The sequence below is a fragment of the Stegodyphus dumicola genome, chromosome 4 (genome assembly GCF_044657685.1).
Source record: "Stegodyphus dumicola isolate Sdum_Otavi_A_Nest chromosome 4, ASM4465768v1".
NCBI classification, from domain to species: Eukaryota; Metazoa; Arthropoda; class Arachnida; order Araneae; family Eresidae; genus Stegodyphus; species Stegodyphus dumicola.
In genome coordinates, this window is record NC_140771.1 from 176,172,513 (window position 1) to 176,460,870 (window position 288,358).

Sequence of the window (288,358 nt, forward strand, 5' to 3'; positions counted from 1 at the left end):
GAATAAATGAACAACATGCATTCGACTCGTGCTTCTTTCCATTTCTTTGAAAGTACCGTTAAATTACTTGCGTATTTCCTCCCGTTTCTCAAATTTCCCCTCAACATTTTAACAAAGTCTCTGAATTTTATTTAAGTAGAAATGTAATCTTTAACGCCTTCAAAGCTGTCCTAAATTATGTCATAAATGTCATAAGAATGCTGTCATAAAAAATAAGAGCTACATATTTTGGAAAATTAAGTTATTTAATTATTTATTTTTTGCATTAGGTAAAATTCTGACCTTCGCAAATTCTTCTGCCCACAAGCTCTTGATAAATCAATATAATTGAGGATACAGTAATCAGGAAACTGTTGCCAACAGGGACACTGACTGGAAACTTTATTTGAAATTTCCTTCCTGATTATGATGAAAGCAGTCTGCCGCCGAATGCAATAACAACGTAAATTCTTGCTCATTTCTACAGCTGCCATACTGAAATTGCCTTGCTAATATTTTAGAACTCATGGAGCTTTACATAATTATCATATACTGTGCATTCATTTTAAATGGTATGTATGATTCCTTAGAAAATAAGTATTTACATCCTTTGTTATTGAATAATAAATAAGCTAAAATATTATTTAATTAATTATTAAAAAATTATTAGAATTAAAAATTCTATATGAAAATGATTTACCATAAATGCGTGCAGATAATTGGGAGTATATGGTCTACATTTTAATAACCGTTTACTTTATTAACCGTGCGTACAGATGCAGTTACAGTTAGAATTTCACTAGTATTTTTATATTTATGATGCCTTTGGAAAGAACATATATTATGAAGAAACAATTCTACGCAAGATATCTAAACGTACTATATATTTTTATATTTGTTACATATATTTTATAATTTTTTGTGAAATTATTTCAGAAACTTTTTGTGAATAAGAAGTATTTATGTGCAGCAATTTTTGAGATTTGTTGGAAAAAAAAATATTTGATCTAAATCTGGAAACCCACATTCAGCTTAGAAATACACTTCCCCAAATGAATGCATTTATATTGCATAATCATAAATTCATTAAAAATAATATATAACGTTAAATATATTAAATATTACGATTTAAGTGATTACGAAGTATTTTTATGTTTGCCATCCCCTAAGTATACCTTTTCTGGTTACCACGTCAGAATATTTAAAAGAAATCAGAAATGCTCATAAAAGAGCATTTGCAATCGCCATGAAATTAAAAATAATTTTGTTTTATGGACGCAAGCAAATAATTTCAAAATTATTCTCTCAAAAATTATTTTTGAAATAACTGTCTTACTATGTGAAATCAAAAAAATAATTGATTTAAATAAGATAACCCAGTGCTTTCATGAAGATCCAATATGTGAATTTTGTCAAATAAACAATGTATAGAAGTTTAAATTCTAAAATGTTTTTTTACTTTTTAAAGATTTTGTGGCAAGCAAGCTAAAAGAAATTATACAATATGAGAAAATACATCCATAAAAGATTAAATAAAAGATTAAAAAAAAGCTCTTATTTTTTTAATCTTTTATGGGATCTAAAATTTAGCAGGAAACTTATCACGTTTTTTCCATGTTACATATTTTTAAGCAGCAATGGTGGTAAATGAAAGCTTAATTCTCAATTTTCAAAAAGTTTTGAATTGAGAGCTAGGAATATATTAAAAAACTGTGAATGTAGTTAGTTAATACGCTTTATTTATTTAATTAAGGTGGAAATAATCAAATTTAATCAAAAATTAAAAGTTAGCATCTCTCTAAATACAGTGAGTGTTTACACATTTTTAGAAGAATTTCGGGGCCGTTTAATTAATGTTTAAAATGCAAAGAGTGTTTTTTTAAATGTTCAGTCTGATAGTCTTTTTCTGGACTATAAGTCAGCATCGTGATTTCTATAATAAATGGGCTTTTCGTAAAATTTCCAGCGGTATTGATGTTCATTCCTCTTCCGCTAATTTTTAGTGTATTAATTGTGGTGGGTTTGGGACTAGAAAGATCTTTTTCCAAGAGACGCAATAGTCCGTAGGGGAAACATCAGGGGACTTCTTAAGAATTCGTTGATATATATGCAATACCAATATTAGTCTTCATTTTTTCAAGGAATGTAGTGGTACTTTTTGAAGTATGACTTGTTGCTTTGCCCTTATAATGTTTTACTCTTCAATTTCTTCCGATAAAAAAATGGAATTTCTTCTATAGATATCGGATGTAAAACTTTCTCTTGATAGTGTGCTGAGTTGATTTTAATATTTTTAATTTTAATTTTTTTAAGAAACCTGCGACAATCGTAAATCCCTCATAAGTTATTTTTTCTCTCCCTTTCGCGTACGTTCGTAGTGAACTGCGAGCCCACTCGACGCGTGTTGCAGAGTTCGAGTCCCGGTGAGTGTAGTGCACATTTTCACGTCTCTTGCATCAAAATAACCTAATGACTTTACACTCTTACTTGAATATTCTTTACACTGACGGACCCAGACTTGTATATTTTTTTCTCTTCATTTTGGATCATAAATAGATCTTTTCCTGTTGAGATGAGACATTGAGGTAAACCCATGCTTTATCGAGGGTCACTGTGTATTTTCATTCATCTTCCGTTAAATAATTTCATAAAGGATACTACAAAATTTTCTGCGCTGAGACACATGCTTCTACATAAGTTGATGAAAATTACGCATTTTAAATGTAAGTGGTAAATCTTAGTTTGTTATATTATTTATTGAGGCTACAGATGTATTTAAAGATTTTGTGACTGATTTCACCCCCGGCGGATATTTTCTTGCTACCAACAATTTAGCTTTAGAAACATTTGAAAAAGTACTGCGTTTTTCGGGTATTTGTTTAGAGTCTTCTTTGCATGCGGTTTTTTCCTTTCTGATTAATAACTTTTGCTTATTTTGTATTTAGAAATTTTAATACCATGCACTTCACAATGTTTTCGACCAATAGAATAGGCAGAATTCTCTTCGGAAAGCACAAAAATATATACTTCAATCCACAGCGTTTTACATGCGACATTTTGAAAGAAGAATAAATTTAAAACTATTCTAAAAAAAACTATTCTAAAAAGGAGAATTTCTCATTTAAAATAACAATTTGTTACTAGAAATTTTCATTCCAAAATTTGGTTTTATAAATTCTTTATCTAAATTTTCTAAAAATGTGTAAACACCTTCTGTATTTTAAGGTTATAACATAGAAGATCCTAAACATTGTCAACTCTGAGAACAATAAAATATCTTTTTCCCTCGTGGAATCTTTGCCGTACACAAAAAAGGTATGGCTGTTGATAGACGTATGGTTAAAAGGATTGGAGATGTACGAATAACGTGTGTACTTGATGTAAAAGATGCAAAAATTAAAGCTGAAAATATAACGCTGATTTTTGTTGTTTGACTTCTAAATTAAGATATATCTCATGTTATTTACGTAACAATAGCAACAGAAACAAATATAATATACAGTTTATTAATTATTTTATATATTTAGTTCTGAGACTCATATGCAGTCGAAAATATCTTCAAATTTTGATTTGCGGAACTTCAGTGTTCCACAGAATACATTTTGAAGACTACAGCTGTAATAAGAAGTAAACAGACATGTGAATAGATCGCATGTAGTATTAAGAAGCTGAATGAATCATTTTGTCTCACAGAGCCAAAGGAATTGCTGCTTGAATTTTCAGTAAAATCATTGATATTGTCTGAACTTCAGAGTAATTTATTTGCCTGTAGAAGTAAAATAAAAGTTTTAAATGTATTAAAAGGCGATATATGTTAAGCACATTTTAAATCCCATTTACGTTCTGTGTGTGTATTTCTCAGTTTTCAGGCAAACAGTTGCTACTATATCTTGTGAAGAAGACATCCATTCTTCTTGTCCCAATAAACCGTTCATAGAAGCAGGTTTAACGCTCTTTGATGAAGAAATGCTACAGACTCACTGCAGGTAAATTTTATAGAAATATTTAGATTATTTAGAGATATTTGATTAGAGATTTATGCGTTCCTATCTCTGTCGAGGAGATTGAAGCGAAATATTTTTATATTGTGAAGAAGGGGAATCCTGCGTATTCTATCTCGAAATGCATTGAATTTTCTATTTCAAATCAAATGCTAAAATGAGATCGGATTTTTGCATAAATAACAATTTTACGATTTTTTAACTAATAAAAAATTACTTATGTATTCAAGGAAAAAAGTAAACTCTAATTTTTAAAATAGAAATTAATTTAAATACTTCAGTTATACATCGATAAAAGTTCTAAATTTTAATAATGTTGATTTGTATTACCTGTTTGTAAAAATATCTGTAACATATAATAATATATAATAACTTCTATAATAACTTTTATAAAATACACAATTATACTTTCCTTCTCGGGATAAGTTATCATTTCTTTCTTGAATCTTTAGAAACTTTTGAATGCCAATTATGATAATTTGTCTATCTACAGCCATCTATCTACAGTATCAACAACAACAAATAGTTCTACTAAGTCGAGAAATACTAATTTTTAAATGTGTTTTGCAATTTTAAAATTTACTGGACATATTTCCAAGCATTTTGTAAACATTACTTTTTGTTCACTATTTTCGATTGTTCAAGAATACTATATATTAGAAATTGAAACACAAAACATATTTTAATGCAAATAATCTGAAAGCTACAGGATTCACGTCCTATCATGTTTGCATTTAGAGACGGAGTGAATGAGAGAAGCATAGGAAAATTTCTTTCATAAGAAGAATGTGAAGAATATATTCAAGGACTCTTTTAGCTAAAATTGATCAGAAGCTGGTGATAATTTTGAACAAAATAATAATGAGGATATGACAGTAATGAAGATGCACTTGAGATTTTGTCACTTGATTGAAGTTCATCCAAAAGTGAGCAAAGTTTCCATACGTTATCTGAAAACGCTTTGCATGAGCAACTAATTTGTAGAAATTTTTGCATGCCAATTATGATAGTTTGTGAATTCAGAAAGACTGAATCATCACGATATTTATTCGTACAATACATTTTAAAAATAGAATATACCCTAAACTTTTCAATATTTATTGCCCTCTTAACGGTAGAAAATCACAATCGTAATGCTTTTGTGTTTCTCACGATGTTTTATGTTATATTACAGTGACATTATAGAAGATATTGAATGCAAAGAAAATTATTTATCCATTTGCGATCGGAAGGGCTATCAAACATTTACAATGCTTATTGGTGGCTTTAAAGACACTTTTGCGGAACTGTGTGATGAAAATTCGGATCTCCGATCTGGTAAGTAAGATAAGTATTCACATTTTGGATTCATAAAATTTAATCAGTCTGTTTAATTTAGAACAGTTTCTTTTCCCTGCTTATTTTTATCTGGGTAAACAGCAATTCTGCTCTGAGGTGAACAAGTTTAGAGTGAAATTTTGAATAAAATGAGACAACGAGAAAAGGCCAAATAAAGTAATAATAAATTAAAAAAGTCCAACATATACATCAAGGACCTTTAGTATTCAAATGCATTTCGCAGTTATGTAGCTAAGCAAGTTAATTTGCTATATCTTCATTCGCATAAATACACAGCAGACAGCCCATAACATTAATATCTCAACTTTCATATCTAAAGGTGAAACATGGAATATTTACTTTATACCAGATATCATAAAAGAGTTTGTTCTTTATTAAATAACCATTACCTAATTTTTATTTCCGGTTTTTACAAGTAAGCCATCATGGATGATCAACTCGACAACATACACTGAAGAGCTAAAATATTATGACCACCTACTCAATAACGTATTGCGCGACCTCTGGCCTGCAAAACAGCTGCATGGATGCTAGAAGGCATGGATGCTAGAAGGCATGAATGCCTCAAGTTTTTGGTAGATGACTGCAGACCGGTTGTACCAAATGTCTAAGGAGCAGTCACGCACCGTTGAGATATCCCGACATGGTGGTGTTTGAGCTCGGAGTTGCCGCTCCATGACATCACGAATGTGTTCTATCGGTTTAAGATCTGACGAGTTAGGTGACCAGAACATTAATTGTAATCACAGAACTGAAACATTAATGTTCAAGACAAAAGGTAGCTTTTGTTCTGATCTGCTGAAGCTTCAAGTTACAAACAAACGGACCTAAAATTCTATCCTAGTCTACAGAACAGCAAGGAACGCCAAAATTACCCTCATAGCACCATCTCTCTACAGCATCGACAACAACAAATCAACTACTAAGTCGAGAAATACTAATTTTTAAATGTGTCTTGCAATTTTAAAATTTACTGGGCATTTTTTTCTGCAAACATTATTTTTTTGATTCACTATTTTCGATTGTTCAAGAATACTATATATTAGAAATTGAACACAAAACATATTTTAACCCCAATAATCTGGAAGATACAGGATTTACGTCCTTCCATGTTTGTATTTAGACAGGGTCTGAATTAGAGAAGCATAGGAAAATTTATTGTGTAAGATGATCATGAGCGAATTATCAATGATTCTTTTGGCTAAAACCGATCAGAAGATGGTGATAATTGTGAACAAAATAATAATGAGGATACGACAATTATGAAGATGCGCTTGAGATTTTGTCATTCGATTAGAGTTCAACCAAAAATGAGCAACGTTTCCATACCTTATCTGAAAACATTTTACATGAACAACTAATTATCTTTCAGTAAAAACTAGATAATTGCAAATCTAGATACAAATGTCAAGGAAAATCGATAAATCACGAAGAGCCATTGTAAGGGAGAATGTTTCTAAAAGTGTTGTAGAGACATTAGGATATTTTTGGAAGCAGGAAAACATGAAAAATTAGCAACGCCTTCGCCAGAAATCGAACCACTGACCTCTGGATACTGGCCCAGCGTGCAGAACCACTACACTACGAAGGCTCGCTAGGAATGCGGGAGAATTGCCTTTATAGTGTCTTGTAACTTCCTGGCGAATTGTCATTTAAATACTAATCTTTTAAACTAAAGAGAAAAAACAGTTTAAAGCTAACAGAGAAACTCAGACAGGAACATATCAATTATCGTGAAGAAAGTGTTTCTTCACGATAACTGCTTCAAAATTTTGCAAAGACATAAAAAATGTGATAAGTATCCAGAATTAGTGAGTGGTTTGGTTTGGTTTATTTGTTTACGGTAAAGTACTGGAGGGATATCTATCTAAGAATTGGTGAGTGTGCTCTGCTTATCCAGCAAACAACAATTGTAGCATTTTACGGGAAGTGTTGTAAAGGCAAATAACGTACTGCAAAAAGGATCAACGGATTACGTACTAATTTAACACATGACTATAACTGAGTAATCTGTTTCTAAATTACATATTATCTTAAATAAACATAAAATGATAATTTTTATATGCTTAATAGTTTAGGAAACTTACACATAAAACGTATTCCATTTAAAATTTAATCATTCATTGGTAATGCATTATTTCACTTCATAACGCATATTACGCAAGAAAATAAATATTTTAATGATAGTAATATTCGCAATTTGTTTATATCCTAAAATGAGTGAAACGAGGTCATTGAAACCAATGAGTAGACTGAGGTAATTTTAGTTCCTCGAATATCCAGTAATTTATCTGCTGTTTTTCACATTGTATTTTGTGGATTTCTGTAAAACTTTTGTGATTTTGCAACAAAAGCTGCTTTCCGCATTTGATTACTTTCTGCTTTTCTTATTATCCTTTCAGATACAGAACTTGATTAAATATTTTTATGAAACATAGCTGAATAACTGCAAAATAAACTTTTCATTCGCAGTATTATACTAATAAACAATCAAATGTTAAACTTGAAGACTTCTTTAACCAGTTACGGTTAAGGCATAAAATACGCTATAAATGAAGATGTTTATTGAAAACCAATTACATAGTCTTTGTTATTCTAATTATATTAGAGATCTGCAGGTTTAGTCCGTAATTTTCTTCCAATACGGTATTACTTCTAATTCCATTCATCAGTTATTTAATTTCTACGTATTTTTCTAATTTTTTTCTTCATTTTAAGCAAACAGCGCTCTCGTAATTCGTAGTCAAATTAATCAATTAAATAATTTTTCTTACATGGTTAACCGAAATTTTTCGTTGGATATTAATGATATTTTGTTGGACAAAACACATATGTGAAAGCTTTGTTTTATTTCAGTTATGTATATATTAAATTTCTCTTATCCATTTCTGCTTTATTTGTTTAAATCAGTTACTACCGTGTTATCGGGATTGTATCTTGTAGAATGTAACATAAAAATGGAAGCTCTGGTTTATTTCATTCATCATATATCTAAACAATTATTACCTTACACATTTCTATTTTATTTGTTTAAATTAATGACATATGATTTGTTTAAATTAATGACCTAACATATGATGATTATGATTGCATATGATGGCTACGATTGTAGAAAACTCTAGAAACATGGAATATTTACTTTATACCAGATATCATAAAAGAGTTTGTTCTTTATTAAATAACCATTACCTAATTTTTATTTCCGGTTTTTACAAGTAAGCCATCATGGACGATCAACTCGACAACATACACTGAAGATCCAAAATATTATGACCACCTACTCAATAACGTATTGCGCGACCTCTGGCCTGCAAAACAGCTGCATGGATGCTAGAAGGCATGAATGCCTCAAGTTCTTGGTAAATGACTGCAGACCGGTTGTACCAAATGTCTAAGGAGCAATCACGCACTGTTGAGATATTCCGACATGGTGGTGTTTGAGCTCGGAGTTGCCGCTCTATGACATCACGAATGTGTTCTATCGGTTTAAGATCTGACGAGTTAGGTGACCAGAACATTAATTGGAATGCTTCTTGAACTACTCAAAACTCCTTAATCCTTATGCTACTCCTTATGCTCATCGAACTACTCCAACACAATTTGAGCCTTGTCACACGAAGCTTGTCCTGGTGGAAGATTCCATTTCCAGTTGGGAAGACAGACGCCATGTAAGGTTGCAACTGATCCGCAATGTTATGTCCAGATAGTCCACAGCTTTCATGGCCTGTTCTACCACAACTAAGAGTTTCACAACCGCCCATGAGAACGTCCCTTAAAAAGCATATACCTCTACCGCTAGATTGTATATGACCTTCTGTACAGGCGGAAAGCAGCTGTTAGCCTGGAAGACGAATACCCTTACATCACCATCGACGTGATGAATGAGAAATCGTGATTCATCCGATCTGGCAAATGTGTTCCACTCATCCATGGCCCAGTCTCGATGATCCCGGGCCCATTGTACGCGTAGTTGACAATGACGCTTGGTCAACAGAGGTATACGAGAAGAACGTCTGCTGCAGTGTCCATATCCAACCGTGTCCGCTGAACTGCGTGTTCCGAAACACTTGCGTTTGAACCTGCATTGTATTAGGCTGTTAGATGAGCTACTGTTTGAAGCCGATTTTGCTGTACCAAGCAAAACAGTCTCCCTCTTGATTGAATTCTTTTTTTCTTTGACGACGCGTGTACGTGCAACAACCTGGCGTAAACTGCTGGTTCACCGTCATTTATCTACTTTGTATCAATACTAACAGCGGCAGCTACCAATCGTACAGTTTCCAATTGGCAGATACCAATCGTGCAGTTTCAGAGATCGTCGTACCGAGTCTTCGGGCCATTACAATCTGCCCTTTATCAAATTCGCTTACATCAGCAGCCTTTCCCTCACTCGCAAAAGTAAGAACAAGAATGATTCCATACAATAGGTCATAGTCATCCCTAGTAAGAGGCGATCGGCCGGTGAGAGCCTTTGGTAATATATTTGTTGATTCATAAATGGTATTAAAAACCGGTGAGTGGAATCCAGTTGATGGAACTTACTTATACGCAGTAGTGTTAGAACTCACTTAGAGAATTTGAAAAGTGCGATCTCTTGTGTCATCTGTTGAGCTGTAGGATAAGCTAATAAGCTTGAAGCTATCTCATGTGACACCGTCTGTTGCGTGAATAATCGTGAGGCAATCTTTTCTATGTACATGGCATTTTTCTGGACAAACGATTATTCAGTAAATGCATACGAAAAAATAAAAAATATATACAGTATGAGAAAATGAATTTCCTCAAAATTTTAGCAGATCTTGAAGGTCGTTTCCTTGATATTTCTAACCGGAGGTCGAGTACAGCTTACACGAGAGATGAAAATATATATATACACAAAGTCTATACCTGCTTTGGAAAGAACAAAGTCTATACCTGCTTTTGGAAGGAACAAAGTCTGTTTCGCTTTGTCAGGAATGATAAAGTAAATATAAAATCTTGGTTAAACACGTAATAATAAAAATGAGAATAATATATATACAGAACTAACACCGATTATTATGATGAATTGTGTAGATACTATGATATTATCCTTCATGACAGTTTCAGCTGGAATTTTATCCAGCCATTACTGGCACTTCATATAACCCGGCTAGGGTAGACACACATACAATACATCATGGGAGAACCTTAACTAAGAACTGCAGGATAAACTGATTCCTTACCTTCTCCAGCAGCAGTTAAATACCATTCCCACTTAATCACGTGTCATCCAGTCGAGTTCACTGGAAAATGTGGGGATGGTCATAATGTTTTGGCTCGTCGGTGTATATCATTCTGTATATAGCAAACTATTCTCTTGCTTAATTTCTACTTTATTTTTTTAAACTGATGCCCAATTTTGTAGAACACAGCACCAATATAAAATCTATATTTCATTGTATATAGGAAATTAGTCTCTCACCCATTTTTACTATATTTAATATATTTAGTTTAATTAGTCTCCATCATATGATCATGAAAGCAGTCACGATCTTGAAGCTTTGAATGTGATTGAAGAATATGAGACGAAACTCTTTATATTTACAAAGTATCTGTCGCACGTTTAGTGAGCATTGAAGATTTACTATCAAAAGAGAAATCTGAAACTGAAATCGATAAAATGTATTTATTTGCAGAATATCGTCGACACGTTTCCTGTTTACGAAACTCTCGCAATTTATATCACAGCTGTGCTCTCAACGCCATCGAGAATGTTCTAAATGCTGAAACTGATGAGAAATCGAATAACAGCATAGGAGAATGGGATAATGAGAATTTAGCAAAGAGATTATGTCGGTAAGTATGATTAAATAACATTGTAAGTTGTATTTCATTATGCATTTATGTTATAATATAATTAATTGCGTAACTGTTAAATATACCTAAATTAACGGCACACGATTAATAAAATTATCATTTATATTTTCTATCTATCTTAAATTTATTCAAAGAAAAAGTAAATAAGAGAAATTTGCCCTATATTAAATTTATTCAAAGAAAAAGTAAATAAGAGAAATTTGCCTTATGAAAATCATATTTAAAATTATAAGACTGCGGAAAGTACAGTGACTAATACCAACCATTTCACGAATAGAGAAGAGCCTGAATTCCAGCAAGCGACATAAAAACCTTAACTAATAGTATGCAGCAATGATGTAACAACTATAAAGGAGAAATGGATAACTGAGAGATAAAAGCTGCATAACAGAACATTAATTAAAAACGAAGAATTAAAACAAAACAAAACTAATAAATCAATTCACAACTAAAATATTAGTCTCAAATGAGAACTTTAATCGTTAAACAAGGTAGGCATTCAAAATTACATTTTAGGAAGTGCATTTTAGGGTAATAAAACTCCATTTTAGGGAATAAAAATTCGTTTTAAGGAACCAACTAAATTGAAGGAAAATAATTTGAGAAATTTTAGTTCTTTAGAAAGCCAAATTTTTAATGGTGTGTTAATTAGAAAGAAAAAGAGTAAGTATCAGATATTAATTTCACGTTAAATCAGTAATTAATTTTTATTCATTTATTCAAAAATGAAAGAGTAATTCATAAATTTGTTTTTTCATTAAGGAAACGAAGAGCATCACAGCAAAGCAATGCCTCTTCTAAAACAATTAAAAAATATTTAGTTGTTCTATTTTAATGAAAATAAGATATCATAAGCATCTAATTCCCGATAATTTCTACACTTGTCACCTAAGATATATCTGTTTACAGTTAGTACAGTGAGTTAGCACACCTTTTGTATTGATGGCATTCATTCATCATCATTTGTCTCAAGAGACGTTCAAGCTACAATATTCGGAAGAACTATTAGTAAATCTTCGAAACAGTTTTTATGTAGATAATTGTGTTACGAGTGTACGGAATGTGCCAGAATTGGAAACATTTATAATGAAAGCCACAGGGGTTATGAAAGAATGCCAATTTGACCTGACAGGTGGGGAGAGCCACATACCCTCTATTTGCCCTCATTCAAGTTCTGAAGCGCATGTTTTAGGACTGATGTGGGAGAAAGACTCTGACACATTAAAAATCTATTCTCAATCTTTGAAACTGGCAGAATCAGAAATGTTAATAAAGATGAGAATTTTGTCCCTTATAAGCCGATTCTTTAATCCGATTAGGTCTCTTGCTCTAGCTTTAATACAGCCTAAGCTTTTGCTTCAAGAAACTTGGAAGACTAAAGAATCCTGGGATTCAGAAGTTATTTTTGATATAAAGAAGAGGTTTCCTTCACAGTTTAATTATTGACATGGTTTAAGTGATATTAAGATCCCAAGATGGTTAGGAATCACGGCAGAATCGAACTTGAGCCTTCATACATTTGTTGATGCAAGCCAGACAGCTTATTCTGCTTATATATTTTTAATATGCCAATATTCTGATAGTACTGTAAAGGTGCAGCTATTCCAAGCTAAATCAAGAATAACTATCTCTAGCCTTGAACTGATGGCAGCTATTATTGGTGCGAGATTATTTGATTCTATGATTCAGGCTCTAAAGTTTGAAAATCAAAATATTGATAATTACTTTTGGACAGACTCATCGGCAGTGTTAACTTGGATTACGAGACAGGAACAGTGGTCAGTATTCGTAAACAACCGAATTGCTGAAATTAGAAGGCTAACCGCTCCTGAAAATTGGTTTCATGTTCCGGGAAATCGGAATCTTGCCGATCTTCTCTCTAGAGGATGTGGAGTTAAACAACTACTGAGATCAGAGTGGTGGTTAGGACCGTAATGGCTGAAGTATTACAAAGAAGATTAGCCTAAGTCAACAGAAAATATTAATGAAGAGGAAGTTGAATGAAAACGAGAAACGGAGAACTGTTGTCTCAGCTAGCAATGTAGGATTTGAATCCACTGTAATTTATTTAGCATCCAGAATTTCCAAGTTTTCAAAACTAATAAGAGTCTTAGCATGGGTGTTACGCTTTCAACCGAAAGCTATACATTTAAGGAAACACACTGATCTAACTCAAAAAGAAATCTTAAAAGCACAGAAAACACTTCTACGTTTAGAACAAAGGGAGTGTATGTATGACAAAGAAGGTAAAAAATCGTTACAAAATTTTCAAGTTTTCACAGACCATGATTCGATTAAAGTCCAGACTTACCAACGAAGATGAAACATTTGAATTCATTGCTCCTTTGGTCCTCCCATCAAAACTTTCAATAGTTAAAAGACTTATTGAACACTTAGTCAACAAACATGTAGGAACATCCATTCTCCTAACAATTTTACGGAAGAGATTTTAGATCATAAAAGGTTGGAGAACTATTCGCTCCATCATTAAAGACTGTGTCACCTGTAAAAGACAAAAAACGAAGAATCTTAAAGTGCTATTTCTCTCTTTGCTTCCATATCGCACTAGATTATCAGCTATGTTTGAAGTGTGAGGTGTGGACTTGACAGGACCCTTAATAACTAAGTCAGATGAAAAAGCTTGGATTGTACTCTTCTCCTGTGCTGTATATAGGGCTGCTCACTTAGAATTAATACCGTCTCTTTGTACAAATGCTTTCATTCAAGCGTTGCGAAGATTTATCGCGAGAAGAGGTAAAATATCCCCTCTATACTCAGACAATGGAACTAATTTCACAGGCTTAAATTTCTCCTTAAAACAGCTTGACAAAAATTCAAAGAGAATTTGAAGTTAGTCAAATCAAATGGAAGTTCAACCCACCATCTGCTGCTCCATGGTGAGGAGGATTCTGGGAAAGACATATTTAAAATTTAGGCATACTTAAAACTTAGGACGTTCATCTCTGACTTAAGAAGAACTCTTGACTCTCGTGAGTGTGAATCAATTATGAATAATAGATCTTTGACATACGTATCAGAAGAACCAGATTTAAGAATTTTGACACCCTCTTCGTTCCTTCAAGATTTCCCTACCAATGATGTGCCCGACCTAGACAAAATCGATAAATCCGACATCAATAAACGATACAGATATGTTCAGAAACTGAGAGAAAGATTGAAAGAAAGATTTCGAACTGAGTATTTGGGATTTTTACGTTCATAAATCCCTAAAAACCTGGAGCAAATTAAACTTAGAGACATCGTCTTGATTGGTAGAGAGGATAAAAACGAATTCACTAGCCATTAGCAAGATTGATCGAACTCTTTCCTGGGAGAGACGGGCGTCCAAGACTAGTGAAATTGAAAACTTGTAAAGGACCTTTACTCAGACCTATTCAAAGGCTGTACACTTTAGAAGTTACAGAACATTCGAATAATGTGAACATTAACTTGAAATAGACATTTTATATTTCGAATATTTCATGTATTTTAGAGTTTAGATTTAACGCTTATATTGAGTTTTCTCCCAAAGGTTCTAAAACTCACTAAAACTCAAATGGGGAGAATGTTGCGCCACTTAAATTACCTCAGTTAATACTTTATTTGAAAAAGAGTAACAACGCCTCGGTTTATCGCGAGACTGTGATTAGAACAGTAGTTTTAAAATATTTTTAAAATGAAAATGAGTTTGTAATGAAGCGGTTTGTTGCAAATAATTGAAATAAAATTATGCCTAAAAAGAAACTTCTTGTCTGCCAATTTCAAGCGAGTCGTCTCATTTATCTGATTTAATGAGTATCTTTAGTCTAAAGTAACCGACATTTGTTTTCGGTAGCGATTTATAAAACTCTAATTTTAGAACACTGAGAAACAACTGAGATAGTTGTTAGTTTGTAGCCCAATTAATTCAAGATTGCCGCACAGTTTCAGTGCTACGTGGAAAGACATGGTGAAAATATCTATTTCTGACTGAATGGCATTGAAATCTTGGAATATACGTTCAAACGCAAAGTGCAGTTTTCTTAGGCCATCTTAAGAGAAAAAGAAAAAAAGCCAAGAAGCGTAATTTTATTCATTTAGGAAGATTATCAATAAACATCGCTTTCTGAGAAATTAAAGACACTGGGCTCAGCTAAAAATGCGAGTATACATGTTAGTGAAATGAGATAACAGACCTCTTTTACATGAGCTCGTTTTCCGCTACGATCACGTGGGCTTTATACAATATATATGTATAGTAATATTTTATATATAATGTTTCATATTGTACAGCTATACCAAAAATATATTATATAAATATAATATACTTTTTTAAATTGCGACGGGTCGGATAGAACTTTAAGGTGAGCTGGAGCTGGCCCGCGGAACGTAGTTTACCCATCCCTAACTTTACGTATACATAATTTTTGATTTTCTGTTATTTTTGATTTCTGATTTTTTGATTAATCTGTTTCTGCAAGTAAACCACCATGGATGATCAACGTAGCAATGCATTGGGCCAAAGCATAGCGATCGAATTCTTCTACAAATCCGAGGCTAACTCAGCAGCTTCAATTCACAGTAAAGTATTATTAGTCTACGGAGTCAATGCAATGAATTGAAGTAGTGTATGTCAAGGGCTTCAGATGCTTTGACATGATGACCATTTGACATCCTGGCCCAGGCACGGTCAGATAGACCGACAACCATCACAACTGATGAAAACGGATCAGTCACTGAGAAACTCATTCAAAATGACAGATGCATCACCACGAGAGGTATCATGCAGCACCAAATATGACAAAAAGATATGCGTTAACTCTAATACAATGATTGGGATGCAGAAAAATTTGTACTCGTTGGATTACAAGGCTTTTGACAAGGGCAAATGAAGAAGAACGTGTGTGGATCATCTGTAAAGATTCTTTTAGGATTGCATAGAATGCTTTCATGGAGTCAGCACGTGAAATGAAATGTGGCTGTTTCACTCTGACAGTAAAAGGCAGTTGGTGGAATGGATGTGTATTCGTGTCATGGATACAAAGATCGCTGTAGAGCAGAAAAAAAAAAGTATCATAGATTGATTTCCAAGGACCAAAGTGTGTAGCTATGAAATTTCATTAAATCTGGTGCTTATCATTATCGGCCTGCAGAGGATTGGGCGTTGCTTTTGAAAAGATATATGTACTTTTCGTATCAAGCTTTGAAATTTCATCTTCTGAACTGATGAACACCTTGAGGCTGATATCAATCATGAACGACCTTGATTTTCAAAGGATCTATTTATATACATTCTGTAGAAATGATAACCAATTTGGATAGCTTCTTACTAAAATAATTCACATTTAGCAGGAATCAGCTTTAAATTTTGTCCTAAGGTGTAGGACTTTCCTTATATTTTAAGACTATTATTACGCCAGCGATTACCACGAGACAGGTTTCATATAATAGTCTTCTCAAAATAATCTCCGTTAGATATTCGAATATCACAGAAGCCTAATAAACTACTAAAACCCGTGCTACACAGAAATGACAGTATCTCATATTTTAACTCTCCTTTTTCTTGTCAATATTCACTCTTCGCCCATATTCAGAAATCATTTATACCATATATATCTATATTATATCATATATGTACCTACGAAACAACCAAGTCTAGGCAAAGGGTAACTATTCTTCTATATAATGGTATTTAAACATCTGTAGTCAAAGCAAAATTGTCTGATGAACACAACTTTGCTAAAAAAGCAATAGGCAAATTTCGGGGATAACAAGAACATTCAATGATGTCCTTGTATTTATTAAATCTTTCAGAAGCTTTCTGACTTAAATAAAAGAAATATATTAGCCACAAGTTTTGAAATTTTACCTTTGTCGTTTAGCATTTCCATTATTTTATTATGATTTGTGTCATTTAAGTAATTTGGCAAGCGTTGTCATTTCACAGAACGCAAGGGCTTGCTTTAAAATTATGACCATACAGTGCTTAAATTAGGGACGTGAAAGCAACGTTAAGTCTCCTTGAAAATTTAATCTTTGTTTCCTTTTTAATATGACCAACTAATGAAATCTATTTCATGTGATTTTTAATTCATCTAACTAAGAATTTTTATGAGCATATAAAAGTATCTGAGCCCACAAAATTTACTTAATCGTCACCTAGTATTTTTCCTTACATATTTTTATTCAGTTATTTAGGTAGGACTCTGAAATAAATTACACCATGTTCAAGCATTAAATTACTAAATTACAGTTTAATTTTGAAATTAAATCTTAGCGATCCTATGATGGATTCTTTTCTCTTTGAATATAAGAAATTTTAATCTTTAACTTTTTTTCCCTCAGGATCTATCAGCCTATCAAAAACTGCGTTTTACAAGAAACACTTGAAAAGTGTGGAGCAGATGCAAAAGGGTTTTTGGAGATCTTATCGGATCGCTTTGCATCGAGGTTTGTAGAAGAAATGTGCAATTAACAATAAAATGAAGAAAGCCTTCTTCAAATAAAGAGTTTTAATTGTAAATTTTATTGCACACATTTAGTTCTTTAATGGCTTGTGTCTTAGGGAAATGTTTCAAGATTATTTAGAATCAGTTCTCTTAAATACAAGACGCAGAGACAGTTTCGTTATTAACATTTTACAGCCTAATATGTAGTATCCTTATTATTTTTTATTACACTTATTCAATAAAATCAGTATGAAAAAATAAGTGCTGTTTTTATTAAAATCTTCATCTCTACACAAATCTCTACACAGATCTTACACAGTACGAACTTTTGACAACGATTCATCGATCAATGCGATGTTTCAAATATTGATAATGGAGTTATTCTGTCTTATACAGGGTGATTCTAGATTGTTTTTGAAAATTAAGAGAGGTGATAGTACACATTCAGATGAGCATTAATTACTATAGAACATAGGGTCGCATTCCACTCTGAGAGGCAGAAAAAAGGAATATTAGAATTCCAACCTGAACTTACAACAATGTTGGGAGAGCGAATAAACTAGACCAAAAATATGCACAATCAATTTAGTGAAAAACTCACAGAGAGTGCATAAAACGGATGAAACCGAAAACTTGGCGTTCGAGTGCTAATTCGAACTCAGACTTTGATGACAAACACTCAAATGCACATCTTTGGCAAGGTCTCAACCTCGCAAACGATTGCAACAAGTTAATTATCTAATCAAGAACTGAATATTATCAACTAACTCCAACTCCCGCTCTATGCCGAGATTAGCGTGAAAAGTTCATGCTGTGTTCCGGTTGTCAGAACTTCGTATTTCATACAAGGGCGCTTCAAGTAGAATGAGAGCTGTACAGTAAATCCAGAAGGACAGGCTAAAAGAAGGCGAAGGGGAGAAAAACTGCTAACTTAGGGGGGGGGAGTACTTGATATCAAGGTAACAGATTTTTCCCCCTAATAGATAATTCCCCTTGATAATTTAGATAATTACAACAATAAATTAGATAAGAAAGCAGAAGACCACCAAAACGTTGATGTATACAATCCAAGTTTTAAGTCGTTATACCCAGTCTCATCACTAAATAAATAAATATATAGAGAGAGACTGAGAAATTTAAAACTGCGTTATTTAAATTTTTTTCTAATATCAAAATATTAAATTTTGTGTGTTTATTTTAAATGTTTGAGTGAAAGGCACCTGTACTCATTTATTTGGTATCTAATTATATTTGATATGGGTATTCTTCAATTTTTGTTGTGAAAAATTTTGATACATTTAATGTGAAACCTTTGCCTTGAACAGTCCGCCGAACTGAAAGAAAAACTTTTCTTCGAAACGTTTCTCCTTCCGTTAGGGTAGGAGTTTAAGACTGTAACGTCATTGCTCTGATACCATATCAAATAAATATCCAGGAAGAAATGAATTCTTGAAAGATCCTCGCTTGAGGATGCGTCGGAAATGTCTTCTTAGGTTTTGTAAGTTTGAAAAATAAATATTTGATGTTCGACTAAAATGGTGATATTTCTTTAAACACTTCACTACAGCTGTTTGTATAAATGAAAAAGGAGCCGAAAAATTGAAAATAAAATCATTTATTTCCCAGCCGTAACAATATAAAAATATACGAAACCGAAGAAATTAATTACCATCAATAAAGCTGAAATTGCCCATGTATAAAACATTGAACTAAATGTTGTATCATAACTTTAATGTGTATTTCATTCTAGAATTTTTTTTCAAAACAAAAAACAATCTTCGCAGATAACTTTTTCAGTTATTTAACACGTAATAATTTAAAGATCAGTTTTTTCGACAGTAGATTCTTCACTTTTGAACAAGGTTCTATTCTTTTGAGCAAGTTTTCAATCCGAGTGAAGGAGAGTACAGCAGGGCTTTTCGAATGAAGCTTGCAGTTTCCATGCCACATTTCTCGGCGCCTGTACTCATCAAGCAAGCTCGAAGCATCATTTCGAACCTGCAAGTAATAAAAAAGAGATGGGGAACATTATTTAACACGAAGGAAATCTGTTTTTGCTTTTCAAAATTATCGATTTAGAATATCAGAAGCTAATAGATAAATAAAGCCTTTGAAAACCTCAGAGACCGTAAAGGGTTTTAACTCAAACGCTGCAGCCTGTATTTTATTACTAATTTAAAAGAAATTCTTTTTCGAAGAAAGCAAAAAAATATATATGATGGTTTAACAGAAACAAAATAAGATCAAGGATTGGAAAGGAGGAGAAAAAGACCTATTACAGCTGGAAAAGAAACAGCAAAAAGGTAAACTGAAAGGAAAATTAATCTCAAAGAAGTTGTGACATAAATTCAGAGGATGGAAGAAAACTACTTCGCAGATCTCTTACAGTAGATGCAAAGCCCAGAAAACTTCTCAGTTAATAGACATTTTTACGGTCTTCTTTAATCTTTAGCTGCCGTCTTTTTTTTTTATCCGTACTCACACCTTTGGCAGAGATGACATGTCCGAGGTAACTCATTTAATATTTGAACAATTTACATTTGGCAGGACTTAAGTTTGACTTTTTTCAATCTCTGAAGCACCTTTCTAATAATTTCTAAAATGCTCGTCGAAACTTTCTCGGCAATGATGATGTCATTCAGTTATATTATACATGCTTTGTATAGATGACTTCTCAAAACGGTCTACATGAGGCGTTCGAATATTGGCAGTACATTATATAATCCAAATGGAATCACCTTCAATTGCCCCAGTCCTTTCCCAGTAGCAAATACCGACTTTTCTCGATCATCAATGTGTATTTCTGCTTGTCAGTATCCACTCTTTAAAACAAGCGTCGAAAACCAATGGCTTCCAGAAAAAGTGTCCATTATATCGTTAATTTTAGGTGTGGTGTATTTAATTATGGCAAAGCACACTAGAGCTATCTGCCTAAGCGGAGGTATGCCTTCGTGGAGGACTTCCTAAGGGAAACTGGCTCGTATACACGTTACACATGGGGAAAACCACGAAAACACCCATGCAGCCAGCCAGTTCGCGGGACTCGAACCTCTGACCGAACTACCAGTGTTCAGCGACTTTACCGCTCAGCCGCTGGTGGGCCTCGTTAATTTTAGAAAGAGGGTATACATCTTTTTTAGCTATGTCGTTGAACTGGCGATATTCAACTCAAAATCTAGTTCAAGCATCTTCACTTCGGACCAGGACGATGAAATAGGCCTAAGGAGTTGTTGAAGACTCGATAAGATCACTTTCTTGCATGCCCTTAATAAGTTTTCCTACCTGTTCCTGTTTAGCAATCGGTTAAGGTCTAGCACGTTGCTTGGTTGGCGGAATGATCTCAAGCATCAATTTTATGCTGTGCCAAAGCAGCGGTTCGACCTATGCCACAAGATATACAGGAAAAACAACTTGAAATTCTTGAATGATACGTTCTGCAGAACTCATATCTTCATTGTTTAGTTGTGAATTTTGCAATAAGTCCGATGTTAGGCTGCCCAAAGACACGGCGATAAGACTCTTGGTTCGTTTAACGCAGGTCACTGCAATACATGCTGCAACCACTTCCTCTTTCTTAAAGACTTTCGCCTTATCACTTACGTTGACAACGCTCATCAGGATGACACTCTTAAGTTTCGTACAAATTTTAAGATACTCCATTATGCCGCACCGGGAATTTTTGTTTTCAGCTATGGATAGAGGTAGTAAAAATTCTGTTCTTGTTGGTGCTGTGATGTCATCTTGTGCTATTACTTGGTGGACAGATTTAACTCCTTTATCTTTGGCTCCAAGTATGGTTATGTCCTCAAAGCAGAATGAAGTTCATTAAAGCCCCAAAAAGTATTTCCTTAGAAAGTTTAATTCGATTATACAGGGGTCTGTAATATGTGCCACATACGCCGTGTGATGGCAGGTGGCACTTCCAAACGTGATTTTAAGATGTCCATTTTATCACAGGACACAGTCTGTAGGACAATGCAGGGCTGGATCCAGATGAGTTAACCTTCCAAATGTTGAGCTAAATCTTTCCAGATGATGGTTACATTGGCTCCAATATCGATGGTCATACTGCAAATAACTTCATTGACATGCACTGTGATGAAAAGTCCATTACTGTAACTACTCATTTCAGAAATCCGAAGGGCTTTAAAATGAGGCTTCTCAGTATCTGGAAACGTGCGCTCCGAAAGATGGTCACTAACATTTTTCCTGAGTCCTTGCTAGGGAGCAGTTTATTTTTTGTGTCTTCGTGTGTTCTGCAGTTTCATCGCATGCAGTCTTCACCTCTGCAGTTACAGCACTCTAGGTTCTCTTTGCCTACAACTCCTATTCCGTCTCAAGGCATTGATTTGTTTGTTTAAATCGCCTAGAGGAGCAGTCACTTGATCTCCTAGCTCCTGAACTTGAGGAACTTTGATTGTGTGGCGGTCTTTACGAGTTGCTTGCTGGACTGCCTCGAATTTAATGTTGCAGGGACATGGTTTCCCTTGTTTCTATTTGGCAGTCCGGAGAAGCGGGATGAGATAGCCTTTCAACAAGCTTGGGGAGCTCCTGAAGTGTTTCTGTGGACTTCAGTTGGCGAGATTGTAACTGAAGCGGTCTCCAGTCTTTTAAACATTTCTCGCCAAAGCGCAGCTCCTACACGCCAGATACAGCTTCGAAGTTTAGTTTCTGATTTTCGGGTACAGTTTGAAGGATATCCGCTGCATTTGCTCTCAGAGGTTCGGCGAGATGCCAGCCTTTGGCTTCGGAATCCCATCGATTCGCTTTTGCTAGTATAAAATCTTTTACACTTGTTAGGAGGTTTTTTTTTTCATCATATGCGGATAGCTTTAGAGATGATCAGGACGACTTATGTACGAATTTAAAAGCGTCAGAATTATGCCTTGCTGTCTTTATGGATTTCTTAAATTGTTAACTTCCTTGGCAACAGCAGCAGAAACTTTATATGTTGTTCGATAGTATTGTTTTCGAATTTGTTTTCTATTATGGCAGAAATGTTTCTTTTCATTTCCTTTGGTCCGCTTTTATCGCTGTCTTAACTGAGTTAACGCGTTCTTCCATCTTTTTTTGGCCTACATCACTCTTGTCACCGGAGTTAAATTCCACTTCTGACACCCAAAATTGTTACATGAATACGGGTTCATAATGGACTGAATTCACATGGAACCTACGAAAGCTTGATGAAATTTATTTTTCCTAAAACTTTTAATAGTTTTGGAATTTTGCACACAAAAGTAATCGTACAACTGTTCTCAGTATGACAGAGCACAATCAGTAGCTACCTCTCTAAGCTACTAAAAACGTTGAATATACGACAATACAAAATACATAAAAAAGCGGAAGCTCGCACGGTCTCTTTCAATACCCTGAGCTAAACTGAAAACTGATACTTTCCCAGATCTCATGTAGTTTCCGCTCGCCGAGAAATTTCCTGTACCTTCGCTTTCTTAAAATTGCTGGCAGGCACACAAGTTACAATTACGTAAGGCCAGATATTTACACAGGGCCGGTTAGTTACACAGGGTAAGAACATTAGTTGCTAAAACCATCCCCAGTTTGGCGCTCTCTCGCCCAACTGGGAAATGGACTCACCCCTGAACTGCTATTTTTCCTGGCGATGCTTTGCAATCTGAAGTCTTTCATGTTACATTATACCAAAGATACTACAATTTATATATAATTTCACTAAAATTATTTACATATATACAAAGTTCATAAAAACAAATTTTTACACTTAACATCTACAGTTCACAAAATATTCTCTTACTTCTATCACTCTCATCGGTGAAAGTGTAAAATACCTTAATGTTTTAAATATATTATACTAGCGGAATACCCGATGCCAGTTAAGTTTCTAAGTAAGAGATCTAATTTCGTATCAAAATAAACCCGAAATATAGTAAAAAAAAAAAAAACAGTCAGTTATTCCCTCCATTTCTCGTTTAAATTTTCTATTTAGTGTACCCTTTTGGGGTGTTTTACTTGCAACAGTTCAATAAAAAAAATTCTACGAATTTTAGTAGCATATTCGTTTAAAATATCTGTCACCTTTGCTGTTTTTTTTTTTTTTTTTTTTTTTTTTTTTTTTTTGTGAAAACGCCAGATTTTATTAATCGGCCTTTACCTCCAAAGTGCAGAATAAAGATTTTACTTGGGGTTGGGCTGCATTCGATTTATTCGTTTATGACAAAACTAACTAGTGCTCTCCGCCTGCGAGAAAAAATAATTTCTTTGAGAACTACCAAAAGAATCTAGTTCTTATTTACTTACCACATAGAGATAAAACAACGAAAATGTCATGCAGCCGGCCCGTTCGTGGGGGGAGGGGTTAAACGATTTTACCCATTCGGCTGCTGTGTGCTATCAGTTGGAACTGACAAAAATTTCACCTCTGCTTTTCGGGAGTCACGTAGGAATACAATAACAAATTTTGTATTATTTAATTAATTTTGTACTTTAACTTAACAAATACTTCAGCTGTGTTCTTATCTAAAAATACGAACATTTATTTAATTTTATTGAAGTATTGTGCAGGTGTAGAAGAGACACTTAAAGTGCAAACTATCTACACTTAATATACAGACAAATGTATTAAAGTACATAAGGACACAGACAGAACGTATACAATATTTGTACATATTTTAAATACGGACGGATAGTAATCCTAATATTAGAGTTATCATATTTCCGTGTTCGATACACGCTCATATTAGTAGTTAATGGTCACCCAAAGGATATATGGTAATACTTATATAACTTAGAATAATGCCTCTTAGAATAATTCTTTCTCTAAGTTCCGTTAGTAATTCTATTTCTTTCTTGTTCAAGGGCAAATTAAATGCATAATCAATAATGAAAAAACTTACATGCAGGTCATAGTAATTTCTTTCTCTTCTGTATCAGCATCGTGATAAGCTAAGAATTCTTGAACTTTAGTAGAGCATATTTCAAAATCATCACTGTTCTCTAACATGCAAGGCGATGCTTTCAGGTATTCTATAAGAGAATTTACATGGTAATTCAGTACAGCGGACGAAGTTTAGAATTATATAATAGTTAAATGCAAGAAAAGCATTCAGTAACAATGGTATATGAGTACTCTGGCAGTGATGCTAACATTTAGTAACAATGAGCTAACATTTTGAGAGCTAATTTTTTTAAAAACTACTCGTGCTATTTTTACTAAACTGGCAGTTTGGCATAATTTGAGTCGTAGAATCGAAATATGGACAAAAATTGGTATGGCATTTCAGAAAAAGTCGGATTTTGTGTCATAATACCTATATTAGAACAATGCTATATAAAACTAATACATATCCTAAGTCGCGCTTTCGAGACATGAAAAACGAAAGTTGAATGTCGTCAATAGGCCCAGTGGAACGGGAGATATAGAACTTTTTTATTTTTATTTATTTTTTGCGCAGTGTACATCCTGTGTTGAGATGCGGAAAATTTAGTTTCGTATAAGATATTTATTTGGAATACGACTCGAGTTCGTGCCTTGTTTACCATTGTTTAACCTTGTTTTTTCTTGAACTGCGAGCACTACCCTTGTTTACCATTATCGAGATATAGCTAAGACTGATCATAAGCATCAGTATACTGTTACTAATGTTAAGTAAATAACCTGCCCTTTAACTGAATTTTCACTCGTTGTTGGGATTTTTCGGATAAATTTCATGTAAATTTGTCAACAATGAATTTCAAGAAAGTTAATGAAAAGAATGAAGCAACGAAGAAAATTGCACCATAAAAGTGAAAAAAAAGAGGTTGCTGAAAAGTATGAAGATGACATGAATAGCCGGAACTAGGCTATTGCATACGGTACGTCGAGACCGATTGTAACTACTATTGGAAGAAACAAAAATACTCTTAAGTCGGGCTGATGTGTGGAAGGTCTTGAAATCGATTACCAAACAGAGATAAGAGACATTATAGCTTGTTGAAAAATTGCTTTTGATCTGGATCATATTTAAAAAAACGTGCAGTATTATGTACAGTATTTTTATTTATATACATTGTATATTTCACTAAATGCATTTGTACCTTAGTATTGAATATTTTTATAATATATTAATAATTTTAGGATTTTTTTATAAGAAAGGATTAATTATTTCCCCTTTATTACTTATTAAACATGTTTATTTGGTATAAGTCTAGGAGTCTGGAATGGATTAATTACATATACTGAGGTATCACTATATTCTTGGGATACAATAACAGTGATAGTATAAAATGTCAGTTTTGGGATGTTGGGCTTTAACTGGCGTAGTTAGAACTTTGCCGCCCTGGCCAATCCCCGATTTTTTCGCTGTCATTAAATTTGCTGCTCAGACAAATAACAACAAAAATTGCGAAAACGACTTGTAGGGAAATAGTTTAAAACTCTATTTTTCAAGAAAGCATTTTTTGATTGCTCCAGCTGCTGTTAAAGGAAAATTTACACTAGTATTGCAAATTTTGAGCTTTGTTCTGGAGACTGAATTTTAGAATAAACTGAGAAAATTCGAAAGGACTTACAATACCATGATACTGTTTTGATTTCCCTATCAATAACTGAAAGAAAACTCTAAAATACTACTTTCTTAACTAGGAATTCTTCCTTATGAATGTCACCGTGATCTTAATTTAGTTAATATACGTAATTTTCATTGGAAAGTTTTGACGGAGTTAAAAAGGTAAAACAAATATGTGTAGCTGTTGAAATCACCTGGGCATGTCTTTGAATACTTTATCTACAGTAAAACCCTTTTTTCCTTCTCAATTTAATTCTCTATGGCAATTTAGAAACTAATTATTCTTCACCTGCCTCGACGATGTCTAACGGTTTAGCTCCATTTCCAGCGCATATTAAAAGTTAAATAACCCGTAAATTTGGAAGAGTTTACAATTTTATCCGTATTTGCCAATTTGTGTTTGCGAACAGTAAAAAATTCTAAAGAATTTTGTGGATTAGCAAAGAATTTTACAGAGTTTGTAATTAGTAAAGAATTCTACAAGTGTGCCACGGAACAAATTAAAAATACAGATGAATGGGTAAGACTAATATTTTTCAAATGCGTAGACATTTCAGAATCTTTTAGTTTACTTATGAGGTAAACTAAAAGATTCTGAAAAGTCAAAGTTTATGTAATTCAGTTTTTTTTCTATAGATTTGCCAGACTAATCTGTTTTGATTGCTCTAGGTAAAATAATAAAAATTTTTTAAGAGTTGATAATTATCAAATTAGTAAACACATTTTTAAAGTCCTATAATTACGTTCCCACATTGTATAAAAAAGAAAAATAATTTGATAGAAGATAGAGATTGAATTTAGATAGATTAGATAGATGAATAGAAGATAGATAGATTGAATTTGATAGAGAATTATACCTTTCTCGAAATTAGAGAGCTCCGAACTGCGAAACATCATGCATGCGACTAAAGCCGATGCAGTTTCCTACACGACTACATGATTTGAGTAGAAATAAACAAATTAACTTCGTACCTGTTCTGATTGGAGAAGAAGAATCGCAGATTTTGTTGAGGAATTCAAATGGTCTTTCAAACTGATCAGTGTAACTTTCAGCGATCATCTCAGTTCCGCAAGTCTCAGCGAATGTCTTGATGCAGGCAATTCCCTCTTTAAGAACCCTGTAATATAAAAGATAAATTTTAAGCGCTTTATGTTTAAAATCCAGAACTTCAAAATTCGTTTTGTTATTTAACGCTATTGAATTTGATAAGACCAAGAAGCGAAGAATCCTATATTTAAGGATTTTTTTTCCTACATTCAGCTTTTTCTTATCTGTATTATTCCTGTTGATAGTTGATTTAATATTTTATTTCTTCCCCGAATTGCTTTAACAAATATACAAGGCGATCGAAAATCGGTAATCTTAAAATTACATTGAACTTTACCCTAACATTATCATTACCATGTAGAGTTGCGCGCCTCCAACCTGCACGCAATCAAGAGGTGACTGTTGAAACTGGAATGTAGACAGAGTCTTGCTAAGGGTTTAAGTTCCTTTTTATTCAACTTAAGAAATTACAATTGCGTGCTCTTGACGCTCACAAACTACGCCGACCCGGCTTTAAAATAAAAATAAGAACCTGAAAAGAAATAATAACAAGACTCTAACTACGAGGCTCTCTAAACATAACTAACCTCACCGCGTTTTACAATACCGCTGCTAATTCAGCAAACTTTGAATATCACGTTGAACGATTAACAATTCTCCGAGGCAAGCACCCAGGCCGAAACGCGGGGTTCTTCAATTTCTGGCTAACTACCTCCGCGCTCGTGAAGTAAGAACAGCACACCTCGAACTCGTTTCCATTCTATTTAACTCAGAATACTTCCGCTGATAATTTGAATCCTTGCGCGTTCTATTAAAATTTACATACTCTGGCATTGGCAGTTCCAGGGGAAAGTAAGGCTTGACAGGAAAGATAGTTTAAACTTAAAATAAATGTTAGTTAAAATAAATATAAACCCTACAACCATATTACTAAACTCATCTAAAGGCTACTATCTATTTTTCAAGTAGAGAGTTTCTCTATTTTTCACGTTCCTCTTTCCACTGAAACGCAACAATAAATATTTCTATGATTGAGAATCCTGCTATACAAGATGATTGTGTATAATAACGCTGCCTTTGTTAATACACTGACTACCAATAAGTATTTGGACACCTATGCAAATGACGATATATGCGGTCATAAGGTACGTCACGGACTCCGCCGATATATATCGTGTAGGAAACTGCATCGGCTTTAGTCGCATGCATGATGTTTCGCAGTTCGGAGCTCTCTAATTTCGAGAAAGGTATAATTATCGGGTATCACAAATGTGGCCGATTCTTAAGGGACATATCTAGCGATCTGAAGTACCCAAAATCGACAGTCGCCTATGTGATTAAGAAGTGGAAGGTGAGTGGTGATTGTCGGAATGTGCCCCGAGTCGTCAGACCAACGAAACTGGGAGATAGAGACCGACGAGTGCTGTCCAGAGAAATTCGGAAAAACCGCACCCAACCGATGGCCCTCATCCGCGAGGAGTTTCAACAGGTATCCGGTAGTATTGCTTCAATGAATACCATCCGTAATGAAGCACATCTGCTTGGTTTTCATGGTCGTGCTGCTTCCCATAAGCCTTTGATCACAAAGTCCAACCGCGCTGCTCGATTAATGTGGTGCAAAGCACATCGAAATTGGACCGTAGATCAGTGGAAACGGATTCTTTGGAGTGACGAAGCAAGGTTCACCCTTTACCGTTTGGATGGCAGGGTCTGGGTCTGGCGTCTACCTGGAGAACGTCTCCTGCCAGAATGCATTGTGCCAACAGTCAAGTTCGGCGGAGGTGGAATTATGGTCTGGGGGTGTTTCTCCTGGTATGGGCTGGGACCCTTGGTGCTCATTCATGGTAAGCTCAATTCCGATGCCTACTGCACTATTTTGGATGACAATGTGCTTCCTACGTTGTGGCAGTTTTACGGGTTGGACCCCTGTTACTTTCAGGACTACAATGGCAGTTGTCATGTTGTCTCGATAGAGTCCAGACCTGAACCCTATCGAGAACCTCTGGGACGAGTTGCATCGCCGAATTCAGGGGTGCACTACCCGTGCAAAATCGGTGAAGGAACTTCTATGTCTTCTCCAAGCCGAGTGGAAGAAATTACCACTAGCTGTCATACAAAGACTTGTGGAAAGTATGCCCCGGAGGGTCCACGCTGTAATTACCTCTCGTGGAGGCTCTACCAACTATTGATTTTGAATAAAGTTATTTTTTCTTTTCTATTACAGGTGTCAAAATACTTATTGGTAGTCAGTATATAAACACCCAATAAAGAATACATAAACTCTGCGCTTTTCATTTCCAAATAAATAAAATCTGAAAATCATTTCCGCGCTTCAAACAACTGTTTAAGTTTCCTTATTCCTCTTCCTTAGCCTTTACAAATCACTTAACTGAAAATTTAATCTGATATAATCACTTTGCAAATAATTTGGGTACTTACGTATTAACGCAACCACCTAGTCAAAATTGGGCGATTTTTTACAGTTGAAAAGGTAAAATTTACTAATCGGATGGAAGTTCGCTTTTGCAACATTTTACATAAAAAATAAAACCCATTCGTTACCAAATCTTTCTGTAATTGTTCTGCACTACTTTTCTCCCCAAGTATACAGCACTCTATTTTCGCTTAAAAAATCATCACAGAACTGCAGAGACTCGGCATGGCACAAACGTCGGTTTGTTTATTCAGATTACGGCAAAGCATACTAGGGCTATCTGCCTAAGGGGAGGGATGCCTTCGCGGAGGACTTTCTAAGGGAAACTGGCTCGTATACACGTTACACATGGGGAAAACGACGAAAACGCCCATGCAGTCAGCCCGTTCGCGGGATTCGATCCTCGGACCGAGCTACCAGTGTTCCACGACTTTACCGCTCGGCCCGCTGGTAGGCCCGCAAACGTCGGTAACACCACTATCTACCAAACGCATCGCGCCATTTAGAATATTATGTTATGTTATGCTAGGTTTTATCGCAATCTATGTATTCCTGCAGAAATTTTACCAAAGTTTCTTCCATTGCTGGTAAGTTATCACAGTTTGGCGCATTCTAAAAATTTGGCGACTTCTATTAAGGTGGTTGCGATAATACGTAAGTTGCGTAATTTGTTTAATACTCACTAGTCTCGAACTAGAATATAATAATTAAAACATTAATTTTTATAAAATATTTCGATATGATCAACTATTAGACAAGACAGGACTCATTTCTGGATATAGGAAGTGTTGATTTTAGTGTATTTCTTGAGCATATGTAAAACTATTAGTCAATTCGCTACGAAGGAGCACTTATTAAGAAATAACCTTTACAAAAGTGAGTAGACCGGTGGTTCTCAACCTATTTTGCCCCACGCACCAATTTCACTTTATAACGATCATCGCTCACCCCCCTCCTTTTGAAAAGATCTTTAACGTGCTTTAGAAACTAAAAAACAAACTTATAGAAAATGCTGATAAATATCAAAATTTGATTAAAGGTAGTTTTTTTATATTCATAATAACTAAATAGTTAGCTAAATAAAAGTCTGACCGCACTCTTCCCATGAAGGAATTACACAAATGGCTTTGTTAGCATTTAATTAAACATGATCCATAAATATTTATAGTTAAGCAAAATATTATCTCTGGAGATTATGATGAAATTCTGTCCTTATTTGTTTAAATGATCAAAACAAAGTTTATTGTAAATCATTAAAGTTGTGAATTAATAATTTAAGAGATCGAGATGAAGGTAAAAAAGCAAAATCTCAAGAAATATTAATATCACATGTATGAATACGAAGTACAGTCTTTAAAAACATTTGGTATAACCCTTTCTCATTTTCAGTTACTTTTTTTATGAAAAATTTATCTTCTGCGGAAAACTTAAACTAGATTTGATTCCGTTTTGCTAACTGAATAGAAAATTTCACTTTTTATTTAAACTTTTCGGTTTATTTCGTATAGTTCAGAGAAAAAAATAACGAAAATAATATAAAAAGCCATAACGATATCTTACGAAAGCATTATTTAAGGGTATTAAAAGATAAATATTAAAAAATTCAGTGGCGTAACAGCCCTAGTGGGCACGGCCTGCAGTGCCCTTTTTCTGCTTTCTTGACCTTTGGGCCCCGGAATGCATCAGCATATGCTCTGGGCAAGTGGTCAGATTGTCGCAGGACCCCCCCCCCCTGGTGTTTAGCAAAGCTGTATGTATAGTAAGCAGTTTTTGAGGCAGCTTTAGCAGTGTTTAGTCCCCAAGCGAATTTGGTACTCATTTTATCGACCCATTTAAGGAATGAAAGGCTGAGTCAACCTTGCCCAGGCCGGGGGACCGAGCTCCGGACCTGTTGTGCAGCTGCGCGACGCGCTAGCCACTTTGCCATTCCATTTTCCACTGTATACTGGTCGTAACCTGCGTGGTATTGCAAGCTTTTTGAAAGTAGTCGTCAGTTAAGGTGATTCTGAAAGTAAAATACATTTTTTAAATAAGTTCGGAGGTCAGGATATGAGCCACTTCGTTACCGGGAGGCCGTATTAAAAGATAGGATACTTTATAATCTCAAGAAGAGATCCTTCTGTGGAAATTTTAAATCAGTTTCAGAAAATGTTAAAACAATATATTTTCTACCCTGAGAGGTAAATACACACAAAATGAAATAAAAACGAGCTTCTTCCAGCTATATCATTGCAGATGACTTTATTCTCATTTATATTTATTTCGTTGATAACTTTGTATATGCTGAAAGTTGTAAGAATAAGAATGATATTTTATTAAAAACTATCACCAAAACATTCTTATTAAAAATTAATTTAATTTAACAAAGAAACTTTAATTTCTCTAGATGCACTAGAAGTTAAAACTATTTACTCAACTTATTTCTCAATACTAATACTGTCAGAAAAAAAACCACCAATGACCCTAAGACTTAATCAGTGTTTAAATTAATTTTTTTAGTAGAATCATCTGCTATCTTCGAAACTCTATTAAGGGTTAGGTTTAGACGGCATAAATTATAACTGCGGATTTATAGTGCTCTTTGCTCGCCTACTGCGGAAGTTTGCTTCCCTAACGGACGATCTTGCAATCGATAGTGGCGGACGAGAGAGGCAGAACCAGTTAACCTATGGTGATAGACAGTTCCCCGAACTTCGAAGGCGGCCTGTCAACAGTCAGACGGTCAGATATCTAATTCATCTTCAATTTCATAGATCAGTCATCTAAATTAAATCAACACTGAAGAAGGGAAGTTTATAAGAAGTAAACAAATAAGTAATGATTAGTTATACTCACGGACAAGTCACAGACAGATCTTCGGAGGTCTGATACAGCCCATGTGGATGACCATATGTAGCATTATACATAGGCTCCATGCATTCAACATACTTCGAAACATCGCACTTATCGTCAGCACTCACTGATGCTAGGTTAGGATAGGAAAATAAATATTAAATTACCAAGAAAATAATTAAAAACATAGTTGAAGAAGAATATAAATTTGCAAATGCCATTTTATGACATTAAAATTAAGGGTGAGCTTTAAAAATTACCATACCTAAAATTATGATAATAATCTTTCAAATAATTAATAATAATTTTTCAAAGACAATAATAATCTTTCTGTTTGGCTTATAAATCTACTGCTAATGCGATAAAAAACATAGCTACACAAAATAAAAGCATTTTTTAGGTATCTATTGTTGTTGCTTTAAATTCAGAGTTCAATAATTTATGGTGGCCAGCAATAACTGGCAAGATAACTGTTACCGCCACAGTAATTTAATCAAAAATTACTTAGCTGTTTGTGAAATCGAATGCAATAGATCACAGTGTTAGTAAGTAAATTATATTAAAAAGGGTTCCACTTTAAGACCTGCATTATGAAATTTAAGAGCTGATACTGCACTTGGAAATAGATTTCGTTTGTGTCATACATTTGCAAGCTTATACAGCAGGGTTACTATAGCGGGTAGCAACACAGCTATCTTAAAAATCGTGAAATGGTTTGTTTTTATCAAATAAAGAATGGGGCTTAAAATATAAATTGAATTTCTGCGCAGAGGAGACCCACGTGATGACTTTCTTGAAAAAAAAAAGAGGGAATTAAGAAGTCGCTGGACATCAAATAGGACAAAAGAACTCAGAAATACTATGCATTTTATTTATTTCTTTAAACGTAAATGCGAGTCGGAAAGGACCAAACAACCTCAGCCGAGGGAAGCTACATTACAATGTAGGAGCGCCTTTTAAACGTATCGTCTTTGACATTCTCTGCCACGATCTGCTGATGGCAGCAAATACATCTTGGCTGTCATCGATAACTTCATCAAGTGGCCTGAAGTGTATCCTATTCCTGATCAAGAGGCTGGCAAGGTAGCAAATGTAATAGTACAGCATTGAATTTTCAGGTTCGGGAGTGCCTCTTCAGTTACATTCCGATCAAAGAAGAAATTTTTGCATCGGCTCTAATTAAAGAACTCTGCAAGCTACTCGGCATTCACAATAGTCAAACGACATTTTAACATCCCCAGTCAGACATATAAACATGTACAATGATGAATACAATAAGATTAGAGAGGACGTAATATGGGTAATTAGATTTTCTATAATAAGAATTTCAGAAAAAGCATGATGACGTCATATTACACGAAATTTTGAAGAAGGATGAATCCTTAGTATACCAAAGTTCCCAAGTGGGAGGGAGTATGCTATGTAAGTATTTACGGTGCTTTGAGACTGTCACAATTTAAAGATAGATAACTGACTGTAATTTTTTACGAAGTATATTGCTTTTCTTGATTTGCTTGAACCAAAGTGGAGCAGATGTTGAATTATAAGGTTTAAGATGAAATTTCACAATGAAACAAATAATGGTCTATTGTTCCATCGTGTCCACAAATGCATTGGCTTGAAGAATGTAATCCAAATCTATGCAGATAGAAAGGAAATGGACCATGATCTGCGAGTAGAATTGTGATTGCACGTTCAGTAGATATTAGATTTCTGGAAGGAATTGGAATAAATAAAAAGGTGTGTCTGCCTGTCGTATCAGAGATGCATTTTTCTTTCCAAAGAGTTTTGAGATTGCCTTCTAGTTGGTTATTCAAATATGATAGAGGATATGGTAGAAAATGTTGAGGAAGTGATGAAATTATTTGCTGCATATTTTGCCAATTGGTCTGCCATTTCAATGCCAGTTGTACCTGAGTGAGCTTTTGTCCATTTAAATTTTGGTCCGAGATTAAGTGTAAACAGAGATAGTAGGTGATGTATGCGACGTACTATTGGTAATCTGCTATGGCCAATTATTGCAAAGATGCTGGATGCAATTATTGCAAAGATGCTATCAGTAATTATGATACTTGTTAATGAAGTACCTTTTGCATACTTTATTGCCTGTTCTATTGCAAAAAGTTCTGCTTGGAAGACGGTATTATTTTGATAAAGACAAAAATAACTTTGTTTTAATAAATTATTATTTTGGAATACACAGTATGCACTGCCAACGCCTGAATCTGATTTGGATCCATCAGTATAAATTTGAAGCTTGAAATTATAAATTGATGAAGTTACAATTAAAGATTTTGTAAAGAATTGAGAAGGTTTTATATACAAATTGTGTTCTAGAAGTTCATAATTATTTGGAGAGAAGAGTTTATTGTTAAATTAGCTTGTAATACGTAATCTTGAGACTTGGACTTTTGTGGCTTCTTTTTTCATCGAAAGATTGATGGGTGGTATGCCAATGATGATTTGAAGTGCATTTGTAGGAGTAGTTCTGTATACTTCCGATATTAATAATAGAAATGGTCTTTGAGCGGATTGTAAGTGTCGTTGAGCGTGGGTGTTTAAGTTATTACCCCAGGCAGAGGCTCCATGAAGAAGTATTTTTTCAATTACTGTAGAGTACCATATTTTTTGGAATAGTGGATTGATGCCTTAAGTACTTGAACAAAGACTGCGTAGTGAATTGGAGAGTACAAGCGTTTTATTTTTTAAGTATTTGATATGTTGATGCCACGACAGATGATTGTCTATTACTATGCCAAGATACGTTAAGCTTTTCTCAAATTTTATTTTATTTTGAGATAATTTTATAATAGGATTTCTTATATTTCTTGCTAAAGATCCTGTTTTTTTGGTATATACAGAGCTTTGCACTTTTCTACTGAAATTTTGAGTTGATATTGTTTAGCCCAATTGCTGAAGATAACTAATGAATTATTATAATTTTCTTCTATTATTTTTCGATTATTGCCACAGACTATAAGAAGAAAGTCATCGGCATAGGCCTGTGCATGAATATAAGGAATATGATCAAATGAGAATAATACGGAATTGGCGATTAAGTTCCAAAGGGTTGGTCCCAGGCATGAGCCTTGTGGACAGCCCTTAGTAATTTTATAGTTTATTATACCACTATTTGAAGTATATTGCAGATTTCTATTATGCAGGTAGGCTTCTATTAATCGTAGAATATCTTGAGGACAGTCAATTGACTTAAGGATGTTGATTATATCTTTCCATCTTATTGAGTCGAAAGCACATTGAATATCCAATGAAATTATTACTGAGTGCCGTTTTTGATTTTTATTGAATTGGATAACCTCTAAGAGTTTCTGAAAAGCGTGATCAATTGATTTATTTGGGATGAATCCAAATTGGTTTTCGTGGATAATTCTATTTTTATGTAAATGGTAAGAAAGTCTTGATAATATGATTTTTTCTAGTAATTTTCCAAGGGAGGGAAGGAGGCAGATTGGTGTGTAAGATAAAAGATTGTTCATGGGTTTATTCTTTTTGAGAAATAAAACTATTTCTGCATTTTTTAGAATTGTAGGAAAGGTATTGAATTTCCAACATGCTGTAATAAATGATTTGATGATAATTTTATTAGAGTAAAAAATTTGTTTTAAAATTATATTGTCTATTCCGTCTGGACCTGGAGCCTTTTTATCATTTAATTTTTTTATGATAAAGTCTATTTCATCCAAGTTTGGAATATTTTCTCTATTATAAATTATCTTCATTATTTGAATGATATGGATCTTCTTCTTGTGGAAATAGTTCTGAAATGATTTTGAGAGAGACGTTACTTAAAATAATAACAATTCTCAATCTATAAAGCGACACTACTAGTCGCATTTAACATAAATAAATAACATAAATAATAAGACTTAAAATAATAATAATTCTCAATCTATAAAGCGACACTACTAGTTTTAGTCCACCAGCGGCCGAGCGATTAAAGTCGCTGAACACTGGTAGTTCGGTCCGACGTTCGGAATCCCGTGACGGGCTGGCTGCATGGGCGTTTTCGTGATTTTCCCCATTCGTAACGTGTATACGAGCCAGTTTCTCTTAGGAATTCCTCTACGAAGGCTTCCTTTCCTTTAGGCAGATAGCCCTCGAGGTTTTGCCGTAATCACTTAAAAAACTACTAGTTTCAGTTAACATTTTGAAATCTTAATTTGATTCTAGTTCAATTATATGCATATATATATATACTCATATTAATGAAATTTATTTCGGAATTATGTAGTATGAAAACTGAATTTGCTTGTTATTTTCATATATTTAAAAACGTTTTTTATTATAGTTTTATTTCTATGATAATAAAATATATTGCACATAAAATATTCAAGGGAAATACCGCAGGGCGTTAGCCAAAACGTCGACTTATGAACCACACTTTTTATTATAGCCACGTATTTTATTTTTTCATACATTTTTAAAACACAGAAAGTTGAATCACAGATCTGCAGAGTTGAAAACAGTGTGTGTTGGATATATTTGTCATGAAGTTATTTAAAAACTTCATAATATGGTGCTAATGTCACGTGCTGTTCTACGTGTAAACATAAAGAGAGGATAACATACAAAAACTATAAGATGCAGTCTGAAAATTCACCAAATTTTCTGCTATTGAACTATTAACCTTTAAGACTCAGGCTACACAAAGTCCTTAATAAACATTACACATCAAAAGATTCACAAATAACGAAGTTCTTATTTACAGCATATATTCTACCAGGCAAGTGGAAAGGTGTTTGATGTATTTAATTATGGCAAAGCACACGAGGGCTATCTGCCTAAGGGGAGGGATGCTTTCGTGGAGGACTCTCTAAGGTAAACTGGCTCGTATACACGTTACACATGGAGAAAACCACGAAAACGCCCATGCAGCCAGCCTGTTCGCGGGATTCGAACCTCGGACCGAACTACCAGTGTTCAGCGACTTTACCGCTCGGCCGCTGGTGAGCCAAAGTGGAAAGGATTTAGCATTGTAATACACAAATTTAAAGACTATAATTAGACCAATTTTAGAACTACAAAAAATTGAAATTAAATATTGTTACTACTTACAAATTATCCTAATATCGTTCGTATAAAGTTGACGTACATATATTAAAATAAATAAATATTTTATAGGCAGACGATAATAACAACTGTTTTAAAATGCTCAGAGTTTTTTAAATTAAGTTAGAATACTAGCAAATCTAATCAATTTTACTTTAATATGCATGTTACTTGATTTATTCCTAACGTAAACCTTTTTTGTATGATTTGCTAGCTCAAAGTGCTATTAATTTCGTTTTCGCATTTTGTGTCAGTTCACTATAAACGTCAGTTCACGTTTCAAATTGTAGCCACCAAATATTAGAGACCTGCAATATATTTAAAGAAATTATATAATTAAGAATTTGCATGAATGTATGTATGTTTCTTGCACTGTGAAAAAATAACGGTACTTAGAGACATCAAATTTTGAATAACGTCATCTTCCATTCGAATATGGGCATCTGGAAGCCAGAATTTGAAATTTGTTTTGTTATCTATTTCATATATTGTCAAGCATTAAAGAATTTTTGATTAAAAAACTCAACGATTTCAAAGCAACACTGTACGGAGGGAAAAAAAAAAAAAAAAAAACACTTTTATCTCCAGCACGCGAGAACGTGTATCTCCAGCACGTGTGTATCGAAAATTTTAAAGATATGCTATTTTAAATATTTTGTGATATTGCTGCTGAATTTAATTTTATGGTTTAAGTGTGAAGAACATGATTATTTAATAAGGTAACACACAAAACGTAAAAAAACGCCCCTTTGGGCGTTATATAAAATTTGAAAGCTTTCAGTTCTTTTTTTAATTATTTGCTTCGTTATTTATAAAATGTCAGTATCCTACAAAATATAATTTATAAAACATCAAAATCAGAACTATTTACAAAATATTAAATTCATACAGATGAATATCAGCTAAAAAGTAAACTTTCGAGGATTTTATTTATTTTTTTGGGCGGGTCAACTTTCCATAGTAAAGCAAATAAATAACTTGTTTCATAAAACTTAGATACATATATATAAATAGCGACTTACCGAATAAAACAGCACCCACAATTAAATACCACATGCTTATAACGAATCACAGAACTTGAACGTATGAGACCTTGACTCGTATAGCACGTTTAACTACAGAAAATGTAAATGGCAAAGCAGGAAACATCGATAAAGGAGTTACACAACTTCCTGAACTGGCTATAGTAGGAGTGACCAAGCAAACACGCACTTCTCTCTGCAGCAGAGCGATGTGTAATACATTGAATACGTATTTAGATTGGCGAATGACTTCCGAATGAAGGTTTCGACGCGGATACATAAACCCAGATCTCTCTTTTTTTTTTTTTTTTTTTCTTTTTTTTTTTTTCTGAGTGTTAACTTAATTTTAAGCAAGCAGCTTTTATGAGCATTTTCCGTGAAATACATAAAGCTTTACATAGCTAAATTCTGCTTTTAGTTGGCTTTATACGAGTCTCAACTTGGCTATCTGCCCTTTTGTCGCCCACTTCTTAGAGAGGCAGATTTATACTTTTCTCTCAATTAGAAGAGAACATTATTTATTCCTTTTACTATACTAGAAGTATAACCCAAAATTCAACTTTTCGCTTATTTATTGTTTTTTAAATACTTTCTGGTTGCGCATTAGTTTAACATCACTTAACTTAAACGGGTCTAGCAAATTTCCTACATGAACTAAGTTCTTTTGCAAGAGAGTAAAATAATTAATTGATAAAGCAGACATTCAGACATAAATACTTCAATTATGTATAAACGCACGGGAGTTTTCGAGCTTTTTCTCAAGCGTAACATAGATACGAGCCAATTCCCTTTAGGAAGTCTTCCAGGAAGGCATTCCTCTCCTTAAGCAGATTGTCCTAGAATACTTTGCTTTCATCTAATCGATCCAATTCAATCGCTATTTGGATAAGGTATGTAAAAATGACTTTAAGCTAAAAAAATGGAATCCTTCCCTTTGGTGGATACTTCAAATAACAAGTATCAAAATATCATTTATTGTTGTTATAAATTACAAATAGGTAAAGAAATGACACTTTTATCTTTATAACAAATTTCCTTTTATGAAGCTAATATTTTTCCCTTCCTTTTTTCAGTCTTATGTATCTTGATGCTAAAAATAATATGAGAGGAATGAGAAAAAAGTTTTTAACTCTAGCTTTTTTTAAAAAATTAAATTCGATCTCTTAAACCCCTTAAACTAATAAATTAAGAGGAGAGTCCTTTCTTTGTAAATGAAGCTAATACAGGAAATTACACTAAGACATATTTAAAAAAATCTGATGTGTACACCACATGACTTCCTTGTACGGAATATAAAATTACACACAGTTTTTCTTGCATTTCATTTACATTTATAAGATTGAATTAAATCTACTTCGCCGACAGCGTATAAACCACAATAGAATAAATGCATTCTTTAAAATTCACTCTATTTGTTTACCATAGCGACACTCTGGCACTAGATTCATTTAACAGTATTATATTTCGTTCATATTATAATTTAGAATGCAGAAAATTTATATCATTTAAAGAATTATCTAATCGTTGCCACATGTTCTATTCAAATACTATAATAAATCTAGAATGATGTATAAAAGAAATTAAGCAAACAAAACAAAAAAGAAACAGATTTTCACAGACGATTGAGTATTTCTCATTCAATTAATTCAATTCTCACTTCGCGACAAGCCAAAAATGCATAAAAACTCAAAATATATATATTAAAAATTACGAAGTAAATCTTAAACACTTATTTCCTCGAAAAAATTCCAGAAAGGATTACGCATGATTTAATTCACAATAATAAATGAAGGCGTTATCTTTGTTGTTGCGAAGCTAAGTTTCTCTAGATTGGCAACAAATCGACTAGTCTGCTGTTTCACATGTAAACAAGCAATGGCCGCCATCAAAAAAATTATTAGCCTCAGCGGCACTTAAACGGCTTTGAAATTGTTGATAATTGTCAAACTATTGCATACAGATTTACTAAAGGCATAAAACTTTACCCAGAAGATAAAAACAACATAATTCAATCATTTTTAAAGCAAAAAATGTACAATTTACAAACATATAAGAGTAAAAAGAAACTGAGGTCACTGAGCCGGGTAACAGAGTGGATATACGTATATATAAATATATTTATATACGTTTGGTGCGGCCGATTGCAACCAAAATACGAGGTGCACATCTACATGTTATAGCAGTCCTATGCACAAAATTTCAACGTTCTGAGGCTACTCGTTTTTTAGTTATGCGAGATACGTACGTACATACGTTCGTACAGACGCCACGAAAAATTCTCTTCAGAATTCATTTTAAAGCAGTTTTATAATTTTTTGGAGGAAAAGAGTCTTTTATTCTGTCCTTAGTACAGATGTCACGCAAAAACATCGTTAAATTGCATTCGATAGCGGTCAAAATGGATATTTTCGTTGAAATATGCTGCCTGAAACTTTTCGCGATTCCAATACTTCCATTTTACTTCGTACATGGAAGTAAAAATTAAACTTAAATTCCGTTTTATTGTCAGTAGTGTAATTTAGAACCTTCAGTCAAGATTATAAGAAAAGAAATAAGACAAAAAATCTGAGTTAGGAATAAAACAGCATACCTGCCAAACCTGAAATGTGAAAAATTAGAATTTTTTCACGCGATAAAGAGTTTCCAAGAGATTTCCGTGCTGCGTGGGGACGTAATTTTAAGAGCTTCAGATTAACTTAAATTCATTTTATAATGTATATTTGAGGTTACTGAACTATTTATAATATAATTCTAATGTAAATATTAATTCTAAATTTAATATTTTTCAGCTAATTTCATAATGAAATTTTCTTATACCAAAAAAATCTCGAGTACGTAAGGAAAGCTTTTATTTATCAAAATACTTTTAAACACTATGAAAATAAAATTTTAAGGGTGTTTAATTAATAAAATTTCAGTGGGGAATTTCATAGTTTCAGGGCAGGGGAAATGCGGCCACTCTTTTATTTATCTGTTAAGTATTTTATTGTTAGCAGTTAATTTACCTTTTATTAAGCCATAAGTTTTCTTTATGAATATAAAAAATTACTTTTACTCAAGTTTTGGTGTTTTAAGCTGAAAGTTTACTTTTGGTCCAACTTCGGCAAAAAGACACAGGTCGGTGCACAAATAAACGTAATTCACTACTCTATTAAGAGTTTCAAATGTAAAAAATGGCGTCCACATTAGGCTTAGTCCACTCAACTTTTAAACTGTTGATAATTTTACACCTATTGCATGCAGATTAATTTAAGGCACTAAAACCTTAACCGGAACATAAGAACCACATAATTCAATCACTTTTAAAGCAAAAAAGCACATTTTTACCAACACATAAGAATAAAAAACTGAACTCGCCAAACCGGATAACTAAACGGGTATATATATATATATATATACGCACATTTAGTGAGCCCTATTGCAACCAAAAAGGGAGATGCACGAGTACATACTTGTATTATAGCAGTCTTATATATAAAATTTCAACGTTTTAATACTACTCGTTTTTGATTTATGCGAGATACATACATAAGTGCGTACGGATAGACGTCACGAAAAAACTCTGTTCTGACACATTTTAAATCCGTTTTACAATCCGTTTTCGGAAAAAAGTTTTTTATTCTGACCGAGTGATTCAAAAGCAATCTAAATGAATATTTTCGTTAAAATATGATACCCGAAATCTTTCGCGATTACAATAGTTCCTTTACTTCGTAAAAGGGAGTAAAAAAATCTGATGTGTACGCAACATGACTTCCTTGTACGGAATATTAAATTATACGCATTTTTATGCATTTCATTTAAACTTATATCCTCGAATTCCATTATAGATATATTTCTCGTTCAATCAATTCAGTTCTCACTTCACGGCAAGGCAAAAATATAAAAAAATTCTTAAATATGTTCATTAAAAATTGAAAAATATAAAAAACATAAAACACCAAATACAGTTAAAACTATTAAAAAAAATTGTTTACAATTAAAATTACAGTTTCTACGCAGAAAAAGCAATTCAGTCAGCAGGAAAGAAGGCACATTTTTCGCTGCACAAAACTAAAAGTTTTGTTTTGGTCCCACTCGGCAAAAAGACTCTGAAGGTGCAGAAAGAATTAATTATAGTGTACTTTTCAGATTTCAAAAGTAAACAAATATGGTTGCTATGGTAAAAAAAAAGACTTAGCCCCACTTTAACAACTTTTAAATTGATGATAATTCTACATCTATTGCATGCAGATTAACTAAAAGCATAGGAACCTTTACAGAACATTAGATTAACATAATTCAATCATTTTTATAGCAAAAAAATACCTAATTTACCAACATATAAGACGACAAAAAAAAAAAAAAAACTGAGCTCTCTGTGTCAAGTAACAGAATGGGTACACACACACACACACACACATATATATATACAGGGTGTCCCGTAAACGTTGCGATAAACTTCTGGGGAAAGTATGGCACTTCATAAGGATTAAGAATTGCATAGGAACCCATTCCCAGAAACGTCCCGGTATGCCGCCAGGGGGTGCTGTATATAAGAGATGAAAGTGAGGATTGTCTCATTCGAGCGGTAGGTACCATACGAAGAGCATGGAACGCTATACGAACCGGGAGCTTGCAGAATAGAAGCTTGTATAGAACAGCTGAGGATAATGGTCGAATGCTGCACGTATTTATCGAGAACGGTTCTCCGACAGACATCAACCACACCACAGTTTGTTTGCATTTCTACATCAAAATTTGTGCAATTACGGGTCACTAAGAAGTGGACTCATTTTGGACTGGATGTTCGTAGCCATTTGAACAGATCATTCCTGCATCGATGGATTGGGCGTGGTGGACTAGTTCCCTGGCCCCCCACGCTCACCGGATTTATCGAGCCTTGATTTCTTTTTGTGGGAAGCCATCAAAAGTGTCGTGTATCAAGATCCTGTTGTGTCTGAAATGGATCTCGAGGCAAGACTCGCCTGCGCAGCTGCTATAATCAAAGAAACTCTCGGTGTGTTTGAACACTGGAATACAGGCTGGAATTAGAACCCGGGTCGAACAACAGGCAACTTTACCATGCGGCCGCTGGTGAGTCAGAAATATCAGTGTTCAGTGATCTTATCCGCTCCTGTGATATGTACCTAATGCCGTTGACGAAATCTTATACATATCAACAGAATATCCAGAATATTGCCCTTATCTGTTTTACATAGTTTCCAGAAAGATTATAATATTTTGGCAACTGCCTTGTTATAAAAGGCCTGAAACAGCATAAATGATTTGTATTACTTTACAAGGAATGTTTTTTTCCATTTTGCATAATTATTTATTTACAGTTCCTTTTGAAATTTCGACGGTTTTATATTATAGTTTATTTGTGGATGTTTTAGAATTTCGGAGCCGTTATCCCAGTTTTTTTCGAATCTTCATATTTAAATGAAATAAAATGTCTCAGCAAAATTTATTATTACAATCTTCTTACTTACAAAAAATATAAGTTAAAATCTTCAGCTATTTCGACAGAATTAAAATATAATTTTTCGAAAAAGCATATTCAACAGATCACGAAAGTCATACAGAACTATTTTTTAAAATTAGTTAAGCTTTTATTTGAATTTTAAACATATGTTACAGATTATTATCATTCTTTCAGTATCCACACAATAAAAATCTGAAGTACAGTTTACTTAGAGTGGAAAACAAAAAATAAAATTAATCTCATAACGTTTTTTGGAAGAGAAATTCTATTACTAACCGACTTTTTCCAATAAATTTTCACGGTCAATAAATAAAAAGTACTTTAAAATCTGGTAATCTTTTTCACTCTCGTAATACATATGAATTAGCTCCAAAAGTAAGCACAATGCCAAATGCGCCATTAGCCACTTTAATACATTACTATTTCTGCTGCACTCAATTTTTATAAACTCCGTTTCCATACATTTCACTATTCTTGTTATTAGGTAGTAAAGGTAAAGGCATTCCTGGGACAGGAAGAACTCCACTGTAAAATCCTGGACTAGGGTACATGTTAAGATTATGCGGAGGTGCGTAACCAGGCATAAACATAAAATACATATTTCTGTTCCCATTGGGTGTGTTAGCATAGTCTTCTTGTATACTAGCATTATCATAATAAGTATGATCTCTTTTTATATCCTTCTTTAATGGACTTCCATTATTTCGATTCTGAGATTTGTAAAAGTTGGCATCAGCGGGTATCCAACCTTGAGTAGCTATATCATTATGATAGTAAGGATGAGTTAGATAAGAAGGCAAGGGAATAGGGGAAATATTACTCCACCAAACATCTTTACCTGAGTGCATGATGTTTGGTTCCGGTAAAGGATTTAAAGTAAACCTTTGTTTTTCTTTTCCAGTATTCAAATTTGCTTCATCACATTGGTTTTCTGAATCTTTAAATGCCTGAAAAGACACAGTGAAAGACTAATTTTACTATAGTAGCAGATTTAAAGAAAGAAAAAAAAATATCTGTAAACTTTCAGATTTTACATTACCCCCAAAGGAACGTTTTATTAACGTTTTGTGTAGTACTTTTATTTATTAAATATCATGTTCTTCACACCTAAACCATAAAATTCAATTCAAAAGCAATATCGCAAAGTAATTTTAAAATGGGCATATGTTTAGAATTTCCGATACACAGTCTCGCGAGCTGGAGATATTTTTTTTTTTTTTTTTTCGTACAGTGTTGTCATTGCTCGCTTTGAAATCGTTGAGTTTCTGAATCAAAAATTCTTTAATGTCTGACAAAATATGAAATCGATAATAAAACAAATTCAAAATTAGGGCTTCCGGATGCTCGTATGCGGAGGATATCATTCGGATGTTATTCAAAACTGGATGGCTCTAGGTACTGTTGTTTTATCACAATGCGAGAAACATACATATATTTATGCAAATTCTTCATTATTTAATTTCTTTAAATATAACACATGGGCTCTAATATTTGGTGGCAACAATCTGAAAAGTGAAACGTACATTTAAAGTTTTCGACGCAAAATGCCAAAATGAAATTGATAGCCCTTCTTTGCTAACGCCCTTTAGACTCAAAGAAAAAAAAAAAAAAAAAAAAACTAAAATTTTAATGAAAGATATTTTAATGCTTATAAAATCTTATTAATTTAAAACTGCTTTTAATTTGAATTTTATAGCTAATAATACGTTAGTTTTATGACTCATAAAAAGAAAATTTCCAACTTCGGAGTAAATTTAATACTATACAGAGACCTAAAATATAACATTCTGTATTGAAAATGACGAAACTGGTCTTCTTGAATGATAATAAAAGTTTTAAGATTTGTTTACAAAATAAGCACAACTTTTTAAATTTATTTATTTTGTCCAACTAGCTAGACATTTCTTAATTAAGTATTCATCGGAAATGTCGAACCAATCGGTCTTCTAGTCATCACTCCCTAAAACCAAACTCCAGGGTCCTTAAAATCTCATTTTTAATTATGAAACTCTCTGTTTAAACTACATGTAATCATTTTTTACTAAAATAAAATCACTGACAAGCTTGTCTTTAAAAAAAAAAAAGTTTAGGCTTATGAAAACATTCTAACTGCTTTACAAGGTGTCCGATCAAGACTGTCCGAACTCTGCACAGACTGATGCCTCACGGGGAATACATAAAAATGCCTAAAGAACTGTTAATGTATGACCTGTAGTTTTTGAAATAAATGAAAAAAAAAAGGTATGATATTATATCCGCTGCAAGAAAAAAAAAAGGAAACTTTAATGGAAATATGAGCAACGATGTTTACATATGTTAACATAAGATATTCAAAATATCCACCGCGCATATCGAGGCATGCGTGAGCGCTGTGGAATGACGTTAAGCCGTCGTTTAAATTGTAAAACTCTCAATTTACCAGTATGTTTTGCAAGGTGATAATGTGTTCAGTTCGTGAATATTGTGACACCTACTTTATCGACAGTCAATGAAACGTTAATGTCTTAAGAAGTGCCAGAAGGTATGTGCGTCGTTATCCAAGCAAACGAATGTTGGAAAATTCACGGGCTGGCTAAGCCTAAACCAAAGTTTATTTCATTCGAATTAGTGGTAAGATCATTAGAGTCTAAGACCGTAAAATAGACTTTAGTTCAAGAAAGTAGCTTCTCATCAAATTGAAAATTATAGCTATATGGGATCCCTGCTACGGGTACAGACGGTACAAAAGTTTTTGCTTTTGATGCCGATTTGCAAAAATAATATACGTGGTCACTTTGCAGTTATAGCTGAGAATTTGAAGAAATCTGAACTTTCATAATCTAAGTAGTAGATTCCAGTTCATGAATATAACAAGATTAACTGTTTTTGAAGTTTCATGAAGAAAAAAGTTTTGGAATTAGAATAAGATAAATTTTTGGAGTTATGCGACTAGGCTAAAAGGAGTTAATAGAATTTCCCAACATTATAACCTTCGTAATATGGGTATTACCATCAAGGTTGGGTCATCTGCTAGCCTTTTTAAACTGCTACACTGAGAAGGCGACATGCAGCAAACGTCAAATTTGCATGAAAGGAATCCATTTTTGCATGGTGGGATATGCAAAAAATTAGCTTTCCAAGAGCAAGCGCACAAAGCAAGTATGAATAACGCCATCTACATTGGGTAAAAATGGAAAGATTGCACAATTTTTCAATTGGAAATCGCATTTAAACGTTTATTGTTTGTGTAATGATCAATGGTATGGTTCGTGCAATGAGAAGAAACACGTGTACTGACACATGTCGGAATTCTGCCGCGGCCTTCAAGACTGCGGTTTATCATTTTGTGACACTGCTGCTCGGAATCCTATAACTGTCAGACGAATATGGAATGTATGGGTACAGGAAGGCCATACGGAACGCCATGCAGGATCACAGCGGCCCTAGACCACTAACGCCCAAGAGAACAGTCACGCTGTCCTCTCAGCCTTGCGAGATCGTACAACAACGTCACGTACTCTGGGTCTGGTAACTGGCTCGCGTGGAAGACAAGTGTCCGCATGGACAGGTACAGTTCAACCAAGATAGGAAGCTGTGCATTTCCGTAGGTATATTAAGTATGGCCGGGTCTTGCTAACTATAAAGCTTCTCCTCCAACTTTGAGGGAGAACAACTGGGGGAATCCCAGATCTTTCATCCCTCCTCACCTACCTTCAAACTCTGGACAAGACTTTCGGCTCGCCGTGTATTTTGAGTGACACCTTGCGGCACGCTTACAAATATCTCTGCATTTTCCGCAATTTGAATCAGCGTCATTAAAGCTGTACTGGCAGGGCGCTGTCCGCACGGAGAGCACGGCAACGTCTAGAGCACAATGGATTCTCAGCATGGCGACCATTAATGCGACTTTCCTTGACACTGCAGCAAAAATAGACGCGCCTACTGTGGTGAGACGAACGACGACATTGGATATAGGAGTGGCACTACTCAAGAGTCGGCCTGTAGGATAGTTTATTTCTAAGCTTCGGGCAGGCAAACGAAGAACACTGTGTGCCTTCAAGCTTTGCGATAAATATGTTTGTTTTTAATCTAGATAATTTTTTCCTCTAGACACGTTTTATTCCAGCTTGATAAAATTTTGCGCAATTCATCTTGAATCAAAATAAGAGGAAACACGTTGTCTACTTGAGAATTTTAAAGAAACTACCCCATTTCCTAAATGAAACCTCTGCATAAACACTAGGCAACGCCAGGTACTTCAGTTTACAAATAAAGCTGAAAAATAGAAGTGTATGAAAACAAATGTGAGCCGCAGTAAAAATTTGCTGTACTTTTGAAACTTTAAATTCAAAATAAATAGAAAAAAATATTGTATTATAAATTTAGAAGTCAAACAACAAAAATCAGCATTATATTTGCAAATTTTCAAAGGACTAGTTTCGATGATTTTACCGAACCATCATCTTCAGCTGCCAAAGAGCAAATGAACGAGATAAGGTATAGTGATAAGATAAGAATGGCTGGAATACGAAGAATCATATAATCCGATCCCTAAAACCCTTCACGTTCGGACCTCTCCAGAAAAGAAAAATTTCAATCAGATCGTCACAAATCCTTTCGACGAACTTAAAACAATCGCATATCGCATCTGTTGCGAATTGTGCGAGATTATAAGCTCTTCCCAAAATTCATAAAAAAGGTAATCCTTTCAAACCTATTGTATCAAATTTAGGCACTGCCTCGTACCCGTTAGCTAAATATTTAGTTTCTAGATTTTCAATTCTATTAGATAATAATATTTACACCATAGAAAATTCAATAGAGTTTGTAAAAAAAGTTAAAAGCATTTCTCCTGGAAATTTACTAGTTTCTTCTGATGTAAAATCATTATTCACTAGTGTCCCAATGGAGGATGCATTAAGATGGCTAGAAACCAGACCTCGTGAATTTCATTTCTAATGCATCGAAATTGACGAGCTCATTTTCCTTACACAACTCTGTTTGAAACAAACGCATTTTGTTTTCCAAAATAAGTATTACAAGCAAACTGAGGGATTAGCCATGGGAAGCCCTCTTAAACCTAATATCTATATGCATCTTGATATCTACATGCATTATTATGAATCAAAATTATTTGAAACTTTAAATTTCCCGGTTTGGTTCCGCTACGTGGACGATACTTTTACCCTGTTTGAAGGTAATAAGGATGATTTAAATAAAGTTCTTTTAACAATGAATTCTATTGATCCTGCTTTTCAGTTCATTTTTTGAACTTGAGACGTAATTCTCTTCTGTTCCTCGGCATTTTGGTCACACGTAACACATCCAACTTCAGTACTACTGTTTACCGTAAACCTTCATCGGTTTGCCTTCCACCACACTTCAGATCATGTCATCCGACTAAACAAAAGTTAGCTTCATTTTATTTCTTTGTTTGCCGTGCACTTCAAGATTGCTCCTTCAAATTGGCTCTTGATCAAGAACTAAATTATTTAAAAGCAGTAGCTATTGACAGGAGCTTTTAACGCAACACTGTTGACCAAGTAGTTAATAAAATATCACCTCAACACTTCAAAAGGCACACTCTTGTTTTAGGAGATTATATGAATTCTGTTGTCATTCCTTTCTTTCCATCAATTAGCTATAAAATTATACGTAGTTTACAGAAATTTAATTTTCGGGTCGTTTATTCTCCTATCAATAGAATTCTGAGTTTCATACTTAAGAACCCCATTCCGGATAAGAATTCCTGGGATATTTACAGGATTCCTTGCCAGTGTGGTTTATTTTACATTGGTCAAACTATCAAAGCCTTAAAATTTGGCGTTAAATAACATGAGGCATATATTACGAAAAAGGAAACACAGAAATCCTCTGTTGCCCAGCATTGTTGGCCCGAAAATCACGGTTTCCATTTTCTGCAGCCAAAATTACTCAAACATCTTCCATTGGTGAAGATTTTCTAGAAGCCTTTCATATTAAAAAATATCTCTGTTTTAGTTAACGACTCTAATTCCATTCAATCTTTACCTCCAGCCTTTAAGGAAATTATGTTTCAGTTTTCTTGTTTCATCAATAGACGGCGCCAGTAGCTTAACTCCCGTCCAGCCATTCTTATCACTATATTTTATCTCGTTTATTTGCTTTTTGGCAGCTGAGAATGGTGGTTCGGTAAAAGCATCGAAAACAATCTTGTGAAAATTTGAAAATATAACGCTGATTTCTGTTGTTTGATTTCTAAATTAATATTTGTTCGGCGTGTTATTTTTACCTAAAGTATTATGTTACTTTAGAAAATAATATAAGCATCATGGAAATAATAAAATTATCGCTCAATGCACGTTTTGTAAAATATCCTGTTCTAAAAGCGCACTTATTTCAAATTCCCTTGCAGAAAGGAAAAACGAAATAACGAATAAAAATTTCTGTATGTGGAATGGAAACAATATCACGTATGAATTAAATTTCCTATTCAAACTACTACAGTGTGTCACAAAAGTGATGGGACACTTGTGCTTTACAAAAGGAAACTGTAGTAAAATAATTTAAGAAAACATTTAAAAAATTCTGTGGGTGTGTTTCATACTTAAATTTAGTAACAATTTTTACATAATATACATTTTATTAAAATATTAATTTAATAAAAATATAATTGTTTAGAAAGGAGCAAAAAATGGCTCACATAAGTGATGGGACACTTACTTTTCCATCAAATATTTATCCAAAAATTTTACTTTTTAAAAGGTTTTAATATTTTGTTGGATTTCCTTTTACTTTTAAAACATGATTTAATCTTCTTGGAATGGATTCGACTAATTTTTTTTTTTTTTTTTTTTTTTTTTTTTTGTGATTTCTGGAGTGATTTTACCCCATTCTTCTTGAGGCACCGATTTTAATTGTTGTTTTGAAGAAATGGTATGTTTTCGAATTCTTGATTGCGGACGACATACACCCCCATACCATAACTCCTCCTTCACCATGTTTTACGGTTGGCACCAAGTTCTGTTTACGAAATTCTGCCCTGGGTTTTCTCCACACCAAGATTCTACCGTGAGAACCAAATATATTAAATTTACTCTCATCAACAAATATAACTTCATTCCAGTAATCAGAATTCTTATTTATGTTGGATTTTGCGAAAGCCAGTCTGAGTTTTCTATTCTTACGAAGAATTTTTTCCCGGCTGCTCTACCGTGATATCCAGCAAATCGAATTACTCTTCCAATAGTCTCAGGATTAACAATTACTCCATATAATGCTTGTAAATCAGCAGCAACTTTAGGAGCACCCATTCTTGGATTTTTTTTTTAATATTTCGAACGATAATTCGCTTTATTCCATCGGATAGCCTTGATGCTCGGCCAGGTCTTCTTTTATCCTGAATCATATGATTTTTTTATATCGTTTAATGATATTAAAAACTGTTGAATGACTCAAGTTAACTGTTTCAGCAGTTTTTCTTATAGATTTTCTACGTTCAATATGCAAATTAATAACTAATTTTCGAACTTCAGGCAAAGTTTCTTTTCGTTTAGCATTCATGGCTGCACAGAGCTAAAAAACACAAAATTCCAAAACAAACTGGAGAGAAATACTGCAGACGATTTTATAAATTACTGCCAATTGCTTTTGAGTAAAAATAAAAACCCCCAAAAATATTTTTATTGTAGTACGTAGTAGTATCTAATGGTGTCCCATCACTTATGTGAGCCATTTTTTGCTCCGTTCTAAACAATTGTATTTTTATCAAATTAGTATTTTAATATTTTGAGAAAATGTATGTTATGTAATAATTGTTACTAAATTTAAGTATGAAACACACCCACAAAAAATGTTTACATGTTTTTTTAATTTATTTTATTACGGTTTCCTTTTGTAAAGCACAAGTGTCCCATCACTTTTGTGAGACACTGTATATGATGTCGTATTTAAATTACACTAAATTTACTGTTTAAGAAGCCCATCTCCTATTAACTGATAAAGGTTTATTATGAATTTTAAATGGTATATTTTTGCAAATTAAATTAAATATTAAATTCCACATAGCGCATATTTGAACAGTATTTAAGTATAAAAACTATTTTTGAACAGAAAATATTTAATATGATATCGTTTTATTTTCAAGGCTATTTTAATAAAAATATTCTTTGCAGTTCGATTTTAATTTAAAATGCGAAGTTTTATCAAAAAAGTATAATTAATTAATTTTATGATCAATTTAATCGTTAATTAATTTAAAGTATAGAAATACTTAAAATAGTATAATGTTCGAAATTGCATATGAAAATATTTCTATATCAATGATTAGTTTCAAAATATCCATGTTTAGATTTTATCGAAAAGCCCATATTTAAAAAATATCATACACATATCTTTATTAATTTTAAAATGAGTACTTACTTGATATTTTTTTACAGGCGTGAAATTCCTGGTTTTTGAAACTTTAGTAACATGTTTTCTAAAAACGTTTCCTGACTTTCTTTTTATTAAATCCAATAAATCCCTTCGGTCCAGCATGAATAAAGGATGCTTGAATTCATGAAGATCTTCATTATAACGATTCACTTTGCGAAATCCATAGAGATTTAACTGTCTCACAAAGCTTGCAATATTCCTAGTTTTAAAAACATCATCTCGATTAAGGAATTCTTCTTGGAATTTCGGATATTTCAAAATCAGAGTATCTCCAGTAGAACCCCATCTTATTGCATCAGAATTACTTTCATTTATGATAGACCATAACTTTTCTGGGAATTTCATGTTCAAAAGTAATATCTTATTTCCTTTCCAAATCTTCCTTCTGTCATATGTATTACTCATACTAAAGCATCACCTACTTTAGTATAAAAATCGTCTGCGTCAAATTAAGAAAAATAGAACTTATATAAATGAATAAATTCTTAAGATTATTCATTATTTTGCATGCGCTAGAGCGAGATTCGAGATCTAAGATTGTTGCCATTTCGAAAAATTAATGTTTGATCGAAAGAACATGCTGTAAATTTTAAAAGAAGAAAATGTTTATTATTCAAAGAAACTTTATTTTAAACAACTTTAATTTGTAAAAGAATATTTGAAATGATCATTTTAATACCCAATATTTATTTTTTTTTTATACTTAAATCTCTAATTTTCTGTGTTTAATCTCTAACTTCAAAATTAATTTATTCTAAGTGGATTTTTTTTTTTTTATTCTCTTAACCTGAAATGCATTCTGAGATCCTACAAAATGTTAATTTTTTTATTTTATGATTTAATTTAGAAAAATAAGAATAGCAATATATTCTGATTGTATTATATACAATTACTGAAAATAAAGAGATAAAGATAATTCTCTAAGTAAGTTTATATAGCGATATAATTTGGAGACAAATACTTGCTATCTGGTGACACTAATTACCAAGCAATCTAAAGCACAATTTTTATATTTAAAAGCAATATTTAAAAAAATATGATCACAATTAGTATTTATAGCCTATTGTCAACGTTAATATAAATCATCTGCATTCAAAGCAAAATTAAGAATAAAATCGATATAAAACGAATACATTCTTGCGATTATTCAATAGTCAGCCCTTGATCAGGAGGAAGCTAACTTATTAATTATTATTTATAAGAAAATATGTTCTGTCACCAAGCTAAAACTTTCAAGGAATTAAAAGGATAAATTATTTTAAAATCATTATTTAAAAAATTTATTAGAACTCTGACAAACAAAAAATTGAGAAAATTAATTCAAAACTGAATTTCCTACTTTTGAAACAATGAACTGTGAAGAAAGAAATGGCAAGCAATCCTATTATTATTGTGAATGTTACAGGTAATGGAAGAAAGAGCTATTGTTTAGCAGTAGTAAATTTTGCAGGAATGGAAAGGAGTTTATTAGACATGCATTTTAATTCAACGGTGAAATTCGATAATCCAGTGAAAGAACATTGATTTAACACCGAAGAAAAAAAAAAAAAAAAAAAAAAAGACAGAACATGATAGTGAAATTTGGCAGCAAGATCATAGCGACTGTGCGTAATCATGATGATGAAGAAAAAAGTCTTTGACGAGATACATAAAGTAAAACCTTGGATTGTGTGTAACTTGTTTTACAAGACGGGAAATTTTTTTTTAATGGATTTAACTAGATAAACGAACAACGTCTAGCAACATGAGTTATACATATATATGCTTTGTCATCGAGAGTCAATTGATCACAACGGGGCGGATGAATGTCTTTCTTTTTGCGGGATTGTAGCTAATCGTCTCATAAACTCAGTCAATGTGCCTTACTGTTAGTGTCAATATTACAGAATTGTGATTACATAATTACTATAGCCCTATGACCCCCTTTTGTGAGCATAAATCCTTTTTTTTTTTTAGTGTGTCTCAATGTAGTGATTGTTTTTCACTAATTGTACCTGCAACAATGGCCATAAGAAGTAGAGCTGAAAACGAAAGCAGCAGGAAGAAAGAAATGATTACAGCAGTAGCGAAGATGGAAATCACGAACAAGTTATGCAAATCGTTAAGATTTTTTATAAAACGTTCACGATTTGCACAATAGTAAGAAAGAAAGAAGCAATCAGAGGTTAGATGCAGTATATGGATTATGAAATGCATTATACGCCAATATCGTTAATTGTCAGGTACGAGAGCAGAGAATAAAGAAGACTTCAAAGCAAGCAAGAAATGGTTTGATATTTTAAGAGAAGAAATCCCGTCCATAGTGTTGTGAAGCACGGAGAGGTTGTGAGTTCGGACGCTAAAGCGACTGAAGCTTTCGTGCCGAGTTCTAGAATTTCATGGCTTCCGAGTGACTAGCATCTAACAGCGATGTGACGGTGCTTTTTCGGAAAAAATATCAAAGAGGACCTATATCACAGCAGAATAGCGTACAATACCCGATCACAAGCCCATGAAAGATCGTCTCTTATTGTATGCTAATGCAAGTGAGTATTTTTAAGTCAAGCCCTAGCTGGTATATAGGTTCGAGAATCTATGACTCTTAAAGAAATACAAACTTCAGAATAGACGGTTAAACTTTACGTGGAGGTCCTATAGCAAAGCTCAGGTCCCTCATATCGTGCTCGCCGAATTGATCAAAGAGATTTTTGGTTCTGCAGAGAAAAAAAACCTTTTAGAAAAGAATTTGCAACTCAAAGTTTTGTTGCTTATGGATAATACTCTAGCTCATCCTCCAAGACTTGAAGACGAACTTCCTACAAGAATTAGAGTTCAATAAGGTCAAGTTTCTTCCTCTCAACTATTCCATCATTTAGATGAGATCATTTCAAACATTAAAAATTTTACAAAAAGGTTCTGTTTCAGCTGTGCCTCGAGATGATCAAAGGGACAAATCTTACCCCTCCAAGAGTTTTGGAAACATCATTTTCATATCCTAGTCTCAAGATTATAGATTGGAATGGACACACCAACAAATAATGGCGTAGCTAGAGAACGGCACATATGCTAAGCGCCGTTTTTCACGTGAAACATATTATACAAGCATATACACATTATTTGCCTCGTCGCAGCAGAACTCATAAAGTATTATTAAGCCAGTGATGCAGAGCTACATAAAATTTAATTTATTTAACATTAAACAACCAGGAAAACATTTGTTACAATGTGCGAAATGCTGACAAACGGTTATATTACATTTCAATTTCTTTAGAACAGTGTTTCTAAACTGCAGTTAAATGTTGCCAAATGAATTATAGAAAAAATAATTAAACATTGCGCATGCAAACAAAATCATAAAATAAATGAATTAAATAAATTTGAGTTCATAATATTAACAAGAAGGATTAAGATTTATTGACTGTACCAAATTTCAAGACAATTGTCTGTAAGAGAAGTTTATCTTCGTGGAGGCTAAAGTTCTCCACCAAGGGCCTGGGAAATGGCTCATACTCACGTTGCGAAAAGGGCAGTGGCTCATTCATTTGAATGCCTGTATACAACATTACATAACCTACATTCCACAAATGGTAAATCCCAAGAAATTCTCAAGCAACCAGTCTGTTCTTTGTAATTTTATTTCATATCGAACTACCATCATTCAGCCATTTTCAACCGCTCGATTATTGGTAAAGTATCACGAGATGCTGAACTGAAAATTGTTTTTATTCTCGGAAGAGAGTTTAGAGAAATTGCAGCGGGATTCCGAAGCTTCATTTTCTCGCTAAACCTTCTTTACGTCATTGAAATTTTTGAATGAAAAAATGCGAATATCCGTTAAAATTATGAACACAATGAGATAAATAAAAAAAATCTGATGTGGACACTCCATCAATTCATTGTACGCCCTATTAAAATACACACATTTGTTTTCTTCTGCACTTCATTTACCTTATATTGTCATTACAGATATTTTTATCATTCAGTTAATTCAGTTCTCACTTCGTGGCATGGCAAAAATACTTAAAAGCAGAAAACAAAAAATATAGTTAAAAACAGTTAAAAAAAAATTTACAATTAAAATTACACTTTCTACGTAGAAACAAGCAATTCGGCCAGATGGCAAGAAGGCAGATTTTTCGGTGCACAAAACTGAAAGTTTACTTTTGGTCCCACTCGGCAAAAATACACTGACGTTGGTGTAGAAACAAACTCATGGTGTAGAAAACTATTCTGCTAAAGAGTTTCAAATATAAACGAATGACGGCTTCGTTAGGCTTAGCAGCACTTAAACAACTTTTAAAGTCTTGATAATTCTACAACTATTTGCTGCATACAGGCCAGCTAAAGACCTAAAAACCTTAACCTAAATATAAAAACAACATAATTCAATCACCTTTCAAGCAAAAAATGCACAATTTACCAATAAATGTAGTGCCGATCGCTTGCAGCCGTGAAGAAATCCAGCAGCCGCGAAGTCATTCATTCTATTACGAGCTCCGAAAGCGCAAAACAATAAATTAGGGGAATTACCGCTTTAGATGATGGACGATTGACGTTGGAGCATAAAACACTGCTGCTGTTAAAAAAAACTTTCACGGATAACTACTTTTTACTTCTCGTAAATGTTAAAATCGTTTGTCTACATTAAAATGCCATTCGTTAATCAATTTATTCATCGTTTTTCGCCACATACATATATTTATTTATATATGGTTGGTGCGAACGACTGCAACCATGAAGGGAAGTGCACAAGTGCATGCTATAGCAGTCCCATACATAAAATTTCCACGTTCTGGGGCTACTCGTTTTTGAGTTATGCGAGATACATACGTACGTCGTCGGTTAACTATCGTTCCTTTTCTCGGGCGTACTGGCATAGCCCTATCCCAGTAGAACATTTTTTGAACTTTTCGAATGTTAATTTAGGATGAAAAATGAGTAAGAATGAACGAAAAGTCCTAAGCTAAGCAAAATGATAAATCGAACAATAAGATGGCGAAAGTTCGCAATGTTGAAGGTGTTTAATATTGATGACGGCGAAGGCCAGCGCAAAAATATACTTTCGTGAGAGTAGCAGGAGCTGAGTACCGTCCTGACGGTAAGAACGAAGTCTCGACGCTGAATGAGAGATGAGGAGTCGTAAGGCAGACAAGCGTCTAGACCAGTGGCTCCCAAATTTTTTTAACTCGTGGACCCCTTTTTATAGTCAAAACTTGCCCACAGACCCCCAAGAGAGAAAGCTACATAAATGTATAGTATAAAAATTACAAATTTAAGAAACATTTTGTTGAAGAAGTACTTATCGAAGTTATAACTTTCGTTTAAAATAAAATTAAAAAAAATTAATATTTAGATGAAAGTTATGATTGTGTTTATGTCCAGGTCAATATTTGTGAGTAGCAACTGCAAATCCCCACAAGCACTAGTTGTTAGTCGGTTTCTTTATTTTGTGATGAGGTTCATAACGGCATTGAATCCACGTTCTACCAAATAAGAAGACGTGAAAGTAGTCAACAACTTCTGTAGAATAATCCATAATCCAGGATATAAAATTGGGATCTATTTTTGTAACCAGAATTTATGATCTCCTTGTTCAAACATTGGCTTAAGTTCCTCATTTGTGGATATATCAATAAGCTGCTACTGTATTAGTATGGAATCATCTGTGTTTGGGATCTGAGTTTGTTGACGTGCAAAAGGGTTCCACATCCAGTCGGGAATATCCAAGTGAAGAATGTCTTCAGATCTTCGGTTCAGGTCTGCATGAAAAGCCGTTAGGTGTTGATAGTAACGAAGCAAATTTTCATCTCTTCACAGTTTTGAAAGATTTGGAAAACTTAGAAAACATTCTCCTCTTCCCAAGTTTTGTTTGCACAGAAAACATTTTGCAACAAATGCGAGGATTACGCTTTTAGTTTTGATTAAATGTAATTGGACACCTTGTAGTTTCTAATTAGTTTCGCTATATTTGTCAAATAAATCAGTCATATAGGCTAATGTCATTTTTTGAGTTAAATTGTGTCACAAATCCTTGTCTGCTTTCCAGGAATCAAAGTGCGCATAAAATCGATTTAAACAAGCACTTTTAGATAACCAACGTACTTCTGTTTGAAGTAGTAAACAATTATAGTCAACATCATTTTCCAAACAAAGTTGAGCAAATAAATCTCTTATTGAAGGCATTCCTTTTGATTTTATTAACTGCTTCAATGACATAATGTAGTGATCCAGGCAAACGTCCACTAAGATTTTTTTTGCAACTAAATGATGTCGATGAATGACATAATGTACTGAAAATAATACACTCGGTACAGCTTGTTTCAAGTATGGCAGAAAGCCTCATTATCTTCCTACCATTGCCGGAGCTCCTTCAGTAGCAACAGAAATGATATTAGTCAAGGGTATATAGCTCTTACATCGAAAAATCTTTCAGCTTTTGTATCGGTTTCCAAACATTTAGCAAATAACAATTCTTGGCAAAATGTTTCTTCTTTTACGAATCTTACATAAGCTTCTGGCGAGTCCCATTTTTTTATCATACGGCCGGCTTGTGCCGTCTAGGAGGATCTGAGCTGTTCCCTTATAATAATAAGCTAAAAGTAAAGCTTCGTTTTCCGATAAAGCGGACTTGTCAAGCTGTATGGAAATTCACTGCAACAACTCATGGGAACACCATCTAAGCGAGATGACGATGGACTGCGTGCTTCTTGTAACATTTCTTTATTGATTGCAAAGTCCGGAAAGCCGTACACTATTGGTTTTTAAGTACTCACATAAAGAATTTTCTACGCCCTGAGCCATTTCGTCAATCTTTCTTTGTACTGTATTATTACTAAGTGATTTTTTTATAATGCCGGAAGCTGGTTTGTGCAACACGGTGCGTATTACCTCATTTACAGTTGGTAAAATTAAGTTCTTCACCAATAGTGTAAGTGTTCCGGTCTTTGCAATCAATAAAGAAATGTTACAAGAAGCCCGCAGTCCATCGTCATCTCGTTTAGATGTTGTCCCCATGAGTTGTTGCAGTGACGGTGTTTTCAAATATTTTTCTTGGATTGTTTGAAAAAACGTTAAATCCTTATATTTTTTGTCATTATGCATTTTTATTAAATATTCCTCAAGCTTAGAAGGTTTTATTGAATCATTTGACATAGTTTTATTACATTATTATTACATATAATATAGTTTTATTACATTTTTTCGTCGGCTCACTCATATTGTTATCTGTTAAAAAGGGAAAATAAGGATATAAGAAAATTTGCATATCAAATATTTTATTTACAACAAATCACTGTTAATTGTTATTATTGCCTATCTCATTAACCCCTTAGACCAATATACATATGTATCCAATGTACCTATACCACCAATGTACCTATGTATGAAACTTTTTATTAATTGTATACTGAAGCATATATATGCACACGCCCTTGTTTGGCCACGTCAATACCACATATTCTCCATTAATATATTTCCGATGCAGCCCTTTCAGGAAGTCGCCAGGGTTGTGTTGTTCTAAATAGGTGCGGGTACCGGACAACAGGACTGCCGTTGACGGCGTGTGTGAAGGTCGTTCCTTTGTTGCTCCGTTTTCTACCCCAGCATTCGCGGAAATACGCAGCGCATCTAGCTAAAATCACCTGCAGTGGATAGCCAACATCTTAAGGAGCACATCGATGCAAAATTTTCAAGATTGGTCCACCGTTTAATTAATTACAGATTAATTGCTTCATCTACACTTCGAATACCCAAGTAAGCCTTACAACGCGTATTTGAACGCCCGCCCAGCAGTCACCTTTCATCGATGAGCCTGGATTTTCATACTGCTAGACGCTCCACATCTTCACGAGTATTTTGATGGTAATTTCATAGCAGTCAGATAATTAGAAGTCGCGAAATTAATTTTTATATGATTTACCACGTTTTAATTTGGTGAACTCTGACCTTTTCCCACTCCGACGGTCAACCGGATGTCATCTACCCCCCGTCGTCCTCGAATTGAAACCAGTCTACAAAGGTAAACAAGAGGTACTGGAGTAATACTAATCAGCCTGCTAATTAAGCCCCTAATTGGCGTAGCATTCTGGAATAAACGGCATTCTTCAACTCAAGCCCCAGGAAGTGGAAGTTTCAAAATTTGGAGAAAATCCGTCAATAACTTCTGAATTTACTAATTTCTTCAGCAATTTTCGGGACTTAAGAAATTCTTCAATTTTTGCGATATTATACAGTGCAGTGTGAGTGTGTTTTTCTCAATCGGATTACATTGGATTACCTGCAGTGCAAGCAACAGATGAAAACAGAAGAAACATAACGGCCAAGGTAGGCCTTTCGTTCTTTAATTTTTTAATTAGCAGCAATAATTAATTATCTCGTCTCCCAATTACCGCAAATATCTGCTATTTAACTACATTAAATTTACTGGTCATCCTTAAGTGACGAATAGTATACAGACTTCTAGAGAAACCGGACTATTAGGTTTTCGCTTAAATAAATTAATTAATTATCTGTACTTATCGGTTCTACCAAATTTACTCCAATTTGCTATGTATCTCAGTTCTCCTATTATCTGTATTCAAGTATAATTGCTGTATTTTTCTTGCATTCTGATAACGTTATCAATCACAATGTATTAACTGGCATTTGTGAAAGTAATGATCTAACTTTAGTTATTCAAATTAATTAATTATTTGTGATTATCGGTACCGCTTAATTAACATTTATCTTCACTGCACCTTGGTTCGCATATCTACTGTGCTCAACAGTGTTTTCACTTTTGTGCAATATACAAAGTAGCGAATGACAATAATATATTAAGTATAGAGTGCCACATTAATTCAGTGTTCAAGTAATCAAAACTTTATCTGCACCACAGTAACCTTAGTGATTAGTGTAGTACAAATTGTATACAATTGCTTAAATAGGGTATTTAATTGCTTAAATAGTGTAAATTGCTTAATAGTGTAACTATGTAATAATTGCTTAAATAGTATAACTATGTGCACGATCACCAAGAATAATGTGTAGTGCATAATGCAACACTAATTTAGTGCCGAAGTGTTAAAGTGTACAAATGTCATATTGTGATAATATACTGTGCAAGTGTTAGCAAAAGTGTTCCGGGCAATCAGTGTTTAGCACACATCCCAAGTGTTTATAAAAGTGCTCTGTGTTCAAGTGTATAAGTATCTGCAACAGTATTCTACCCAATCTGTGTTTAGCACACAGCTCAAGTGTTCACAACAGTGTTCTCAGCGACAAAGTGATTATAATTTACTTTCTCCTGCAACTAAGCAATTGATGAAATATGCAAGAAAGTGACAACTCCATTTTAGCAAGGGACCTCGACCTTACAAATCCAGCCCAGAGAGACACTCTAAGCTACTCGGAGAAGATTCATTCATTTGCAGACGAGGCTCTGCGCATCAGCAAAACAAAGTGCGGCAAACGAGCAGTACTTCCAGCTGACTTACGAGACCAAATAAGATTTATAATAGAAGTACTCAGAGAGCTGGCCCTACAGGGTCCAGACAGCGATAACCGTCGGCCTACTACTGAAATAGGTGTGAACACTGAGGAAGAAGTTCTCACAGCACCGATCACCATACAGACGGCAGCTTCCAACAGCACACGCGTTAAATCTTACGCACAAGTTGCCGCCCCGAAGCTGAAGCATACTATTCTCATTTATCCAACAGAGAATACAGCAACCTCTAGCAAAGACCTGAAAACAGTCCTCAACGAGAAATTTCCACTACAAAAGCTGGGAGTCAAAATTAGCACCATCCGGAACCTGCAGAAGGGAGGATTAGCGGTAGACTGCGTAACCAAAGAGGACGCAACGAAATTAGTCAACACCCTACAGAGTAAACAGGGGCAAGATCTGGTCAAGACCAGACAACCACAGACCAGATTACCGACAGTGGCCATACACAGTGTGTCACCTGATGTCCAGCCAGAAGAATTGGAAAAAGCGCTCAGCTCCGAGTTCCATCTATCCAAAGCATCAGCAAAGATCCTCTACCGTCTCAAAGACAGAGAAAATACTGTTAAATGGATCGTGGAGTGCCAGCCAGCAGCTTACCGAAGTCTCCTCCAATGGCCCAAATTGTTCATTGGTTGGCAAAGACACCGCATCGCGGAACACTTCAATACCAAGAGATGTTTCCGATGCCAAGAGTTCGGTCATACTCAACAAGGCTGCACGAATAAAATCTACTGCGCCTTCTGTTCGGGCAACCACAGCATCAAGGACTGCCACGCATGCCAGCCCACCTGTATCAACTGCGCAGATACAAATTTCCGAACACATAGTACAATGCCCTGCAACCATCCAGCATACGACATCCGATGCCCAACCTATGAACGGTATGTTGAGCGAATCCGACGAAGCACAATCTACGAATAACGCACAACGACCAAGTACCTCCGCACCAGCATGGACGCCACACAAAACGAAAAATACACCCACTGAAGATCGACCAGAAACAAAAGTGGAAACCACCCAGCACCAGACACCCATACGATGCGCTCAAATTAATTTGCAGAGAGCAGAAGCTGCCTCAACCCAAGCCATACAACATGCAATACATCATAATTAAGACTTTCTTCTAATCCAGGAACCATACTGCCGTGAAGGCCAGGTGGCAAGTTTTCCCCTGGCATGGAAGATCTTCCAAAGGAAATCCACAGCAGAGCAGGCACCCAGAGCAGCCATTGCCTGCTGTAACCCTACCTGGACACTTTTCCTGGTTTCAATGGAACGAGATTTCGTCTCCGTACTAGTTATCTTTAACAATCAACAGTTCATACTAAGCTCCGTTTATTCCTCCCCCAGCGATGACCTCACTGATGCAACTACAGCATACAATCACGTTAGACTGAAATGTCCTACGGTACCACACATCATTGGAGGCGACTTCAACGCCCACAACGTCATTTGGGGCTACCGTGACACGACTCCTAAGGGCCACGAAATGGAAAACTTCATGGCGAGCAATAACCTGCATTTGCATAACAGCCCCGGTGCACAGCCGACATTTGACAACTCGTATCATAAAGGCTGGCCCGACTTGACCCTTTCAACATCGGACATTGTCAACAATATTTACTCTTGGACTGTCATGGATGATGAAAGCAATTCCGATCATAAGTACATCCATTTCCTCATTCAAGTAGACACCAGCATTAGCATTTTAAAAAGGTTTAAGCTTCCGGGTGGCAAGATTAGGCATCTGCATCGCATTCTCAGCAAAACTCTCAGAAGAGAAGAGATGGAGCTTAATACGCATAATGACCAGTATGATATGAATATCTACACAGATAATCTTCTCACCACTCTCAAGGACACATGCGAGCGAATTCTACCAATCAGGACTGCCAAGAAACTGCAAGGCATTACGTGGTGGACTAGGAAGCTGAGACAAATGCGCCAAAGGTGCAGAGCATTACGTCGCCGTCTCCGAACGGCTGTAGACGGCACAGAAACGGAAAGGTTGCTAACTGCATTCCGACAAGCACGGGCTACTTATAAAAAAGCAATTCTAGAAGCCAAAATCAACAGCTGGAGCAATTTTTGTACCAGCAATAGCAATCCTTACGGAATCCTGCATAAACTGGCCACGCAGAAAATCTTCCAACCGGCACAAGTGCCAGTGCAGCCAGGGAATCTACCACAAACAATTGACTTAGCAGGGTCCACGGCCACAGCACTGCTTGATGCAATCTTCCCAGCGGATCCAGAACAGGATGACACGACGGCCCAGCGACTTTTGAGAAACTCCACAGAGATCCCAAGAACGCCAGAAGATGTCCCCATTACAATGCAGGAAATCACTCACATCTTCCGCCATCTACCACTGAAGAAGGCACCGGGTCCAGACGGACTTGATTATGCAATCTTAAAGGTCACCTTCCGAGCACGGCCCACCTTCTTTCGCCTCTACTTCAATAAACTCCTGCACCACAGAGTATTTCCACAAGTTTTCAAGAAGGGACACGTGGTACTTTTTCTCAAAAAAGATAAGAACCCAATAGACCCCCTGCTCCTTTCGTCCGATCTGTCTCCTTTCAGCGTTGGGTAAGATCTATGAAAAGATCATAGTTAACAGGCTGAAGTATCATATTCACAAAAACAACTTCCTCAGTCCCAAGCAATATGGCTTCCGTTCAGGTTGCTCAACCACACATGCCCTTCAACGAATATATGATGAAGTCCAGCTTAATCGCTCACAGAATCTTCAGACTGCATTCATCTCAATAGACCTCCAGAGCGCTTTCGACACCCTTTGGTGGCCCGCCATCAAGCAGGCCCTCAGAGAGGCGCAATGCCCGGAGAACATCTACCAAGTCTTTGAGAGTTATCTCACAGATAGGCAATTACTTATGGCAAACAATAATGGCATTGTTACTAAGACCCAAGTCAGAGGCTGCCCACAAGGGTCCTGTGCAGGGCCCTTGCTCTGGAACCTGACATTTAATAAAATCCTCGAAGCGACGTGGCCTGATCACACAACTATCATTGCATATGCTGATGACGCGGCTCTCCTTGTTAAAGGTCGCACACGAGACGAAATTGAAGCCAATGGCAGCGAAGCGTGCGCCAAGTTCGCAAGCCTATGCGAAGACCTTAAGCTGAGGATTTCTATCACCAAGTCTTCTGCACTCCTCATCCCAAGACCGGGCACGAGGCCTGTACGTCGTCCCTGTATCCGATTACTTGGCCGCAACATTAAATTCATGGATACACAGAAGTATCTAGGAGTGGTCTGGGACTCTGGCTTAACATGGGTGCCACATTTGCAGCAACAGAGAGCAAAAACCTCCGCTATAGCCAGAATGACACGGAAATTTCAAGGAAGGAATTGGGGTCTAAATCCCCACATTCAAAAAGTGCTTTATAGCACGGTGGTGGAAAAGATTGCGCTGTACGCAGCTGCAATCTGGGCTCAACCGATGACAACGAGGAAAATCAAGCAGTTAACATCACTCCAACGCCCTTTTGTCATAAGCATCTGCAGGGCATACTGCACAACAGCCACGAGCTCCGCCCTTACTCTAGCAGGTATAGTCCCTCTACACATCCAGGCCGAGCTAGAGGCGACATATACGAGAGTCCTTCACTTGAGGAAAGACGCCTCCTTCGCAGGTACTCTCTACAGTCCAGCACTTTATGAGCACCCCAAGACACCGCTGCACACACATCCAGCGCATAAAGGACTAGGGGTCCACACCCACATCATGCAACAGCCCAACAAGGAAATACAGCACATCAGCAACCATACACTTTACACTGATGGTTCTAAACATGCTGAAGGCGTTGGCAGTGCTTTCCTGCACTGTTGGCAAAGCCAAGAATTACATCATTTGGAAAGGCCACCTAGGTGTCAGCAATAGCGTCTTTCAGGCAGAAGTGATAGCAATTACAGCTGCTGTTGAATATCTAATAAGCCGAAAAATCTCAAAGCTTATCTCTATATAGTACGTCTGCCTTGCTGGCCCTAAGCAAACACAACCATGTTTCCCCGTTGATCATTCGCCTTCAAAAACTCTTAAAAGATAACCCACAGGTACACGTGGACATGACATGGGTGAAAGCTCACGAAGGCAATGCAGGTAATGAGGCAGCGGACGTGCTCGCCAAAGAGGCAGCCTCAAACATCAACGCACGTCCCATCACTGTTCCGGCGCCACCTTCCCATCTTAAAAGACTGCTGAAAGGCGCAGCAGTCCAGTGGTGGCAAAGAGTATGGGAACATGGAAACACAGGAAGAAGAGTGTATGGTTTTCTACCGATGGTGACAACGGAGGGACTCATAGCAAACGCTCCACTTACTAACTTTGTAACTGGGCACGGTCCCTTCCCGGACTACTTCAACAGACGCACTATTTCTAATACGGATCGCTGTGTATGCGGGGAAGAGGGGACACCCGATCACTATATCTTCCGGTGCCCACTCACAGAACAGCACCATTTCCCGGAACCCACGAACATACCTGCCTTCCACAAGTTTATCCTTAAAAATAAAGCGGCAATCAACATAGTGTGCAAAATCGTTAACACCATTAAGGCCTACGGCCAAGACCTTTGCCTCCCATTATAAAACAGTGCTATTCATAATGGTCTCAGTGACTGCATTCTGCCTTAACAAACTGTGCAACAATACATACTGCATGCTGTATACCGCTAGTGTTTCACTTGTGGGTATTGCGTACATTCTGCGCAATGTGCCTAGTACTGCCACTGTAAAGTAATTTCCCTGAAACTATACTGAACTGCCACTATAACTGTGCACCTTATATGTTTTATGTGTTTAATGCAATGTGTGTGTTTAACGTAATGTTTATATATGTTTTATGCTGTTTAATGTCGTATTGTGTGTACTTTGTATCATTGTACTGTTATGTTTTGTATATTTTGTGTTGAACTGTGTTTTCTCTATGTATATTTATTTGTCATGTATTTCAAATGTGTGTGCTTAATTATGTATCATATTAATGTGTAGTTGTTGCGTCTGGATAGGGGAGGGTGTGGGACATATGCCTGTTTACCTCTGTCAGACGCCAGGCGTCCCCGTCCTCCGTCACCTGTGTGGGTATTCTGTGTATATATCCATTGTATATAAATCTTTAATGCACTATCTTCTGTTTTGTATTCTGTTAATACCTTTGTATACGTATTCCGCTCTGTATATCACATTTTTAGTGTTGTGTACTATTTCTAAAGTTGCATCATGTTTCATGTCTCTTGTATTTTATCAATGTATTCCGTGTCTCATGTATTGTATCATGTATTTTATCAAGTATCATGTTTTTACTAAGCTTTTGTTCACTGTCTGTACACCCTGTAGTAAGTATAGAATCTCTAGATACCTCAGTATTCCCAATATACAACACTATCATGCATTGGCAATATGCTTAAGTTTATGTATTGAGTGAAGAGTATTGGCATCTAATTACGCCTTATGTTTATGTGATTAATGTGTTGTTTTCTTTTTCTTTTTTTTTTTTTTTAAGACCCTTTCTCTTTATGTCTTGCACTTGACTATTTATGACATGCTAATGTAACTGAACTGCAATGTAACACAATCACTCATCTGCTCTTGTTGCACTGTAAATACTTTTATTAATTTAAAGTTGCTGCTTCTACACAGGGAAAGGCGTGGGACCCCGATTTGTCATATTAAGCCGTCCGGGTGTCCGGGCCCTGCATTCACCTGTCACCTGTTAATTGTTATTAACGTTTTCAATGGGATGCTGCAGTAAAGCCCTTTTGAATTAATGATTAGACGTAAGGATAAAATTTCATGTAATTTTTGAATAAAATATAATTACTAATAATTAATTAATTAAAAAAATCTGTATTAAAAACTTAACGATCTCTTCTTAAGTTGTTAATTTTATAAAAGTTAAAGGATTACTATATTGAAAAAAGTGATATAATTTTTTTTTAAACGAGATCAGTTTTACTCAAATATACTTACGTAACAAAGGTACATTATCTGCGTAACATTATAAAAAATCTGATGTGTAAACCACATGACTTCCTTTGTACGGAATATTAAATTATACGTATTTTTTCTTGCATTTCATTTAAACTTATTAGACTGAAATAAATCTACTTCGTCGACAGCGCATAAACCACAATATATAAATGCACTCTTTAAAATTCACTATATTTGTTTAATATAGCTACACTCTGGCGCTATGTTCACTTAAGAGCGTTACATTTCTTTCATTTTATAACTTATGACTTACTTTTTTCTGGTCATTAACTACTAAAGAGTTTTCGCCAGTAGATCGCATTAAAGTGCACTAGGCAAAGATATTTTCAAATAAATGGTACTAGGGTAGTACCAACACCCGTGGGCGAAGAAAATTCAGCTGCGTGAGCAGGCATATCTTAATACTTACGAAAGTAGGCGTTCATCATAAAAATTGTGCAGTGGTAAGCAATGGCATTAAATTGAAGCATGCAGGCAGGTTCATTGAGTTGTATGACAAATGCAGGTGGTGAGTGCAATATAGCTAGTAAGAGCTAGTAGAGCAATATAGCTAGTAAGAGTGCAGGATAAGCAATAGTGAGACATCATGAAAATGGCGCGAAGACAGTTTGAAGCTGTGAATGGCATACGAGTTCAAAGTCCTTCAGAAGTATGCAGTAGCTACCGTAAAAAGTTCAAAAGTTCGTAGAATCATACGATAAAGTAAAAATTTTTACAAAATAATTTTAAAAAAGAAATAGTAACATAAAATCTTGAATAAAAAATTTTCTTGATTAACATAAGTTGCAACACAAATAATAGGATAGAGTAAAATTTCAGAGTGCAAGTAAATTTTAAAATTAAAATTTACAAGTTACCACCATGACGAATTGTGATGAATTGTCCTTGGGCGTTTGACAGTGTATTCAATGGTTGGATCATAATCCAACATTTGTTTAATTGCGTTATACTGACTATGCTTCATCTTCTCGAAGAAGTTGTGAACTGTCATAAGTATAAAGTTATGCACAGATGGAATATCCAGGTCGTTATGAATTATAGAGTTTCTCACGTACCAAGGTGCATTCACAATGCTACGTAGAATTTTATTTCATTTATAACTCAAAATGCACAAAATTTATGTCTTCGTAAGAATTATCTAATCCTTGCCACATGTTCTATTCAAATACTATAATAAATCTAAAACGATGTATAAAAGAAATTAAACAAACAAATAATAAAAAAAAGAAACAGTTTTTCACAAACGATTCAGAATTTCTCGTTATATTAATTCAGTTCTCGCTTCGCGACAAGGCAAAAATACATAAAAACCCAAAATATCTATATTAAAAATTACAAAGTAAATTTTAAACACTCATTTCCTCGAATAAATCCCAGAATGGATAAAGCATGATTTAATTCGCAATAATAAATGAAGGCGTTATCTTTGTTGTTGCGAAGCTTAGTTTCTCTAGATTGCCAACAAATCCACTATTCTGCTCTTCCAAATGTAAACAAACATGGCCACCATAGTAATCAAAATTCAGGCTTAGCCTCACTTAAACAACTTTTAAATTGTTGATAATTCTACAAATATTGCATGCAGATTTCCTAAAGGCATAAAAAGCGTAAGCGGAAGATAAAAAGAACTTAATTCAATCATTTTTAAAGCAAAAAATGCCCAATTTACAAAACTATAAGAATAAAGAAACTGAGCCGAGTAACAGAGTGGATATATATATATACATATATTTATATACGTTTTTTGTGGCCGATTGCAACCAAAATATGAGATGCACGTCTACATGTTATAGCAGTCTTACATATAAAATTTCAACGTTCTGAGGCTACTCGATTTTGGGTTATGCGAGATATATAGTACGCACAGACGCCACGAAAAATTCTCTTTAGAATTGATTTTAAATCAATTTTATAATTTTGGGAGGAAAAGAGTCTTTTATTCTGTCCTTATGTACAGATGTACGCAAACCCATCGTTAAATTGCATTCGATAGCGGTCAAAATGGATATTTTCGTTGAAATATGAGGCCTGATATTTTTCGCGATTACAATACTTCCTTTTTATTTTATTGTACAAGGAAGTAAAAATGCAATTGTACCAAAACTTCCAACTAACTATAACAAAACTTCTTTTTGTCTAAGACTGGGAAAATTTGTTTATACACTTTGTATCAGCATAATATAGAACTAAATTGTTGACTGGATGTACGATTCATAGTTTTTTAGTCCAAAGGGGCATTGTCCCTGAAGAACAAGAACTATTGTTTTCGTTTTGCGATTTTGCTTCGATTCACTACAAACGGCGAATCACTTTTCAAACTGTTGCCACAAAGCATTACCGCCCTGTGTTATATTTAAAGAAATTGTGAAAAATCTGCATAAATGTATGTATATTTCTTGCATTGTGATAAAACAACAGTACATAGAGCCATCGAATTTTCAATGACGTAATCCTCCTACGAATATGGGCATGTGGAAGACCAAATTTGAAATTTCTTTTATTATCGATTTCCTATTTTGTAAAACTAACGAATTTTTGATTAACAAACTCAAGGATTTCAAAGCGAGCAATGGCAACGTGTACAGGAAAAAAAAAAAAAAAAAAAAAGTCAGTCTCTGCATCGGAAATTCTAAAGATATGCTCATTTTAAATCTATTTTGTGATATTGCTGTTGAAGTGAATTTTATGGTTTAAGTCCGAAGAACGTGATATTTAATAAATAAATGTAACACACAAAATGTTAAAAAAACGCCCTTTTGGACGTAATTAAAAATCTGAAACATTTCAGAATTTCGTTTTTATTATGTTTATATTGTAGACAAGTTAGTGCATGTAGCGGTGCTACTGCGTTCTTGTATAAACCTGTTTTCAGCTGTCTCGCACCGTGCCATGCTTGTTATTAACTTAAGAAGCTGGCGGATCTAGAACTATTAAACCACAGTTAGTGGACATTTTTTTATCTTTGTTTTTGAAGGATTATCTCAGGTTTTTTTAAATTGTTTTTCATTATTATATGTTATGTTGTTAGTGTGTTGATGAAAAATTAAAAACTGAACAATAACTAAGTTTTAGTAATAACATTAAAACAAGTTATACACACCAATGTTACTACAAGTAACAAATCAGTGGAAATAAGTTTTGTCAATGTTCATTCATAAAAAGGTGTTACATAATGCTCTGTACTTAAGTAACAGACTGTATTTTAAGCAACCACCTATATTTATATTTTACTCAGGATGTAAAAATTGCTATTTTATTTATTGTTATTTGTTTAAATTTAAACAATACTCATTATTTTATATTAAACATTGTGCGGACCACTCTGAACAAGCTCGGTTTCGGAATGAGGGAAGGGAAAAGAGATTTCGTCCAAGCAAACTCATGATCGAAGATCGCGTGCATGCAGCCAAAACAATCATTTGAAATACGAACGAATTTGTGATAGTGGTACTATATTTACTTAGCTTAGTTTTCTTAAAAATAAAGTTGCTAATATCATTTAATATATTTTGTAAGATTAATCGTGTGGAAAATTTCTTTTGTAAATTGTGCAATAGCTTCTCTGAAGGCAAATATTTTGTATATTTATACCATTCAATATGAGCAGGTGATCCTATGCCAGCTGGTAACTGCATTTTGGCTAATTCATTGTTAATTACATTAAATCTCATCTCTGTAATGACTAAATAAAGGCATTATCGGAGTTCAGCAAGAGGAAAATAAAAAGTTTTGCTTTTCGTTAACAGCTTTGATTTACGTTTAATTGTCTTCTGACTTATTCAACTGATTGACAACTTTGTAAATTGGCAACAATTGGGCGACTCAATTTACGGCTCATATATAATTGTTCTTAAATAAAAATATTAAAAAGAAAAAAAAAAAAAAATTCTGGAAGCTGGAAATTGAATATGTATTTACATTTTGAGAGCAGGTGTGTACTGTTCTGCGAAATGACTGCTCATAGGTAATGTTCTGCTCTTAAATGATAATAATAAAAAAATTCTATAAAACAAGAAACTGAATGTGAAAAAAGCATAATCTATATGGCTGTTATTTACATTTTGAGAGCAGGTAAATACTGTTTTGGGAAATGACGGTTAAATATCAAGCATATTATTCCGTTCTTGAAAACACTTGTGTATTATATGCAAGCATGGGTTAGCTGCTGTCACTATTATGAAGAAAAAAAAAAAAAAAAAAAAAAAAGAAAAGAAAAGAAACTAATTGTAAATAAGCAAAACTTTTTTTTAAAGGAAGGCATAAAGGCATTCATAATAGGCTTTATTTAAAATTAATTTTCCTCTTATCTTTGGTTTTGGTTTACATTTAACACTGACTTTCAGGCATTCTGCAGAAATAAAATTCTAATAAAATTTGCACGTTCTTTTTCTAGAATCCTTCATAATTTTTTTACTATTAAGTGCATTCACATATTCTATAAAAAGAAAGACATTCAAACATTTTTCTGTTTAAAGAAATTTATGTAATATTCTTCCCTACCCTCAACATCTTTTAAATTTAAATATGTAATTAATTGTATCCCCACAAAACATATAGTAACATTTCATGTACATAAACCACATGATTGTTCATTACTGGGGAGGGGGGATATTCAAATAAGAGTAGTGAATTCAAATAAGGCTAGTGAAATAAGAATAGCTGAAACATGCATTGTATACATTGGTATGTTATTTTAATACATGTACATTTTTTTAAAAATGACAGAGTATGTTTATATACTGCTACATCAATACCTAGAGGAAGAATTAAAAAAGTGATTATAATGTTAAACAGTTGCATTAAAAGTAACCAAAGAAATAAATGGCATATGTGTTATAGTATCCACAAGGAATAGAAAAGGCAACACAAAGGAATGAAATGTTATCATCAGAAATATTTACATGGGAATCTTTCGACTCTTTCTAGCTGTTGCATTCCATTATGCTGCCAGGGCATTTATAATTCAAAGCTCATGGCATGGCAACACTTGCCATGAAATCCTCAGCTTATCATCTATACTACTTGGGAAATAACATTCTTACATAGTGCTCTATTTATTACTTTCACTCATCTGTCGAAAAAAAAACAGCACATGAAAAATTGGACAGTTGAGATGTATATTTGCATTTTTTTAATAATATCTAACTGATGTAATTTATAATCCATATTTAGAAAAATACTTAGCTAATATATGGTGTATAAAAGACCTTGGTGATATATTTTATAAAAATTTTAAGTATAGTTCTCTGTGTGCCGAAATTTTCCTTGTTTCAAGAATTTTTCATGTTATCATTATCAGTGTGAAATACTGTTCAGAATTTCATACTTTCTTGAAGTTTAATATTATGGAAAGAAAACTTGGTTCTAGCTTCTTCCATTCATAGGTCTGCTGCAGTGTGTTTTAGTTCAGTTAATGACTGTGTTAATCATGGCATCATTTGTTGTGAAGCTTCTAATATATAAATGTGCATTTGCAACCATTTATATGAACAGACTAAGTGGTGCTTTCTATGGAGAAAATCACATTTTTTTTTTTTTTTTTTTTTCATTTGCAGAAATGGTTATAGTATAAAAGCATTATCACAGATAATAAGATTTGAGTCAAACTATTTAGTGCAATTTCTTTTTTCTTTGGTTTGGCATGATGTAAAACAACTGCACTATTATTGTTTTGGTTACTGATAGCTGACTGGTTGGAAAACATACTCTCTGTAACTTATTGTGGAGAAGAGAAAAATCATGTGACAGTGCTAAAACCTGTAAAAATTTTAATTATTCCAAATAATTTGTGTGTAACAGGTGTCTTAGATTAATTGTCTTAAATATTTTAGGTGTCTGAAATATCATTCACTCAAACAACAGTTGGTAATTAATATAAACAATAATTGGTAGTCCAAACATCTAAAAAAAAGGTTCTTATAAATACTAGTTATTTACATAGGTTGCCTGTGTGGTCTCCATGAGAGCTTTTTCTGCATAATACAATATTTTCCAAACAAAAGCCCTGTAAAGTACTTAAGGGGAATGTCTGCTTGTTAGGATGAAATGGCATTACAAATCTTCTGAGATAAGATTGAATTATGTTTTTGATATACAATACAAAGTTTTTCTTGTAGGTTTTATGTATGTGCATTTGATCCCCCCTCCACACCTAATAAAACATTTGGAGAGTCCTGATTCTTAATTCACTTTGACACTAAGTAAATCACCTTGTTATTGAAGAAACAATCATTTTAGCATTAATTTGTACGATCAGTAATTTGGCTCCTTTACTGCGTATCTGCTCGGCACACATCTCAAACCGAAACATTCCACATAGATACATAGTTGATCTGACACCAACATGGCGAATCATTATTTATTATACTTTCCTTTCATCACCACATATTTATCAACACATGACAACTTGAGTAACGACTCATGTAGCGATGCCTAAACATTTTTGTATGTTAGTAATTCAATAATAAAGGAATATGGTAACCTTTTATGTTGACATTGCACTTGGCAATGATTACAGATTTAAGTTAAATGTGCTAAAAAATGCTGATGAGGAAAAATTTCTTTCCATATGCTAAAAATAGATTTTGTTGATGACACTCATAGACCCAAAAATTACATTTAGGGCTATTTGAATTAAGAATAATTGATGTGTTATTCGCGTAAACCCCAAAAAAGCAACAAAGCTCTTGTACTTCCGCACCAAGTTGCAGAATATAGGACCCACAGAGACTGCATCAGGCACTAAAATATCTAGTGTCGGCCCTCAATAAGGTTTAAGTATATGTGGGAATTTATTCATTCTCTGACAAGCCTTAAGCATGTGCAAGAAGTATAATTAATAAGTAACTAATACAATTCAGGCTTAATTGTCTCAATGCATGATAGAAGCAAAATAAAATTTAATGGAACAACTTGTCATTAGTTGCCAAGCTCATGATGCATAGTCAAACATGTCTAGTGAACAATAGCTAAATTTGATGATGATAGCCACAAAATTTAAAGGTTTTTGGATATCGCAAAGCAAAGGTAAAATTTTCCAATTAACGGATTTTGAAAAGAAATGTGGAGAAGTGGTAATAAATGAAAATGATTATAAAACAAGTTTTTCATTATGATGATAATGCTTCTCAACGATCAATCAATTAATGAATGGTGAAATCTGCAGTATGGTTCTAAATCCAGAAAATACCACTACCGATAGTGAAGAAAGTGACAAAGAAGTTACTGAAAACGCAAAAATTTCAATTGACAAGTTAGTCAGAATTTTCGACACAGCAGTTACAGGACATCAACAATGTAACTGAAGAAGAGATTATGTCTGCCTACAGAATTAAAGAAAAAGTATTGGAGAAAAAAAAAAAAAAAAAAAAAAAAAAAAAAAAAACTTATACAACTTACATTAAAAGAAATGTTTAATATGGTCAACAAATAAATATGCTTTTTTTTGGGGGGAAAACTTTGATACCCTTTAGATTATAATTACTTCATTATTTCATAAATCACGATTTCATATTTTTAATTTTATAATTTCTACATGCCAACTTACTAGATTTAAACTGATGATCTAATATCTGGAAAAATCCCGAATCCGGAATTGTTGAAGTCTTGACGAGTCTGGATTTCGGACTTTGTACTGTATTTTGTAAAGCCTAGGCATCTAACCAAATGCATGAGACCTTGACTGTATCAAAGGAAAGTGCATATATAACTAATAAGTAGGAGAATTGAGAATTTGGATCTGAACCTATATTGATGTAAGGTTATAATATTTTAGTTATTTGAGAATAGCTTTATCAATCATTCTCAACAATGACAATAGACTAAGACTGCACATTTTTTGCATCAAATCTTGTAAATTAGCTCATAAAATAAACATATTTTCATTCAATAAGCATGTATTTTATATGAGAATAAATTGAATTTAATTAAAAGAATTAAATTTAAATACAAATTTAATTAACTACTCTTTGTGCCATTGCTGCAAGGAATGAAATTTAAATTTAAACAAATTTTAATTTTAATTTTAATTAACACGTATAAAAGTAAAAAAGCAAATTTAAAGCCTAAAAAAAGAAAAAAGCCAAAATAATTTTTAAAAAAATTTTAAAAAAATGTGCAAACATATAAAAGATTTAATTCTCGAACTAATCTACAATATCATTTAAATTCAGAATCATAAGCAAATCAAGTGCAAAACCAATCCATGAAAATAAATTCACTAATTTAGCAAATTAAAATTAAACTAAACAATTTTTTAAAAATGCATAAGTGAATGACTGTTGAGTAGGCAGGATTCACAATACCACTTTATTTTTTATTCACAATACCACTTTATTTTTTATTCACAATACCACTTTATTTTCTTTCTAGCAAACTTACATCTCTGGATTGGCTCAGCTACTTAACTCCCTAAATAATTGATAATTACTACCTTTAGGATTTAATTTTTAATTTAATTTTTTAATATTAATGTTTACAAAAAATTTTTAATATAACAAAGATAACAGCTTGACACTCAACTTTACCTACGTAAGCGCCATCTATTTAATTTGAAGAACACACTTACTTCTCTTTAACAACACTTTTGCAGACCCCAACACTCATATAGTAGGTAAGTTAGAATTTAAATTACTATTTACTTACTTTAAGTCTTTTAAAAAATTTTTTAATGTAGTATTTAAGTATTTTCTAAATATGAAGTTATATTTTTAAATATATATTTGTTTTTTAAAAATTGTGAATTAGTTCTTTTTGTTTCTTATTGGTTTATATGGGTTATGTCTAGTTTTTTTTTAGTTTCTTTTTACTGATATGCATATTCGTGTCGGGGAGGTTTCTGTAGACAAGGGTTTCTAAAATACATTGGTTTCTAGATTATTTTTTATTTTTTATAAAGAATTGATTTTTAAAAAAAAGTTTAATTTAATACTTGACTTTACTTGCTTGTTTCTCAAAAGACTTCATTGGTATTTTCCTTTTAGAACTTTATTCTTAAATGTTAATTTCTAAGGGTACCACTTTATTGGTATTTCTTTTTACTTTTGGTTTTGACTTTTACCCTTGCCTGCATGAATGACGAAACACGAATTGAATGATTGGAGAGTTAAGTTTGGAGGCAACTTCCCCTTGATAAGTCTGTCTCCTGCCTACTCAACAGTCATTCACTTATACATTTTTAAAAATTTGTTTAGTTTAATTTTAATTTGCTAAATTAGTGAATTTATTTTCATGGATTGTTTTTGCACTTGATTTGCTTATGCTTCTGAATTTAAATGATATTGTAGATTAGTTCGAGAATTAAATCTTTTATATGTTTGCACATTTTTTTTAAAAATTATTTTGGCTTTTTTTTTTTCTTTTTTAGGCTTTAAATTTGCTTTTTTACTTTTATACGTGTTTGTTAAAATTTAAATTTAAATTTGTTTAAATATTTTATATGAGATTAACACTTTTATGAAAGTGCAAATATCATAGCAGTGTTTGAAATATCTCTATCAATGAAAATATGGTTTAGCCCACTGCTTGGTATGATAACATCTATATTTCATGACTGAGAGCTTCAGATGCTCAGAGTTGGCACTTTTATTTCCTAGATAAAATTTCATTGCTAAAAAATGAGCTAAACTGCATTCCATCCATTTGCATCTATTAGTAAACTTGTATGTACAGTTAAACTTCCGACATGAAAACTGAAACTTTCAAGAGAATTTATGCAGGTAGTGCAAGACCAGAGTAAAGTAAGAAAAAAAAATAGTTTTTCTAGAAGCAGATCTGTAAGCAACTATGAAAACATTCCAAGAAAATATGCAAATAAATGAAACATCATGGGGCAAAGTATCCTCCAAAAATGCACCCAAAAAAATAAGCACATGGTTGAGCTGGTAGTCCAAACATCTAAAAAAAAAGGTTCTTATAAATACTAGTTATTTACATAGGTTGCCTGTGTGGTCTCCATGAGAGCTTTTTCTGCATAACACAATATTCTCCACATATAATTCTTTATATACAAAAAATTAAAACTACACCAGTTTATACAAACAACATTTTATTTAAGATCATAAATCAATCTATTTATATCAGCAACATAAAATGTTTTATTTCAAATATAGCAATAAAAGTTATAGTAAATTATACAAAAATAAAATAAATAACAAAGTATGTAAAGATCACAATAAGTTACATTAAAATTAACAGAACAAAATACAGAAGAGTAGTAAAGGATTTGTAAATTTCTTGGACAGTTTACAATATATTTAACCATATAATCAGTTTTATTATTTTTTGAATATCTTAGATATTTTACAATATGATTAACTATGAATTATCTTACATATAGTTGCCAACTCTCCCGATTTAGGCGGGAGACTCCCGATTTTCGACCTATCTCCCGCCAACCCGATTTACAATATATTTCTCCCGACTTTTTCTTATTTTTAAAATTTCTCACGATTTTTATGGAACTTGGCTTAATACATTGTTATATGAACAAAAGTGATTTTGGACGTCTGAAAGTAATTGAATTTTCTCTAGATTATATTTAAAACAAGACCTTAAGAATCAGATAACTTCTGCTTTGTGAGAAACGTCGTTCTCCAGTTCTCCAATGGGCATCGAACTCCACTGCCTGGCATATATTAGCCAATGAGGAAAAGGCAAGCTGTTATTTGGATGTTCTTTAGTTATTTCGTTCAATTTGTGCTGAGTTGTGTGAGTGCACGTGCCTTCGGGAAATAGTTTTAGAAATTATCATCTTTTGTTATGTCTGCGAGAATGAAATACTCGTGTACATTTCAAAAATCGTACAGTTGATTTTCCTTCCATTATTTCCTCAAGGAAATGTAATAAATTTGTGATGTGCACCGCCTGTCGTTGCGATTTTTCGAATTCGCAATGTGGAAGGGCGGATGTTCTCAAACATGTGCGAACACAAAAACACAAGGATAACATGAGTTGTTTTTTAAAAAAACGAAAACAAAGGACGAAAAAGTTATTAATGCAGAATGTCTGTTCTCTGCCTTTTTACTGGAGCACAACCTGCCACTGAATGCATCGGATCACGCTGCAGCTTTATTTAGAAAAATGTTTCCCGATAGTGAAATTGCTAAGAAATACTCAAGTGCAAGAACAGGTGAAATTGTTAAAGAAATGGGTTTGAAAAATAAATCTTCAGTTATTGATTGCACAAAACAGCTCCGTTCTGCCTCTCTATGGATGGAAGCAATAATACCGATTCAAAACTGTATCCAATTGTTGTTTCTTTTTTTAATCCAGATTCTTCAGAAATTCAGTTTACTTTCTGTCTCCATTTTAGAAGGAAATTTGACAGGCTTTAATATACCACAGTTAATTATTAAACTTTAAAAGAAAATGCAGGCCCTCTGGATAATTGCTTAGCACTTGGTGCCGATAATGCACCAGTATTGGTAGGCTTGAAGACTGGTGTTGCAATCATCTTAAGAAAGGAAAATTCAGATTTGCAGATTATGAGGTGCACCTGTCACCTCTTAAATTTAGCAGCTGAAAAAGGGGCAGCTTCTTTACCAATAAATGTGGATGAACACATTGTTGATATTTATTATTATCTTGAAAGGAGTTCTAAAAGGAAGGAAAAATTGAAACAGTTCCAACAGCTGCATAACAGCAGTTTACAATTAGAAAACTTGAATGAAGTTATAAAATCAGCTAGGATTGACACCCAGTGGAGTTTAATTGGAAAACTGAAAGGTGCTGATGGAATTTTAAAATATAGTCAACTGTCTAGAATTGTGTTGGCCATCTTGACAGTTCCCCATAGTAGTGCAGAGTGTGAGAGGATTTTCAGTATTGTTGCGTAAACGAGGACTAAATTTAGATCTAATATTAGTGATGACACATTAGAAAAACTTTTCTTAGCGAAAGTAGGCCTACGTGGCAATTGCAGTGAACAAAATTAGGAAGTTTCTTTCTGAAAGAATTTTCTAAACTAAAATTCCCTTCTTCCCCCCCTTAAACGATGCAAGTAATAAAAATGTTTTTTTTATGCGTAAGGTATTTTTGTGTTGCTTGCATTTAAGAATTAGTTACTATTTAAAGTTAATTCATTATTAAAAACCATATTTTTATCATTTAAAAAGTCTTTTTAACATTGTGAAAAATCTCCTGATTTCTTAAAAAAATCTCCTGATTTTTGAGTGTCATAGGTTGGCAAGTATGCATATAGAAAGGAAAGGTATCGCTATATCCAGTACATGAACATAGTGTAGATAATATATTGATATAGAATAAACATATGAATAAACCACATGCAGCATCTTGGTACGTTATGATGGGATGGTAGGCTTTACTAAAAGAAAATACAAATATTGAAACACTTACATAACATATGCAAATCTGTGGGAGCATTGCATAACGCACTAGAAGGAAAACAGAAGCCTGGGGGAATGAAGAACAAATTGTATTAATTTGTTCAATACAGTATTTAACTCAGAGTTTAACAATACAGTATTTAAACTCTGAGTGCAATTTAAACAAATTTCTCATGAATTTTTCTAGAAAACTTGATATTTAGGTATAATTTGAGACAAAGGATTGAATATACATATTAGTGAAATGTTTTACATAAATGTAATATATATTCCAATTCATGTTTTTGAGACATAAGAAATGAAAGTTAAATTTTGTCAACTGACCAACTACAACATAAAATATAGAATTCTTCCTTACAGAATGTATGTTATTTACACTGTACCCTACTTGGAGAATTACGAGAAATAGTAGGAAAAGTTTATAAAAGGATCTTCCAATTGGTGACCAGAAAAATGCCCACAGGAAAACTGCTCACAGAAATAAAAGCTCACAAGGAAATATGCCCACATAGAAAAAAGCTCACATGGAAAAATGCTCACTTAGAAAAAATGCTCACATGGAAAAAAGCTCACATGAAATATGTTCACATGGACAAATGCTCACAAACATTTGCCTTTTCAGGGGCGATAAATAAAAGCATGAAAACTGTAGTAAAATGTTGCATGTACTGTAATATTTTATACCACTGCCCCTGTATGACATTTCTTTTTTCCTTGTAACTGCTAATAATTTATTTTTGTTTCTTTAATCTATTTTTGCCTACTTTTGATGTGTATCTATAGATATTGATGTTTGAAGGTAATTATTCAAGTTTTAAGCCAAAAAAATTGTAAAATTTCTGAAGAAATTTAAAATTTTAGAAATAAAATTCACATTTTTAGGCACTTTGATGATGCCTCTCAGTTGAATATTATGAAGCAGCCTTTGAAAAATCTCCTAAAACCACAAATTGTTGCCAAGGCTTTCATAATGCACTAAATTCATTATTTAATTGTAGCCATCCCAGTACGTGGTTTTTATTTGATGGACTGAAAAAAGATTTAGCCTCTCAATGTTTGTTATTAGCTAATGTAAATACAGGATGTACTGAAGTAAAAAAAAGAAAACATGAAAAACTTACATTTGATAATCATGAATCATGTAAGAAACTATGATGAAATCGATGATAAAATTAAATATTTTAAGTAATTTAAATAAAATAATAATTCTAAATTCTCATTCATTATTCTTCTAAATTTTTATATTAAAAAATGTGTAACTTACATTTATTATTTTTTTAACAACTAAAATTATAATAATTTTTTACTGTATAATCCTGTTTCATGTTTTCTCCTCTCCTTTTAATTCAAGACGGCCCATCTGTTAATCTTATGTAGCAACTGAATCTACACATAAGTTATAAAGTTTTTGAAATATATACCATAGATGTTTTGGTAATTTAAATAATTTTTCTTTAGAAAATTCAAGTAGGTGTATGATGTTCAAATCAATTAATTATTGATTCATTAATGTAGGGATATTTCTATGTGAATTATTTATCAGTGGGCTTATTTCCATGTGAGCATACTTACATGTGAGCATATTTCTAAGTGAGCATTTTTCCATGTGAGCTTTTTTCTATGTGGGCATATTTCTGTGTGGCGTTTTTTCCTGTGAGCATTATTCCTGTGGGCTTTTTTTCCTAGAACCCTTCCAATTATTAAATTATTTCTAACTGATATAAAATCTGAAACTTTATAAAGGTCATGTCTAGTATTTAAAACAATTGAAATTATTCAAACTGAGATTTTTATAAACAACATACAAGTAAGAAGACTAGTATTTTAAATTTGAATATGAAAGCAAAAATTTCAAAATGCCCAATAATTTTCTGTAAAAAGACTGATTAAGATAATACAAATTATTGTTTCGAAATACATTTCATTCGCAAGAGTGCTACTTACTGAAAAACTTATGAAATTCCCACATTCAGTATGGATAAGAAACATTAATTGCAAAAGCAGTTACTTCATTATGTGTATGTCTGCATGTGTTGCTGAGGAATTCTTTGAGATCTAAGTGTACTAACTATCCATGTCAAGATACTCCCTATTATGCTTCTGTGCATAGGTGAAAAAATCAATTTGCAAAAAGAGGTAGTGAGTTTTTACGAGATCTGGCAATTTATTTCATGTTTTGGGAAGATCTTATTGACGTCTCTCATCTTTTAGATGCTACATGGCATCTAATTAATCAAAAAATGCAACCATACATCACATATACCCCCCCCCACACACACACACACAAAAAAAAAGTCAGGACCTTTCCAGTAAGTACTACAGAATTAATGGAAAGAAATCTTATAAATATTCCTTTCTCACCTAAAACTGAAATCGAACTTTCCTGGAATGCATTCAACAAAAGGTATACCATTGGTGTGTAGACTACATATTAACATGCTATAAAGCTCTATCAAAAAGATGTTGTAAATCCTTTCACTTATAATTTTAAATTCCTGGAAACTTTCATAATGACCCATTTCACTTGAGTTTAACAACCCTGCATATCATCATACAAATATAATTCAAAATACAATCCTGCATACTTACAGCATGCACTGTATCATGACACAAATGCACAACCTCATGAGAGAAATTTATTATTATCCTAAAATTTTATAACTGCTCAAACCTCTTTTTTTTTTTTTTTTTAAGAAAAACTACTTTGCAACTATAACTGATTCACTCTTAACTAGTTTCTATCAACTGAAGAATATACATAATTTAGGTCAGTTCAGAATATTTTCATACCATAGTATGAATAAATTATATACAGTATTTTTCTAAATCATATTTCTAAATCCAAAAAAGTAAAAAAAAAAAAAAAAAAAAAAAACTGGAATACCAATTAAAAAAAATTAGAAAAACCTAACAATACATAGAATTTTGAATACAGTCAAAAGTCGTTAATTCGGACACCCATAATCCGGACCTCAAAGCTACAAACTTTCTGCGCATGCGTCGCTTTGACGCACGCGCAGAGGCGTTTACGCGTGCACGTAAGACCTTTATGGCTGCAAATATATGTGTGCGCATGCACGTTTAACGTATAACGGACAGTAAAAGGTAAGCTAAAATTATCTAATTCAGTTAATGTTGCAGATTGCGTTGTTCCTTAATCTTCGAATTGGATCCGGCTTATTATTTTTTGCAGATTGTTAGAGCAATTTTATAAAAGTAAGCTTGAACTTTCGATTATGTCAAATAGAATTTCCGATATATATTTACTAATATATATTGGGGAGGGGACGCCGTGACGCGTAATGAATTGGAAGTTGATCTGTCAACACTCTTATCTTCACGGCAGATGTTTTTATTTTATTTGGCTTATAATTCCTTACTAAATGTAGTATTTCATGTCGATGTACTCCTTTGATATGATTTAAAGCAATTATAGGACTTGAACAGCGGAACTTTGTAACTAAACAAGAAATTATGTCTGTTTAATAGTATTAAAGAGAAAATATTATCACATGAAAGGAAGCAACTTAAACAACTTACATTGAAAGAAATGTTTAATAAAGTAAACAAATAAATATTAAGCTTTTCTTTGTAAATTTTGATACCCTTTAGATCATAATTGTTCTTTATTTCATAAATTACGGTTTCATATTTTTAATTTTGTAATTTCTGCATGTCATCTTACCAAATTTAAACTGATGATCTATAATCCGGAATCGCCGAAGTCCCGACGAGTCCGGATTAACGACTTTTGACTGTAGTGCAAAAATGGTAAACTGGTATTTTACTGCTTGTTTGATGCAAAAAATGGTTCAAGCTGGCAACTTGCAAAGTGAACGGAATATCATATTCTTCCCCCCGTTTTTTAACTAAATTTATTGCTTGAAAATTGAGAGGAGAAAGTTATATGAGTAATTTATATTTTAAGAATGCAGTTACAGCAAGAATATAGCCAATAAAAAGTAACCAAAATGCAAAGAGGAAGTAGAATTAACAATAAATGATTTTTACCAGCTTTAAATTAAATTAAAATTACTGATGCAACTTAAAAACTGATTTAATTCTGCAAATTTCCCAAAGAAACTATCTGGTTACACTCCTGTAACTAATAAATTTCTTTTAATACTTGAAAAATATTTTCTTTCACAATACAATGATATATAAATTATTAAAGACCTAGTTCTTGATTACTATAAATACAGACTTACTAACCATCACACTAAATGTAAAATTTACATTAAAATCAATTTTCTACATCCACAATTTGAGAAATTCTGTTTCTCTCGAATTTTCAACAACTGTAAAAAAGTTTTCTTCTCAACTTTAAACACCATACCAGTAATTGTATTTAAATATCTAAAAACGTTAAGCAGTCTGCTCATTAACCACCATAAAATAGAAGAGTCAGCTGATTGACATTACAAATTGTCTAAATTCAGTCCACACAAAGATGATCATCACCAGCACATAATTACTGGAAACTTTGATATCACTTAAAATGTACAACTTAAAAAACTCATGAGTTATGGAACAAAATGTAAACCACTCAGATAAAAGACAAGATGAAATCTTCAAGCAAATTAAAACTTAAGCAATACCAGTAAAATTTCAGAGTCAATTAAATTGGTCTCAACTACTAAGAATTTAAAACAACTATTCAGTATCACCAAAATTTATAAAGCAAATAATAACTTTAGTATTCTATGAAAGTTTTCTATACAACAATTATTAGTAAAGAACATTTTAATGTCAATACTTATTAGCTGGCAAACACTACAGAAACCTCTATTATAAACAGAGTTAAAGCATTTCATAAAAAACTTAAAATCTCTGTAAATCCAAGATACAACAGATTTGCTAACCTATATGCTCTTCCCAAATTCCATAAAACACTACCAAAATTCAGATTCATTGCCAATGGCACCAGTAATTACAAGAAAAATCTGGACTATTATTTTGCACTTAAAAAAATTTATAAATTTATCTTCTATAAGAGAAATCTAATCTATCTTATAACACAGAAAATAATCATTGCTGGATTATCAACAACAATACTCCTGTAATTAATACCATTCAGTCTACTGACATACAAGATATTAACTGCTATGACTTTGAAATTTTACATACCTCGCTTCCATTGGAAGAAATCTATACTAGCCTCCATTACCTGCCTAAATTTTTTCCTGCTATGCTCACAGTTATTGACTTTAATAGATGGAAAACCTTCCTTAAATGAACTATATTTAATAACTACATTAAATTTCAAAATCAATTTTTTAAGCAAGTTAGAGGTATCCCAGTGGGAGCTCACACAAGTACAAGCATTTGCATTATCTCTTTATTCATTAAAGAATTTTATTTACCTTCCAAAAAAATTTACAGCAACACAATTTAATTTACTAAGCCCATGCTTTAATTTAAACTTTAATTTTAATACTAACAAATTAATAAATGAATAAATAAACATTTCCAAGAAAGTTATTAGTAATACAGTCAAAAGTCATTAATTCGGACACCCATAATCCGGACCTCAAAGCTAAAAACTTTCTGCGCATGCGCCGCGTTGACACATGAGCATAGGCGTTTACACGTGCGCGTAAGACCTTTTACAACCGCGCATATACGTGTGCGCAAGCGCAGAATATGTTTTCGCGTTCGCGTTTTATGTATAACGGACGGTATAATCTAAAATTATCTAATTATCTATTTCAGTTAATATTGATGATTGCGTTGTTTCTTAATCTTCGAATTGGATCCAGCTTATTATTTTTTGAAGACTGTAAGAACAATTTTATAAAAGTAAACTTGAACTTTCGATTATGTCAAATAGAATTTCCGATTCTGGAGCTCCCAAAGGATCATACAAAACAAAAGTATGTTTCGATGTCCATCAAACAAAAAGTGGAATTGCTGCAAAAAATGGATAAAGACATGAAGAATGTGACAGAGAGGTTAGCGAAAACGAAAAAATTTTGATTGACAAGTTAGTCGGTATTCTCGGTACAACAATTAACGGGACTTGAACAGCGGAACTTTGTAACTGAACTAGAAATTGTGTCTGTTTATAGAATTAAAGAGAAAGTATTATCACATAAAACGAAGCAACTTAAAACAACTTACATTGAAAGAAATGTTTAATAAAGTAAACTAATAAATATAAAGCTTTTTTTTTTTTTTTTAAATTTTGGTACCCTTTAGATTATAATTGTTCTTTATTTCATAAACTAAGGTTTCATATTTTTAATTTTAGAATTTCTGCATGCCATCTTACGAGATTTAAACTAATGATCTATAATCCGGAAAAATTGATAATCCGGAATTGCCGAAGTCTCGACGAGTCCGGATTAACGACTTTTGACTGTACTACATTAAATCAAATACAACACATTAAAAATATTTGCACAGATACAATAGATCTACTACTAATTTAAATTTTTAAAAATAATCAAATGCCAAATAACTTTATAAATCTTTGTCTTAAAAGAGAAGGCATTAAATACTCAGTCTAAATTATTTGGCGATACTGTTCCATTTTAAGGACCGTAAAAAATCGCCAAACTATTGTTGATGACAGTGCTGCCAAAAATAATGGCGGCATCCCTAACGCAAGAAAGGAAGTATAATAGTAAATAACTATCTAAGATTATTGTTTTAATTTAGATGAAAGGTTAATTTGATATAATACTTTTTTATTATCATAATTTATATAAAAAAGGCTAAACATAACTGAATGGAAGCATAAGATTAAATAACTATTTCAGATCATTATTATAATTTATATAAAAAAAGGCTAAACATAACTGAATAGATTCCTGCATCGCTATTTCACTACCGAGTTATCGCTAAAGCATAATTTCATCTCATTGGTTGTTCAAATATAATTTTCTATAATGAATGATGCCTTTTCTTTGAAAAAATTCTATTGGAGACTTTTCGTCATGGGCAATTCCCAAATTGCTAAATCCATAGGATATCAAAAAAGGATCTAAAATCAGAAAAGGATTTAAAAATTAAATTAGTATTTCAATGGTAGCTTAAAAAATATAGAACTGTCTAAACTTACGCAATTTGAAATCAGCATGTATGCTAGATGTGGCACGCTTTTGCGCATACATTTTCACTGCAATTTTTTTATGGTCCTCAAAACGGAATAGTACCCATATGGGTTTACCATCTGATAAGTCATTCCTAAAACGTAAAAGCCAGTATTTGGAAGACTATGAGTTAAAAGATTTGTAAATAGTATAATTACTGAAGTTATTATAAAATGTAAAAATCATTTTTCTGGCATTTTCTTTATTGCTATTACTAAAAAAATGGGCCTATATCAAATTTTCTCAGTCTGCTTAACAGCTCTTGAGCATTGAAGATATGTAGTACTCTTTTCCTCTTTCTACTAAAATTAGCAAGAAATTGAGTTATTTTGTTTGGTCAGTTTAAAGTCAAAATTTCAATAGACGCATCTTACACTCAAAAGCTTTCCAAATTTCCATGACCACTTCTCTCCCGCATCCTAAAAATAGATTTCAACAAGTTTCAATAAGTCCCTGCCTATGCACTCCTTCTCTCTACCCCTCCATTTTCCATCCCGGTTCGAATTCCTAATTCCATTATGAGTATGAAGAAAGAAACAGACCTGCCTCTCTTTAACAGCTAACAAACACGCAAGTTAATTAATTCCTCTTCTGGCCATTGATGTGTATTATATAAATTGCCTTTCATGCATTTTTGATATTACATTTTAGTCAGTACTTATGTACTATGACGACTACCTTGGCAACATTTGCTGATAGCTTCATATCATGGCCATTTTTACAAACGCATTCTTTAAGTAAAATTCCAGCCTCTCTGAAAAAGTCTATCGCTTCTTCTTCATTTGAAAGAAGTTGGAAAATGTTAATAGCCATTGGGAAAAAAATAATCACAAAAAATGTGTTTAACCTAAATGTAACAAACCACGTAAATATAGCAAAAAAATGTGTGGTATTAGCAAGTGTGGAATAATACTCTTTATTTTAGTTCCCTCCATAACCTATGTTAAGGTTAACCTGTATAACCTACAAGGGTCATCAGTTTTGGGGAGATATCTAGGTAGTCATCATAGTACATAAGTACCTTGTAGTCTTGTGTGCATATATTTTTATTCATCTTTTCTTCCTGGTTTAATTGTTTTTACAAAAATTGCATTATGTTCATTATTATTATTATTACTTTTTTACAGTTTACACTGAGCTAATATGATTAAAGGCAAACGTTTCGGGGGGCGATTTTCTCAAGTAAGAAAATATAACTATTAAAAAAATATATCCCGATTTTAAAATTGATTTTTAAACTTAACAGTTTTTTCCTCCCTAAATTCTTATTGGGACAGTCAGCATAGGGCAATACAAAATGTATCTAATATAGCGATGGCAATATGTAGTTTGCCATTTCAGGACACAATGCAGATGTGGAGAGAATATTTTCCCTAATAAAAACTTTATGGTCAGATGAAAGAAGGAATTGAAGCAATGGAGAGAACTGAAACAATTCTGATTTGCCATTATAATTTTAAAATGACTTGCACTCAGTTTTAAAATTATGTTAAAGAAAAAAATATATAATTAAAAAAGTAAAAAAAAAAAAAAATCAAAATATGACTGAGCTAAAAAGCATTAACGTTGCATCTTTTTTTATTTTTCTATGTATTGATTTTATTAAACTGCTTTACTGATACTTCAGTACAAAATAAATCATTACTGGGCCACTTTTTTCAAGTTTTATTTATTCAGCATTTAAACCCCCTAAGTATCTGGTATCTTGTGAACACAAGATATAAACGAAAAAAATTAAACATAATTCTGACCTTCCTCAGTATGTGAACATTTTTTAACAATATTCCAACAACATGTTTTTATTGTACTAAGTTGTTTGCAGCTATTTTTTTTTTTATTCCACTCTTTTTTGTTAATTTGATGATCATTTACTGCTTTTTTTTTTTTTTTTTTTTTTTCAGTGGTTTGACAACAATTCTTACATGTGATGCTTTTAGAACCTCATTTAATGCCAAAATTCCTGAATAAGCAAGATAATTTGTTTGCAAATGTTTGGAAAAGTCAATACAATTATGTTAACAATCAGAGTATGATTCTTCTACTATGTTTTAAACCACTCGTTTTAAATATTGAAGTAATCACGAAAAGTATCCATTTTAATTAATGTAAATAAGCATCTTACCTGCCTATTTAATACTATACTTCTTTCAAACAGGCTGATAATATCCTGAACATGGGTGATTTGATTTCTTGATAGTGAAGCCTGCTAAATTTATAAAAAAAATCATTTTTATCAATTTGTGATGTAGCCGTTCCTCAATAGACACTAATGCCGGCTAGCTTTAAAAGGATTTATTAACAGAGCACACAGGAACGGTTACAAACAAAAGAAATATACATAAAAATGAAACATATACCAAATGGAACATCAAACATTGAGAATAACATTACATAGTAAGCTATCATCATGGCGGCTGGAGGTCGACTGACGTTTTTTCATATCGCCACGAGATGGCGTTTAAATAAAATAGTTCGGTTACAGTTCATGAGTTCATGGCGTGAATAAAATAGTTCAATTACCCTTAAATAGGTCTGTTACATCCTCCCCCTCTGACTTCGTAGACGTCTCGGCAAGAAGTCAGGAACTGACCTTTGTCTACTTTGTGCAGCGGGCGGAGAATCAGATGAATGGGCTCCAGTTTGACAAGCAGTAGATTTTGCGTCACCAGCACCTTCTGCAACAGGTGCAGATTCGGGCGGTATTACACGTTTCGGGCGTCCTCTTTTCTTTAAGGGAACCACTGAAATTACACGAGCTGAGTTTTGCTTATTTCGATCTTGATATGGTTTCAAGGCTGAAACATGATACTTGCCGAGAATTTTGTCTGGTTCATGAGGATCGGCAATATCATAAGTGGTTGGAGATCTTGTAGTCACTATTACATAAGGACCATCTCTCTTGGGCATGAATTTAGCAGTTTTCTTCAGTGGACCTTTGCTGATTGGGTGGAGGGTGACCCAAACTTTATCTCCAGGAACAAATTTCGGTGTTTCTCTTCGTTTTTTGTCAGCATATCGTTTCTGTTTATCTTGATGCAATTCGACTCTTTCTCGTACCTGTTGTACATTTCTTGCAAAACGTTTCAAATATGGAGTAATTTCGGGAACAAAATTATCGTTCTCAATTACGGCTTTCATATCATGCTTTACATCATCTAAGGTTCGTAACTCTCGTGCAAATTGAAGAAAAGAAGCAGAATGTCCAGTTGAATCACATTTGGCTGTATTCAAAGCAAACCTTATTAATGGCAGTTTATCCTTCCATGACTGATGGTCGTTACCAACAAGTATTGCTAAACGTGGTTTCAGATCTCTATTCTTCCTTTCAACTGGGTTAGATTGTGGGTGATAGACAGGAGTAAGACTTTGATCAATGTTCAAGATATAGCATAGTTGTTGCATAACAGCACTAGTAAACTGGGTACCATTATCACTTATTATTTTCCTGGGTAACCCCAATCGAAGGGCGACTTCCTCCAAAAGAATAGTGGCACATTCTCTGGCCGTGGCTTCCTTTAAAGCAAATAGTTCTGTCCACTTCGTAGCACAGTCCTGCACAATAAGTATCCATTTTTCACCAGACGGTGTTTCAGGAAATGGACCGAAAAGATCAATTGACAAGGTTTCAAAACGTTGAGCATAGACTGGAATTTGAAGTAAGCCAGATGGCTTTTGATTAGTGGTTTCTCCCCCTACTTTGAAGACAGTGTGATATTTGTTAAGCAATGCATCAGTTGCAAGCCGTTGGGCTGCAGTTAATTGTTGTCCTTCATTTTCTCGTAGTTCGCAGTTGTTTACAACAACTGGGGTTTCTTCCAGTACTTGGGATTGATGAGGTTTCACGAAGGTATATTTTCTTCGAGGTTCATCAGAAAAGTTCCACCTATTTTCAGCAAGATTTAAAACAATTTTAGCTTTTTGAAGAAAGTCAGTTCCTAACAGAGTCGAGTTATTTTTGGCATCAGGCAACACAAGGAGCGGAGTTTTGAACTCTCTGCCTTCGAGAAGAATGATTTGTCCGGTGCGAAGTACCTCTTTTTCAGATACCAAACCATCAGCGAAAGACACCTCTAGTGTTGTCTTTTCAAATACTGCATCTTGTTTCTGCAGAATATGATAGAGGGATTCACTTGCAATTGAGTGACTAGCACCAGTGTCGGCGAAAGCTGTACCGGAAACACCACCAATACTAATTGGAAATACAGCAGTCCGAGTGGAAGATAAACAGGATCGGATTTGGATAGTGCCAAAATTTGATGAATTTGAAGTCTTTGGGGGGTTACAGTCTGGACATTTAGACTTGATAAAACCAGTTTTTCCGCACCCATAGCATATTAAAGGAGGTCGCGTTTCCTCTGTTTGTTGCTGACTACGATTTAAAAAGGTTTTATGAGTTCCCTGTATGTCACTTGTTCGATTTTCCACTTTGTGTTTGGATGGATTAGTCGATTTGTAAGAATAGTTCCGCCTGCCAGGAAGCTCAGTTTTATAGTTCGTATTTTTAACACGTACAGCTTCATAATCATCCAATTTCTGTACTAATTCAGATGAACTCTTTATTTTTCCCCAAGTATCAATAAAATGCTCCTTAACGTCACTACTGACTCTTCTTTTAAGCTGATCCGTCAGGACCAAGTCTTTGAGTGATTCAAAGTCTGTTACACTGAGACTATGGAGCCACTCTTCGAGATAATTGTTTAATTCGTAAGTAAAATCTTTCCATAAAGACCCAGGGTGTTTTTGGTGTGTAGTAAGTTTAATTCGAAATGATTCAGCATTTAATTTGAATCTTTGTAGCAGAATCTTCTTGATGTAAGAATAATCTTCTAATTTGTCTTTTGGTTCTCTTAAAATAATTTGCGAAATGTCTATAGGCAGAAGAGGTAGGAGATGAGTGATGTAATCTATTTGTTTTATATTAACTTTCTCACATTGTCTTTCAAAAATTTGCAGGTAGGTTGCAATGTCAGAAGTTCCTGTAAATTTAGGGATTAGGTGTTGAATATTTGTTCCAATAGCTGCATTTGAAGCAAAGGCGGCATAGTCAGGGTTTGAGCTAGCAGCTGCCAGGTTTAATTTTAAACGTTCCAATTCTAATAAAAGTTCTTGTTCTTTTCTTTGACGTGTCTCCAGATCGTTGCTTTCACGTTGTTTTTGTTGTCTAGTTTCGATTAAAGTTTCCAGAAGATTCCTGGTAAAAGCCTCATCATAAGTGTCAGAATTGACAATAAGATCTTTAAGATCTATTACTCGCATAGTGTCGTTTACAGTGAAACCCAGTTCTGCAGCGAGAGTTTTTAAATCCTCTTTTCGTGCTTTGGCAAGGTAAGCCATAATTATCTGAGAGGTCAGGGGGAGGGAAAAGATGAAGTTGAATTTGTTGTTATTTCGATTTTATTCACAATACAGTATTTTAGAATTAATAATTATACCTTTAAGTAAAATGTATATACCCCTATTAAACAGCATGTATGAATGTAAACAATGTTACTCGTACATTTATATACCACTATTAAACAGTATTTATAAATGTAAACAATAATACTCACAAAGTTTATTATTTCGGAGTCGTAAAAATATCATAAAATGCCCTCATAAATTCAACTTGTATCAAGAAAATAACATATAATAAATTGCTCAAAAATTGTTTACTACTTAGCAAAACATACAAAACATACATAAATGTCTTACCATAAGCTTTTATATTTAAGCTGAATTCTTCGAAATCTTAATCTTAACAAAATATTAAGCTGATTAAGCAACACACACTTAGTAACTCTTTTACTTTATTTAAATAGTCATTCGATTTTATTCATAATTATTTTCTTTCGCTTCAAGAAATATTTTCAAGACATGCATTCATTAAAGGAAAACAATCGTATTTTCTTAAAGTATTATACTATAATAATTTTCTCAAAATGTTCGTTGAAAGGTAAATCAACAAGTACAATATTTTATTTTATGTAGAATAAAACATTTAATAATGAACAACAGCACTCAAAGGAAATAAAAATAATAAAAGATTTGACGTAAACGCATCATAAATCATCGCTAGTCTAAACATTTCCGCGGGGGGGAAAACATCTGCTGCTGTATGTCAGAATCGAAACTAATAAATTCTAATGAACAACGTCCATGAATATATTCAAACTTTAACATCAAAACATGTATTCAGTAAAACAATATTATTCACAAATTAATTTACTATGCGAATTAACATTTTAAAATAACAAATTACAATTCAAGAAATAACGTTTGGTTAACAGAAAGCTGTTTGCTTTCGTTTAATACTCTTATGTAGTATCAATAAATGAGATTTCAGTAAAGAATTTACATTTGCTTTAAGAAGCAGCTTATAATAAATAATCAGTTTAAAAGAACTTTAAACTCAGATTAAACGATAATGTAAACGAAACTTATCTTTTCCGTTGAAATTGTCCAGTTGATGATTCGATGTGCTAGCAGCACGGTATGACAATTTTAATTCCAGAATTGGTTTCTAGAATTTTTGACCAGCAGTCCAAACCTGAAAAGAAACTGAGCCGATCTCCAGCAACTAAAAGTTAAATTCGGGAGTAAGAACTTGTTAAAGCCAAACAGAAATTCTAAACATTTTGTTGCGCCATTTTGGATTCAAATTTAGTTGGGCGCCAATGTGATGTAGCCGTTCCTCAATAGACACTAATGCCGGCTAGCTTTAAAAGGATTTATTAACAGAGCACACAGGAACGGTTACAAACAAAAGAAATATACATAAAAATGAAACATATACCAAATGGAACATCAAACATTGAGAATAACATAACATAGTAAGCAAGCTATCATCATGGCGGCTGGAGGTCGACTGACGTTTTTTCATATCGCCACGAGATGGCGTTTAAATAAAATAGTTCGGTTACAGTTCGTGAGTTCATGGCGTGAATAAAATAGTTCAATTACCCTTAAATAGGTCTGTTACAAATTGTATTGCAATAAATACCATATGAAACAATATACCCTTTTAAATATACATCAAGTATACTGCAACAAATGACATAGTTATATATAAAAATTTTTATTTAACAGGTATTCATACAAAAGAAGCCCTATTAAATTTCAGCTTTTATTATGAACTTTTTTAATTAAATAAATTTATGCAAATAACAGAAACTTTAGTTGCAACTACACTGTTACTTAGTTATACAACAAGGGAATGTTTATCACAGTTTATAACAATTTTAATGCAATTAAAGCTATTTTTTTCATTACAATGTCTTATTAAATTGGTAATTTTTATTTATCCTCCATTAAAATGTCTAAAGTACATGAACCATATACAACAATTATTACTTGTCCAGTGATTATATAAGCACCAAATGTATTTATTTTACAATGCAATCATAAAAATTTCAAAACAAAACTAACCTATACTCATATCTTTTCAGAAATTCCTTTTCTTGCATATCTAGTTTATTGACTGCATATAATTCAATTCAACAACTTCACACTCTACCAAATATTTGGCTTGAATGTTTTCAGTCAACAAAAATTTGACAAAGAGACAGCGGTTCAACAGATATTCAAAGAAAAATCCTTTGCTTGTTTTAACAGTCACAGCACTGTCAATAACACTAAGATATTCTTTTTTTTTTTTTTTTAATTTAAGCACATTCTAGCAACAGCTGCTTTTTTTTATTTCTAGTTTTAGTTAAATCTTTGGCATTGTACCTTCCTGAAGTCTACAGCTAATTGTTTCTCATCTGGTAAATTGGTCTCATAAAAGGTCATTTGGCCTTCATTTTCTGGAAAATGATGCCAACACATAACACCATTCTCTGATAGCATTTTATCCGCTTGAGGAACTGCACGACTCCACTTTTCCAGTAGAAGATTCTGAAAAATATGTTACAATAAGTATATATAAATACTAGAAATCAAACAGACAAGGAAAACATGGTATATTTTGTTTTAACATAGCATCATCATAATTACAGCCAAACTGCCAAATGAGATCACTTATTTAAATTCACCCACAAATCATTACAAATAACACAATATAATGAATAAATGGAAAGAATTAACATCAATCAATAATTCTTTCTTAACATTTGCCATTGCTTTTTATTATTATCTTTTACTAATTTAAACTTGGATTTGCACTATTTGATAGCTCTTAAATGCCAAAGAATTACAGCTAAATTCTTATGAAACAAAGGTTAACTACACAGAAAGATTTTGCTCGAAAACCACAAAATGAAATTGTATACAGTCAAAAGTCGTTAATCCGGACTCGTCGGAACTTCGGCGTTTCCGGATTATCGATTTTTCCGGATTATAGATCATCAGTTTAAATCTCGTAAGATGGCATGCAGAAATTCTAAAATTAAAAATATGAAACCGAAATTTATGAAATAAAGAACAATTATGATCTAAAGGGTATCAAAATTTGCAAAAAGAAAAAGCTTAATATTTATTTGTTTACTTTATTAAACATTTCTTTCAATGTAAGTTGTTTAAGTTTTGCTTCGTTTCATGTGATAATACTTTCTCTTTAATTCTATTAAACAGACATAATTTCTTGTTTTTTGTTTTCAATAACCTCTGTCACTTTTCTTCGCTATCGGAAGCGAATTATAATGACGAGGAACTTGTTTTAAATCATATCAAAGACGGAGCATATCGAGATGAAATACTACATTTGGTAACGAATTATAAGCCAAATAAAATAAAAACATCTGCGCTGAAGATAGTGCTGACAAATCAACTTCCAATTCATTAGGCGCCCGCCGCCGAGCAGCGTGAAATTGATAAACAGATTTCGGATTTCAAAACATACTTTCGCTTTAGATCCTTTACATATTAACAAATATATATCGGAAATTCTATTTGATATAATCGAAAGTTTAAGCTTACTTTTATAAAATTGCTCTTACAGTCTGCAAAAAATAATAAGCCGGATGCAATTCGAAAATTAAGGAACAACGCAATCATCAACATTAACTGAAATAGATAATTAGATAATTTTAGCTTATACGTCCATTATACATAAAATGCGCACGCGAAAACGTATTCTGCACTTGCGCACACTCATATGCGCGGTCGTAAAAGGTCTTACGCGCACGCGTGAACGCCTCTGCGCATGTGTCAACGTGGCACATGCGCAGAAAGTTTTTAGTTTTGATGTCCGGATTATAGATCATTCCGAATTATGGGTGTCCGAATAAACGACTTTTGACTGTATATTTTCCAGGAGCATTGAAATTGCACTACAATGACAGTCATATCACAGTAAGAAACATTTACAGAGCAGATGCCAGTCCGAAGGATGTCATTCTTTTTCTCCTGACTAATCAATTTATCCAGAACTATGTCAGTTGCAACTTGACTGGTATAATTATATTCACCTTTATTTGAGATTTAAAAAAATACCCACTCTTTATCAAGCTGTATATAAATCATTTAAAGGTTATTTCTATCCTTAATAAGATTTTGTATTAAAATTTATGACTGGCAATAAATGGCATCTTAACTGAAAAGTAACAACAAAAATATGGTAAATATATTCATTAACTTGCTCTAATTTTCTACGTTCATTTAATGCTACTCTAAAATTTAATGACTAAGATTTAATTTGTTTTAAGTTGTTATTGCCAAATTAAAACTATAATATGTAACAATGAAAAAAGTATTAAAGTGTAAATTTTAAAACCCTATTAGTTAAAAGAATACTCAATAGTACTCACATTGTATCATGCCAATCAGATTAAAATTTCTTTTATAACATCTATTCGCTGAATTCATGAACATTATGATATTTATAATTGTTGAATATTCTGAAATTTATATTCACATGCATTTAATCTACTCGATATTTTTCATCTACAACCCATTTTTCATTACACTCATCTGCTCTTTTTATATTTTGTGCAGTTACATTTAATCATGCATGTTTTTGTACCTTAGAAATCATATTTTCTGTGTTAATTTCCTTTTATCACACAGGTTTACATCAGAGATCCTGTTGAAATAAAATCTAAAGAAAAGACACACCAATTGGTTATGCAACAGTTCCAGTGAATGGTGAGAAAGAATAAAGAAGGTTGGTACATTATGAAGCTGACTTGGTCAGAAGAACAGGAGATTTTGAAGAAAATTAAATTGGTTGCAGAGCACAGGTGTGCATAAACTGAGGAGAAACTTATTAAAGAAGGCAGATATGCAGATTATGATGCTGTTTTTCAGAAACGGTTAGCTGAGAATATTATTAAAGAAGCATCGATTGAGGAAAAAAATAAATTCCGTGCCATTATTTACCACATCGAGGCATTTTCAAGAAAAACTCCAGCACAAGCATTCGACCTGTTTTCGATGCCTCTTGTAGATCTAGTCATTCTTCATCACTCAATGATGTTCTAGAGAGAGGACCAAACCTCTTAGAGAAAATCCTTCCACTACTACTGAGGTTTTGGGAATGATCGATTGGCATCACTTCGGACATAAGAAAGGCCTTCTTACAGATTTCTGTTGCTGAAGAAGATCAACACTATTTGAAATTTTTATGGTGAGAGAATTTTGAGAAAAGAAAACTAAAAATTTATCGTCATAAAAGGGTAGTCTTTGGACTCACATGCAGTCTATTCCTCTTAGCTGCAGTCATTAATTTTCATTTGGAGGAATGCCGTGATGATTTTCCAGAAACTGTGCGCAAGTTAAAAAATGCCTTTTATGTGAATAACTGTGTAAGTAGAGGTAGTTCCTTCTGGTTGTTCATCAATCTTTGGTTTCTTAGCTGACGGTTCTGTGCTGGTTGACACTTGGCTTGACGGCTTTTTTATAAAAAAACTCCTTGATGGATTTAGAACTCATATTTAAATTAATTTTTCTCCTGAAATAATTGCTTCAGTCTCAAGGGGATCACCCTATTGAATTAAATAGTTTTAAAAAATTAGTTAGAAACTGAAAATATTTTTGATGTGCTTCTCCTAAACACTGATCACTTGTAGAAACTCTCGTTTTGTTTTGCAGACTGTATGGAATTTCTTAAATTTAAAATTTTCTCCATATGCGATCTTAATTTCGCTTAAAATATTTATTTTTATATGAAAGGAATTTATCTTATAAGCGCAAATACAAATTACAATTGTTTTAAAAGCGATATTTAGTTAAAATCAGTAATGAGTTATGTGATCTCGCGCCATCAAATTAAAACAATAATAATAATAAAAATTATACTTCTCTCCAACAGAATATTTCAAGAAAATGAGTATTTACAGCAGGGTTTGTACAATCCAAAAAAGTACTTATTTTTGCCCAAAAATCGGTAAAAATCTCTAAATTTACGCAAAATATGAATTTTGAATGCATATTAATAGTCACATTTAATCAGCTAAATATCAATTTTCGCATGGAGTGACTCTTATGATGAATTAATTTCATATAACCAGAACGTTAAGTCCCGATTTGCCCACTAGAAGATCGCAAGGAGATGTCTATTTATCACAGCTGACAATTATCAATGCGATTCCAATTTTTGTACCGAAAAATGTGACAAAATTGCTATTTTTTTAACTGAAAGATATCAATAAAACACCCAGATTTTCGCTGTAAGTCTAGTGAAGATAAAGATTTTTTAAAAAGAAGATTGAAATTAAAATTTTATTTTTGTACTGCTCGGTAAAATTTTGACTTTTTTCCTCTGGCCGTGATTGCTGAGTCAGCACGGCGCCACGCCTATATTCTTTCTCATGGAGAAATCAGGCGAAAATGCCTCGGTGGTGTTTTGAGTAGATGGTGTGTGTGTTGAGAATATGGCAAAGCACACTAGAGCTATCTGCCTAAGGGAAGGGATGCCTTTGTGGAGGACTTTCTAAGGAAAAACGGCTTGTATACTTGTTACACATGGGGAAAACCACGAAAACGCCCATGCAGCCAGCCCGTTCGCGGGATTCGAACCTCGGACCGAACTACCAGTGTTCAGCGTTTTTACCGCTCGTTCGCTGGTGGGCTGTTTTGAGTAGTAAAAAATATTATTTGTTGATTTCGGTGAGGTGTTACATATTTTTTAAGCTAAACCTTTGTTAAAAATTCAATATGTGAAAATACACCCGGCTAGTTTTTTAAAGCGTATTTCCGATTCTCAATGTGTGAAATACGCTCTCAGAGGCGTTAAAAATATCTCTGGGTACCGAGTTTGTGCAATTCTTTGCCTTGTTATTTTATATTTGTGTAGCAGCGATTTTTGGCACAAAAATCGGTACTACACACAGCCAAAGAATTGCAAACTCTGTGTCCATGCACCGCCAAAAATTGCCCATGGGCACCCGTGAATATATTTTTACCTTTATCTCCTTATGTCATGGCTTCCAACCCTGAAATATAAAAAACTGAAGCTTCTCAAGGAAAAAATTGAGAATTTTCTGATTTCCATACTGGATTGCAACACCATTTGAAAAAAACTACAAAATGATTTAAATCCACTTTATAATGCACAATTCAAGTTACTGAACTAATTTTAATATGATTCTGATGCAAAATATAGTCACATTTAATTATGCATTACATGTTCTTTTGCTAGTTTCATTTTCAAATTTTCTTACTTTTTTTTTTTTTTTATATATATACTCAGGAAATTCTGATTGCAGAAGGAAATATTTAATTACTAAACAAGTCAAGAGGTTTTCATCCGCAGAGAACCCGTTGGCGCTTCGGGAAAGAACCCTTTGGCGCAGTTGCAGTTTTACTCGCCAATGAGCCGAGCCGTAAGCGTGATATTTTGTAAACGTGGTTTTTAGTGATGTAAATTCAAGTTAGCAGACAATGGTAGTAAAAATTCACAGATAATAAGTATGTAGATATGAAACTAACAGGTTAAACGTGATATACGAAAATAAATTTCTGTTAAATTCAAGTTAGCACAGAAAACAATGTATTAAACATAACGGGAAGTAAAAATTCATTTAAAAAATAACAATTAGTATTCTTATACTTACGTTTACAATATACTTATATGTATTTTCTCTAATTCATATAGAATACTAATATTTCTATTACAAATATGTTTTTTCACTATTAAGTACTTTGCCTGTTGATTGATGTATTTTGGTAAGAGCCATGCCCATGTAATAAATTAATGAATGCATGACCTTTAATATATCCATTTTACATACTTTTAAGTTTTTTTTTTTTTTTTTTTTTTTTCAAGTTACTTGCATACAGCTTAAAGCATTTTACGTTGAAACAAATACCTATCCTTTTTCATAATATATTTCACAATACAAATAACCTTCAACAGTAATCAAATTTTCTTCAGTAGCATTTTTAATAAAACTAGAACTTTATACATTTTAAAATTATTATAGGGGTTGGAAACCTCATGGTTCTGCATGCTTGCAGCTGTTAATAATTAAGAACATAACGTGAACAGCCATGTTACAAATTAGCATTCACCCCTCCCGCCATAATTTCTTCCTTTGATCCCGAACTGACGACCTGAGAACTGGCATCTTTCGACGAAAATTTCTTTAATTATGCGAAAATATTTCTATCTATTCGTTGTTAAAAAATTCAGAAAAAATAATAAAAAATAAGAGAAAAATAATATAAATCTCCAAATGCGAACAACGACAACCTTCGCATAAGCGAATAGGATGAATTAGCTAGGTTACCAGGTTTGAACTATTATCGCCAAAGTTGGCGATGTTTACATTTACCGGGTTCTCTGCGGAAGTGCTTCCAAGTCAAGTACTTTAAATACCATGAAAGAAAAATAACAATTAATGTACATACTATTGTGTTTATTAATTGAGTATTGTACAATTTATGAACATAAAGTTAAATACAAATGAATTGGAAGGTGTAAAACAGGATTATGTGGCAAAATAAAGTTTTACATGAGCAAGAAAAAACTATCCCATTCTTCAAAAGAATGTCAGAAGATGTCTGAAAATTTTTTTTGCTGATGACTTCTGAGATGCTTCTGCGGAACAGGATGTTGTTGCTCCCGTAAAATTTGACTTTTGTTACATGGCCCCTTTTTACATTTTCCGATTCAAATAGTAACTGACTTAATGCAGACTGAACCTTCATAAAAGTTCTACATATGTTTACAATACATTAAGACAGTTTATATTAAAAAATTTGATGAAAAATCATTAGGTGTAGGAAAATTGAATTTGCACAATTTTAAGTTTCATAATTCAATGAATTTCATTTACAGCTGGAAAAATTTCCCTTAGAAAAAGCTAAAACTACCGGAAGATGGCATGAAAAACTGAAAGAAAATGGTAACTATGTTATACTCTTAATTATTTAATATTTACTTTTACTGAAGGTCTTTCATAGGATTGCGGCACTAATTTCAGAAAGTAAGACATGTTTAAAATGGATTAAAGTTTCATAAACAATTGTATTTAGCATAGTTTATAAAACTGCTGCTTTTGTAGATTTAACTTAAAAGCAAGAGAAAATAAAAAATACACAGTTAGATTAAAAATACAAATTTATACAATATCTTTTTCCCGCGTTTCCAGCTCTTCATTAGTAAACAAAATAAATTGTTGCCAAACTGGAAAATACAAAAAATAACTTAAGAATATTTGAGTAATGAAATTGGACAGTACAGGAAAATGCTAATAAAGTGTTAAATTCGAAGCGTTAACTATATTAAACAGGTTCAGCCATTAATATTAAGATTAATTTTATTTCAAATATATGCATTCTGATCTGTTTAGAGATGAAAATTTCAAATGTCATCAAAACTAGTTAGTGCTTAAAAAAAAAAGGAAAAACAATTTTTTGCCAATAAAATGGTTGGATAAAAAATATTTCTCTGTGTATATTAAAGGAAAAAAACAATTTGCTCAAGCACAATATTTATGTATTATACCGGGGGGGGGAGTAAGAGCCTTACATGGAATCGGAAGTGTAAGAGAAATGATTCAAAATTATAAAAAAGGAGTAAAATTTGCACAAGACATTATGAAAGTCATCAATTCTCATAAACATGTCATCGGTATCTCTGATTGATCGAGCTAACATACTGAAAGCGTTCAATTTATGGACACTACCCTTAAAGGGAGAGAAAGACTTTATATGCAAAGGTCCAGGGACAGCTTAAATGTTTTTGTGTTTTCATGTGCCGTGTTATTCTTTTTAGTATACTAACCTAATTTTCTTTTCTTTCTGTTAAGCTGCTAAATTGATTTTTTTTTTTTTTTTTTTTTGACGCGGCTGGCTCGCCGGCTCGTGTCGTTTGTTGTTGTAAGGGTTGCGCCCGCTTTTCTTCATAAGGTTCAACAAACCAGGAGGAACGGCTGCGCCCGTATAAAACAAAACAAAACAAAACCTGGATTTTTCAAGGTGCATAACAAGCATTATTATGTCCTACAGAACTGGTATACACTTTATCATTTGCAATTCTAATACATGTTCCACAGGCCATGCTATTCGCACCAGCATTGCGATAGCCGCTTCAGCTATTCGCACCAACATTAACCACGCATGCGCTTTGAGTAGTCAGATCCGTCATTTAAACCCAAGATCGAAAAGAAGGAACGGCCAAAGTCAATTTTAGTGAGTCTCTCTCTCTCTCTCTTTTTTTTTTTTTTTAAAGCGGGTTATTACGTTGACGTAGTTTACCATTTTTTAAGCGTTAGCGACTTTCAAAAGATTAGAAAGGGAAATGTGTTCTTTTCTTATATAGAGAGAAAGAAGGAACACATTTCTTTTATTTATGTACGAAGGTTGATCGAAGACAAGTTTACAAGCAGAAGCATTTGAAATGTAATAATTGTGGAGCGAATATTTCCACCCAGGATGGTTGACAGATGGCGCTAGTTGTTCTACGAGTAAGTAGCGTCAGTACGCAGACACTTAAGAGCGACAGTAATGGCACGACGTCTAGAAAAGTGGTCTCGCTAGAGGTGCGAGCCGTAATTCGATTCTTATGAGCCAAGAATGTGGCCACATCCGAAATTCACAGACAAATCGTTGAGGTATACGGAGACAAAGCAATGAGTAGACAACAGGTAGCGAAATGGTGTCGTTCTTATTAAGCGGGTTCTTATCAATCCATATTGTGGTAAAACCGCAATATGGATGCGAGTGGCCGTCCAAGTTCTTCAAGAACGGATATCAACACGACACGTGTTGGAGAAATCATCCAAAGAGATCGACGAGTAACCGTGCGTGAGATTGCTTCAGAGTTGGACCTGAGTTATGGTAACGTTCAGCGTATCGTAACAGATGAATTGCGATATTCCAATGTTTGTGCCCGCTGGGTTCTATGTGCGTTGTCCGCGGAGCATAAGGCCACTCGAATGATGTGCAGCCTCCCATTTCTTCAGCGATACTATTCAGACAGCCAACACTTCATTGATCGCATCGTTACCCGTGATGAAACATGGCTTCATCACTTCACCCCCACATCCAAAAGAGCCACGATGGAGTGGAAACACGCTGGATCACCGACGAGGAAGAAGTTTAAGGTTACACCCTCTGCCAGTAAAGTGATGGCAACCGTTTTCTGGGACACGACTGGTGTTATCCTAATCCAGTATTTGGAGCGTGGCCATACCATTAAGGCCGATCGTTATTGTGCCACCTTAACGACATTGCGTAAAGCCATCCGACGCAAACGGCCTGGATTACTGAGCAAAGGCGTCATTCTTCTGCATGACAATGCCAGGCCCCATACAGCTCGCCAGACTCAGGAATTGCTGCAAAGGTTCAAGTGGGAAGTCTGGAATCACCGCCCCCCCATACAGCCCCGATTTGGCTCGAAGTGACTATTTCATTTTTCCGACGTTGAAGCGAAACTTATCCGGAACACGGTTCACCTCAGACGATGCAGTGAAAACAACTGCCGAGAAATGGCTCAATGAGAAGGGCCCTGATTACTACCAAGACGGGATAAACAAGTTGGTCGAACACTCTGACAAATGCCTAAACAGGTTTGGCGACTATGTGGAAACGTGAAGGCCAGATGTGTGTCTTGATTCCCATTTGTATCTTGTTTCTATTGTTAATAAATACTTTTCATTTGCCTTGTAAATTTTTTTTGGATTACCCCTCGTATATATAAGAAAGGACAGTTTTTTGTGTTCGCATAAACTATTCCAACCGTTAGTTTTCCTGAACGGTTGGAATAGTTTAAATGACTGATTTGGGGAAGGGGGGCTAAAACCTCGTTCACATTTTTTGTACTTCTTATAGAATACATTTAGATTCAAGTATGTGTTTCGCACAATCAAGATTTTTGTTCATTCCTCTTTGAAATTTTTCCTATGAGAAAAGGCAATAAAAATTGTACAGAGTATGTCTGCGTAGAAAATTTAGATATGAAATAAGTTAAAAGTGATAAAATAAACTATTAAATTAACAATTAATCATATAATACTGGTTATTAACAATTTTGTATGCCTGTTCAGTTTTTTTTTTTTTAATGTAAATACTCTTCATTTTCAGAACACAAGAAATATTCAAAGAAAGAACTTAGAAAAATTAGTACAGACACATTAATTAATTTAATTTAAATAAATAATGGGATGTAATTTAAAAGCCACAAATAATTTAATGTAAGAGATTTAGATTGAAAAATTTGTACACGCAAATGAATTATCAGATTTTATGAGATTGTATTTCAAAAATAACTTTGATATATGACATTTGAACCTATAAACATCTGTGGACACTGAAAAAATGATGCATATATAAGAATTTTCGATAAGTTTTCTTATTGAAAAATAAATTCTGACAGTTCTATGATATAAGACTATAATCTAAGTTAGCAGAAAAATGTCTGGGTTAAAGAAAAGAACTTAACTCTTTATGAATATGAATATAACTGTTTATGAATATGCCCTTTTTTACATTCAAAGGTAACATATTTGTACAGCAACGTTTCACGATGCTTGTGACACCCGTGAATTTTTTTACGCTCTCGTTTTAATCAAAAGAGCAAAATTTTGATTTTCATACAGTTCTTTTGCACTTTCAAATTCAAAATATATGGAAAACTTGTTTCCACACTCAAAAGGCAAGAAATTTGTTTTTGTCACATCCATCGGCCTCATGTTATCTCTAACAAATAACAAGTAAACTTCAGCAACAATAACTAAAAATTAATTAGCAAAGAAATTGTATACAAGGAAGATAAACAGAAACAGTTAACAACCCTCGCTATCGCTGAGTAAGGGTAAACACCACTCACTCCCGACTGCCTTATGGGAAATCGGGGTGAAATAGCTGTACCTGGGCTGATTGTGCGCATGCGCTAACGTAGGTGGTGCGATTAGCCTCTTAGAGGCTATTCGGACCGTCGGTGCGGTTAGACACTGCGTATTTCACATGCTATGCTATTCGAGCCCTTATTTTGAAAGGTGTTTTGGTGTATTTAATTATGGCAAAGCACACTAGGGCGGCTATCTGCCTAAGAGGAGGGATGCCTTCGTGGAGGACTTTCTAAGGGAAACTAGCTCGTATACACGTTACACATGGGGAAAACCACGAAAACGCCCATGCAGCCAGCCCGTTCGCGGGATTCGAACCTCGGACTGAACTACCAGTGTTCAGCGACTTTACCGCTCGGCCGCTGGTGGGCCCTTATTTTGAAAGGGGCTTTCCTTGGGTCCACGTTATTTAACATTTATGTCAACGATATTCTACAGCCACTAAACACCATACTAGTAATGTACGCCAATGATACAGTAATCTTTGCCCCAAATGCATTTCTGAGACCAGTCGTACAACGTTTAAAAAATCACAGACATTCACTTGAGCCAGGCTAATAAATTGGAAAATATAAATAAATAACGAAAAATCAGTGGTAATACTATTCATAAGAAGGAGATAGGTAAACTGGAATCTACTGCATTATGGGAATTTTCTCCTTTGAGCTAAGCAAGTCTCTTATCTCGGGGTGATCCTCGCTAATACTCTCACGTGTACCCCACACATTACATCTATTATTCAGAAATTTAACGATTCTAAAACTAGATTCTTCTAACTAATTGTTCAAAAACAACGTTTTTTCTGTACACAAGTAACTACCCCTTTACAAAGCCATCATGCGATCCACGTTAAGTTATGCCTGCCCTATGCGGGCATACTCTCATGGTTCTAACCTAAGGCAATTATAGATTACCCAAAATGTTGTTCTCCGTCGAATTCACAACGCTCCATGGTACGTGCATAACACAAAACCCATGAGGTACATGGTACAAATCCGAAGTATTTACCATAAACTGGCCAAACAATTTGATAGAAATTCTCGTTTCATTGATGACAACATGCTGTAAATTATACAAAACGCCTAAGTGCAATGCTTATTGAACATATTAATTAAGATTATTAGTTTAGTTTTCCTTGCTTGTCTTCAATGAATCCTTACTATTCAGCTATATGTTTGGGCCTATTCTCCCCAGAAAATCATTCTGAATATTCCTTTGGACATTTTATAGATTTCTGGTAATGAACATTCTATCAGTAGACATAATTCGCAATGACAAGTTCTATTTGACCCAAATAGTGCTTGGACGCAGGGACCCTGGTGTCCCTGCGCCCAAGCACTATCCGGTTCCAATTCCATTCTACTTCGATGAATTTATATGTTAAAGCATTGTATTTATAGTATATGTAGAATTGATTACAATTAACAATCAAGTTATCTAAGAATATTTATTGCTAAAATATTTACATAAAATTCAGAAAATAAATAAAAAAATTTAAAAAATTAAGTTCTGACGCTTAAATTGTATAACGTAATATATAAAAATTTAAAATTGTTAATATACGTACAGTTATAAAATTTCAAATAAATATTCAAAAAAATCTTTTTGAAACTATAATAATTTATTTTTATTGAGTAATACGTCTATACCCTCATGCATAACAGTATTCAGAATTCTATTAAATATTGATATGTCTTTTTAAGTAAAAAAATATGAATGTGTATTATAAATTATAATCCTAAGAATTCAATTTCACACCTAATATCTCTTGAAATGAAGGCATTCTTGTCCTTCAAATGATAAGCTAGATTGTAATTATATAGATGTATTTCTGTGTTTTCTTTTAAATAAAAATAACATAAACCTTCAGTCCGTAATAGAGTAAAATTTCTGTCATTTAAATATAACGCTGTCATAGAGCAAAAAATCAATACATTATTTAGCCATAAAATGGTTAAATCGGCATTTCGTATGCTTTTTCTGTGCATTTTCCAACAGTGAAAAATATGTGAAAAATTATCAGATATGTTTGACAAGATGTAAACCTTTGCTTGGCCCAGATGTTTTGAAGAATTAATGACATCAGGACAGTTTATAATGACGCTCTTATTGTATGATAGTGGAGCACAAATACAATTAATTCTAACGTTTTAGACTTACAGAAATCTGAACTGATTTTCCAAATGTGTTTCCTGAGGGAACTTTCAAGGCAACACGTGCCTGTTCCGTCAGATTTCCACAGTTCATGCTTTTAAATATGACAACATGATATCTTAGGGTACGCATGGATTCCAAATAAACATGAAAAAAACTTATAAAGTGCTCAGGGTGAAAGTCTTAATTTCCAGCCGAATGCTGCAACGACTGAATTCGAAATAGTTGCCTTAATCCTATCATTCTTCAAAAACAGTGTTTTTAAATTTAATCTTATAAATTTATTAAAAGATTCATTCCGGAGGGCTTTAAAAAGAAACAAACATGAAAATTATCAGAATTTTATTTTGGAAATCACTTTGCTTGCAACTTTGATTTCCGTCCCTATTACAGATATCATTTTAGGATTTGAACAATTAATTTAATTTGCCTATTTTTCGCATCATATAAATTTAATGCAACAAATTATAAATTAATTTACAATTATACTTGGATTTGTAGATTTACGTACCATGGATAACATCGCAAACCAGTGGTTGTCTTCCAATTTTATCGATTCATGGAAACATTAGAACTATTTTTTTTCCCGGGAAACTCAATCCTGCCCTTAGAAAAATCTATTTTAAAATACTGATTTAAAGTAGATTAATATGTTATAGGTACTTTATGTAAAGACAACTGAAAAGATAATTATATCTTTTGAAAAATGTTAATACGAAATTATTGTAATTTACTCATTAACAGCATTAACTCGTGCTCCAGGTGCCAATTAGTTGCTACCTTATATTTAGTGACTGAGGGGAGTTTACATTTTCTTACACAAGCCGTCGAAACCTAAATTTATTGATGTTATCTGCAGTAAGATTTCATTTCCTGCATCTAATTTGTTCTATATTTTGTTTTCGTTGCCACACGCTTTGAGAAAGATTTTTCACTTAAATTCATTTTTCTGAATGGCACTAAAATGTTTATAGTTATGCTCTGGATATTTTGCAACCAATAATTTAGGACCTTGCTCTTGCTCTGTTTTAGGTTTCGACGTCGAATTTGTTGATATATTGATAAAGTTTCCTCTTTCCTTCATTGGCGAACCTTCTGATTTATCGTAGTACTCAAGAACGTATTTTTTAACCAGTCATACTTAGTGTTTTCTTTTCCATGGAAATATTCTGTTATAATTTTCTTCAAATGAATAAGATGATCCATTGCATAACTTTTAATACTTTCATCTAAATTCAATTCATTATCCAACAGAAAACTGTGTAGTTTTGCAAATCATTACCCATTTTCTTTGCAAATCATTACCAAATATGAAAGTAACTGCACATAATTTCATTTTCATGTGAAAATGTGTTTTTGTAACGTCTGGAATCAGTGAAGACTATTTTGAAAATCATTCTTTATGTATTTATTTCTGTTTTCTTTACATTTTAACAATAAATAACTAGCAGCTACGCTGCCAGCCTTCGTATGGCTTTTAAATGTACCCGAAAAATGCCTGAAGGGAGTACCAAACGTTAAATTTAAAAACTGCGCAGAATTTTCCTCTGCAGAACACCTTCATAAAAAATGTATCACATATAACAAAATTACGATGAAATAAACAATATCCTTTAATACAAATATTAATTATCCTAATAAATAAATTAAACCAAATTCTCTTTGCGCTCTCTCCCAAACGTTTAGTATCCAAGATAAATATTAAATTTAAAAACTGCACTGATTTATCGCCCTCATTTTCCCAAGTGGCAACAGTGCTGATTTTCAACTGTCAGCAGTCCAGCATAAAATTGAATGTAAAACTGCTGACAAAACCACATTTCTATAAGAATGAAACTATTCAAAATGATGCGATAAAATTGAAAATATAAAATAAAAAAAAATCTGATTCGAATTTTGAAAAAAATCGCTCTTGTCTAGATGCACCTATATACCAAATTTCGTACGCCTGAGTCTATTATCTTACGCGCAGTACAAACGAAAGGCACACATACTTTCTCTTTTATTATATGTAGAAATTTAACATTTAAGAAGCATTTTAATAATTAAGAAAATTCTCAAGATTTCTTTAAAAGCGTTCTCCCGATTTTATCGTTTGGTATGCTGGCATTTTTAATTACAATAAAATTTCAAGCTTCAAATTCCTAATTATAACTTTGATAGTAAAATAAGTTTCAAATAAATTAAAGTATTTTATCTTAATCATAATAAATATATAATAACTATATGCCTTAATACAAATATTAATTATCCTAAAAAATTAACCAACTTCCTGTTGAAGAAAAAAATAATCATGCAAAACTTTTCAATATGTTACAAACAGTGAAATAAGCAAAAAATAACATGAAAGAAACTCAAAAAACAAAAAATTCCGCGCAGAATTTTACTCTGCAGAACAACTTTATCAAAAAAAAAAAAAAAAAAAAAAAAAAAAAAATCAATAAAAATGTATTATACATATAAAAAATGACAATGAAATATGCCAATCTCTTAAAAACAGTGACATAAGAAATACGATGAAAAATTGTTGCCAAACCCATATTTCTAAAAGAATGAAATTATTCAAAATGATGCGATTTCATCAAAAATCTATCAACGACAATAAGAAAGGGAAATTGTTTCCAAAATCACGTTTTTAAAGATGTGAGAAGTGTACTCGGAAGCTTCATTTAAATTTTTTTTAAAAAAATACAAAATATTATCATTTTTCCAAAATTCGTTTTGTAAAAGCAGTCGCAAGGATGAAAGTTTAACGTGTCCAAAAATCAAAGAAAAATAAACTGTACATTTTTAAAAATAAACTTTTTTAGAAAAAATCCCGTTGAAAAGGTCTTAAGCTCACTTTGTTAAATAAATTCGTATTTAATCGATTTATTGAAACACGAAATTTATTTTAAGTTCGTTAAATAGCTAAGTGCCTACGTTTCATGGCGATGTGAAAATGGAGTGTGTAGAGTTAAAATCTCGCTTTCCTATTGCCCATTCCGTCTCAAAATGACTCGATTTCGTCACAAAACATAAAATAAAAAAAATTCTAATTCGAATTTCGAAAAACTCCCTTCGAGGTGCACTGACTCTTGTCTAGAGGCACTTATGTACCAAATATCGTAGCCGTAGGTCTATTAGCTTACGCGCAAGCGCAAACGAAAGACACACACACACACACACAGACAGATTCTTTCTTTTATTATATGTAGAGACAAGAGTGAGTGTAATTTTTTAAAAGAAAAAAGAAATATATGCATAATTTTCCTTTCAGTTGGTATTTAAATGAAGTTAACTATTAGGAATTTAGAATCTTAACAAAACCTATTTACACTCATGCTAAAAAAATAAGTAAAACATTCTGAAGAAAAAAGGCACGAATGTAAAAACTGGAATTAAAACATGGCAATTTCATATGAGGTAGAGATTAGATCGCCGAATGCAAACAGACAGCCAAAATTAAATACCAAAATTAGCATAAAACGGAAACCTGTAGTCACACCATAACGTCGTAAAAAGGGGCATGCCTGACTCAGGCGTCAGTTCGCAAGCAGCGATAGTTCCGAGTAATCCGAGATATGTGTACCGGAGTGCCAGCATTAGGCTGCGGAATCGTTACCAAAGAAATCAAAGCCTCTGTAGAAGATGTGGGTCTGGACGCCGGAGGATTACTGCAACGGCAGACTCGCCTCCTGTTGCTATGTGCAAGACGCTGTAGATCAATGCAGCACGACAGTTGACTTCGCATCTGTCTGTTGCTGAAGGACGGCCCACATTCCTCCAAACTGAGTCACATCGATTGCACGAATGTGAACTGTTCCTGACGACCTGTGGTTCATTTGTCTCCGTCGCATGTTTGAGCGCAGGTGAATTGGGCCCGTGAACATCGTTGTTGGACAACAGAGCAGTGGGGCCAAGTACTCCTTACGAATGAGTCTCGATTTAACATCCAGAATGATTCCCGAAGGACAATGATGTTGCGAGAACCAAGGACAAGTTATTCGGGCGCCAAACATCGTCAAGAGAGACCATTACAGAGGAGGAGGGGTACCATTATGAGCTGGAATAGCAACGAACGCAGAGCTGACCTTTACGTGATTTTTGGTTTTTCCGTCACAGCTTCAGATATCGCAACGAAATTCAACGCCCTGTTGGGCATCCTTTTATCCCTTAAATGGGTACCGACAGATATTTACGGACGATAAGACCTGCCTGCATAGAATTCAAGTTATGCGGAGTTATCTGGAGAGTGAAACCATTCCCTATCTCTCGTGGCCTGCTAGGTGACTGGACCTGAATCCCATAGAGCATACGTGAGATGTGTTGTGACGAAGAAAAACAAGTCATTCTGGGCCTTCAAGCACCCTCCACGAGCGTGGTCGTGCATTACTACAGGAATGGGCGCTACTGCCACAACAAGCGATCAACGACGCTATTACCAGCTTGCCTCGTCATTGCCAAACACGTATTTCAGTTAGTATCATACCCTTTATTAACGTGATGTTTCCACTGTACATTCTTTCCACCTATTTGGTCTTTCACGATGTGACTGTGTTAATACATGTGTATTTATATGTCTTTGCTTTATTATTTGTTATGTCGTCTAGTAGTGTAACACCAACATTTTGGGTCAATTTCATGCATATATCCATTAAACAATTTTGTTTTTATTCCGTGTTTTGCTCTGTTGTATATTTTTTATGCAGGAGTGTAGTTAACATATTACGCTCATGTACAAGTTTAATATGAATTTCTCATATCAAATTTTATTTTTACTTTTATTGATTTAATATGCATAAGTACTAGTTTACATTACTAATTATAAAAACATTAATTTTGACATACTGCATACTTCACTATGCAAGAAATTCAACTTAAGACAAATATAAGGTGTTGGCTTGTAAAGTAGAATATGAAATATTAATTTTGAACTTTCCTCTGAAAATGAAAAAATACATTATTTTTTGCAGATGTACTCATTGTAAAAGCTATATTTAAGTCATAAAGTTGAAATGTATTGAAATAAAGATGCATGCCACAAATACGAATAATCTTCATTTTCTCCGATTAGTAAATTTAATAGTCATACACTTTAGTTCCTCTTAGAGCGGTACTGACACTTCTGTGTAGGTTATCAGGAGTAAACCAAAATAAAAGCTCTCCGATCGGTGTTCCTGCATAAATGTTAGGTTATTTAAATGCGGCAAAGCACACGAGAGTTACAGTTCTAAGGATAGAATTCCCTTTCAGAGGACATTCTAGGGAAAACTAGCTCGTATTCCTTTTGCACATAGACAGAACCACGTAAATCAGCAATGCAGTCAGCATGTTCGGCTGGGTCTGAACACAAGCCAAACAAACTACCTGTCTTAACAATTAGGCTTCTGGTGGGACGCTTCGGCACTAAGTGTCTGTCATCTTTAAGAAGATCAAACTAGTCGGGCAACCTTCATGAAAGTATCCGTACCATTGTGAAGCACGAATCTATTTCGCGAGACTTTAACTTTCATTTCCGATTAATTTATTAAATACAGGATGAATTAAAATCGTTGCTGTTCGATGCAAAATAACTTCTCTTCTATGATGAGATAACATTGCTATTCTATTACACCAATACTATTACATATACTGTTATTATGTACATTTTAAATTTAAGAGTTAATGCTTCAGTCATTAAAATAATTTACTTCAATAATTAAAATTCTATTGTGATATTTTGAAATAACAAAGCAACAAAATCTGCAGCCATTTTTTTAATAATATATCAACGGTTAATGTTGAACATATACATCTAACGTTTCCTGATCTTAACCTCGTAAAGGTTAGCATGGAGTAAGTTCCCAAGTAACACAATTCTTTCCGTACCATATATCGAAATGCAAAGAAAAGACTGCTATTTTTAGCAAGATTTTCTTAAAACGCTTTTAATTGTGAATCCCTGACTTTTTATAAGACTTAGTTGAATATATATATATATTTATAAATGTTACATTATAGAAACGTGTATTTAAAAGCCAAATTGATTCCAGTGAAACGCCACAGTCCTCAAATATAATCTCTGAACTCTTAATATGATTATCAATAGCTATTTTGTCGCAAAATCATTAGATACTTCTCATTCCAACAGATTTAGGGAATTTATGTTATCAGTACCTGTAACGGAATAACTTCATAAGGGTGCCGCAGTTTAAGAGTGCAGCACTCTTACGCAAGTCGGCCGCTGTTCCTAGAGACAGAAACCTTCCTAAGGGTGTCCCTTGGATAAGATAGAACACAAACTGAAAATCAGTTTCTTGCTTAAAAATTTTCATTCAGCACACCTTAATCTGGTATTTTTCACAAAGATTTGGGCACCTTTATGTCCGATTTTCGTCTAAATTACTGATTAAGTAATTAATTAGTAATTACTGCAAAATGTAGTAAGTTTGTATTTTAATGTGATAAAGATGGCTAAACTAGTTTCCTTGATTTTAGCACCTGCAATGTATATGCCAAAAAATAACTTTCTCTACGTGCTTGAAGGTAAAGTTGTATGAGAAAATAAGCAACAACTAAACGATCTTATCCAAAATTATTTACATAATTTCAAAATACTGCTAACAACAATCGCACTGATTTAGAAATTGAATTTCTGATAACTAAATAAGGAAACAGACTCAAGAATATATGCAGAAGTTATGAAAAATTATACTGAATTGTGTAAAGAAATATCAAGATTTCATTGTAAAAGAATTGGCAGATTACAATATGATGAAGCACGGTTTTAAAACAAAATAACAATCATAGTCGATGGTCACGATGCTCAAAAGTTTGGGAAACAGCAGGAAATGAAAAAAGAATAAATGGTGAGGGTGGTGGTGACACATTCAATTGCTACTAGTAAAAATGCGTTTTTATATTTGAAATCACTGAACCGATACTACTGGAACGATTGACGAATTTCAAATTGCGTTTTTCATGTCTCGAAAGCTAGATTTATATATAGCATTGTTCTAACGTAGGTATTTTGACAGAAAATCGGACTTTTTCTGAAAAAAACATACCATTTTTTTTTTTTCCCATATTTCGATTCTACGACTCAGATTATCCTTTTCCCGTGGGGTCGAAAAACAGTTGTGTACCTTCACTGGGGGATCTTGGCTCAGCGGTTATGGAAAGGAGGGAAAATTATCGAATCGAGTTCTTAACGAGTGGGTGATTAGTGCTCTTTTGTCGGCAGGCAGGCAGACGCTCAGGATTTCCTTTCAATCTAGTTCCAACAGTCAAGGCGTTAGAATGCGAGATGTACTTTAATCGGTTTCTCACCGCAGGTAGATAGATGAATACAGTTTTCCCAAGAAAAAAAAAAAAAAAGTATTATTTTACCTTCAAATGAAATGTATGCTATAACTAGAAATTTTGTTCTAAAAAGTGTTCCATTTTACGATTAAAATAGTTTTTTAAACTTGCACCTATATTATGTACTAAAAAGCTAGCGAAGTAATCAGTGTTAAATATGTTCACTGGTCATCGTATCGAAAATTTAGTGATTTAATATAGTCAAATATTTCCTTCAAACAATATATGCTGCCTTTTCATTCTTAATAGTATTATTATTCTGATGTTGAAAAGCAAATTAAATAGAGTTTATTTATTACAAGTGCCATTTAAGAAGCATTTTTGGATTCCAAAATGAGTGTTAATACTTTTACACCTTTGATAATATTCATTCCTGGAGAAATAGAATTTGCTCACTGCGTTTGTACTGCACTAAATTATTATTGAACAACGCCAGCACTAAGAAAAATTTACAGTGCATGAACCAAGATTTTTTTTTTCTTTTTCCATGTGGCATTGAAAATAGCGGTCCCAGAGTTAATCTGCCTTTACATCAGGGATATAAGATGTTTAATTTATTTAATCGCTTCATAGTTTTTGGTTCAAGAAAGAAATGCAGATGCAAACCCTGGAGCTTTAAAAAATAAAATCTTTGTTGAGTTTTAATGTATTCAAAAATTTAAGTTTTATCACTTAGAGATGTAAGATACTACTTTTACCTTAGAATAGAAAGGGAACAATTGTTCAATGATTTATATTGCTACTCCATTTTTTCTTTGAATGCAAAATTGCATATACAGGAACGTATTGAAATTTCAAAATGTAAACATCTTTGTCGAAGGGCGAAATATTTCTTCAGTTTTTTATGATCTACATTTTCAGAATGCTAAAATCGCTTTTGAGATATCAAACTGTTATGCGAAATTTTCAGATCTCAAGCTATTTACTGTTGCTTTCTATGGAAGTAATGAAGCTGGGAATAAAGATTCGTACTGAGTTAATGAATATTAATGAAGATTCGCACTAAGGATTAAATTCAGGGAACTAAAAAGTAGTACAATCTGAATTCCTCTATACATGCTTAGTATTCCAATATCTTGTTTGATTCCCTCCAAAACACGATTCTCACGTAAAATTAATTACTTTCTGAACACTACAAGTTACCGAGAGGTTAAAGCCGTTGAATGCTGGTAGTTAGACATAGGTTCGACGTCAAGCGACCTAGCTGGCCGCATAGTTGGTTTTCGTTGTGTTCCCCATGTGAAACGAGAATACGAGCCAATTTCTCCTAAAAGTTCTCCTCGAAGGCATGCTTTCCTTTAGGCAGGCAGTCTTCGTGTGCTTTCCCATATTCAATTAACCTAAAATAACGTATCTACTAATTTCTGAACAAATTGATACAGATATGACATTATAGACGCAAATCATATAACAAAGGATAAGTTTTGAAACTTTTTTAATTTTGAATTAGAAAATATTCCATAATAACTGCTTTAATAAAAATTTGTATTTCATTTGTCGCACAATTAAAATTCATTTTGTCATTAAAATGATTCATAAAAGGAAGTGTTTCTAAACATAGTTTTGAAACGCTCATAAGTTTAGCTTTCTTATTTCGAATATAATTTTATTTTTATTTGTCGAATTAGATAAAGTGTTATCTACCTAAGCAAAAGGGGCTTTCGTGGAAGGCGTTCAAAGAAAATTGGCTGATATACCCTTTACATATGTGAGAGAACAAGAAACGTTCATGCAGTCAATCAGTTCTTCGGAATTTGAATCGAGGTCAAATTATCAGAGTTAAAGAAATATTTTTCGCTCGGCCGCTAGTTATCATTTAGAACACATAACAAACCAAAATTTCACTCAAGTAAGCGGTAGTCGTGGAATGCATGTCATTTAGAAATAACATTAAAATTGATTTTTATTACCTGAAACATTTATATTACTACACTGCCTTATACTAAAAATTGAAATAAAGTGATAAAAACACTTGTGGATTTGATGAATAAGTGATATCGAAACTGATCAGCCAGAGCATTTCATAAGTGAAATAAATACTTATTTTGCTCTTAAAAGAAACAGTACATTTATTTTTACAGTCTTCATTCTTGTTTGCAACATGTTACTTATTTTACATAAAAATATAACAAACTTTTAAGAAATAAAGCTTACTCAACGCTTATCAAGAAACGCTCGAAGTAACGACGTTTTCAGCTCGACTCGTTGTTGCCACACGGCGAATCTTAATAACTATTCAAAACATTACATCATGTTGCCACTTAGGAAATCTTAATAATTATATGGAAACATTAAATTATGTTCCACTACACACTTACGAAAAGAATGAAACTAAGACAGTTTCAAATTCGAATTGAAACCAAATTAAAAAGAATTTAATTAGAAATAACTGAAAAAATTATGCAATTTTAAATACATTCAAGATTTTCAAATAATTTCCGAAGAATTTTAGCAGCCGAGCTTCCGAAAATAAAATTTCTTTGATATTTGACCTCCAAGCCGTATTTGTACTTGAAAAAAACCTGAAAACGAAAACGCGTGAAAATCGAAGTAACAAACTGTTCTTTTTATTTTCTCCTCTCAACAAAATATTTCCTGGAAGATACCGAATTTGCAAACAAGCCATGTGGGTTTAAAACACGGACAATTTTCCCCAATCCATTAGCGGAATCCCACAAAAGAACGCACTCTATCGGATGTCATAAAATAGTCATCAAGCCTCAAGCGCTAGAATTCCTACCCCTGCCACGAGCGTATGGAGGTAAGAAAGGTGCATGGAGGTGAGCGGCAAACTGTCCCGCGCCCCCAGTTGCTGTATCCTTAGTACGGGACACATATGTCCCAGCCCCCGGGAAAAGGTTAAGCCCAGACATTAAATTTTGTAAAATTTGGTGCGAAATTTACGGAGAAATTCAAAAATTCATCTTGGCCCCATTTTTTCAGTTTTCGCTAAGATAAATTTGTTTGGCGAACTTCTTAATATATGGCAACCTCTTTTCCTTACCCTTCCGTTATACCGGAGCGGAAAAAAAAGGCATCTCGTTCCTATCTTTTTACATTGTGGATCAGCGGAAAAAAAGTCACATCGTTCCTACTTTCAGATAATTTTAACAAAGTGCGTAAACCACATTTTCGTTATTATCGCTTTCAACAAATGTGCCAAATTCCAAAATGCGCCAATATATAAATTCACGTATATTTCGGAAATTTTGAATGAAAAGATCTAATTTTTAGCAGGTGTGCTTAGAAATACATCTACTTTAAGATGATTGTAAAAACTTTATGGGGTATAATTCAAAATGTTTTTCGAAAAATTTAGAAAAATTATTTAAAAATACAAATTTTCAAAATAAAGCTTAAAAAATGGGCGAATTTTATTTGGAATGAACCTAAATTTCGAAATGTGTAAGAAGGAATCAAATAACTTTAATAAAAAAGAGATATTAATAAATACCAGATTGAATTATCATTGAGGAGCTAAAATTTTGACAGCTAATTTTTTAAAAACTACTCGTGCGATTTGCAAAACTTGGTAGTTTGGCTTAATTTGAGTCGTAGAAACGAAATATGGAAAAAAAATTGGAATTTCAGGAAATTTTCTGAAACTGGTCATTTCAGGAAAAGTCTGATTTTGTGTCAAAATACCTACGTTAGAACAGTGCTTTATATAAATGTAATACATATCCTATAAGTCGCGCTTTCGAGACATGAAAAACGCAAGTTGAATTTCGTCAATCGGCCCAGTAGAACGGGAGATATAGAACTGTCCCATTTTTTTTTTTTTTTTCGCAGTGTACAGTGATTGAGTAAGAGAAACAGATAGGTTATTTAACTATTAGATAGATAGGGGTGGCCAAAATTGACGTCAAGAGCAGCCGCATACTGGAATTCAGGGAAGTTCAAGAACCGCAAATGGATTTCAGTTTTTTTTTTCAAACTAAGCCATAAGTTCATATTTACATCGTTTTAAAAATAATGCAAAAGAGAAACCGATCTTCATTTGTGCACGGTCCCTTATACCGGGGGTACCCTTGTACCCTTATGAAGATACCTACCTGTCTTTTCGAACAGCGGCCGACTTGCATCGAGATGTGGGTATAGCCTTATGATAGTGCACTCATATGAAGTCGCCGCCCTCTTTGACCTGAAACTCAGATTTCTGTCCTTTTTATAATGAGTATCGTCGTTTCACGCATTAAATCTGTCAATCACTTTAAGTTTTTTTCAATTGGTATTAAAAGTTTTCTTGAATAATTCCACTGTTGAAGAAAATATAACCCATTATTTTTATGACGATTTAAAATATCTTGTATGTGTGTTTTGTGTCCTTTGCTACTATAGGTATTCCTTTTTAATCACTTTCTTTGAAATTTATTGGTGGAGACAGGTGTAATGCTTTTTCATCTGCTACCTTTAAAGCGATTTTGACAATAGATTTTCTCTGATATTTTGTCTTGGGTAATATCCGAGCTATAGAACTGTTAACTTCTGCGTGCTAAGAACAAGATCTGAGGTAACAAATGTAGTTTTTCCTGCTTAAAATTTCTGCGCAATTTTTTTATATCCACAATCATTTTTCGGGAGTGACTGAACTGAAAGTTTTCGTTTCAAACCATTATGGAAAAGACCTTGCACATAAAGTTCAACATAATATGTGTAAATAATTCATGCATTGCTGTGCTTAGGAAAATAAACTTATTTATCGTTTTTATTCGACAGTACTTGAAAGCATATCATATAAATATAATATAAGCAAACAATTTTTTTAGTAGATTTTTCGAATTAAGAATTCTTATGAACAGAAAAACACTTTTGCAAAATGAGAAATTTGTAAATGATAGTTGGCATTACAAAAGACTATAAGCAATTTGGAACCTTTTAATTTTTATTTTAATTATTAGGCTTATAACACTCAAGTGACTTCATAGTTCTCAAGTGACTATACATGGACAGAAGAGAAACGCACCAGAGTAAAACATAAAACTAATAATAATAATAATAATAATAATAATAATAATAATAATAATAATAATAATAAAATCTGAAATGTTTCAGATTTTAAATTACGTCCAAAGGGGCGTTTTTTAACATTTTGTGTGTTACCTTTCTTTATTAAATATCATGTTCCTCGCACTTAAACCATAAGATCCAGTGCAACAGCAATATCGCAAAATAGTTTTAAAACGAGCATATCTTTAGAATTTCCGATACAGAGACTCACGCGCTGGAGATAAAAATGTTTTTTCTGCACAACGTTGCCATTGCTCGCTTTGAAATCCTTGAGTTTGTTAATCAAAAATTCGTCAAAGTTTTAAAAAATAGGAAATCGATCATAAAACAAATTTCAAATTTCAAATTTGGTCTTCCACATGCTCATATTCGTTGGAGGATTACGTTATTCAAAATTCGATGACTCTATGTACCGTTATTTTATGACAATGTGAGAAATATGCATACATTTACGCAGATTTTCATTATTTAATTTCTTCAAATATAATGCAGGACTCTAACATTTTATGGCAACAGTTTGAAAAGTGAACCGACATTTATCCGTCCGACGCAAAATGCCAAAACGAAACTAATAGTCCTTCGGGATTCAAATCCCTTTGGACTAATAAAGCAACCGGTATTTTCAAGAATATTCTTTTTGATCATTTGTCCATTTGCCGAATTTGGTTTTTGCTTTTCCATTCCACATGGTTGCTGGATTCTCTCATTTTCTGAAGTTGATTTCTTTGCTTCTGTGAAAAGGGACTTGTGCCTATTTACCCTCGAAATCGATAAAAATCTTGGCTAAAATCTACGACAAGCAGAAGGTTGATGTTTTACTAATTATATGACTTATGATGGCATTTGCTTTTGGAAAGATTAGAAGCCGAAGAAAATATCAGACGACTAACTCTTTATGAACTTCAAATAGAACCCGTGTTCTACCCATTTGACTCTAATGTTAACAAGATACATTCCCTGATAAGAACTAGAATTTTTTTGTTAGAATATTTGTTGTTGTAATTTCGTACATTAACAATAAATATCTGTATGAAGAAATGTTGTATCTTATACCTATATTAAAATGTTTTAGTAATGTATTCCTTCTACCTTCCTTTCCCATGAAATACTTATTTTTTTAAGAAGTTGTCATCGTTTTTGATTTTAAGCTCGATATGCAGAGAAAATAATGTAAAAATATTTAGAAAGAAAAATATTACAGCATTTAGTTAAATTGTTAATAGTATTAAGTAATCGCATGAGTTTATTTATTTTTTAATCTTGTTCATTAATTACTCGCTTATGTGTCAAATTAGACTATTACACTATCAGCGTGTCACGAATTCTAGAGACCAATAAACATATTCTAAAGTATCATTTATGTTTGAAAATATGTTTGGATCTTATATAGAACATCTGTTCTGTGAGCAATAAACAGTCTTTAACACGCACCTATTTTTAGCTCTGCCTTTTCTAAGAAATAAAACAGGCAACAATTATTAATGGTCGAAAAATATTAAATAAATAAAAATAAATGAAAGTATATGTAAAATACAAACTACACGTCATCTGAGACCCAATATTAATTGCGTTTCTAACATATAAAACACTTCTTAGGGGCTTCATAAATTTTACCGCTAGGAGTCCCAAATGCCTTTCCTCCCATAGTTGTGAAACTATGTAATGAAGTTTTTTATCAGCTCAGTAAACATTTTGTGTTGTAAAAAGCACAGTTAAGTTAAACTTAGTAACAATAAGTATGGACTCTTAAGACGAGAATATACCATAATCGTTCAAATATCAAAATACTTTCTTTTTGTTGGGAAATTTGCATTCCTTCCTTTGCGGCTGCATTGAGTAGAAAAGGTGAACTGCATTGAAAATCGTTTAAAGCGAAATTAAAAGGACTGAAATAATTTTTCGTGTTAAGGATATTGGAAAAAAATATGTATATTGAACAAAATTAAGTTTATTAGAGTACATTCTATTTACATAGATATGCATATATGCATGTATTTAATAAAAATCAATGAAACAAAAAACATCCACAAGAAATTAATGAAATTTAATATAAACTTTCAATTTTTTTGAAAAACAAAATATTTATTGAGTTTTGGGGAAAAAAGTCTGATATTTTTCTTTGCATTGTCTTTCTTAGCATCAAATTCTTCAATATCGTCCATTTTGTTATTTATTTCACCATTTAAATGTGCGTCTAAATAACTGCGCATACTTTCGGAGGACGTGGGAACAGGAGCTGCATTACTTATTTCATTTTCGTCGTAAGAATCTGCATTAATGATATTTTTTGAGCTTTGAACAAACTCCGAAATGTCTTTGTCTGCCATAATTGGGGCTGTACACACATCATCATCAACTACTGCAACGAATTCTTCGGATAATACAGTAGGACAGTCCATTAATACAGAAACTTTCTCGAACATTTCAATAAGTGTCGGCTAAATTTCAATATCCTCCTTTTCCCACTTCTTTTCGCACCAAAGAATCTGATACTTTTGAGAATCGTGCATGACGAAAACAATTTTCATTCGTCCTTGCAGTCACTGAATTCCATGCAGAGACAGAGACAAGCAGAGTGCAACATATGAGCCAAACTCTCTAATTTTTACTCACACTGAGATGTACTCGTCATCGAATTCCAAATCCCACTGATGAGAGATGAGATGTTTATGTGGCGTTTGTAGAAGTGAAACTAGCTTAGATAAACAAAACTGGCTCGTGTCGCAGGCTATTCTGAGGGCACTTCAAAGCTAAGTTAGCCTCCTTTCTACGAAACATGTGAAACCACCTCTCTTTCATTTCACACCCCGCTTAAATCTTGGCTGCGAGTCCGATGTTTTCCGTATTTTCTTCATTCTCAGACACGATATTTTTTCGTGTTAAGCGATTCTTGTTTCGTGTTAAGAGAAACAAAATGCATGAAAACACATAGTAGTTTGTCGGGACCATTGTATTATTTCGTGTTAACCGATATTTCTTCTTAAGCATTTTCTCATTAAACGTACTTCACTGTGTATAAATCCGTAGTAGCATACTCCCGACGGAGGAAGAGTGTGTGGTGATGACTGTATATTCTCCTGGTTCTGCTGAACATTGTGTGTTATCCTGATGGTGGTGAAGACTGTGTCCATCTAATTCGCCTTATCAACGTGCCCAGCAGCCGTAAATCATTTCAGCGTGATGTGGTGATTTTAAGGCGAAGAAAGGAGGATATGGTTATGGAAGACTCGATTGTAATATGAATCTAGTATAGTATATCGGATAATTTACTACATCGCTAAGTACCTGCCTGACTAAATGAGCTGTTAACCAGGCTCAACTTATGTTGTACCATTCGTCTGTTATTCATCATATGGTTGTACGAACGTATCACAGTCTGACATGATATATTCATCTATTTTGTTAATCTCAAGGAAAGCACCGATTAAATCTTATGTTTTCAATTTAGTGCGATAGTACTCCTTTGGCAGTGAACCATGGTTTTACACGTACGACTGTGTTTAACTCCCTAGGCCCTTAAAAGAACAAAAAATTCAAAACAACACTTTTGAAGCTGGAAAGAACAATTTCAGTGTAAAATGCTGCATTATTTTCCCTCATCCCTATACCTGTATTTTATTTGGCTGTAGAAAACTACAGTTTTGCGAATTGTTAATATATAAAACATATTATATAAGATCCTGCTATTTCTTATTTCGAAATATTAGAATTAATAGTAAAAAATTATGTAACAATTTTTAATATGGAACAGAAAATGTAATTTTAAAGAAGCCCCGAATTTACTTAAACCAGCCCTTATAAGCGGTAGATTTTCAATAACACCTTTTATGAGTAGTATAATTTTACGGGTTCTGGAACAGTTGAGTTGTTTTGCTCCTGCTGCATGGGAGTTATGGAACAGTTGAGTTGTTTGTTCCTGCTTCTTGACGCGAGTGACGTCAGAGACCACGCCCCTTTTTAGAGGTGAGCTGTTTTCTGCTGGTTATTTTAGCGGAAATGACGTCATAAAGCATACTCATTTCCTAGTTTAGTTGTTTTACTATAGCTTCTATACTGGAAATGACATCACATCGGCATGGTATGTTTTTCGTTAATTATAATTCTGGTGTATGGAAACAATAGGACTTAATGAAATTTTACTTTGGAACAATGCTCTTGCGCTATAATTAAACATTTTAATAAATAATATGCGTCATTGAAGCAAATAAATTTTAATTATAATTTATATAAATTATTTAATTTATGAATATGAATTATAATTTGAATTGTATTCGAATATAAAAGAATTCAGCGGTGGAGCATGACGCCATTACTTTTGCGGTGGAGCATGACGTAATTACTTTTGCGGTGGAGCATAACGTCACTGTTTTGCGGTGGAGCAAACGATGGAGAATGACGTCATTGTTTTGCGGTGGAGCAAGCGATGGAAAACGGCGGAATTAATTGTTTTAGCGGTGGAGCACAAGGTTATTGTTTTAGCGGCGGAGATTGATGTTGTTATTTTTGTGGTGGAGCAAGCGACGGAGAATGACGTCATGATTTTTGCGGTGGAGCACAAGGTTATTACTTTAGCGGTGGAGCATGACGTCATTGTTTTGCGGTGGAGCAAGAGGTTAATGTTTTAGCGGCGGAGATTGAAGTTATTATTTTTGCGGTGGAGCAAGTGATAGAGAATGATGCCATTGTTTTAGCGGTGGAGATTAACGCCCTTATTTTTGCGGTGGAGCAAGCTGGGGAGAATGAGATCATTGTTTTAACGGCGGAGGACGATAGGATTCATTCTGCGGTGGAGCAAAATTTTCAGCGTACACATGCTCTGAGAAATGACGTCATGGATTTAGCGGTGGAGCAAAGTCTTCCAGTAAGAAATTCATCGCGACGTCATGAGGGTTTGTCTGAACATGTTATGCTTTCTAAATGACGTCATTGCTTTTGCGGTGGAGAACTTTTTCTAGCTGAGAAGGTTCCTGAAGATCGATAACATCATTTAGCGGTGGAGCATACCTTTGGTGCAGATTGGGAAAGAAACTCTTACCCCGCCCCAGGGAAAATAGAAACTGTTGAAATTGTGCACGTAGCCCTTTGTGACGTCATGAAGGCTTTTCTGAATATAGTACACTGCTTTGTTCTCCCTTTCTTTAAACAGGTGCATAAAAATAAAAGAATAAAAGAATGGTCCTCAGCTAGTCCTAGCATGAAAGAATAACCAATGTAAATTATTATAAAAAAATTTTTAAACTATCTTGAAGAAAAATTACTGATTTGTATAATATTCTATTTTTCGACGGGGAAAAGGAATTAAGCTCTATTAAGAAGCGCAAGTTAAGTGTGTTGTGTTAATAATAAAAAGATAACCAAAAATAATAAGATATTATTTCTTTTATTCATATTTCAAATACCAATTAATGTTACAAACCTTTTCTTTTTTGTTCACAATTTCAACCACCTTTTTGAGGATAGTTTCTTTTTGGTTATTTTAGGTTTAGCATACATAGTTTTTGTAATCAGTAAATGCTTATTTTTTATAAATTCTTTAGGAAAGTTGTTTATATTTAGCATTTCTTTAAATTGTTCGAAGGCAGCAGGCCTTCGAGCTATATTTCTTAACAGAAAATTTATGAGTTGTACAATATTTGAGCCAGGAAACACGTTACCATCCAGTATCAGTTCTTTGTTCGGCGTCCAAGAAACCTGATGTTGTTTTAAAAAATTTATTATTTTTTCTGCAGTTGTTTTCTGTTTGACAGGAATTGCCTTAATGATTTCCTTTTCTATATCAAGACGTCTCTCAGAAGATTCTTCGAGAGGTTCTACTTCAGAAACTTTAACAGCATTAACGTTAGGAAACGTCACATATTTTTGTAAAACCTGTATGTACATCTTTGCCTTTTCCTCATCGTCCATTTTCCTTTTTAAGATATGTTGAATCTGAGAATCTAAATCACTCACATGTTCATCCTCAAAATGCTGCATGCGATCCAGGGGTACCAAAGCAAATTTCTTACTATGTTCCATGGATTAACGATGATACGGCGCTTACGGCTGCTGGAATGAAAAGCGAAAAAAAGCCGTCGCCCTTTTGAACTAAGAGACGTCTTTTCTTAAAAAGAGGTAATTTTTTATCAGCTAATTTTCTTAAGATTCTTTTAAAAGGAGAGATTCGATTTTTGGTGCGTTTATTGATGGGAATGTTTTCTTTTAAAAGATTTAACACACATTCACAAACGGATTTGATGAGATAGTTGGGACACTTTTTTAGAACAGCTGCTTTTGTTCGACTTTTTCCTAAGAGCTTTAGATAATCTACATCCTTCTGATGAGACATTCTGAACGTAAATGAATTCTCCTTACTGCATACTTTCTTTTATAAAGGTTGCAAAACCGGCGGCTTTGGGTAAGGCACAGTAGTTAAATCCAGAAGAATGATACGAGCATATTAATGAACGTTTCTTTTCTAAATTTTCTATTTTGGGGCTTTCCAAACTTATAATGTCTCGACATAACAGATTTTCTAAAAATTTTTTCTTTTCCAAACCTTTCACATATATGTCAGAATAAACTGATGATAAGTACTGTAAAATAATACGAAGCATGGTATAAGGTAGAATACCATCATTCCAACTCAAATTATGGCGATTTCTAATCACCCATGAAAAACACTTTTGTTGAGGGAGCGACAATTTTTCCCATGAATGAGGGGGTAGAAATGACCAGCAGGCATGATGTCCTTCATGTACGGAGAAAAATGCCAATTCTTTCACAATGTAACAATGAGGCTTCAGTTGAAAGCCTTCGAAGTCAATAACGATTCTAGAAGACATGTTAACAGCTCGACGTCAAGTGACATTAAGGGACTTAGCGATGCTTATCTCCTGGAAATATACCACTGCGCAGACGCAAACTTTCGTTTGTTTCAGGTCGTAAATCTATTAGCAAATAACTGAAAGGAGACAAAGTAGCATCCTGAAAGATTTCTTGAAAGGCCTTTAGTTTCCCTGGAAACATTTGTCTAGCTAAATGCCTGATTTGACTTTTATCTCTAGGATTTTTATATATCGTATGACAATGTAATGCGAATTTAAGTGGATATTTCGCATCTCTTTGCCTTGATGAAAAAGGTTTTGCGTTATAAAGATAACTGAGAGTTTTCGGTGGTGACTTCCTTTTGTAAAAAGCTTGCTTAAACGGGTATCGCTTGCTAGCTCAGACATTAAATCGTCTATAATAATTAAAGCATTTTGTAATGATTGGAGATTAGAGGGCAGTCCTTCTTCAAATTTTACATTTTTTATTGAATTGAAAAGCGGCTGATAACTTCCATAGCAATAAACTATATTTAACGGCATAGGATCAAACATTTGGTGGTCTATCAATTTCTTAACAAAAATAGTTTTTCCGGAACCCGTAGGACCGCTGATGAGACAAGTAGAAGGATGGACTAACTTAGGCAGTTCCATCTTTTGAATGATAACTGTAAATAAATGTTTTGATATTTATACTTTACACAAAATCTGCTGCTTTAAGTTGTCACAGTGTTCGCTCTTATGATTCTTTGTGAATTACCTCAACACTTTTATAGAAGCCTTTCTACATAAATATTTTACGTACTAAAAGTGTGGCTTCCCTTTTCTTTTATCGAAGCTCGAATAAACGAAAAGGGAAATGGCAGCTCCGTAATGACAGGATAAAAAGAAAATGTGAAATATATATATATATATATATATATATAGAAATAAAGGAGAGAAAGCACATACACATAATTCTTTAAAAAAAAGAACAAAAATGGTTTATTTTCTAAAAAGCATGTTTACACCATATCGTTTTTTGACAAACTGAAATATTCGAAAATCACTTTTCCTTCCGGCTAACTGCGATACAATTACTTTCATACAGAAGCCTTGACATCGTTTTATAATGAAATAAATACAATATTGTCCACATACATTAGAAGTCAGACTTTGAAAAAGTCTTGTTCCAATGAACATTATGATATTTCTTGACAAATTTGGTTATATCTTCTCCGTATGCTTAAGGGGGAAGTCCATAAGAATAAAAAAATTCAAGAGTTTGCTTGTTTATAACATAGACAGCAAACCAGTGAGTGCTTTCTTTATCATGCTTGTCAGCGTTTAGCACCAAAGCGCAAGGGAAATTTTGAATTACAGGTATTTTGTCACAAGGAAAAACACCTGCATAACATCTCAGAGAAACAGGATCTCTAGATAAGATGTGATGAATCTCTGATGAATTCATCAGTTTCCAAAGTCATAAAGAATATTTCGAGCTTTATTAATTTCTATTAAATTTTCAAATTCAGCATACACTATTAAAGAAACAGTTTGCTGTAAGGGAGTGTCAAATTTTATTTCTAATCTTAAGTTGCTATGCCGAACGAGATTTAAATAGGAACCATCACACAAGTCGTGTGACAAATCAAAGCGAAATAAAGAATATCCCTCTGAAAATTCTGATCGCGAAAGATAAAGACCCTTTTCTTCCGCATTTATAAATAAATTGTGATAAGCTCGTATAAATTGACTTTTATCAAAATTCGGTTGTAGTGGATTATGAGGCACAGGTTGACCGTCTATATAAACTCCAATAAAGTTAATATTATAATGTTTAAACTCGAAAGGAGACTTTTTATAGTTTCCGTTAAATGCATCATTACCAATACATGCCACCACAATACGATTAGGCATTTGTCCTATGAAAATATTGTCTTGAACAAAACTCATGTTTCCTGTGGGAATGGAATACGCTTTGCAGAGCACTCTATTAATTGGATATTTGGCTGTTGATTTTTCTAAGGCTTTTGCATGCCCTAGAACAACACCAGGACTGACTCTCACTTTTCTTACAAATAAAGAGGCATTTTCAAGTAGAACTTTAAATTCACCAGCACCCAGTAAACAGAATTCAGGCTTACTGCGTATGAGTTTAATTTTCATATCCACCATATTCAATAAGAGCCTTTCTTGATGAAACATATCCAAATGTAACCGGCCAATCATATCGACCGAGGCACTCAGCTTAAACATTTCAGCTCTTTGGATGAATCCTTCATTAGGGTGAGAATCTTTAAGATCAAAAACATTCATTCGACCTGCTGTATCTTTAAAAAACATTTCTGATGAAAGCTGAGAAGTTTTTGTATCAAAACCATGATTAAGTAATTTTTCAATCATGGCCCTGTAAGGGTAAGTATTATTACTTGAGGAAACGAGTCTTTCATTTAAACTGATATCTACTTGAGAAAACATAGAATGTAAAAATAGATTGACAGGTCCCACTTTACTTTCAGCCGTGAGAGGCTTGCCATCACTTTTTAAAATTTTTACTTTGACATATAGTTGAGTCTGTGATAAATCAAGGTATTCATCTCCGCTTCCGGAAATATTGAACTCTACAGGACTTCCTTCTGATAAATTGGCCAGGGGATGAAATTCAACCCACTGACCTCTTTCAATAACAGTTTGCGTTGGAGGTAATGAAAATAAATCCAATTCGGATTTTGTACATTCTGGAGAATCTTTTAACAGAAAAGCCATTACGAGTCAAAAATGTCGCGTCGTTGCGCTTTCCTGGCTTTAGATGAAATGAAGCATTTCGAGGTTTTGCGTTTCTTTTTAAACCTTCCGCGACCGATCATCTCCTCTGTTTTCTGAGCTGCTTTTTTGGCTAATTTTTTTCCAGCTTCCTTAGATCTTGTTTTCAGAGATGCTTTAAACTTTTCGCCTAATAACACATCGTTTGCAACCATAGTTCCAGTCCGTAAAGCTTCTTTGCCAACAGTTTTAGCTCCACTAATCAAAAAAGGCATAGCGCTACGAAATAGTTTTGCAAAAAATCCCCCAATACCATATCCTTTCTGTAAAATAGTTCCTCGATAACAAGGTAGCCCGTTTCCGGCTTGTTCTTCATAATAATCTTCAAATTTTTTCGTGCAACACGTGTAAGGCTTCAACATTTTGATGCTTCTACTTTTGAGTATAAAATCAAAATGAAATCACTTTTAAAATGGGTGCTTCTTTTATAGAATTTGTCTCAGACGAAAATGCAATACAAGATAAACTTTTCCTCTCTCAAACGGTACTAAATCTCCAGAATGAAGTCTTATATCAATATGTATAGTCTGAAAGTGTTGTCTGATGACTGGTAAGTAAAAGGGTCTGGGATAATGAGCGTTTATGATATCACCATCATTTCCTTCTACGGTGACAATTTTTAATAATGGAGCTTGCACATCTCCTACGATTTGAGGCTCTACTAGATCACAATACACATACATAACAGGAAAAGAGACTTTTGGATCGGCTACGAAAGGACTTTGTACAATTTCTCTGTAAATAACGGGTTCGAATCCTAAAAGCTCAGCTAATCCTTCATGAAGAATAACTTTAGAATGTTCGTCTGTCTTAATTGTCACTTTTTTCGTGACAGGATGATAATTAAATTCAATTTTATTTTCATGCGATGGTATTTTCAAAGCTTTTAATAAATCTGGTACCTTTTCATAACATCCTGAAGGAACTCTTCTACCTTCCCATATTCCATCGCCCAAATCAAATCCAAATAAATTGTTGTCTTTTCGAACGTTATACCAGGAATGCGGGTAAATAAAGTCCACAAGGGATAATTCCCACTCACCATTTAAATCGACCGGAGAAGGAAGCTGAGTGGTAAATTGCGATATTTTATTTTCCGGGAAAAAGTGTGTAGAGCTATCGCTTATCAGTGTAACAAAGAAAGACATTTTTCGTTCAAATGAAAGGTAGGAAGAATGTATGGGCTTTTTATATCATTCTAACGTCTTCAACCCAAGCATTGAAACTTTCAGGGTACCCTTGAAATTTCACAAAATATTCAACTTTACCGCGAGATTTCCTTTTTTTCAAAATTTTTTCTACTGGATAATAACCAGAGTCAGAAACCTTTTGAAGTTCTTGCTTATAAAAAGTCCCTTGTATAACTTCTCCTGCTAAATCTTTTAGCTTATAGACAACAGGAATCCGGCGAATAATTTTATGACTTGTAAAAATTTCTCTTGTCCAGTTTTGTTCGTATCCTTTTTCGAAGAGCATTTTTTCTCGGCTGATGCGAACCGTGTCCCCCACTTCTAAATCTGATCTGACTTGTTTCCGTGTCGTTTGTTGACCGTATAGCGTTTTCCAGATTTTCTCTTGATTCTGTAATGTAACCGATGCGGGTTCTGTCTTAATACTGCGATGCCAAGTATTATTATAACTATGGATTAATTTGCTTATAACATCAATATACTTACGCGTATTCATTTCAGTCAAGTATTTCCACATCTTAGTTTTAAGAGTACGATTAAACCGCTCAACGACAGAGGCTTTTGTTGCATTATTTGTCGTGAAAAAGAGTACATTTTTCCGTTTTAAAAAGTCTTGAACATATTTATTGTAAATTCTTTCCCAGCATCTGTTTGTAAAGATCTCGGTATGCGTTCCGAAAATATTTTTTCGAAAGCGGATATGATTGAAGTAGATTTTTTGTCTTTAATGGGAATTGCCCACGCAAATTTGGAAAGGATATCTATACAGGTTAGTAAATATTTATACCCATCGTTAAAAGGGGCTAATGATTGCATATCTACTAAATCAGACTGAAATTGCTCGTTTAAGCTTCCTACGATCACTCTGTTCCTGGGGAATTTGTGTCTCACGGGTTTGTGTAATGTATAAGAATCCTTGCTTTGCAGCCATTTCTGGATATCTTTCGTTTTCACGCGACCTTTTAAAGCATGATGTAAAGCAGTAATACCACCAAAACTGGCAGGGACTTGAGGATCTCGATAAGTCTGAGATAGAATCGCTTCCATTACAGCAGCTGTTATGATCTAACCGCACACTAACATTCATATATATATATATTTCAAAATTATAATTCTGTGTTAAATTTAAAATTTAGAACATCCTCTTCGAATTCATAAAACATCTCTATCTAACACATTAAACCAATCATAAATTAAAGCATGTGAAGATAAAAAAACTATTTATAATGAATTTAAACCAGACTGAAAAGAAAAATAGAGTAAACGTAAGGCTAAGTAAAAATGATACATTTTAAAAAACTCAAAGGCCTTCTCAAAGGCTAAGTAATGAATGATACATTTTAAAAAACAAAAACAACTTTTATTCATCATCAGTGCGTTCTAAAGATTCAAACAAAGCTTTTCCGTCTTTAACATAAACATTTTCAATCTTTTTTTACAAATCACTAAAGTTAATGCACTGGAAAAAATCATAATCAAAAATGAGTTTAACAAAATTAGTGTTATTAATATTTTCTTCGACGAAGTCCTTAGCCAATGCTTTCCAATTAATGGTGTAAAATGCTTGATCACAAAGTACTTTTTAAAATTTTCTACAGATTTCAAATTTAAGCAAGTATGCATAAACATTGATTCATATCCTATTTGACAAGCAAAACATTTAAAAAGTTCAGAAATAGCGTTACAAATAGACTTACTTATACATTCACATAAAGAATCCTCAAGTTTTTGAAATCCGTGCGGTCTGTCTGGATCACCTGAAAAACCACTTTCGGTATATGAATATTCATGAATTCACTTTGTAAAATAATCCATAGTTTGGGATATAAGACTTTCTCTCACCAGAACGCTTATCTCATCACTTTCTGTATCAAGTTTCTGTAGCTGATCTTTCTTCATTAAAACACGTTCTGGAACAAACTGAAAACTGTAATCCTTTTTCTAAAATAGTCTCTGTAGGGATATGATTATTTCACCATTCACATTTTGTTTTGAAACACACAGATCGTTTTTAACAAAAAATATATCATCAGTCGATTCAAAGGTAGCAAAAGTGTTTAAATGAGTACATAATTCTTTCCATACTAATGGGCATAGCAAAACTCCATCTTTCGTCGGATACAAAAAACCTTGATCATTCGTACCATAACGACGAATATGAACACGAGTATGACCCAAGAAGCACGAAACGATGACAAAATTTTGATCTCCTAGATGAAACATATTTGGAGGAAGGGAATTCACTGTTAACTGAGGTCCTTCAGAATTCAGGTGTGTATCCACTGGCAATAGCTTGTCAGATGTCATTTCCTATAAAATAATTAAAAAACCAAGTAAGGAACTGATATAGCAACAAATAATTAAATTTTGTGTGCCTTAAAACTTATATTAACATTATGCTTACCTTCTGATCTTTCATGACTTTTTTAGGTTGACTGTGATCCTCATCAAACTTTCTTTTACCAGGTAATAGCAGCTTTCGGAAAGTCAGGCTGACTCGAACACCTTTTCGTTCTTTTTGACGAGGTATTCCATGAGTCCAAAGTTCATTTGTTGGGGAGCTTAAAATTAGTAAAGAATTATTCACCAGTTCTAGTCTATAATCCTGAAATTGTTGCCTCTTGGATACTATAGTCCGCATTTCACCCAAACTCAGGGAACATACAGGATGATTACTATCCAAAGATGGTTCATTGTCCTTATGTTGTCCAATGCAAGAATTACCATCTTTGTATCGGTTGATAAGTACAAAATTAAAATTCGCACCACTCAAATGTTCGACTAAAGACTTGATTTCAAACAGTAGAGGGGTCCATGGCTGACATGAAATACTCATACCTGAAAACGTGTAAGTCCTTGATCTCCAAAAGCAGCAATTTCTCGGGGAATCGGAAAAGATTTTCCTTTAGCACGTATTTGAGAATTCTCTTTAGGTAAATAAACAATATCTTTTTCTAACTGTTTTAATACCTCATCGGGTGATTGTAAAACACCTTCACAAAGTTTGATATTAAGACCATTATCCATACTGCACGGCGTAAGGTTCAAACAAAAAAACGTCTAAAGAAAAATAAGCGTGCTATCAACTCAAGAAACTTTTAGAGAACTGCTCTTCGGGGTAGTAATCAATTGTACCTCATGTTGGAACTCTTTATTTGGTCTTATCGCGGATAGGCTAATAGGTGATGACCTCTTTTCTTTTTTAGAGTAAGCTGATTGGTTAATAGGTATGCGAATTTTCACTTTGGCGAATGCGTACAAAAAGTAGAAAAGGGTGAAAAAGCAAACATCATCCTGTATTTTAAATTTAAAAAAAAGTGGGAGAGGGAAGGGATAGCATCTTTTTCCCAGCCAAGGTAACAAATGTACTTAATCAAAATTATATAATACAATATTCACCAATTACATCCTCTAAACAGAAAAATAAATAAATTAAATAAAAATTTACTCATCTCAGAGAGTGCAATTCTTTCTTCATCAACCAAGAAAGAAAATTGCTTACCTCATCACGGACGAACTTTAAATGACGTCACAAAATTTTATTTGGCTGTTATACTAATAATTGATCTCTGGTGTTAGAAGAAATTTTATAATGACCCCAAGGTAACGTATGGATACCATCTTCCATAATGAAGCGTTTAGCATCTGAATATGACAAAGCTAGCTTGTTTTGGCACACAGAATAAACATTATGGTGTTTTGATCTAATCATGTTCATGGTAGCAAACATAGACTCTTTCCCAAATAGACAATCTCTATAATTTTGAAAGCTGATTTTACTATTGACAGTTTGTTTTTTAATTCCTTTTAGCCTTTTCACTTCATCAGTCTCATCTTGAATTTTGTAACTATATATTTTTGATTTAAGACCTAAAAACTCGATCATAAACTTCCCGTGATTTTCATCCTTCATTTTTCCAAGCACTTTCTTATTAACTCTCGGAAGTCCAAAAATATTATTTTCGGGATAATCTGATGTATCATAAAAAGAAATGCTTTCCTTTAAGTCTTCGTAATAGTCCTCTGTCCTAATTTCATATATTAAAGAATCTGTGTCAGTATACAGTAGCGTTATATTATCTCCATACTTCTTCTTCATTTGATTGCAATGGAAATCATTCATAAGCGTCTTGGACAGATCTAATATTGACATTCCAATACAAATTGGTTTGTTAAAAGTTAATTTTGTTTTCTTCATGTGAAATGCTGCAAGATTAGAGGAGAAAATTGTCCTGTATTTGAAATTTGGAGCAGACACAAGTTTTTCTGCTGTTTTACCATTACTGCACAGTTTAATATCTACTCTTTTCCGGATATTCTCAATTGTTTTTCCAAATATTGCGTTGTTCATGAGTTTAAAGAAGTCTTTTTCAAAACTATTTCGTGCTTTGGAACGCAGATCTGTATTAAGGTTTATGTAAGGTTTCAGCCACTCCGATTGTTCAAATTTTAGAACTCTGTGAATTTTCTTTAAAACCATACCTAAAGCTATGTATTGTTTAAGGGCTTTGAAATGAAGCACATATCTTATTTTGGGTTCTAAGGTTAAAACCAAACGCTTTTCCCTAGAATCTGGGGGCACGATATTTACAGGTGCTAAAGGAAGATCAGAGTGTGCGTCATGAATATCCTCCGGATAATCTAAATCCACTTCGAGGATATATCCTTCACTTGAATCATTAGGAATAGAATTAATATCTGTTATAGTACACCACTGGTAATTTTTTAGAGGTAATTTCTGGCTCATGGCCCAACCGTATAAGTTATTTGCGTCCAAATATACTAAAAATAGCGATTCTTTTTTATCATCATGTTCATTCATATATTTATGGTTGGCTCTAGAATAGCGTTTAGAGCATTGAGATACGCCACCTCTTATCCCTTGCTCAATAAAAAGGAGCATGTCATAATCAACAAATAACTCAATTTCGACTTGAGTGCATTTAAGCATTGCATCCCAAGATAGACCTGGTGCCGTAAAATACCATGCAGGGTCTAATTCATAAGTTTTCAAACAAAGTGATCTGAATTGTTCAAAAACATCGCATAGTAAGAGTACATCAGTTTTAACGTACAAATCGGAGTATTCTCCCATGTTTTCTATATCGAAAGTATTCCAGACGTTTTTCGCATGTTCATAGTCGTTTTCTGTTACATGCTGCTCATTTAAAAGATTAAAAAATTTTTCTCTTGGTGGTAGAAATTTGTCTTCAAATTTCTGCATATCATCCATATAGTCATATGGGTCAATCCCTTTCCTAAGAAGTAAATTAACTTTGCCTTCCTTAAAATTCCTCCTTATATGTGTAAACATTTCATCTGTTAAATTATTCACTAGCGACTCAAGACTCGCCGGCATAAATCTGAATGTATCAATAAAAGTTAAACTTAGTTTCTCAGTCGCTTTCTTCGAAAAAGAAATGTATCTTTCTTCGTTATTAGGGATTAACCGTATGAGGGCATCATCAAACGCTAACTCTCTAATGAAAAGATGAGCGTCGTAACCAGAGAGATTATGAAAAAAAACAGGTATAAAAGTTGGTAGCTGAAGTTTTAAATTGCATGATTGGTGAGCTGGTCCTCTATATTTACCGGTTATATGATCATGATCACAGACTTTAGGATCAGAAGTTATAGTAAAACGTTTTTTGCATAAATAACATTTGTTTGCTCTTTTATGTAGTTCTTGCGTCATAGAATCCAAAGGAGTCATCGGCTTTGGTTTGTTATATATATTTTCTATAAGTTTCGCTTCTCTTCTCAAGCAATCTAGAAATTTTTTAGGAGCGTCCAAACCTCTGTAAATTACTGGCGGTTTCTGGAATCGATTATCTTTGCATGCAACATAATAGGAAAAACTTACTGCAATATGTTTTTGTATAACATTCGTAAACGAAGTGCTTTGATTCGGTTGACATGTATCAACCTTTTGAACGATGCATTCAAAATCTGCGTAAATAACAAAAGGAATGTGCAAGGAATGCTTAATATTTTTAAAGGTTAACCACTTTTCATTTTTACTTGGCATGATGACTTTACACGGTTTTTTAAGACTACACAATTCCTCATGTCTTGCAAGCGCATTCTCATTGCGAAAGAAGAGCAAACAGCGTCTACAAATAAATTTACGTCCTTTATTTTTTGAAAGTTGGCCTGATACTAATCTAGAAAGGTTTCTGATTAAACAATAGTGAGCTCTATCTCCAGATTAAAAAAAAAGTAAATCGATATGTTTTTCTTTTGGATTGTTCGTAATAACTAAAGGATAAACAATTAAATCTTTATTAAATGAATATACGTTGATACTTACAGCGTTTTGCCTTTCAAATATTTTAACATCTTCTGGCTTAGTAGGAAAACTGATACCTGAAAAATTATAATAGTTTTTAAAAGGTATATAATGGCATACTCTATGGGGATTGCTTGCCACGGGATGCAAACCTGAAATCACAGCCCAGCGAAAGCACTCTTTATCAAAATTTCTAACATTGATAATGGCCTTTCTGCTTTGTAAAGCTCGCGGAAGCTCTAAATAAGTAGAACCGCGTAATGGTATATATTTGTTTAGTCTTATCTCTAAATCGATAATTTCTTTCAGGGACCATCCTGAATCCTTTACTTCCAAGTCTTCACTTTCTTTAACTAACTTATCAATGGCTTCATTAAAAACTACGCTGATATCTGTAGGTAGCAAAATAATTTTATTTTTCGTCTTGAATGCAAAATTTTTTTCAACTATTTCTTCATTAACTTTTCTTTCATATACACAATTAACTTGAAAATTTATTTTGGCGCTGTTTTCTTTAAGCTTTTCTTCAATTAGATAATAAACTTCATTTCGTTTGGAATTTAGAAATTCCTTCAGTTCTAGGATATTTTCCATATTCCTCAAAGCGTAAGTGAGAAGTCTCTTATTAAAAGCATGCTCTTTTAAGAAATTTTCCTTACTTTTTTCTACCTCATTTACATTTGTTATTCTTTCTTCGCTCTTTACAGTATATTCAGAAGGTCCATTGGTATTTGTTGTTCGAACTAATTGAGTATGAGCTTCACTAGTACCTCCTCCTCCTTGCGGATTTTGCTGTAACTGAGAGCTTACGGCAACTAATGCGACAGCCGCATCTTCAGTTAGATTCATTTTATCATTTTTCATTTCAGTTTCGTAAACAGGCTTTTCACTGTCTGGGCTGACTTTCCGTCTTTTTACTGTTTCAACAATAGCACATTTATCTTCATCATGCTTTCGCTTGTGGCGAGTAAGGGAGTCTAATCGTGTGTAACGTTTCTGACAAAATTCACACGCATGAACATTACCTAAGTGAACGCCATTTGTATGTCGATCAAGGGTACTTTTTCTATTAAATTTCTTCTCACAATATGTACACAAAAAAGCATAAGGTTTGTGAATGGATGCATAATGTCTTTTATAATTGAAATGAGTAGAAAAACATTTTTTACACTCTTCACAATGATGAGTATTCATAATCTTTCAGTTGATGGTTTAGAATATAACAAAAATAATATAATTACACTGTAAAAAAAAATCTGTAAAGTTACTAAGAAAAGTCGTGGAAACTGGGATGCCATGGATTATTTGAGTAATCAAAACAGGAATTTTCTTAGTAACTTTACAGAGATTATACCTGTAATGGTTACAGATGTTTGACATGTAATGTTACAGGAAGTTATTCTGTAGGCATAACAAAGTTTTTGTATATTGATTACCGAAGCATATGCCTGTAAAGGTTACAGATCTTTGATCTGTAAGTAAACTAAACCAAATCATTCTCCTTATACCCAACAGTGTAATCTAAAGAGACTGCAATTGGATATGATTACAGTAAAAAAATATTTTAATGAAATTGTTTCAATAAACAATTCTAAATATTTTTTTCAAATTCTAAAAAAAAATTACTTATGTAACTCAACAATGAACTTAAATTCAGTTATCACAAGTTATCCAAAATTATTTTCATGCTTAATTGCATTATTCATTTTAATTACAACATATAATTCTTTTAGGCATAAATGCTTTTTAATCTCTTCTGCTACTGACCATTAATTGAAATAATAGATTAATTAATCGGACAGTTGTACAGGTATTTTCCCAGATTTAAAACTTTATTAATAAATTACATTCTTCTCATTGAATACAAAATTGAAGAATTAGTTAGTCCTAAATTTAATTTTTCAAGTATTCCTTCTACTAAAACATTTATTGCCTACAGGCAGCCAGACAGTAAGCTGAACACTAGCATTTGGCTCTAGATTTAAATCCTAGAGAATGGGCTGCCTGTGTAAATGTTTGTGTAACATGAAGTTTTCTTTAAAATATTCCTTTCCTTGGACAGATGGCCCTCTCTTGCTTTGTCATATTTCAAATAATCAATTCAAGCATTTAATGTAGGTATGACTTCACAACTTCGTCCCAAATTCTAACTGAAAAATTGAACAGAATCCCCTGATACTGTGTCTATAATACATGATGAATATAGAATGATCTTAAAAATTTAAGGAAGAAAATATAATGTATTTGGAAATGCCTTGATCCTATAATTATATTTTTCTCTGCTATGCCTAGAAAATTAAGAAAAGAATGTAAAAACTGAAGATAAAGAATTCAGCATTAATAATTGATATGATAGTAGTAATAAACTAAAAATTTTTTAATGAAAAATTGATAATGCATAATGGCTCCTTAAAATTTTAATTTTCTATCCTACTATTAATGGAACTAATTTATCACTATAATCAAAATGACTCAGGTTTTCTTTCTTTAACTGATGTCAAAAATACGATGATTATTTCAAAATTCCTGTGGATGATTTAATTGTTCTCAAAATTTTCTATTCATTTATTAAATGGTTCAGATTAATGTTTTTGTTATCATTATTTCAAACGACTTTTTAAATCTTCGGGAAAAATGTTTAAATCTTCATTCAACAAAATTATATTTTTAGATAGATTTTTATGGAATAAAAAATTCTGTAAGATAATATTCATTCACACAAGATATTAACTTAGTATTTGCTCATTACTTTACAAGTATTCGATGAAGCCTTTTAGTGTAACATACAGGTTACATAAGGAACCATTTCATTTTAACGTAATATTCCATAATCATATATTTTATTTCAAAAAATATCATATTTTGAAAATATTGGATATTGCAATGGATTTCGACTCTTTATTCCAATACACAGAATATAGAAACAAAAATAGGTTTATTTTTATTTGAAAACTATCCAAAAGGAAAATAAAATAAAAAATAGGTAAAATTTATATTATTGTTATTTTTAATTAACTAGTTGTGAAGGTGCAGTCCTCTTCTTCTTAGGATTCAAAGCATGGCTCCTAAATAAAGAAAAAATCACATTCGTTAGAAGTACATAACATATTCTAAATTTGTTATGTGACATTTTAATTTAGAATCTCTTCATAATAATTGCATGCACTTGCACATATTCCAAATGATTTAAATCTTTTTAAAATTAAATAATTAAATTGCAAACAAGATTCCTTTTGGTCCTTTCATGAAATCATAAATTGCATGTATCATACATTTTTGAAGCAAAAACAGTACAAATTTAAATAATTCAGAAATATTGCAGAAAATAATTTGAGGTTTATTAGATATTTACTATATTTATTTGTAATATAAAATAAATCTGTAAAGTAGTTTTAATAATGATCAGATTTTTTTTAAGATTAATTTCTCTAGAAATTGAAATGTATTAAGGTAGCACTTCTCAATCTGTGGATCATACAGCTTGCCCTCATGGTCCTCCGAAGTTTCCAAAGGAGACAAAAAAATTTAGTTGAAAAATCTCAGAGTTTAAAAAGTTACATATGACAATCATCTATCACCTTTTCTCGTAAGATAGACATTTTATGAAATTTATTATTGGTTACCCTACTTACAGACTTCCCACTCAGTCTTAGCAGTAAAAGATGGATTTAAAGCACTATAACTGTGGTACTTACCACCATATATCCAAATATACTATCATATATCCACTAAGACTGTGGTCTCACCATCATATATCCAAATATAGAAGAGCCATGCAAGAATTACAAATCATCCTTCTCATTAATAATCTTGAAATATTAGATATATAACTTTTCTTCAATGGACTTAATTATGAAATATAACGGATTTTAATTATATATTAAAATATAAGTGTACTAGTAGTAATATATGCTAAAAAATTGCTTTCGAAGGGAACAGCAGCAAGGTGATTCACAAATTATGATAATTCACATAATCTCTATTCGAAAAAAGTTTGAAAAACGCTGAAACAGGAGAATAATTAAATTATGGTTAATACTGGTAATTTCAGCCATATGCTTTAAGCTTGATGATCAACATTAAAAAATTCTCAGAAAGTGTTAGATCAAAAACTACTTTTCCACATAATATGAACTTATACGTAACAGCATTTAATACTTAGCTCACTGGCAAAATATACAAAATTTTGAAATGCAAGTATATATATATATAAGGCCAATAATATAGTTATCAACAATTAATGCATGAACTTCAATACTTACACAATTAACAAACACATGAACAATGATGTTACATGCATTCATCCTCTGAATTAACTAGTCAGTTTGGGTATTTTCTATCTTAGATGTCGCAAAAATTGATCGTGGATTTAATATTTTAAATGTTCCTCTCATAGACATTTTAATACTTGTATTTTTTACATAGAGTGTCATCTTTAGTTTTACAGATATTCATTTGTTCACTTATTACGATTAAGTTTTACAGACAGAACAGATGATACCTGATTACATTAAGTGGTATTTAAGACAAACTTACTTACTGGTACTTAACACAGTTGCTAGAAAAATATTACATAGTGAAAGACAGGGTACAAAGTCAGAATCTGAAAACTTATTGACTTACACTAAGCTATTTAATGCTTGAAATATTTATGATTAGATAATATCTTTTACATCATCAATATCTAACAGTGATATGATATACTTTAAGTATACAGTAAAACCACTCTATAACTTTTCCATAATTTTGTACAATTTTGATATTTAATGGAGGTGGTTACTTCACAAAGCATGATTCTCAGTGATAATTAATATCAATGTTTGTATCACCAGAATACTTGACATAATCACTTAAAGAGGTATAGTTGCTAAGGAAGGTTTTTCTATACTTCAAACAATGGTTTACATATTTTAAAAAGTATATTTTTCTGACACTGTTATTTAAAAAGTGTATAACTCCTTCTACTCTTAAGCATAAAAATTTGAAATTTTTATGCTTAAGAGTCATTCATTTAGTTGTAACTTACAGGAAGATATCTTAAATGCCTAAAATGTTTTAATTTATGAAAAACAGCAGTTAGAGTATATTGAAGGGTGCTCCCTGTATTATCAAGGGAGCGCAAGTTTGTGCAATTCTCTGATGTTTTCTTAAGTGAAAATAGGTCGATGTGTACATGGATAAAGTCAAGGGAGTGCATGATGCCAAGTTTGTACAATTCACAGATTTTTTTTAAGTGAAAATAGGTCGATGTGTACATGGATACCGAGTATGTGCAATCTGTCTTCGTGTAGCGGTGGTTTTTGGCACACAAATCGTCGCTACACAAGCCAAAATAACATGGTCAAAGAATTGCACAAACTCGGTATCCATGTACTGCCAAAAATCGCCAAATTTTGCCAAGGGGCACCCATAAATATGCTTTTACCAAAACAAGCTTTAAGGCATACTGTCAATTACATTTTAAATTCCAGTGATTTTTCAACACTAGTTCAAATACTCTAAGCATATGTTTGCATAAGTTACATAACTTTTGCATCAGCAAAATTTATAACTTAGCAAATATGAACTATGAAAAAAAATATTTGAGCTTACCTTGACCCTTGGATTTACTAAATCTATGACACTTTTAACGCCAAAGAAATTCGATGACCGAAAATACGCGATGATTTATTTAATCTGGTTTTAAAATGGGTCATTTTAAGTTTGGCTATATCAACAACATATTACTCAGTATTGTTGGATAGTGAATTTGTAATTCTTTTTCATTCTTGAAATATATACACATGACAGAATTGGAATAAAAATTTTAGGTTTTTCAGATGAACTCATAGATTGAACTAATTTGTTGAATTTTATCAAGTAGTTCTTAAAAATACAACCAACGATTAATTAAAACCAACTGCAATTCAAATGGATACTCTTTGTCAAAAAGGAGCAGTAGAACTTATTTTAAACATTCAGCAATAAATAGTTTTCTGAATATATTTTTTAGCGTAACGGCAGTTTCAAACATAATAAAGAGAACAACATTCATTCTAATGAGGATAATTTTGAAAATAATTCACATTAAAATATATCTGAAAGAGATTTTTAAATGAAAAGATGATACAAAATAATTATTTTCAAAAAATACATGTTATCTCAGATATAGAAGAAATTTGGCATTGAGCTGAGTATTGAAATTAATATATGCAACTGACGTATCATTACTAATATTTCCATGATTTGATATTGAATGCTATAACTATTAAATATTAGCAAATGCATTTTATAATGAACTTTGCACCAAAATTTATAGTAAATTTATATGTAAATTTACATTGTAAGTACTAGAATGAATGTTGTACCATTTTATTAATATTTTACTTTTCAACAAGCATAAAGGAAAAAAATAGAATTTTTTTTCTTTAATGTTCCTAGTATGTTACATCATAGTTAAAAATATGTCAAAGTCACGGCATTTCGATTGCCTTTTGTAAATGTTGGTTATAATGTAACTTAATAGATGCTTTATAAGTTGGTAAAGACTGTCCTGGATTAAAACTATCTTTAACACAAAAAATAATATACATTGAATACTTTTACAAATATGTAATTGCTATCCGACTATATAATCTTTTAAGGCGAACTTATCGCATGTATTAATGAAATGATATTCCATTTTTAATGTATGTTAAGTTATTTTGTCAAATTTTTTTAATATATTACATTTATTTTTTCTTTTTCGTTGAGATTAATAATAACATACATAGTGTAATAATGCTCTGAAAAATATTCTAAAGATTAATTTATTAATCTTTAGAATTATTAATAGCTGGGATTAATGATAACATGTATGGAATAATAATGTTACATCTGTCAACAAAATGAAAAATATGAATATTCTAACGCGATATGTTTTAAAAGATACATAAATATTTAACATGAGAAATTATTAGACTATAGATAGAACATTAATATTAAGCTTATTTGTTTTTAAGCTAACATATTAACAAATTTGTTTCTGTTTATAAATATGAGCAGTTTAACTGCAGACACCTGCAGATGTAACGAATAAAAGTTGTTATTTTACTAAATGGAACACAAGTGAATTCTGTGATTTGAACTCTAACAATAATTCAACACAGGTTTATTTAGGAGCATTAGAATTATAAGCTAAACATTAAAAGAATTTAATTATAGATAGTGTAAAGAACATAACAAATACATTACATAAAATTAGTAAAATACACGTCAAACACTATTTCGAACTTACCTTGACCATAGCAAAAATAATGGCTAACATGGCGACTATCGTTGAACTCTCCCGCTAAGACGCTGTTTTTCCACCTTCTTCCTGATTGGTTCTTCTCTCTCAGCCGTTTCAAGCCACGTGATCACACGCTACAGGCAAAATCCAAGCAAAACTTCTTGAAAAACTCCTGTAGAGTTTACAGTTTCGTTTGGTTCTGTGTTCGTTACAGGTATTTCCTTCGTAATTGTTCGCATTTCTGTAACTATACAAGACTTTTGTCTGTAAATTTCGAGGTTTTTTTTTACAGTGTACTAGAATATCCACAGGAAAGAAAAAAGCCTAATATCAACACTTTCAACTCACTTTCACTTTCACTTTCACTTTTCAACACTTTAAGTAGACCACACTTTCTAGATGCTTCTGATGATGGGTGAACTGCTAGGAAAGCCATAAATAGTGTCTTCAGCACAATACATTCAAAGGTATTGGTTTATCACTTCCAGACAATGGCAACCTTCCTTTGTTCTTTATTTTTACACACCTGTTTGAAGGAGGAGAGAACAAAGCACTGTACTATGACGATGTTGTACAAACATCCTTTAAATGGTTTCACCCAGGTAGACCGAATTCCGAATGTAATCCTGTCTCTTTCAAACGATAGGACAAATCCTGTTGCAACAAGGCCTCCATTGTTAACTATTCTAATTTCATCTCCAAGGCCCCCATATGGTACAAGAGAAAGGACTTTTCACTGGGGTCGGAATGTGAACACCTTTGTTATTCAAGTCCCATATCGTCATGAACCGCACCTTTTAAACATTTTTAACCACTGATAGCCTTCATGACGTCACAAAGGGCTACGTGCACAATTTCAACAGTTTCTATTTTCCCTGGGGCGGGGTAAGAGTTTCTTTCCCAATCTGCACCAAAGGTATGCTCCACCGCTAAATGATGTTATCGATCTTCAGGAACCCTCTCAGCTAGAAAAAGTTCTCCACCGCAAAAGCAATGACGTCATTTAGAAAGCATAACATGTTCAGACAAACCCTCATGACGTTGCGATGAATTTCTTACTGGAAGACTTTGCTCCACCGCTAAATCCATGACGTCATTTCTCAGAGCATGTGTACGCTGAAAATTTTGCTCCACCGCAGAATGAATCCTATCGTCCTCCGCCGTTAAAACAATGATCTCATTCTCCCCAGCTTGCTCCACCGCAAAAATAAGGGCGTTAATCTCCACCGCTAAAACAATGGCATCATTCTCTATCACTTGCTCCACCGCAAAAATAATAACTTCAATCTCCGCCGCTAAAACATTAACCTCTTGCTCCACCGCAAAACAATGACGTCATGCTCCACCGCTAAAGTAATAACCTTGTGCTCCACCGCAAAAATCATGACGTCATTCTCCGTCGCTTGCTCCACCACAAAAATAACAACATCAATCTCCGCCGCTAAAACAATAACCTCTTGCTCCACCGCAAAACAATGATGTCATGCTCCACAGCTAAAGTAATAACCTTGTGCTCCACCGCTAAAACAATTAATTCCGCCGTTTTCCATCGCTTGCTCCACCGCAAAACAATGACATCATTCTCCATCGTTTGCTCCACCGCAAAACAGTGACGTTATGCTCCACTGCAAAAGTAATTACGTCATGCTCCACCGCAAAAGTAATGGCGTCATGCTCCACCGCTGAATTCTTTTATATTCGAATACAATTCAAATTATAATTCATATTCATAAATTAAATAATTTATATAAATTATAATTAAAATTTATTTGCTTCAATGACGCATATTATTTATTAAAATGTTTAATTATAGCGCAAGAACATTGCTCCAAAGTAAAATTTCATTAAGTTCTATTGTTTCCATACACCAGAATTATAATTAACGAAAAACATACCATGCCGATGTGATGTCATTTCCGGTATAGAAGCTATAGTAAAACAACTAAACTAGGAAATGAGTATGCTTTATGACGTCATTTCCGCTAAAATAACCAACAGAAAACAGCTCACCTCTAAAAAGGGGCGTGGTCTCTGACGTCACTCACGTCAAGAAGCAGGAACAAACAACTCAACTGTTCCCATGCAGCATGTTACTCCCATGCAGCAGGAGCAAAACAACTCAACTGTTCCAGAACCCGTAAAATTATACTACTTTTATGTATTAAACATCGAATTCTGCCCGATTTTGCTTACACCATTTATAGTGTTTAATATGTGGTATGATTCATTAACTGAGTAAACGAATTTAAATTGAAAAAATTTTGTAAATAAGTTATTAGCTTTAGCTGTGGAATCAATACCTTTACGATCATTACCCACAGAACGGTATGATACATTATCTTGATATTAATTTTAAGTAGTTTTTACTGGCTTCAATTCCTCTTTCCCCCTGAATTATAGAAAGCGCATTTTAAATTTTAACTTTGAATATGTTCCTTTAATACAGGTCAACATTTTACAGAGGCTGAAAAATAATTGTATTGTGCTCTGAAAATGCAAATATGCATTTTCCTCAAAATGCTGTTATTTTATCATGACAAGCATGCGCAATTAACACAAAGATTTCTCTTTCAATATGTAGTTTTTATAGTTTCTTTATAAATATATATTTACTCCAAATATTTGTAAATATTTTGTGGTAACTAGTCATAATGCCCCAAAATTGTCTACGATCCTCATTGAGAAAATAAGCCTTTAAATGATTTTAAATATGCTGCAAAAGTAGCTTCTTGAAAATTCGACCCATGAATGAAGTATCATTGCTACAGATATAGACTTCAATCCCGTCTCTGAATCATTGCTATTATTATGTACAAATTCTTACTCGTGCAGACGAAAAATCATGACAGTTTTTGGGATGTGAAAGGAAGGAGTCTGATGTTAATGTACTGCATGGTCTAATTTTACTTATTTAGAACAATAGTTTCAGTTTCTTATGAAATTTTGCAATTGCTGTGAGAATATTTACAATTATTTTCCAACAATAATCCCATTACTTATATATAAAATAATATACTGCTTGTGTGGATTATTATCACCAGCTATTATTCTTCTTATTATTTTCCTTTCTCTTTTTATGTGATTATTTAAAGCCGCTGAGTATATTAAGACCTTAGGAGGGCATTTTATATCTTCTTTTTAGATGCTTTAAGACAAAGCCTAAAATTTCCTCCTGACTGTCTTTTTCTCCCACTAAGTTAAATTCACTAGATATTCTGCTTTTTCTTTTGGTGTTTTTTTCAGTCTTTAAATTTAATAACAGCTCTGATGCTTTTTATTTTGGGGCAATAGATGTACTGATGGGTCTGTCGCTATCAGTACCCAAAGATCGGAAGTTGGTATTTTCTGTGAAACTTCCTCCCATTACTTATCCCTTGGCCATTTCAAAATTGCTTTTCAGAACGAAATAAAGGCTATAAATGTTGCTTTGCCGCATTTAATTACTCTTAATAATTCCCTTCAAAGACTGCATTAGATTCTCTGACTAGACAGCTATTCTTGCTATTATGAATAAGAATGGAAATGTATAGCTATGGCTAATCAGGAAATTTAAGAATATTAAATTTTATTGCTTTATTTCTCTGAGTGAGAATATTTATTTTATGGATTCTTTCTAACTGTGGAATCCCTGGTAATGAACCCATGGTTGCCTTTGCCGAAGAAGGGTGCACACATCCTATCAATTAAAACTACAGTGGCATGGCACTTACAGATATATATTCTATCTTTGCATCAGAGAATTCTGAATAACTGTATAAGAAAGAATTTCGAGCAAAATGTGAACAACTTACCCCTAAAACATACTAGACTATCTCACAGATGAAGCAGTTACTGGCTTTTCCCTAACTACTGGACATCACTAATAAATCATTTTTCCAAAACTTTTATCTATATTTTTAGTCTATTTGTTATGGTTAAGTTATTTAAGTGCAATTATTTATATTATAATTATGTTATATGCTGAATCTATAGATAAAAATGTGAGGGGTCGATGAAGTAAGCCATTCTTTTAAAAGATATCAATGCAAGAAAAGGATTAAGAGTTCTTGTGCTAGATGATAAACGATCATTTTCTTTGTAAAGTACGCATTTTATGAAATCTTCTAGAATTAAAATAAAACTCGCTAAGCTAATTTTCTGTTCCTACTGAAGTAACACGTCACTGCTACTGAACTTAACTCATACCAAACAAAACTTCTGAAACATTCAGGCTGTTCTTACTCACTGAGCTATCTGGAGATAACAACTACCTCCAAATAATTTCTGTTTACTGAACAGATCGAATGTTTTGACCTTCATTAACCTTCGATATGTCTTGACAGACAAATCTGACTACGATCTAGAGGCATGGGAGGATATGCCCTAAACATAATGGTTAATTTTTGGTATTAAAAATGACTAATATTTGGATTCAAGGTTTGAAAGAAGTTAAAAGGATAACGGTTTATAAATAAATTATTCAATATAAAGAATAGTTTAGTTCTTAAATCGATTAATGAAATGCTAGTTAAGGAAGTTAAGGATCTTTTAAAGAAGAGCGAACGAAATTAATTTACTATTAATTTACACTGAAAACGTTAACAAAAGAAACTGTCATTCTTTCCATATATTTTTTTCCCCTCACCGAAACGGAAGTATTAAAATTACATATAAATTTTTTATGGTAAAAAGAATGTATCTGTTCTATTTTAAACAGTTTGCGATATAAAGCAAAGTTTATGGGCGAATAATCACGACAACTGCGCCAATTGTTGATAATTTAGATCTTTCAAATCGTAGCAATTTAGAGAATATAATGTACCGCCAGAAATTTTGAAAGAAAAAAAAAATACTTATTGTAGGAAAAAAATACTCATTGCAAGTTTATTACTTCTCTAGGATGGCTGGGATGGCATATAACGTTTTTTTATTAAAACACTTGAAATACTACTATTTTATTCAATTTAAAAATATTTTCGATTTTCAAGTTAGAGATTATATAAATTTTCAGAAATATATTCTCCGAAATCTTAAAAGAAAAGAATAAAAATATTGCATGAATCTTCTTAAAGAATTTAAGAATTTATCCTATTTAAAATCGCAAAAGGAGTACAAAAGCCTATTCTTAAGAAAACGATTCTGAGAAATTCTCTAATTTTTTTAACAGAAAAATATAAACCTCTCCAGTATCCAGGTAGAAAAAAATGGAATGAACAACAACAAAAAACAAAACAAAACAAAAAATAAAAAATAAAAAATAAAAAATAAAAAAAAAATAAAAAAAGATCAGTATACAGTTACGAAATATTCTACAATTACTTCCGTTGTAAATAAAAGTGGAATCGTTAAGTCCTGACTCGTATAACTTATCCCAGAGTGGAGGTAAAGTGTATTTTTCTTCAAGCCTCAACGTATTTAAAATTTTGCAACGCGTTAACGACGATAAAGAGCGAAACAGTTTAGGAATTAGCTTTGTGTAACAGCTCTATTTAACAGCTGGTACTTCATTTCAAAGTACACACACCTCCGAAGAGATCTCAAAGCGAAAACGGCTTTTCGCGCAAAAGCCTTATCTGCTGTCTCCATAGGGACAAGCCGAGTACACTGCAAAAGGGATCATAGTCCACCTCCGTCCTGATAGGCATTGTGTGACATCACGTGATTCTTGGGACCAACTGGGGTGGTCTAGAATGACATCATCACATCCAATTCGCAAATACCACCATATTGCTACAATTTTCCTTTAACCTCCCTCTTTGGAATTGTTCGCCTCGAAGTGTTCGATCTGAGACTTCTGCAGTGTCCGAAGAAAAAAAACATCAATTCCTGTGAAGTTTGATGACCACCAAGCCCTGCCAAGGAAGATAGACGCTTTAAAATTGTCCGTACAGAGGTAAGACTATGGGTTCCCCAGCGCTTAACTGATAGGGATAATCAGCAACTCAGATTAGGGCCTAACAGCAATGGCCAGCCAGAACTTGTCTCCTAATCTGGGCCTTCTATACCAAGCTCGTTTCGAAATTATAATCAGCGTTGCCTAGCTGATACGAAAAAGTTATCCGCATCTTATCTAGCGTCTAATATTTACAAGACTGTCCAAACCTTTAAAGCAATATATCACTAAATCTTCGACATTAGAAAGGATTTTTTTATAATATTCATGAAGAAAAGATCCTCGTTAGCAGAATAAACTGAATATAGGATTTGTCTGAAATACGGCGGAATTTGCAATGACATATTTTAATATGATTCTGAATAATTTTCTCTAAATTCAAAATATGATATTGTTTTATTGCTAGAAATCTAAAAGGATGGTCAAAGCCCTTTGCCTTTTTGTTAAAATTAATTTTACTTCTGAAAGTTGTTATGCGTATTTCAGGGAGAAATTTCTTTCTCTTCCCTCGCGAAATTTTTCGTTATTGCTAGTTTCTAAATCAATGACTGTTTCAAATGTAATATTTATATTAAGGTAAACTGTGTTTGATTGCTAGACATTTAACAGCTCTCCTGAAATCTTCATTTCATTAAATTTTTCTATTCATTTTAGCTTTCTACAATTATTCTTTTCAAACTCACGGTAAATATAACATACTTATTCTTTGCATCAGCTTGAAAGTAACCCAAAATAGACTTCAAAAGAAATATTGTATGAGAGATAAAAGTTTTTAAAACTAACAAGAGAATAAATTTAACGTAAAATTGTTTATTTTGATTAATAAATGATTTAATCTTAAATTAGGATTTAAAATTTATACTTACATTCCTTTTTCTTTTCAAAAATGAGAAAAATGGTTGTTGGATTGAAAAGCATCAAAATGCTACAAACTTTTACGTTTATCTTCTTATAAACGGGCTTTGGGGAAGGGGGTTGTTTTTGAAAAACATAAAAAATTTTATCTTCACATTCTCATAACCGTAGCATCAATTCAAATTATTTTTTATACAGTTCTCTAAGGAATAAGGTATTTGTTTAACAAAAACCTCTTAACTAACACTAAAACTCTTAACTAACACTTTACTGTAAAAAGTTATTAAGATAAACGTGTTTTCAATTGAAATATAGTGAGAAATTTTCAAACACCTCAAATATATTTGGAACTTCATAAAATTTCCGATATGCTTAATTTATATGTAATATACTGAATCGCAGTTTTCAGGTTTAAATACAGAAGTTAACACTAAATGCAGACTGTTAATATCCATTCCGGAAAATCTGCTCAAAGATATCAAAGTCGAAAATTTTATTTTTGAATTCAAAAATCGGGCAAACGACGAACAAAGCCAACTGCTCTTTAATTAAATAAATATAACTAATGATTTAAAAAATGACAAAGACCAAATCCTTAGAGTATTACATATCACTGTCGTAGTTTGTATTAAAAAAGTCGTAGTTTTGTGCAATAAGATCTAACAGAGATTCAGAAGTTTGTTAACTGTATAAATATATAGGTAAATTATTTTAAATAATGTGACTCAATGCTTAATACTCTAGTTTAATTTCAAACATATGAAAATCTTTATTGAATCTTTTATTAAACGTTTTATATAGCAAGATTAATAAGAAACATGAATCTTCATTTTAACAAAGTATTATATCCAAAACCTATCGTGAGAATTTCCTCGACAGCTGGAGCGGAAATGTTAATAAAATTAAATACATGAAGATAAATTTAGGATAAATAAAAGTACACAGTGGGCAATTAAAATTAATTGAAATATAAAAATAAATAGTAAACTAATTATTGTTAATAAAGCAAAGCTAGTAAATAAATAAGGAACTGATAAAAATTAAAGCGTAAAAAGTAAAAGTATGAAAAGAAATCAAATGAAAGAAAATAACATTGCGACGGTGATTTAAAGAAAAATAAATAATTTGAACGATGTTTCATTCTATTTAGGATACTAAGAACACACTTTTATTCAAATATTTTGTCAAAACATTAAGACATATCCATAAATTGTTTTGTGAAGAATTTTAAAAGGCTGAATTGAAGTGTAAATTACATTATGCTTTGTATGTGCTAAAAATTTCAGCCTTTACCCCAACACTTAAGGAAAATTCATTGTTATGAAATGTTATATGAATAGCTTCAGTTAACTTTTATATAAAACTGATATAATTCAATAAAACAATAACTAAAAAGTTCATGTACTTGAGGTAGTAAATTTAATGTACAGAAAATTATTATTAAATTAATTAATAAGTTGTCGGTTAATTAAGAGTAAAAAGGTAACTGGAAAAGAAAAGGAATATGCTTAAAATTAATAAAAATAAAAAATTATCTGAACATTGCTTTTAAATTTACTGCAAATCATTCGAAAATGTTGTTCATATATGTTTATAAATATTTCAACATTTTATTTATTATTTATGTAAGTAACCATTCTATCTATTATTAGGAAGGGATTTTAAAGAAAAATTTGGGAAATTTATCATGCTTACAGAGATCGACTGAAATAATACGAAGGAATAGTTTTTTTTAAGATAATACAGATGAATTGAGACATTTCTTGTATGAAGTAATTTTTTTCCTCATGCATTTGCAGAAGCTGTAATCACTATATATAAACAGATATTAATGTAGGGATATTAGACCACAGTAAACTAATGTAGGGATGCTAGGCCATAGTAACTGCGGTTTAGTAAAATATATATTTTATACTAGTTACCTGAATACTATGATTAACAACAAACTGCAGTTTAAGAACATATTAGAACACGATCATTTAAAATTATTTTCGTTTTAATTTATTAGTGTGAATAGACAAACTTAAGTAAAATTAATTTAGTTTAAGTTATTTAAATATTATTGTAATTAAAGTGATAAAAGCTTTAAATTGGAATTTAGTATTAAATAATGATTTGATTTATTATATTTTTAGTACATTATTAACCTAAAATAATTCCTTACTTCAATGATCTCAAACTCGGGCATGAAGCAATTTTATGCGGTCCGTGACTATGTTTATGTCTTTGTTGCAAATATGCTGTTGCAAAAGCTTCAACATTCTAAGTCCAAGTTTACATTATTTTGATCATCATTAAAAACGAACATTAATAACGCACCAGAAAATCTACAATTTGAGCTGATAAACTTACAATATAATATAAAGCTTATTCAAAGATTTGAAGATAAGGATTTCATTGAATTTTATTCGTAGTTTTCACAAAATAAATGCTCTCAGTTACGAATTTTTGCGCTAAGAATAATCCGAATACATTTATATGAACAACATTTTTCTCAATTTAAATGAACTTGATTAACCAATGAGCATTCATGATCCGTGATAAAGGGAATTTCTAGTAATTTTTCTCTAAGTCTACAGATAGATGAAGTTAATTGCCAGTTAAGTTTTCTCTAGCGCTATGAGAATCCAAGTACCATCACCGCTCAAGGAGGAATAAAGAAGTTAATAATTAATTACGTACAACTACATATATTTTTATTTAAGTGGAAAAGAAAATTTAATAAATACGATAAAGAGTCTAGCCTGTCAATAGTTATTTTCAAATTTTGCCCCATTTGGAAAGTTTTCTCTGAAAACTTGAAAAGTTCGTATAATTTGTCTACTTTTAGTTTTAATTAAGTAAATTATTTAATGATTAATTAAACGTATTAAAAATGCTCGAAAGAAATTTCAGTCTGAAAACTTTAATATGGACCTCTCAATATGTTTAAATTACAAAGTTTAACCAGTAAAAATGCTCTGCCGGCACCAAAATTTAAAATTCAGAAAAAAAAAAAGTAAATATAAATTTGAATTTTTTGCTTTTGCTTTATTATTGCACATAATAATTTCTTAATTTAATTAAAATTGTCTTTATTGCATTGACAAAAATTTTTGATTTCGTTATAAAAGAAGTTCTGCCTCGTCAGCTGCTTTCAGATTTTTTATTCGGCTCACATGCACTTGAGACCAACTACTGCCTTACTTAATATTTAAATAATGTCTTCAACACAGAAGTTTTGCACAAAAATTTGCATTATTAAGTGACGAAGTCAGACATTATGGCTCCTGGGCCTCGCTCTACCCTGTGTGTTTCACGTGGATGTTGTAAATATTTTTTGATAAGAGTAGCATAAAATTGATGAAAAGTTCGAAGATTTGCAGGTGATAGCAATATAGGCATGAAGGTATTACGAACATAATTCTGATAACAATTAAATCTTGAGGCAAAATTGGAGAGAATTTAGCTGCAAATAATTGCAGAGTTGAAAAATTGAATTCGTTTCTACGGAGAGCTAGTTACAAGCAGCAGCGGTGGAGCTAGTACATCCAATAGTGAGGGAAGCAGGTCATCTACTATAAACTTAAGGCTGTGGAGAATAGCAGGAAGAGGAGAGAAAACTTTGCATTACAAGAGTGTAGTTGACTTGCTGAAATTAGAGAGGGAGGAGAGTGCTATGAAATTTTGAAAGAGGACCCCCCCCCAAAAGAAAACCCTTTCATCAGTTCCTCCCGTTTTTATCGCATTATATGCAAATACTTTCTGTGTAATTCTCAGAAAGAGACGCATATAGTTTCTTAAACTCTGTAGATTTAATTTCGGCTAAAAATCGATAATCAAATAATGAGTTTCAGTAATAATTCCCATTCATCTGGATTTCAGTGGTTCCATTATAATCAAAAGCAAACATTAAACGATATCTTCATATCAACAATTCTATTGCAAATTAGTATGCATACGCAACAAAATCATTCGAAAACTTTTTACTTTAGCAGAAAAAATATTACTGCTTAGTACCTAAGTTTTCACATATCTTGAAAAAAACTTTAAGTTAATAAGATGATATGATTTGTAGCTTCTGAGGCTAGTCTGATTTTTGAAAGGAGCTATTATTATCAAAACAGCTATATCGAAACCATCTTAGCACTTGTAGCCATTAAACACAGACAATTATTTTATTAAAAATCCTTTTCTTCAGATTCAGTCTCGTTCATATTTTGTTGTTTTAGCTTTAACTGTTTAATTTTTTATGGGCTATTCGAAGTAAACACTCTGAAGAAAGAACTCACAGATAACACTATTTAGGGTAGATAACTTCAATACTAATGAAAATCGTCAAATAGGGGGTAGAAAACATCAGTAGCAGTTAAAATGATGAAAATTTAAGAAAACATGTATAATACTTACGAATCTGAATGTACGTTTTATAAATATGCTATAAATGGCATTGGCTAAAACTTTTGAGATGTATGCTAGACTTATTAAGATCTTTTATTTGTCTTTACATTATTTAACATTGTCAGCACTGAAATTTCTACATAATCTGCAGAAATTTCCAAGTTAAAACTTTAGTAAATAAGATGAGTTTTACCTAAGGTTTATATCACATCAATTGATAAGGGTTTTACGTATTGTAAATTTTTAGCTCATTCTTTGCCTGTTTATTTATAATTTAAATTAATTAAATAATTATACATATATTTAATTAAGTTAAATTATAACGAAGCACGCAAAAAATGAACTAAAAATATTTAGAGTTTTCAGCTTGCAGTAAGTACAGGTTTTCCTGGCTTATTTCATTAATTGTTTTCTTTTGTACTCGTATATTGATGCAAATAAATTGAAGTAGATGACAGTAATTTAATTTATTCCAGACTACGAAAAATCCTTTTTTTGGGGCTCTGTTAACGCATTTTAATGTATGGAATTTCTTTAGGTAGTTTAGGCTTTTTTTTTTTTTTTTTTTTTTTTTGCATACTTAAAACTATTTACATTTACTTCGCTGAATTTCTGTTTTGAATAATTACAGTTGATTTACTTTTGTTTTTGCTGATTGGTTACGAAAAGTGACTTTTTAATTTTCAAATGTACAAATAGTTTAAAATAATTATTAATTTAGGCGCCTCAGCTAATTGAAATCGAAGAAAAACATAGCTGATAATGCCAGAAAAACCGATAATATCGCTGTGGGGTTTTTCCACCCCTTGAAAAAGTTTGAAACGGACAGTGATAAAACAGCTTTCTCCTACTGTATTTAATATCTTTATTTTGCATACTTTTTATGTATTTACTTAATTACTCTTCCATTTATTACAGGTTATTTTAATAGAATACAACAAATTTACGTAATTATTTTTAATAATTTAACTAAATTAAAAAAACTGTTAACTTATTCTTTACCGGTTTAATTATAATTTAACTTAATTAAATATTTATTTTATATCAGTCTTAGCTGCAGTTACGCTGGATATTGTTTCGAAAGTCCTATTTACGTCATTTTTTCAATATTAATAGATTTTATAATATATATATATATATATATATATATATATAATGTACAAATACATGGTAAGGGAAACTGAGAATTATATTATGAATAAAAATTTGTAACTTCTTATAATGCATACATATGTATATACATATTTCGCTTTGTATTTTTTAAATGAATATTGAAAATCCAAAGAAGTATAAGAAACAAGTACATAATTATTAAAAAACGAATTACTAAAAAGCGAATTTAAGTAAAATAAATAAGAGAAAATTAAAAACATAGGATAACTATGTGAGTTACCTCTGTACGAATCCATTATTTAGTATTTTCAAGATCTTAACATCTGCACATAGATCTAAGTCTTAACCTAACATAATTGGGTTATATGCTTATTTGGTGCAGTAGCAATAGAGATTTTATAACTCGCGAATGAGAATTACTATAAATTTTATCAAGTAAAACTATGAACTTATATATAATCAATTCGAGCAAATTCTTGAACTCGAAGTAAACATTTGTGCTTGCATCAGATGAAAAATTATCATTCAGATTTGGACAGATTATTCTTATGTATTCAAGAATTTGAAAATGTATAAAAGTTGCAACATTATTCCAAAATAAAAATGTTAAAAAATAAATACAGTATATTGTAAGGTATTTCTCCCGCCTTCTTAGCATGTCTTCATGGTGTAATGGCCAGCACACTCGGCGCGTATTTGAGAGGCCCGAGGTTCGAGTCTCGACGAGGGCATTGCACATTTTTCATGTCTGCTGCTTCGAAATAACCTAATTTCTCTACAATATGTCCGAATTTTTGAAAAAAATTAAGTGATTTATTATGCAAATACTGGTTACATAATTATGCTTCTTTTGAAATCTCAGTAACCCACAAAACTCTTATAATCTGAGCTTAAATCATAAAGAAAGTTGTTGAATAATACCCAAAAATGCTTCAAAAATAAAAATCCAGAGAAATTCTTCAGTAATATAAAGCTAATTGCCGTATTGTTAATTTAACGACTTAAATCATACTCTAACATTCTTATGAGATTATGATATTTCGCTATTTTTTTAATAAAAATGCGTAGCTTATGCATTCAGTTTTGTTTTCTAGTTCTGTTAAAAATCTCACTTTTTTTTTTAACTAATCAAACATGATCAAACCTCTTTTTATAGATCACCACCGTAAAGATGAGATTTTTATTTCATTTTCGGTAAATTAATTTTTACCTTTATAATAAAGTAGACTTTTGTCCTTTTCTAGTAGCTCAAAGTACTTAAATTCGCCTGTAATTCTTATAGAGTACTAGAATGCTTTCCTATGCGCTTCTTCCAATACAAACAAAAGTATTAAAGGATAAATTGAACTCGAAATTCGTTGTAAAGTGGCAATACCGTTTATAAATCTGATAAGCTACTATTGTTAAGAAATATTAAATTTGTAGTTAGTTTCTGTCTATTTTAAAGTGAGACACAAATTTATCGAGAACTTCAAATGGTAAAGATAGTTGTAAATACCATATTTTTTAATATTCAAAATAATTTCAAATATACAAATAAATGATATTTTTAATCACGAAGTATTTAACTTTTATCGTCCGAAAAGTATAAATTATTTATTTGCTGATGAATTATAAGTTACTTTATTTTCATGCTTATTACAACAATGTGATTAAATTATTTATTTATAACTGATGTGTCATTCATAATTTGAGGCATAAAATTTCACACTGAAAATTAAATTCATTGTTAGAATGATTAAATACATAATAAATTTAAGAACTCCGTGCAGAATTCTGGTAATTATTGAAAAGTAAGTTATGATTTGTTTCAGAGTTTACTGACATCTTAATATCAGAGCCCTTCTTCATCTTAAAAAGTCCTACGCTTCTAAAGCTACAAGTCAACAAAGTTGCTTCATTAATATGCCCATATCTCTTGCTTTTATTAAGTTATATTTTACTTTGTTTTGGTTAGATTTTACAACTAATTTCTGACCATTTTTTATCAACAGAATTCTCTTGCAAATTTTCACACACACTTATTGTAGCCAGCTGAATATTTCATAAGACTATTTTAATTGATATATATGTTGGGTAAAAAATATATAAATCGAAACTATAACATTGATTTGCAATAATTCTTTAATTCTCAATTTTAAATTGGTTATTTCCTCTCATTATCCTAAAAATAGTAACTGCTTACAACAATTCTTTCTAAATTTCGTCATGTCGAAATTAATCCGTCATATGATTTTTACATTATGTTCGTGACGCAGAAGCTTATACAATACTTTAGCCAATAACGTTATTTTCAGATCGGAAACCGAAACTTAAAATTAATCATTCAAAATAATGCTTAACTGAAAGTAAATCATTCGGAAACGAGTTTTTATCTTAGATACGTCGCATTCTCTCTCTCTCGTTTCTCGGCTTTCAGCTCACTTACCACCTGCTACTCTTTCCTCCTTTATTGATTGTTATAAAGCTGTAGAAAAGATAATGAACGGGGATGTGCTTCTCAAGTAAAAAAAAAAAATAATAAAATAAATAAATAAATAAATAAATAAATAAATAAATTAACAATAAAAAAAATCTGAAATTTTTCAGATTTTAAATTACGTCCAAAGGGGCGTTTTTTTAACGTTTTGAGTGTTACCTTTATTTATTAAATATCATGTTCTTTGCACTTAAACCATAAAATTCAGTTCAAGAGCAATATCGCAAAATAATGTTAAATTAAGCATATCTTTAGAATTTCCGATATACACAGTCTCGCGAGCTGGAGATAAAAGTATTTTTTTTCTATATAACGATGCCATTTCTCGCTTTTAAAGCATTGAGTTTGTAAATCAAAAATTCGTTAAAGTTTTACAAAATATAAAATCTATAATAAAACAAATTCCAAATTTGGGATTTCAGATGCCCATATTCGCAGTAGGATTTCGTCATTCAAAATTCGATGGCTCTATGTACCATTCTTTTATCACGATGCGAGAAATATACAATCATTTATGCAGATTTTTCATTATTTAATTTCTTCAAATATAATGCAGGACTCTAACATTTTGTGGCAACAGTTTGAAAAGTGAACCGACGTTTATGAGTCCGACGCAAAATGCCAAAACGAAAGCAATAGTCCTTCCGGACTGAAATCCCTTTGGACTAAAAAAAAAAAAAAAAAAAAAATCTGAAATGTTTCAGATTTTAAATTACGTCCAAAGGGGCGTTTTTTAACATTTTGTGTGTTACCTTTCTTTATTAAATATCATGTTCCTCGCACTTAAACCATAAGATCCAGTGCAACAGCAATATCGCAAAATAGTTTTAAAACGAGCATATCTTTAGAATTTCCGATACAGAGACTCACGCGCTGGAGATAAAAATGTTTTTTCTGCACAACGTTGCCATTGCTCGCTTTGAAATCCTTGAGTTTGTTAATCAAAAATTCGTCAAAGTTTTAAAAAATAGGAAATCGATCATAAAACAAATTTCAAATTTCAAATTTGGTCTTCCACATGCTCATATTCGTTGGAGGATTACGTTATTCAAAATTCGATGACTCTATGTACCGTTGTTTTATCACAATACGAGAAATATACATACATTTATGCAGATTTTTCATTATTTAATTTCTTCAAATATAATGCAGGACTCTAACATTTTGTGGCAACAGTTTGAAAAGTGAACCGACATTTATGAGTCCGACGCAAAATGCCAAAACGAAACTAATAGTCCTTCGGGATTCAAATCCCTTTGGACTAAAAAAAAAAAAAAAAATGTTAAATCTGGTGGGCAACAGCTAACATCTTTTATGCAACAAGCTCCGTCATTCTGTAAATCATATTCGTTTTGCGTCAACGATATCGCTGTCTTTATATATATAATAAAAATAACTAAAAGGAAACTGGAAATTTATAAGAACAAAAAAGCTTACAACTTGGGCTGAAGCTGCACAGTACGCAATACAATTTATTAAATAATAAGAAGATATATATATATATATATATATATTGAAGATGAATATAACCAATTACTTCTTAGTCATGACCGAGATGTTTTAGACAGAACTAACTCGCACGCAAATAAGATGTGTAATAGGTGAATAAAATTTGGAAAACCACAAATAGCTAGATAATCACCAAATAACTCTATTTTCTTGAAGAATATTTAATTAAGACATATGTTCTTGATTTGCTTATCACTATGGGTGTGACAAGCACACCACAATACTATGTAGGCTTATCACATATTTAAGCAATAGAAGATACAGCAAGGTGCAGTGACATGAGCTTGCCCAGACAAGGTGGTGGTGGTGGTGGTGTGGTGTATTTAATTATGGCGAAGCATACTAGGGCTATCTGCCTAAGGGGAGGAATGCCTTTCGTGGAGGACTTTCTAAGGGAAACTGGCTCGTATACACGTTACACATGGGGAAAACCACGAAAACGCCCATGCAGTCAGCCCTTTCGCGGGATTCGAACCTCGGACCGAACTACCAGTGTTCAGCGTCTTTACCGCTCGGCCGCTGGTGGGCTACCCAGACAAGAGCGAGTAGAGAAAGTGAGTGCGCCCTTCAGCAGGGCCTATGTATAAGATCGGAAACCTTTGTTTAAGTTTTGAACGGCGACTGGCAAGATATACAGATGCCATAATGCAGGTAAGTTTTTCAGTGGCGCAATTTAGAAAAAAATCATAACCAGTTGTAGAATAGATAGGGGAAGTACCCAAATTAAAATGAGTCGTTCAGAATTTCATATTTTTTAATCTTACACACATATATAGTTTTGAATTCTTTCTTACAAATATTTGTTTAATTGTGAATTAATAATCGCAAAATTTTGATCTTTATATCATCGGATAAACAGAAAATCAATTGCTTAAATGAAATTTTTACGGAATTTCTAATACAAAATTTGCCGAATTTTGATATTTTTCAAATATTATTCGATTACCTTTTTCCTAGGTATACTGCAGCTGCTAATAGTGATGAGTTTTTTAATTAAAAGGTGTTATATTTCATTGTTAGCAAACTCATGATTTTAATTGGTGACAAGATCGGATTTCTGGATCAAATATAAATTTTAACTCTTTGAAAGTAATTTTCTATAAGATTAGAAGAGATTACATAAATTAAAAAGTATAAACAAATATAAACAATCTTTTCATTATATCCATCTGAAAGTATCGTAACTCAACAATTAATAAATTACTTTTCATGAGATATATTAATAAAATACCTTTCATGAGATATGTTAATAAATTACTTTTCATGAGAAGAAATAATCATCTAAATGAAACTTGTAGGAAATTTGTAACGTAAATTAGCCGAATTTTGACGGTTTCCAAACATTATTCGATTATTTTTTTAGGTGTATTGCAGTTGCTAGTAATGACGGGTTTTTTTAACCAAAAGATATGTTCCACGATTAGGAGGTCCATGTTTTTAAGCGGTGAAAAGATCGGATTTAAACATAAATTTTAACTCTTTGAATGTAATCCTACATCAGATTGGAATATTAAAAAGTATGAACAAATAAACAATCTTTAAACTATGCCAGCGCTGAAAGTATCTGTAACTCAACTATAATAAATTACTTTTCATGAGAGTTGTTAATAAATTACGTTTCATGAAAAGATCTGCTTAATATTTTATTTCCTAACGAAATTATTATGGGAAAGTATCTAAAAATCTATTTTAAGGTTTTATGATAGATGGGAAAATAAAAGGTATTCAATATTTTCAATGCAAAATATAATATAGTTGCTGTCGTTTTAGTTTAGTTTAAATTTCAATTTAGTTTAATTTAAATTTAGTTTAAATTCAGCTAATTTATAATCTTTTTAACCCAAAGGGGCGACAGCCCAGAAAGGATATTAGTCTCAAAACGGCATTTTGTGGGGTCTCAGTATAAACGGCGAATCACTTTTTAAATTGTTGCCACCAAATATTATCGCCCTGTATTATATTTAAAGACATTAAATGATGAAGAATGAGCATGAATGTTTGTATGTTTTTTGCATTGTGAGAAACGGTATTAGAGCCATCAAATTTTGAATTACGCAATCCTCCACCATAGCGTTGGCACCTGGAAGCCCGAAATTTGAATTTGTTTTATTATCTGTTTTATATTTTGTAAAACTTTAACGAATTTTTGATCAACAAACTCAACAATTTGAAAGCGAACAATAACAGCACTGTAGCGGGGAAAAAAAAAATCTTCAGCCCGCGAGACTCTATCAGTAATTCTAAAGATAGGCACTTTTTTAATATTTGGTGATATTGTTGTTGAATTGAATTTTATGTGGTTTAAGTGCGAAGAACATGATATTTAAATAAAAGCAACGCACAAAACTAAAACAAAAGTCGCTTTGGGCGTAATATAAAATCTGAAGGCTTTCAGATTGTTTTTGTTTTGTTTTATTTAATGGAATAATGAAACATGATTAAATGAAGTTAAATTCACAACTATGATTGTACTGTCTGGGGATATTTTTGATTAAAAGACAAAAAATAATGACAAATAAGTATTTAAATTCATCTTTTGTCATCTTATTTGGTTGACGTAATTTATTATTATTAACCTTATTGGTTAGTGTTTCTGGGGGGATTATCACATTCTGAAAACTTTAAATTATAGCCTCGAAAGGTTAGCCATTAAAAATATAAAATTTTGGAAACTATTAAAAAAATTTAATTAAAAAAATGTAAAAATATCACGTGAGTGAGGAAAAAAAAAATCAGGCAGGCGTTGAGTGGTAGAATTTAGAAGCTGCGATAGGCGGTAAAATATCTAGCACTTGCCCTGTGTACGGATTTTTGTTTTGCATTGAAAAAATTTAAGCAAAAAAAATCACGACGTGCACATTAATTAAAGAATTATTTTTTGCAAATTAAAAATAAAAATCAGCTGCTTAAATTAACAAGTCAGTTAGCTGTAGGGAAAGTGGAAAAGATGTGATATTATTTTATTATAAATTAGCCCCATATGGAGATTTAGGCACGTCTGTTAAAAAGAACGTCGTTAAAATTCAAAACTTAACTAGCATTTCTTTTATTGCATTGCAAGTATTTTCCTCGTATGGGACTATACTTTCTACGTTACCAAGACACGAAATCTGCGAAATGAAAACAATAAAACCTCAAACAGGTTTCCTATGAGGTATTTGATATAAGTTAATATTGAGCGAAGAGTGGTAGATGAATATGAAAATATCATTTCCAATAAAATATCTGCAATTTGATTATTTGATGAAGGTAGCTAACAGAGATGTGAATAATCATGCACTTTGCTTTAGATGACACACAGTTCTAAAGACTTATAATCAGAATAATCCCTTCCTTCTAAATGAAAGCTTTGCTTCCATTTAAGGTATCATGACTGCAAAAACAGTGTAGGCTGCCGTCGGCCTGTGGGGTGTGAGAACTGATTGCTTACAGGTGTGGACAGGATGAAAAGGTCAAACACAGCGGAAGCGTACATATGGAATCGATTTGGTTACGTTAGGGATCGTAAAATGGAATAATGGCTTAGTCAATTCATTTATAGTCGAGTAAATAAATGCTTCCGGTTTTCAAATCCACGCAGAAGGCCAAAGGGCTTGTAGCGAGTTTACAGTTATCGTTAAGACGCAGCGCTGCATTTCACATTAAGCTTTCTCCAAATATCTCATTTACATTAAATAAAAAAATCTGATGTGTACACCACATGACTTCCTTGTACGGAATATTAAATTATACGCATTTTTTCTTGCATTTTGTTTAAACTTATCGGATTTAATTATATCTACTTCGTCGACAGCGCATAAACCACAATAGAATAAGTGCATTCTTTAAAATTCATTCTATTTGTTTACCATAGCGACACTCTAGCGCTAGGTTCACTTAACAGTATTATATTTCGTTCATATTATAACTCAGAATGCACAAAATTTGTATCATTTAAAGAATTATCTAATCGTTGCCACATGTTCTATTCAAGTACTACAATAAAGCTAGAACGATGTATAAAAGAAATTAAGCAAACAAAACAAAAAAGATCCAGTTTTTCACAGACGATTGAGTATTTCTCATTCAATTAATTCAGTTCTCACTTCGCGACAAGGCAAAAATACATAAAAACTCAAAATATCTCTACTAAAAATTACTAATTATTAAAAATCAAATTACTAATTATTAAAAATTAAGTAAATCTTAAACACTTATTTCCTTGAAAAAATTCCAGAAAGGATTAAGCATAATTTAAATCGCAATAATAAATGAAGGCGCTTATCTTTGTTGTTGCGAAGCTACGTTTCTCTAGATTGGCAACAAATTCACTACTCAGCTGTTTCAAATGTAAACAAGCAATGGCCGCCATCAAAATAGGCTTAGCGGCACTTAAACAACTTTTAAATTGTTGATAATTCTAAAAATATTGAACACAGATTTACTAAAGGCATAAAACTCTTAACCGGAAGATAAAAACAACATAATTCAATCATTTTTAAAGAAAAAAATGTACAATTTACCAACATATAAGAGTAAAGAAACTGAGATCACTGAGCCGGGTAACAGAGTGATATATTTATAAATATAGTTATATATGTTTGGCGCGGCCGATTGAAACCAAAATACGAGGTGCACATCTACATGTTATAGCAGTCCTATATACAAAATTTCAACGTTCTGAGGCTACTCGTTTTTGAGTTATGCGAGATACGTACGTTCGTACGCACGTACGTACATACATTCATGATACAGACGCCACGAAAAATTCTCTTCAGAATTCATTTTAAAGCAGTTTTTTAGTTTTTTTGGAGGAAAAGAGTCTTTTATTCTGTCCTTACGTACAGATATCACGCAAAAACATCGTTAAATTGCATTCGAAAGCGGTCAAAGTGGATATTTTCGTTGAAATATGCTGCCTGAAGCTTTTTGCGATTACAATACTTCCTTTTTACTTCGTACAAGGAAGTAAAAAGGTTAATATGAGCAACTTATAAGTTCCTTATATCCTATTAAATTATTCATATTTTTTGTTGCACTTCATTTAAACTTATTTCCTCAAACTTAATTAATCGATCCTTCAAGGAAAATTGAAAATGAGATCAAAAACTGCTAATTTTGAATTAAATATGCCAGTGAATTTTTATCGTAAGGCTGTCAAACTTTTTATAATTTTATTTTTTATAACGAGTATAAAATTTCCCAAACACGGATATAGGAAACTGAAACTCATTAAAAATTAGATTTCGTTATTTGTCGAAAATTATTATTATTTTTTAAATTAACATTGCCAGAGAGCACCCGGGGGGGGTCCGAGCGTCACCCACTCCTCTCCCCTACTACCAAGCAACATGAGAGGACTTTCGGCTCGCCATATATTTACAGTGCCCCCATTCCGAAAAGACACTATACATTTACAAATATCCGTGCCTTCTCCGGGATTCGAAACGAGCCCATCGGTATCGCAGTAGGCTCCTCTAATCACTATACCATTTGGGCGGCTATTGCTATAGGTAACTAACTCATTTGAAAGGAAATGTTTTGAATATCATTAAAATTATTATTTGTGTCGAAAGTTCTGAGGCATTTATATGATTTAAATATTATCTATATTTCCTATTTTTGGTATTCACATTAACTAAAATCAAAGAATACAGGAGGTTACTCACGGATGTGCTTTCAATTTTAAATGCATTTCTTTTGTTTATTTATTTAAATTTTTTATTGCTTACCTACATTTACTGTAATATGTAAAACCTGATGTCACAATAAGTTCAAACAGAGTATTTAACTGATCCCATTCATAAAGTTACCAAATTTTTTGCTTTCAAATGTGGTTACCTTTAAGCTAATTCCTTTGCGTATATCATTCAAGATTTATAAGCGTATCCAGTTAAAATTTACTTTAATATCTTTTATTACAATTTAGAAAATGTAAAAATCAAATCTGAATCTCCTTTCGAAATGCCAATCACTCATATAAGTTTCATTTTACCTTTCGTAAAACACTTTCAGACACGTAGGAGTGAGGCGATAAAGTCAAGTGAGCCGATAAAGTCAAGTGAGTATTCGAGTCAATAAAGTAAATACGTATGTTTGTGAAGAAGTGCTGTAGTAAAACTTAGTGAAATATTATTTTAGACTCACTTACTCTTGAGTTCTCGTTAAAAGCTTAATTATAAATGCAAATCCTTAAACTGGTTAATTTATTGATGTTATTTTAAATAAAAAATTAGTCCTATGATAAAAGTTTCTGGATTTGTTTGGAAGATATCCTAAACTTAAAAAAGCAGAAAAACAATTTTTTTATATCACTAATTTAATGAAAACTTTAAAATTAATTCAAATTAATGAATGCTTTAAATATTATTGATTACGAACTGTAGAATAAGTAAATTCCCTTTTAGAATGACCGAAATGAAACTTGTAGCACTGGTAATGTTCTAGCTGAAATAAAGTCCTTTAGCTGTTAGAATGTACTAGAACTGTTTAGCGACTATTCACTAAGTTTTTGTTGCTAAATAACTTGTTATTTAGCAACAAGAACTTGTTTTAGTTGTTAAATAACGATTTACTTGTTCTTAAATAAGTCTTGTTGTTCGAATTTACTTGTTCTTGTTTTTAAGTAACGACTCCAAAGAAGGCTTAAAATACCCTTTTATTCTAACTCAATTATGTTTACTGATGCCCCTTCTTGGGCATACAAGAAGGCAACGCTTTTGACTTGAATTTAAAATACTGGCTTAAAATAGGAAATACAAACTTAAAAACTAGATCTGAGTAGTCTAAACAGGGTACAGGGAAAGGGGAAAGTGGACGAAGCACCAGAACTTCGTCAGTGACTTTTACAGGTGTTGCTCCGCCGCACTACTATACCCCGCTGGGCATTTGGTTGGCCCGCATCGGATGCTAGCCTACCAAGACATTTACATAGTAATTTTACATTAATAACGTATTGAAGATACAATTACAAAGACACAGTATACAATTATTACAAAGAATTCAACCTATTAACAAAAGTTGGATTATGGCAGATTGATATAACATAATTACTTCGAGCATACATCATACAAACTTTCATTGTACATCGAACATTATACATTGTGCTACATACAAACAATATAGTTACATTAGTATATCTAATTACATTGAATTACAATAAACATCTTTTTAAGGAACTAATTGGGGAAGAATTTTTTTGTGCATCTCATTGTACTCAGTTGTATTCCTAAGGCGAATTATCTTATTAATGCATTTCCTTTCATTTTTTAACTTGTTTCACACAATTGCATCAGCACTGAGGTCTTGCATTATTATTTTTTCAAATTAATGTATCATAAACACAGAAAATATACATTAGAAAATCACATAATACTTACATTTACACTAATATATCTAATAGAGTCGTATATTATTTTTTAATTAATGATTTAATTATTACAAGATTTTTCCCCCTCATCTCCTAATACAGTCCAAATTCTTAACTTAATTATTTTGTAAAAACTATTCATACCATATTTAGTCTGTTTCAGACATTTGCAATATTTCTGAAATCTTGCATTATTTTTGCAAGTTATGGAATAAGAGGTATTTATACAGATGTATGCGCAGTTGGTTCTTATTTAAAAAATCAACGGCTTAGACTACCAGGCACGTAATAAGCACGGCCGAAAACCAGCAACAACGTGGCCGAGAGGCAGAACACGCTCTCTCTCTCTAGCTCTCTAACTAAAATACCTCAGACCTCAGCTTAAGTATTAGTTTCTCTCCTATTTTGCATAAAGCGTGGAAAGCTCATTTTGGCAAGAAAGCATAGGTAGAAAAATAAGGAAATAAAGGAAAGGTATCTTAAAATAAAAACAACCGTTAGTAAAAAAGTTAAATCCCACAACGTTAGTAATTCAAAGTAAGAGATTACTCTTCCCTCACAATTAATAGTACTTAACTTTGCTGGTATCTTATTTAAGTTTATACCTAGGCTTTGAAGTTTATAACTTTCTTCTTAAATTTCTGTAAACGAAATCAAAACATTTAAGAATATTTTCATGTTTTTACAAATGCTATTTCTTGATGACTTTGAATATTCTCTGCTTGCATCTATAGAATCTTTACATTTTGTGATTTCACCATGTTGTAATTCATTACCCTCATGCCGAGGTAAATATTACATTCTTCTACACTGACATTATCAGGGAACAGAATTAAAATTCTGTCACTCGATGGCTTACTCTGTCCTATTGCTTTATATTATTTCTCTAGATGCCACTTTTGAATTGATTGACAATTATTGTATTAACCCTTATCGGCATTTGCATCGTTAAATAGCCAATATCCTGGCAACATTCCTGTTTCTATATTACCAGCAGTGGTACCTGGCTTCGTCTGGGAACTGCGGTAGCACCACAAAAGGTAAAACGAAAGAAATTTAAGCAAAATTTTTATTTTAATTCTTAATAGTTTTTGCTACCGTTAACTATCATTTACTTGAAAATACATTTTATGGCTTTTAATAGTCACCAGCTTTTAAACTCATACAGCAGTTAAGCCACAGAACGATTTAACAAAAATTTTTCGTATATTATTTCCTGACTGACGCTGTTATTTAAGTACTATTTTTATTGATCACGCTGCGCATTAACATCGTTCAGTAGTAAATGTGAAAAAAATTGAGCTATTTGGTGCCATTTTCTAAAATTCACGGACATTTGTTATAGTATTTCTTACTCAGTTTCCGGATAAACCTTGGTTTTAGTAACGGTTGTGAGCCATCAAAGATCCACACAGTATTTCTTCTAAGGTGTCGGAGATAATTCTCATTTATTTGATGGGGATATAGTAAACAATGCAAAATTTTTAGCATATATATTTTTGAAATATTTATGGGTTATAAGCTGCAGTATAAAACATGATGATGCTATTAATTAAGCAAGTTAATTTGCGCAGTATACTCCAATTTCGTTAGAATAGAAGACAATGTCGAGAGACTGTCGAATCAGGCATGATAAAATAAACAATAACAAAATGTACGTGAAATGCGTATATAAATAAATTAAAAAATATATGAATTTGAATTTGCTTATCCATAAATTTAAGAAAATTTGAAATAGTTAACTGTAATAAAGAGATGTTAATAAAAATTAATTTAAGTAGATTTGTGTTGTACATTGTTGCTCAATATGGCGCAACAAGAACGGGAACTATTGTAAAGAACAAACTGGTTAAAAACGAAAACTGAATATGAAGAATTCATGATTTGCTCATAGTACTTTTACATTGCTTTGACGCGTTAAGAACAACTGTTCAAACGCATACCAATAACCACGTAAACTTTGTAAGATTTATCCTTTGTAAAGTTTTTAAGAGTTATCTTTAGTTAAAGCTACTTTTCTGTCCCTTCTAACTTCAGCTTACAAATTTCCTGCCACAGTGTGTTTTTAGAATCGCGGTTAATGCAAATGAAGGAAGAGCGGTACTTAATTCAAAGTTCCACTGACTTCTTTAGGTTCAGGATCAGGTTGTAGTGCAGCGGACACCCATTGTTTAACCATTGGTAATGTGGGTATTGTCCAACTGCACCATCTATCTTTCTTTATTTGAACATTATTATTATTTTGTTTTGAAGAATTTTGACATATTTACAACTTTATATTACCTGACTTCGTTAGAGAGCCAGAGATTCTGACTAGCGCGCGTTTGCCTTTTGGCTACACTCTATGTAAGCTATTACTACGCTCGGCCGTGTTTCGGGCCCTTGATAGCTTCGCTGTTTACTTAACATTTAGAGGCCAACTCCTGTAGAATTTTGATAGCTTCGGATATATCTTTTTAGCTAAGCATTAGTTAAGTTTCATTTTCTTAGTAGTCTTGAGTTCAAAGCACAAGTGGAGGCTTTTCTGTACGTCCTGAGAAAAGGGCCATCTGTTAATTCTTTAATGAGCAATAAAGGATAATTAACCCTTTATTAAAGTAACTTATAACGTAACTTCTTGAGTTTACATTTTTGTTTCCTGAGCTAAAGCGATTATTCGCTCACAAGTTCTCAAGGTTCCACACACACAGCTGTAACTTCAAGGTCGGAACTCTATAACTTACTTCGCTTAACATCTGTTTATAATAATTAACATATATATTAGTTCCTCGCCTTATTAATGAAGATCTAAATTAGTACCTTTTCTCATTGAAAGCAAGAAATCCGAATAGTATTTTCATTTTTACAAAGAAAGGAGAAGAACAAGTGCATAGTTCAGCGTTGGTTATACAACGATTTATAATTATTTCTCTGAGTGTGATTATAGTCTATGAGTTAAAATAAATTTTTGCAAGAAATTTTAAAAGTTAGCAAAGACTCCACGTTACAAGCCCACTGGACAAAAGCACACGCGACAAAAGCCCACAAAAATGACTCCTTTGTGATAATCATGGTGATAATTGCCTACGCGACAAATACCTACACGAATGAAATCGCCCATAGATAATACGCCAGTCTCAACAACTAAGCATATTTCCCTATCAGTCAAAGCACGACAAAATTCGATTTTCAACCTTGAGCTAAACATACGTATCGATTAAGTTCATTCTAATAATTGTATACTGTGTTCTTGCAATTGTATATTCAATACGAAAGTCTGAAATTAATGTAAAGTATTTGTAAATGTCTTGTTAGACTGGCTTCTCATGCGGGCCAACCGAACTCCCAGCGGGTACAGTAGTGTGGCGAAGCAGTACCTACAAAAGTCACTGACGAAGTTCTGGTGCTCCGTCTACTTTTCCCTGTCCCTGTTAGCACCGCGAGGATCACTAAGAAAGACTAGATAATCTTTCTAACATTCTTACAAACTGACTTTAAAGTATTTTATCACCATGTCAGATCAGAATTCTAAACTGTACAATATTGTGTACAACCATATCTGCTATATAGGTACAGTAGTAACTCATATGTAACTCCATAAACTTCTCATAACCCCTTTTAAAATTGTAAATAAACTGCCAGTTGGGTCACACTGAAGGAGATTAGATGATTAGTATGCCGGGACTTAACAATTTTGTCTGTCACGCTGCTCTGGCGCCCCACACAATACTTGATCTGATATGTTAACACGGCGCTATGAAAGCTATATATGTCGATAAAATAAAAGGGTGATTATGATCTCCGTTCTCTTTTTCTTTCTCAATAATTCCTTGTACATCCCACTACGAAACCTCCGATGGCTGCAATACTGTCTCAGTGCGGCCACCACGTTCATATATTTTAGCTACCTTTTCAATTTTGAAAGTTGAAATTATCTCTTATAGAGTATTTACTTTAAATAAGAACCTCTGTCCAATTTACGCTATATTCTAAAATTCGTTAAGGACTTATAATTGGATATCTTAACAAATGAAACTGCAGAATGAGAAAAAAAGAGTTTAATTGTCATATTACATAAAATAATTACCCTGTCTGATACTAAGCAAGATCACTCAGGTAATTAATTATCCTACATTTGAACAACATAAATAAATATTGCTAATTGTAATAGCGACGCATAAAAATTAGAGCCGCAAATATTATAATTAATTTCAATTTAGATTTACTCCCACTAATAATTTTTTTATTTATTTTCATATACAGTTCGCATTTTTCTTTAAACCGGCTAGTTCTGCTTTCTCATTAAATTAATATCTTTTGATGTTGACTTCTCTTCCAACTATATCGGATTCTCATCTCTCTAAGTTAATTATTCATTAAAAGCATTACACACACGCACGCATACTTTAGGTATTTTGTACTATTTTATTTTTATTAAAGACTAATATTAGAATTTTAATCTATGAAAGTTTATACATTTTTATTTTTATTTTTTATTTTGTGGGAGGACGTTTTTGAAGAGGAGATCGTGTTGATGAAAAGTTCAATAGCACTTTCAGTAATTATACATTTTTTGCTTTTTATGTCTTTGATCGTAGTTTCAGATGAATTGAGATACATGACGTAACAGCATATATAGGTTACATTTACTGGTTCTTTTTCATGTATCTATAAGAATTAACTTTCTTTTGAGCCTCTTAAGTTCCTTAAAATTACTTTTCTTTCGAGTGAAGAAATTTCTGAAGACAATGTCATTTTGACAGAAGGTTATGTAATACTTTCAATAACTGCAGAATTGTTTTATTTGTTATTTAGTAATTAATTTTTATGTTTTTGATTGTAATTTCAAATGAATTTAGAATTCTGATATAATAGCATGTACAGGTTCTTTTTCGTTTAAGAAATTTAAAAATTAATTAGAATTAATCAGAAGCTAAATTAACCAGAAGCTTTAAGAATCAAACTTTCTTTTGAGTCTTTTACATTTCTTTTGAGAGAGGAAAGCTCTGAAAATAAGATCTTATTGATAGAAAGTTAAATGATTCTTTTAATAACCGCATACTTTAAAAAATATTTTGGATTGCAATTACAGATGATAGGACATTATACATACGGTAATTTAATGAGAGTTCTGTAAAACTTTTCAGAGCACAAATCGATATTCCGATACAGTAGTTATTCACTAGCATATTATTTCCTGCTGATTAACAAAATTAAGATGGTGTGTGTGTGTATATTTAATTATGGCAAAGCAGACTAGGGCTATCTGCCTATGGGGAGGGATGCCTTCGTGGAGGACTTTCTAACAAAATTAAGATGAAATGTGAGGTCAGTGGTCTCAAATTCAAAATGCATGCGACTGAAAGCACAATTTGAAAACAGCCGGAGGGGCCAGAAATTTTTTCCTCAGCAGAATGAGGACTGTTTTAACTAAATTTTAAATTTGGCTTACTAAATATTTATGGAAGCACAATAACCACGCAAAGAAAAAAATTCAAATTTATATTTGTTTTCAGTCTGAAATCTAATCAAGATATTTTTTATGGTTACACTTTACAATTCAAATATACTGATCAATAAATATTAAATTTAAAGACTGACATTTATTTCAAGTAATTTTAATATGTTTAATTAATCATTAAATAACTTACCAAAATTCAACTAAAAATAAGCAAATTTCTTAAGTTTTTATTCATTTTATTTTTAGAGAAATCTTTCCAAGTGGGACAAAATTTGAGAATAAATAATGATAGCTTTCTCTTATTTATTAAATTTTTCTTCCACACATAAATAAAAATGCATATATTTGTATGTAACTAATTATAAATTCTTTTATTTCTGCTTGAGAGATGATAGCGTTTTGATTCTCGTAGTCTTGGAAAAAATTACTAGAATTCTACTTGCCGGGTTGTGGATGCTAATCGGTTAATGGAGTTCATTTCTGACTAATTTTCAATTGTGAAAAAATGCCGTTCACATGTAAAAGTACTCTGAAATAAAACGATTATTATTAGCGCAAAAATTCGTAACCGAGCGTATTCATTTTTTGACAAGTATGAATAAAAGTTAAATGAATCTGCATCTTCAAAGATTTGAGTAAGATTCATTTCATATTGTAAATTACTTAGCTCCGTTTAAAGATTTTCTATTGAGTTATTCACGTTCATTTTTAATGATAATGAAAATAATGTAAACTTCAAGTAATTAAAATACTGAAATCTTCGCAACACGGCATTTGCAACAAATATAAAATTGATGTGTATCCAATAGCCGCATAAAATTGCTTCGAGCACCGCTAAACTTTGTTAAATTACAGAAATTAAGTTGGATTCGTATATAAGTTGGATTTTGGATTCCCTTTTCTCTAGATCAAACAAAAAAGTTCATTAACCACCCAAAAAAGTTCAGTAAATGGAGAAGTTTAATATTACACCTCCGTTTTTATTAATGAGTTCAATAGGTTGTTCAGCGAGTTTTTTCATGAAAGCTCTAAGTAATCAGACACTTGATAGACAAGTGAACAAACTGATAGAGAAAAGTTTATACTTAAACAACTGATTCTCGAATTGGTATTTCATTCATTTTTTGTTGTTAAACGAATATTTTTTACTGTCTCGGATCCTTCTGGAATCTTTTTAGTTAGTAGTTCTCGTTAAAGAGCGTCGGGCACCTCTTGTATTGCTTTGTATGGGGAGGGAAGTAAAATGAAACGTATGAAAAATACTTGGCAACCAACCAAACACCTTACAGTATGAATAGCAAACAATCAGATGACATTCATTTTTATCTCTAGAAATGGCTCAACCTTCTAAAACACTGAAGCGATGTGCGTCACGAAGTGGGGTTGGTTAGCTAGCTGCCTTTATGTGAGAGTTGCCATAGTGATTTAAGAGCAAAGACACCAGAATTTCTTAATAATTCAAAAACATGAATTTAACGATTCAGTTATGAAAAAATAAGATAAAAAGAAGACTAAATATATTTCATACTTAGTATATCAGTCATGTTCATAACTCTCAGTTGTGATTCCTTTTCATCAAGTCTTTCAACGGCTAAATAATACATAAAGGTAGGAGTTATAAAAGATACAGTAATCAAAGCCTAACAACACTCGATTCTCTATCTTAAGTTAAAGATGCTACACACAGATATTTATACCTAAATAGCATATGTCATTCTAAAACTTATTATCTCGTATTCAAGACAGTGATTTATCAAATCCTATATGCTTATTAAATAAACGCATAACAGATAATTTTATTATGCTTAGTCTTGGATAAAGGTAGTTTTATTTTAAAGGTCAAAAGATAAGATTACTGAAATTTTATCATTAGTTTTGAGAACTTGGTTTTGAAATGAAATTTAAAAAAAAAAATCTGTATTCAAGTAATGGCAATAATAGGAAACAAGGAATCAAAATAATTATGTAAGACTGATACTGAATTTAAAAAAAAAATTCAAGACGTAGAGAGCTGACAGAGAGTATATTTAGATATTATTAAAAGCATTTTTTCGTATAAACAAATTCAAAGAATAATATTGTTTCAGGTTAGTACTGATTCATTTTAAAAAATTGGATAAATAAATAAATGAATTTAATTTGTAAATCGATTATAAGCCTAATAGCCAGGTGACAGATGAGAGCGGATCCGGACACCCGGGCGGCTTATTAGAACTATTCGTTTATCGCCCGGAATCCGCAACTGTACAACGCGATATTTCTTTGACGCCCCAAGAGCTTAATAGGAATTTTTGTTGATGCTGTACATTGACATTTGAGTATTTTAAACTGATATTTAAACATTTTACAATAATTGTAATTTACAATACAATAATTGGATACTGATGCACACATTGCAGCTGTTGCCTTCGGCCCAACCCCACAAGAGGTGCTATTTGTCTTGATCCTCACTTTTTGTTCGAATAACTTTTGTGTCCGTATAACTTTTACAATAAAAGGATATTACCACGAAATTTTATTCATTAATTTTAAAGAAATAATACAGCGAATATAAAGCTCTAATCTTATGTTATTTTTAAATATTTTGGAATTTTGCTGTTGAATTTTAAGTGGCGTAAGTGTGAAGAAAGTGATGTTTGATTGATAAAGTTAAAAAGAAAAAAGTGTTAATCATATTACTAAAAAAACTGAATATTGATAAGATCAACTGAAGAAAGGCAAGAGAAATACCACTCTAGCTGAAATTCTAAAAATATGCTTTTAAAAATTTTGCGATTTTACTGTTGAAATTTTTGTGGCGTAAATGCGAAGAAAGTGATGCTAAATAATTTAAACTTACAAAAAAAAAAAAAAAAAAAAAAAAACTGAAAGGCTTCAGATTTTAAATTACGTCCAAAGGGGTGTTTTTTTAACGTTTTGTCTGTTACCTTTATTTATTAAATGTCATGTTATTTGCACCCATAAAATTCAGTTCAATAGCAATGTCGCAAAATAATTTTAAAATGAACATATCTTTAGAATTTCCAATAGACAGTTCCGCGCGCTGGAGATAAAAAGGTTTTTCCGCTCGTAGAGTGTTGCCATTATTCGCTTTTAAATCGTTGAGTTTGTTAGGCAAAAATTCGTTAACGTTTTACAAAATATGAAATCGATAATAAAACAAATTTCAAATTTCAAATTTGGTCTTCCACCTGCCGATATACGCAGGAGGATTGTGCCATTCAAAATCCGATGGCTGTATGTACCGTTGTTTTATCAGAATGCGAGAAATATACATACATTTATGCAGATTTTTCATTATTTAATTTCTTCAAATATAATGCAGGACCGTAACATATGGTGGCAACAGTTTGAAAAGTGATTCGCCGTTTATAGTGATTCAACGCAAAATCGCAAAACGAAGACAACAGTCCTTCAGGGACAAAGTCCCTTTGGACTGAAAAAAAAAAAAAAAAAAAAAAAAAAAAAAAAAAAAATCTGTAATGTTTCAGATTTTAAATTACGTCCAAAGGGGCGTTTTTTAACATTTTGTGTGTTACCTTTCTTTATTAAATATCATGTTCCTCGCACTTAAACCATAAGATCCAGTGCAACAACAATATCGCAAAATAGTTTTAAAACGAGCATATCTTTAGAATTTCCGATACAGAGACTCACGCGCTGGAGATAAAAATGTTTTTTCTGCACAACGTTGCCATTGCTCGCTTTGAAATCCTTGAGTTTGTTAATCAAAAATTCGTCAAAGTTTTAAAAAATAGGAAATCGATCATAAAACAAATTTCAAATTTCAAATTTGGTCTTCCACATGCTCATATTCGTTAAAGGATTACGTTATTCAAAATTCGATGACTCTATGTACCGTTGTTTTATCACAATACGAGAAATATACATACATTTATGCAGATTTTTCATTATTTAATTTCTTCAAATATAATGCAGGACTCTAACATTTTGTGGCAACAGTTTGAAAAGTGAACCGACATTTATGAGTCCGACGCAAAATGCCAAAACGAAACTAATAGTCCTTCGGGATTCAAATCCCTTTGGACTAAAAAGAAGAGTACTGTGTTAGCAGGGCTGAGTTCAAGAGCATATTAATAAATCGAAGCTTAGCGAGAACGTAGGAAACCTTAACAAACCCATGCGGGGAAGCATTATATTCTGAATCCTTTCAGACTTTGCTTTCTTTCTCTCTCTCCCCCATTTTTTTACTTCCTTGTACGAAGTAAAAAGGAAGTATTGTAATCGCGAAAAGTTTCAGGCAGCATATTTCAACGAAAATATCCGTTTTGACCGCTATCGAATGCAATTTAACGATGTTTTTGCGTGAAATCTATACGTAAAGAGAGAATAAAAGACTCGTGTCCTCCAAAAAATTATAAAACTGCTTTAAAATTAATTCTGAAGAGAATTTTTCGTGGCGTCTGTACGAACGTATGTACGTACGTGCGTGCGTACGTACGTGTACGTACGTATCTCGCACAACTCAAAAACGAGTAGCCTCAGAACGTTGAAATTTTGTATATAGGACTGCTATAACATGTAGATGTTCACCTCGTATTTTGGTTGCAATCAGCCGCACCACACGTATATAAATATATTTATATATATATATATATCCGCTCTGTTACCCGGCTCAGTGATCTCAGTTTCTTTACTCTTACATGTTTGTAAATTGTACATTTTTTGCTTTAAAAATGATTGAATTATGTTCTTTTTATCTTCCGCTTACGCTTTTTATGCCTTTAGGAAATCTGCATGCAATATTTGTGGAATTATCAACAATTTAAAAGTTGTTTAAGTGAGGCTAAGCCTGAATTTTGATTACCATGGCGGCCATGTTTGTTTACATTTGGAACAACAGAATAGTGTATTTGTTGGCAATCTAGAGAAACTAAGCTTCGCAACAACAAAGACAACGCCTCCATTTATTATTGCGAATTAAATCATGCTTTATCCATTCTGGGGTTTATTCGGGGAAATATGTGTTTAAGATTTAATTTGTAATTTTTAATATAGATATTTTGGGTTTTTATGTATTTTTGCCTCATCGCGAAGTGAGAACTGAATTAATTAAATGAGAAATACTCAATCGTCTGTGAAAAACTGTTCCTTTTTTGTTTTGTTTGCTTAATTTCTTTTATACATCATTCTAGCTTTATTATAGTATTTGAATAGAACATGTGGCAACGATTAGATAATTCTATTCTTTAAATGATATAAATTTTGTGCATTATGAGTTATAATATGCATTATGAGTCGAAATATATAAGTTAACTGTTATATAATTATTGGATTATATAACAGTTAACTTAGTTTCCGTTATATAATTATTATATAAGTTAATTGTTATATAATTATTAATACTGTTAAGTGAATCTAGCGCCAGAGTGTCGCTAAACAAATACTAGAGTGAATTTTAAAAAATGCATTTATTCTATTGTGGTTTATGCGCTGTCGGCAAAGTAGAATTTATTCAATCCAATAAGTTTAAATGAAATGCAAGAAAAAAGTCGTATAATTTAATATTCCAATACAAGGAAGTCATGTGGTGTACACATCAGATTTTTTATTTAGCACTGAGGATGCAATAAAAAAATTTAATACTTTCTTGCTAGCAATGTAGGTAATAAAGGAATTTTTTTAACCGAGTTTTGATTTAATTTTTTGCCACTTTACGTTCTTATACACAATTTGGATACTACATGTGAGAGGAAATCACAAAAAATAAGCTAGTAGTTTTAACTCGGAGAAAAAAGCAAAATCCGCATATCTTCAGTCGGAATAAATGGAGCTATTTCGGGGTCAAACATGATTTCGCGGTCAAGCATGGCTTCACGAAGTTGTGCGGCCTAAAATAAACTAAAAATTAAGAAGAAATTTTGCATCTGTTGATTTTACTAACATTTCCAAGAATGCTTTACCAAGTAAAGCAGTAATATGAAAAACTAATGAATACTGAGTGATTGATAAGTCGTACACACTGTGCAAAATTATATTATTACAAAAGTACTACAATTTTAATCAAACGGTACACTTTAATTAAATTGAAAGAGAAACTATTCTAAGAAACAAAAATGGCAAAAACTTTGAACATCGACACAGTAAAAACTCATAATGTTAGTTTTTCCTCGAATGCAGCACAAAAGCGTTTTTGAGTTTTAAGACCGCCCACTAGCTGCCGAGAGGTAAAAATCGCTGAATGTTGGTAGTTTAGACTTGGGTTCGAATCCAGGCAAACGGAGTTCGTAATTTTGCGTTTCGTGTTTTTTTCCATGTGTAATGCGTATAAGAGTCATTTTCCCTCAGCAAGTCCTCCACGAAGGCATTCCTACCCTTAGACAGATAGCCCTAACGTGTTTTGCCATAATAAATTAAAACTAAACCAATTTTTAAGATACCCTTTCTCAATGCACGAATGCAATTTTTTAATAGCTTCGTTTTAGTATTTGCTTTGAGTTCATCTATATAGTAGGGATTTCTAGCATAAACATGCGCTTTTAGGTGATTCCATATAGAAAGAAATCGGAGGATGAAAAATCAATTGACAATTGGTACTAAAGCACATTCTGAAATGAGGAGATCAGCTGAAAAGTTTGACAAATTATTTTGTCTAACTGGATGAATGGCAGGTACTCAATTTTGCTGAAACCAGAGAAAGCCGTCTTTTTCTCGAAGTAGTGCAATAAACTGTTGAATGTTCAAATACATACTAGTAAATAAAAAATGCGTAGATGCAATGCTGCAACGGGCACCAGATTTTGATAAATGTAAAGGTCTCTTGCAAAACACGTGCGAAATTTTTGTGCTCCATATTCCTGTGTTTTGGTTATTGACATATCCTCATAGATAAAAGTAAACTTCGTTCGTAAAAAGAGTACAGAATCAAGTCTTTCTGCTATGTTGATGGTAGCAAATAAACTAAACTACTGACAATAGCGCAACTGCTTGAGCTAGGCGTTTTCAGTTTTTGAGCAACACGAATATGATAAGGACGAAGATTCAACTTCTTCAAAACCTTTTATGTACTTCAAAAGTATTCGATAAATTTTATTGCGATGCGAGTTTTCTCATACTGACTGCAATATTTTATTCCTGACTTCGTAGTCCGAACTAAGCTTTTATTTAGCTCACTCATGGTGTTTGTCTCTAAGGTCAAAAGTTTGTCATCGAATTTAAACTACTTCCTGATAAGCTATCGAGTTCAAATTTTGTACACACACTGTTTGTAAGTAACAACAATGTGATGAAGTATTTGTTTTTTCAAAATACGGTTTAGATTATATCCTTTTTTTGAAATTTAATGTTGAAACTTGTTCCTCTCACAAATCTTCGCTTGAGGGACAAACTAAAAATCTCAGAAATTTAATCTTTGCACCATCAGATAGAACAGAATTTTTTTTTTAAATGGAACCTTTAAAGCAACTTCTGATTTTCGAAAGTAGCCCAATTTTTTCGGTCACTTAAAGTCTGTGATTTTTGGCAAGAATTTAGTTCAGAAGAATTACGAAAGTTGAGAAGAATTTTTGGCAAGAATTTAGCTTGAGAATTTTGAACATTCATTATCATCAACTTTAAGATACTGAACATTTCATTTCATGTTGTAATCAACGCCAGATTAACCTAGTTAAGATTAAGCATGACGACCCCTCTAAGTTCCAATCACGGTAAATCCAAGGGCGGTTAAAGAAAAGAAAAATGCAAGAAAGATGAATAACCATATTATAAGTAAATCGAAAAATACTACTAACAATTTATTTGTATTTTCAAGAAGTTATGAAGCAATTTTATGTTAGAGAAGGTGAAGAGAAAATGATGTGTGTGCCGTGGACGCATTCAGCTGATCTGATAAGGTCAAAGGAAGAAACCTCTTCCCTCCTAGCCTTCGCAACCTAAAACAGCAAACAAATTTTTCCTACCTGCATGATGTCCGCTTATCAGGTGAAAGTGCATTTTTTAGCATTAAGTTAGGCTCAATTTATAATTAAGTTTTAGGCATTATTATTAACATTTTCGCATTGTGAATAAAGAAGTTTTTAATTAATTTCATGAGTTGGTTTATTTTGTTAACTTTATTACTCATTGTTGCGCAAAGTATGAGTTCTGTTGTAAAATAAAACAATAAAATAATGGATCCACCTTCGTTTAATGTTTACTTAATATTATTTAATTATTTAATTTCATTTAAACTTATCACCAAGTCTCAAAATGTACTCTTATTCCCATGTAATTTCTATCTCAGTGAGCCTCACGTTCGCTTATTCGATTCATTAGAAAATCGGAGACTTATTACTACTATTATAACTTAACTAGTGAATTATTAATAGTATGAAATAACAATATTAGCTAGAGAAACTGTCACTAAATTTAACTAGCGAAGTCTTTTAGGATATTTATTTTTTGGCAAAGTTCCTCAGGTAGACAACATGTGCTATACTAATGCTATTAGTCTAGAGGTTTTTCTTTTCCGTTCTTGTATTTTCTGTAGATAGTTTTACTTTACGCTGATAGTTTGTGATAATAATCTTTCCATGGCTGTGCAAAAAGTAGAACGTAAATCCTTTTACACCTAGTACAGTTGATCCGCAATGCAGTTAATCGGGAGGTAACCGTATAAGCTGGATAGTTTTTTCACATTTTTAAGGACATAAGTCAGTTCAAACTTCTTTAATCACTTAAAAAATAAATATTAAACAAAACTGCAGTTTTATTTTAGTAAAATCAAATCTACTTTGGCAGGTACAGGTTGAAGCAAGGCCTGTACCTCACACCCACGTAGGCATTTTAGGTATTACTGGGCTTTTGTAACTGTTAATCTTCCATTCCAATTTGAAATTCCGGGTAGAGCAGCCCGTTGGGGCAATCCAACAGTCTCTCACCCCTCTTTCTTTAACACCTACCTCACGAAAGGATTTCTGCTCGCCATATATTTTGAGTGCTTCCTTGCCACACAGACAATATAAACTTACAAATATCCATGCTTTCTCCGGGATTCGAACTCCGCCCTTCGGTGGGACCGTCACCGTCACTAAGGCGTCTGGGCGACATTATTAGTTGACATTATTAGCCACTATCCTGTCTGGACGACATTATTTTACTGATAATAAAGGTTTGCTTTTCTATCCTATCTTTTTCTTGTTAACGGCTCATTTCACTCTATATATAATAAAGTTTTAAATATTAGAGCATTTTAAATAAAAAGATTTGTGTAAAGGCTCTGGTGAATTACTTGGCTACAATATTTAACTGCTGTTTTGCAACCACTGTGAAATTTTGTGGTCTGTTTTAAATTAATGCTTATTTACTTACAGTTAAGATTGTTGTTTGCTGTAGCCGCTGCTAAATTTTCCAGGAAACTTACAAGCAGGTGTGAGGTCTGCTTGAAATTATTTTCTCTGTTAGAGATAAGAGTGAAATGCCAGTCGATGTTCCTCTGAAGTTTCAGTTAAGCCTGTGTGCTAATGTAATTACTTACTAGAAGCTATCTCTTTTCTTATCAGTCTGCAAACGGCTATCGGAACCCGTTATGTTTTTAAGTTGTAAATGACAAATGTGGCTATAATGAATGTGTCTCTGGTATATTTAAAGTGTGTCTGAGCTTGTATATTTAAAGTTTTCAATTTATAAGTCAGATTTAGAATTAATTTAATTCTTTATATAAATTAGATTTATAATAATTTAGTCATTCATTAAAAATATTCAACTCAAAAGATTATAAAGGTTAATAATTATTCAATGATATTTTCAAAGAGAAACATAAATGAGAAATATATTCTAACTTTATTCCAATATTTTAGCCTTTTTGACTTTCTTGTGCGAAGTAAAGGAAGTATTATAATCACGAAAAATTTCGGGTATCATATTTCAACGAAAATATCCATTTTGACCGCTTATGAATCCATCTGAAAGGTGTTTTTGCATGATATCTGTACGTACGGACAGAGCAAAGGAATCTTTTTCCCAAAACGATTTGTAAAATGGGTTTAAAATAGATTTAAAAGATACAAAGATACTTTTTCTAGACGTCTTGTACGTGCGTATGTATGTATGTATCTCGCATAACTTAAAAACGACTAGCCTCAGAAGGTTGAAATTTTGTATAGGGGACAGCTATAACATGCAGTTGTGCATTCCCTTTTTGGTTGCAATCTGCAGTCCTAAAATTATATATATATATATATACACACACACCCTGTGTGTTACGAAGTTCTTTGAACTCAGTTTTTTTTATCTTATACGTTGGTAAATTGTGCATGTTTTTGCTTTAAAAGTGATTGAATTAGATTGTTCTTATATTAGAGTTAAGGCTTTAATATTTTTAGTTAATCTGCATGCAGTAGTTGTAAAATAATCAACAATTTAAAATTTGTTTACATGCTAGTAAGCCTAATGAAATCGCCATTTGTTTACATTTGAAACTGTTAGTAGAATAGTGAATTGAGTCACATTCTGCACTAAATTCAATGTCTTCTTGCCGAGTGGGACAAAAAGTAAACTTTCAGTTTTGTGCACCGAAACATCTGTATTTTTGGCTTTCCGCGAAGTGATAATCGAGTTCATTAAACGAGAAATACATCTCTTATTCGAGGAAAGGAAATAAGTTTAAATGAAATGCAGTAAAAATGTGTGTAATTTAATAGACCTTACAAGGAAGTCATGTGTTGTCCACATCATATTTTTGTTTACTAATTTCATCATATGAAAATGAAAAGGGGAAAATTCTGCGATTATCATAAGAACCCAACAAAATAGAGAGTAGTCATAGATAAAGTACCGGTAACTATCACAAAATGATTTACTTAAAAGAAACCTATACTATAATAAGAATGCGTAGTAATGCTCATCGTTTTCATCACCATTCAATCTGTTTTTCTACATACAATGATCTACAGAACCATGAAGAGCACTAGAAATAACTGTTTTGTTAAAGATCTTCACTGTTACTACTTCATCAGTTAGATCACGTGCGCGAAAAATCTGCGAGCAAATAAATTAGTAACACTAAAACAATCACTACAAAATTCTTCCACTTTAAAATTTAGGAGAGTTCGCTTTTTGAACGCCTTGAGGAAAGAGAAAATTACTTGAATATAAAAATAAAAAAAAAAAATAAAATAATAAAAAAAAAAAAAAAACTTCCGGTAAAATGCTAGGGAGGAGGGAATACGGTATTTTTAAAAATGAGGGAAAGAGACTGGAAAAAAAACTGAAAATTTCAAATTTTAACGATCTCCCAAAAGGGCTTTTAAGCATTTTTACGTTTTTGCTGAACTCACAGTCTACCAGTCTGCTGTTGCACTCACTCCTGCCTAACCCCCCCTTTTTTTTGTCTTTTAGGTGTTATTGTTAAGCACCCTTTCCTTTGCATTTACAATTCAACAACGAAATCACAAAAATTTGTAAAGCAGCATATGTGTAAAGCAGCGAATGTTCAGAGTTCCAGATCTAGTGTTAAGTGTTAGCATACCTTTTTCTAATTTTTTCAGTCTTTTCTTGGTTCACCATATCAATGTTCAATTTTCTTAGTAAGATGGCTTATAGAACTTTTTCTGTATTTTTTTTATTATTAACGTTTTGTGTGATAACTTTATTTATTAAATATCACATTCTTCGCATTTATAGTCGACAGATAGTCTCGTGCGCTGAAGATAATTTTTTTTTATTCCTTACAATGTTGCCACTATTTGTTTTTAAATTGTTGAGTTTGCTAATTAAAAATTCATTAAAGTTTATGATTAATTTCATGAACTGAGTTGCTTTGTTACTTTTACTACTGATTGCTGCCCAAAGTTTGAGTTGTATTTAATTGCTCCCTTTTGTTTAATCTTTGTTGAGTATTACTTATTTAACTTTTAATTTCGTTTAATCTTACCGCCAAGTGTGAAAATATATATACAACTTTAAAGGTGGGTTTATTCTTTACTTTTTAATTCTCCCATTTTATTTCACATATGCAGGGTGATTCAGAATTCACCATCAGTATTTGGTGGGGAGGTAGGGAATAAAAAAAGAAGGAGATTTCTCATAGGAAATTATGGGCGCAGACGAACGCATGGTGGTGTAGAGGACTCTGTGTGTACACAATTTCCATACATAAGCACAGCTGTTTGACGTGTGAAGCCAGTCGTCATTCGACTAAATCACTTTGCAGAAGTCACATGAGCTAGTATATGTGGAATGAACTTGCAGATATGCATATAAATGCCAGGCATATTCCGGTTGTCCATGCAACCCCGTTGTGAGTTATGCATTCTAGCACATGGTCAGCAGTTCGAGCACATCTTGTAAGTCTGCAAAACCGATGCAAAGAAATGTTGCATGTAAGATAATAAATGTTTTCTTCCTTACTACTTCTTTCTTATGTGTTCTTTCCATCATTGAACTGGGGTCATTTTGCCCTACTACATGGTATATGCGCCCATGCATTCCTATGTGAAATCTCCTTCTTTTCCTATTCCCTACATCCCCACCAAATATTGATGATGACTTCTGATTCATCCTGTATTTCATACAATAGCAAGTTTCACGCATTCGCTTATTCAGTTCGTTAGAAAATTGAGGGCTTACTAGTTCGTAAAATGTGGCTAAAGCGTTAAAGTATAGCCTCCTTAAATGTTAAAATATAGCCTCCTTAAACGTTAAAGTATAGCCTCCTTTAAAGTATCCCAGACATGATATACATGTCTTTTAATACATCTCTTACTGGTAGTCAGAAGAATGTTATTTCTATTAAAAAATAATCAAAAATTGTCCGCGTACATTTTTAGACAGTTTGAAAGTTTATTCAGATTTTGATTAAATCACATATGACAGAAGCAACACAATCCTACATCCTTTTTTATTAAGTTTATATTACGAAATTCACAGCTACATTAATTAAATTCCTAATAATTCCTTAAATGTAATTATTCATAATAATATAATTATTTTAAGCCCTTTTATTTTGCGAAGAAGAGAGTAGAAAAATCATTATTTCATCAACTGCTGTGCAAATTTTTCGATGGAATTTTAAGTATCAAATTAGTTTTTGAACACAATTAAAACTGAAAGGAATTGAATGAACAAATTAAAAAAATAGTTCTTTCTAGATTCTCCTGTTCGATACAGAACGTTCGATGATATTACTCTGAATATATGTAAAATATGCTATAAAATTAAAAGAAGTGAGAAGTAACTAACACCAATAAGGAATAAGATACAGCAAAAAGGATAACAATTGTATTGGTGGCGTAATTCAGTTCCTGTTCTGAAACAATAGATTAGATATGCTCTTACACTCAATATAGGTGCCTGCGCATTGTGTTTTAAAATTCCAATGGTCAACAGCATGCAAAAGCAAGTATCATAGTTATAGACTGCCAGCATTTCAAAATCATTTAAGTGCAGCTACACTCAAAATGCCAAGTCTCGCAGATTGTAAGCTTCTAAAATTTTTCTTAAAAATCTACGCCTAAATAATTTGTTAGCTTTTATATGCTTTCCCAATGAAGTAAATAATTAAACAAAACAAAATTAAATATTTTGATGAAAATTCTCTTTGGAGTATATTTTATCTGTAATTGCATTTTAAAAGCCAAACATTTACAGTTATTTGATTTCTGGAAAATTTCATTAATATAACGAGAATGTAATATTATTAGTAGCATATAATTCTAATAACAGCGAGGAGTAATATTTTGGAAGGAAAAAACACGTGTCTTGCTAGGTAATACAGAAGAATGATTGATTTATACATTCCTAAATATCCATTTATAGTATATTTCACATGATATTTCAACCATTTACCCATTTTACATTTATGCATGGTTTCTGATTGTCAATTCATGTAGTTCTAATTCATAAGTTTTTTTGTATTCATACATTTATATATGATTTCTGATTATACATTTATACATTTCTAAGTTTCCTATACTTATACCTCTTTTCATCTTTGTGCCCCCTAACCGGCAAGGCCGTATATATATACGGAATATTACAAAAAATATTCTACTATACATACGGCCGTATATATATATACTAGAATATTTTTTATGATATCTGTAAGAACGTATATATACGTATGTCAAAAAAATTATGGCAATATATCTGTAGAGATATTTAGATTTTTTTTTTTGGAAGCAAGCAAGAGGAAAAATTAGCAAACGCCATCGCAGGGAATCGAACCACTGATCTCTGGAATACCGGCCCAGCGTGCAGAACCACTACACCACGAAGAAACGCTAAGGAGGTGGGAGAAATACCTTATATACTCCCCCTTTTAAAGAGCGACTGGGTTTTTTAGGAGACCCAATCTCCAAATCCTGGGTGTGGAGAGTCATCATCCACAACCCTTTTAGTTCGGGCGCCACTGTAGAGACATTAAGTATTTTTTGGAAGCAGGCAAGATGAAAAATGAGTAATCGCCTCCGCCGGGAATCGAACCACGGACCTCTGGAATACCGGCCCAGCGTGCAGAACCACTACACCACGAAAGCACGCTAGTAAAGTGGGAGAAATACCTTAGACATTAAGAGAACACAAATTCAGATATAAAATACCAGGAGAATTTTTACATTAAAATCACGAAAATAATTTTTTCTCATAGTAGTTTTGGGGAATTTGTGCTTTCTTAGCGAACACCCCGGCCGGTCAGAGGGTTAATTTCTATTTTTGTTAATAGTAAAATATTTCTTTTATGTAACACAATAATTCGGTTATGCGTTGTTTTCGCCTTGTTTCTTTTTGCAACTCAATACTGTTTTTTGAAAGACGTTTCTTTCTTTCAATAGCATTTGGAAACTTTACTATTTGGAATTTCTCTTCTGTCTGGAAAAGCCATTCCAGATTCGAGGAAGCTCTATTGGTCCTAAAAAGTCTTTGGAGAAATGAAGATATAGAATATTATAATGACTGGACAGAGCTCCAGATGTAACAGATGGCCAGACGTGGAGGGAGGGCATTTGCTAGGAGTTTAAATGTTAGTTTACAATATTTTAGTTATTGCAAAAATTATTAACTGAGGATATTTATCTTTTGACAAATACGAATAAAATTAATCAGATCTGTATCTCCAAATCTTTGAATAAGATTTATATCACACTATAAATCAATCATACCTATTTGTAGATTTACTGGTACGTTAGTGAAGTTTACTTTTAATGATAATGAAAATAATTTAATTTTTTAATTAGTATTTTCATTAGAATTAAGGACTTCAAATCTCTTAATTCCTTAAATATACCTTCAATTTCTCGTCGCAGTTATTCTATTTTTTTTTCTTTTCTTTTTTGAGTATTCTTGAGATTTTTCTTTGAACTAATTTAGAGGGATTTAAAACAGAGAAATTATGCGAATTTTTTTTTATTTCAGTTGCGTTTCCTGTATTTACAATTTAACTTTAGAAGCTTTAATAGAAGTGTATATGTCAGTGATAAATTTATCCTTTCGTTGCTGCTCTTTGTTAAGAATATTTAAATAGCCGGCTAAATCAACAGAAAAATTCTAAATCTGTTGTCCATGTGTGTCAATGGTTTTATTTTTTTATTCCGTCATGAAAGTTTTGCGATTTCATTTATTAAATAAAAAAATTGTTTTTATACAGTTCCTCGATTTAATCACCTTACATTTTTACAATACGTATTTCTCCTTTTATTAATTTCTTCTAGGAATACAACAAATTTTCGATGATTCGTCCATGAATAAAGTTTACTGTTTTAATTATCGTTTACATAATATCAACCATCTGTAAACTTTGGGCACAGATTCTTTGATGAATACTGCAATGTATTCTGAAAATGTTTCAGAACGTATTCTACATTTCAAGGCGTAAAATTCAAAAATTTTTTCTGAAATTTTTTCTTTCACTATATTTCCTATATTTCTTAATTTTACTTCTGTTTTTTTTTTTTTTTTTTTTTTTTTTTTTTTTTTTACCAACCTTAGCAGCTGCACCATTGCTTGCTAAACATTTTATCCCAACTTAATTTACTTTTATCTTTTATTTCCATTAATTCCTTAATTACTTAAAAATTCAGTAATACTTCGTACGAGAGCGGCAGGCTGTGCTATATTTGAGATGTGAGTATTCTCATCAATTGGTATTGAGAAAATGAGAATGATGTAAAATCTATAATTTTTTCTTTGACGTCATAAACTGATGTCAATGAAAAAAATTGAGTAGCGATTTTGTTAACGTTCTGCTATTGTTTTCGCTAAAAAACTTATATCTTTAAATTGCTGTTGATTATCAGGACAAAGAAGTTCAGCAGATTTAATAAAGCAATCTTTAACTAATTCACCATTATATGCAATGATGTTGCAAATAATGGTATTGCAATGATGTGCGCGACATCTAAACTTGCATAAGCTGTTGTTTCACAGGATTTACTTCCTTAAAATCATTTTGTTGTTGTTATAAGCGATATTTTAAAAAGGCAGCTTTACTTCCCTCAGTTTACCTTCGATTATTTCAATTTTTTTTTTTTTTATGATTCGTTTGGTAAGGGCCATTTGGAAGAACTGATATTACTTCTTGCATACAAAACATACAATTTTACTGGGCACACCACCACAAATACCGTGTTTACTCGGGTAATAGTCGCACAGTCACACTCCCGTTTTGAAGCGGAAAAATCCTCCAAAAGTGTACAATATTGTGTACTAGATTTCCTCGCATAATGGTCGCACCAAGACTTTCACAATGAAAAATTGGTAAAAAAAGTGCGACTATTACGCGAGTAAATATGGTATGCGGAATTTTCCCTTTATCTTGAAAAACAGGTCTTCTTCTGTCACTTTTGCTTTGTTTCAGGACAGTATGTGTTAGTATTAGGACAAGCTGTGACTTTAAATTGCATCTACGGTTTATTATAATACTGCTTTTACATCAACTATCCGATAAACTCTTATTCAATTATTCGACAAGCAATGTTTCACTGAACCACAGCTAACTACAGGTCATCACAGGTTTTATATCAATGCTCAGATGTTTTATATCAACGCTAAGGTGAACTCATATTCAATAATGCGACAATCAATGTTTCACTCAACCACAGCTAACCACAGGCCATCAGTAACTGCTCCCCTTACACCCCATACAGTTAAGCCACCATAACTGCATGGGGTGCAAGAGGAGACGTTACTGATTACATACATTACTGATGACCGTTAACATTACGTAATTTTAGGGGTTAAATGTGGCATGTTAGCCTCGGGTTAGTTAGTAATAAAATACCACAATCCTTTTATGGTATCTTAACTGAGAATAAAACTGTTCACGCTGTGTTGGAAATGGATTAAATCGAATAATAAGCCATTTCTTGAACAATATCTAAGTTCTTCTGCAGCTTTTTTCTCTTACCTGTGTTTGTTATCCGTAAAGAATCGTAAGCTTCATGGGCTTTTCTTTCTATGCAAGAATATTATTCAAAGACTTTCTTAAGATACTCTGCTGTCAGGAGCATGATGTCACATTTTTGGTATTTTGCGATTATTTCTAGCGTTGTTGTCAACAAATTGAATTTTACCTGTCATTTTTATGAAGGAAGTTTCACCGTATTCATTTCAGGTTATAGCCTTAGAAAGAATTGCAGTTCAGAAATTGGGAAAGGACTTTGAGAAAGGGGAAAAAATTGCCTTTAGTCGGAGTCTCACTATTTACACGCGAATTTCTGAAACAGTTAATAACTATGGCTCGACAATAATGAGTATTTCTCTGTCGAAAAAGAATTTCCCATGGGAAAATCAGCCGAATCTGTTAATGTTTGAAACAATTTGGAATCAAGCTGTGCAGTCACAGCTGTGCAGAAGCTGCAAAAGGATATCATGATTAGCTACTTAAGTTGATTATATCCCCTTAGTTTGCCACCTTGATTAGCAGATGTTAATGATTTATTGCATTTTTAAAGGGAAGCACGAATGTATGCTAACTTGAAGATCTCCCCCCCCCCTCAGTGTAAAAGTGGACAATCTTGGTTTTGTAAACGTTGACAGTCGCTGGGTACCTGTTTCTGATCAAGAAAAGCAAGTTACAACTATCAACGTGGCATAATTGTCAGGTATGTAATGTATGTATATATGTATGTATGCATGTCAGGTAAATAAGTATATTTCTCATATGAACCAACTGCTTCGTTGGCAGAGTGAAGAATACTGTTGAGTAAAATTTTCGACAAAAAAAGGAACATTTTATGCTTCTGAAGAACGAATAATTTTGTTCACCGAAAGTTTGAATGTGACGTGATAGCCAGAGTGAACATCTGGGAAGTGACTTAATAACGAATATAAACGTTTGAGACAGGATCTGGTAGCGATTAAAAAATTTATAATTTCAGTCATTTATAATTCAGTGATATAATTCATTAAAATAACTATAAACTTTAATGAATGAATTTAATTTAATTTTCAGTAAAATTTATAATTCAGTGATATAGAAGCGTATAGCCCAAACGTCCAAGCAACTTGCCAATAACTTTTAATCGCATTTGTCACTCATCTTAAGTTACAAATTCTATTATTTTATAGAAAAAACTTTTAAAGCTACTCCTACTTATAATTCAGTGATATAGAAGCGTATAGCCCAAACGTCCAAGCAACTTGCCAATAACTTTTAATCGCATTTGTCACTCATCTTAAGTTACAAATTCTATTATTTTATAGAAAAAACTTTTAAAGCTACTCCTTGTGTAACATATTCAGAATAATACAGTTTTCTATCGGAAAGAAATGCCTTCCATATCTACAGTTCATCGAAACTTTTTTTAATAGTTTGTGATGTTGCATGGCCCCAACTTGCCCGCAACCGTAATAGTGACTGCTATGATCTGGAAATTACACAAACTCTTAAGAAGGGTTTAACTCCCTTTTTATTCCACTTTAGAAGTTACAGATGCGTTCACTTGACGCTTACAAACTACGCCGACCCGGCGGTTAAATAAAAATCAGAAAGTACAACTAAAAATAAATAACCGGATGAATAAATAATAAGTCACTACCTACGAGGCTCTATAAACGTGACTAACTTAACCGCGTTCTAAGATACAGCTGAGATTTCAGCAAACTTTCTGAATAAGAAGTTGAAAGATTCAACTAACTGCCGAAGTACGCACACAGGCCGAAACGCGCGGTTCTTAAATTTCTACCTAGCAACCTTCACGCTCGTGAATCAAGAAAGCACACTTACGAACTCGTTTCCCTTCTATTTAACTCAAATTACTTCTGCTAAATATTTGAATACTCTGCGCGTTCTACTAAAATTTACATACTCTGGCATTGGCAATTCCAGGGGAAAGTAAAGGCTTGACAGGAAAGATAGCTTAAACTTAAAATAAATGTTAGTTAAAATAAATATAAACCCTACAAGTTAAACGAACTATTAAAAATTATACGTAACTATGTACATCCAAATTTTCCGTTTTTTTATTCTATTACGGAAACTGTGAGAATAATGTTCATCTTTAAGAAAGAAATCATGCATTAAATTTCAGTAAAATAACTCGTACGAAAAAAGATTCATGACATAAGATAACAAAAATATGCACACTATGCTTCATTCATCACCTTATCAAATAAAATATTTAAATTTTTTTTTTTTTTTTTTTCGTTTTGTTTTGTATAAGACGTTGAAATTCTTAAGATTTAGTATATGATTGGTTTTTGCTCCCCATTGAAGGACAACTACATATTTTTGCAGAAAAGTTTTCAGCAATTCGTGAAAAGTAATTTACGCTACGCTGCCGATGAAGAGTTTATTTCCTTACGATTCTTTAATATTTGATTAGTATTATATCCTTTTAGTTTTTCTATTTAACGTGAGAAAAACAACGATTTTGAAAAACTGATTTTTCAGTTAACTAAAACAAATTTAAAAGATTGGGCTATTAAACTCACTGCGAGACAAGTTAATGAGAAGCAGTTGATTAAAAGAGATAATATTACAACTTATAAGCTAACTTTTTTATTACGAATATTTTAACGAATAATACTTGAGTGTGCAAAATTTGAAATATGTCAAAGAAGTTAAGGGACTTACCTTTAAAAACCATTTCCTCATTAACTAGTGAATGAGAGAGAAAAAAATGTATATTTATTTATTTATTATTATTCTAAAATATTTATTAATTTAATCCCATATTTTTTAATATACCGCTTTAAGTTTCAACAGCTAAAAATTATCGGTTACAAAGATATGAATTTTCGCATATCATAAAACAAACTCTTTGTCTTCTTCTGTAACAAGAAGGATTAAAGATATTAATTAGGCAATTTTCTAGATTAAAAAATATCTGTGATATGAAACAGAAGGGAAATATCAGTTCTTTGGCTTCAAGGTTATGGTGCGATTGTATAATACTCTTTTTCTTGCTCCCATATTTCAAAAACAACAAGATTGAAAGGGTTTAAAATTACTTGTAATGAAATCTAACGCGTCATTTAATTTTTTTTCCGTTTCGTAACTTTATACACGTTTTTCGAACCATTTCATTTTGAAAGTTAGTTTTTTAAAATTTTATTTCGGTACGCAATATTATAATCTTTTATGGGACTTTAAATTGTAACATATTATAGGGTTACACTTTATCCGTTAATGCTATTTATTCCAATAACACTAACATACCGGAAGCTAATTATTACTATGTCTAAAGCAATGAGAAAGTTGTGAAACGAATTAAAAATAACCTTTTTATTCAAACGGAATGTAGTACCCAAAGGCATTCGCTTGTGTTACAATTTAACCAATAATTTAACCAATAATATAACCAATAATGTAACAAAACAGAACAGTCAAATAAGTTTAACTTGCAACAGTAGTCAAAGCCCACACAATAAGTTGCTGTACTGAAAGCTGACTCGCTAGTTCTACTGGAGCTTCAGAATTAAAAGTTTTGGCAGCGACAGAGCGCAAAGCGGAATAAGGCAAGAAACTAATAACCTAGACCGCACGCGACGTCAGAAACTCGCTTTGGCTTAAAATCTCAATTTAAATATTTCCTACTTATTTGTATTCTGGTGAGGAATACGGAAAGGAGAAGCTATAGTAAAAACTGAAATTATAAATAATTGATTAATTGAGATAAAATTCCCTACAGTTATAAACTGCTTTTCCCGCCTTCTTAGCGTGCCTTGTGGTGTAGTGGTGTGCATGCTGGGCGCGTATTCCAAAAATCCGTGGTTCGATTCCCGGCGGAGGCGTTGCTCATTTTTACTTCCTTGTACGAAGTAAAAAGGAAGTATTGCAATCGCGAAAAGTTTCAGGTAGCATATTTCAACGAAAATATCCATTTTGACCGCTATCGAATGCAATTTAACGATGTTTTTGCGTCATACTTGTACGTAAGGACAGAATAAAAGACTCTTTTCCTTCAAAAAAATTATAAAACTGCTTTAAAATTAATTCTGAAGAGAACTTTTCGTGGCGTCTGTACGAACGTATGTACGTACGTGCGTGCGTACGTACGTGTACGTACGTACGTATCTCGCATAACTCAAAAACGAGTAGCCTCAGAACGTTGAAATTTTGTATATAGGACTGCTATAACATGTAGATGTGCACCTCGTATTTTGGTTGCAATCGGCAGCACCAAACGTATATAAATATATTTATATATATATCCACTCTATTACCCGGCTTAGTGATCTCAGTTTCTTTACTCTTATATGTTTGTAAATTGTAAATTTTTTGCTTTAAAAATGATTGAATTATGTTGTTTTTATCTTCCGGTTAAGGATTTTATGCCTTTAGTAAATCTGTGTGCAATATTTTTAGAATTATCAGCAATTTTAAAGTTGTTTAATTGCCGCTAAGCCTGTTTTTAATGGCGGCCATCGATGTTTACATTTGAAACAGGAGACTAGTGGATTTGTTGCCAATCTAGAGAAACGTAGCTTCGCAACAACAAAGATAACGCATTCATTTATTATTGCCGATTAAATCATGCTTAATTCTTTCTGGAATTTTTTCGAGGAAATAAGCGTTTGAGATTTACTTCGTAATTTTTAATATAGATATTTTGAGTTTATATGTATTTTTGCCTTCTCGCGAAGTGAGAACTGAATTAATTAAATGATAAATACTCAATCGTCTGTGAAAAACTGTTTCTGTTTTGTTTTGTTTGCTTAATTTCTTTTATACATAGTTCTAGATTTATTATAGTATTTGAATAGAACATGTGGCAACCATTAGATAATTCTTTAAATGATATACATTTTGTGCATTCTGAGTTATAATATGAATGAAATATAATACTGTTAAGTAAACCTAGCGCCAGAGTGTCGCTATGGTAAACAAAGTGAATTTTAAAGAATGCATTTATTCTATTGCGGTTTATGCGCTGTCGGCGAAGTAGGTTTATTTCAATCTAATAAGTTTAAATAAAATGCAAGAAAAAAATGCGTATAATTTAATATTCCGTACAAGGAAGTCATGTGGTGTACACATCAGATTTTTTATCTTTCATGCTTCCAAAAAATCCTAATGTCTCTACACAGTATCAAAATGTATTTATTATAAACGTTTGAAGTTTTAAAGGTTATAAAACAAACTCTCCGACATCTTTTAAACCAAGAAAGAATAAAAAACATTAATTAGGAGACCTTCTAATTTTGTTTTAAACTAACCGCCTTTTTATAAGCTTTTATTTAATACGGTTTTCGTCACTAACTTGCATCCTTTTAAAAATGATTCGTTGATAAGCTATTGAACTCAAATTTTGCACACATTCTCTCTGAGAATGAAAAAACAAGGAATCGAATTTTTCAAAATTTGATTTACATTTTTTAATATTTAATGATGAAGATATCTTTGTTTGGTAAACAAACTAAAACTCCGAAAATTTTATTGTTTGCAACATCACATAGAACGGGAAAAAAAATCTTTTAAACGAAGTTTATATGAGATTTTAACTTAATTCCTGATTTTTTTGAGGGAAATTGCTGTTTTTTTTTTCTTTTTTTCCTGGATTATTGGACGTAATAGAATTATCGGAAGTAAGAGAGTTAATATTCATTGCAGAAAAGTGTCTTTTTATTTGCAGAATTTAATTAATAACGTGTCATTGAGAGTAAAAAGTTTAAAATAAAAAAAAAAATGTTTTTATGAAGTAAACTTTTATTTAAAACTCATAAAAATATTTAGGAGGAGAAAACTAAAAGGAGAAAAATTATTTATCGTGTAGTTTATATAGTAAAAAAAGGTTAAATAATTTTCGTTTTACAAAATTCCCTCACGATTTTATTTTACGAATAATAAAAGCATATACGCTCAAAATAACGAAATCGAATAATGGAATTGCATTGTAAAATGTGTAAGCTATTACTTTTATAGATTTATCAAGGGCGCCCCATGCTTTTATTATTCGTAATATAAATTTGTAGATGAATTTTGTATACACGATTATTTAATCTTGTTCCCGTTAAAATATATGATAAATTATTTTAATCCTTTTAATTCATTAAGGATTTTTGTGAGTTTTAAATAAAAACACTTTTTATAAAAACTTTTTTTAAATTATTTTTATTCAGATCTAAGAACAACATTCTAAGCGCCCCTGTAAATCTTGTCAAAAATGAGGTATGTCTTAGAAATACAGAGTTTTCAAAATTAAATATTGTTAAGTATTTGATTTTCCCAAATTACCGGTTGATTAATAGAAAAATATTAAACATGTGATTTATTTACTTTGTATTTTATTTGCACAATCGAAGAAAAAGATTTAGATAACGAAGGTCGTTTTCTTTGATGATGATGATGCGTTAAATAAAGAGTACGTCTTAAAATTGTAGAATGACGGTATTAAATATTTTTTTGCCATTTTTGAATTTTTTTAAAACTACAGAACGACTTTTCTTCCCTTGAAGTTTGATTCAGGTCTTAGCATTTCTTTTTATAGAAAGCAAATTTAATACAACTATTTACATTTATTAGATTATTTTTTGGACTGCAGATTAGAATTACTCATCTAGTTACAAATTCCGCTTAGTAATTTCAGTGAGGAGATCTCCACTGTAAAGGTTTTCTTCGATTTTTTTAATGTAAGAGAGATTAATTAAATTTTTTTTTTCAACTAATGAAAAGGAAAAAAAACCATGCAGTGTGCTCTCTGTCCTTTGAGATTTCAGGAGTATTAAAATCTGACAATCGGTTTTCGGTAACTTAATTTCTTCATAAAATTTTTCTATAAATTATTAATATAAAGATTTTCCATAAATTATTATTACTATTATTATTTACAGTTAAAGCATGGATAGATGCCCTGCACCTTGGTCAGAAACTCCCCCGCCACCTCTTCCGACTCCTCCCCAGCAGCAATCCTCCGTTCAAAACCAGACAGCAGAAGATCAACAAGCTGTGTCTCATCACTGCGACGCGGCAGCCGACGGTTCTCCGACGACTCACCGCGGCTCCCGCTCGCCGAGTAGCCCGTCGGGACCTGCGCCTCCAGATGCTCTCCAGTTTGCCTACTCCACCACAGTCGAGCAACCAGTGGAAAACATGACCGTGATAAGAGGACATAGGTCCCTCAGCCCCGAACACAGCTCTGCTGGGGAACCACTAGTGTACCAAACGCTCGGGGACAGTCCTGGATTCCTCAGTCAGTATGGAATCAGCTATACAAATTTCAGTCCCACACCTACGTCATCAGCTCAAGTTGGAACATCTTCTGCATACAACTACGTGAAAGGGTATCAAGGCGATATCATACAGATGGTACCAGGTAAGTTTAAAAATGCAGTATACGTCTATTATAAGTATACCATTGTGTCAGATAGCACGAGAATAATCACATGTAAAAAATATGTCCACTAACAAAATGGTTACTCTTTTAAGCATCAAAGTCAGATTCTGTGAAGAATAAAGTTTTGAAATAGTATTGTAACTTTGAGTCGCCTTATAGTTTAAGAGCTTAAATGTGCGTATAACATGTGCATGATAACCTTCATTTCCAAACATACACATAATCACACATTGGCATTTGAACCCCTAATTTTGTGAAAATTCAACATTTGAAGACTCGAATTTTCGAGTTTCTTTTTCTTTGTTTCCTTTTGGACCATTCGAATCTTTAAAATTCTTGCGTAGAAAACTGTTAAATTTTAACTTAAATTTAGAAAGATTAGTTTTATCAATTTGCATTAGAAGTTTTCACTGAAAAAGAACGCGAATGTTAGAATTTCAACGGACCCGTCGGGAAGGCCTAAATGCCGCTGAGAATGTAAATTTATTTTTTCAGCTATGGTAATTCTATAAAATTACTCATTAAACCAGTTTACTAATAATTTACAAATATTTTTTTTCTCCAGAAAAAGTTTTGAAAATCCCAGAGTAAAGATTTCGAAAAACACGATTTTATTCAAAACTTACTAATCATTGCAAAAATATGAAAAACGAATCATACCTAATCGTAAAATATTAAACAATACAGTGTAAAAGCACAAATTAATTCTAAATCATTTGTTGGTAATTTTTACATCAATAAGACTTTACTACGAAAACTTAAAGGAAAATCATGCATAATTAAATACTTATAAATTATATGTATAATTAAATGTTTTTATTTATCAGCTCTTATAACGAGGAAGTACTCAAAAAACATAATTTCTTCAAGTTTTTTTTTTTTTTTTTTTCTGATTGAGAATTAAAATTGTAAGACTGAAATCTAACTTTCATGTGAAATAAGCCAGCCACTGATAAAACTGTGTTTCATTCTACACTCAATCATTCGAGTAGTCATTAGAAAACCATGTGCTATATAAATGATTTTTCAGAAAATACCTTAGTACTTTAAGACGACTTGATTTAAATGTTTATTTCTCTTTTGACTAGAGTTAATTCCTTATGTGATACTGAAATTTTGACTTTTATTAGAAAATCAGTTTTTTTCCTTTATTTTTAACGCAGTATTGGGGAACTAGGGTTAAAACGAAATTTTGAATAACAACAAGCATTTTGTCTTTCTTTTATATAATGTATCAAAACATTCAACAATTCATTACTTAAAAACTGAGTTTCAGTTTCATATTTTATGTACCGTCAGGTATGAATAAATTAACGTTTTTACAATAAAGCGCGTCAATAGCACGTTTTATCATTTGAAAGTAAATATCTTATCTACTAACAAGGTAGGTTAATTTGTATAAAATTTATATCAGATTTAAAATTTATGAGACTTTTCTAGCAGAATTAAAAAAGCATTTACTCATTACTTATAAGTAATGAGTAAACGGTATACCGAATGAACGGTGATAAAACAGCAATTTATCAATAAAATATTTAGGGAAATGTGCGGAATTTACCGATAAACTGGTAAACTGGTTTACTGATGTTAATATCTCCACTCGAATACTATAGTACCACATCCTTAACTTCCTGAAGACAATTTTGAACAGTAAAGAAGATTGCAGAAAATTTTAAATGTTTTAACCACCACTCAAATATTTCTATCGAGTATCTATTCTATCTAAAAAACTATATCGAGTAATAAGCTTCTGAATTCAACAGTTTTAATTTTGTACTTCATTTACTTAATTTCATTTATATTTTCTTACATAATATTTATAAAAATTACATTCTAAAACTTATTTTTCATCTGATGCAGGTCTTCAGATTTTGATTTAATTAATAAGATGAAGTATTTTACCTTCTTATCCTAGTGAAAGGGACTCGAACGATTTGAGATTCGACGTTTCGAACAATTTCTCGACTATTTGAGAAAAGTTAAGAATTGCCTCATCTTTACATATAATTATGTATATATATATTTGTATATAATGTATTTAATTTGCTGTTTGTTTATTTGTATTTATTTATTTATTATTTTTACTTCCTTGTACGAAGTAAAGGGAGTATTGTAGTCGTGAAAAATTTCGAGTATCATACTTGAACGAAAATATCCATTTCAACTGCTCTCGAAACCAACTGAAAGATGCTTTTGTGTGACAACGGCACGTACAGACAGAATAAAGAACTATTTTTGCCCCCCCCCCAAAAATACTGTAAAATGGATTCAGAAGAGAGGTTTTCCTTGACGTCTCCACGTACGTACTTATGTTTGTATCTCGCATAATTCAAGAAGAGTAGCCGTAGAACGTTGAAATTCTATATATGGGACTGCTATAACATGTAGTTGTGCACCTCCCTTTTTCGTTGCAATCGACTGCACCAATCGTATATATATTCCCACCCTATACCTGACTCGATTAGCTTAGTACTTGTATGTTGTATTTAGTATGTTTGTAAATTGTGCATTTTTTTCTTTAAAAGTGATTGAATAATGTAGTTTTTATGTTCCGGTTAAAGTTTTTATGTGCCTTTAGTTAATCTGCATGCAATACTTAAAAATTATCAACAATTTAAAACTTTAAGTGGCGAATTAAGCCTAACGAACCGCCATTTATTTTCATTTGAATGTAGAATAGTGAATTAAGTCAGTTTCTGCACCTTCAATGTCTTTCAGCCGAGTGAAACCAAAATTAAACTTTCAATTTCGTGCACCGAAAAGTCTGCCTTTTTGCCCCCTGAACGAATTGCTCGTCTTTGGGTAGAAACTCTAATTTTGATTTAAAAAAAATTAACTTTTTAAACTGTATTTAGTGTGTTATGTTTTCTGTATTTTACAATTTTTAATGATGATTTTTACGTATTTTTGCTTTGCTGAGAAATGAGAATTGAATTAATTGAATGAGAAGTATATCTTTAACGAAATTCGAGGAAACAAGTTTAAATGAAATGCAGTAAAAAATGTGTATAATTTAACAGGCCATACAAGAAAGTCATGTGGTGTCCACATCAGATCTTATTTCTTTTATGCTTTTATAGTTTCTTGACTGAAAGTTCACTTTTAAATACCCATGTGTACATGAACATCTAAAACGGGTACATCTGGGAAGAAGCGTAGGAGAAAAAATTAGTTACGAGCAAAATTTTTTCAGCTACATACGTTTAATTTTTATTGGAGATTAAATTTTAGTGCAGTTCGAATGGCCATATAAGGTAGGTTACTCTTGATTTCTCACTGAGGGTTAAAGCATTGTGTTAAAATGAGATAAAACGTAAAAATTTCTCTAAACCAAATTTTAATATTGTTTTAGTTATGTTTAGGAAATAGAATTAATAACTGAAAATTCTGCAAGGTTGTTGAGGTTCGTACTGATGTCATATTTATTAACCCTTTTTGAAATACTCCGAATTTATCTGAATTTTATCTAATCTGAACTAAGTTTTATCTATGGCATTTAATTAAACTGCAGTCCGTGCTTGCCTACACGTGCTGCACTTCCAGTCTTGGCTTAGTTGATTTCAGGGCATACAGCAGTCGCTACTATTTTTAGTCCAAAGGGATTTGAATCCCGAAAGACTATTAGTTTCATTTTGGCATTTTGCGTCGGACTCATAAATGTCGGTTCACTTTTCAAACTGTTGCCACAAAATGTTAGAGTCCTGCATTATATTTGAAGAAATTAAATAATGAAAAATCTGCATAAATGTATGTATATTTCTCGTATTGTGATAAAACAACGGTACATAGAGTCATCGAATTTTGAATAACGTAATCCTCCAACGAATATGAGCATGTGGAAGACCAAATTTGAAATTTGAAATTTGTTTTATGATCGATTTCCTATTTTTTAAAACTTTGACGAATTTTTGATTAACAAACTCAAGGATTTCAAAGCGAGCAATGGCAACGTTGTGCAGAAAAAACATTTTTATCTCCAGCGCGTGAGTCTCTGTATCGGAAATTCTAAAGATATGCTTGTTTTAAAACTATTTTGCGATATTGCTGTTGCACTGGATCTTATGGTTTAAGTGCGAGGAACATGATATTTAATAAAGAAAGGTAACACACAAAATGTTAAAAAACGCCCCTTCGGACGTAATTTAAAATCTGAAACATTTCAGATTTTTTTTTTTTTTTTTTTTTTTTTTTTTTAAAGTTTTTAATCTTAATATACCTACAGCAAGAAAGACACCTTTAAAGGTTTCTTTTTCATGAAAGGCCATGGAAGTAATGCTTGCTTAGTAAAAACTTCCAATTTGTTGCCATCCTCTTTGCATAAAAGTAAATTTCCTTGCATCGTGGTGAAGACTACGGAAAAGGTGAAGTTATAGTGAAGGCTGAAAACATAATCATTTGTTAGATGATATATAATACTCTACAGGTTTCCCGTAGTCCTTTTTAGATGTTTAGGGACTTTTTTAGTTATCGTTTTTAGCTGTTTGGATTAACTTCACTTTAGAACTAATCCAAATAATCATCCATTAAAAGCATTATGGTAATCGGTAGTTATTGTTTACCTATAAGAATTATCTGGCGAATTTTAACACATAACTTAGGAGCAAAAAACGAAATTGTAGCTTGAACAGGCGATACTAAATTTACATGAATAGTTGCTTATATATATATATCTTAATCAGGAACGCAAAAGATAAAAGAACATTATCTCTTCAATGATAAAAGCAATCTTTTAAAGGCAAACGTAGTTTTCAGATTAAGATACCAACAGTCGTGAGGTAAGTAATTATTAAACACTGGAATCTTTTTTTTAATTATGAAAGTGATTTTGTTTTTAAGTTAAGGCATATAGATCAAGTAGATGGGAGATTGTTAAATGGTTGAAATTTATAGTAAATTATGCTTTAAAGCAGCGTAGAGGTATAAACATTTTTGAAGCAATATTTTCAAACTATAGGCAACGCTCAGGAATTTATTATAATGCAAATAGTCAACTACTTTTTTTTCTGTCTTTAGATATTTCAGCTGTATTTGTAAATTCTGCCTTCGCTTGATTGGAAAATTTCAGTGAGACATTTTTATCCTATCTTCCCAGAAAGCGAAAATTAGCTAATAACCATTGATTTCTATGCATTGAGAGGCATCAAAAATGACAGTCAATGACATTTTCAAAAAGAACTGCAAAATATAGATGAAAAAAGAGTTAATATAAAATCAATATGCATTTAAGTGCAGCTTTGGAAAAACTTAACTTTCAGCCTAATAGAAAGAGCAACAGAAGTGTATTTTTCATGTAGTTTGATTGGAGGCAAGGTTTCGATTTCATGTACCTTAGCATGCTATTTTCATTAAATAATTGTAATAGAAATTTTGAAAATTTAGTAATCTTTAGAATACCTTCCTAATCTTTAGAATACATTTTATCGTAGTCCTTCTTTTTATATATAGGTTCAATTTTTACATCAAAGGAAGAGTTCTGCTTCATTTCTTCGACTCACATGATATATTTTTCTATAATCTTATTTTGAAACGAACTTTTCAATATAAATTTATATTAATTTGAGTTTATTTTTTAATTATGTCACTATTTATTACTTTTCTTCAAAAACTTAACTAATAATAATGTAATATTTTTTCTCCAGGACAGTCATTAAAAAATTTGAAGCTTTGATTATGAAAGGAATTTTCTTTTTACATCAGTTTAGTTAAGTTTTTTCCTTACTTACGACATATAGCACTGTGGTCCCGTTTCAAAATTTTTTTCCAAGGCCATAGAAATAGGGAGTTAATTCAAAAGTTAGTTCTCTTGACAGAAATCATCTCAATCTAAGCCTTCATTGGTCTCACGAAAATTAGGACATTGTTTCTCTCAGTGCACTTATATATTATTTAAAACTGAATATTACAATTTAAAACTGTGCGTGCAATTGCATACAGTTTTAATATCTGTATGCATTTACGAACATTTTAAATACAGTTGTTTTCATTAATCAATTAACATTAATTATTAATCAAATAAAATGCAATTATGCGCATTTAAGTAATTAATACCATTAGAAATTAATAGTTTTAAATTTTAAACTATTATGCTAGTCACATCAATATCTTAATTATTACAAATCATTTCAAAGCATTTTATTTAAGCAGTCTGATAAAACAGAACGATATGCTAATATATACTGCAGGAAATATATTATGGGATTAATCGGGAATTTGCTTTTGCAAGAAATTGAGTAGCACTGTTATGAGTTCTGGCTTTAACTGTTTCGGAAAAGTTTTATGTCTATTTGCTGTTTTATACTACCTCTTGATAAAACAATTTGCTGTATAACTGAAATAATCATTTTTACTATTTCTTTCTTCACTTGTATCTCGCTCATCTTGTCCTGAGACTTCAACATCATTTTCCCAAATGCTTTTCTTAAAACCCTATCCCTTTTTGAAATCTCAGTTGCTTTTCTAAATCACTTTGTGTCTCTTACTTGAACATTGCTAGTCACCAAAGTGTTCCGAACTTCTAACACGCTACGATAATTTAAGTTGTAGTCATGAATACGTAGCAAAATAAAAGCACACAGCAGGGCAAGCGATAGGTATTTTGCCACTCAATGCAATCTCTGTGGGTACTCAATTCTGCTGCGCGGTGCCTCTCTATCTGATGATAGGCTTAACAACCAAGGGTACGTTATATAAAAGTTTAAAGAGTACTTGAGAAATTGTGAATTCGAACAACAGCTACTACGATTCTATTTAAAAAAAAAAAAAAAAAAACATTTCGAATTATCGTAAGAAAAGGATTCGGAACATACTAATTACTTCTGAACACGACTCATTCTGAGAGCGCTAATAAAATAAACAACGAATATTAGTTACGTACATTTTACTGGGGAGAAAATGTTATACATAAAATATACGGAGAGCTATTTCTACTATATCTGCAGAAATAATTTTCAGTGTAATTTATCTTACATCTGCGGAACCTTTCTGCTGCTAATAACTCGATTTTCGTTCTGATAATTGTTAAAAAAATGTTCTTTATATTAGTGTTTGTAGGTGATTCCTATTTAATACTTTATTTGTTTTCATTAGGCTATGATAACGACAGTCCAAGAGCTATGTCACCATCAGGCAGTGTTTTGTACACACTTCAGTATCCTACTCAAGATGTGACGCATACCAACGCCCACCCGATGTGGGGTGCTGCTGTAACCAACAACAATGGAAGCGGCTATCCTTTCAGTTCTGGTCTAGGAAGTCCCAGTCTGGAAACCAACGACGTGGGTTCCAATGGCAGAAACAGCTACAGTGCATTCACTGGCAATCCTGCTTACATGTTAACCTCTGGCAACGAAGCGGCCGGATGGGCCACTTTGCCTTCCATAACTTCGTCTTACTTGCCAGACAGCCGAAGATCACAGTATAGTAAATGAAATTTAATTTTTATAAACAGATATTACTGAATATACATTTTACAGCATTTCCAGCTTTGAATAATTGAGAGCTTTTTTTAATTGTGATACATTATAGATTAGATATCATATTATCCACAATGTAATTTTCCTGTATAGGATAGATTTTATCCTAAAACAGTCGATGAAAATACTCTCCATTAGCAAATGGCTATAATGTGCTTTACCGCTATCGAATAATCGAATCCTCTCTACCGATCTCCATGAGAATAATTATCCTAACAATTTAAAACTTTCAGCTTTGCGACTCTTTTTATAAAATCGGTAATTTAATTACAGTAGTAAATCTTATTATTTAAGTGACCTAAAATATTCAAAGTCATTTACCACGAGTTTGAATTCTACTCTTAGTTGCTAAAGTTCACAACAAGTACGTTATTTTAGTTTTCATAAGTATCTTGTTTGGTATTACAGATTTCAACATCAATCGATAGGATCGCTTTATAAAGAAAGCTTTGTTTCATTATCTAAGGTTATTTTTTGTAGATGTAACAGCTATAAAAGCCCTGTGTACAAGAGTGTCCGCCGAAAAAAAAAAAAAAAAAAAACGTAGCGGACGAAGATGTCGTGGAGAAAGTAACACAAGGGGTAAACATCGTCGTAAGAAAACGTTGTGGCAGGAAATAAAGCAAGAAAAAAGCATCGCAGTTCTAAAACATCGTCGTAGAAAATAAAGCTGGTCAAATTCGTAGATTTAAAACATCGTCGTATAAAATATCGGGGTAAAAAATAAAGCACCTACAAATCATAGCAGACGTGTTTTCAGATTTTAAAAATTTTATATATATAATATAAAAATATTATATTCGCCCAACTAATCTAAAATTATAAAGAGATTACTTCTAATCCAGTTTTATAAAAGAGAGTAATTAAATAATTAATAGTTGATAGTTAATTGCATAAGTTTAAAATTTCATTAACTAGCATTATTTTTCTGCTCAATCTCAGATTTTGAATGTTTAAGATTCTTTCTTGTTTTTTCTTTAAAAATTTATCAGTTAATTCGAAAATACGAAATATAGAGGTAAAAATATTCCTATTTGTTCTTGCGTTCGCAAATCATTATGAGAACATGCATTTGCAACTTTAAAATCTGAAAAGACGTGGCTGGATAGTTATCGTCATAAGATAATTTGCAGGTGCTTCATTTTTCACCACTGTATTATATTTTACAATGTTTTGAAACTGCGATGTTTTTGAACCACATTATTTTCTATGAAGATGTTTTACATCATGCTATTTTGGAACCGCGGTGTTTCTCCCCCTTACGTACTTTTCTTCTACGATGTTTTGTACTACTGTTTTCTACTTGCATTGTTTTTCTCTACGATGTTTTCGTCCGCGGTATTTTCACCTGCAAATATAACTTAAATGATATACATCGAAATAAATTATTAAATGAAATAAATAAATGATGGCGTTACATGATTATTTAGAATAACCGAAGATCACAGAATTGGGCAATGAGATATATTGTGTCTGTGGAACTTAATTTTAAAATTATAAATATATTCGGGACAGAATGTTTCTGGTATCAAATATACAACGAATTTTATACATTTAGATCACTTTAGTTTGTACCTGAATATACGGATTTAATATTGTTAACTTACAATGTAACAAATGAACTTGTTTAATAAAGTATGAATCTATAACTTTATCTTCATTAAAAGTAGAACCTTTAAAGCTTGCATGTTATAATATCTGGCAGTGCTGCTTTCAGATTTCCTGATGTGCGTGCTTCGGATACATTTATTTTAATAAATTTTAAAATGTTATGAAAAATATTTCCATTAATAGCGTACTGCAACTAGTTTTGCAAAGAAAAAGATATGATAAATTAACTGCGCTCTCACGGGATAATCCTATTGCTAGTTAACCGTGCTGTTATTTACGCCATAAAAGCATGTAAATGTTAGGATAATTCTTTAAACTTTTATTCTTTTATAAATAAAAAAATACTATACTTTCTTTTTCACATACACATATTGAAATATTCGAAAACAAAAGGAAATCTTGCTTTGATTTATGTCAGACATTTTCATCTTGCTTTTCATAAGTGTTATTTTGTTGAAAATCTACTTATTGCATTTTAAAAGCTTTCTAGTAGCAATTAAATACTAAAAATTATAGATTTAAGTTTTCTAGTTGCAATTAAGTACATGTATTTTTATATTTGAGAATATATACTTAGTTTTGCATTACAGCGGAACCTCCTCCCGAATACAGCAGGATTCCAGAACCTCCACAACATCAATGTGCGGTATGTGGAGGAACAGACAGTAGCCCTTGGAGACGGGACAGCACTGGCCAATTCATCTGCAATTCCTGTGCTATCTATAAAAACGGTGTGACAGCCAGATCAAATGCTATGCGACCCGCAAGAAGACTGGTAAATATTTAATAAATAATAATAAAGCTATTTTAAATTGTGCTTTTAAGAAATAATTATAATTAACACGTTGAGCTCCACGCGTATGTTTTAGGCAATCCCGTTCAGGCCACGCGCTTCGCTTAAAAGCTCTGGTATTGTAGGGCCAGTGATTCGTATCGCGGTAGAAGATAGCAACAAGTTGTGAAAAAGAAGACATTCCGTCGAACAAAAATGCAGGAATCTCTAAAAAACGACAACATAAACTCCGAAGAAAACCGGGAAAAGCCTCTGAAGTACGAAAATATTGTAAATTATGTTATGATAAAAATGCAACAGAAGCTGGTAGAGTAATGGTAAAAGAGTGTTGTCACATTTTGTAATAGCTGTAACGGAGAACTGTTTTATATTTACTTTGTTTCAATCAAATCCAATGAATTAAAATCAAATCATGAATCAAAATTAAGTAAATTTTAAATAAATTTCGTGTAATTTCATAAAAGTGTAAATTTTATAGTTATATATCATGTTACACGCTGTCAGCCAGCGGCGGTCGACGCGGCCTAAACGAAAAGGTCTAGTGTCAGCCACAAATGGCTGAAGCGACCTAAACGGAAAGTTTAGTGCAGCCACAGATGACTGACGCGGCCTAAACGGAAAATCTAGTGTCAGCCAAGGATAGCTGACGCGGCCTAAACGGAAAATCTAGTGTCAGCCAAGGATAGCTGACGCGGCCTAAACGGAAAATCTAGTGTCAGCCATAGAAGTCTGACGCGGCCTAAACGGAAATTCTAGTGTCAACCACAGATGACTGACGCGGCCTAAACGGAAAATCTAGTGTCAGCCAAGGATAGCTGACGCGGCCTAAACGGAAAATCTAGTGCCAGCCACAGATGGCTGATGCGGCCTAAACGGAAAATCTAGTGTCAGCCACAGATGGCTGACGTGGCGCTCAACGTGTTAATATTCCTTGAAGGCTCTTATTACATAGACATCCGTAGTCCAGCATGTCCATCGTACCGTTTGGCTCACCAACGGCCGAGCGGTAAAATCGCTGAACGCTGGTAGTTCGGTCCGAGGTTCGAATCCCGCGAACGGGATGGGTGTTTTCGTGGTTATCTCCATGTATAACGTGCATACGAGCCAGTTTCCTTTAGAAAGTCCTCCACGAAGGCATCCCTTCCCTTAGGCAGATAGCCCTAGTGTGCTTTGCCATAATTAAATACACCACACCATCGTACCGCTTAGCGATTGGAATACAACGAAGAAAAAAAATAATGGCAGGGCGCTTTATTTATTGGCTTTGCGCCGTTACAAGGGCTGGAACGATGGCCCTTTCATTATGGGAGCACCTAACAGGTGACCACCGTTGCTACCTGTGAAGGGACGAACAGTTACAACCATGCCTCCTCCAGGATTCGAACCTAGGCCCATCGCTACGACAGTTAGTTTCACTAACCACTATACTAGGTGGGTGGCATGATTTGGCGGCGATGTGTAACGTGCAAATTATATAATTTTTTTTTTTTATTAAAAATCAAAAATTAGTTATAAAGTGCTAAATTTGCATTTACTTAATTGTTAGTATCTAAAAAATCAAAAATTAGTTATAAAGGGCTAAATTTGCATTTACTTAATTGTTAATATCTAAAAAATCAAAAATTAGTTATAAAGGGCTAAATTTGCATTTACTTAATTGTTAATATCTAAAAAATCAAAAATTAGTTATAAAGGGCTAAATTTGCATTTATTTAATTGTTATTATCTATAATTATCGAAATTAAGTGAATTGCCAAAAGATACTCAGAATTTAAAACTTATATGATCTGGGAGTATTTGTGAATCTTCTGTTTTGGAACCTATTACAGACGCATTATCGCATCGCTTTGAGTATCTTGACTTGTCTGAAAGCATTGACCCCGTCGAATAATTTTGATAAGAATGAAGAGAGGAGTCAATGAATGAGAAATCTGGCAAATAAGGTAATTAGGGATCACAGATATCTTCTTTTGATAATAAAAACTCAGGCTATTTCTGATAATAAAAACCCACACCTCTTGCTCAAAACGCGGTTTCGCCTCGAATGATCAAAGAGGTTTTAACTCTGATTGCACCATAACACGAATTACGTTATTTCATGCGCTGTCAATTCATTAATTTCCTATATACAGAATACTCTAATATCTGGAGCAGCCAAATTCAGTGCTGAAATGACACTTGCTTACATGGCAGTTCCGCACAAATGGTCTTTTTTCATATCATTCCTGTGGGAATACGAGATTTTCTAATAGTTGCAAATAGTTATAGACAATAAGTGACATTTAAGCATAGCCTGTCAGAAACAATCAACCATCCTTATGATTTATTGATCTTTATTAAGTATTATTTAAAACTCACAGAAAAATCATTTTTACGAGCATGAAATTTCTCTCTGATGGTTCTGAGTATTTCCTGTGTAGAATTAGTTTTTCTTTAAACGTTTAAGTAAAATGAATTTCACCTTTATTGGAACATCTAAAGATATATACTATAGGTATCAGCATTTTCGTGTTAATAGAAATTATAAAGCAGTAAAATGGAGATGCATTAAAAGCAAGTCACTTTAACATAAACAACTACTCACCTCTCACCTAAAATTTTAGACGTTATCTTTAATTATGTTAAAAAATAATCGATTTAGGAGTTACGAAAGTTAATTAAAGGAAGATACTCATGCTTCCATTAATATTTGTATTGACCATCTTTTATACTTAACTGATTTGTACTTCTTGTTGAGATTCCACTGGAAACTTAAATTGCAGGAATTGGAGGTATTAAGTTTTAAGTGCCATTGTTTCAAGCTTAATGTGTAAATTATATTTTTAGTGATTTTTTTACAGAGCTTTTTAAATAGCCTTTCGTTATAGTCAGAGCTTCGATACCTCTTGCAATTTTTTTGTTGCTTTTCCTCAGACAAATTTCTTATTTTCGGAGAAATTAATTTGTAGTATTTATTCCTTGGCTTGATCTTTGATCTCGTTTATTCACATATATATGTAATCTTGCAAAATGTAAGAGAAATCAATTAACACGAATATAGCACATGTGAGGTAATTATGTAAAAGAGAAAACAAGTTACGTTTCAAAGAATCGGCTGGAATGGAAGCTTCCGATCGTAGTTCGTAAGCTTCCATTTTAGTCAAAAAGTTGTGATCTTTTTAACGGACTTATTATTTTATAAAATATTTCATTTCAGTACGTGATGCATTCCTTAATGATTGCAAAATTTCAGCCACGTAATATATTCTTTATTTTATAGGCGAATTTAGTAGCTCAGGAAAAATTTTACTTGAAGCTCGTTCTTTCATTTTTTATTCTTTTTTTTTCTGGGGGGGGGCTAGAAATTTGCATTGTGACTTCCATCATAGAAGGGATTTTTCGTAAAATTTCCAATGGTACTGATTTCAATTCCTTTTGCAGTACTTTCCAGAATCCATCAATCATGATGTGTTCGTTATAGAACATTATTTGTGATAATACATCTAGGACTAAGTTAAGAATTGTGATATTGTTATCTTAATCGACATATTTTCTTCTATATTTACTGAAACTGAGAATTATGGAGTGAGTAATGCAAATTAAGAATCAAGTGTCGACATGATAAAGTAATTGCGAAACTGAAGTTTTTCTTTCTGATTTGAGACATCATCAGTGCTATTTATTCACTTATGCTATTTTTTTACACTTATGCTATTTTTAGAACTGTTTTTGTCTTTATTTGCTGCTTTCATTATTGTCATTTTTGCTTTTCCTGTAGATTGCACATATTTGTTTAGCTGTGTCGTGTAATTTCAAGTTTTGAATAGAGCAATAGCTTGGTTTGAAATTCTTATCATTATTTACGAGAGCAGCAAAAGGTAAATCACTTTTGCTGGGCATTCGTGTAACTATGTTGTTATATTTTTATGCATCTGTACGAAACCTTACGCAAAGAAGGATTAAATTTAGCTATTTTGTAAAAATCGGAAAATTGTACTCTTAATGCAGTTGAGAATGTAAGTGATATTTATATCTATAATTATATTCTAAAATAGTTGCATGTTAATTTTCGAAGTAAACACATATAAATTACAAATCACGCGAGTCTCATAGTTAGGTATTGTTATAACTCATTTTGTAGAACTATTGCCTGTTGCATGAATTACTGTGGCTTCGGTTAATAACACTCTGGTCTTAGGTCTACACAGAGAACTCAGAATTTTCAAACTTAATTATAATCTCGCGGTTAACAAAATTAAGGATGTTTATAAAACGCCAACACTTATGTGAATTTGGTATTGAAATTATTCTAAAAGAAGATAATAAATAGTTTAATAGCATTTTCATCGCTAAAAATTGGGTCGTGAAATTAGAATTAAGGTCAGTGTAATACTGGAAGTCAATTAAAAACAAAATACTTACAAATACACAAGTATATGAAAATAAATGCACGCATGGAAATTTAAGAGTGAAGATATGCTGGATTATAAAAATGGAACCCTGCAAACATGTTTTTCTTTAATATGAATCTAAAAGCATATGTAATAGGTTATTTTCACTCATTTTTTTAAATTTTGGATTTCTTATGTAAGATGGATATTATTTCCAGTACATTTTAAGGAGGAAAAAGTCTTATTTTATATTTGGATCAATAAGGTAATTAAAATTAAAGTGAAATCGAAAATTGTTTCAAATACGCAGAGGTATTAGACACAGAAGAATTGCAATATTTTTTGAGACATACCTAGTTTTCCACCACATGTTTAATCGCCAAGAGATAACGTAACGGCAGGCATGCTCAAAAATTCTCTGTAAATATCCTTTTTCTTTGGGCCAGTCCCTTATCAGTAAAATAACTTTTGGCGGTGTTCGTTGATTTATCTACTCACTGCAAACAAGAACGTAGTATTTTACGAGATTCAGCCGTTTTTCTACTTATACATTTTTTAGAAACATAAATTTTCCGAAGGGAAAAAGACTTATGTTTTACAATGCGTTTTTTCCTCTCCATTTGTATCATTTTCATCACTATTACTTACATCATATTTTTGTAACACTTCATAATCTGATATTTGTTATAATTAAGATAAACACATTTTTAATTAATGGGTTAAAAAAGCTTTCTCTTGCAATAAACATTAATATTAGGATATACTGAATGAAAGCAGCAATCGACCAGAAGAGGCCAGAATTGGGAAATAGGAGAGGTGTCATGTTCCACCAGCACAACGCCAGGCCTCAGATATCCATGATGATCCGCTACAAGCTAAGGAAGCTTGCTTGGGAGGCTCTTATGCATCCACCTCATAGTCCGGACCTGGCACCAAGCAATTATCATCTGTTTTTACTTCCTTGTACGAAGTAAAAAGGAAGTATTGTTTCGCGAAAAGTTTCAGGCAGCAGATTTCAAAGAAAATATCAATTTTGACCGCTTTCGAATGCAATTTAACGATGTATTTACGTGATATCTGTACGTAAGGACAGAATAAAAGACTCTTTTTCTCCAAAAAAAAAATATATATAAAACTGCTTTAAAATGAGTTCTGAAGAGAATTTTTCGTGGCGTCTGTACGAACGTACGTATCTCGCATAACTCAAAAGCGTTGAAAGCCTCAGAACGTTGAAATTTTGTATATAGGACTACTATAACATGTAGATGTGCACCTCGTATTTTGGTTTCAATCGGCCGCGCCAAACGTATATAAATATATTTATAAATATATCCACTCTGTTACTGGGCTCAGTGATCTCAGTTTCTTTACTCTTATATGTTGTAAATTGTACATTTTTTGCTTTAAAAATGATTGAATTATGTTGTTTTTATCTTCCGGTTAAGAGTTTTATGCCTTTAGTAAATATGTATGCAATATTTTTACAATTATCAACAATTTAAAAGTTGTTTAAGTGCCGCTAAGCCTATTTTGATGGCGGCCATTGCTTATTTACATTTGAAACAGCTGAGTAGTGAATTTGTTGCCAATCTAGAGAAACGTAGCTTCGCAACAACAAAGATAACGCATTCATTTATTATTGCGAATTAAATCATGCTTAATCCTTTCTGGAATTTTTTAGAGGAAATAAGTGTTTAAGATTTACTTCGTAATTTTTAATACGGATATTTTGAGTTTTTATGTATTTTTGCCTTGTCGCGAAGTGAGAACTGAATTAATTGAATGAGAAATACTCAATCGTCTGTGAAAAACTTTTTCTTTTTTGTTTTGTTTGCTTAATTTCTTTTATACATCGTTCTAGCTTTATTATAGTATTTGAATAGAACATGTGGCAACGATTAGATAATTCTATTCTTTAAATGATATAAATTTTGTGCATTCTGAGTTATGATATGAACGAAATATAATGCTGTTAAGTGAATCTAGCGCCAGAGTGTCGCTATGGGAAACAAATAAAGTGAATTTTAAGGAATGCATTTATTCTATTGTGGTTTATGCCCTGTCGGCGGCGGAGTAGGTTTAATTCAATCCAATAAGTTTAAACGAAATGCAAGAAAAAAATGCGTATAATTTAATATTCCGTACTAGGAAGTCATGTGGTGTACACATCAGATTTTTTCCTATGATGAAAGCTCTTAGTGGTGCGAAATTGGCCTTAAGAAGGCTTTTGAAAATTTCATATCTCAGGTTTTTGCTACTAGGGACAAGCTGTTTTGGGAAAGTAGCATAATGAACTTAGCTTTTTTTAAATGGTAGCGAGTAATCGAAACTACGGGGGCATTTTTAAGTCAAAGCAGCTGATTGTAACCATATAAATAAAGTTGTAAAATCAACTTAAAAATTAATTTCTTTTTCCCCAACCTAATATTTTAGTATTCCTCAATAAATTACATCAGTCTGCATTTTAATTATGTTATCTATTTTGGAGTGACTGGAAGCTACGTGAAATAATCATATTCCGATATATGAATGCTTAAAACTCTTTAACTACCACTCTAAAATCTCCAATCTATGTTACTGAAAGTATGTTACACTATACTTGAATTAAACATTATAAGAAATATATCTTGAATCACTGGATACTTGGTGAAAACTGAAGTAATCGCAATTTCAGTTTACTGCAGGTTAATGTAGGACATTTAATTTAAAAAAAAAACCACGCTTATTTCTGCATTCCACTTTATAAAATTAATTTAAAAAGAAAACATCATTGCTTAAGATTTTAAATAAATTCCTATGGAATTGGAAAGCAATTTAATATAAATATCTCTTCATCATTAAAATTTGAAAGATGAGGCTTTATCGCACGATAGATTGTGATTGTTTCAATAGCGCTAATAACACTCAAACGTGTAAAAAAAAAATCCGTTACTTATCTAACATATTCAACTGACATTTGATATACGCTTTCATATTCTTTCATCTGGGTAACTTTATTTAATGGCATTTAATAGATTATCATGTCCTCTCGAGCATAAAAAACAAATCTCCAGAAGCTACAAATTTCATCTGCGAGAGATGTTCCCAGAGCTTGGGAACTGGTAGCATTGCAGAGATTTTATGAAAACGATTCTCTAAGTGGCGTGTGTCTCATCAATGGCCTAGCGATTAAAAGCTGCTGAATATTGGTAGATCGTCTCTGGCCTGATCCAAGGCAAACAGGCTATTTTTATGGTTAATTTTCATGGTTTTTGCCATGTGGAGCTAGAATACAAGCCAATTTCCATTAGAAAGTCCTGCACGAAGGTACCTCTTCCCTGAAGGGAAGAGGTACCTTCCCTTCAAGATAGCCTTCATTTGCTTTACCACATTCAAATTAACGCTGTACCACTTTTTGTAACTGCCTCCCCCCCGTAAGCTCTACAATTGTCTAAGATATGTTGTGTCTTGCTTTATTACTGAGAGAAAAGCTAATGCGTTATTTTTGTTTGCTATAATTGTCAAACTATAATTTACATACCATGGCAGATGAGAAGGATATAGCGTTGATTACCAGACATATGCAAAAGTATTCAGGAAGAATCTGAGATGATCAAACTAGCGAATAATGAAGAAGGAATAGGTATGTTGAGCTTACTAAAGTAGGAAAGGCATATCAAGAAAGACAGGTGCACTGTCCAAGGTAAGCAAAGAAATGGTGATCTTTATGAACGACGAGAACATTTGGATAGCATATGCATGGATGAAAAAGAAACATATTCATTTATTCGTAAACTGCCAGCTAGTTTTAATATTTGCACAGCAAAATGTTAAGAAGTCTCTTATGTGTGCAAGATGAGTTCCATGTTCACTGTATAAGGTATTTCTCCCACTTCCCTAGCGTGCCTTCGTGGTGTAACGGTAGCACGCTGGGCCGGTATTCCAGAGATCCGTGGTTCGATTCCCGGCGAAGGCGGTTGCATATTTTTCATCTTGCCTGCTTCCAAAAATATACCTAATGTCTCTACAACTGAATGAAAAATTCTAGGTCTATTACGTCCAGTAACGAAAGGGGATCTGTCAAATATAAACCCGATTCAAAGCAGCAAGCCTGAGTAAGCAAACTCAGCGATTCACTGCATAACAGGTAATTTCGGATATCTGGTTTATCACACAAGTTAATGTCAAATTAATTTTGAAGCCTTGGAATTGCAACATTGGGCTATTGAGAATTCTAACATTTTGAAATTCTGGAAGGGGGGAGAAGACCTGAACTGCTTCAGGAGAAAAGTTTCTTCATCTGGAACAATAGAATAGCCACAAATAGAATGACAGTTTTCTGGAAGGTTTGGAGAAAATCGGTTGAATCTTTCTAAGAGGCCAAACCTCTCTTCTCCTTTCTGAGCTTTTCCAATACAAGAGTTAAACGGAAGAAAGTTATGCACAGATTAGGAAGCTAAAGCTGCAAATTACACTGCCTTACAAATCTACTTTCAGAAAAGTTCTGCAATTTGAATGTGAGCACATCCCTTGAAATAGTTTGTAGAGTGTAAAGGAAACTAACTGTTCTAACCTATTCTATTCAAACACAATTGGAAAGATATTCTATCCAAACCACACTCGACCTTCCTGTGAATCCAATTTCCAACGCCCATCTACATCTACGAAATTTCGGAAAAAACCCTCGTATTATCTGAATATTAAGGAACTATGTATATTGGACTTTAATCCAAAAGCAAATGTTTAATTCTGTCATGACAAGTTATGAAAGAAAATGAAAGGTGATAAAAAGCGCGTTCATATGTGTACAGTATCACAAATTTTCATTTAAAAATGAATTTACACACACACACATACACACACACACACACACACACATATATATAATTTTTCTCTTTCATTTTATTTTAGCAGCTCCGAAGTATTCAGGGGATTTTTGGTCTGACATTAAGCAATTAACACTTAGAATGAAAAATAGACATTGCACTGAGGAACAAAATATAAGTGTTATCCTCAAAGGCTGAGCGCATGTTTTGAATTTATTATCTATTGGTAGTCCTTGAGCTACCAATCCAGACTGACAGATACCAAATTGAAAGATGTTCCTCTTTGGTAGAAATACCTGTATGTTAATTATCGGTAGCTGTTTAATACATATATGTCATTAAGTTCTAGTTAATTTATGTGTCCTTGGCTACTATATTTTAGTGAAGTGTCTAGCAACTATACGCCGGTCTCCTGCAACTATAAAACATAATTCCAAAAAAGGTTTAAAATACCCTATGCTGAAGATGGCCCCTCTCGGACTTACAGGAAAGCCTTCACTTGTACTTAAGATAGAAAATAAGGAACTAAACTAGTTCTAACTAGCTAAACTTTAGCTGAAGCTGTACAAAAATAACTAATCAAGTTGGCCTGTAATTAAACCTTACCGGCGAAAACTAACAGACACGTAAGACTACAGCCGAACGTAGTAAGATAGTCTTGAAGAAACGAAACTACACTTTCAAGAACAAAGTTTGTAGTAAACTCCTTGTTCTTACTCAGGACTCTAGTTATGTTCGCAAAGGCCATAAGAAAAAATAGCAGTCATGATACGGTTTACATCAAAGCAACAGGTCATGAAAATCTCACTTCACCGTAGAAATTTCTTGCTTAGCAGACGGTACAAAATTAAAACTACTGTTATTTTTAAAAGAAAGACAATGCTGAAATATAAATTTATTAAAAGATGCTTTCATTCATGGCAAAAGCGCCCTGTTGCCTTAAAGAATCCAAAAAATGGTATAATTTGGGACATGTTTAGATCCCACCTAACGGATAATACGAAGAAATTATTAAAGAATTATACAGACATGACAGTTTTTCTAGGCGAATTCAGTCTTTAGATGCGAGTATCAATAAACTATTCAAAGAAAATTTAAAACGATAGCGGAATAAGAATTTAGGAGGGGAAAAACATTTATGAAAGGAGGCCAAATGCGTCATGCCAATCTAGAAATAACACGTGAGTGGATAATAAAGACATGACATAAAATTAAATCCGACATAATTCCCATATTCACTTATAATTCACTTATATTCACTCATAACTCACTTATTCATAAATTCATAAGCCACTTGAAAAATGTAGTATATCTAACAATCTAGATGGACTGGAAGATGATTATTTATTTATGGCTCAGAGTAGCGGTGATGGTGGAAACGAAACAGAATTCAATTATATGCCTGAAGATGTGATGGAAAATTCATATGACGGATTTTTTGTGTTATCTGATCATGAAAATTTAACAGTTCATAATTTATGTCATTTTTCTAAATAAACAGCATTTAAGTACATGTAGAAATCTAATTTTTGTACGCCCATCTTTGCTTAACTTTTAAATCTATCATTTTTAGTCTAAAGGGGCTCTGTCCTTGAAGGACTATTGTTTTCGTTTTGAGATTTTGCGTTGAAAACTTTAAAAGGTTGTATCACTTTTAAAATCTTTGCCACCAAATACTATCGCCTTGTATTATATTTGAAGAAATTAAATAATGAAGAATCTACATAAATGTATGTATGTTTCTCGCATTGTGATAAAACAACCGTGCCTAGAGCCATCCAATTTTTAATGACGTAATCCTACAGCGAATATGAGCATCTGAAAGCCCAAATTTGAAATTTGGAATTTGTTTTATTATCGATTTTATATTTTGTAAATCTTTAATGAATTTTTGACTAACAAACTCAACGATTTAAAAGAGAGCAATGGCAACACTTTAGGGGGGGGAACCTTTTTATCTCCAGTGCTCGGAACTATGTATGGCAATTCTGAAGATATGCTCATTTTAAAATTATTTTGCGACATTGCTGTTGAACTGAATTTTTATGGTTTAAGTGCAAAAAACATGATATTTAATAAATAAAGGTAACACTCAAAACGTTAGAAAAACGCCCCTTTGGACGTAATTTAAAATCTGAAACCTTTCAGATATTTTTAAAATTATTTATTATATCTGACGTATAGCGCGTGCCTATAAATTTTGATTTTATTTTTTATATTAAAAGCGTGCGTTATACCCGGAATATATGATAAATGATTTTAACTGAAACATTTATAGTTTCTTTTTTTCTCTCTTTATATTCTGCTTCATCTAGTGGATTAAATATGAAACAGATAAGCCTATTGTAACTGTTTATTTTGAAGTTGTTTCCAGTATTCAAAGGAATTTTCCATACCTGAAACAGATGTCATTGTTTTTTAATCTTATAACTTTTATAATTATAAACTTCTTGAAATGTAAAAGCGAACATTTCAAAGTGTTAACTTTGAAATTAAAATTTTACAGAATTTGTTCCTCCTCATTAAAGCATTTAAAATATTTTCAGACAACAAGTCGTAGAGCGGGAATGACATGTTCCAATTGCTCAACTACAGACACAACGCTCTGGAGGAGGAACACTCAGGGAGAACCAGTCTGCAATGCTTGTGGTCTGTACTACAAATTGCACCAGGTAAAAAAAGTATATTAAATATATTTCCATAATAAAAAAATTATGAAAACTGTATACAAAATAATCCAATAGTAGAAAACATTCTTGAGTGTATTCTGTAAAAGTGATTTCCCTGAGTTAATCTTCGGACCACTGCCAAGAATGCTCTGGTGAAAGATTCTTATCCAATGTTGGACATTCTGATGGCTGAAGATAAGAGCTGAATGTTTTCCTAGCTGTTTAGTGCTGCTTGTTACTACTTACAGTTTAAAGGCTTATCCTATCATCCGTTCTTATCTTTAGCCGTTTAAACTCGGAATATCTATTACTGATTTAGTGTTTACTAGTGTTACATATGCTTTAAATGACAAGTGCTAAATATTCAAATCTACAACTTTGAAACTATCGACGTCATCGGATATTTTAGAATTATACTTCAGAATTTCTTGGTTCTCTTGATGTCAGAAACATCTTTAATAAAGTAATTCCAATTTATTCAAATGCAAATGCGCGGTAGTTTTTACACCACATCCTCTTCGAAAATTCTTTTATTCATTTATTTTTCTATTTGAGATACCCAAGAAAACCTTGAGATAACCAACATACCTTGCTCAACAAAATGCGTAATACACCATCCGATAAGCTTACTAATTCCAATCTATATTTCATCAGTAATATTAGTTGATATTAATGAAATTCGTGTTATTTAAATTTTAAAATATTAGAAATTTCGAAAATGGAAGCTGCAGAATACGAGAGTTTTTATTCTGGCAATTTAAATAATAATGGTAAAACTTCTCGTAATATAGACAACAATTTGAAAAGTCAAACTTATTGAATATAACACATTATGCTCTTCAAAGATTAGAATTAAGCGTGTGCATAGTGATGATACGTTAATAAAGTACTGTCATTAAAAAGTTAAACACAATTTGTTAGAGATGATTCATTTATATTCTTACAGAAAAATAATATGTATATGTTATAGGCAATGTATGAAACATGAGAATATCTGACGTTATACATTTTTCCTAGGCATTGCATGTAATACTTAGACATTCTATAGAGTGACAAATGCTATATAAAAAAAAAATATGAAAAAAGGTCATGATAAAATTGTTATTTAAAACACGTGCTTTTTAGAGAAATAAAATTATTTAGAAAAAATAATAAAAATTCTCCATTAAAAGACTTTTATTGAAAATACGTAGAGGAAAATGAAAGTTTTGCAAAGCAAAATTTATGCCTTTTTTAATTAACAAAACAAAATAAAATATGAACCTACAAGCATCAAGAAAGGAAATAATTTTATTTTGAAATGCACTTAATTTTGTTTCTTTAAAAAAGTAAAGCAAATTCATGAAAAGGTCTTTACTAAAAATGTACATATTAAAAGAGAAGAAAAATTCAATTTTTTTATATTAAAAATAACAAATTACAATTAACCTACATTGCAATATGGTAGACTTGAATGGCATTTTGAATTACACGTCATTATTTTTTTTCCACGAAAGCATTTCATATTTTCGTACAACACGATGCATTTCATACCTGGTCCCTTTGTTATTTGTTATTGTATAGGATACCTAGGATATGTGTGAAATATTAATCTTGTCATACTTAGCGTAAAAATGTTTAGGCATATAGAATGCCCGGTTTCGAACTTTACACGTTTTAAAGATAACAGAACGCTTTGAATGCAATGCCGTTGCCTGAATTATTTTTGCATACATTTTCAAGAGTTAGCTAAATAAAATTTTCTTCTTTTCTAGCCCTGATGTTAACCCAAATGAACTTTTAATCTCAAAACGGGATTTCGCGACGTATCACGGTCTGAATCACTTTTCGAATTGTTGCCATGAAATATTATCACCCTATATTACTTTTAAAGAAATTAAGTAATGAAGAATCTGCATGAAAATATGCATGATTCTCCCAAGAAAGGAACGTCAAGAAAGGATTGTCAAGAAACGACAGTACCTAGGGCCATCAAATTTTGAATAACGTAGCCCTCCACCCGAACATGGGCACCTGGAAGCTCGAATTTTATATCATATATTTTGTAAATTTGTAATGAATTTTCAATTAAAATATCAACGATCTGAAAGCGAGCAGTGACAACATTGTACGGATTAAAATATTTTTTTCTCCAGCGCACGTGTCTGTATAAAGTAAATTTTAAAAGTATGCTTTGGGGATTTAAAGCGTATATAGTGAGTATCAAAAGGGGATTTTGTATTGCTGTACTATAAACGGCGTATCAGTTTTCAAATTGTTGCCATCAAGTATTATCGCCATGCATTATTTCTAAAGAAATTAAACAATGAAGAATCTGCATGCGCGTATGCATTTTCTCGCACTGTCAAAAAACGACGATACTTAGAGCAACATTAGCATCTGGAAGCCCGGAATTTTGAATTTCGAATTTGTTTCATTATTTATTTAATATTTTGTTAAGCTTTAAAGAATTTTTGATTAAAGCACTCAGAGGTATGATACACTGCTCTAAACAAAACATTCTTACAGAGGCTGTTCGCATATTTTTTAGACGATTTTGGTAAGCGGTAATAAAAAATCGTTTGCTGCAAAAAAGTAATTGCAATTGTACTATGTTTTTAAAAGAGTTTTGTTTTTATACAAAATGGAGAATTTAACAAAGCAGTGGTTCGAAGGCTACATTTACGCTCTTTCCGAAGAGAAATATGCATACTCCGTTATCCAAAACCAAAGTGAGAGTCATGGTTTTGTGATATCTAAAGCGTCGATAGATAATAGCATCAACAAGAAAGGAAAAAGACATCAAATTGGAGCCTCAAGTGGGACACAAATTCCAAACAAGTATCCAAGGAAAAAACGGACATCTTCGACTATTGCAAAGGTACGTTGTTTAATGTTAAAAGAAAATCCACTTAAACGTTGATTTAAATCTTAAGAAAGCGAAAAAACGCTACGTGCATCGTCTTCTTCCAAAGCATATTGCTCAACGCAGGACACGCTGCAGAATTCTATGTGAAAAACACTTATCCAAAGAAAAATGGAAAACAATTGTCACAATAGATGAAGCATGGGTGTATTTAAATGATTGTAACAAAAAAAAAAAAAAAAAAAAAAAAAAAAAAAGAGCCATTTATTATCATAAAACGGGAGAAAAAATTTAAGTACATGGTTCAAAGAATCGAAAGAAAGTTTTTCGAAGGGATTCATGATTGTTGCTGGTTTTTCTTATAATGGCAAGTTAAAAATAAAGAGAGTGCAAAAAAATGTCAAGATTAACTCCAAATACTATCACGAACATATTTTTATCGCCAATTATTCTGAATGAAATACCATCGCTTTACCCACAGTGCCATCCATCTGTGAGACTCCATCAGGACAAAGCTAGCAATCACACATCAAAATCCACTGTAAATTTCCTAAAAGAAATGGAACAAAAAACTGGTATCAAGGCCATACCCTTCACTGATATCCCTACTAAATCTCCCGATGTGTCACCTATGGATTTTTGTGCTTTCGGACTTTTAAAAACTGCATTATCCAAACGTTGTCCCCAAACCCTAACAGGACTCTGGAAAGCTGTTCGGGAGGAATGGGATGGAATATCTCTGCTGCCACTTCAAAAGGCACTATTATTCTGGAAATTGCGGTGTCGAAAGATAGTTCAGAATAAGGGATGGGAAACAGAACATTTAAAACACAAAAATTTTATGTAATTTAGTTTTGTGAATACAATATACATCGTCTAAAAAATGTGTGAACAGCCTCTCTATACCCTATACGTAAGACTGGTTGCCATTCAGAGAAATCTAAGATACTTATCTGTCAGTTTTAATTAACAAACTCCTGTCTTTGAAAGCAATGCATTGCCGCGGCTGGAAATAAAATGCTTTCCCCCCACTCGCCAGCGTGTTCTTATACAGCAAAGCCTGAGATACTTTCATATTTAATCTGTAAAGTTACTGGATAATAACTAAGAGATTTAAAAGCAACAAACACCTTTCTTAAGAATATTTTTTCTACTTTTTAATGTGATTGATTAAAATTAAAGGTATTAAAATCATGAGATGTCTAATCAGAAGTATTAAATATTTTTATGAGGTGCGTTTAAAAATATTGCAAATATGATTCTGTTTAGACCAAAGGTGCAATTTATCAGAAGGGCTATTAATTTCGTTTTGGCATTTTGCGTTGATTCACTATAAACGGTGAATCAGCTTTTAAGTTGTTGCCACCAAATACTATCGTCCTGTATTATATTTAAAGAAATTAAATAATGAAGCATCTGCATAAATGTATGTATGTTTCTCGCATTAGTGATAAAACAACAGCGCCTAGCGCCCTCAAATTTTGAATAACATAATCCTCCTGCGAATATGGGCATGCGGAAGACCAAATTTGAAATTCGGAATTTGTTTTATTATCGAATTCATATTTTGTAAAATATTTATGAGTTTTTTATTACGAAACTCAATTAAAAGTTAGCAATGGCAACACTGTACCAAAAAAAAAAAAAAAAAAAAAAAAAATAATATCTCCAGTTCGCGAGACTGTGTATCGGAAATTCTAAAGATTCTAATGCTCTTTTAAATATTTTGTGATATTTCTCTTGAATTGAATTACGGTTTAAGTAAAATTTATGGATATGATGGAACATTAGATTTAATAAATAAAGGTAACACACAAAACGTTAAAAAAAAGGTCCTTTGGGCGTAATATAAAATCTGAAAACTTTCATATTTTTTTAAATTTATAAACACTATGTAATTTTGCTGTTGAATTGAGCTCTCTGCGGAGTAAATGAGGAGAACGTGATATCTAACAATAAGATTAACAGACAAAAAGTAAAAAATAAATAGACTAAAAATTTTGTTGTCCATCTTTACTGAAGAAACTGAACATGGATATGATGGACTGAGAAAAATACATTCTAACACTTAACACATCATTGAGAAAGCTAAACATGTTCTGCTTTTAAAAATATTGTGATTTTGCTAGTGAACTGTATGTGGCATTAGTGCGAAGAAAACAGCTAAAAAGACAAAAAAAAAAAAAAAAAAAAAAAGTGTTAGCGCGAGTGAGTGAAAAAGAGACTGGTAGATTGCGAGTTCAGCGAGAGCGAAAAAACCTTAATAAAAGCATTTGGATGACCGCTAAAATCCGAAAGCTTTCCGACATTTTTTTTTAATTTTAAAATTGCTTACTTTAAAAGCTTTAAAGAAAGTATTAGTATTGACTTTTTACTGTTACATTAAGAGAAAGAGCATTTTGCAACTGATGAATACACATTATGGTCACCAGCCCACCAGCGGCCGAGCGGTAAAGACGCTGAACACTGGTAGTTCGGTCTCAGGTTCGAATCCCGCGAACGGGCTGGCTGCATGGACGTTTTCGTGGTTTTCCCCATGTGTAACTTGTATACGAGCCAGTTTCCCTTAGAAAGTCCTCCACGAAGGCCTCCCTCCCTTTAGGCACATAGCCCTCGTGTGCTTTGCCATAATTGAATAACCCATAACCCAACCCATTATGGTCACCAGTATGATGTACAAATATAACGCTTAAAATTACTTCAGATTTCATTTATTTTTCAGGTGAACAGGCCGATAACTATGAGGAAAGATTCTATTCAGACTAGAAAAAGGAAGCCAAAGAGTACTGCATCTGCAACTAAAGGAAAAGCACATTCTACAAATTCAAACACCAATGGTAAGCTTTTTTCATTATCACTGAAGCTAGTGTTTAAATCATTAGATATTTTTTTTTACTGGAAATTACATATATTTTGTAACAGTTAATAAAAAACACTCAGTGCATAAAATCGAGACAAACATACGTAAAACTCTTGTATTTTATTCTTATTATTATTAGAATTATGTTCTTAGTCCTCAAGTGAATATGGAATTTGTAATATTTAAGCAGCAGCGAAATGAGAATTACTAGAATTGAATTCATTGAAGGTAGCCATCAACAGTACTTGCAAGAGCCTTATCTCAGCATCATTGCATTAATCACTTGTGAAATTAAAGGAATCGATTGAATGATGCAGTATAGAATTCAAAAAGATTTTTGCAAACTGGAAAAAACGCGTAGTTTTACCTGTGACCTTAATACATTTGAAATAATATTTATGCTTTTTAAGAGAAGGAAAAAATTTTGCAACAAAGGCAAGCTATGAGAAAAAATAATATTGGAGCTGATAAAAAAAATTCTTAGCAAATGTTGATCGTATTTTTATGATCAATTGTTTCTATAATGACTTAATTCATTAATATCTCGCAATCATTACGCCAAAATTCTGACATTTTTTTTGGTTACTTGAGCTTGTAACTCAACTTCTAAAGTTTATTTTATGGTTATTTTAAGGCATTTTTAATATCAAGGAAACGCTTTTGAAACTTTCAACTGAAGGAACAAAAACGTCGTCACTTTAAGTTAAAGAATCAGAAAGAAATCAAATGCATAAAACGGTTTTTTTTTTTATTTACGTTCAGTTTTGGCAAAAATAGCCATCAGCATGATGTCTTTAGTACTGCTGTAAATTTTTATTAAAGTTCTTCTAGACTAATTTGTCGCATTAAATGTGTTTTATGATTTTTAATCAATCCTTTTTGTATGGTAATTATATTGTATTATATAACTTGTATATAGTATTTTGAATGCCATTATAAACACTATACCCTTGAATGTATTTACTCCAGAATATCAGTGACATGTTAATCCAAATATGTATTTATTGTATTTTATGTTGGAGTTCACATGAACAGCGTTGTTATAATCGGTCTGTACGTAATATTGTAACCTGTACTTTGTATGGTACTTGTATTGAATCATTTAGCTCGTAGTTCACACATGTCATGCAGGTCGTATAAATTGTCCAACATATATCTGTACCTCTTGTATAACATCATTATTGCGAATGCCATCTGGTCGCATAACAATCTGTATATGTTATATTGTTTATATCTACCCCCCCCCGAGATGTAATTACTCCTGCTATGTACATCGTCTGATGCTACAATAGTAACACTATATAAATATGTACACGTTGTATTAATTTTTCAACTGTAACATTGCAATCTCTTCTCATATAGTAGTTGCGCCATATAGTAACTTGCAAGTTATTTGTTAGCAGTTGACTGTATTGCATGTCTTATACGTATGACTGTACATTCCATTACTGCGCTTTACTCTATGTATTTCATCCGCATTTTCTATATTGAACTATTTTTATTTTATATGTCATATAATATGTGCACACATTTTTAGTATGCGTATATATATGTACATCTGGTATAGCATCACTTGTGAAGGTAGTGTGGACGCACAACAATCTGTAAATATTACATATGTTATATAGTTTATATCTTTTTCTTGTAGATATAAAGTTTATATCCTTTTCTTGTAGATATAAAGTTTATATCCTTTTCTTGTAGATATAAAGTTTATATCCTTTTCTTGTAGATATAAAGTTTATATCCTTTTCTTGTAGATATAAAGTTTATATCCTTTTCTTGTAGATGTAATTACTCCTTCTATGTACATCGTACCATGCTTCATTTGTAATGCTAGTTACATATGTTAACGCTGTTCTCTAAATAATGGTGGGCATGGTGCTGTACTGATTAACCACTATCGTAAAGGGACAGTGCCCACGTCCCCCGTTACTTATCACTTTTAATTAATCCTCATTTTCGTTATCGTGACAGCCAAGGCTTGCACGTTGCTTTTTTCATCAGATAGTAATTTCATTAAATTCTAAGGTAAAACATCGTCTGAGAGACTAAACAAAATTAAAACATTTTCAAAGTTCTTACTGATTTGTTCTTTCGCTACGCGTCGCTGATTCTTCTTTTCGAACTTTTACTGTTGATAAATGCAAATTATTTAAAAATTTTCTTTACATCTGCTGTTTTTTAATCATTAAGTTGGTATATTCTGATATTTTGCATCTTGCTTTAACTACTAGAAATCTGAATTCGCCACTAACCTTTCTTACTGATATCTATGAATTTTTGTTAAATTGGCAGAGCTATGCCAGATAAATTTATTTCAAGTTTATTGTGTAGATCTTACAAATTACTCCAAATTTTTGTGTTAGTGATTGATGATGTAAATTAACAGACTATTATTTAATTTTCTAAGTGAAACTAAAATAAATACTGTTTCATCCAAAACTTGGATTTGTCAGCCATTATAATGCATTACTTATAATTCACGAAATTTTCAATGTGGCTGTAAATCCTTTATGCTTGCGAAAAGAATTAAAGTTATTAAAAATGTATTTTAGGTGGATTTCAAAATAATTAAACTAAAAGACGTTATATTTCACCCAAACTTAACTAATAATAGATTTGACAGAGCGACTACTACTAATGAACTACTTAAAATTATAATTGATGAATTATAATTAATTCAAGAAGCTTTCAAAGAATTCCTTATTTTACTCGAAAGAGTAAAAAGTATAGTTTAGGTAAATGTATTAAATTTATTATTATTTAGGTAAATGCATTTACAAAAGTACAATTTAGGTAAATGTATTTTAAACGGTAATTTGAAGATAATATTGATGCAATTATTTTTGTGCGAGAAATAAATGAAGGAGAAAAACTTTAGAACTAAATTTAATGATATAAATATAGCAAGTAATATTTCTCCATATTTTACAAGCGTACAGTACAACAGTCAAAATTTGAAAAAATACATTAGTTTTTCTTCTTGTTTCAAGATTCTCACTGTGTTAGAAATATAAAAATATGGGAGAAAATTGAAAATTATGAAGTATGATTTTATTTACCAATGTTTCAGCACTATGATTCAGTTCATACAAATCGAAACTCCTAAATCTAAAAATTCAGTGTCCAAAATGGATAATTTATTTTATTTTTGTTCCTAAGAAAAGATGAGGCTACTAACTTCTGAACCATAAACTGAATTATAAATACAAAGCTGAAAACAAACCATACCTTCTAAGTTGTTCTAGTTCATGTACTAAAATGTTGTTGAATAAAGTAATAGTGTCAACAGAATTCTGTTTTCATTTTCTAAGTAAAATTACGTATAAAAATGGGGTAAAAAATCGAGAAATTTTATAACTCTTTTTTGTTAATTAAAGAAAATGAACTAGATAATGTATTTGCATGTTCTCTTTCCTAATACTTTTTATTCTTTTAAAAACAATAAAATCAATTTTGAAAGTTAGAAAATGTTTCAGTATAAGAAACGAATATCGATATTTGCAAAGGTATAAAAGGAAATAGAAAAACAATTTAAAAACATAATTTGTAAGAGATTTTATTTAAATTAGCTTTGTTATTTACTTTCTTAGAAGCAGAATAGTAGTCAGAGTAGTTATTAATCCTATTAAATGGCAGTGAACTGAAAAAAAGTGTTATTTTAGGGAAAGCAGTAGATGTTATGAAGCATAACTTTTAGAAAATAAAATTTTAATTAAATTAAATATAAGTTCACTCTACAAAACTCTTTATCAAATTACTGTTGAAACTTCTTCTTGCTTTTGATCTTCTTCGTATAAAGAAGCATTTATAAAAGTTCTAAATTTTAGTAATTTCAAAAAATATAACTTATATAGAAGTTTCTGATACTTTATTATACTATAACATAATTCAAATACAATGAATATACTTACAAAATCTGTAAAATTATTTTAATTAAATATTTTTACCTTTTGTAACTCAGAATTTTTTATGAAATTAAGTAATATCATTAAAAACCATTTCTGTTATTAAAAAATCTTTGGTAAAGCTAAACTTGTTTAGAGAGAGAACTAGAAAATGTAAGAAACTAGATATATTAACTTTATTTAATTTTAAGAGATTAAATGCCCAAAGGAAGAAATAAATAAATAAGAAATTATAATTAGTTATCAGTAAAAATAAAATATTATAGGCTTTAACAAGAAGTTAATTTTTCATATTATTTTCATTTACGTTATCTAAAATAGAAATACTGATATTTTTATATTAGACCAATTCAGTGAAACTGTTAGAGACGTTTTCCGATTAATTAGAGTAATACAACAGCAGTAGGGGGTAGAACCACAGGAAAGATAAATAACTCACATAATATTTGATAAAAATGCCATTAATAATTTAACGTATTTTCTGAAGATTTGATTTGGAGTATAATTTCATTTGTTAATGCAAATTAGATCATCATTCAGAAGTGGAAGAACAAAATTCAAAACAATAAGAACAATGTTTTTGTTCATATTATTTTTGTATTTAGACAGGAGTAAAAAGAAAACACAATATTAACTGTTGCACAATTTATTTTTAACGGATGATGTATTTCAGATTACGTACAATTAAATTATGCACTGTTGTGGATAAAAAAAAAGTTCTTATACAATGTGGCATCATCTGATATTCTTAAGCTACAAATTTTATTCTTTTGTATAAATTTTGATCGTTCAGCAATAAATAAAATTATACTTTTTTAGATAAAGCCGCTTATTCCACTTCTGGTTAAATAGAAATTTACTATTTGCTTTGCTTAATTAAGTTTCTATATCAATCGTCAGGAGAGTTTTATTTAGATTTTAACTCTTCAATTTGATTAAAAATTTTTCCAGACAAAATTTAAAAGACTTTTTTTAAGGAATGCAATGGTACATTTTGAAGTATGATTTATCGCTTTGTCTTGATGAAATTTCTCTCTTTGAATGTCACTCGGATAAAGAAATGCAATTTCTTTTATAAATATCAGACATGAAACTTCCTCTTGCTAGTAGGTAAGAGTTGATTTTAACATTTTTTTCCCTGCTTTTCTTAGTTTTCTTCCTCACTGTTGGAGAATCATTTCACAGTCATAAACTCCTTACTGAAACTGTCTTTACACTGACGGAACCAAGTCTGCACAAATTTATCTTTCGTTTTCGATAAATTAATAGATTTTTTTTTCGTTACAGTCATTTAGGTAAATCCATGTTTCATCAAGGGTCACAATGTATTTCCATTTATGTCCCACAAAGTAATTTTCATAAGGACTGTATTTTTTGCTTTGAACCATATGCCTGCAAAAGCTGGTGAACATTTTGGTTTTTAGCTTTTTTAAGTTTAGATCCTAGTTTATAGTTTTAGTTATTGTTGCTACAGATACATTAAAAGACTTGATTTTCTGAGACACCTGATTTTCTAAGTCGGCGGGTTTTCCCTTGTTACGAAAGATTTAACTTTAGAAACATAACAAAAGATATGTATCTTTTTCGGATACCTAGTTCAAGTCTTCTTTCCCTGCAGAAGTAATGGTTGGCGGTTTTTCCCTTTCCGATTAATAATGTTGTTTATTTTTCACTTGGAATTTCCAACAGCATAAATTTCACAGCGTTTTTGAATTATGGAATAGGACTGTTTCTCTTTGTAAAATTAAAAGCATATCCTTCAGTCCAAAGCTTGTTCACATGCGACAATTCGAAAAAAGAATGCATTTAAAACTAGTAGATGATATTTCTGATTTCGAATAATAAGCTGTTGACAAAAAGTTTCATTCCAAAAGTTTTTTTAATTCTTTAACGAGTTTTTTCTAAATATGTGTAAACACCCTTTGTATAGCAAAGCTGTATAAAGAATCATATTTGTAATCTGTTATTGAAAACTATTACAATGAGTAAGTAAGTAAAGTAAGGAAAATATTGTATATCTTTCTCAGGTATTTGTTTAAAAATTAAGAACAAGACTAAAACTGAACATATTTTTTTCAGAATTTTTAATTTTAGTTCTAAAACTAGAAGATATGAATTCACAAATGTTTTCTTTTAGATGGACTTGGCCGCTTTGTCTCAAAATAGCTTTCTGATCTGTACTTATTAGGTGAAACTTTCAGAAATATCTTTGATTTAACCTATCACAGCATGCAGTATGTTTCAAGTATAGCACAAGTTTATTATACAGGCACTTGATAAAATGCAATTTGGAAGAACTTTGAGGGTTTTTTCTAAACTTTTGGGACTTGCATTTCAATATTTTCAATCAAAAGTATGACAAAAAGCTGTCTTAAACGTAGGTGTACGGATAGCTTCATGTAACAGTTCAATAATTTGTCTCTTTGTGTTCCATGAAAGAAATATGAGCAGAATGTAGGCTTACGATATCGGAATTAGGGTCTCGAACGAAAATATTTTTAAGGTACCTTATGTTAATTAATAAGTTATTATAATTTTGGTATTTGTTCTAAGTTCTCTTTCAATATTCCTCACTAGAATGCAAATTAAATTTTTGTATGTAAGCTGAAGGTTTTGGATTGTTAGATGAGAGTTTATAGCAACGACGTCTTGCTGTTAGTATTGGCGCCAGCTCTGCCTTAAAAGTTATTTTACTTTAGCGAATTTGCCAACCTTAGCGCTTTGCTAGTCGAGGTTTTAAAATAAGCGCCGGTAAAAGTATCTGAGCCAACATGTTTTTAGTCTTAGACTTCTTATGTAGTCTTAGACTACATTATCAACATTTAAATTTAATTGTGTGTTATGTTAATTTAAAATTCAATAGTAATGGAAATTTCATTTGTAGCCCAAGTAATGCCTGCTCACATCTAACTAATCTCTATAAAACAATATTTTACGTAAAAATTTCCATCTCTAAAAATATCCTACCCGGGGCGAGCCGCCGTTCTATTACGGCACTGTATGCTGATATATAAAACTTCCAATTAAAGCTGGTTAAATACTAGCAACAAGACACGAGTATCTAAAGCTCATATCCGAAGATTCAAAATGCTCAGCTTAAATGCTTAAAACAAAACTAATTTGCATTCTGGTAAGAAACGCAGAAAGAAGAAGTTATATTAAACACTTAAATTATACTAACTGGTTAATTAACATAAGAATTTCACATAGCTTAAAATTTAATATATTGTAATCTTGTGCTTGTACATACATATTTAATACTAGATTGTTTAAACATATTTAATACTAGATGTAGAGGAACTAGGTTTTAATATTTCTTTATTAATTAGACATGATCATGATAGACTTTTGAATAAATAAGGCAGCCATTTTATTTTGGCTTTACGAGCATTTTATATGGAGTATTTGTCAAGTCTGCAGAACCTTTTTAACATGGCCCAATCGAAAGTCTTCAATAACTATAGTTATAATATTCTAAGGTAATAATAAGATATTGACAAGTATAAGAATGGGGGAACATCTGTAATCTACCAAAAAAGGAAGAAACTATAATTTTTTCTTCTGATCTCTAGAATTCACAGTGCCATGCATGACCAGTATGTTCGGAATTTTAGAATGACATATTACTCTAAAATTTCTATAAGACTTATGGGAAAAATTTCATTTGCATGAATTACATTAATAGGATGTTGAGTAATTGGGCACACATCTAGGATATTTATTAAAAATTATAGAGACATTAGGTACTTTTGGAAGCAGGCAAGATGAAAAATTAGCAAATGCCTTCGCCGGGAATCGAACCACGGACGTCTGGAATACTGGCCCAGCGTGCAGAACCACTACACCACGAAGACATGCTAGGAAAGCGGGAGAAATACCTTATATACTCCCCCTTTTAAAAGGCGACTGGGGTTTTCAGGGAACCCAATCGCCAAATCCTGGGTGTGGAGAATCCTCATCCAACACCCTTTTAGTTCGGGCGCCACTGTAGAGGTATTTTTGGGAAGCAGAAGAGATGAAAAATTAGCAACCACCTTCACCGGGAATCGAACCTATATACTTTTCCTTTTAAAGGGCAACTGGGTTTTTAGGGGACCCAATCGGAGAATCATCATCTAACACCCTTTTTTTTTAGTTCGGGCGGCAGTGTAGGAACATTAGGTATTTTTTGGAAGCAAGAGAGATGAAAAATTAGCAATGCCTTCGCCAGGAACCGAACCACGGACCTCTGGAATACCGGCCCAGCGTGCAGAATCACTACACCACGAAGGCACGCTAGGAAAGCAGGAGAAATACCTTATAAAGTGTATTGTAGGATATTTTTTAGTTCGCATGGATCACTTTGAACTAACTGCATTGAATATTTTGTAACCTAGCAATAAAACCGGCATATAATATCTTTCCATTAGCCTCTAGATTTTTTTCTTCTTATTTTAACAGGTTCTTCTAGCAAATCTCCCAGCGCTACATCTACAAGCGTCTCATCTGCAGCATCTTATCTACCGCAGGGGGGTATGGATGGGGACCTCAGCGATGCTCAGCATCACCGACTTGTCCAATCGCCCTTATTACCTTCATCGACTGCCTTATCTCAGCAGCTGCCACATTTCCCTCCTCTGGATCCCCCTCATGGAAGCGAGATCATCTTGGAGAATGGAATTGTGCTGGAACATCCATCCGTTATCAGCGTGGCCCCCAACAAACAGCTATGATAACCGAGGGTCACTTTGTGACTGCTTCGTCAATTCCGTGTATCACTACTTTACTCAGCGTAAATGTCCCGAGGCTCTTCGGATGGAAATTGGTATAAGTGTGGAAAGCATCTGACAATCAAAAATTACGAAAGTGGTTAGCAGAAAGTAAAATCTTGGCAGATGCTTTTCCTGAAGCAAGCTCTGGGTAGTCCTAGTGTGTTAGGAGGTATTTAATGTTGAAGGAAATCATGGCTTGAAATTTTATCAAATTTTTCTTTTTTATTTTAAAGTCTCTGTTTTAATTATTATACCTTCGAAAAGTGTTTGTCATAAAGCTCTACAGAAGGGTTCTATTTGCGTCATAACAGGGAAAATTTTTCCATTTTAATACAGTATAATGGAATTTTACAGAGGCGAACATCAGTCTACAAAATTGCATTATTTGCATTATAATTTTTGAATAAATCACATGAATTAGGCTGGCAAAAATGTGCCTATGATTTGCAGTGTTTTACTTTCCAATGAAATATTTTTTTTAAAATCTATAAATCTGCTTAAAAGAGATTATATATTTGTTTTAGTAAAAAGCGAATCATCAATTTACAAATGGAAACTTTTAATTACGTTTTAATCTAGATTTTAATCGTGCTAGCAATTATGCACTATATTCACAGATTTGTGAACTGATTCAAAATTTATTACTGTGTTAGTTAAAATTAATCAATATAAAAATGTATTTTTAAGTCAAAATATACAAGACATGTTTAGATAATAATTTTAAAACACAGATGCAGAATCAAAGGAAAAAGGAATATTGGGAGCTTGAGTGATCACAGTGAAAGTGATCTGAAAAGTGATCTTATTGAATTTATTGATAATATTATTGCGCTTCTAAATTAATAAAAAAACGTTATAATTAAGCCAAATATTAGAATAAACAATGCGATGTACAAGAATGTATGTTTTTTTAGATTTATTATTGTTTATACAGAAGAAGAAAAATCCATCCTTTCCACATTGCCGTTTAAAGGAACATATTCCCTGAAATATTGCTCACTGAAATGAAGTTTACAAAGAATGCTAAAATAATATTCTTTGATTTGCTAAAAAGGAGTTCATGAAAATTAAAACTCAATGCATTTGAAATGGCTAGCAAAATTCAAAGTGAGTATGAAAGACATGTGTTTGGAAGAACGTAAACCCACGTGTCATTTAGTCCATTTCTGAAGTTACTGAAAATAAAGAAGAAATTTTGAACTGCTCGTTAAATTTGATTCGTTTAAGTGAAAAACATTCCAGTATTTTTATGCTCTCTAAAGAGGAAGAAGGACATTGTATTATCTGAAATATTTTTGGCCATGTAAATTTTTAAGAGTGTATTGTTTATAACATCGATATTTTTATGTAAATATGTTTCTACTGTAATCTTGATAAATGATTATATTTTAAATAAATAATATGTTTTAAAATTAAGTGTAACCTAATTTTTGGCAATAGTTAATTACTATAATTTGTTTATACATTAAAATATTCTTAAATTGTTATTATTTATGCACATGTTTAATTTAATTTCTCATTGATTTAATGACATGAAATTTAATAGAGGTCAATATTTAAAATTAAAAACTGAGAAAATACAGGACACAGATTTACATATTTCAAAGTCAATAGAAGCAATATGTATACATTGTCGAATTTAAAATTTTAGATCCAGGTGGAGATATCAGAATAAAATAAATATTTATTAAAGATGATTGAATTTCATGCATGAAGATTTACGTATACATCTAATGGTCATTTTAGTAGCATAATTTTATTAAAAAATTTGAATGGGATATGAACTACATTAATTTCACAATTTAGAAATAAATAAATTCATATAGGGAAAAAATTCTCAAACGAACCAGGGTCTTTCTCTTTCGCTCTGAAGCCAAAACAAGGACATAATCTCCAATGAAAAAAAATTACCTAATTTTATAATCTATCTTTAAAAAGGTGTCACAGCTAGCCACTACTCAATTCAAAAAATCAAAAACTATGAGGATATTTAATCATATTATTTCCGTGCGAGCATGCCTTTTTAGTAATTTTTATGCAAATAAGAATATTATTGCTTAGTTTAACTCCTCGAAAAAGTTTTCAATGTTTATAACTCAATTTCTCAAAGCAGAATGTTATTTTAAATTGCAAGATTTCAGAACTGCGACTACTTAGAATTTGGTTTGTAGTGAAACCACCAGATATTTTAAAATCAAATTACTAGCCTTATTTTTAGCCAAAAACCACTATTCATCTGGAAACATGATTTTCTCTTAAACGCACTGTTGTTTCACTTAAATGCACTGTTGCACTTTTCATTCGAGTCTGCTGCCGTATGGAGAAATTAAGGTATTATTTTTTCACATTTAATCTGTCTGTTATTAATTAACAGACTAAACTATTTGAAAGTAATAGATGCAGTTCTTAACAATATAATTTTTTACTTTGTAATTTGATTCATTTAAAAAAATGCATTTAATTCATGATATATCTAATTAAAAACATTGAATATTTTTATAGAATTACATATTTTGTCACTTTTTAAATATACAGAAGATATATGAATGTTTCCATGTTAGTCTAAATTTTCAGGATATATATATATATTAACGTTTTCATGTTAGTGTAAATTTACAAGTAACATTTTACAGGATATTTATCTAATATTCTGTAAAATGTTTCGCTATTTCATCTGGATGATGTCTAATGATAATCTCTACTGATAAACCATAGTAAGCATTAAGTAACATAAAACAGCCCCTTAGGACATTCGTTAAAATCGAACCCTATCAGGTTTCTTTCATGTAGAATTTTCTATATATTTAGCTCTTGAAAGATACTTTACAAGCATAATTTTTTTTATAATTCTCAGAACGTTACAAAAAATAATATATTTAATTTGACTTTAAAAGAACTATTTTTTAAAATGTAAAACTTAAGACATTAGTTCTAAATGTTTTGTGCCAAAATGAACTAAATGAATCGTGCTAGATCACAACCGAGAGTTCCAGTTTTACTGTTTAAAATTTAAGTTCATTAAAATGTCCGGTCTAAGAGCGGAGTACGAAAACAAATACTCCAATTAATTTAATTATTGAAGCGTGGATAGTTTATTTACATCAGGCATATGAAACAAATAATTAAACAAAGACTGACATTTTATGTATTTTTAGAGCTTTTTATAATTCTTTCCTGTTTGCATGGTTCAAAAAAGATTGCGTATAATTTAAGAGTTTTACAAAGAATGTCACTCTGTAGTTAGTTGCACGTATTTCCCTTCGATTTGGCGCTATTGAAATTTTTTTGATCTTTGTTCTGAAATTTCAAAGTGCGATTTAATCTGGACCCTGACAATTTTCTGCTCCGAAACGTTTATCGACAGTGAATTGAACTGCTAACAACTCCGAAGTAACACAAGATCAGAGGTAATGAGACCATGGTGGCATTGCTTCTGGTCGTTTGCACTGTTGCAATATTTCCAACGTTAGGATATATTATTTGAATATGGCGCAGAACACGGGGACAAAGGAAAGAGTTTGGTTTGGTTTGTTGTTTATGACAAAGCGCGCAAGGATTACCTACCTAGCCTAAGAAAAGGGTTACTTTCTGAATCCCCACCTGAGAGGAACTGGTTAGCACTATATTACACACGGGAAAAGCCAGAAAATCACCCATGCAGCCTGCCTTTTCGCTTGGGTATGAACCCAAGTTGAACTTCCAGTATGCAGCAACTTTAATCTCTCGGCCCCTGCTGGGGCATAATAGAAAAAAGTGTAAATCAGTTTAGACTTTATGGCAATACGAATAGTTATAAAAACCTAGAAGTATACAGACATATATATGAGCTGTAGATAAGTAAAAACTTGCGTGTTAAATTACAGTTTGAAGGATTAAATTGCAAATAACCCTCTACCTCTTTCTTTCTTTTCTTTTTTCCTTCTTTTTCCTTTTTTTTTTTTTTTTTTTCTTTTGTGTATGTCGTGAAGTTTGACAATTATATTTCTTCTGATTTCTTCAGAGTCCGAATTAATAAATAATCCTAACAGTAATAAAAATTATGAGTAAATTTAGTTTTATTTGTATTCGGTTTTATTTGAATTTCTTTCTTTGTTTGGGTCAAATTTTAGAAATAATATTTGACTCTTTTTTTCTTATCCAGTTTCTTGAAATTCCTCCCATACGGGTTTATAATCACAATAAAGTTTTCCACAAGAATGTTTCGAAGTTCATTATGGATATTTTCAGTCTGTTGATGAATTTTCTCACAAGTTCCTCTTTGACAATCAAACTAATCCTCCTTACACTGTCGGAAAGATCGAAAAGTAGTCTTCTAAATTCTAAATTTTAAATTTCTAAAGGAAACTGGGGAATTGTTATGACTTTTCAAAAAGCTTTTAATCTTCCCGATCTTTCAGGAACAAAATGGTATTTTACAATATTTTGTATCTGAAGCAGCTAAAGTAGCGTTTTAGTCAAACAGTTAAAGAAATAAATTCAAATTTTACGAATTAGAACTACAACAATTCCCTCCCTTGGGGAGAATTTTATAGTCTTAGGCGGGAATGCGGTAATCTTTTTATTTACTCGTTAAGTATTTAACTTTAGTTTATGAATATAAACAGCTAATCTTGTTCAAGTTGTGATATTTATCAACATTTCCTACACTTTTTGTTGTTTAATTTATGAAACACGTTAAAAAATCATCTAAATCCGAATAAATATACACATTTTTTTTAAGTTTTGGAAAGAGGGGGTGCATGGGTTAAAAACGTTGAGAACCCCTGGTGTAGCGTAAAAACTACTTCCCTTTTTAATTTCGTATGACAATTTAGAATCTAATAATTCTTTCCCTGCCTTGACGATCCACTGAATAGCACTTGTAAAATAATGTTTCATACGAAAAATGCTACCCCTAAAATTGTGCTGCCCGGTGAGAACCGCTTCACTAGTTACACCACTGTATATTGGTAAATACACTGAGTTCAAAGACATCACCGCTTCCCATGGTTTTTGCAATATTGCCAGAATAGAAATCAACATAGCTTCCCTTCCTCCAAAAAAGGAGGAGATGTAATTAATTTTGCTTGGAAAAGAAAAAAGGAAATCTTGGTGAATTTTATTATTATTTTAATTAAATATTACTTCGTGCAGAATATCGTATTTAGGTCACTTCAATGTTCCAAAAAATTTATTTTTTTATGGTCTCGTTTATTAATTACGATGCTGTACGAGTACTATATTATCCGTGTTTTTTGGTTATCGTGTACACTCAATAATTATAGTGAATAGTTAAAATTTAGTGCACTAAGAATTGAAAGAATTTGAATAATATTTTTAAAGTATGACACTGGCTAATGGAAATTAGTTCCTACTTTAGTCGCCAGATGGCGGTAATTATGACTGTTTGTGTAATAAACATCTTTGTTAAGTTTCACAATGCAAGTTCAGATGCTTTCGTAACATTCGTATTTCACAATATCAAAATTTTTATACGAGTATCTGAAGATAGCATTCTTCCTTATCTTCTTCGATATAGCCACGCTTTGAGATCTTAAATTTCTGTTCTATTTTTTTTTTTTTTTTTTTTTTTGAAATTTGTAATAATGTTCCGCTATTTTGCAACAAAAAATGTATTTGAACTTAGTTTATTAAAAGCACAGATGAGACGTACTGGAAAGGAAAGAACTGAAACGTTATATGTGTAATGCAATGACAGCGAACTCTGCTAGGAATACAGTGTATTTAGATGGGATTTCGAACGTTCGTACTATGTTACGAGCTTAAATCGAGTCAGTAACCTAAAATTATGAATTATAAGAAAGATAAAAATCGATCGAATCGATTATGTAAAAGTTTAACGTTGTCACATCAGAAATGGAAAAATATAAATGATATATTAAATATATTATTTATATTTTTAATAATGATATATTTTTAAATAAAAAATATTTTGAAACCTGCATAAGTATTGAATGTTATTCAGAATTTTTGAAAATACTCCATTTCTTTACTACCTGTCCTCATGCTATAAACATGAACAGATTTTTCTCCAGTCCTCATTATTTATATGAGAGAAATAAACTTTGAATAAGCCACTACCTTGTACTTAAAAAATAGAATTTTAAAAGTCATTTAAAGAGAAATAAAACACTGCTAACTAAAATTCGTCCCACGAATAGTGACGTAGCAAAAGCTTTTGCCGCCCGGGCTGGTCCTGATTTGCTGCCTTGGACGGTTTCTGCATTTGCCATCCCTATAGATATATAAATAAATAACTAAAAATGTCAAAATGACATATGGGGAAATATATTTAAACCCTATGCTTATTTTTAAAGGAAAATTTTAATTCCAACGTTTTAAAATCGTATTATTATTAGCCCAAAGGAGCGGGAGCCTAGAAGGGAAATTAGTCTCAAAGCAGCGTTTTACAGTAAACGGGAAATCACTTTTTAAATTGTTGCCACCAAATGTTATACCCCTGTATTATAGTTAAAGAAATTATATAATGAAGAATCTGCCTTAATGTATTTATGTTTCTCGCATTGTGGGAAAATGACAGTAGTTAGAGCTATCAAATTTTGAATAACGTAATCCTCCACCCGAACATGGACACTTGAACACCCAAATTTTGAATTTTTTTATTAGCTATTTCATAGTTTGTAAACTTTTAACGAATTTTTGATTAACAAACTCAACGATTAAATTGAATTTTGCGTGTTTTAAGAGCGAAGAAATGATATTTAATAAATAAAAGTAACACACAAAACGTTAAAAAAAACGCTCCTTTGGGCGTAATAGAAAATCTGAAAGCTTTCAGATTTTTTAGATTTTTTTTTTTTTTTGGAGGTGGCTTGTCCTTTTGTTCTAAAAACTATCGATGACTTCGTTGAGAAATACTTGATTAGATTTGTCTTAATGTAGACAGTCGAGAAAAATTTCTTAAATGCAAATAAATATTTATATTTCTTAAACACTTCTAAAACGCAAAATAAAACTGTAAACGAAGTAAACACATTTTAGAAAACTCTTGTCATAACTAACAGCTCTAATAGCATTTGTGAGGAAAGTTCTCAAATTTGGAGTTTTGTTCTGGGGATTGTTTTTGAGAATAAGTTGTAAACATTGAAAAGGACTGTTCTTTCTCGTTACTACTTTGTTTTCCTTAGTTATACCGAAAATAAAACTTTTGAAATATTTTTCAAACAAAGGCTTCTTCATCATTAACACCACTGTGATCATAATTTGGTTCAGATTTGTAATTTTCATTCAAAAGTTTCACAAAATTAAAAAATTATAACACAAATATGTAGCTGTTGAAATTTCGTGACGATTTTGCGAATACTTTTCGTCGAGTAAAAACTATTTTTTCCCTCACTGTAATTCGGTATGTAACTCAGAATCTCATTATTTTTTGCGAGCCTCATCGATTCATAAGGCTCATGCCTATAAAATAACATTTTACGCAAAAAATACCACTCCAGAAATTCTGCTGCTCGGAGCGAGCCGCTCCCCCTCCCATTCGCCACTATGCACAAACATCATTAGACTCAGAAAGAAAAATAACAAGGGTTATAAGTTTTATATTTTTATTTTCTTTTACTTATATATATATATATAATATATATATAACAGAAGATTTCTGCTTCTTATTCAGTAAAAACAGTAAATTTATAATATAAATTTTTAAAATATTTATTTATTTTATCTAATCAGTTATCTTACGGTTAGGTATCTTTACTGTCATTCTCCTTTTCAGTTTCCTGCCAGAATGCTCATTTTAGTTCACCTGTACTCAAATGAGGTAGGAGAGATAGTATTTAAAGGGAGGTTTTAAATTGTTTAGAGAGAGCTGTTTCCACATTACTCGCTGAAATTCTGCAATAGCACTCTGTTTTCGGTGTTGCTTTATCTTGCCAATTATCACGCGGGCATAGGTTTGAGCCAACTCGCGCGTTAGTCATTTCTGAGCAGGCTTTGATTAACTTCCGACTTAACTCAGTGTTAATTTGAATTTCTTACCTTTGAGTTATTCGATAAATGTTGGTTGGTTTGTAAGCACAAGGAGTGACTTCTGTTAACTATTTAAATTCTTAATAAAAGGTTATATAAATAGCTCTTTGAGTTCTTAGATAATTCTTAAAAAGGTTATATAAATAACTCTTTGAGTTCTTAGATAATTCTTAAAAAGGTTATATAAATAGCTCTTTGAGTACTTAAAAAATTCTTTAAAATGTTACATAAATAACTCTTTCAGTTGTTAAATAATTCTTAAAAAGGTTATATAAATAACTTTTTGAGTTCTTAAATAATTCTTAAAAAGGTTATATAAATAACTCTTTGAGTTCTTAAATAATTCTTTAAAATGTTATATAAATAACTCTTTCAGTTGTTAAATAATTCTGAAAAGGGTTTTATAAACAGCTCTTTGAGTTCTTAAATAATTCTTAAAAAGGTTATATAAATAACTCTTTGAGTTCTTAAATAATTCTTAATAAAACTTTACACCCTTCCTACGTTTATTGTCCTTCTTTTTTTTTTTCCCTTTCTTTTTACAAGACATAGCGATAATTCTCTTTTGGTCTCCCTGTGTGTCAAGTTAGTATATGCTTTCCAAGAAGGTGAGACACTATAAACTTCATTTTCTATTTTTATTATTGAAATTTTTCTTCTCTAAACACAGAATGACATTCTTCTTAAAATATTTCTTCAGATTATGTACCATCTAGCAATGCTGCAATTTCTTAAAAGTTGCATAGAAACATTTTTAGATTGTGTTAAAAAAGAAATTTTAGGGTATGAGAAACTTTTGCTAATTTTCTTAATCCTTATCTTTGCTTAAATATAAGCAGTGAAAAAATAGTTGACAGAAAAATAATTTTTAAAGCAATTACCTAATATTTAAAAAAATATTACGCTAGGCAATGTATATTCAATTTTGATTTCCATAGGCTATTTTATATAATTTTATTTAGCTTTTAACGTTTAGATTGGACACTCCTAAAAATAATTATTATAATTTAACTCTCAAAGAAATATTTTTACCCAAGAAAATTTCTGATTTTCTCAAACTTCCATTTTTGAAAAAGTACTATTTGAGCGTATATTTTTCTACATTAAAACCTATAATTTGTTCATTAAAGTCTTAAAACTAAAAAATATACCTTTATTTTACTCTGCATAATTAATTTATTATTAATTATATTTTTTTTTCATTTTTAAAAATAGATCTTAACTATATTTAGAAAATGTAACTTTAATTGGATGGATAAATTTAATTGAAATTAATTCTAATCAAAATAGGTTTCTAAGCTGTTTTGGATGACGCAATTTCCCCAAGAAAATTACATTGTTGATTATTCAAGAATATTCTAAGATTAAAGATTTTTTCTTCTTTTCAGCTTCAGAGAGGAGCAACAAGCAAATATTGGGTCAGCCCATAAATTCGAGCGCATTTTTTGGTAAATTTTTAAGTAATATAAAAAAAACACACAACTTAACATTTTAATCAATTATATATTTTTCTCCATTATCTAAAATGTCTCGCCATCTTACAGGCAGCTTTTTTATGCCATTGCTGTAGAAAGACTCTGGTTTTGATGCAAAAAAACTTAAAAGTTCATTGTGTACATCCTGTTTAAAATTTAATTCTTTCCCAGTAAAAAAAATTTGTAAGGCACGAAATAAGTGAAACTCACTTAAGGCAATATCTGGGTAGTAAGCAGGGTGTGGTAAAAGTTCTCAATTAAAATCACTAATTGTTCGAGCAGTATGAGGTCTAGCGTAATCATGATGAAACAACACTTTCTTGATATTCACTAATCGGCGTTTTTTGATAAATTCTGAGTTTAGACGACAAAGTTGTTCACTATAAACTTCTGAATGAATCGTTTGATTTGGTTCTAACAGTTGAAAAATTCTTGAACGGGGTTCATCATCAATGCTGCTTTTTCCAACTTTAAATTTTTTAAACCATTTCTGGGCAGTCCTTACACTAATAGTGTGTCTACCATGTACACTATTAATTTTTACCGCTGCAAACCTGGCAGATTCATCACACGAAGATAAGAAACGTAGCACAGCACCTTTGTACTGATTAATCTATATTCATCTTCTATGGGCACTAAAATGCATTCGATATTTACGAAAGTTGGTGACGAACTCAATAATATGTTAGTCAAACGAAGACAAGTTTCAACAGGTTCAAAATTGTATTATTTTAGTAAATGCGTCATAGTGAATTCCACGCATACTCTTAATGCGCACGAACTTATGGACTGACCCTAATTTAAGTGTTATCTCTAACAATATTGGAAACACACTTTTAGAAACACAGTTGAATCTGTCTGATAATAAAGACAAAGCTGAAAATGAATACCTTTGAGTTCGTTATCTTCAAATTCAACTTCCTGTTTACTATGTGTTTCTTATTAGGCAAAAGTTTTCAATTATGAGCAAGATAACTTAGTTTAAAATAATTTTGGAAAACAATTACGGTACTTAGATAATTGTATCTTCCTGTTAAACAGTCTAATGGGGCAATACTTCAATTCAAATTTGCCCAATATTATTGTAACACTTATCTTCATAAGTGTCTGAGTAAATTTTTATCGATTAAATTAAACAGATACTTCCTCTTACTGTTTTATCAATATTTAAAAATTTATAAAATATCTCCTTCCTCCTTTAAATTTAATCCTTTCTTCCTTCAGCAAATGACGGAAAAATTAATAATAATAATAAGTAAAAGCATAAAAAAATCTTATTAAAAAAATCTGAAAGCTTTCAGAATTTATATTCCGCCCAAAGGGACGTTTATTTAACGTTTTTAAGTGTTACCTTTGCCTCCAAAGTACAAAGAACTTCATGTTCTTCGCACTTAAACGATAAAATTTAATTCAACAGCAATATCACAAAATAATTTAAAAACAACACATCTTTAGTATTTCTTATACCGTTGTTCTACTGGGCCCATTGATGAAATTCAAATTCCGTTTTTCATGTCTCGAAAGCGCGACTTGGGATATATATTAGATTTATATATAGCTTTGTTCTAGCATAGGTATTTTGACAATAAAAAGGACTTTTTCTGAAATAAGATACCAATTTTTTTTTTCCATATTTCGATTCTACGACTCAAATTATGCCCAGATATAAATAGTTTGTGCTAAGAAGAATTCACTTGGCGAATTTTTTAATTTATAGCAACCTATTTTCGTTTTTTTTCCCATTGTAAACGAGCGGAAAAACAGTCATCGTTCGTACTTTCAAATAATTTTAACAAAGTGCGTAAACCACATTTGGCGTTATTATCGCTTATAACAAATATGCAAAATTTCAAAACATGTTAATATGTAAATTCACGTATATCTTAGGAAATTTTGAATAAAAAACTCTAATTTTTCAGGTAGGCTTAAAAATACATCTACTTTAAGATGACGGTAAATATTTTATAGGTTATAATTCAAAAGGTTTTTCGAGAAATTTAAAAACATTTTTTAAAAATACAAATTTAAAAAATAAATCATAAAACAAAAGTCTGAAAGGTTTCAGATTTTAAATTACTTCCAAAGGGGCGTTTTTTTAACATTTTTTGTGTTACATTTATTTATTAAATATCATGTTCTTCACACTTAAACCATAAAATTCAGTTCAAGAGCAATATCGCAAAATAATTTTAAAATGGGCATTTCTTAAGAATTACGGATACACAGCGCTGGAGATAAAAATAATTTTTCTGTACAACGTTGCCATTGCTCGCTTTGAAATCCTTGAGTTTGTTAATCAAAAATTCGTTTAAAGTTTTAAAAAATATGAAATCGATAATAAAACAAATACCAAATTTCAAATTTGGGCTTCCAGATGCCCATATTCGCAGCAGGATTACGTTATTCAAAATTTGATGACTCTAGGTACCGTTGTTTTATCACAATGCAAGAAACAAAGATACATTTATGCAGATTCTTCAGTATTTAATTTCTTTAAGTATATAATACAGGGCGATAATATTTGTTGGCAAAAATTATAAAAGTGGAACAACGCAGAAAGTGAATCGATGCAAAATGTCAAAACAAAATTAATAGTTCTTCTGGGCGAACTGCCCTTTTGGACTAAAAATGGGCGAATTTTATTTGGAATAAACCTAAATTTCGAATTCTGGATGAAGGAATCAAGGAAGTTTAATAAAACAGAGATATTAATAAATATATATCAAATTCAATTAACACATAGGAGATATAATTTTGAGAGCTATTTTTTTAAAAAAAATACAGATGCAATTTTTACAAAACTTGCCACTTTGGCAAGTTTTGAAAACTTGCCACTTTGCCAAGTCCTTTGAGTTATAGAATCGAAATATGGAAAGAAAATGGCATGTCATTTCAGAAGAAGTCCGATTTTGTGTCAGAATACCTGTATTAAAACAATGCATGTACAAATCTAATACATATCCTATGTCACGCTTTCGAGACATGAAAAAGTAAGTTAAATTTCGTCAATCGCCCAAGTAGAACGGGAGACATAAAACTGTCTCCCCCTTTTTTTTGTGCAAGGTGTACCTCAAGTTTCTTGACACGAAATTCTAAGCCTGTTTTAGTTTGACTCGTCTCTTCTGTCAATAAAATTTGCAGTTCCATATTTAAAGACCCAGCTTTGGATATGAACTCGTGGGATAATGCAGGATTCCTTGCCAATGCGGTTTTATTTACATTGGAAAAGCTAAGAGAACCTTTAAATTTCGCACTAAGGAGTATGAGGTACATGCTAAGGAAAAAAAAGAATATAAATCTTCTTTTGCTCAAAACGTTTGGTCAAAAAATCAAATTTTCTTTTTTCTTCAGCCAAAATTATTCAAAAAGCATCTTCCATTGTCGAATTAGATTTTCTAGAGGCGTTTGATATTCATTAAGATCTTTCAGTTCTAGTTAACGATCTCAATTCCAATCCGTGATTATACTAGGCTTTTAAGGAAATTATTTCATAGTTGTTTTTATTTTCTCAGTAGAAGGTACCAGTAGCTTGACTTCCTTCCTCTGATTCTTATCATCTTATTTTATCGCATCACTGGATTCTCTTTCGTCATTTACATTTCTGCAGCGGAAGAAGAAGGTTCTATATTTAGACCTTCGAAACTAGTCCGGCAAATTTATGAATATTACACTGATTCTTGTTGCTTTAACTCCTCCAGTAAGTGCTTTATGTGACAGAGCGGTGGAAATCAGCTGCTAGGCATATAGCACTGCAGTTATCGGTTGCTTAAACAACCGGTGTCCGCGAGAGTTGCTGCACATGCCGCTGTAATTTTGCATCGGAAGACCTTCACCATAACCGACTTCATGAGCCACACGATATCCTTTTAAGGTTTCCGAAAGCCATTTTGATTTACTCTCATACTTCCTTCGTCTCATAATGCACTCATGAAAATGCGACATATGTTCAACAAACCTCACACTACATAAAAACAGCAAGATAACGACAGATTAAAAAAGAATTCAATTTCGAAACCATATGCTGATGCCATCTGTTAAAGTTCGTAAATATTTTGATCACGGACAGTATATATATATTACCGTGCAATATATGCTGTAGATAACTCGAGATTCTATTATTTACTACGTATATAGAATGATGACTCCGTATACTAACTCGGCAAGAGGGGCTGGGGGCGTCGTAGATGCACGATGCAGAAGAAAAACTAGTAGATGTGTCCTCGACTGGGCATAACTTATCGCCGGAAATTCTTGAGATACATATTCTCGATTACGTATCATTTTAGGCTCGATAAGCAAACCACAGTTTTGTAGAGCTATTGATATCTTTAGACAATGGACGAAATAGAGCAACGAAATGACAAGCTAGCATGGCGAGAGAAAAGCGGAAAATAAGTGCGCATTTAGACGCAGTTATATATGATCTGCGATTAGATGGCAAATATCCGCAATGTTACATGTAGAGGGTATGCTAGATTAATTTTATTGTGATGCACTTTAGACTCAAAAGGATCTATTGGCAAACTAAAGTTAGTACTTTTCTTTTATATTTTATATCTTACATATTCTCTTCTTTAAAGATAAAAAGGCTTGGAATACAGAAAATCCTTTTCAGCTTCACAACTCTTACATGAGCTGTATGCTGCCACTGGAACCCGAGTTTAATGTCCTATAGTAGCCCGAAGGCTTCATGAGATAGGGTTGTATGTCAGAAAACCCGCCACTACAGCACACAACAGAGAACATTTAGCATGGTTCAGGCAAACATGCTTCTTGGACCAGACTTCAACGGAGTACCGTGCTTAATAGATGAGTCGAGATTCACCCTGGAATTGACTCTTGGAGTACGTGTATCTGGAGAGAGCTAGAACACTATTACCAACGATTTCTAATCACGGAAAAGGATCATTACGGTTGTGTAGATATAATGGTTTGAGCAGTCATTGCGTTGGACGTGACACACCGGTGTTTTGTTTGACAAGACACACCGGTGCTTGTGTTTGACAAAGACTACCTCACTGCTTTGATGCATAGAGAGGCGATTTTAGAGCCCTATGTTCGACTTTTCAGAAGACCTATTGGTCCTGGGTTCCTGTTAATGGACGATAACTTTCAGCCACATAGATCTCAGCTGGTCGATGATTACCTGGAAAGTAAAGATATTCGCCGCATGGCTTGGCCAGATCCTTATGGATTGTCAGATCGCTTGACCTTGACCCTATAGGACATGTGTGGGATGCTCATCTCCCCATCCTCCTTCGAGAACCATCCTGGACTTCAAAACTATCTTACTGCAGGAGTGGGATCGACTGCCACGGAACTCTTCAACTGATTACTGTCCAGCATATGTTGTTAAGCTGCGCGACCTATCTGGCTATGAGAGGAGACTTATTTTATATAGTTCATACTAGACTTAGTTTCAATTCAATATCAGAACGTGGATTTTGGAGATCGCTTCTGAAATGACTTTTGAATAGTACATGTCTTTCTCTGTTACAAATGTATTCATGCCAAATTTCATTAAAATTTGTCAATTAGGTTTTTAGAAATTTGATATAATGTGCAAATTCTCTTAATTTTGCCCACGAGAGTATATATATATATATATATATATATATATATCAAAAATTAGAATTTATTAAGGTAACGAAGAATGGTATCGCTTCAGTTAAAACAGAATATTTTGAAGTTTAAAGAAAAAGTTACTTCTTTCTGCTATGCTTTATGATTTTCGTGTAGGCTTTAGGCAACCGAATCGCATCGACGCTTATCCCAGGCGTTAGGGCAGGATGTTGTGGTCCAAAAAATTGTCAGAAATTGGTTTAAACACTAAGTCGGAAACCTGCAACATAGAAGATAAGACTCGATTTGGACGCCTTACGCAAATGTATACGGATGCATTACAAAAACTGGTGAAATCAAAACCTTGCTTTATCATTCATGAAATGGCACTAAGACTTCGAAGACATTCTGTATAACTTCGTCATTTTTTCAGAAAAATTTATTCTTGTACTCCATATCAATTATCGCCGCATGACTATGATCAGAATCTGAGAAGGAAGACTCTGCAGGAATGTCACATTTAAACTTTTATAGATAATTTTTTATATGCACAGGAGTTTTTCTGGAATGAGACTCAAAGTCTGAGACGTGTCAGAAAATGATAATGTTGAGAAGCTGGAGTGATGTTTCTCATGTGGGACATCAGTAATGGAGCTGCTAGTAATGTAGTAATGGAGCTGCTTTCACAAATCATCTTTCATTTATTTACTATGAACAATTTGAGTCTCTCTCTAAGCATACCTAAAATTCTTTTTCACAATATCTTTTGACGAATGGTAATAACGACTTGTTAAAATTTACTAGATCTTGAATGAAAATGTCTGGTGCTGGTCCAAAGAAAATCGTGCTAATATTGTTCAGAAAGTTAATCACTACAAAGTAATAATCTTTAAAGATTTCACTCTATGACCTGACCATGACAAAAACAACAGCGATACCTTTATTTTAACTTTATTGCTACCTTATTTTAACTATTATAAACCAATTTTAATTTGAAAAGTGCAATCTTCATTAAGTTTCTGGTCCCTCGGGATGTCATCGCTATGCAAACAGCATTTTAGTTTAAGTTTTTTTGCTAGTAATTAATTAATTAAAACACGGGAAATTTAAGAAAAATTCCTTGGTTTGTATAACTGTACGATCATCTCCGCATGAAATCTCGTATTTTCTCAAAGGCATCATTATGGGAAATGCTGATTTTCCAAAATAGTGTGGGCATCCTTACGTGGATTTCTTGTCTCTGATAATAATTTTTGCCACATATAGTTGATAAAGTTTACGACAAATATACAAAAAGATGAAGTTTTGTGTACTGTTTATGTTTTCACAAAATTTCGCGAATATATTTTATGTACTTCATGATTGCATGTGTATATTCCGATTTTAGATTTCAAGTATGGATAACATTAGGGTGAAGATTCTTTTTGTAGAGATTAAGTTCTTTGGAGAAGGGCACAATAAAAAAAACGGCTAATGCAGGTGTTGAATTTGAACCGGCGATTTTAAAGTACTAGCTGGACATGCTACCAAGTATATTTTGAGAGAACACACAGTAAGCATGCAATGATTTCTTATAATGTTTGCCGTCTGAAGAACGACTAAAAAGGAACAAAAGATCCTTTCAACAAAATCCAGGTGCTGATGAGTTGCAATTCACCACATTTTAGTTCGTCTGGCGGCAGTCTAGAACGAGAAACGTGAAAAACCAAGATTACCCTACCCGGGATTCTAACCACTTGCTAGCTGAATTAAATCAAAATAGTACTCGCTCATGAAGGCGATAATTACCCAGGTATGCAGTTCGATTAATTTAAAACACTTATAGCACATATTTTCAATTATATTTAACTTATAGTTATTTGATGGAATTAGATTATATTACATCTAATCGTGATATGAATATATGTTTCTATGAAACAAATAAAGTTTATTAAGCTAAATCAGGCATTCATAGAGAAAAATGTAAGCATAACATAAAAAGCTCAAAGAAACAAAGAAATCAGCTTGAATGAAATTGTTAGAACTCCAGAAAGTTGTTTCTTTGACTAAAATTCATTCATAAAATATAGTAACTTAATTATCGCATTTTTAATCTATGGATTTTAGTAATTTTTGTAGTTTAATTTACCGATTCTTATTGATGGATAAGAATCGGTAAACGTTAGTTTTCATTGGAGCCACCACTTAATTTTTATAATAATAATTAAAAATTTTAGGAACTTTTGTGCCTAATCGCACGAAGAAACTGCGAGTTAAGTTCTAATTATTACATTTCTCATGAAAAATTAAGCATAGCTATTTATTAACATGGTATTGAATGAATAAACGCAAATTTCATTACTGTAGTTCAAAATACTGGAATATTTTTGTAATGGTTGAATTATGAATATCTGATTTTACAATAACAGAAAAAATAAATTGAGTATCTTATTTGGATGCAAGATATACTGTTGTTTTTGTTATCTTCTCAATGAATTTTATGGAAGAGTGGTTGCCAGAGCCTAATGGAGGTTGGATTTCTATTTCCACCCCAATTTTGAGGGAGAGCAAGAGATTTCGGCTCGCCATATATTTAGAGTGCCCCCATGCGGCAAAGACACTATACATTTACATACATCCATGCCTCCTTCGGGATTCGAACCCGAGCCTTCGGTACCGCAATGGGCTCCTCTAACCATATGGAATAACTATTTGGAAGTTCATGGCTGAAACAAAAGTTTTCTCAACCAAGATCATTGCACTTTAACACCTCAACTTACATGCACTCGAAGTTAAGCAGCTCTTTATTTTCCTTGTTTTATTTTACACATTTATGCTTGCAGTTGCAGCTTATATTTATACTTATATTTAAAATTGTCAGTAATTCAGGAACCATTAAACAAAACATTACCCTGTTTATATTAAGTCTAACTTCAAGGATATAATATGCATCAAGGCATAATTATGCTAAATGCATTAGAACTTCAAATACCTCTTCAAAACCTGTAGTTAAGTTATAACTGAATGAGCAGACAATGCAGTTACTTTACCGTTTGCATTAATAGTGCATTTACTATTGCATTCTTTACACATAGAGTGAAAAATGCAGTTTGATATTCTTTATTTCTTTTTTTCTTTCCGCTTTGTAATGACGAATTGAAGGTGCAGAGGAGTTCGTTAAATTTTATGAAGACTTTATCGAAATAATTCCATTTTATGCAGCAATTTAATTTTAATACTATTTTGTACTGATATGTATGAAAACTATACACTTTACTACATTCGGTTCTTCTCAACAAGTATTTTTCTACTTTTGAATTAAAATAACTGAATTAAAATAGAAAAGGGCAGGAGTTAGACCCCCATTTACGCCCTTTCCATTGGTCCCACTGTAGTATAAATTCGGGGTATTACAGTTGTGAGGTTCCTATAATTTGAATAACCTTACAAGAGTTACATGACAATGGTTCTCGAACTTTTTGCTCCATGCAGCTTTCCTACAGTTACTAGATGATACTTTCCCTTTCCTTCTTTTCCAGAATTAGAAAATATCAATACATACACATTTATTTAAATTTTTATTATTTTATAAATTTGTGCGGATTTCATCATTTGGTGAAAGGTTATAAATCCACCCCCCCAACAGATGTGAAGCGTATTTTCGCTATATCTGAAAGTAACTGCAGAATCAGATAAATATTTAAATAAACCTATTTATTTAAACAGAAATTAGAATATAAATGTACATTCTTGTGCTAACAAAATGAACCACAGTTCGTGGAGATGCAACTAAAGTAACAATCAAGTTCAAATTAAATCGTGCGGTTAAGTAGTCAAAGACTACACAGTTAAATTTCAATCAAAGCTGGCTCAGAAAATATAACCGGCGAATCAAATTCAAATATTGCAGCGATAATGGAAAGTCGAATAATTGCAACTTGCTGGCAGGAACTTGCGTAGCTTGCACAGGCAGATTAGAAATTCTGTCATACAATTCAAAAGCCTCATTGTTTAAATTGACTAACTGACTGTCCAACTGATTTTCATTCTGGTGAGGAAACAGAAAGGAGAAATCATAGCAAAGGCTGAAATTATAAATAATTGGTTATTTTAAATAGTAGCTGTATAAATTGAACAAGAAACTAATATAAAATGTTGATAAATGCCAAAACTTGAATAAAATAGTTTTTATATCCATAAACTAAAACTAAATACTTAAGAAAATAAAAAGCTGACCACATTCTCCTCCTCCCCTTGAAATTCTGAAATTCTCCCCAGTGGGCATTCCTCCTGGTTGAAAACCCCTGGTACATAAAATGAGTGACAAAAGATGATTATTCAAATGCTCTTAAATTATATCTTAATGAAAAGACTTCACTTAAACCTAATGCTTTGCAGAAATATTAAGAATTTTCAAGAAACCTTTGTAATTTCAAAAATCTTTTTTGTCACTTTAAATCTAGAAACCTAAAACTCATAAAAGTATGTAGGTTTAAGCGCATTACAAGAAAAGATTCTCATATTCTCATCCATAATAAAAGAAATGAAAGTGCCATTTGCATCTTAAAAAATTAGAAATTAAATTGTATTTTAACAATTTAATAATCTTATTTCCTCGTTAAAATATTATACATTCTTAAATGTTAAATAGGAAACTAAGTGCAAAAAAAAAAGTCATCAGCATAAAAATGTTATGAAATAAAAGTCCTGGAGTGGAAGTTGAAAGAAAACTAAAAGACCTCCGTAGTTTGCATGTTTAAAAACTAAGCAAACACGTCGATCTTACTGAACATTTCAACGTTGCGAAGCTTTGATTTGCAAGTAGATGCACGTTGAGCTCATTTGCATGCACTTTGATGGCCTCTTAAGCTCTGTGAAATTTAAAAATTTGTATCTCCTATATAATAGGCTTCACACAGTAGGAGATCTAAACACATTTGTTTCTCATCTATGGCTTCGATGAGGAAACACTTGAACCACGCTGTTTAGACGCCGAAAATGCTAATTGATTAAGGAAATTTAATATATTATTCAACTCATGCTTTTAGAACATATCAAAAAATAGGCACCGTATTACTAACCCGCATGCAAAACGGCTTCATAGTATAAGAACAACCTAAATTTGTGAAGATGTTTCATAAGAAAAAAAAAAGAGCTTGCAAATAAGACAGCCTTACATGTATGAGGTTTAATATATTGAATGTGTTTTGTAAGAAAGATAATAAAATAGTTCTAATTCCGAAGAATGGAGTAGCTGCATGGGCACTTTTGAGGTTTTTCTTCATTGGAGTAAGTTCTTTAGTAAGTTTCTTAGGAAGGTTCATTAAGCAGATAGCCCTTACACACTTTGACGTAATTGATTAAACAAACAAACAAGCAATGATTGTAGAATAATTTAGAATGGGAAAGAAGGCACAAATAATTTTAATCATGGCCGATGGTTGTAGATGGTGCTGCGACATAGAGTGCGTATTGCGTAATAGAAGAATGAAACTTGCGGACAGATGCAGCCGTAAGCAAAACATAATTCCTTTTTGGACAAAATAATCCCTGTGATACATGTTCGGATTGACATATCATCATGGGTGCAATCTGCATCAGACATTTTTGGCATTTTGCATCTTAAGACAATGGATGATATAGAGAAGTAAGCAGCTATGTGTTAGCTGAAAGCAAGCAAGCGGGAAAGAGCGACCCAATTCAGGTTTAGGGGCTCTTAAAAGAGTTTGATTCCAATTAAAATCTTATTTGCTGATTGTCTGAAACTTAATGCATTGCAGCATTATGTAAGATCGTGTGACACGGATTAATTTGAAATAAGGCAGTATAGATTGACATATCGTAAACAGCTGATGATTTTAGGACAGAAAGAAGAAATATTTAAATTAAAACGAAAGAAACAAATTAGATTAAAACGAAAAGCATATAGCAATTAAAATCAAAAGTTTGATTTACATGATTTTATTGTAGGGTCATTAGGACTTTGATGCTGGAGACGTGAAAAATTAACAATGACCTGGCCTGGATTCGAACTCCGGACCATCTGATTACGCGTCGAGTGTATTTGAAGTTACACCACGAAGGCATACGGAAGGAGGGAGATATACCTTAGATACACCCCCTTTTAAAGGGCGACTGAGGATGAGGAGAACCAATCGTGAAATCATGGTGGTGACAAATTATCGTCTACCATCTTTCATTTCGGGCACCACTATGAGCTCATTAGGGTTTTTGATGCTGAAGGACATGAAAAATGTGTAGCGTCCTCGCCGGGATCCGAACTCCTGATCTCCCGAATACTCGTCGAGTATGCTTCCAGTTACACCACGAAGGCATGCGGAAAGAAGGGAGAAATTTTATAAGCTTATCATTTATAACATAATGGTAATGATATCATTATGCATGTAAAAATATAAAAAGCTTATAATTTTATAAGCTTAAATATTATTTTATATATACGTATATAATTAAAAAGATGAAATATGACCGTACTTTAAGTAGAGCAGAAGATAAGGTTTTCTTTGAAAGTAGCAGCAAAAGAATAAGCAATAAATCTGTTTAACGCATACTTTACATGTTAGTTTGAGTAAATAAGACAATTATTGTTTCAGATAGACGTTCTGGTACTTTTTGAAGAAAGTGGTCACCACCTTTTCAAAGGTGGTGACCTTTGAAAAGTCGCAGCACAATAATGCATGTTTTGCCTATGTACCGGGATCCGTATCACATTCACTATTTCAGTGCTTCAGAAATGGTCAGCCCTCTCCGTTCCATTTGGAAAATAATTAAAAATCCGAAAAAAGTAAACTAATATGATATCTACAGTTTGAAATTATAAACCATAAAATAAAATTAAATAAACGTCTACACCTCAAAACTATTAAATGTAGCCCTAACAAAGCTTCTTTGAACGAAAAAGAGAACTGCTTTTGTGAAAAACCAAACAGCTGACTGATAAAATTACCCCTGACCTTCAGAAAATTCCCCCAACAATTTCTTAGTTAATAACCAAACGTCACCTTCCCCCTCCGAACAAAAAAGAGAGAGAAAAGTAACAAAAACAAGTGATCAAAATCTAATCAGTTATTCTCTAAGTATTTTTCGCTTGATTTCCGTTATAATTGAGAGTTTAGAATAGAAAAGCGGTGTGAAAATCTGATTGAGTTAATTATAGAGATTATTTAAGGTTGAAATAATTAAACTTTTAAACTAAAAGCATCTACTTTAACTATTGTAATGTTAAAATTATGTTAATAAAATGCTTTTCAAGTACACAAGATGCTTTTAAAGGCTATTAAATGCTGTATATTTGATTTCCTCTGATCCTTTCATTTCTTCTTTCCGTTTCTTTTCTTCCCCCCTTTTTTTTTTCAAATTTGCATTACGTTAATTTATTTTATTTTAATTACTTACTTGTCTCAATGCATGGGAACAGTTGCAAGTTAGGCAACATCCACCACTGTACACATATACAGGATGAAGCATGGTCTGCACCTGTGCATTTAAGAGGGCGTATTAAGCATTGCCGATCCTTATTAACAGCTAAGCTTCCACCCCGAACGGAATTCTGAGAAATAACACTTCGAGGTGTGGTCTTCCGCCCTTTTTCCTCCACCACAAGCTCTCGAGAGTATTTTGCCATGCCATGTATTTTGTGTGTACCCTTGCCAAGAAAACATTACATAAACATTGGTATTTTCTCCATGAGTCAAACTCGGGCCCTTCGGTGCATCACTCAGAGTCTCTAACCACTATTCTGTCTTCGCAGAGAGATATATGAAGATAATTTTTTTTCAGTTTATTGACGCGGAATTTGTTATTAATAACTGGAAAAAGCTTAAACACTTCTTCCTAAGTTTCGGAGCCATTATACAATCAAGCTGAAAATGGAAAGTTTATGGAAAATTTGCAGTTATTATCCTATGTGAAGAACAGACAAAGGAATATCATTGTAACAGGTACAGTTCAAATCTCCACTTACGCAGCTGCGTTAGAAATTGTGATAATTACGATAACTAAGAATAAAGAAACTCATAAAATTCTTTCATCTTATAAAACTTCACGAAACTAACATGAAACACTTTTATTACGGTCGTCTATCAAAAGTTTGGTCGCTTTTGTTATTGTAAACAAGCATGATATTCAATAGGTTGCGTACAAAATGATTCTTTGAATGCTTACTACCCAACAAAGTGGTGCAATTCATCTTATCTGAGGTTTTATTTTCCCCGATGAAAGAAAAGTGTTTTATTATTGAAGCTCCGCTGCAGACAATAACTTTAACTGCATTCCTCCCCCCCCCCAAATGCTCATGCTTTAGAAATGCATGCTTAAAACTCATGCTGTAGACAGGAGTCAAATTTGAAAACAGTTCAGTGTATCAGGTGTGCTTTGCTATTAATTCATTAAATTCTTGAAAGCTGTCACGAATTGAGTCTTAATTCGCAAGCCTTCTGCTCTTATCACCTGAGAAAACCGAGATCATCCATCATTCTTATCATGAATGGTTTGAGTATCCTTACGATCCTTCCCTTCGCTTTATCTTGTGTAAGTGGTAATCTCTGTAATTCGTTCTTAATTGATGGCAGGCCGTATGTTCCACTATTTTTATTCCGCATTAAATACTTCTCTGCGTAAGTCCACAGAACTGCACCTTGGCTCTGTTGCTACTGAAGTTATGCAAGTAAATCCGTACTTTCAACCGCAAAATCACGCATGCGAATGTCTGAGCTCCGCAAGGAATCCAATAGACGGCACCGATTATTGAAATTTTACTACGAAATATTACTATTCAGAACTAGTATTTGAAAAATGACAGCCTCTTGATGTACTCAGATATGTAAGTAATTTTAATTATTATAAAAATAAATAAATCACAGTTTAGCCATTACTATTTTTTTAATTCGATGCTCCAAGAGTTCTGTAAAAAAGTTTAATTCGTAGTAATCTAATTCTTAAAATTTGTATAATGAGTCATATGAAGATACACATATGTGTTATTATTCATTATGATTTATTTATTCAAAGTGGGATATCCAATTGTACTATCAAAGCTACTTCTTTGTGCATTTAGTGTTACTTTTTTAGTGTTCCAGTTTATTGCTTAATAGACACTGTTTTTTTTTTTTTTTTTTTTCCTTTTGCAAGAAATTTTATTTTTCAGAACAATTTTTAACATTTTAAATATAACATTCTTCCAATGATTTGAATTATTTTCATGAATGAAAATTAAAGGTAAAATTTAATTATGTTTAAATCTTCTAATATGAGAGATCTCTGGGAACAGAAAAACAGGTTTATTTTCTATGAATGCTTTTTTTGGCATGTCTGGTGAGAACGGTGATAGACTAGACTGGTATTGAATTAAGAGGAATCACGACATACTGATTCAAGTAGACTAAGAATTTTAGGTTTTCTTTTAAATTTTAATACAGTGTCGTCTGTGATTACGAAATAAAAGGTTTTGGGCTGCAGAAATAATGTAATTAATCATTTTAAGCAAAGCAAATGATTCTGCAAGGATGACGTCGAGATTTTCAAGCTCAGTTATGACTGTGACATAACAACGAAAGATTGCAATGAGTTTATACTACAAATTATATTTATACTGTATATAATTATATTCTATAAGGTATTAAGGCTATTTTGCATTTTGTATTATTTGTGTGCTTGTTGGACTTTTAATTTCTACCAAAACTTTTCCCTAAGTTCACAAATCGATTGAGAGTTCGATGTAACAGGTTAGTTTTCAGTCATTTTCGTCTTTAGAAAAACCTTTCGATCTCTTTAATATTAGTCACTTCCTTTAGTTTTGTAAGCTTATTTTAGATAATACATTAATTATGTTAATTCTTTTCTGAATCCTATTTCTTCCGTCAGCCGTCACCAGAAATGCGAACTGGGTTGAGTTTAAATAGTGAGTGAGTGTATAGTTTTGGAAAGTGCTGTGACATCTAGCTAATTTAACTGCTTAGTCGAAGATGTTCCAGCTATAGCCGACTTGTGCATTTGGTTTATATTTGCTAACGCGTAGGTCTGTTGAATCCGTGTGTAAGAGTTACACTTGATCTGCTAACGCTACTTTATTCCTATAACAGACGTGAAGCGAGTTATCGTCATGTCTGAGATAAACGACAAAGAATACTAATTACTAAAGATTATAAACAACCATTTTTATTTAAACAGAACTTGGAAGATCAAAGCAAGACCTTGTGCTAAAATAACCCCAGCTCGTCATGATGAAAATAAATAGAACAGTTAATTTTAATTAACTATTGAAACGGTAGTCTAAGACTACATAATTAAATATTAAGTTAGACGCTGACTCAATAAATTAAACGGTGCGTCAGATTTAAAGTTTCGGCGACGAGAGACAACAAGGACAAGTAATTACACGTGTTAGAGTTGGTTGAATCTAACCACATAGCACGAAATACCAGAAACAATCTTTCTAAATTTCAGGATCCAAAAACATCTTCTTAAATACCCAAATAACTAATTTAAATTTTAGTGAGGAATATGAACAGAGCAAGTTGTATTAAAGATCGTCATTATAATAACTTGTTCAATTGACATAAGATCACTCTACACATGCTAGCTGAAGTAGAGCAGTTTTTGAAAGTTAGCTTCTGTATTTATTGTTACTATTACAAGCTAAAAAATATTTAAGAACTTGCGCACCACGGTATAACACAAAGTTCACAGAGGTAAGTGAAAAAAAAAAAAAAAAAAAAAAAAAAACACAAACAGCATAACACAAAATAAAAATCAAATTTACAAAATCATGAATAAAATGTAAGAAATAAATATACAGAAGAAGAAGATGTCATTTTATCTTAACACGTGGAAGGAAGAAGAAACTTAATGTTTAAAGAATTGAACTTTAAGACGACTTCTTTTCTTTCGTGCGTTAAGCTTTTGAAAAGTAGAACAACAAATGTCAGACATTTTGAACACCCCCTAAGTTATAAGAGAGCAAGTCAGTATGAGGTAGCAGACATCTCTTCAGATATAAATTGAAAATAACGTGCTCAGTTAGCAGTTTTGTAATTGGGAACTAGTTTGAAATTTCGCAATTTCAAAATTACAAAAAAAAAAAAAAAAAAAAAAAAAAAAGGAAAAAGTGTTTAGTATAGAGTCTGTGAAGAAAATAAGTGAAAAATATTCAAGAAGGCAGAAGAAGAAATTCAAGATAATTCATTCTGCATTAGAATTGCATTATTTCAGCTATATTTCTTTAAAAATGACTCAAGCAGTGCCATTATGATGTTAACTTGAAGATTTGTAGCTTGTTTTACCAATCAATAAGATCTTTCTTTTCCTAGATTGCGAATGTGTCCACGACTATGAGAGAAGATGACATCAACTTTTTTATTACTGAAATATTTAGGAATCACGTAATAATTGACAGTTAATTTATTACAGGAAAACATAAGGGAACATAAAAAGAGAATGTAAGGACGAAAGAGAATACGTGTAAATATGGAAGTTGTAGAGACATTAGGTATTTTGGAAGCAGGAGTGATGAAAAATATGCAACGCCTTCGCTGGGAATCGAACCACGGACTGAGCGTGCAGACCACTACACCACTAAGGCACGCCAAGAAAGGGGGAGAAATACCTTATAAAGTTCTGACTTAAGAATGATTGGATATCCACTTAAATTGAATTGCTAAGTCACGGAAATTCGGTTTGAAAAATACTGAATTTATTGGGAATTCTAAATTTATTTTCCAGTTTAGAGCAATGATCGCGACATAAACTAATCCAACTCGATTGTTAATTTTACTGCCCTCTGTATAACACACAAATGGGTTATATTCAACAGAATTGTCGTAAACCATAGTTTGAATAGCTTCTGGTTATAAATACACTGTTCGATTATTGAAATAAATATTTTAATTACTGAAACCTCGCGAGTAATAAATGTGGGTAATATTTTTTAAACTTCAGTTGTACTATGGGGATATAGATTTCTAGTTCTTAATAAATCTTTTTTTATTATGTTTTATTTCCTTTCTCTGTCCTAGAAGTTTAGACTTCTATTCAGTTTACCTAGAAAATTCATCAGAGAAAGGGAAAGTTCTTACATTAAGCATGCAATTAAGTCTAACCTTACAGCATCTGATCTAAAATAACAGAAGGGCTGTTTTTCCTTTCACAGCAGCTGTTAATAATCTTATCAAAATGATTTTAAAATAGTTTAAAATATTGTAAGAATTAATAGTCAGCGGAATAGATTAAGTTTTTAGAAGTATTGTTATATTTTACTTAAAGGGCAAAGAGAGAGATCTTTTAGCAAATGAATTATAAGGCAAATAAATGCGTCTTAAAATTTAAGTACCAAATACAATATTGGTAACATAGGACTTAGAATCGATCTTACTACTGTTATTTAGTATTATTTCAGCATAATAATAATGACAAATATAGAAATATTGTCAGAATAATGCAGAAAAGTCAGTACAATCAAATTCGCCCTTAACTTCAGTGCAAATATATCCCCGATATATAGTATCTTATTTCCTGAGCACTGAGATATCATATTTTATAAATACCACGTAACGGGATGCATATACATGAAGCAGCTAAATGCGAACAGCAAAATAATGACTTTGATCGATTGGCTCGATGCAAGATTGTTACAAACCTTCTGTTTGCAAAAAAAGCCTAGTATTTATTCAGTTTTCATCAAAGAGCTATTTTTTTACATTTAGCGTCAAATTGAAATTCTGAGTTCAAAATAATTAAGATATCATTGCTTCGCTACTAAGCACAACTGGAAATTAAAATTTACTTTTCAAAATTGATTTTAAATTATATTAAGATTTTTCTTAATTTTGTATTTCATTCTATATTGAACATACTTTCTACTTTTTATTTTGTCTGAAGGTGTGAAGTTCACTCATAGGCTATTTATTATTAAGAAATAATGCTCTGAAACAAATTTATAAAGAATAAAATACACAAATTGTCCAGCTTAGAGAACCTAGAGTGAGGGCTATCAAGATTGAACTTCTCTAAGAGTTATATTCAATTACACTTCTGAAAAGCCAGATGCAACGAACATTCACTGAGAATTAAAACCGTGATAAATTACGGTTTAGTGGATTGATCCACTTGGTTTTTGTTTGGGAAAATGTACCTGAAGAACTGTTAGAAATACTTTTGACAGAATTCTAGTAATGTTTCAAACGCTGATCATTCTTTTAAATGCATATGTTACGGTGAAACACCGAAATCTGGAGAATGTCGACTTTCACCGGTGAATGTCAACATTCACATAGTCGCTTGGTGTATGTCCGAAATATTTTCCAAATACTCTTATTTCTGACCGATGAATATCGACATTCACCATGTACTAATGGTGAATGTTGAACATATAAGAATATTATATTTCCTTCTTCGTAATTCATTCGCGAAAAAACGCACTTGAGACTCAGAATAAGAACTTAAGAATATAAGAACTTAAAACACACAGTACATTCAAAATGAGAAAGGAAAATAATAGAAGTTATAAACTTACCAAATTATGCGTTTCAAATCTTATTTATTGCAACAACTTAAACTATTATGACACTTTGAATTGCACAAGAGGCCCTTGCTTTTACAACTGCATTTATTTGTGGAACACTTCCTTTTGGAATGGCAGCGTGTACATATACTCCTCTCTTTTCGACCAACACCAGAGGCATATCTGTGATTGTCGACATACACCGGTGAGGGTCCGAATGTACAAGAATGTAAAGAAATATTCGATCTTTCACCGACGTATTTGGTGAATGTTGACATTCTCCGGTGAAAGTCGACATTCTCCAATTTCGGTCTTTCACGGTAACATATATGTGTATGTAATTGAAACAGATTTAGAAGTACTGATGTAGGAACACTGAGACGTAGAAACGCAGAAAATACTGATGGGGAAGTACATAGATGGCATATTGAAGAGGAAAAATTCTGATTGCATAGAATGTTAAATCCTTAATGACTAGGAAACTTGGCAGTCGAGACAGATTAAATTCCATTTTTATTTAAATTGGCAATTATGGTCACAATTCACTTGTCACTCTAATCGTGCATATTTCCGGAACATTTACATTTTTTATACTGTTTTTACAAGAAGAGAGCACAATGAAATTGCGTCCAAGGAGCGCAAAGAGAAGGTAAAGTTCGCAATTATTCAGTATGCGGAAGATAGGCAAGAGGAAGGTTTCGGTTTAGATCAGAAAAGTTTCAGTTCTCAAAATTTTGAGTTAAACTTTTGATCAAGCTATGTCATCAACTTTACGCAAGCTCTGTGGCTTAGATTAATCTAGAAATGGCCCTGTCAAGAAAGTTATCACTACTTTGAGAATACGGAGAGGAAATACCCAAATTAAAAATGAGGAATTAAGAAGCTATTATTAAACTAAATTATAAAGCTCGTTTAAACCAACAATTAACTTAAATTTTGTTTTCATCATATACATACAGAGAGAGAGACATACAAACAGCTCAAAATCTCGATGCAGTGAAAGATGTTTCATTTTCATTTTTGATTTTGACATATTTTGCTCCCTATTTCTTGCAAGTTTGCTACCGCGTTTCTGTTTTTTTAGTTTTTGCGTATGGTTTATTCCGAATTGAATACAAGATGAATTTTAAACGTACTTATATTTAATTTTATTTTGCATTATATGTGTATTTCTTCTGCTGTTTTAATAATGATGAAAAATTTGTTTTTACTTTGCTGGATCACTCATGATCACACGCACACACACACACACACACACACATATATATATATTAATTAGCGAGCAAATTGATGAAGATATAAAAGTTTAACCAACCACGCAGCTAATAACTAAACTACGTTTGATATTACTTGAATGAATCAGTTGATAATTAATTGTCTTTAACATTGTTTACATATTCCTCTATTACTACTCGCGAAAAGCTCGAAAAATATACTATTTTGAGAGTATGAAGGATAAGAGACATTTTTTAAGGAACTTTGCAAGCAAAAAAATAAATTCAGACACTGAAATGTGAAAAAGGCGATAAATCTAACAATTTATGAAAAATTCTGTTAAAAATACCCATTTCGTAGTTGCGGGAGTTCACCAATATCGATCGTCATGTTTTATACAATAAAGAATTTACAGATAATATCAGCAAGCTTTTGTTCGATACTAAGATGTTGCTTGAGGATCTTATTCACCTTGTTGGACGTTTTCTAATTCAAACTGTCATTTACGATAATTCCATTCAAGATAACTTCCCAATTGTGTACTACACAGATAGCAGCCGTTTTCATCATGGTTCTGAACAGGAATAAAAATGGTTTAGAATTCTCAATGATTACAGAGTTTTCCAGCCAAATTATTGCGTATTACTTAATCGGATAAGTGGTTATCTAATCATTTTGCATTAAGTTGTAACTTTTTTTATGACTAATTTTCCTGTGATAAACTGTCACCTCTAATGCTAGTTATAATGACCTCAGTAATGAAAGTGTTGATGTCATCTTCTCTCATGTATATGGCCATACTGGCAATCTAAGAAATAAAAGTGCTGGTTGGTTGCCAAAATAAGAAACAAACCTTCAAATCAATGCCACAAAGATACTGCCCAAGTCATTCTTCAAGGAACAAAATTGGAGTAGGATAAATCACATAGAAATTCTTCTATTGCCTTTCTAACCAAGTTAGTGTTTCTTCCTATCCGTCACAGACTCAATAAATAATAACTTCTTCTGCATTTTTAAAGTTACTAAATTTCTGACTGATCCTCGTAATTTATATACATATCTAAAGACTGGCTACTCTCCATGAAATTAAAAGTAATCCGCATATTACTTACCGTAATACCACGTATAAAATAACCCCTATTTGTTGGTGCTTTCAGCGCGCAACATAATTGGGTTTGAACTGCTTTTTACTTTGTATTTATTTATTTTTACATGTGTAATTTATACCAACTAAATCAACTAAAATTGGTGAATTTTGCAATAGCAAGGCACAAATTAAATGCAATCGAATCCAAACCTTAGGAAATAAAAATATCCCTTAAATTTAGAATAACTGAAGGAGATCATGTTATTACAAAATTTTAGCTGTTTAAATTTTTTTAAGAGACCAATTTTTTAATTTCGTTTTGTGTTGTAATTTTTTTTTGTTGCTGTTTTGTAAGTAGTGTAATACTTTGTGGTGCACAAAGAATTTAGATATTCTTAAAAAAAAAAAAAAATATGGGGGGGGGGAAGTAAGGAGGAAGAAATATTAGTTACCATTAAACGACTATGTTTTGCAAGAGACATTTTTCTGCAATGACTTATTTCTTTGTGCAGTTATAAAGGTAAACGTGCATTAATTTATATACGGCTTTCTATCAATGTATTTGCATACGCTTAGCAATAATGAACTTTGCAGTATTTATTTTTTTCACACTGAGGTGGCTATGAGATATTTATAATTAAGTAATCAAAGGGAAGAAGTTCTGTATAAGAACCGTTTTCTGAAAGGAAAGAAGAGCGAATTTCACTTTCAGTTTTCATGTTTATTTCTTCTGTTAACAGAAACACTCTGTAGTTAGATTGTTTTTTTGGAAAATCCAGCTATTTTCGGAAAATAAACAAACATTGTATCGAGGAGAAAGAAGATTTATCACAGTTTCCTTGCGATACGCAATTTTTGGTTGTTTATTTTTAAAGTTATTTTTAATAAATTTATTTAATTTTACAAAATTTCAGACTACTTTTAATTGATAACTTATTACTTAATTCTCAAATAATATCGATTCAAGTCTTTTTTTTTTCTATTCACTTAACTGTTGCATTTTTAATTAGGCTATTTGCGAATCTTTTCTTTAAGAATTTGAAACTTCTAGGGCACGAAAAATGTTAATAGTGAAATTGTGTTATACGGTTAACGCTATTAAATTTGAAACATATGCCAGCCAAAATTACCGTAAAAGACTGCCTGGCGAACTATCATCCCATCTGACCTTCTAACTATCACAATCAGAATAAAATCAAAATAAAATATTTATTAACACGTTGACCTGACGGTTAGACAAGCAGAAGTTAGAAACTAAATCACAGCTATCTTGAAGATAGAATAACAAGCTTCTCGACACAGAATTTAAAACTAAATTGAATGTATTCACAGTCCAACCGATGTCTCTCTTAAACCTTGTCTTCCCACTTTTCTCCTGCAGAGAGTCAAAGCAAGCAAATCTTTACGGTAAGCTGTACAAACAGCATCAATATAAGCAGAGTTAAAAACCACTCCAAGTTGCCAAATGCTGTCCGATAAACTCTGAAATTTGACTCTTATTTATACTTTGAATTAATTTGAAATAAAATCCGAGGAAAAACAGAAGCACAGAACAGCCGAAATAACAACAATTAATCAAAACAAAACTTTATAATGTGAGCAGGAAGTAATATACACATAATTAAAGGAAAACTTTCCGATTCCTGATCGAAACCCTTGCAAACGTTCGATTTCTGATTAAAACAAACAAAACTTTTTTTTAATATATCACTTTAAATAGCATTTCATCAAGTAGTGTTCGCAAGAGAAATTTACCTCTTGAAAAATTGCTAAAATTTGCTACTGGATCTACGTTCTACTGGATCGTAATTCAAATTGCATTTTCCATGTCTCGAAAGCGCAACTTAGGATATATATTAGATTTATATATAGTATTATTCTAGAATAGGTATTTTGACAAAAAATCGGACTTTTTCCGAAACAACATATCAATACTTTTTGCATATTTCGATTCTACGACTCAAATTAGGCCTAAGTTTTGTAATTTTTCGCGAGAATATGGAAAAATTAAAAAAAATATTTTGGCGTATTTTTTTAAGTTTGCTCAAAGAATAATTCACTTGGCGGAATCCTTAATTTATAGTAACCTACTTACTTTGCTTTTTAGTCCAAAGGGGCATTTTGCCCTGAAGGACATTTTGCGTTGAAAACTTTAAAAGGTTGTATCACTTTTTAAATTGTTTCCACCCAATATTAGAGCCCTGTATTATATTTAATTGAAGAATATGCATTAATGTATGTATGTTTCTCGCATTGTGTTAAAACAACACGACCTAGAGCCATCCAATTTGAATAACGTACGTTTCCACCCGAATATGGCCATCTGGAAGCACAGATTTGGAAATTGTTTTATTTTATATTTCATATTTTATAACAAACTCTGTTTTTGATTAACGAACTCAACGATTTAAGAGCGAGCAATGGCAACACTCTTATGGGGGGAGAAACCTTTTTATCTACAGCGCGCGGAACTGTGTATCGGAAATTCTAAAGATAAGTTAATTTTAAAATTATTTTGCGACATTGCGATTGGGCTGAATTTTATGGTTTAAGTGCAAAGAAGATGATATTTAAAAAATAAATGTAAAACACAAAATGTTAAAAAAACGAACATTTGGACGTAATTTAAAATCTGAAACATTTCAAACTTTTTTTTTTAAAATTTTCTCTTAGAAACTTTTATTTTATTCGTTGATGGACGACAGGAAAAAAGGTCCATCGTTCATTCTTTCAAATAATTTTAACAAAGTACGTAAGCCACATTTTTGTTATTATCGTATATATTAAATACGCCAAATTTCAAAACACTCCAAATTGGAAATACATCTTCTTCAAGATGATGTTAAAAATTTTATAGTTATAATATAAAAAATGTTTCGAAAAATTTATAAAAAATATTTAAAAATACAAATTTTAAAAATAAATCATAAAAATGGGCGAATTATATTTGGAATGAACCTTAATTTCGGATTTCGGAAGAAGGAATCAATTAAGTTTAATAAAAAAAATGATATATTAATAAATATTCAGTAACACTGAGGAGCTAGAATTCTGAAAGCTAATTTTTTAAAATTTACTCGTGCGCTTTTTACAAAACTTGGCAGTTTGGCATAATTTAAATCATAGAATCAAAATGCTATATACAAATCTAATACTTATCCTAAGTCGCGCTTTCGAGACAAAAAACTTCGAGACTGAAAAGTTGAATTTCGACAATCGGCCCAGTGGAACAAGAGATATAGGTCTGCCCCTTTTTCTTTTTTTTTTTTTTTTTTTTCTTCTTTCCAGTGTACTTCATTTCACACATGCAAAATATATTCATATATCTATAAAACGATGTATTAATATGTGTAAAACAAATTTCTTAAAAAATCGCCGATGTATTTCATAGGTTGCCGGGTTGTCGTTGGACATTGCCGGTCTGTTTTCGGCATGCTATAGAATATTGGCTTTCGTATATTGCCGGTTAGAAATTATTACTCACTCTGGCTTAAACACAAACTTCCTTCAAAGTGCTATAAATTCGTATAATTTAATCTACTTTTGCCACAGTGGTTTTCCCCTTGTGTAATGTGTATACGAGCCAGTTTCCCTTAGAAAGTCCTCCACGAAGGCATCCCTCCCTTTAGGCAGATAGCCCTCGTGTGCTTCGCCATAATTAAATAATCCAAATCCTACTTTTGCCACAGCTACATACTTCGCCTAGAAATTCAAACTGTGAACTTACCAATGGAAGTTTAACGTTGTGCTGTATTAAATAATTTAAGACCAGCAAAGCTGCTCTAGGACAGAGCACCTTCCAAGGCAAGCAGCGACAGAAAAGGGTAAAACTCTGACTTACAACTAGATGCGCAAATAACTTTATAGCAAAACTGCTTACCACTCCAATCCACACACATTCTGCAGTGAAATCTGCCCTATGAAATGAGGCAAATAGGAAATATGTAATACTTAATTGGTAAAACTTAAAAAACCACTTTACCAGACTATATGGTACAAAACGAAATATTTTGATATATTAATAAAGCTTTAAAAACATTTTTAGAAACTTTTTCCCTTTGGTTTAAGTCAGCATTCTTGTAGCGATCAATTTAAGCAGCTTGTAATAGCGTGATAAATCCATAATATATGTTAAAGCTTTTGATAGTCACAGTTATGCAAAAAAATTCAGGAAATAATTAAGATAAAGTATTCTAATCAATAGCTATTTATTTACTAAAATCTGCTTCTCTAATCGCTCAGTTTTGTACCGCAGATAGGTAGTTTACGAAAGCTGGGGGGGGGGATCGTCATATCGAATACGAAAGCAATTTCATCTTCATCGATCAAAAATCACCTTCATTACCTTTTTATATATTATCGAGAGTCTTATTATTTCAATACATTTCAGCGATTATTCATGATTTATAGCCAATTACTCATTCAGTGGTTTGTGAGTTTAATAGTGTCGTCCTGTCTTTCATTAATCGAAATAATTTATTTTATATTTTAGGGCATTCTTTTTATCGTGGAATCTGCTTTCAATGACTAGGCCTCAAAATCTTGATTAATGGCGGAATATCGCAGATTTTTCATTCAAAAGCTGTTGCCGGTAAAAGGCACGGGGAGGTTATGTTTCCTGTCATTCAAGGTCAGAGCTTTAAAAAAAGAATTGTTTGACAGACGTCAGTCATACGTGATCCTCCAACCACATCATTGCGGAGGAGGAGTTAGTTTTAACTCCCATTGACGCCCTTCGCATCAGCTCGGTCCCGCCTTTTTCTAACGATTTTAAGAACCATCATATTGGCGTCATTTGGTCCTAATAAAAAAATCACCCCGTAGAAACATCTAAAGGAACTGAATACTTTCCCTAATTGAGGTAATCATTTTGAATTATGTAATACTAATAATATGCGTTTCTCAATACCATGAAGCTATTACATAAATTGCTATATAATGTTTTATATAATTTGTATAATTTTATATAAAGTTTTTACGTACAGTTATTTAAAGGAAATCAATTAAATACTAATCAAAACTAAATAATTATAGAATAATATTTATATAAAACTGCTTTGTCTAATCTCTAAAATTTTTGTGCCTGAAGGTTACATTCTTAAGCAAATTGCGCTTGTAATTGATATTTTTAGATAATTATAACTGTTAATAAAATAAAGAGAGAAACTGTATTATTTCGCATTTTAACTGTATTACTTAAACATGCAAGGATTTGTGTCATTAAATAATAAAAGTCTTGATTTCAGTACATGATGACAAAATATTTAACTTTTTTTAAATGCAAAACAATTTTTTTTAATAAAATGTTGCAATTTTTAAATGCAATAATTTTGCTCATTTTTAAAACATATTTAAAAAATTGTGAAAGCTTTAATTTTTTTAAAAAAATTGTGTAAGATTTGAATTCACGATGTTCTGAAGAAAGAATAGGCTACTAGCTGAAAAGGGCTAGTAATTTTGCCAATTTTTTGTAAACTACATTATTTAATTAAATAATTTATATTATATGGCATCTTCAATTATGTGTAACATGGAATGCAACTTGATTAAAAAAATTAAAAGTTTACTAAAAATTTCCAGTAGAAAAACAAGTTTTTTTTTTTTTTTTTTTTTTTTTTTTTTTTTTTTTTTTTTTAAACCTGGGGGTGGGAGATTATTAAATTACCTCGAAAATTGTGGAATTGACTAAAGTAATATGTACTCGTGTGGAATTGACTAAAGTAAACTCGGCATTTTGTGGAATGCCTGGCGCTTTTAGGGAAAGTGTGAAATATGCGAAATATATAATTTCCGTGAGCATGGTATAGGCATTCTGTAGAATGACAAATGCTTCTCAGGCAAAGTGTGAAAAAACGCCATGACAAGACTAATATTTCAAAGACGCGCATTCCTCAAAAATACAATTATTTTTGAAAAAATAATGCGAGTGCTATCAAAATTACTTTTATTCAAAATATTTCAAGAAAAAAGGAAAGGTGTACAACACAAATTTACACCTTTCTTACTGATGAAAACAATGTTAGAAAACGTATAGAATGTATGGAATTATGGAACGAAAGTATTAAAAGTATGGATTATGTATAGACTGTGTTATGATTGCACTAAATATATGAATGTCCAGAACGAATCGGAGATGTATTTTATACTTTGCCGGTTTGACATCTGGCATTGTACAGAATGCTTAGGAAATGTGTCAAATGTTAATCGTTTCATATATTGCCGGCCAGGTCTCGGCATTCTATAACATTCTTAGGCCGAAGCTTTTCTATAGAATGGCGGCTGTCATTCATTACCAGTGATACAAATACTACATACATACATACACGCACACACGCTGTATATATATGTTACCGTGAAAGACCGAAATTGGAGAATGTCGACTTTCACCGGAGAATGTCAACATTCACCAAATACGTCGGTGAAAGATCGAATATTTCTTTAAATTCTTGTCCATTCGGACCCTCACCGGTGTATGTCGACAATCACAAATATGCTCTGGTGAAGGTCGAAAAGAGAGGAGTATATGTACACGCTGCCATTCCAAAAGGAAGTGTTCCACAAATAAATGCAGTTGTAAAAGCAAGGGCCTCTTGTGCAATTCAAAGTGTCATAATAGTTTAAGTTGTTGCAATAAATAAGATTTGAATCACATAAATTGGTAAGTTTACAACTTCTATTATTTTCCTTTCTCATTTTGAATGTACTGTGTGTTTTAAGTTCTTATATTCTTAAGTTCTTATTCTGAGTCTCAAGTGCGTTTTTTCGCGAATGAATTACGGTGAAGGAAATATAATATTCTTATATGTTCAACATTCACCATTAGTGCATGGTGAATGTCGACATTGACCGGTGTAAGTCAGAAATAAGAGTATTTGGGAAATATTTCGGACATACACCAAGCGACTATGTGAATGTCGACATTCACCGGTGAAAGTCGACGTTCTCCAGATTTCGGTGTTTCACCGTAACATATATATAATACGAGAAGTAATTTCGGCATTTGTGTAAAAGTGTCTTAAAGTTCCTCATTTTTACATTTTGCTTCAAAAATGCCTAAATAGTGTATGTATGTGTGTGTGCACATTTATATATCTATATATATAATTAAAATTAACACGCACATACATATATGTATGTATATATAAACTAATAACTAAGTTAACAAGCCCAAATACAACCTGCAACTAGCGCGCTAAAAGCTGCGATTTAGGTTTAGGTTAACGGATTAAGGCAGAGGAACTAGAGAGCTATCTGCTTATAGAGAAGGATCGTGGAGGACGTTTTTAGGGAAACTGACTGGTATCTACGTTGCACATGGAAAAAATTGCGAAACCAAACCATGCAGCCAGCCCGTTCGACGGAGTTCGATCCAAGGTCGAACTATCATCAGTGTTCACCGGCTTTACCGTTCGTCCGCTGGCGAGCCTTTTAGTAGGAGTGATAAAAGGAACTTTCTAAAATTTAATAAATCAATAAATAGGTTAAAATAAAATAAAATGAATCCATTTGCCGTTCAGAATAGCAATAAATTTATACAGCAGAGGGAAAATAAAGCTAACTTTGCGAAGTAACATCGGAAGTGAAAGGAATTAATAGTAAACCAGTTGCTTGGTTTCGCTAATATATTTACTATTTTATCATTAATTTTACACTTTATTTTTACTTGTTATTTTAGCTTTTTACTCTGCAGTATTAATTTCTTAAAGTTCCGGAAGGGAAATATTCAATGTTTTCAATTTTACAAAGTTTCTTTTATTATATATTTATATATATGTATATCTATTAGTGTGTGTGTAGAAAGAGAGACAGAGAGAAGGAAAAAAAAGCGAGAGGGAAATAGAGAGATTACAAATTTTAAAATGTCAAACTCGTGAACGTAAAACTTGCAAGCTAGAGATTTCATTTAACATTTGATCAACTTTAAGCTAAGCAACTAAGATATGCTTACTAGTTTAAAAATTGAACCTCATAAAATTAAAGGCAGTAGAACATAAAATCTTAGATTTAAAATGAACTGTCAAAAATGGCAAAGGCCCAATGATTGGGGGGGAGGGAAGAACTGCCTACGATATTCTTTCACTGTAAATTAACGCTATCTAGCGAGTTGCGCATTTTAATTAAGGAACAAAAATACGATTATTCAAGACAAGGCTTGCAACAAATACTTTCTTCATATAACAAAATTTTGTGTTTTGCTTAGCAAAATTTAGTATATAAAACTTACTGAATTTAGTAAAAGGAATTTTTTTTTTATCTCCTTTTAATCAAGAACGGTTGAACTCAATTGCTTTTATAAAATCACCGAACTTTTTTTTTATAAAAGTATATAAAAGTGTAACTAACTATATTTTAGTATCTACAGGAATCCTGGTGAAAAACCTAATGCAGTCTTTTAAAGATTTACGAAGATTGTAGGTATAGTTTATAAAGCATAATTAGAGAGAAAAATGTCCTTAAGTACTATGCACGAGGAAGCCGAAATATAGATAAGCCATCCACGATTATGTAAATAAGTAATAATAATAAAAGATGGTTAGGAAAACAATAAGTGAGCGAAAGTATAATATAGCCAGACTAGTGTGAAGATTATCGTTACGTGCGAAATCGAATGCATCAATGGCTTTCTTGCCGAGAAACACTTCCATATATTCGGAAATTTGTGATTCATGTTACAATGCCAGAATCTCAGATTACTTATTCTACTATTATAATAAATTCAATATGAAGGAATAAAAAAAGCCCCAATTAATTTGCAAATGAAATAATATTTTTCATAAATGTATCAGAGAGCGCATAAAAAGTGCTCTTCAGGTCTTAAATTGCAGAAAACTTGGTATAATATGTAGTAATAAAAAATATTTTCGATGGTTCATTTATCTCTAATGAAAAACTTCGATATTGACAACACAGCACGTAAAGCAGCTGGTTTATAAAGACATCACAACAATCATGGCAAGTTTACTTCTTTACAAAACCATTTTGAAGCAAATTAAACAGCTAAAACATCGCAACACACGCGCCCGATCCTTAACAATTATTCTTGCACTTTTCACATTTTCGTAACATGTACACTTGAACTAAGAAAGAGGCGCTTAAGAAAGAACCAGAATTTTGGACCCGAAAGTGTGCTAGTAAGATTGAGAAGATGAGAAGAAACTGCATAGTTCCAATATGAAGGTTAGATTAATACCAGTTATAGTTTGACTCAAATACTTTTTGCATTATGGAAGTTTATTCGTCAAGGACGTTATACGAGAATCATATAGCACAGGATCATTTTGAAACGACTGTATTTAGAGACAGGAGCATGTGCATGTGCAGAGCATGTGTGCGGCAGCACCGAGCAGCAAAATTTTTAGAATTTAGGAAAGAATTGCGCGGCAGAATTTTTGGATTCGCGGCGTCTGCACCGGGCGGCAAAAGGTCTAACGCCTGCTCTGTTTGACGATATTTGTTAAATCATGTCACTAACTTTAGAATAAGAAGAGGAAATAATCCAAGTAAAAGTGAAACTTAAGGAGCTGTTGCAAATTAAAATTAGCATTTCCTGTTGCCTACTTTATGTATATCGTAAGCCCTATTTAAGTTGTTCTTCAATTTTAATTAGTTATATATGCCCTTAAATAATTTAAACAAAGGGCAAAAAGAAAACCCAAACTATGCACTATATGTTACGTTAATGCAATGTTAATATTTGTTAAAATCAAAATGTAATCTAAGCAACTTCAAATATTATATTCGAATTGGACTAATGATTTGGCATAAAAACAGCAAACTTGCTAATAACCATTGTAAAATACAAGCAATAACCATGTGAGAGTTTTTCCACAATCCCCAGATAAACGAGCACAGAATAAAAATTTGTGAAATAAAAGTATATTCGGGAATTTTATATATGATAAGTTATGAAAAAGTTAATTTCTTTGCTAATAACATAATATCCAGATTTGTATTGCTTCTTAATAAGGACATTTGGGATTGAGAAGGACATTTGCAATCTTAACTTTAGGTGATATACAAAATGTCAAAAAACGTATGCTTATATGTGTAATGCGATTATGAAAATGAATGATTAAATGAAAAATTAATCAATTGTGTGTGGGGAAGACATACAATCATTTCGTTTGTCTTCTTAAATAAGTATACTATTCTGCTGCTGCGTACCCATGAAACCAAATTTATATTTTCTACTGAACAAGATAAAAAGTTAATTCTAAATTAATTATTAATAAATTTCATTTTTAAAAGCTTCCTTTTGAGGGGCATTCTTTGCTTGAATGTAAAATGAAGAAAACAAAAATATAAAATATATTAAGCAGATGTGAACAAAACTAGAAATATCTTGCTACAAATCTATATACAAAACTAAAAATATCTTGCAGCATTTCTGCTGCTATAAAATTTCGCCTGAATCATGACTTCCATGTTATAAAAAAGAAAATGTAAGATGACCTAAAATATTAATAAAAGGAATCCCATTCAAATGATGTTTTAAATTATTAACGCTGTGTAATTGAGAGATTAGCACAATATTATAGAATTTAAAATGACACAAAGAAGCAAACTTAAACTGAAGCAGGTTTTGTGTAAAACTCTATGATTACGAAAACCATGATGCATAGTCAATTTCTTCCAGTGTCAAAAAGTTTTTGCCACACAGAGAAATGCATTGTATAATAGCGAAAATAAATGAAGTATCTTATGCCCAGCCATTTGGTAATAGTATCAATTTATCAAGCTTAAGATTTATTGGAAACTGAAAGTAATAAATACATTAAAGATGAGTCTCGAAACTCATTTTTTCTCCGTACCAGTTTTGTGTCCAAATCACTATTCAAATTGCCGCCATCAAATATTATCGCCATTATCGTATTAATTATCGTATTAATTAAAGAAAAAGTTTATGAAAAAATTGAAAGCTTTCAGATTTTATATTACGCACAAAGGAGCGTTTTTTTCATTTACACATACACACGTTTCTAAAACGTTTGGGCTAACGATCCTTTGGACTAAAAACAGCAGATCTTCAGAATTTCCAACAGACCGTTTCGCGCCTTGGAGATACAAATATTTAATTCCGTACAGTTTGTTGCCGCTGCTCTCTTTCAAACTGTTGAGTTTTTTAATCAAAACTTCGTTAAAGTTAAAAAAAAATATGAAACAGATGTTGAAACAAATTCGAAATTAAAGATTCGGGCCCATATTCGGGGACTTCGTTATTCAAATTTTGATGGCTCTAGGTATCTTTTTTTTTTTTTTTTTTTTTCACAATTCGAGAAACATACATACACATGCAGATTCTTCATTATTTAATTCCTTTAAATTTAGTACATGGTGATAATATTGAGTGACAACAATTTGAAAAATGATATGGGCGTTTATAGTGATTCGAGGCAAAATGCTATTTCGAAACCAATAGCCCTTCTGCTGAATTTTGAATTTCAAATTTATTTCATATACAAATTTTGTGAATTTTTGTTTAGCAAACTCAACGATTTGGAAGCGAGAACACTATTCGAAATAAAACATTATCTTCAACTCGCCAGACTATTGCCATTCGGTAAAATACAAGATATTTAGCTTTCAGTTTTGATCATCAATCTGTTGTTACCTCAGATATAATATTTATTATATCCCTGCACTAGCGTGATGCCATTCAGTAAAGTGTTTCTAATCTTTCTGTTATTGTGTTGCAAATCAAGTAACTGAAGCACAATGTACGCCGTTATTAAAAATAACTTTTCTACTTTCTAGTCTGATTCATTTAAACAAAAATGCATTTAAATGATGAGATATCTAATTAGAAATATTAAATATTTCTATGAAATGAAACTATCTGGACTCATTAAAACTTTTGCGTACTTTTTCTTTTTTATGATAATTCTTTTAGGTGGTTGGCCGCATGAGCGGCTAGTGACTAGTTTTAAAAGAATATGTATATATAAGATTAAATTAAATATATTAATAAATCGAAATACGTAATTTCCTAGCACTTGCGCAATAGCTCAAAAGTAATAAAATAATAATTTATTTACTAATGGACTATTGAGTATATTATCTCCTTAGATAAAGTTAGTAGAATTCTAGTTGAATGAAGTAATTTAGAAGCATATAAAATTGAATCTTGAAAAAATTTTTTAAAACGAAACTTCAGTTTGAATCATGAAAAAATTCAAATGGAAACTTTTAAAAATGAAAAATAAATCAATAAACAAAGTAACTATCGTCACTGATCGGAAATTGGTTGACTTTTCAAGGGGGACAAACCACCCCCGATCAATAAACAATAATTAATAAATGCGAAGGCAAGCATTTATTAATTATTGTTTAGCAATATAATTTAGCAAGATACATACTTAGTATCTTGTTAAAGTTTAAGAGGAAGAGAAAAGTTTGGTTGGGTGGGAGATAAATTATTTATACGTCTACTTTTGTCTTCATACAAACTCTTCAATACAGGAACTTGATCAACTACAGTTTTTCATTTAACCAATGAAAGAAAAATTTTAAAGTGCTACACTTGCAATAACTATAAAATATTAACTACTTTGTTCCTTATTAAAATATAATTAAAATTTCTGTAATTTCCTTGAATTTTCGGTAGTTATTTGATCGAAGAAGGTAATTTCTTTTAAACTTTCTTTAAAATATTCGCCTGATGGAAATTACTTTTAAACTGGAATGCTTAAATGGTGAGCACTTTTGAATTTTTTTTCTTTTTTTAGAATTTAGTTAGTCCGAGAGAGAAATAAAGGCCCTTATGCTGGCTTATCTTATCTTTATATCTTTTAAAGCTTACGTTAGCTTTATATTTCTCAAACTGATTCTACAGTATTAACTTGTAAAAAAAAAATTAAGTAATTATTTTCAGATACGAATGTCATAGCTTATTTATCCATGTAATACAGTCAAAAGTCTTAAATACGGACTCGTCGGGACTTTGGCGATTCCGGATTATCGGTTTTTCTGGATTATAGATCATCAATTTAAATCTGGTAAGATGGCATGCAGAAATTATAAAACTTTGTCGCACCTTAGTCGCACTTTGTCGCACCTTAGGTGAACCACGAGGTGCGACTGATTTTATACTCTCGAAGTTTGAGAAATTCAGCCCCAGTTTTGATGAACAAACATTCCGAGGATCAGATTATGAGGGTCTTCAACCTCTCTTATCCTACCAAAAAACCTTTCAAAAGAACTTTCTGCTTACCATATATTTGAAATGTCTCCAAGCTGTATAGATTCTATGCACTTACAAACATTGAAGCTTCTCGGAGTAGAAACAAATTAGATATTTTTTCTATTAAATTATGAATACATATGAGTCGAAAAAGGATGAAGTCGAGGAAACATTCAAGGTGATCGATGTCACGATTAAACTCCAGTTATGTAAACCACATAATATGCGGTTTAAACATAATTCGTAGACCTTATTGGAATATTCACAAATTGCTCATTTCTAGTATGGGTAGACTGTCATTACTACGGAATTAGTGAGACCTGTCATGTGCAATATAAGTGATTTTATCAGATTACAGTTTTGAGTTAACCAACAGTGAATAACTTCATCTAGCTTTTAAAATGTTCTTAAACTAGTCAATGTTGATTAATACAAAATTTGAAAGAAAATCAAGTAAAAGTTTATTGAAAGATAGAACAAATATAGATTGCAAGGGCTTCACCATGCATTGACTCAAACACTAACCTTAATCTATGCAATCCGTTTTTTAGAATAGATGCCTTCATAGCACTGACAATGCAATTTTCTTTAATTCACAAACTGATCTGCAGAAGAAGGTACCTTATTGAATGTGTGCAACACATGTAGTATTTCGACTTCAAAGAATGTATTATCCTCCATTTCTGAAATGTAGCTATTGATGTGAAGTTAAGAGAAGCAGTTAGCACCGTAAAATATCGTAGAAATGCTACCTGCAGAGTTTGAAAATATTCAAAAGCAATGGCAATAATCAGTAATGACAATAATCAGTAATGATACAACAGACAATAATCAGTAATGGCAGGTCTGGATGGCGACCGGAAAATCTAAAATTGCTCTAGTGGAAATTAATAACAGATTACTGATATTATCGGATTACTGACTGCGTGATTGATGAGGGTCAACCTACATAAAAAACTTAAAAAAAAACGAAGTTCTAATTTATGCGCATATTAAAAGAAAATGAATGTGTAGGAAATAGAATTAGGAAATGAAATTGAAATGAAATGTCTGAAATAGAATTGAAATGAAATGTCTGAAAAACAAACGAGATGAAATGTAAAAGTACATGAATTTATGTGTAATAAGATTTTTCTCTTTCATTCCTGTCATTCTTTTCAGTTGTCAACTAAGCTGTTTTCCGAGTTCCAATTACACAAGATATTTCTGCTTTTGAATCTATGAAGGACACTTGTTCGATATTGCAGACTAGTTAAGTGTACTGGCAAACACTTTTTTTTTGATAAACATAGGTAGTCAAATGTATAAAATTGTACAATACATCATCAAACTGTAAGTAACATGTTGTTGCTTAAATATTATAACAAATAGTTTTTTTTTAAGACTACACCTTTGTCAAAATGTATATAATCTTTAGAAGCAAAGCACAATTTCAGCATTATTTTAAACTAGTTCTGTATAAATTCCCAAATTCCAAAAATGATTTAAAAGAAATAGATAATTAGGACTATATATGATAAAAACGGATTAAAAACCCGATTTTTACACAATTAATACGAAAAATACTTTTAATAATTATTTTAATTAATTTATAAGTTAAGATTATAATAGCATTGTTTTTTTTTTCTGATCGATACTTTTGAGGCAAATTTTTACTTATTAGTAAACCTGAAGAATAAGTAACTGTTTAATTAGACATAAAAAAGGCATATTTTTGCTCATATTCTTGTAAGCTAACCTAGAAATTCTTCATTTACCCATTTTCAAGTCGATACGGATTATTATTCAGACTTATATAAACGAGATATTGAGTTCTATTTAATATGCCATATTACGTTTATTTTGTAAGCAGTATTTTACTTATTAGCATTCAAAAGCATTTTGTTTACAAAATCAAATACTACAAATGTCCTTCGTCACTCACGAGAGGAATCATGTCATCTGCCCAAACTGCAAGCTTGTTTTTCTTCAAGAGTTTTCCTGGATTTCCAGTGACACTGATTTAAATCTTACAAAATTATAATTTTATAAGAACGAATATTTAAATAAGCTGAGTTTTCCCTTACTTCATGACATGAAATACTTCCTTCAGCTCTATGCTTGGATGTGGTATGAAGAGGGTAGTTGACTTTTGCCTCCCTAAATGCTTCAAATGTCTTCAGTGCTCGCACAAATTCTTGCAACTCTTGGCGAATTTTTTTCAACACTGTGAATACTGTTTCTATCCGTGATAATATTCTGCTTATTTAAGAGTAATCTAGTCAAATTAGGAAAAAAAGTTTTAATTTAAGAAAGTATATATTGAGTTTCCCCCAGCTTATGACATATTTGCTATCCTTATCGTAATTTGAAAATTATAAGATATTTTTGCATTGCATAAATACTTTCTAAATTGTTTCTTTTTTTCATTTTCATACTGTCATATTCATTTTCTGTTAGTACAAACTTAATCTCTATATACCAACTATTCGATTTAACCATAGTTTCCCAAGTTTTCTCAGCTTATTTACCCCTTTGCAAAGATTTTATATTAATTGCTCTTATCGGATTGACCAGCGCTCCCGTTCTTGAAATCGAGCTGTAGTAGATTATCTGTTGTAGAAATTGACTGAATTTCTGTTAAAATCTTCAGGTTTTTGGTCTGCGTAGAAGAGGTTTCTAAAATTTTGCCACGAAACTCTGGAGCACGTTGGTATTGATTAAATATTCTTCCGGGGATTCTTCTTTCAAACATGATTAGGCTGGAGAAAGTCATGCTATTGTACTCAAGGTCCATGCTAATGATATTCGCAATTAAATTCGTGGACTAATTTTGATTAAGAGAGGCAAGTGAGATAAGCTGCAACAAGAAATGCTCGGATTGTGCAAGTAACGACTGCTGTCTTGCTTCAAAAATTTCAAGCTGATGGCTTGTAATCTGCATTCTGTCCATTTCCATGCAATAAACAATGAATTTACGTACAACTTTGACACATATGAAGGGTCGACTGACACTATCTATTTGACCTTTGTAAAAATGCATGTTTATAATATTTTTTTATAATAAAAGGTTTAGCAACGAATTTTCTCAAGTGCTATTTGTTCTTAAGTGTCCTCTTACCATTCTCATTTACTAGCAAGATATTCCGAGAATTCTTCAATGCCACTAATGCGAAGTATCGGCCACGAAGGAAAACAATCGATTTAACAGAAGTTTACTAAATTCTAAGATTAATCAAGAATTTGAAAGTTTCTTCTTTCCATGTGAAAGTGGTATTATTCATTTCCCACATGCATTTTATTAGTTTGTTTAAGGCAATGAGTCTGTCCTTAATGTCACTTACTAAACTGCTTTTGACGGCATTGTGCTAAATGCTTTATAAAAACCTATAATCCTATTGTTGTAACATATTAAGTGTATTCAGGTGTACAATTTCTAACGCTTCACGTATATATTAAATAATGTCGTGTTTTGCAGGATTGGCCTCTGTGCGTGTGGCTTACCATCAACTAAGTCGTTTGAAAAGTACCAAATTTATTTTCGGAAATTTATATAAGCAAATTCATTTATATATTTTCTGTGCAAAATTTCACTCCACTATTTGTATTCAGGTAGCGAAACAATAAGACAGTAATTGAAAAAAAAAAACTCTATTAACTTATTAACACATAAATGCTTCTTTTTATCTGTGATTGGTTACAGAGACAGCTACATTTGACGGTAATCCCATCTAAGACCCAAGACCTAACGAGGTATACATATATAGAAGCCAGGTTGCCAGGGTTTTTGCCTCCGCAGACAAACCTCAAAAGTGCCGCCCCCAAGCTTTAAAATCTTTAAAATTAAAAGAAAATGGATTTGTAAAAAAAGCATGATAACCAGAAAAATACGATCTAATATAACTGAATTAAACAATAACACTCAGTATTTAAGATTTAAACAACAATAACACTCAGTATTTAAGATTTAAACAACAATAACACTCAGTATTTAAGATTTAAACAACAATAACACTCAGTATTTAAGATAAAGAATAAAGAGAACTAGTACAATATACAAAGTTGAAACCTAAATTAACATAATCTCTTTCGAACCTTTCTCTCTACGAAATAGCGAATAATTTCTTTCATATCTAATTTATTACTAAATTAATGCTTAATGTCCAATACTGCTATCCCATTAAGACGATTTTGAGTAGACATTGTTTTTAAGTAATCTTTTATTATTTATAGCTAAGAAAAAGATCTTTCGCCAGTAGGAACACTTGTGGGAAGGTTTAACAAAATTCTCAACCGCAGTGTTTAAATTTGTCCCAATGTTAAGGGAGGTAATAAATTTAAGAACGTCAGCTGAACCTTATTTCTTTTTTAAAAGTGAAGAAAGGTTTATTTCGTGAGCCAGTACTAAAGCGTTAACATCAGTGGAATCACCTTCTGTTAACACGATTTCCATATCTTTACAATGTGCCAGTAATTCCTTCTTTACAAATATCTTTAAGTTTGTGGACATCGTGTAAAACTCAAAAGGATCATTATGACTATTCAATAGGTTGAATCTCAGCTGCAGTCCACTGATTGCCAGTCCACTGATTGCAGTGCACTGATTGATTGCCACAAACAAAAAATTATATTTTATACTTCTCTTTTGAATCTTGTATAGGTTTATCTACCTTTTCATATGAAAAATTTCGTTTTTTAGATCGAACGCGATCACGTAGTGAGCTCAATTCAAAGTTTTTCCCTACATTTATTTAATTAGCTAATTTTTCAGCTTCTCTGTAAGAGGATTCATGCGATCTTAATTCTTTAAAAGTTTTAATGAGCTATTTAATAAATCAGTAAGAGATAAATCAAAATCTTTTGATTAAAGTAGCTTACTTACCGGATTGATATGATTCAAAATTTTATACCAAATGATAACCGAACATAAAAACTTAAATTGTTTTATTGTGATCAATAAATCACTGACCTCATCTCGATTCATATTATCTATTTCTACATTTTCATAAATACTAAATAAAGCATCGTGTATATCTTTTGTTTCAAAGTTTTAAAGGTTTTAGGGAATCTACACGACTTTCCCCAACGAGTATTGATCAGTAGTTTCAATGTAAGAGTTTTAGGGTGTTTCCTTAATATGCCCAGTTGAAAAGTCGACAATGCAAAAAATTTGTATAGCTTTTGAACCATATTAAAGAAATTCGCTGCCTCCAAGGAAGATATCAACGTATTGTTAATTACTAAGTGTAATGAAAGGCTTCTGCAAGGTACGTAAAATGCTCAGGCTCTGAAATTTAAAGTTTTAATTCTTAATTGCATTCCCAACTTGTCGCCTCTCGTAAACCATTGTCTTAACCGTCACCTTTCATATTTTCTCATTTTAATCAATTTTTTCTCCCCCTCTTCTAATAAAACTCGAGATAATTCCTTACCAGCAGATCTTTTAATAGCAAGAAAACCCAGGAAAGGTTTATTAATGTTGTATTCAAACCCCGCTTCTAATTGATCAATGGACACATTTCTTACTGCAAATGTCATTTGTTCAAATTTACTCGCATCACTGCAGTCAAGAACAACCGAATAATATTTCACCTTTTGAACTTGTTTTATAATATAAGAAATTCAGAACAAATTTTGTTCTGAATGCTTTTTCCTAAATATAATGTTGTATTTTCCTCGTTAGTGAGGATTCTATGAAACATGTTCCTACATTATTGGCTCAAATTCAACTAGCAACTGAATTAACTTCAGAAGTTTTCCGTTACTATGTTCATGAAGTTTGTCAATTGTACCCGGAAAGACTAGACAACTTTCACCAAGCAATATAATAATTGACATTAAGCGCAAAATTACTTCATGACAATATTTAAAATCAGTTAATTAATCTTTGTGCAGCTGAAACTACTGTGTGACAAGTTTCCAATCTTCATTTCAGCTCTATGCATGATTTCAAATAATTTCACATGAATTATCGAGGCTTCATTCTTTTTTAATATCTCACCAATATTCTTTCATTTCTATAACCCTCACTTAAAAACGAACTGAGAATTATCAAAAATTCTGCAATAAAAACAGAACACATAATCTTTTGACACTGAATTATATCAGCCAATATCTTGATACGTGCTCTTCATTTTTTAAAATTTTCGTTATAGTACTTTGCATTAAATCTTCAATTTAGAATTGATTATTAAACAAAAAATCGTAACCGAATAAAGGAAGTAATGGAAAGGAATAAAAGAGATTTTCTAACTAAAAGTATTCGATCTGAGTAAGCTTAAACCATCGGGCCATAATTCTGGGTCTAATGACTGTTTGGTTGAGGCCTTCTTCATTTACCGTATTAGTATCCATTGCTTCGAATCTTGCTGTTCATGTCTGCAACAACTCGCAACTTCATCATTAATATAAGAAATTTTATGTGGAAATATATTTTAATCGCCAAAGAGAGCGTAAATCTTTCATGATGTATATATACTTCTTGTTCTTGGATCTGGCATCCGCCAGTTGAATGTGTGTTAGACATGAATAAACTTGGCAGTTTAGAAACCTGATTTGTAGTGTTCATGTATCTTGATGTTATGTGTGATTCGAATTAGTGTTTTTTGAACTAAGATATCTTGCAGTTCTTGACAGTTAATATAATATTTTATACTTTTGGCGCCCAACGTGGGGCACGAACAATTTTTTTTAAATTTAGAATGCGGTGTTTTTCGTGTTACTGAAAAATTATTCCTTTGTACTGAGCGTGGCGGGATTAACGTTCGGAATACGTGTGAATGTGTTTCACGAGGAAAGTGAGTTACCAAATTTGGATTGTACCATTTGAAGCCTGCACCAGGTAAGAGAATAAAAATTACTTTTATTGTTATTATGGCAGACGATATTATTAAATTGAAATCTGCTAGAAAAGTACTGAGGCAAGCTATTTCTAGAATAATAAATGTTGTAGAACCTGAAATTAAAAAAGACATTTTGGATGGGAATATGGTAGAAGAAAATGTGTTTTTACTTACTTCTAAACAGTCTGCGTTAAAAGAAATTAATGAAAAAATATAGGATTGTTTTAAAGGGGATGAGTCTGAAATCGAGAAAGAATGAAATACTGTGTTAGAGTATGATGAAAAAATAAGTTTATGTACTTTTAGGGCTAAAAAGAAACTTAATTTAAATTCTCAGATAGTGAGCATTTGAAAGTGAATCACCTGGTAACCATACTGCTGCCGTAAAGGTCGGAAACAAAACTAACATTCGATTACCTAAAATTTCAATTCCTAAATATTATGGTGATCCTAGTTTATTTTTGGAATTTTATAATTCCTTTGAAAATGCTATTGGTAATAATAATGAGTTAACAAAGGTCGAGAAGTTTACCTATCTTAAATCCTTACTCGCAGGACCTGCTTTAAGTGCAGTATCCGGGTTTGCACTATCTAATGAAAATTATGACGCTTCTATAAGTTTAATTAAAGAAAGATTTGGACGAACAGATTTGGTAATATCTTTGCACATGAATAAACTCTTGAATCTTGAACATCTTAGAAGTTCGTCCAATGTGAAAGCACTAAGAATACTATACGATTCCTTTGAAATCAATATAAGAAGCTTAAATTCATTGGGTATTGTGTCGGAAGCTTACGGAACCCTTTTAGGACTTATTTTAAACCTTTTACCAGACGATATGAATCTGGAGTTTTATAGAAAAAGAAACTCTAAACAGCAATGTAGCCTAACAGAACTTCTCGAATTCATTAGATTGGAAGTTGAGAGTCGGGAAGCTTCTAATTTAATAATAAACTCAAAGAAAAGGGACACAAATTACGGTGTTAAACAGAATAAAAATAATTTCTTAAAAGGGGCAAGTGTTCCTACTGCTTCGGCGTTAGCCACAGTGACTAAGCCGTATTGTTTCTATTGTAATCAAAATACACATGATGTAGGAAAATGTGAGAAAACTAATGAGCGAAAAAGACGATGAATGTTGTTACAAATGTTTTAAGAGAGGTCATGTAGCTTCCAGATGTAAAATGAAGCTTCAGCCTTGTGAGTTGTGTAATCGTTTAAATCATAATAAGCTATTTAGTAAAAATATTCTTCCTAAAGTGGAAGCAGTTTCAGATGTTAAACAGAAAGTAGTTACAGTACCAGATTCTAAGCAGAATGTAGTTGCATCCCTGTCGTTTAACTCTGAGACTATTTCTGAAACTGCTGATAAAGGTGTATATTTACAAACTCGCACTGTTAACGCTTCAGATACAGATAATACTAGAAGCCAAATAGTAAAAATATTAATTGATGGTGGATCACAGGGGTCATTTATTAGATCTGATTTGGCTAAAGAACTAAAATTAAGGACTTTAAGGAAAGAAAGGTTATATATTTATTCATTTGGGTATAGCCAAGGTAGACTTATAAAATATAATGTTGTTCAAATTACCCTGAAAAGTATGCATTTCCTTAATGACTCAATCACTATTGAAGCTCTTGTTACAGATACAATTTCTGGAGCGATCGTAAAAAGTCCAAAAACATTTTAGAAATATTAAAATCAGAAAATCTAAAATTAGCCGATAATGGTGAAGCAGCTGAGGTACAAATATTGTTAGGATCTGATTCATGTTGGGAAGTGCAAACAGGCGAAAAGAAAAGAGTAACTAATAAATTATTTGCGGTGTCTTCTATATTTGGTTGGTCCTTAGTTGGATCCTTAGAAGGTGATCAGTCTAGTGCCTGTATTTTTACAACTGGTGCTTCTCATTGCTTGAGGGAAGATAATAATTCAGTTAATGACTGTTTGCGAAGGTTTTGGAGTCTAGACCATTTGGGTTTAGAGGAGAACGAGAATCCTGACGATAAATCAGTCATTGAGAAATTTGAAAAAGAATTGCATTTTACTAATGGTAGATATGTAGCTCGTTTGTTATGGAAATCACATCATGCAAACTTGGGTAATAATTTAGAAAATTCCAAGCGATATCTAGTATCTTTGGTTAATAAACTAAAAAGTGATGAATGGCTTAGGGCGAATTATGATAGCATAATAAACGAACAGTTAAAAAATGAAATAATTGAAGAGTGCGAAATTGAAAGTTGTGATAGTAGTAAAATGTATTACATGCCACATTCTCCAGTTGTAAGAAAAAATGTATCAAAAACTAAAGTCCGTATCGTGTTTGACGCATCTTCGAAGTGTAATGGGGTATCTCTGAACAATTGTTTGATGCCTGGCCCAAATTTGAATCCTTCTGTTTTGGACTTGATATTGCAGTTCAGACAATACAAACATGCGTTCTCAGCAGACATTGAAAAGGTCTTTCTCCAGATTGGAATCTCTGAAAATGATAGAGATGTATTACGGTTTTTAAACTTTGATAATAATTACAATTTGAAACATTATAGAATGACTCGCGTTCCTTTCGGTGTATCATGTAGCCCTTTCATTCTGGAGTGCACTATAAAAAAGCATATAAAGAAAATAGAGTTAGAAAATCCAGATATTTTTGAGATGTTGAACTGCTCGATCTACGTAGATGATGTTTTCTATGGTGCAGATTCTGTGGAACAGGCTTTTAAGTTAAGTACTGGAGCCTTTTGCGTGCTTAAAGATGCCGGAATGAATTTGCGTCAGTTTAATACAAATTCCGAGAAACAAAAGAAACTTTGGGATGATTGTGGAATAATTAAATCATAAAATGAACTAAATAGTTCTTTAAAAGTATTAGGGCTTAACTGGTGTACGAATAAAGATGTAATTTCCTTGAACATAGACAACTTGTGCGAAACATTAAATAGTTGTAGAAAAACCACAAAAAGAAATATATTAAAGGTGACTGCTACTATTTTCGATCCAGTAGGTTTCTTGACGCCATTTGTATTACGTGCAAAATTGATAATGCAAAACCTTTGGCAGTTGGGTTTAGAATTTGACGATGAAGTTCCAAACTGAATGTAAGCAGTTGTGGTCCGAGTTGAGCGGTGAAATTGAAAAGTTAAAGAAATTTGAAATTTCTCGAGAATATTTTCCCGGCAAATTGAATCAAAATAAGGATATCGAACTTCATTTATTTTGTAATGCATCTATTAAAGCGTATGGTTAGGTTGCATATTTTAGGCCAGTTGAAGAAGGACAGGTAGCATTCATTATGGCAAAATCTAGAATTGCGCCAATAAAACAAAAACTCACACTTCCAAGGTTAGAGTTGCTAGGAGCATTAACATCAGCAAGACTTGCTAAACATTTAAAAGAGCTGTTTTCAATTCATGA

The 288,358-nt window shown here is 32.3% G+C and overlaps 5 protein-coding genes and 1 long non-coding RNA gene across 6 annotated transcripts; 2 read left to right on the forward strand and 4 right to left on the reverse strand.

Moving 5' to 3' along the window:
- The first annotated feature begins 269 nt into the window (after nucleotides 1–269).
- On the forward strand, nucleotides 270–17,845 carry LOC118201660 (uncharacterized). The gene is made up of 5 exons (XM_035373799.1): nucleotides 270–551; nucleotides 3,842–3,965; nucleotides 5,155–5,297; nucleotides 10,976–11,135; nucleotides 17,481–17,845. Exons 1-5 carry the CDS (start codon nucleotides 506–508, stop codon nucleotides 17,608–17,610), a joined length of 603 nt encoding a protein of 200 aa, XP_035229690.1. The 5' UTR covers nucleotides 270–505; the 3' UTR covers nucleotides 17,611–17,845.
- Nucleotides 17,846–19,183: 1,338 nt separating this feature from the next.
- LOC118201661 (uncharacterized) lies at nucleotides 19,184–38,683 on the reverse strand. The gene is made up of 5 exons (XM_035373800.2): nucleotides 38,510–38,683; nucleotides 32,421–32,550; nucleotides 27,076–27,221; nucleotides 24,454–24,583; nucleotides 19,184–19,582 (listed from the first exon to the last, which is right to left on the reverse strand). The coding sequence occupies exons 1-5, from the start codon at nucleotides 38,541–38,543 to the stop codon at nucleotides 19,450–19,452; spliced, it is 573 nt and encodes a 190-aa protein (XP_035229691.1). The 5' UTR covers nucleotides 38,544–38,683; the 3' UTR covers nucleotides 19,184–19,449.
- A 6,108-nt stretch (nucleotides 38,684–44,791) lies between these two features.
- LOC118201662 (uncharacterized) lies at nucleotides 44,792–92,546 on the reverse strand. Its single transcript, XM_085814389.1, has 2 exons — nucleotides 89,413–92,546; nucleotides 44,792–44,923 (listed from the first exon to the last, which is right to left on the reverse strand). Exon 1 carries the CDS (start codon nucleotides 92,544–92,546, stop codon nucleotides 89,826–89,828), a length of 2,721 nt encoding a protein of 906 aa, XP_085670515.1. The 3' UTR covers nucleotides 44,792–44,923; nucleotides 89,413–89,825.
- A 1,436-nt stretch (nucleotides 92,547–93,982) lies between these two features.
- On the reverse strand, nucleotides 93,983–174,975 carry LOC146997752 (uncharacterized). The gene is made up of 2 exons (XR_015040829.1): nucleotides 174,844–174,975; nucleotides 93,983–95,162 (listed from the first exon to the last, which is right to left on the reverse strand). It is a non-coding gene; the product is annotated as an uncharacterized LOC146997752 (long non-coding RNA).
- LOC118203288 (uncharacterized) lies at nucleotides 132,136–134,620 on the reverse strand. Its single transcript, XM_085814284.1, has 2 exons — nucleotides 133,186–134,620; nucleotides 132,136–133,091 (listed from the first exon to the last, which is right to left on the reverse strand). Exons 1-2 carry the CDS (start codon nucleotides 133,615–133,617, stop codon nucleotides 132,723–132,725), a joined length of 801 nt encoding a protein of 266 aa, XP_085670410.1. The 5' UTR covers nucleotides 133,618–134,620; the 3' UTR covers nucleotides 132,136–132,722.
- LOC118191024 (uncharacterized) lies at nucleotides 149,968–235,528 on the forward strand. The gene is made up of 7 exons (XM_085815803.1): nucleotides 149,968–150,191; nucleotides 197,523–198,004; nucleotides 205,112–205,444; nucleotides 207,699–207,883; nucleotides 219,623–219,748; nucleotides 225,313–225,427; nucleotides 233,802–235,528. Exons 2-7 carry the CDS (start codon nucleotides 197,530–197,532, stop codon nucleotides 234,071–234,073), a joined length of 1,506 nt encoding a protein of 501 aa, XP_085671929.1. The 5' UTR covers nucleotides 149,968–150,191; nucleotides 197,523–197,529; the 3' UTR covers nucleotides 234,074–235,528.
- The last annotated feature ends 52,830 nt before the right edge of the window (nucleotides 235,529–288,358 follow it).

What these genes read in the sequence shown, in the direction of transcription:
- LOC118201660 (XM_035373799.1), top strand. Translation starts at nt 506, where the DNA reads ATGGAGCTTTACATAATTATCATATACTGTGCATTCATTTTAAATG. An exon ending in CTGTGCATTCATTTTAAATG is followed by an intron (nt 552 to 3,841) that starts GTATGTATGATT and finishes TGTATTTCTCAG; the next exon opens with TTTTCAGGCAAACAGTTGCT. An exon ending in TTAGCAAAGAGATTATGTCG is followed by an intron (nt 11,136 to 17,480) that starts GTAAGTATGATT and finishes TTTTTCCCTCAG; the next exon opens with GATCTATCAGCCTATCAAAA.
- LOC118201661 (XM_035373800.2), bottom strand. Translation starts at nt 38,543, where the DNA reads ATGTGGTATTTAATTGTGGGTGCTGTTTTATTCG. An exon ending in TGTGGGTGCTGTTTTATTCG is followed by an intron (nt 32,551 to 38,509) that starts GTAAGTCGCTAT and finishes ATCCTAACCTAG; the next exon opens with CATCAGTGAGTGCTGACGAT. An exon ending in TTCTTCTCCAATCAGAACAG is followed by an intron (nt 24,584 to 27,075) that starts GTACGAAGTTAA and finishes ATTCTCTTATAG; the next exon opens with AATACCTGAAAGCATCGCCT.
- LOC118201662 (XM_085814389.1), bottom strand. Translation starts at nt 92,546, where the DNA reads ATGCGAGTAATAGATCTTAAAGATCTTATTGTCAATTCTGACACTTAT.
- LOC118203288 (XM_085814284.1), bottom strand. Translation starts at nt 133,617, where the DNA reads ATGAGTATTTCATGTCAGCCATGGACCCCTCTACTGTTTGAAATCAAG. An exon ending in AAGTCATGAAAGATCAGAAG is followed by an intron (nt 133,092 to 133,185) that starts GTAAGCATAATG and finishes ATTATTTTATAG; the next exon opens with GAAATGACATCTGACAAGCT.
- LOC118191024 (XM_085815803.1), top strand. Translation starts at nt 197,530, where the DNA reads ATGGATAGATGCCCTGCACCTTGGTCAGAAACTCCCCCGCCACCTCTT. An exon ending in CAGCCGAAGATCACAGTATA is followed by an intron (nt 205,445 to 207,698) that starts GTAAATGAAATT and finishes TTTGCATTACAG; the next exon opens with CGGAACCTCCTCCCGAATAC. An exon ending in TGCGACCCGCAAGAAGACTG is followed by an intron (nt 207,884 to 219,622) that starts GTAAATATTTAA and finishes AAATATTTTCAG; the next exon opens with ACAACAAGTCGTAGAGCGGG.